Source organism: Gordionus sp. m RMFG-2023, chromosome 1, assembly GCF_954871325.1.
Source record: "Gordionus sp. m RMFG-2023 chromosome 1, tfGorSpeb1-WG-v2, whole genome shotgun sequence".
NCBI lineage: Eukaryota > Metazoa > Nematomorpha > Gordioida > Chordodea > Parachordodidae > Gordionus > Gordionus sp. m RMFG-2023.
In genome coordinates, this window is record NC_088775.1 from 7,956,464 (window position 1) to 8,244,821 (window position 288,358).

Here is a 288,358-nt window from a genome sequence, read left to right on the forward strand (position 1 = left end):
TAAAATTTAATTATTATTAATATTATTATAGGTGAAAATAAATATATTTTTTCTTAAGTTAATTTATTTTCTTTAAATTCATAATACCATGAATGGTTGAGGAAATTGGTAAAATTATGTGCATAATAGTCTGCTTGCATTATTATAGAAATGAAATGGGAGGGAGCGGCGAACCCTCCAACGAATCGACGATAGGCGCGATGTCCTTCCCCGGGCGATTGGCCCCTGAGGAAAACCTGAGACTGTAGAGGGATTGTCTATTCTTCTCTCCTGGATTCCTGAATCTTTGAACATAAGGGATACGATGTCGGATGTTGATTCAGGTTGTTGACTGGCAACGGGACATCCGATGAAAACGAAGGTATTTAGGTGTCGTTGTTGTTGGGAGCATTGGATTCCTGCCCATCTCCAGGAGAAAACAACTGTCGCCTCAGTTCCCTAAGGTATTTGTTTCCCCTATTTAGCCAATCTTGGTACTGAGTTGTTTCTCCTTTTCGTACTGGCGGGCCGTAGTTCTGCACTCGGGCACCTTCTTTCCCGGGTCTTATAGCCCTAAAAAGAGCTGTTTGTTTATTGGCCCTGAACCTTTCGGTATTAGAAAGAGTAGAATATAGTGTGTTAGAAAGAGAATGAAGAGTGGGAGTGGGAGAAGAAGGATTATTATTATTATCACTTACGTAGCACTACTTATTTTCTCTTTTTACTCCTGGAGGGGGCGCCTCCTTATGGGTCTGCGGGCGTCTGAAAGCGAACGTTATCTTAGTAGCTGCCCTTTTTCATTGAAAGGGCCGATCTGGAACGATTTTGGTAGTACGCGCCCATATATTGTTCCTGGTGAGAAAGGTCGTTAGATTTTATAAATAAATTTTTAATTCAATTGTATTCAAAATTATTCGTATATTTTGGAATTTTTCTTATTATTCAAAATTTCTCTTCGACATTATTCGTAAATGTTTAAAATTATTTATAAGTATTTAATTTAATATGTTCGTTATGGAAAAATTTTTTGTTTTAAAATAACTTTATTTCCACATTTATTGATCATTTTCAAATTTTTTTTCAGAAGTTCAAATATTTTGGAAGATTATTTTTTTAAGGGAAAAAAAAATTTTGATCAAATTTTCCTTAAAATTTTAAATATGTTTAGTATATATTCCTAAACAAATAAATTTTTTATAATTTTCATGTATAATAGATCTTTCAAAATGAAATCGTAAACTCTTTTTTAAAAAAAAAATATTCAAAGATTTATTCAAAAAAATATTGAAGATTTCTGAAAATAATTTTAAAGAATAATTTTATTTTTAGAATTGGATCGAATATTCAACGAATCAAATCGAATGATGTTTTGATTATTCCTACGAATATAAATAAGGAATAATTTTATTCGAAAATACCAATCGAATATGAATAATGCAAATATTCGAATCGAGTCCTACTTTCAATATACCCAAGCAGCTGGTAACATACCATTTTGGTTTCCAATATTAACTTGGTGTAAAACCAAAGTTTTTACACCAATTTTTGAGAAAAAATTATATAATTTTATAGACATAAAATTTGATCAAAACTGAGCATTGTCAAAAAAAATTATCTATATAGGGATCAAAACCTTTTGAAAATGATTTATTTTGAGCAAATTTTAAAAATCAAAATTCAGCAAACATATTTTCTAGCTTTAAATGAATTTAGCATTAATGGTAGGCTTCTATTGCAACCTACTTTAAAAATTAAAGATCAAATCTTTCAACAAATATTTAAAATAACTAAAAAATTAAGCTTCATAATTATAACCTATGATTTCAAAGTAAATTACAATTTGCTTTCCTAATCTTATATCTAATTTATTAAGAAAATGAGGACTATTTTACTATATTAATTTTAATCAACCTGCTAGACTCTTTTAATATATTAAAATAATTTCAATTTCCAAATTATTTTTTTAAATAACTTCTTTTATCATTAATCTATAAATATAAATCCCCCAAGATGGGGTTTTTTAATGACATAATTTATTTAATTTTTTAAAATATATTTTAGATGCAAAGATAGGCTTAAATGTTTATAATTATATCGATATAAGAACAAATAAATTATATTTTATTCTTATTATTTAATACAAAAATTATAAAAAATTGATATTTTTCTTCAACATCAACTTTATTATATAATAAAATCTTAATATATAAAGAAAAAAGTTTCATTTAATAATTTTTGGTCATGGGTTACTTTATTTGAATATTTACTTTATCTAAATATATTTTTAAAAACTTCGGCCACCTCCTTATAAGTGCGAGCAAATTGAGCGTTTGTGTTTTGCCTTACTTAATTTAAAAATCAGCTGCCTTTTCATTTTAGAAATATATTCGATATTATCATCTTTTATTTCAATTATTCCGGGTCTGCAGGTCTCTGATAAATACTATCCTGTAACAAATCTGTTGGCCAGCAGCAATAAATTTTAATGAGTAAGGGTTTGGAAGACCCAGAAGCATGAAGGTTGCTAAAATAGTAATAAAAAAAATAGGTTATTCAATTAATATACAAAATGATAAAAATTTGTGAAGAATAAAAATATTAAAAGGAGAATAGAAAATAATATCAAAACTATATATTTAAATTTCAAAAAACCACATATAGAGGAATTAAAGAGATCATTTAGTAAATACTTAAGACTAGAGAAATTATTTTTTACAAAATATAATTTGAAGAAAAATTACTATATCAAGACGCTTTTTAAATTAAAAAACAAAGATGTTAAATTTAAACTTTAAAATAAAGAATATTTTAAACCTCGTGGAAATCATTATTAATATATATCTAAATAAAAATCGATATACATACATAAAAATTATATAAAACGCAAAATATAAAAATAAATTTAAACACCAAACTAAAAACGCGAATCACATATCAATTATTCTATTATTCCAATTTTATGATTCTTATTCAATAATTCCTATTCAATTCAATATTCTACTAATACATTCTATCATCCAATTCCATTATTCTTATTTGACATTCGACAAATTATTCTATTCTAAACGATGAATTAATGATAACGATTTGAAGAGAACGGGATCGAGGATAGAAGAGATAGGAGAACGTACAAAAACAACAAAGATTGGAAGCGAGTTTCACGACGACTGCGAGGAACACAGAAAGTTCGAAGAAAGAACAGAAGGGGCAATGTTGATATGTTTGAATTATATTAACTATTAGATTAATATTATGTTAAGTGAAAGAAATAATATAACAAGTCCGAAAGGTAAAATTTAAGTTAGAGTTGGCAAACTTCAAAAAAATGTAGGATCCTTGTGACTAGATATAGAATTATATTTAAATAATAAAAATATAGTAGATATAGAATTATATTTAAATAATAAAAATATAGTAGATATAGAATTATATTTAAATAATAAAAATATAGTACATCTAATAGTTACATAGATTGTTATTTACTTTTGAAAAGTATATGTAAAGAATTTATTAGATTAATGTTGTAGTTTTGTATTTTTGTTATATATTTATATATATATATAATTATATATATGCAATGTCAATCAAAAGTGATCTTTTGAATTTGAGTTTTGTTTTTTTAGAGGATTAATGCAAAAAAGAAGATCAGATGTTCTTTTGTTGATGTTATTGGATGTTGTTTGTTTGTATATGTATTTTTGTGTAATAAAAATTCTTTAGATTTTAATATTATTCTTTTAGACTTAAATAGTTAATAGTAAGTTAGTTATTGTCGTATTTTTATATATATATTAATATATTAATATTAGGTAAGCCAATCAACCGATGTAAATAAGGTTGATTGGATAATAATAAAATTTGAATAACACGTGATGTTTTTATATATATTTTTTAAAAAGCAAAGTTGTAAAGAACGCCATTAAAAAAAGTTTTGATGTAAAATTATTAAAAAATTTTGGATTATTATAAACTCGAAAAATCAATAAATATCATTTTCTCTTATGAATTGTGAAATCCTATTTTGCAAAATATAAAATAAAAGGTGTTTGTTTAGAAATAAAAGAAAAATCAATACAATACAATTTAGTGTAGATTGCAGATTAAGTATTAAGGGTTGAAAATAAGGGTTGTAAGTAGTGTTGTTAAAAAGTCGAGTTCACCCGACTACGACTCCGAGTTGAAGTCGCAATAACTAGACTCAAAACTCAAGTCGAGTTTTGAGTCGATTAGTCGACTCATTTTTACGACTCGAGTTCCGGACTTGAGTTCTGAACTTGAGTTTTGATCTTGAGTCATGAACTCGAATTATGAACTTGAGTCGTGAACTAGTCATAAACTTGAGTCGTGAACTAGTCATAAACTTGAGTCGTGAACTAGTCATAAACTTGAGTCGTGAACTCAATAGGTTATCTTAAATTTTATGAAACTCGATTACTTATATTAGTATTGTTAATTGGTTGGTTGTGTAATACCCAGACCTGGCGCTTGGTTCTAAAATTAGACTAAATCTGCTATGAGCACGAGGTCCATGTATCTTAAGTTATTTCTTATTGAACTTATTAGTTAAATATATGGTTATTACAGATAAATCGATAGATAATTAAAAGACCTATTGAATATGCAACAATTCAAGCGCCACTTTTCTATGAGTGAAGCTATTTCTACGTAATCGGAAATTTTAATAACATGAATAGAAAAAATAATTCCTAAAATTATATTTTGAAATAAAGAGGTTGCTCATAGCATAAACTCCTTCCTATTCCTATATTTATGAACTATTATTTTCCTGATTTTATTTTATTTAAAATCATAAAAAATATAATTTTATTTTTATAAAAATATTAAATAATAAAATAAATGAAACAATGAATTTGTTGATCCAAAATTTTTATTTATTTATTCGATTTTTTCATTGTAATTATAAAATTTAACTCATACATATGATTTATAAAGATTTAAATAAATAAAATAAAAATATTTCAAAGCGGAGTTGAAAAAATAAAATAAATAAAACAATGAATTAGATGCAAAATAAATTTAAAAATCCCCCACTTCTTAATTAGGTGCCAGATAGGCGATTTGGTTTTTTATTTTATTATAAATTAATTTCTTTTTTTTTATTTAAGATTTTTTGCAATATTAAAAAATTTTTTATAAAAAAATGTATAATATTGCCTACAAATTTTTAAAGGAGATGGAAATGGAAGTTAAATTTAGGGGAAATGTTACTAGAAACCTCTTTATTTCCAAACAGGATTAATTTTAGGAATTGATTTTTTCCATTCATGTTATCAAAATTTCCGTTAAAAGGATTTAAAAATCTTAAAACTTAATTTGGTAATCTAGCAGATATTTTTCTCTTAATATTGTACAAAGTTAAAAATAAAATGTTAAGATATAGACATGCCCATTAAGTGCAATGCTAAAAAAAAATTTTCACGAACAAATATGAGTAACCATATTTATTTTTTATTCCCGGTCAAATTAATATACACCATATAAAGGTAGTTAAAACTATATTTATTTGATACCCATCCATTATCATATCAATATTTGATTTTGATAAAATTATTCCTGACCTACGTAGAAATAACTTCACTCATTGAGAAGTGGCGCTTGACTTTTTGCCTATTCAATAGGTATTTTAATTATCAAGCGATTTATCTCTAATAACCATATATTTATATACTATAATAAGTTCAATAAGAAATAACTTAAATTAAAATATATGGGCCTGAACCACGGATCTGTGATCGGGGTTCCAGCTCATAGCAGATTTTTAGAGTCAACCAACCAATTAACAACACTATATAAGTAATCAAGTTTCATAAAATTTAAGATAACCTGTTGAGTTCACGATTCAAATTCATAACTCGAGTTCACCATAACTCGAGTTCACGACTCAAGTTTATGACTAGTTCACGACTCAAGTTTAGTCTGGATCTTAACATTTTATTTTTAACTTTGTACAATATTAAGAGAAAAATATCTGCTAGATTAAGTTTTAAGATTTTTAAATTTTTTTTAACGGAAATTTTGACAACATGAATGGAAAAAATCAATTCCTAAAATTAATCCTGTTTGGAAATAAAGAGGTTTCTAGTAACATTTTCCAAAACCGTTTGAAAAAAACGTTATATATGGAAACTATCTCATATAATTTTGCCTAAGCTCTTCCTGATTTAAATTGAGGTAATTAAGAGACAAATTCTGAGGATTAAGATGTTTAATTGATATATTTTTTTAAAAAACCAAGAATTTATGAACCCCAACATATTTTTCTTCTCAAAAAATTGTGTCCTGACCTTCGATATATCGCGTATGCCTTATTCACTAAAATTTATATACATTTTAAGAATTTTAGTAATTTATTAATTTCTTCAAAACAGTAACTAGTTCGAACCAGGGACTGTCTATTAAAATAAATTATAACTAATATTTTTATTTTATTTATTTAAATCTTTATAAATCATATGAGTTAAATTTTATAATTACAATAAAAAAATCGAATAAATAAAAATATTTAGATATAAAAAAATATTTTAATATAAAAAAATATCGTCAGTTCAATCTTCATTTGCCAAATCTTTTTCTTCAGGAAAGCTTCAAAATAAATATAAAGATATATAGAAAGAATTAAAAAATCATTAAATTTTACCAATTTTTTAAGAGAGGGCAAGTAAAAGTCTTGTTTAAAATTTACAAAAACATTATTCGGACTAATTATATATGTAATATGGTCTAAACACAATCATAACAAAGTATGTAATAATATTTACATTATTCCAATAGATCTGTCCCAACAACTCAGGCACAGGCATTCTTTGAGAGTTTCTGAAGCCATTCTATTCCTTTTTTTAGTCATACAATCAACAGCTTTACTAAAGGTCCTCTCACTTGCTACACTTGTAGATTGTTGAGCTAAATAGTCCCTAGCCATTAACGCCAAAGTGGGATATATGGTGGCGTTCTTTGCCCACCTATCCAAGATATTTGTCGATGCTGGCGCAACGGGTTCCTTAAGATATTCCACGATCTCATCTCTCATGGGGTCTGGAGTATCGATAGCATCTCTGAAAATAAATATAAAAATACAAGGTTAATTAAATTTCTAAGTATTTATATTTACTTTCGCAGCTTATTATCCATAATATATGAGTAGGGTTGTGAATCAATGTGATCTGTAAATTCATATACCGTTGCTTGATATGCTGGACAGGAATAAGCATTGTGTATTTGTTTAAATTCTTCGTCATATTAATTATTTAATATAGATTTTGGCATATATTTTTGTTTTGGGATCTAGGAAGCTAGATATGTAATTTGTAAGGGTAGCAAATAAGCCTTCGTAGGCTTTACATTTGGTCAGCATTAATTTAGTTGCCTTTTTGATATCATCATTAGCATGTGAATTAAATATTCATCTAAGAAATTCCCTATCGAAGCGACGAATAAAACCGCCGTCCCAATAGTTGTATTTTCCGAAGAAACTTCACAAGTAATCTTGAAAAATGGTTTAAGGAAGGTTTCAATTTCCTTTAAATATCTTTCCTCATTGATATTAAGATAAAATTCATCTTTGGGAAGACATTCTTCCCCTAATTGTTTAATAGCCTCTAAATTCTTTAAAATAAAATATATTATATTATATAAATAACATTTAAGATTATGGTTAAATTACTTTATTTATTGTAGAAATCATGAGATACTTAGAACTCCACCTAGTTACCACGTCGAGTGGTAATCTTGTGCCTCCAGAAATTTCGAGATATTTTTGCATTAGCTTGGGCGAAAGGTGAAGTGATTTCACCAATTTGTGTATTTTTTCTAATTTGGGATCAAAAATACTAAGCCCTTCTTTAACAATTAAATTTTTAACATGCGCCAGGCATCTATTACTATAGAAGGACATATTATATTTTTCCTTATAATGATTACTCATTATAGCAGCTGCATTAATAATATTCCTAGTATTGTCGTGAGTTAATGCTATAACATTTTTTGGAATTTCAAATGTTTCGAGAGATTTTAATAAATAATTCGCTATATCTTGCCCACTATGCGGATGAGGAAGTTTGATTAAATCTAAAAGATAGTTTTTAATTTTTCAATTATTTGTAATGTAGTGTACAGTACTAGAACAGTAAGACATACTATTGATTCCTGTATAAATATAGGTTGAAAGCGAAATTTTACTTTGTACATTTTTTAATTTAGCTATTAGTTTTAATTTGGATGTTTCATACATCGAATGTAAATATACTTTCGCTGTTTGTCGTGTCCAAATTTTTTCATTTTTAAATATAAAAGCAAATATATCCCGGAATTCAATTGAGTCGAATATGTTAAATGCTAAATAATTTTTAATAATACATCTGAGTATTAGTTTATTTAATCTTTTGTTTTCTTCTGGTTGAAGTTTTCTTATGCCCGATAAATGCTTGGGCATTATTTCTTTAGTTTGGATAATGAATTTAGGGTGCGATATTTTTATATGATTTTTAAGGTTGGCTAAAAAATATTAAAAATTTTTAATATAGGATTTATATATTTGGTAATTTATTTTATATTAACCTATTAAACAATGTATATAAACATTTTCAAATTTATTACAGTTAATTATAAGTTTTATGAAATTGAAAATAGAACCTACATATCATCACCTATTGCTTATTTTCCTATTATTTTGCCATATTTTATCAAAAATATATTTTAGAAATATATTATACTTGTAGCCGTATGGAGACTGTAAATTTTATCACAATACAAACATTTGCGCTTAGAATTATTAGTGTCTATAAAGTAATCTTTTATAGAGGTAAAAGAATTGTCTTGCTCTTGTTCCATATCTGCCTCGTCCATAAATTTTTTTTTTATAAAAATAAAATAATTTTATACTAAATATCTGGTTAGTACTTTTGGGAGGCTCATTTCATTATTCTTTTTTCTTATTTTTTGATGTTATTTTTTTTAATGTTATTTATTTTTCGATTTGATGAAATAAAACTACTTTTCATCTAAATATTTAGCCCCCCCCCCCTAAATTTAAGTTCCATTTCCATCCATCTCCTTTAAAAATTTGTAGGCAATATTATAGATTTTTTTATTAAAAATTATTTAATATTTCAAATAATCTTAAATAAAAAAAAAGAAATTAATTTTATAATAATATAAAAAACCAAATCACCTATCTGGCACCTAATTAAGGAGTAGGGGATTTTTTGCATCTTCATTGTTTTATTTATTTTATTTTTCCACCGCTTTGAAATTATTTTTATTTTATTTATTTAAATCTTTATAAATAAAATGAGTTAAATTTTACAATTACATTGAAAAAATCAAATAAATAAAAAAAAATTTTGTAAGGAGTTTATGCTACGAGCAACCTCTTTATTTCAAAATATGATTTTAGGTATTTTAAAATGAAAAACACGTAATCTACAAATGATGATTAAATATTTTATGATAAATATATTTAAAATAAAGTAATTTTGTATCGATATCTTTTTAATTTCTAACCATATTAGCGCGCTTCATCACTGATATTAGGTATTTATTAATTTTTATATTCGTCTTAAATAAATATGATAAATTACTTAATATATTAAAATAATTTGAATTAAAAATAAATACTATTAATATAATTTCTTTTACGTTAATCTATAAATATAAATCCACAAGATGGCGCAATCTTATTTTTTAAAAAAAAATTTGCTAATTTCTTTAATTTTTTTTAAAAATATATTTTAGATGCCAAAAAAATGTTGAAGGTTTATTTTGACAACCAATACTAAAGATTTAGAAAAGTAGAAATCTAAATTATTATGTAATATAATCAAAATGGGAAAAGACTTCATTTAATATTAATTAATTTCTGGCCATATCCTTATTAGTGCGCTCAAAATGAGTATATGCGTTTTACCGTTCTTTTAATTTTTAGAAATGTAAAGCATCCTTTTGTTTAAATTGAGGTGCCTATATATTTTAGAAATATCGACGATTCAAAATTAAATTATAAAAAAAAGTTGGTTTTTTTGTAAATACTATCAGCTCTTTTTATTTCAATAATATCTAAATCTTCCATTTTTTGGTGCTATCATCTAATGTTGTTAATAAAATGAAAGTAAATTAAAATGAAAGTAAATTAAAATGAACGTAAATTAAAATGAAAGTAAATTAAATTGAAAGTAAATTAAATTGAACATAAATTAAAATGAAAGTAAATTAAATTGAAAGTAAATTAAATTGAAAGTATCTTTACCTTTATTAATTATATATTTTCTTTGTTTCTTCACTAATTTATGAATTTTTATTAATTATATATATTCTTTGTTTCTTCACTAATTTATGAATCTTTATTAATTCTATATTTTCTTTGTCTCTTCAATAATTTATAAATCCATAAAATTTTCTTCTTTTTAAACAAAAATAAAATAATGTATCTCCTTTTCTTTTGTTGCCACTGTATTTTTCTTTTTCCACAAAAATAAACAAAATACATGGCTAACAACAGGTTCGTAATATACATATATTATAATCATTTAAAATACAATGAATTTTTTACCATTCTAATACAACAATATATAAATTAATTATAATCATTTAAAATATAATGAATCTTTATCATTCTAATACAACAGTTAAATGTCTCCATTTTGTCAATTTGAAATTACGATTTTATCCAAAATATTATTACGCAAGCCTCGAGATTTCTAGACGCCCAAAACTTTCTATCATATATGAGCAAAATGCCCCATGCTTGCATAATAATTTGGTGAAGGGCTAGTCGTTTTAAAAAATCGAGCCGTTTAACAACACTGCTCTCATCCTTATTATTGTTATATACAAAATATTGTCGGCTTTCCTGCGAAAAAAAAATTGATTTGCCTAACTATGATCGTAAAGTCGTCCACTTTTCTGATTGGGCTATTCAACAGCTGTAAATTAAATATTAAAATATTGTTAAAAAAATACTTGGAATTATCTAATATATTAATAAATACATAAATCGAGTAATTATTTGAATATAAATTCATATGAATAATGTCTAGTTAATCATCGTTGTTTTTAAATATAACTAAATTTTTTATTTTTTAAAAAAAATTTTATGATTTAATTTTTAAGCGCCGGTGATCTATGTTTTCCTTATATTATTTAATTTTATTTTCTTGTTTTTGACTTTGTAGTAATGCACTCTTTAGAATGGGCCACAAGTCTATTTCAAAAAATTTACAAAAAGGTAAGTTTATTTAGATTATGGATTAATACCAGGCACCCGGAGTGAACCGTTAAACCATTATAAATAACTGAACCATAACCGTAAACGAACCGATATAATTATTTTTTGGAGTAAAAAGAACCTTTATAAAAAACGGTTAAACCGGTTCAGTTTTCATATTTTAGAAATGGAAATAATTTGAAAATCCAGATTTTTATAAACCTGCGGTTCCCGAAACTCAAGTTTCTGTAGAAAGGGCTTTTTCGGGGCTAAAATTTGTGTTATCGTCACAACAAACAAAAAGGAATCCATTTATATTAGAAAATAAATTACTTATACGTTCAAATAATATATTTTAAAATGAGTTATTTTGAATCATATATTTTTTTAATGATGTTTATAATAAAAATAATTTAGAAGATGGTGTTGATTCATTAAAATAAATTTCTAACCGTAATGAACCTTTATAAACTTTTATAATTAGCTGAACCGAACCTTTATAAATTTCTTCTTAAGAACCGTAACCAAAACGTAACCATTATAATTTTTTACATACTGAACCGTAACCAAACTGAACCGTTATAAATAACGGTTCGGGTCCCTGATTAAAACCATATTAATTTTAAATTCTGGTTTACTAATATATTATTTAATATAAAAATAATTTGAATTTAAAAAAGATAATTACGTTAATCTATAAATATAAATCCGAAAGATGGCTCAATCTTAATTTTTAAAAGGTTTAATTTTTTATAATTCTTTAAAAATATATTTTAGAAGCAATAGGTTTAATTATTTTGATGCACGAATAAATTATATTTTATTCCTATTATTTAATATAAAAGATTTAGAAAAGTAGAAATCTGAATTATTATGCAATGAAATCTAAGTGGGAAAAAGCCTCATTTAATATTAATTAATTTCTGGCCATTTCCTTAATAGTGGGCTCAAATTGAGCATTTGCGTTTTAACGTACCTTTAATTTTAAAAAATGTAAAGCACCCACCCTTTATTCAAATTGAGGTGCCTTTATATTTTAGAATATCTACGATTCAAATTCGAATTATATAAAAAAAGGAGTTGGTTTTTTGTGTAAATACTATCGTCTCTTATTATTTGAATAATATCTAAATATTCCATTTTTTTGTGGTTACACCCTTATTATTGTTATATACAAAGTTATGATTATTAAGATTAATTAATACATGTAATTAACACGCAACTTAATAAATGTGTGAAACTTATTAATTTTATTAGTATAAACGTTATGTCATATCTCATCATTTTATCGAGAATGTAATAATTGTACTATATGTATATGTATATATAATTGACTAATTTTGAATACAATCATGATAAACGTATTTTAAAAGAATTTCTTATTATAACTATTAAGATCTAATATTGTGCTAGGTAGTAATTGACTGGAAGATAAAGGATATGATTGAATTTCATCACTATCAACTGGTTCACTAATATTTCCATACCTGTTTTCAACATTGCGCCTTATTATCAGAGCTTTGATAAATTTTTTCCAATTATTCAAAGCCGTTTTTTCTTTTTTCTAAAATGATAGATGATTTGAATAAATAAAAATCAAATACTTAAAAGATACATTTTGTCAATATAAATGTTAATGTTTTTTTAAAGGTAATATTTAACAAAGTATAATTTACTTGTATTTGTTCCGATTCTTTTTTCACCTGATATCGATCCCATTCATCCATTAATCTTAAGCATAAAAGGGAAGAAAAATATACAGGTTAAAAATACAATGGATTCGAAGATCTAGGGTGCATAGTAATCGCCTCATTAAACTGACCAAAAACGTTCTCCTCTAATCACCTTAGCAAAATTTTTTAGTATATGATGCATTGAATTATGGAAACAATAATAAAAAAACAAAAATTTACAAATTTAACATAGTATTAAATAATCTGATAATTATTCGAACGAATTTGACATAGTTTGTAATTAATTATCTACTTTAACTAAAAATACCAAAAAAGAATATGGGTATTTAAAATAAAAACCTTTGCTGATCACCGTCTATAAGTACCCATCCATCTATGATGGGAAAGGCGTGACCTCCGCTGAATTCCCAACCCCTCATAGCAGGTACGCATTGCAATTTGAGGGTCTGGGCCACTTTATTCAGACCGGGAAAGCCTGATAGGTATACGCACCCCAGGGGTAACATGGACATTTGAAAGAGCTCCACGTTGCCATAACTATTTTTGGGAATTTGGCCCTTTTTAAAAAAATATATTTTTATATATTTGAATCGGACTGACTAAGTTAGAATAATAAATAAAACTAAGTTAAAAAACAATGGCTCCTATTAGATCATTTTATAAAATTACAAAACAAACAATGGTATTAATTAGCCCTCCTAATTTAGAATAATAAATAAATAAAACTAAATTAAAACAAACAATGGCTCCTATATTAGATCATTTTATAAAATTACAAAACAAACAATGGTATTAATTAGCCCTCCTAATACCACAAATTTTACTACTTAAAGTAATTTATTTCATCATACCAAAAAATCAAACTGACGAAAGAACATGAAATCGAACTAGCGGTATGATTAACGAATATTCAAATTTATAATTTAATTTTAATTGAGATATTTTTATATTTTGTTTTTATTAATAATATTTAATTTAATGGCTTAAAATACCTTTTATTTTTACTACCTTTCCTCTTCCAGCTTATCGTCGGCTTGGTTATTATCCATTTTAAAAAAAAATTGTTTAGGAGAGTAATTTTTTTAAAAAAAAGGATCTCTTGTATTTTTTTAAATTTTGAAATCACGAAAGATTATTTTTATTCTAATATTTTTATTGTGGATATCTAAGACTTCAATTATATTTATTCTGACGTTTTTTTTATCGTGGATATTTAAGAATATATTATAAAATAATTAGAAATTTGCAAAAAAAAGGTTATAAAACAATATAGAATTTCGACGAAAAATGCTTTCCGGTTAGGTTCCTAACATATTGAAAAGTAGACTGGTTTTCTCGGTTCCTAAATTTGATGCGATTTTGAGGGGTTTCAGTTCTAGTTCTAGTATCTAAGATGAATCTACTTAAAAAATCTTTTGAAATTTTCAGAATTCTAGCCATAATGTGTTTACATTTGTTTTAGGTTTTATTTTTTTAAATATCATGCAAAAAAAAATAAGGCATAAATCTAGAATGGTGAGTTATATCAGCTGTTTAACTATAAATATGATAAAAATTTCAAATTATTATGGGGGTAAAACAGAAACAATATATAACTATTTATGCCCGAGGAAAATGAAAATATATAATTTATTAAGCATAACAATGTTTGGGCAAATCTTATTAAATAACCCTCTATTAAAAAAAGTTATAAATATCTTAATTTAATTATATATATATAATAATATAAGGTTAGAATAAAAAAAAATTAGAGAAATTTCTGCTTACATCCACGAGGGGAAGGGGAATGTATTCCTCGGTTTGCCAAATGCCAAACAACTCTTCCTTATTTTTGACTTCTATCAACATTGAATTCGATTTCGAATCACCATCATCTAGAATAAAAAAGGAAATTGATAATTATACAACAATAATATATTATTTCCCATTTCTTAATCTTTATGTTAAGATCTTAATATTGGTTATCTGGTCCCAGTCAGTAAAATATTTGGCACCCCGGCCATAATGATTATTTTTTATCCTGGATTGGTGCTAACGATTGAAAAATGTTAAAAATACATAAACGAAAACTTTCTGCTTCCTTTCTTATCTTTCCCTCATCAATCCTTTAAAGTGTCCGAATAAGCAAAACCGAACCGCTAATCTAAACTAAACAGTTATCATTTGTCAAGCAGTGTTATGTAAAAAATTTTGAAAAAAACCCGTCATAGATACTTTCGAACCGGTTTATTAGGCTTTAAAAAAACATATATTTGTAATAAAAATAGGACTTAGTGTTAAATTATATACGGTTTACGAGAGGATCTAAGGTAAAATATATGGGCCTAAGGATTTATGGTAAAAATATATGCAGCGCCCACTTTAAAGATTCTCTATTTCCTTTGTTAATCCCTCTTGATGCTTCGTAATCAATAAAATTCAAGTTACTAAATTTGAGTCATCAATAATAAATCTCATTCCTGTTTATTAATAAACACAGATTGATAATAATGCGCGAAATAATCGATTTTCTTGAAGGGAAGATCGGGGCTAGTCGGCACAACTATTCAGTTACGCGGATTTTATTTTTAAACCAGAAGTATTTAAATATTCACAAATTTAATTATGTCAGAGCATTCTACAATACTCAGCTATTCATTTTTATAATAAAATGTATATTTTAGGTAATAAAATGTCTTGAAACCACATTAAATAGGTGGAATTAAAATATAAAGAAGTTTAAAAATAATAAAATTGGCATTATATGAAGTTTAAAACCCTCTTTTAGTCAGAAACTTTCATAATCGCTATCATGTTTAAATATATATTTCGAAGGTATTAATCAAATCAGTAATTGGGGTTAGTAGGATCAATTAAATTATGCTTAAAAATATAAAATATTATAATATATTTCAATAATAAATATAAAATAAGTAAAAAATATTCTTATTCTTATAACTTATAATATACTAGTTATATGTATTACAAGCGAGAAATTTATTTATATCCATTAAGCTTAATATAATTCTTATTATTAGGGGTGCAAAGAGCAAAATATAATCCTTATTATTCGTGCAATTTATTTATTTTGATTAAGTAAAAAAAAATAAGTATTCATTGGCTAATATTATAGATTTAAATCAATCCTATATAATAATGCAATAGGAATTATAAAAAAATTAAAAAAATATATAATTAAAATTACACATTTTTTAAAATTTAAATAATGTCATATTTTGTCATTTATCATATGGATTATTTATATGTGAATATTATATTATTTCAATAACTATAAAAATATGGAATAATAATATTAATTATCCTATAGGAGACCCAATAAACCAGTTGAGTCTACAACCACTGTTGGGGCAAAAATTCATTTTTATGCTAGAATAAATCTTGAGAAAAAAATATATATTTATCAATGTAGAACTTTAGGTAAGTATTTAAGATATCTCATGGTATTTTGTAGATAAAAACACAATTATTTTCGGAAGTATGATCATTTTGACAAGAACTCTGCTGAATAGCCCCCGGTCTCCCCTATTATTTCTTTTTAAGCAATAATAAAAAAATTATGATTCTTAATAATTTAATAACACGCAATATCATCGATTTTCTTGCATTATTTCAACTAGTTTATAATAAAAATGATTAACTAATTTAGTAATAATATATTTTTTAAAAAATGAAACTTTTAATAAATATCATTTCAATATTTAAATAATTTAAAATTCAATATTTAAATAATTTAAAATATTTTTAAACAAATATTGTAGAAATTTATATGTGATCATGTTATTCATGGTTACTTTAACTTGTTATTTCTTATGCATGTTTTATAAATAAAATAATGAAATTCAACCTATTTTCATTTTATTAATTTTTTCAAAAATAATTTCTTTAAGATTATAAGGTAATTAAATACAAATGATTAATTTTTAAAATGCAAAACTTTTAAAAACCGAAAAGAAACGATATTGATTTGCTAATAGAACCAAACCGATTTAAAATTTCAAACCAAGAACCGGAATGGAACTGAACCGTCATACCTACCGGTTCGACATCCTGATTTCTAGTCTTCATTTTTCTTAATCATTCCCAATTAATAAACCTTCGTTCTGTTCGGAGCCTTCCTTGATGAGGGCTAACCCTTTTAACCGCAGCCTCCTCTTCATCATGATTTCTTTAAAACTGGGTCTTTTCAGGACCAACTTGTAGCCGACTTCGCCTTTCTTGATAAGTCTTGCGTCATCTTTCAGCCAATTTATGCGAGCTTTCAACGTTTTCAGGTGCAATTCGCGCGAGTACACTGCTTCATCTAAAATGGGTAGGAAATAAAATGGATTATTCATTTTTTCCCCCATTACTTTCATTCTCATTTTCTCTTTAAAATCCATAATCAATTATTATCAAGTAAATGTTTCCAATTATTTAAGTTAAAAACAAAAACTTCTGATAAATGCTATAGGCGGAGCGTCCGGAGGATATATAGCTTGGTGCCTCAGCAAATGCCTCTTTAAAACATAGAGTGGATGATCCTTGAAAGCGTTTATAGATGTGGGCAGTGGTCTATCCTTCGCGATGCCTATTTTTTTGTTTAAAAAAAATATGGATAAAAGAAATATATAAATGGTTTCATCAAAGATTCTATTAATAAATTTCCCATTCATATGCCTTAACGATAATATAGATTTTTAAAGGATGAGAGATCGTAAATTGCCGGAAAGAGAGTAAATTACACTAAAAAATTCACCTAATACCGGGTGAAAGGGAGGGGTGGGAGATAGATTTTCAAAACATTATCATCAGGAGACAAAAATAGATTAAAATCGAAAATTACAACATTTCTGGAACCAGAAATCGAAAACCCAAAATCGGGAAAACATCAGAGAAAGGTCAAACGTCCCCGTCCAGCCATTTAAGTCTAAACTCAATTATAGCGCGCCTTTAAAGCGATATACCTATGACAGGAAGAGACCATTCACCCCCTTTTTAAATTACGAAAATATCTGGTCATTTTTTGTTTGTCGAAAGATTGAACTTATAAAAGTACATCACATTAGAGATCTGCAAAGTTAGGTCCGACCCGAACGGGCTTCGGGCCTAATTTTTTAAAAAAAATTCGGGCCGGGTCGGGCCGGATCTTGGAAATTTAATTAAATATATCTAAATTTATCAATTTTATATTGAATTTTTTATGTAAAATAAAAATTTTTGATATAATTTATTGAAACTAAACGCTATATAACATATGTCTTTTATTTTAAGCAATTGTAAAAATTAATTTCTATATTTAAATAAATTCGGGCTTGGCCGGGCCGGTAAATATTTTTAAAATAAATTTCGGGTTCGTACCGGTCCGGCAAAACTTAAAAAAATTTCGGGTTCGGGCCGGGAAAACTTTTTTAAAAAAATTTCGGGCCGGGCCGGGCTTGAAAAATTAGGTCCGATGCAGATCACTACATCACACCATTTCTTCGTTTATTTGAACTCTCAGAACCGAGCCAAATTTTTAGAAACAATCATAGATTCCATTTTCAAAATTCATATAGAAACCAAAACCATTTAAAAGATATTCAGAACAAAGGGAATAAAAACTCCTTTTAATCCGGATTCATTCTGTCTAATGTCACAATTACATACAGAAGTATTATCAATAGATAAATATTAATATTCTAACAATGTTTACTAAGTTGTCATCATTCGTTTATATGTGTGACTACATAATTCAACTAATACAAATATAATATTATAGTACCCAAACCAACTTGCATCATACTGTTTAAAATGTAATAAGTAATGTTGGACAGCGAAACAGAATAAGTGGCCTCATATTTACCCCTCCCCCCTCCATCAAAAAGGAAAGAAATATATATAAATATTAAAAACTATAGTCGTTAATTGATTAAACGCATAATAATGTTTATTACTCAATATTTCCTGGCCGACTTCCTTGTTAATAACGGCCAAAGATTTCCGTTTCTTTGAGATGACAATCGGCATTTTATCGGACACCGATTGGATATTTTCTTTTCCTCCTTTGCCCTCATTTTTAGCAAATCGTTTACGGGGCTTTTCGCAAACCTTCGCGAGTGAGACTAATTTTTCGGCAAATGTATCCTTATTTTTGGAAAGTGTTAATCTCTGAAAACTGAGGTGATTCAATTTCGACAACGTTTTATCCCACCAATGTTTGTGTGGACTCTTGGAGCTTATCCTGAACTTGCGGCCGTTGAAGTGCCAATCGTGACTGTATTTGAGGGTTAGGTCCAGAATAATGTTTTCCTCGTTTAAACCTAAATGCGAATAAAAATAAAATAGATTTAGAATTCATGGTTTAATTAACAACGCGCCGGCATGATATTAAATATGTATAGTAACACCATAAAAGGTAGGCCGTTATTACTCTATTTCCAAAAAATCAGGTAACGACGCTACTACCATGAAAAAGTAACGGGTTAGAGTACCGCTTTTATTTTTAACGTTATTCGTTACTCTATATATCTATAATGGTTATAATTTATTTAAGTGATTATGAGGATAATATTAATTGTGATCATTACCTTTTAAGAATCAAAGGAAGAAAAAAAAGAAACAACAATAAAATTTTTAAGGGGATTCAGCCCTGCACCATACCGTTTCTCTGCCAATGCGATAGCAGCAATTTTTGCAATCAATCGATTCAAGGCTGCGATAGACGAGTTTATGTTGGGAAATTCATTCAAAGCTCTGTAATGTTTTTCTTGTCTTAAAATTTTAATCAAAAACTTAAATCATCTTTACTGAAATATATTTGTCTTATTAGTGTCTGCTTAAGTAGAAATGTCGTTATTATGACGCCATATTTTTTTTAGTAAATAATGTATGCAGTTTGCAAAATTAGAATTTTGTTTGTGCAATTTAGAAAGTGTATACTTTGGACCCTGTTGATAGAATTAAATTAAATTTGCAGAAAACATTATCTATAAATTTTTATTGAATTTATTTTTAGAATTGACAGATTTATTGCTCAAATAAAAAATTATCATTTCAATTGGGTCGCAGTGTATGTATATATTAGATACTGTAATAATTTTGATTTATCATATTGATCTTTACCTAAAAATTATTTTTGGAATTTCAAAATGGATTTTTCACATTTTCTTTTTACTCTTGTTTGTTTATTGATAAAACAAGCATCAGAAGATTTTATATTCCATCATCAGAGAGGCAAACCATAAAACAGTACGGATCTTAAAAATCAACGCCCTGTTGGGCTTAACTCACAAACCCGACAAGTTCAAAAAGGATTGGCTGATATGGGTAATAACGAAACGGTATAAGTGCTGAGGCTTCATAAGCTCAACATTATTAGGCGCATGCATATTTCGATTTTATTTATTAAACTGATCTCCTTCAGACCATGTTTGTGTGTTTTTATATTTCAAATTTCGATTTTAGCTTTAAGTTTGATAGTGCCTACCCAGGCACGTACGCAAGAATTTGGTCTGGGGGGGGGGGGGGGATAATAAATTTTTTAAGAAATATTATTGTTATTTAAAAATATCAAGCATAAATTTATTAGGACTAATAACTATTTCTAATACACAATTTTAAATTATATGAATTATAAAAAAATTATATATATAAACCAGCACATAAAAACTATAAAATAAATATCAAATTAAAAAAATATAATGTGAATATGACCAGCATAAGAATCACTTAAATGACCCAAAATAGAAATTTGAATTTTTTGAGCCTTTACACAAAATGTTTCTTAGGAATAATTGTATTTTGTATGTTATATATTTACAATGTAAAATCCAATCTTCGTTGGGATTGAACTAATTTTTCAATTACTCATCCTTGCTTGGCGTCAAATGCCTATAAATATTTAAAAGATCCAAACCATTCAATCCATTTTCAGAAGTTGTACTTCTTAGTGTTTTCAGAGAACTGTAGGCCCGGTTCTCGGACAATTTTAATTTTTTAAATACACCTGGGCAGGGTCCGAATTATTTTTTTAAAAAAAATTATCCGGGCCCGGCTATATATTTTAAAACTAAATATTTGAAATTAGCTACAAAAATCAAAAATAAATATAATTTATAAAAATATCCGGGCCGGGCCTGAAAAATTTAATTTAAAAAAAGCCGGGCCAAGCCTGAAAATTTCTTTAAAAAAAACCCGGGCCGGCCGAAAAAATTTTTGAAAAAAATCCAGGCCGTGCCTTGCAAATTGTATATCTGCAGAGCTCTGTTATTCTTAAAAAAGATAATATTCACTCATTAGTTTACTAATGGGAAGAATTGCTAATATATATATATAATCATTTTAATACATTGGGAATAAAATCTAAAATATGTTTGAAATTATACAAAGCATCCATAGCATTTTTTGGGACTATATCTTAGTTAATCTTTTGAACATATTTATTCAGCTAATAAGGCATCAAACAAATATTATTTTTTTTCTATCACCATCTGAAAGGAAGGCTTTTGTGGAAGTAATATCTGCAGATTGGTAAGTGCTGCATGATGAATTAAAAATCATTCATTTATTTGGATTATAGTTTTATAATACTTTTCTACTGATCTTATACTAATGTTTTGACGATGAGCTTGCCTTGCTGCAAATCGAGTGAGACAAATATTAAACAGTATAGCTCTCCTTTTGACTCAACAATAACATATAAAATTAAAATTCTTCATCAACATTAGCCCTAATTTCCTTGAGTTCTAATAAAATGCTCTCCACTATTCTCATCTTCTTAATCAAGTCAATGCCATGTTTTTGAAAAGTATTACATAAAATAGTTGTATAATTAAATAATACATTCTAATGAGAAAAAAAATTGAAATAAGTATTGAATCAAATAATTTTCTTGCTTCTGAGGAAATATTTCTTTCAGGCCATTGTGATATTTGAGTAATAGCATTAATAATCGGTTCTTCTAACTCCATAAAAGCTGTTACTGCTTGATGGCGGAGATTCCATCTCGTTGGACAAGCTTGCACTTTCTTTCTCCCTGTTGGACAAGGAGTTTCAGAAAAATTATTATTTGACTAGAAATATGAAAATGGTAGATAAATATTATGCCACTAGAAATTTGAAAATAATAGGTAAATATTACGCCAATGAAAACCTGAAATCGAAATTAATTGATAGAATAACTTAATAGATGAATGTGATAAATAAATGTAATTAAATATATATTTAATATGAGATAGGAATAAATATTAAAAATATAAATTAATATAAACAATAATATTTTTGAAAATATATCCGGCATCTGCATTTTTTGGCTTTGGGGGGGGGGGGGGGGATTTGTCCCCCTATCCCCTTCCCTCGCTGCGTACGCCAATGTGCCTACCGTCTAAAATTCCTTGAAAAAAATATATATTTGCGAAAAAAAATATAAAAAATAATAGTTTTTTTTCTCGATATAAAGATTGAAAATAATTTGTTTGAAGATTTTTGAGAAAAAAATAAAATTCAAACGGGGAAGATTCTTAATACTTTTTACTTACTTTCTTCAACATGGATATTTTTTTAGTTACATACTATATTTTTTTAAGGTATTGACAATGTGACAACAAATAATGCATAATATATTTTTTTAAAAAACCTATGACGTAGGATATGGGTTTGGGTATGCCCAAGCTGTTGAGTTTTCCTTCTGGTAAATTTTTTGTGTCAAAAACATTTCCGGCTCCTTTAAAACCGGCATCGGTAAAATATTTCGATTGGGTTTCTCGGTAGTGCGGGTCGGAAAGATTTTTCCCCAAAAATGGTGGGGTAGATAACGAAGCGATATTCGCGATTTTCGATCTCCCGCCTCCCATTTTGACATCTTTTTGAGGGGAAGAATTATTGAGGTCCAGAACGCAATTAATGACTTGCCATCTAAAATTATTGGTATCGTCGATGATATCGTCACCTTGAGATTTGTTCAGATTGGCATTGGTCTTAGCAATTTTTTTGGAAGAATTTGCAGATTTTTCTTGTTTTTTGGGGGATTTATTATAAAAAATGGCCGAAATATATAATAAATTTAATAAGTAATTAATACTCGAATATGCTCAAAAAAAATGAGGTATTAAGAAAGACAAATATAAATACAATATTCTGGGTAAGGTCAAACCTTCATCAATTGATTAGTTTGACTTTCAAGCAAAATTTCGAATTTGGTAATGATTTTAATGCTATACTAAAACCTTTTTTTTCATAATAATAAATACGTTTTATATCGAAATCATAACGTTAAAAAGTAAAATCTGTTAAAGACTTAAAAAAATGTCAAATACTATTGAGGATGAACGTGATAACGAATTACATGAGAATAATGTATCTTATAATGGGCACAAATTATGCGTTCGGCAGAAAACTCTGTTACAATTGCAAATAATGCATTTCGAAATGGTGTCATGTAACATCAGTCAATTTACTAATTGGCGTTGGAATTTAATACTTTTTTTCATTCATTTTGCAAGTTAGTTTACGAACAACTCTTAAAGAACTCGAGTTTTTTTGGTTGAAAGCCGATAAAATATTTTTACCCAGATAAGAATAATAAAGGGCAACTAAAAATCTTTCCATAATTGTTTAAAATAATATAAATATGTAAACTATTTAATATTATATACTTATCTTTCAAAATGGAATATTTAGAAATTAACGAAATAAAAAGGCAGACGATAATTATAATCAATAAAAACCAATTGAACCGACGATATTTCTAAATATAAAGGAAACCTAAATTTAAACAAGGGATGAGTTACGGCGAATCGCAAACGCTCAATTTATGTGCACCATTACAAATGAAGAAGTCCAGGACCGTAAAAGATGGAAAAGGGAGACCAGAAGCGGAAACTGGATTAACCAGGTCAAATCTAGAAAACCGCTATTACACGATGAAATAGAAGAAAGTGAATGAATGAGTAAAAATCTTTTTAGAAAAAAAAATTTGCACGCGTGAGAAATAAGATCAAATTTTGTAAAAAATATTCTTTCGAATCAAAAATACTTCGAGATTCCTCTATTTCAACTTCGAGCCAATATTGGATATTGTGATGAGATGATTGTTGTGCGTTTGGCTTATTTTGTGGAGATTTTTTTGATTCCGATTTATCTATAAATATAAAAAAACATATTTTTAATACTATTTTTTTAAAAAAAAACATCTTAAAACACGTTTTTTTAAATATTTTTTTAAAAAAATAGTTTTATCAGTTGTTAATCCGATTATATATATAATTTTTTTAAAATAACAGACCCTTCCATGGTGGAAATAATTTTAAATATAATTTGGAGTTTTAAAGGCGATAAATAAAGATACTACTTATAAAGCATTGAGGCGCAAGTTGATTTATCTTCTTTAACTGTTGATCTGCATTTTCAAGAAGAAAAAAAACAACCAGAGACTGACGTGATAGTTTTGGGGCTAGAAACTAGACTTTAATCGTCTTTTTTTAAAACTCGCTTAAGCAACTTAAAATAGAGAAATCACCTATGGTAGTGAGATAAGCCAAATTTCCCTATGTAAGAATAATTGGTTCGTCAGTCGAGGTAAGGAATATTTTATTATATCAAATTTGCATTCAAAAATAGGTTAAATAATGTAACATAATATAATCCAAATCACACCACCTTTGCTCAGTCAAATCAAATCCCCAATACAAGTCCTTTTAAGAAGGAACGTATCCTCGGATTCCTAGGTTAATGGGGGAAAAAATTGGCAGTAAATCATAATTAAAACCTTAAAATAACGATATTAACACCCTATCCCCCACCAACGTCAGTCTTAGAATAGATATTAAATTAAATCGAATTAATCAAAGAAAATATGCCTGTCAAATATAAACAAAAAACCTCGTGGAAAGACTTAGTGAATGACCACGGATGAATCTAAGGTAGAAAAATGGTGATGATTTATACCTGTATGGGCCTATTTATAAGCCGGATCAGGGTAGATGATTGGGAAGAATAAGGTTTTAAAACTAATATTGCAAGAAAACTCTGAAAAAAATAGATTTTCATAATAGTTCCATTTGAAAATAAATAAAATGAAAGGATTTTATTACTAATAACTAACCCCAATGCATATATGAAAAAAATAACTAAGTACATCCTATTTTGCGAAAAATTTTGTTTTAGGGGAAGGGGGGGGGGGAATTATAAATTTAATAATTTAATGATGGAAATATGATTTGGAGCAAAAGCACCCTAAATACCTCATTTTCTTAAAAAAATTTCTACTAACTACATAACCGAGCTTTAAATAAGTATCAGAGTTAATGTTATCAGATGACTTAAAAAGTAATATTATAAAACGATCTACGCAAACCTTTTTGGGATACATTGGATTGAGGCAGTTTGAGAGAACTGGGCTTGATGTTAATGATCAATCGAGCTGGGATGCCCAACGTCCTCAATAAGATGACCGCTATTATGTTCAGGTAACCGCAGGGATCCGCGGTAAACTCCCGCCTAGAATTGGACGATTCGGTAGAAGATTTACGGAAAATATTTTCGGCGTTTTGGCGATTGAACGATATGAGGAAGTCCGGGTCAATTTTACGATACACGCTTAGCATCATGAGAGATCTGATGTCCTTATAAGGAAACTTTGCGTTCGTATTTTGTAAGATATCGAAGGACGGTCTAGTGAACGTTCTCTTAAATTTTAAATTTCAAATATTTTGAAATGAGGGTTAAATAGAAAATTTAAGCGTAATCACGAATTCCGGATGGGATAAAGAAAAAAAAAGGAAATTGTTTAGCGTTTTCAGCTCTTTTCCGGGTTTACCCTGGTAATCTATCTTCTCCTTTACTATTTGCCGCGGTAGTATGTATCGGCATTTGTCAACCCTATCAATTTCATGTCATCATCTATGAGTTTTATCCAGCTGGTCTTTGGTCGCCCTCTAGATCTTGTTTTGTTCCCTTCACTTCCAACCAACGGCATTCATTCAACCAATCGTCATTTGCCGACCGTTCAACAAAAAACTAACTCAGTTAATGAATGAATCAATTCCGCGATTCTAATGAACATAAACTGTTTTTAATTCCTCTTATTTTTTTTTGTAGCGAAACTGATCATATTTCTTAAACTAATGAAATGTTGATGCTATATGTATAAAGTAACTGTAGCCGTAAAAATTTTGGATAGAATAAAGTCGATTTGAAAAAGTATATTAATAATCTAAAAAAATAAATATTATTTGAATATTTCTTTATGAATATATCGTCGGCCTAGAATTGGAGTACTCCACTTGCGCAAATGTTTAAAATGAGAAAATCAACATTAAAGTTTAAAATCAAATATAGGGAAAGCTTATTGATCAATTTTGACAGAGCTATAACTTTGGCAAAAATTAATATTTTTTAATCTAGTTTTTATTTATATATATATTGGGAATCAATAAGTTACACTTCTAACTCAAAAATTTTGAAAATGTCGATTGGAGCATTCCAATTCTAGACCGATGATATGTTAAGTAAAAATTATGTTTCGTGTTATAATTTTATCTTAACGTTAAATTTTATTAGATGTGAATACGCGTTTCGCCATATTTTATCTTAACGCTAAAATAGATTATAATTGGCTAATGTTTATTATTGTACATATCAGTGACGAAGCGTCAAGTTTACTCCTAGGGAAGCAATAGATATTTTTTTTTAATTTTAATTATAAAATAAATAGATTTCGTCTTTGTTTTTGAGTGAAATGATCAAGCCCTGAATTATAAAAGTTATTGCTAAATTTAAAAAAAAAAATTTTTTCAATCGAAATCAAAAATAGATTTGATAATCGATTCTGACTCATCCGTTTTCTGCTATAAGATTCGAATTTTTTTAAAGATGAAAAACCCCGTTCTGCACTTGCTGTTGTTGGAGCCAAAGTTAGGATAAATTTGCATAATCTATAAAACTCTCTAAAAGCTTTCATTAAATCGATACACATAAAAACTGACATTCTTTTTCTTTCTAAATTCATCGTCCCGAAACACTACCTTTATATCGGTTTCCAGATTGTGTAAGTCGAAAAATTAGGATAAGCGTCATTTAAATTATCTAATAAATTTTTGGGAAATTTTGATCTAATATTTGGAACATAATATTATCTAACAATTTGACGAATTTGATATTTTTTAATGTACCGAAAATCAATTTTCATTGAATATATTATCTGTTATCTTAATTAAATTTTTTTATATTGGGCAATCCGGATCTATTATGATTTTTATCTAAATTGTCTTCAATATTCTCTTTTACATTTAAATTTCTCCAAAAAACATCAAAGTTTTCTTTGTTTGATTTAACTGAATTTCTAAAATCGTTAATACTTTTCGGACAATAATAAGATATATCGTTAATTTAAGTTTGAAGTATATCATATAATAAATCAGATTCTGGGAAAAATTCTTGAAAGAAATATCATAAAATTAGAAATTTAAATCATTAAATATATTTAAATAGCCACGAGGTGTTATTAGAAGATCATTATCTCAAACAGTATCAGATTCTCCATCAATCATAGTTTCAACACAAACGGCTAGATCCTTCAGATTGAAAATTGTTTGAACCAGCTGACCATTGTATTCCCATCTCGTTGGGGCTACTCGTTATAATATTTTTTTGATATATTTATCAAATTCATTTATTCTCCTAGATGATGTAACTGGCTAAATAGATAAAGTTACGGGGAAAAAAACTTACATTCTTTAATTTTGCAGCAGGATTTTGATAATATAAGATTTAACTTATGAGTAATGAATATAAAGCTGAAAGATTAACGTCTCTTATTTTCGCTTGAAGTCCATGTGAATCGCCTGACATAGCTGCTGCGCCATCGTAACTTTGACCTATTCATTTTTTCATAATTTATTTATCATAATTCAATGATAAATTTTGATAAAGAATCAGCATCTCGATGCATAGTAACGTCAAAGAATTCAATACATCTTTCATACAATGTCCCGTCATCTAAAACATATCGAAGAACAACAGCCAAATCCTCAATGATAATCTTAATAAATTTTCAATAATACAATTACAATTATTAAACATTAATTATTTCTATTAAAAATGAAAAAAATTTTTATTTAATAAAATTAAAACACGACACATAATATTTACATAACATATATTTATAAATAAAATTTATTTTTTAGATCATGATTTTACCTTTTCAAATCTACTTTATTCTAATATAACAAGCGATAGTAATTTTTTCGAGATAGCAGTTAGTGGTAGTGAACTATAAAAAAAAGGTTGCGTTAAACAGCAATGATAATAATTAATATTTATATGATTCAATATTGATTTGATAATTGAATAATTAATGTAATAATATATAAAATAAATACCTGAATCCATTTTATTAAGGATGGTACATCTATCTTATCCTTAAATGAGGAGTAAATTGTTGGTTTCGTCTCTTCTTTCTCGATAGCTTTTTTGTGATTGTTTTTAGCCGTTTCAACTTCTTTGGACTTTCGGGTGGTCATCCTTATTTTAGGTTTGGGTTCGAGTTTTATTCCTAATCATTTAGAGTTAAAAATTGTATTGTATATTCTCTTGAAAAAAAAGAAGATATCTCGAAATCGAGATAAAGAAACATGAATTAACATAATCCTTTCTATTTTTCTATCTATATATCAGAGACCTGCAGGCCCGGCCTTGAATAAAAAATAATCTTAAAAAAAATCCGAGCCGGGCAGTGAAAATGGTGCCTCTGCAGGTCTCTACTATATATTATCTATCTATCTTCCTTTTCCTTCAAACAAAGGTAGAGTTTATTCGCGAAAATGTATAAAAATATATTTATTTTTTTTAAATGAATATCAAAAAAAATTTAACAAAATCTTTATATTTTTTTTTACCGGGGATAGGTACGATTTTCTCTTTATAAATGGAATTCTCAGTATTTTTCGTGTCCGCGAGCAAGGCTAACATAGCCCCTCTGAAGGCTGTATCGTTACATATCCTCGTATTAATGTAATGCGCGTGGGCTAACACAGTTAACAAATGTGCCTTTAAGAATTATAATAATAAATAATAATACTAAAAAAAAAAATTTATATATAAGAAAATATATTCATTTGGTTGGGGTGAGCTTTGCCTACCTAGTAGTATTGTTAAACGGCTCGTTTTGAGCCGATTTTTAAAAACGGCTAGCTCACTATTTTAGCCAGAAAAATATTGCCTAAACCTCGATATTTCGCTGATAGATGTCCAAACCTTTGTTCCTTCTACAAACAAAATCTTCAGGCTTGCGTAATATTATTTTAGATGAAATATTGAGTTAGCCATTTTTAAAAATCGGCTCAAAACGAGCCGTTTAACAACACTACTACCTAGAGCCATTTCGCCAATAAAGAGATCGTTTTGTTAGAAGATTTTTCGCCTAAAGCCGTTTTGCCCAAAATTGATAAAAGAGCACATTGAAAAGGAAATACCCAAATTAAAGCAAAAGTACTAGCAATTGTCAAAAAGTCCTTTTGCCTAAAAATACCAAAAAAAGCAAATACCCAAATTATATAATAAATAAACAATTTAGTAAATAAGGCAAAAGTACCAAATGTATAAATTTATTAATTCAAAATAATTATATTTAAAAGTATACAATTATACCAGCGTTAGGAGTATATTTAAAATTATTTATGAGAATTTGTTTATATATATATTTTTTTATATTTTAAGATTTTCTTTAGCAGGATCCATGTTATAAGATAATTGTTTAAATTTGTTTTCATTTTTGTTGGAGAAGTTTTATACCATCAATAAATTTAAACTTGTATAAAACAAGGCTAGATGAGTAAAATAAAAGCTTAAACCCGCTATGGAACCGCTCGTCATCATTATTAGTGTGGGGGGATTTTATGTCACATTCATTCCAAAAGCGTGTATTAGATAGAACAGTGGATTTAATATATGCATTAAACAAGAAAAAGAATGTAAAGGGATATGTTTAACTGTTCCCCACACTTTTTAAGTTGTTGATACACCTCTAATACTTTAGAGGGAGGGCATAATGGAAGGCCAATTATTTTGACTTCAATATTTGTGTTGTATGTAATTGTTAATTGGTTGTTCTGAACAAATCTCAAAAGGCTTTCAGAACGTCGTATATGTCAAAAGTAATAAAAATATTAATTATTAGAATCATTTTGGTAATTTGTTAGAACTTTTGATCAATTTACTATTAAATTTTTTAATTTACTATTAAAATTGCTTATTTATTATATCATTTGGGTATTATTTGATATTATTAGATAAAACTTATTGATTGTAGTGTGTGACCCGATTAAGTTTTAGCCAAAATAAGGCAATATAAGTCCAAACCTTTCTTCCATCTATGAGCAAAATCTCCAGGTTTCATAATATATTTTGACTAAAATCTTAATAGGGCTGTTTAACAATAGTAGTTAGCTCATGTATTTATAATTTCTATTAAAATTGCTTATTTATTATAAAATTTAAGTATTTGCTATTCAAATTTCTCTTTTAGGCGGCAAAATGGGTATAGGCGAAGACCCCATTTATTTTAAGGCTACGTTTTGAAGATGCTATACTTTTAAAAATATATCATGATAGCGATGCAATCGATTAGCGATTAAATATGCACCGCTTGAACGATATCGCCGTATTTGGCGCTTAAAATATGTTGCTGTTTTTTTTTCAAACAAACATAAAATGGGTTAAAAAACAAGCTTAAATTTTCATTTTTACGGTAATCTGCGATACTTGTCATATAGATGACAGATTGGTCCTCCTTTGACCAAACCTTGAAGCTTCATATTTTTTGGTTAAAATCTTTATTTAGCCGTTTTTTTGATAAAAGCGTTTAAATAGATATTTTCTACAACAACCAAAGTTAGTGATAATTTTTTTTAAACAGCGTTTATCGTTTACGTTGCCACTCCCCCCCACCCTTATATCCCGCAAAAGGTTATTTTTTCATCCCTAATCCTTAAGCTGCATTTATGGTAAACGCGTTTCAAGCGATGCGAAATTAATCGCTAGCGAAATAACAGCTTAGATTAATCGCAGCTTGTGATGCAATGCAAAGTCGTTCCATTTGAGCCGATTTTAAAAAACGGCTACTATTTTAGCTAGAAAAATATACGTAAGCCTGAAAATTTTGGTCATATATGGCACAAAGGGGTTTGAATATCTATTAGAGAAATCTCGAGACATGAGCAATATTTTTCTAGTTTAAATATTGAGTTCACCGTTTTTAAAAATCGGCTCAAACGGAGCGATTTTTAATCATTAACCACGGCAATAATATTTTTTCAAAATATAGGTAAGCAATTGACGCGATTTCATCATTTCGTTTGATCAGGTAAATTGCGTAGCGAAATAATTTCGCATCCCTTGAGCGTATCGGGTATACTATAAATGCAGCCTTGGAAACAATTCAAAATATAAATAAATTAAATATTGGTCCTTGTCAGAATCAACTCTTAAAAATCAGAGTTCGGAAAGGACCGGAAACAGAGTCAAGTCTATAAACCCTAAAAAGACCCTCCTTTATAAAATTTATGGGAACAGGAACCCAGCTGATATTTAATTTTTATTTAATAATAATTATGCTGGTGTCCTTTTTTGCGTAAAGAATAACCTGCCTCAATGGAAGTTTAATAAACTCCATAAATATTTAACGAAGTAATAAGACAAAATATCGAGAGATCATTAAAAAAAATATAAATCCTAAGCGCTTTTAGTTCGCCAAAATAAATGACCGCCATTTTTTTAGTGACATTAGCTGGTGTGCTTTTTGCATATATAATCGCTTATCATAATGGCAAATTGCGTCTAATAAACTCCATAACTATTTAACAAGTAATAAAACATAATATCGTTAAAAAAATATAAAACCTCTTCTCTTTAGTTCACCAAAAAAATGATCGCCATTATGTTTTTTTTGCATAAGAACGAATGTAGTTCCAGAACACATACAATACTACCAATAAATGATTAATCCTTCCCTTAAATTTTTTTTGCCTATTTTTCTTTCTTTCTAAAATTTAAAATCAATATTTTCGAAATTTGTTTTCCAAGTGACATTTATATATTTTTTCTCCAGTTCGAAAATAAATATGTTTCCTATAATTTTCAGACAAATATTTTCCCTTTTTATTATTAAATAACATTTTTCAAAAAGTTCTGTAAAAAAATGTATAACTCTTCCTTTAAAAAAAATTGGATCATTGTTTGTAATATAATGTGTAAATTTTGGCATTTCATTATAGTTTTGTAATTAATATAGGATTTCGTCTTTTTTAACAAAAAAATTATTAGGACTTTTAAAGATCAGATTTTCTCATTTCTATAATTTTTTTTTATTGTTGAGATGATGATCTATACTTCTAGTCTGTTCTTAGATTTGACCCAGTCCTAAGATTTCTATTTCAAGGATTCACAATAAATAAACACCTCTTAAATGGAATCCAAAATATCTAATATGTAGCTGTACTTATTTTTATTAGAATTTTAGAAAAAAAGTTCTGGCTTCCATTTTATTTTTTTTATAAGCGGTTTATAATTCCTACAATTTCAAAAAGTAAATTCTGGTTTCTGGGTTTTAGATACATTGTTTTCCAAAATCTGTTAAGACTGTGTCCAAATCAAAAAAAAAATTGATTTGTATACTTTTGAGAAAAAAAAATCTCTTTTTTTAAAATAAAAACATGTCCAAAATATGATTCTAGAAAATTATAAAAATTTAACAAACATAAAAAATTTGGGAATAAACCTAAAAGTAATTTTTAAAAAAACATACAAAAAAAATAATTTTTTTTAAACAATATATACACAAATTGTTTGCACTTTTGTTAGCTTAAAAATTTTAAAATGGGTTATGGTTCCTATATATATTTTTTTTAAAAAAAGTTTTTATTCATAAATTTGTCTCAGTTTTTAGTTCCAATTCTGGTTCTAATCCCATTTCTTAGACACATCAGGATGTATTCTTGTTCAAAGATTTATCCCAAATCATGAGATTCAGTTTCAAACTGATTTAAAAATATCTATATTTGTATATCTATTTCACTATAACAAATCTCTCCTTCTTTAGTGGATAATTTTTTATTTTAAATATAAAGATGGAAAGCAGCAAATAGGTAAAAGTAAAACCTTGTGGATCTTTTCAAGTAAAGCCAACTTTTTTTGAATTCTTAGTTTTTCCTTTATTTTTTGCAAAAGTAATTTTTTCTCTTCCTGAGATTCAGTTTCTTGCCTATTATTTAATTATAAATTATTACTTTGCCTTAAAATTTTTTTAAAATCTTTTAATTTTTTTCCTAACTACACATTTTCCAATCTCCTCTATTCCTACACTTATTAGACCATTTAAACATATTTAATATAAGAAAAATATAAAATGGCATACCAATTTTTATTATGCTTGCCATCCACTATTTTTAAAATGATTTCAATATTTGGGATGTCTTTTATAACATTATCATTTTCAACTTTTGGTATTAAAATATCTTCTTTTGTAATAAAATCCATATAAGACTCAACTTGACCTTTTTCTTGTGACAATTTTTTGATCAAATTTTCATCAAAACTATCTAATTCTATATAATAAAATTTATATTATAATTATAAATAATTTGAGAAAAATAAAGATCTAAATTCAAAATATATAAGTTTAAATTATATCTCATAATATACCATTTGCATATTTTCTGGGTTTAAAACTGGTCATAACCTCTTCCCAATCTTCAATTTCTGTATCAGTGTCTTCAATTTTACTTCACCAAATCAAGAGATATATTAGTATTAGGAATATCTTCTGATTCTGAAGTCTTAACAGCAACTTTATTTAAATTAATAGAATTTATGCCTAATATGGAAATATTTTCGAAGGAAAGTTCATTCTTAATCATGGATATACCATTGTTGGAAACTATACCATCCTCTCTTAAGCGCTTAGCCTTGTTTTTAGCTAATGAAACTGATAGCTCATTGTTTTCTCTAAATCGTTTTTGATCTAAACTTCTTGGCAAATCATTTACGTTCTTAATTATACTTTTTTTTATAACTTTTTTAGTTTTCGAATCCTTAGAATTGACTATATTATTATTAATAGTAAGATCATTCTCTTTATTTCGATTTTTAAAAGATGATCTAGTTTTCATATAATAAATCGAAATTTATAAGAAAAAAGTAAACTGACGGCAGTCTATAATACAATTGATTTCAGATTTGAGGCATCATTAACCTTTGTTTCAACGGGCTCAAATAATGTTTAAAAACTATTATCAAAATTATCTTTTTTTAGTTAACGTTTTCAGAATTACCGTTTTTAAGCTAAAATTTTCAAAATTCCTTTTTTTGTCCAACATTTTAAGTTTAAAAATATTTTATTTTTTTAGGGGCACCTAGTAACACTACTGAAAAATTGGGGTGGCTCTTAAATTAAATTTAAACCCTTGCTAACATTTTGTATTTTGTTATAGGGGAAAATATAAGTGAAACTAGTGTTGTTAACGGGCTGATTCAAGATTTTATCCAGAAAAATATTTCGCAAGCATGATGATTTTGGTTATATATGGCATTAATGCCCATCTATTAGCGATATCACGATATTTAGACAATTTTCTGGCTAAAATAATGTTCAGCGTTTTTAAAAATCTGCTCAAATTTAGTCATTTAACAACACTAATTAAAACCCAATAACAATTACTAATTAAATATAGGCAATCGACATCCTATCCGATTTTTTCTATAAAGCTAAGTCTTAGACGATTTTTTTTGGCTAAGGCCAAAAGTGCGCCGATTAATTCTGATCGGCTAACTTACTTCAGAGTTCTGTAAAATATGCCCAGACTAATTACTAATATTTATTAAAATTATTTAAATATATTTATATTTTTTACTTATTGTTAATAATATTCAGGCGCGTACGCAGGAATTTGGTTTAAAGGGGGAGGGGTGGGGGGGGGGGAATTAAATTTATTGAGGAATATTATTGTTTTTTAAAAATATCAAGCATAAATTTATTAGGACTAATAACTATTTCTAATACAAAATTTTAAATTAATTAGAGTTATAAAAAAAATTATATGTATAAACCGGCATATAAAAAACTATAAAATAATGTGAATTAAATAATATTAAACGGATATAACTGGCGGTATATGTAACTAAAAAATAAATGTGAATTATAAAATACAAAGTGAATATAACCACTATAAAAATCACTTAAATGACACAAAATAGAAATTTGAATTTTTTGATCTTTAAAATTTATATATATATATAAAATTTAAATGTTGGAAATATAAATTAATACACAAAAAGTATCATAGGAATAATTGATTTTGTATAATGTAAAATCAAATCTTCGTTGGGATTGAGCTAATTTTTCAATTATCTCATCCTTGCTTGTCATCAAATGCCTATAAATCCCAACCTTTCAATCTACTTTTAGAAGTTGTACTTCTTGGTATGTTTTTCAGAGACCACCTGGCCCACCCTCTGGGCCGGAACGTATTTTAATTTTTTTTTAAATATACCGGGCCAGCCGGGCCCGATATTTTTTAAAATAACACCCTGGCCGGGTTTGAATTTTAAAAAAAAACATCCAGGCCGGGCCTTAAAATTTTTTTAAAAAAAATATCCAGACCGGCCTGTTTATTTTAAAACAGATATATTTGAAAACGTTATTATTAGCTAAAAAAATCAAAAATAGATATAATTTATTTTTTTTAAATCTGGGCCGGGCCTGAAATTTTATTTTAAAAAAAGCTCGGCCAGGCCTGAAATTTTTTTTAAAAAAAACCTAGCCGGGCCGTAAAAAATTTTAAATAAAATCCGGGCCGTGCCCCGCAAATAGTACCTTAGCAGGGCTCTGTTATTCTTCTTAAAAAAGAAAATGTTCTCTCATTAGTTCACTAATGGGAAGAGTTGCTAATATGTATAAACCCTTTTAATACATTGGGAATTAATCTAAAATGTGTTTGAAATAATGCAGAGCATCCATAACATTTTTTGGGACTATATCAACCATAGTTAATCTTATAAACATAGGTATTCAGCTATAAAGGCATCATAAGATACTTTAACATCTTCATGATAAAAATCTAACAAATATTTTCTTTTCTATCACCATCTGAAAAAGATTTAGAAGGCTTTTGTAGAAGTAATATTTGCAGATTGGTAAGTGCTGCATGATGAATTAAAAACCATTCATTTTTGGGTTATAAATATATCTGTATCTAAGATATATTCTTCCATTGATCCTATATTAATGTGTTAACGAAGAGCCTGCCTTGCTGCAAGTCGAGGGATACAAATATTTAACACGTATAGCTCTACTTTTGACTCAACAATAACATATAAAATATGAAATTCTTCATCAACATTAGCCCTAATTTTCTTGAGTTCTAATAAAATGCTCTCCACTATTCTAATCTTCTTAATCAAGTCAAGTCGTGTTTTTGAAAAGTAATATATAAAATAGTTGTACAATTAAATAATACATTCTAATGAGAAAAAAAATTTGGAATAAGCATTGAAACTGAAGTGTTTTATTAAATAAGTAAAATAGGTAAAGTAAGTAAAAGTATATTTAATACAAAATATCACGTATATATATATCATGAATTCAATCCTTCAGGTTATTAAATTTACAAACGAAAAGTTAATATTATATTCAATTTAAATTCAATTTATATTACAGTTCTCCCCACTATAAATTGAATTCATCGTGATAACGTAATGGGGGTTTCGAAACTCTTTTTTCAAGAGTTGTATTCTCATGTTCTGCCTTTTCCACTTCTTCGGTCAACGTAACGGGTATTTCCTTCTCTTGTGTATGTGCATCCCTCAATTGATCTGCATGCTTGTTTTTAACGATCCCCTCTGATTCCACATCGTACAATATTGCGCTTTTTCGTTGTAACACTTTTCCTTCATGCCACCCTGCTGTCCTTTCGTTTGCTATCCAAACTTTTTGCTGCTCTACAAACTCCCGAGGTTCAACACTTCTATCTTTGTAGTACTTTTGTTTCCATAGAGCGTTTTCCGTCCTTTCTCTCGTTGATAATTTCCACTGATCCAATGTCGTCCTAAGCGACCTTCCAAACATCATCTCGGCAGGAGATTTACCAGTAGTTGCATTGGGAGTATTACGGTGAGTAATTAAAACATTTGCTAAATTTAACTGGTCCGGAGTCCCACATCTCCTTCCAGCATAGAAACGCGTCTTTATCGTCCGTATATATTGTTTAGCCAAACCATTCGATTTGGGGCTATAAGGGGCCGATCTAAAAGGTTTTATATTGTTTTTAAAAAGAAACGTTTTGAATTCAGATCCAGTAAACTGAGTACCGTTATCTGAGACAATGTAGCGAGGTAACCCAAATCTAGCGAAATAATTACGCAGATTATTTATTACACTCGCCGAATTAATATGTGTTAAAATTGCAACTTCAACCCATTTGGTAAAAGCGTCTACGCAAATTAACCAATATTTTCCAGATACGGGGCCTGTCAAATCAATGTGTAATCGTTCCCAAGGTCGGGTAGGAATGTTCCAATTGTATAATGGCACTTCTTTAGCTCCCGGCCTTCCTTCTTGACAACTCTTACAACATTTAACAAAGTCTTCAACATCCGTATCGAGATTTGTCCAAAACACGTAATATCTACACAATGATTTCATCCCCACTATCCCAGGATGTCCTCGATGAATCACATATAAAACCTCCTTTTTTATCTGGAATAATAATTCTATCATTATAAAATAATAATCCTTCTTCGAACGAAATATTATCTTTAATCGAAATATATTTTTTTACAATCTCCGAATAATTATTTATATTATCAATATACCAATGATTTTTTATTAATTTAATAATCTCTTTTAGGTTTATATCATTGCTCGTTTCACTTACGACTTTACTGCGTGTGAAAGATAAATCCTCTATTAAATTAATTTTTAATCCTCTGATTTCTTCTTCGAATTTTTTTGTAACTTCATTGGTTTTTGCTTTCTCTACCCCCAAACGGGACAGAGCATCGGCACATTTATTTTGATTACCTGGTCTATATATTATCTCATAATCATAATTTAATAGTTTCGTCGCCCACCGTATTAAACGGTTATTTGTTATTTTGTTAAGATCTCTTTTATCCTAAAATATATTGTAATGGTTTATGATCAGTAACCAAGATAAAATGTCTTCCAAAAATATATTGATGAAACTTCTCGATAGCGAACATGATCGCCGAAGCCTCCCGATCAATTGTGGCATAATTCTTTTCAGCCGCTGAAAGTGTCCTCGATGCGTAAGCAATCGGTTTCTCCTGGCCAGTAAGAAATCGGTGTGCAATAACAGCTCCTAGACCTTCTTCGGAAGCGTCACAAGAAATCACGACAGGGATATCGGCTGAATAAGGAATTATTGTATCTTCTTTTGACAATATATTTTTAACTTTAGTAAATATTTCATTTTCTTTAGCTGACCAAAACCAACCAACATTTTTACTCGTTAGTCGGTGTAAAGGCGCACAAATAGAATGCAAATTTTTAATAAATGCCTCATGATAATTCACTATTCCAAGAAATGAACGTAGTTCTTTAACATTGGAAGGTGTTTTAAAATTTTTTATAGCGCTAATCTTATCTTCTGTAGGGTGAATTCCGAAACTGTCAATAACATGACCTAAATAAGTGACTGACTTTTCTCCGATTTTAATTTTATCGGTCGTCGTGGTCAGTCCAGCCTTCTCAAATCTTCTTAATACTTCTTCCAAATTAACTATATGATCGGAATTATTCTCACCTGCAATAATTATGTCGTCTAAAAATACACTAACCATAGGAATTCCCTTTAATAGGTTTTTCATAAAGCGTTGGAATATTATCGGAGCGCTAGTCAAACCAAATGGAATTCTTTGGTATCGGTAATAACCGATATGTGTCGAAATTACTAAAAGGTCCCTACATTCTGGACTAACTCCGAATTGTAAAAATGCATCTCTTAAATCTATTGTTGAAAATATTTTACCACCCGCGATTTTATTTGTTAGGTCGACGAAAGTTGGTAGTAAATCGTTATCGATCGCTAGATATTTGTTGATTGTTAAACGAAAATCTCCGCATATCCGTACGGCACCGGATTTCTTTAAGATATTAACCGTTGGCGTAGCCCAAGTGATTGGAGTTATTGTTGGATCCACCTTCTCGATAACGCCTTCGTCTAAAAGTCTGTCCAACTCAGCTTCAATGGTTCGACGCAACGGAAAAGGAACTCTTCTTGCTGGTAATGCAATCGGTAACGTGTTCGGTTCTATTCGGATGACTGCCTTTTGCAGTTTGATTTCACCTAATTTTTTTTAAAAACTTGAGGGAATTTTGAAACAATCGTATTTAAAAAGGGAATATTCATATTCATATTTATTTTATTAATACGAACTTCTTCCGGTAGTTTTATATCAAATTCTCTAATGAAAGGCATCCCAAAAATAAGGTAATTCTCCCCTTTAACTACCCAAATAAGTAAAATTTCGAAATATTTTCTTTGACTTCTACGGTACATTTACCTAGTACTTCGATTTGGATATGATTATATCCCACTAATTTATAAGCCGGTGATAGTTGTGGTCTGCCAATACGATTCCAGGTAACCTCATCAATCACACTACACGCGGCGCCGGTATCAAACTCCATAGCTAGCTGCAACCCATTTATCTTCGCATCGATGGTAGCTTTATTTGAAAATGACAGGCGAGGTGTCCGTGGCAGAATCATTTGTATGGCATGGGTTCTACAATCTTTCGCTATGTGGTTTGCCTTACCGCAACGAAAGCATATCACTTTCTTTTGAATAGAGTTAGGTTTGATACTAGGTCTATAATTATTATTAGGAATATAATTGTTACTAAAGTGTTTATTATTATTGAATCTATTGACGTTAGTATAATTATTATTTCTAAAATAATTATTTTTCGAACCCTGTGTTGGCTTATTTTTAATTATTTTATTAACTTCAGTCTGGGTTTCATTTTCCAACGAAGACAGCGCGATCGCTAAACGCACGGTCTCTTCAAAAGTAATATTGCCTTCGATATACTTTGACCGAAGTTCTTTGTCCAACTCAGGTAAGCCTACTCCTAGGATAAATATATCTCTTAAAAGTTCATCAAAAGGCGGTTTAAAATTACAAAGAGAACAGACAGTTTTAACCCTAATTGAAAAGTCAATAATCGTCTCATTACATCCTTTTAGCGTAAAAAAAATTTTCCTATTTACGAAAATGCTCGAACTATCCTTGAACACCAAATTTAAGCTTTTTATTAAAGTATCATAATTTATCATCTCTAAATTTATTGGAAAGTGAAAGTTCTTAATTTTGATAAGATTGTCTGTTCCGATATAGGCTAAAAGCAGGTCTTTTTTTGTATTTAAATCTATAATATTTCTTACTTTATAAATTAACTATAAGTTGAATAAGTAGTCCTGAATATTTACTTTTTCTTTGACGAATTCTGGAATATGGAATTTAATAGGAACTACTTCCATTGAGTCTTTAACTTTAATAGGGACTACTTCCATTGAATCTACAACTTTAATAGGAGCTACTTCCATTGAGTCTTTTACTTTAAATTTAATAAATCAAATAAATCTTCTTTAAAAATATCGTCGCCAATGAAGTGTTTTATTAAATAAGTAAAATAGGTAAAGTAAGTAAAAGTATATTTAATACAAAATATCACGTATATATATATCATGAATTCAATCCTTCAGGTTATTTAATTTACAAACGAAAAGTTAATATTATATTCAATTTAAATTCAATTTATATTACAGAAACCAATAATTTTCTTGTTGAAATATTTCTTTCAGGTCATTGTGATATTTCAGTAATAGCAAATAATCGACTCTTCTAACTGCATAAAAGCTGTAAATGCTTGATGGCTAGACTTTATCCCTTGGACAAGATTGCAATTTCTTTCTCCCTGTTGGACAAGAAGTTTCAGAAATAATTATTATTTGATTAGAAATTTGAAAATGGTAGATAAATATTATGCCACTAAAAATTTGAAAATAATTAGTAAATATTACGCCGGAAAACTTGAAATCGAAATTAATTGATAAAATAACTTATGAATGTGATAATAAATGTAATTAAATATATATTTAATATGAGATAGGAATAAATATTAACAAATATAAATTAATATAAACAATAATACTTTTGAAAAATATATCCGGCATCTGCATTTTTTTACTTCCCCCCCCCCCCCCCACCCTCCCCCGCTGCGTACGCGCCTGATAATATTATATTATTATCAAATAAATATTAACAAATATAAATTAATATAAACAATAATATTTTTGAAAAAAAAATCCACCATCTGCATTTTTTTACTTCCCCCCCTCCCCCACCCTCCCCCGCTGCGTACGCGCCTGATAATATTATATTATTATCAAAATTAACTTATGATACGATTTAATATTTTTTATTTATAATATTTGTATCATAACCCTCTTTAAAATTTAAAAAAAAAATTATTAACAAATTTTATCACGATCGTATTAAAAATTGGATCATTCGATATCACATATGTTATAATCTAACATTAAGCTATAAGGCACAGCTGTAGATTCATTCATTCATAATATATATGATGTGAATAAATGAAAAATATGAACACAGAGATATTTGAAATAAATGATTTTACTGACTCCTCTGAATTTGAAAAGTAAAGAATTAAATATCATATGATGATTGATTTATATTTTAGGTTTGTTTCTATCATTAACAAATATTTAAAAGATTGGCTTGAAAATATTGATGAAATAATTAATTTTCACCTTTCAGAGGTTTTAACTATTCTTTATTTTGTTTCTTTAATGATTTATTTTATTAGGAGCCAAACAAGGAATGGATTAAACAAGATCAAATAATAAATTATGCAGATGATAAATTTTTATTAACACTTTATATTTTAAATAAAAAAGTATGCAAAAGTAAATAGATCAAACATATTATTGTAATTTTATCTCAATATTTTAGCCGATGTTGAGACAAATATATATTTGTCTAACCCTAACCATATTTTTGCATCAAAAACTCACCATATTTCCAGATGGTAATTTTTTAAAATAAAAAAACACTTAATTTTGGAAGCACGAGACCTACAAAATTTAAACTTGTTGATCCAAGGTCACTTGCTGCCTAGTGGTAAAAAATTTTGGATCTAAGCCTGATACATAGTTTGCTACCCAAATTTTAAAAATAATAGGGAAAAAATCTCACTCAATTTTTCTGATTTAATGTTATATAACTTTATAATTATAATTAAAACAAGGCATGCAATGGCTATTGAAATTTTGATATAATGTGATTTCTACTTAGTGCTCTGAATGTCAAAATTTGAAAATTTATATTTTTTTTAATTGAATTTAATTCTTATGTTCAATTAGGTAAGAAATTAACAGTAGAAATAGGCTGTACCTATATTTTATCGATCATGTTACCATGGGCCAGGTTGTATATTATACAGACATGACTCTAGGCATCTGTTTATATTTATATAATAGGATGAATTTATGGCCTATTTTAAAAATTGGGATATAAAAATACTTTTTAAAATATATTGCTCATATTATACATTTTTAATATTAAGTTTGTATAAGGGCTGATAAGCTAACATGTATACTAGAACACTGAATGTACCAATCAGAGTTTGAACCAACCAACTTTGGTTACATAGATATTTTCTCAAACTTGGTCAGATTTATTCTTGCTTTTAAAATTTACCTAGACATTGACCTCAACAAATTTTGAAATTATTTTGTCTTCTTAGTGTTTTCACAAATATATTTTCAAGGAGATTCATAAAATTTGTTCATTATCCTTCAGTTTTTATAATTTTTCCAATTTCATTAGATATTTTTAGTATTAAGTAAAAAAATCTATTTCTAAAATCAAATTTTGAATCAGATTACGATATTAGATTTTTTTGGATTGTATTGGTCAGGCAGAAATTTTCAAATTTTTATTTTTCAGTTTACACTGGACCCAAAAAAATTTCTAAGATTTTTATTTATAATAAAATATAAATTTAAATTTTTTTTAGCAATATCATTGTATTATTATAATAGGTATATAAAAATATATTATATTAATGTTAATAATTGAAATAATTAGAATACCATATTAATTCAAGATAAAAGAATCATCATTGAAAAATATATAATTAGTATAATTAGTAAACAATTACGAAAAAAATAATCATAATAACAAAATGACAATATTGAGGCATAAGCATAAAGCAGCAGATATTATTCAAAACCTCTTTCATATAATCATCAGGAGAGATCGAATTAATAAAACAAACAGCCTTAAGAATGGCTATTGCGATCCTCTGCCTTAAGTAAAAACCTTCGCGAGGCTCCCCAATATTTTTTCTGATTAGGTGGCCAACGTCTTTAAAATAGTTTTTAGCCAAATCACCATATGTAGTTAAGGTGGAGCAAATGATGGGTATGAATATGTAATTTGAGGAATCAGCGCTGTATTTGCTGATCTTATAATTTTGAGCTCTGTTCAGAGCGTCCTTGTTAAAATTAGAGGGGGAGTTAGTGTCCAGACAAGAGAAATCCCATATTAAAAACTTTCCTTAAGACCATGGGAATACGTGTGACCCCATCAGGACGCCTACTATCGGAAAATAAGCAAGTAGGCTCCATTGAGTTAGGAAAACCAGCTGACCTAAGTGCAAGAGATATTATTTGATTGCATTTCAAATGTCGAGTTTGCCGGCCGGGATTACGATTGCAATGTAAAGGATGAAGGCCATATTGTCATCAACAGTATGACATTTGCTGCATTTATATGGTAATGAAAAGGGAATGTTAAGCCTGGTACATAAAGCATAACTGAGCTCATGGTTGTCCAATTCGAGTTTGTAATTGGTAGATGGAATAACATCTAAAAATTCATATCCCCGATCTTTGATAAGTTCAATAAATGTGGTTCTAGCCAATAGTGAGAGACTCGAAATAAGGTAATCAACGGAGTTTTTCACAAGTGGTAAATCCCAATCCTTCTTTATCACAGAGATCGGAAATAGGGTTGAGGTTGTGACTGATTTTGCCCATTCTATCTTAGCTGTATTCAAAAAAGGATCGTGAACCGACAGATGTTGGTCAATTAGTATACGTGCCTGAAGGTGGCTGGCAATGAAGGCACATATTGAGATCGACAATGGGGATCTTATACCAAGGCCACCATGTTTGGAAGGAAGTGTGGCTCGATGCCAAGCTATGTCTGTAAATTTGATATTTAAGCAGTCGCTAAGGATGACTTTTATTCTGGTTTCGAATCTCACTAAATGCTCCCTCTCTAAAAATAATGGGCTCGATCGTAGGGCATAAAGGATTTTAGGGATGTTGAAGAAATTTCGAATTAAAAAAGGCCTTGTGGGCCAAAAGGCATGTAAGAATGCGTTTTAATTTTCAAAGATATCGTCCATATCGCTAAAAAAAGAATTCACTGACTCCTCACCAATGGTTGAGCCCAAATGTGATAGATTTTTCAAGGGGACATGCTTAAAACCAAAAACGCTTTGCTGAATTGTATTAATATCGCAGTATTCAGTTTTGATTTGATTAATTACGAGTCCGAGGCTGTCAGTAGAAGTCTTAATAATATTGATTGCCTTTATCACTCTGCAGATTCGCCAGAGATGACCCCATCATCAATATACCATAAGTGTAAGGGTAGCGTGCAGTCATTGTTTATTTTAGTAATCAAATCATGGATACTAAGGCAAAATAATATGGAGCCTAGGGGATCACCTTGCTGAATACCTTCGGAAGAGGTTAGGATATGATGGCCAAATACCAAATGTGATGGTTTCTTATAAGATAAGAGGATAAGTTTGTAAAAGTGGGAAATGTTTTATAAATTGTGAGATTATTACTTGTCTATGAATACTATTGTAGGCATTTGTAAAATCGATCTTTACAAGATGTTGGGCAGCTGTGGTATTTTGAGCATAAATGCGCGTTATATGTGCAGCTGCATCACATCCTGAGCTCGTACCAACCCCAAATTGCAACGGAAGAAGTATATTAGATACTTGTGTAGAAATTCTGCTAGCTATTAACTTAGAACAGAATCTCCTATATAAAGCACCAACAGCAATAGTTCTGTTAACATTACACTTATCATTCCACTGTGATGGGTTCACATCTAAATTAAAGACTCTTCTGAAATCAACTTCCTGGATGCGTTAGTTTAGTATTTGTAAATGTAAAGAAGTAAGAGTAAAACTCAAAATATTAGATAATATGGGCTAGAGCTAGATATTGAAAAAAATAGTTAAATAAAGATGGTTTGTATATAATAATAATATGGATATTTGGAACAAGTATATGATAAAGGATAAATTATGGCTGCATATATCATGATATATATTTGTGCCTTGCTGTTCTTGATATTTTTTTAATATGATAATTTTTTGGATTTATGCATATTTTAACCATCGTGTATTATATATTCTATAATTTTATAAACAAACTTGCTTAAATTCTAATATTGCACTACTATGACCCATATCGATGATATATATATATTTATATATATTCAAATTTAAATAATATGTTCTACTTCAAGGTTTGGTTTCAAAAAATTCATAATACTCAAACACATTAACCAATCCATTTTGTCATCTTCCAATTCAAAAAACACTAAATTTCTTCCATCTAACCCTGTATCCACTCAACCCCTCACTCCTAGTCAAACGCTCACCTTGCTAAGTGCTTTGGCCTTAGCCCTTCAACAGTTTCGTCACAAATTATTAGACATATCCTCTTATCACCATAATAATAATCACCCAAAATCGAAATTCCACGATCAAGGGAACCAAAACTTGTTTGACTACCCCGACCCCAATATACCCCTCTTCGTATGCATAAACGAAGAATTTCGACTCTACCAAGGAATGTTATGGGAAGAAAAAACCACAACCACTAATAATGATAATAAAAAATTGGCATGCCGACTGAGCCTCGAAATGCTATATTTCACTCAACCTTTAGGGGGTCTGGCTTACCTAGATTCTTTGACAGAACTTTTGCCAATTGCAAACCCATCTCAAAGAGAACAGACAAGATCCGATAAAGTTTAACATTTATTTTTTATTTATTTATTTATTCAATATTTGGAAAAAGAGGGGGTGGTGGGGGGGGGGCGGGGTTAAATTTGTTTTGGCAAAATATGCAAATATAAATCCATAAAATTTTATTTGCAAGCTAACTGACATCAGCGTGAGTCTGTGTTACTCTTTCGTTTTAATGCCCATTCAGACCATTTTGCATAAACCCAGCTTGTTGATCGTAGAGAGAAATTATGACCTTTTCCCATTAGACCATCGTCAGCTGTCCGAGAATGATCTCGTTCTAGATGGATATAGGAATTTTACTGATGAGTACCGACCAAATCACCTCGCGAATTGCGCTTTACACGATATCCTATGGGCCATGGGTAGCCTGCGAAACCCGGTTAAACGAATAGATCTTGGTCTTCAGTGGCTTGATTTACCTCTAAGTTACAACTCCGAAGATGACTTTCGCTACTCTCACATGTCTATAGGCTTACGGCTGAAGGAAACCGAAACCGACTGTAACCTCGTTGAATATTACGACACCCTAATGACTTTATTTAAGTCAGCTGATAGAGATGAAGAAAAAGGAGGGGAAATAAAAAACGTTGATTCGGTTAAAATACAGTCAACTGCTAAGCTGATTTTTTCTTTGAAAGGTGTACCAATTGATGACGATGTCTTGGGATGTTTATTAGGTATATAAACAAATTCCAAAAAAGAAATTGGTCAATCTCTTTTGATAATATGTAATATATAAACTTTCATCTAACCTAGACCTGTAATTTTTTTTAACCTAATAGCTTTTACATTTTAATTAAGAGAAAGAGAAAAAAATAAAAAAAAGATGGCCTAATTTTACACTTGTCAGTTTGTCTTTCAATTAATTGGCCATCTTAAATTAAGTGAAAACGAATGGAGTGGTAAAAAAAAATAAATTGAAATAATGATTGATAATTTCTGAATTAGAACTGAACACGAGATGATTATGTGATAAACCTTGGTTCAAACATATACTTTATTTATTTAAATCTTACCATTTCCCCTCTCGAATTATGGTTAGGAGTTAATGGATTAACTCATCATGGTATCAAAAGTACACTTAACTAGATATGAACATTGCAAACTACAAAACAAAAACAAGTAAAAAAAAATTGTTGTTAATTAGGCTCCAAATTTAAACGGCTAACCGATCTCATAGACCGACACCATCATTCACAAGGGACAAAATCTCAAGAGCCCTTTTTGCACAGTTTGGATTACATGAGAGGGGATATTTTAAGCCACGAGGAAAGGGGGAAAGAATCAGCTTTCAAGACTACCTTCCGCGAAAACACCGAAAATTACCAAAAAGCCCTCGATAAATTGGTCAGCAGCCATAATGTTAAACTCGGTTCGCTCAACATAGCAATGACCAACATGAGGAACAACATCGCGACACCTACCAATAGTATAACAGATGCTTCGAGTAATATATTATTTTTTTTTAAAAAATGGATTTTCATAACATTTACCTGATAAAAAAACTCTTTAAAAATATTTCAATTTACGGTGTCAGCGTTTTTTTTACCTGTTTGTGAACACCTAAATAAACGATGGAGACTCATCTATTCAAAAAAAACCTTTTTTTCTATGCTAGTAATATAAAATAATAAATCCAAAGCCCATAAGAAACACTACGAGAAGAACAAGGATCATAACGCTAAAAGCCACCACAAAGAAAATCGGAAAATAATATCGGATGCTTTAATGGACGCCATCTTCTGGACATTATTTCCCGATTCAAGGCCCAGTTTGCTCAAGATAAAATCATCCAAAATGGTAAGCTTTTATAATATTTCTCCCGCTCCCCATTACAGTGGAAAATTAAGGTAGAATCCCTTTAGTATTAAGTTCACATCGCGTACATAGTTAAATGCCCGACCTAAAAAGAAACGCCATCACACATAGTATCTTAGACTCAAAAGATCGCTTATTTTTATCAGGCGTTTGTTGCATTTTTTAAAAAAAAATATATAGACGAATAATTATTAGGAAAATGACGGGAAAATTTTCTTAACCTTTATTTGCCGCTAAAAGAAAATTAAGAATTATCCTTTTTTTTTTGTTAACGTTTCTGTTGGATATATATTTATATTGTTTATTTATTTTTTTTTAAAAAAAATGTATAACCACCGATTCACGAGAGTGATTGATTGAGAGATAAACTTTATTTATGAATTTTAGTTTTATTTGATTTATATATATACTATATTAATATTTTAATATTCCAAATTCTATTAATTTTTTTTATTTATTTAAAATAAAATAAATAATTAGAAGCTATACACGCTTTCTCCACTCATCGATCCTGACATTAATGCCGTGGATCTAGGCACCAAATTTAAAGTGTCCCTCTTTTAATATTATATAACAATAGCCATATTATTTAGATTTCAATAGAAAGAGCAGAGAGGGGGGGGGGTGTTAGAAAGTAATAAAATGGAAAGAAGGTAATTAAATCTTGTATTACTTTTTTTAAAATTTTTTGTTGTAGTTAAGTCCTCCACACTCCCTAACCGATTTATTGACCCACACCCTATTCATGTTGGCCAATTTCGACTCCTTGATTAAACGGACAGATTCTTTCTCTCACGATATTAGAAGCGATAAAAGTTTTTTCGATCTCGAATACATGCATCCATCACTTTTGCAACCCTTAGATCCACCAGGTTTAACGAGTGTTTGATAATCTTATGCAACATGATATATTTCTGATCATTTAAAAAAAAAATTTTGTTAGTTTGCGTGTAACATCATTTGTTTATGAGCGTAAAATATTTTATATATTCTTTTAATTTTTCATAATTTTATTTTGTGGGAATTAAATGATTGGTATAGATGGGTAAGTTCGCATGGCTGTGCCGATATTAAATATCGATCGGATCGGCACCGATATTTAGCGTTTTCGACAAATATCGGATTGGGCCGATACATTTATTTATCCCAATCTGATATTTTTATTTTATTTTTGTTTATTTATGATTCTATATTATTATATATTGTTTATTTTACATTATTATAATATTTCAAAAAATTGTTTATTTATTTTTTATAAAAATGGAAAAATTAAAAACTTTTTTTAGGCTATGTCCATAAATTACGATTCGCAAACTTTTTCAAACTTTATAGAATAAAAAAATATAAGCCATTTTAAAAAATCAAAATTACCAAAATTATTTTTTCAATTTTTGAAAAAAAAGTTGAATAATTTTTCTAATGATTATAAATTGTTGAATTGAATTTGACAAGAATAAATGAACTTCTCTGCGAACTCCCCTTACGATTCTAGATAGGATTGATGGGAGAAATCTTTAGTAAGAAATATATGTGACTATCAATGATCTGGGCCACTATAATATTTCACAATAGTCTGAATAATATTTGTGGCTGTAATATTATCAGGCAAAATTGTTACGATTTGAGATATCGTAATATATTTATTGTATTGTTTAATAGAAAATTGATAGAGATTCCCAGAGAATTTACAGAGATTATTAGAAGTGTAACGGTGAAGTATGTTGAATAATTTATATCTAAAAATAAAAATTTAAATAATTTTATATAAATTGTAAAAGTTGTCCACTTATTAATATTTTCAAATACAATTAATTAAATAATTCAACACAAAATTTTACGACTTTATTAAAATGAATTCCAAAAAAATACTACACAAATATTATCAAAAAATGTTAATTATTATTTTATATAAGTTTTTGTTTATATATAATTTCCAAATATTATAAGAATGGGTATTCAAAAATTAAAATAAATCGAAGTTCATAATATAATCATATACATAAATATAATAAAATATAAAACTAAATATTAAATTACCATACAATAATAATCCAAAATTCCAATAACACTACTGTTCAAATAAACAAATTTAAAAATAAATATTTAACTATACAAAACAAGTAAAATCCTATTCAAAATTACAAATTAAAAAAATAACTATTTAAATATACAAATATGATAAAAAAAACAAGTAAATTCAACAAAAATAACAGTCTTACAATTCATGGACCTATTACATCTAGGTATAAATTTTTCGTACATTGGCTCCACCAATACCCATCATCATTACGAATAACATCAGATCTAAACTAATAATTCTATAGGAACCAGTTACCATAATTGGTTAATCCTTTATGACATGGCCATTTGCCACTAGTAGTAATTGCCCTAATTTACCTGATAATGTTAATAACCTACATCCTACAAATATATAATGAAATCTAATTCGAAATATTAGATCCTGATTATTGCTGATTGATTAAATACATATCTTGCGCTAGATTCCATCAACCCTAACTACAATGTTGAGAGCAGCTTGCACAGCTGTTCGTCAGATTTAATTTAAAAAATTCGGTTACGGATATAGTTTTAATCTTCGCTATATTTAATTAAATTTTATGCCCCCTCAGTGTTTAAAGTTATATATAACGAGGTTTTAATTTTACTGCATAGAAGGAAGGAAGGAATAAGGAAAAGAAAGAAAGCATAATATTATTATTCACGCCTTAAAATGGCTTTAAGCGATAAACAAAAAAGTCTTGCTATCGCATTGAAAAAATTATATATATTATATCGTCATCTATACACATTTATACATACGAGCCATATTTATTTTGTGGAAATTGAGCATTTCTTATTATTGCATAGAATGTTAGAAAAAAGGGAGTGAATAAACATTAGGAAAAAATAAAATTAAGTGGTCATAATTATTTTGAAAAAAAATTACAAAATTTTTGAAACGGACATAATATGACCACTCAGGGTTAATTTTATCTTTTTTTAGGAGGGGGCGGGGGAGGGGGTGATATTTTTTTCTCTCCCATATTTCGACAATCATAATTTATGTAATTAATAAAATTTCTTTTTAAATTTAAAATAAAAGATGTACATCAAACTCGCATTTTTTTTTAAAAAATATAAAATAAAAATAGTGTGTCATAAACCTCCATCTTGACATTTATTTTTTTATTCAATTGTATTTAGTGATTTTCTTTTATTTTTTGTCGAATTAATAAAAATTCACTGTATTCATGGCAGACGACCCAATCGTCGAAAATTGTGAAATGGGGCCAAATATAGAAAATGGTAAGCAACATCGAATCGCTGTGAGCAAATTGATTTACGACATTTCACCGAAGGGTGCAGTCGGGGAGGATATTCTCGATTCGATATTAGGGGCTTTGAAGGAATTTTGGAAAGAATTCGTGCTCGAACTTAGATACAGATGGGACAATTGCATACCCATCACTTTGTAATATTTTCGATTTACCTCTATAACGAAAACTATAGAAGCGATTATTTAATATCATTTTTTCGAATAATGATTATAGATATGAATTGTGTTCTAGGAAACTTATTTGACATGAAATTTATAATAAGAATTAAAAATTTTCTTCTAAATATACGCTGTAGAATTATTTTCGCGATTTATTTTACTTAAAAACATTTTTTCTTAAATATTCAATAAAAATAAACGTTGACGAAAGAATAGAAGATGCTAAACCTGATTACAAATACTGTCTACTGCATCAAAAATTGCAAGTTAATTTTTTTCCTTTTTTTAGAAATGAAATCAATTTTTCTCGAGGATTAATTATTTTTCTTGAAATATACTTATTTTACCTCTTTTTTTTATTACATATGAAAAGTTAAGAAATACATCGGATTAAAAAATTGGAATAAATATTATACAGATGCTGAACAGATGCATAAAGATAAAAAAGCAACAACAACAATATTCAAGCCTCAAACTAGACCAGCTGACTAACGAAGATAGCGAGGGGGATACCTTTTTCGAATGCCAGAATGATAATAGCCCTTCCCTCATCAGGAAGAAATCGGAATCAGAAAATGACAGAAAATCGAAATCCCAAAATTCCGAAAATTTGTCAAAATTCGGTGATTTGACCGCGAGGGAGGTACCTGAAGGAAGGTCCCATACGCTAGAAGGGAACGTAAAACTTTTCAACGGAACAGATTACTTGTACGTCCCAATAACTCAGGTTGCTTTTTTCTTCTAATTTTTTTTTATAAAACAATCCGCATCGATAAAATTAACACTTAAGACGTCAGGGATTTTATGAATTCTCTAGCATTGAAATTATTTATAGGGTACATTTTTCTGTGATGCTTTAAAGCAGTGCTGTGAATACTCGTTCTAAAATAAAATGTTTCTGGTTCACAAATCTAACATAATTAAATCAGTATTTTTTTAAAAAATAAAACGCATCTTTAAGCAATTTTATTTCACATTAAACAAACTCTCAACCTGGGATGATAACTTGAACATGTTTCTATCAAAATTCCAATTAATTTAGATTGACAATCTTTGGCTGTATAAAATTCCGCAACAAAAATGTATTTGGTGGTTGATCTGTGAATTAAAAACTCGGCTTAATTTATTTATAAAATTTTTTTTTTAAAAAATGAACAGAATGTACATATAATAAATTATATATTTTTCCCATATTTTTTTAAGGAAAAATTTAAAGTTATGAGTAACGTTTTGCTTTATCGTTACTTTAGAACAAGTAATTGCGTTCCTTTTTCTCAAAAAAAGTAACGCCGTTTGTAACGACCTTTTTTTTACAGCGTCAGTTTTTAATGACCTTTTATGCATTTAATTATATTCAAATAATTTATACTTCACTGATATAGAAGCCCAGAAAAAACGTTTACCGCTGCCACCATAATTTATTATTAAAAAAAATTCAATAAGTCATATAATATAGAAATAAAATAAAAAGTTAATACGAGTTTTAAAACCATTAGCAATATTTTATTTATTATGTGTAAAATAAAATATGTTTAAAAAATGTTAAACCTTTGGGATTAATCACAAAAAATTTGACGCCATGTCCTATAGTATATAATACATAAAAATCAACATTTATAAATATTTAAATATAGTTAGTTTTGATTATAAAAAATTATTTTTTTTTAGCTCTCTTTATAGCAGCATCCTTCTAAACAGAGTAAAGAGAAATTTAGACTATTTATGATGCATACAATTTTAAACAAAACAAAATAGGGGGGTGTCAAAATCTGAATAGACTTGTCTAAACAGAGATTTTCAAAAAATAAGATGAACGGGGACAGGATGAAAAGAATGATTGACTTAGGATGGAAAATCCTATGAGGTTGGGAAATAGGGATTTCAGGTTTTCTATCATATTTGTCGAGAAAGTCTCAGAGTAAAACATGCGTAAATTGTTTGAAAACGGCAAAACAATAAAACAAAAAGGCCAATAAATTGAAAAGAAAATTTTTAAGAATTAAAGGAAAAATTTTTTTTCCAATTTTGCAGGAACCACCTTTCATGACCGAAGATCATTTAATGCAACATCAATCCCTCCTACTCCATCTCACGAGCGCGAGCTCTGACAAAAATGAATCGAAAAATGTCAGCGAGAGGGCACAATTTCAGAGCCGGACCCTGGCCTCCGATATGAGAGCTTTCAAGGCGGCTAATCCCACTTGTGATGACGATATAAGAGACTTCCTCCGCTGGTATTCGCCGGCCGATTTGATTTGGGATGATAAAGGTTTTTTGAAAAAATTTTTTGTCAAATTATTTTCCTTACATTTTATTTTAACCCCTCATTCATAGTTAGCGCGAATTCGAAGCGAATCATGAAAAAAACTGCAATTTTGTTGATTTTCAAAATAAATTTGCTCAAAATTTTGTGCTACAAAAAAAACTTTCAAATGCTCGTAAAATTTTTGTTAAACCTAGCAAAATATATAACATAACAGAAAAGGAAAAAATAGGAAACTGTGAAACCATAATTTAGGGTTCAGGAATTTTGAAACTCTTATTTAGTCGATATTTGGCTAATAGAAACATAATCGAAACCGACCCCGAACATTCTCCTGGTTCATATTACCCCGGATTCTATGAGTTGTTCATAAATGGTTTCTTGTTTGGTCTGAGACAATTGTTAAATGTTTGAAAAACCCTAATTATTTTATATTTTCTAAAATAGGTATAACGTATATTTTTTTAAAAAAATAATATATATATTAGATAAAAGCAAATGTCGTCTAAGTGATCGAATGAATATTGGATACGATAAATATTCCAAAGCAGCTTCCGACCTCAAATCTAAAGATGGTAATCTCATACCCCTTCTCCCCAATCTCAAAATAACCGTTGTTCAATCTCATTTTTTTTCAATTTTTAATTTTGAAACCAGTTTTTATTTACAAAATAGAAAAATAGGTACACAAAATAGACTTTCCTGGGGGAGGGATAGGATATTCTGCACTTTAATTTGTTTTCGAATAAAAAATAAATGCGAACCCAACACCACGTGATCCTGAGTCCCCTTCCGGCCAGATTCTCCTTTTCCATACTATTTAAAATTTATAAAAATATTGGCCATTTAAAAAAAATAAATGTTTTTTTTATTTTCCATTTTGATTAATTTACTAATCAAATAAAAATCATATCGATTTTAATTAATTAGCTATTTTACTAAAATCAGGTGATTCATCTCAATTTAATGGCGCGTTCCAAAAAAAATTTATGGATCAGTGGGGGTGGTGCGCGAGTTAATTTACTTCCGGGTTCTTTTAAAATTGCGTTAAATTTCCAAGAAATTCGAGGTTAAAAGTGAATGACATAGAATTGTTTAAAAGTATAAAAAAAAATAAGCTTTGCCATTTTTTTTAGCCTACTAAAAAAACGGTTTAAATGGCTAAAAATTGGTTTAGTCAGAAGATAGAGGACATTACTAAATTACTAAAAAAACGGACATCATGTGATTAAACAAAGCTATATAAATTATATTATAAATAATTGTATTCTTTTGTATAAAATAAAGAGGATATAAATGAAGACATTAATTCGGAAGAATTAAGTGAGTACGATCAACAGCTGACGGATAATATATGGACCCGATTATGGTTATAAAAATATAAAAATTTATTTGCCATTTTTTTTTATATTTCTGCCTTTTTTTTCTCAATAAATTATTTCCATATAATATCTAGATTTAAATCTATTATCGGTTTCTCTCACACACATTTTTATCAGGTTTACCGAAACCCTACCAATGCCAGCTTGCAAGCAAGCTCGACTCTTTGACCATCTGACCCAAGGCGAATTAGCGTTGCATCATTTGGCCAAATTAGACCTGCCCGCCATTTTGCACGATTCTTCGGGATCCGTGTGGAATCACATGGCGCCTTATGCCGTCAAATGCGTCTCCGTTCTAGCCAACAATTTGTCAAATGACTTCGCCAATATAAATTTGAACGAGCATGTTTCCGGGGACGATTCAATGAATAATTTTAAGTCGGTGACCCCCAATAATTTTTTAGACTCAAAGCAGCTCGCTGGTTTGCTATACATCGTTCGCAAAGCCCTGGAAAAACTATCCGATCCGACTGGTTTCGAAAACATAACTGACTACGACGAAAGATTCACCGCTGCGTTGAACAAATTTGAAGCCGACCGGGCTCGTATCCAATATTACGACCAGTTCGTAAAACTGTATTTTGGGGACGGAGACACTAAAGAAAATCAAGAGCCCGAAAGCGAGAATGGGCATGATAAAGATGGCGCTCCGATTCGTTATCATCACGATTTGAAAAGTTTGAGTCGCTATTTATCCTCGGGAGAAAGTAGAGTGGATATAAAACTACCACCCGGGGCGTCTACCAATCACATCGCCAATATTTTCCCGATTTTTCGCGCCTTAATTTCTGGTAAAAACATACTATAAAAAAATAAAAGGATCATATTTAGGCTCCGCAGCATCTTATCATTCTTTACCTCTTTTTTTTAAAAAAATTAACTTTTAACATTTATCAAGACATGAAATTGACAGACATCCATATGTTTAAATATGCAAAAAATAAATAAATATATTTTTCATACTAAGATGCCTTAAAGTATTTTTTTTGTTTACATTTCTCCTCACTATATTTATTAACTATTTTACCAGGCAGAGTTGTTAATCGTTACTTTTATGAGTAGCGCGCTACCGCTATCGCTATTTGTCAAAAAAAGTAGCTCGCTATTAGCTATTATTTTTCAAAAGTAGCTTTAGCTACTTTTTAAGCTACTTTTTATAAAAAAAATTTTAGAAACAAATTAGTTTTATTTTTTGCTTATAATGTTATTGTATAGTAAATATAAAAAAATCAACATTTATAAATATTAAAATATAGTTAGTTTTGATTATAAAAAAATTTATGTAATAAAAATAAATATTTATGGTAATTTGTTGCATTTTATAAGTTTTTACCTAGTGTTATGTGTCTAACTATCTGCCGTGGTACATATATATGATATCTCTGATAACTCTACTATTAGAGCATCTTTCATCACTTTAAAGTTATCTGCTATTTTATTCATTAGTGTCTGACGTCATAAAATTGTTGTACCAGAAGATAGAGTTTTAATCATCATGGTAATAGATGGATTATCAACCAAGGACATTGGCTGAACTGTATCAATAAAATCAACAATAACTTTATCAGCCAATTTCTGAGAAATATTGCCATTCGGATTATTAATTAATTTGGTTTGATTTAAATTAGTCTTTTTGGATGTAGAATCGCCTATACCAAAATTATTTTAATGTTTGCCCATTTCCTTAAAGCTATATGGTATGAACATCTTATGAAATAAACACTATTAGAATGTAATAATGACAATTTACCTTTTGGTGTTTCTTGAGGTTATAACTGGATTGATTTGAGGAAATATTTTTTTTTACATTTTAAACAAATAAATTTGAAGCCAGTTTTGGTTTTTATATTTATTTTAATCAAATCTAGGGAATGGGAAATTTGTATTACATTTTATTAATTAATTGTCTGAATCACTTTCAACTATTTGGATATTCAAAGGCGATCACATTTTAAATTATTAACCCATGATTTAGGTTTATAATACAAATGAAAATACAAATTGAAAATATATTTCAATTTTAAAATGAAATAATAAATCCTAAAAATTATAATTAATTATGATATTATATTTAAATTTTCATGTTTATACTTACCTTCATTATATTTTTTAAAAGTAGCTAAGTAGCTTCAAAAAATGTTTATCGCGCTAAAAATTTAAATAATTACAAAAAAAGTAGCCGTTATTAGCTATAGCTACAAAAGTTAGCGCGCTACAAGTAGCTCGCTACTTTAACAGCTACCAGGTTTATCAGCATCTTTATGAAAGTAAATATCGGAGGCAACATATTTAGATTTACCTTCCCCTTATATTTTTTCCTTACCTCGTCTAAGATCATACCCTCCTGAAAAATGGATGGAGGCAAATGACTACTACCCCCCCCCCCCCTTCCCGAATTACTTAGCCATATATCGTATGATAATTGGTTTAGTCCTAGCCTTTTTTTATGGGTATACCGTAAATTATTCATAGCTGTTTGTAACATCTCATAAAGTCGGTTAAGAAACTAAGATTTCTCCTCCTTAACAAATATATAAATCAAAAATTTTTAAAGATTAATTTTTAATTACGGTTCATCATTTATGAGCTGTAAATATTACTAATCTATCATTATAAAAACAATATACTATTATACTCAAGTTTTTTATATTTTCGACCGTATAAGTTATCAATATTGTTTCCTGCTTACCATAAAACTTATAATAATTTTTTAAAAAGGGAGTAAAAATTATTTTTACTAAACTTTTTTAAAATCATTTTTCATTTACAGAATAAGTAAAAAATAATATTCCCTCTAGTTTCTTCAATTGAATATAACCCAGTGGTTCCCATTCTAAATCGCTGAAAATTGGGAATTTTGATTATATCCCGGAAATTTTATAAGTAAACTTGAAATTAATATTAATAGGTGCTAGGGAAGTGTATTTAAGCTGAGTTTTTTAAAAAAAATTTACTAAAAAACAGAGGAAATATTATCATCGCTTGGTTTTCAAAATGGTCAATTTGATAACCAAATTTGGGAATATAAATATTTTCCTCCATTTTTAGAGATTTTCAAGTTCCTTAGCATCTTCTTCTCCGTTTAATGGCGATTTCCAGGTTCACCCAGGTTGGCTAGTTTTTCATCTAATTTAATCATCTTTTACAATCGGATGCCCTTCCTGACATCAACTTCTTAAGGTGATTTTTAAACCCCGCTGAGGATACGTGAACCTTCATTAGGCGCCAAAAGACGTTGCCACGATGTGGCTGAAGGTAAGATTTGGAGGGGGGGGCTTACCTAGCATCTATTAATATTAATTTCAAATTTACTTTAAAAATTTTCTAGGAGATATAAGCGTGATCGATTATAAACTTATCCCAATTTATTTATTTTTCCAGATATTTCACATCCATTATAAATATAAATTTATTAAGTTTGAAAGTATTTTAGCGGATAAAGTATTGTATAAATGACAATTCAATATCCTATATTCACTTAAAAAAAAATTAGATGACCCCCGCAAAGTGTCATTTTTTAAAGGTGGCGACATTGAGCTTTTAATCGAACCCAGAACGTTGGATTATAGTTGCTTCGAAAATAAGTCGTATTCCAACATCGATCGAGAAAGGGACCAAAGGTTCGAAAAAATAAATATTCAATATAAGTTTACGAAGGTTTTTTTAAATAAAAATACATTTCACGATCATGGATATCCTCTAGGGTTACTGATTTTACGGGAAATGTTTTCCAGCATCTTTGAAATACATTTCTTAAGAATTGTAGACAATTTTGCCATTAACCTTTGAGTCATTTAGAATTTATATAAAATAAATCGAACATATAAGTTCATAATTTCATGGCAAAATTGCCTGGAATTCATAAGACAAGTATTCCAAACATGATGAAATACATTTCCGGTAAAATCAGATTTTCAAATTTAAAAAAATAACGCTCTCAAAAAATAATTTAAAGTTGAAAAAAAAGTAACACATTACCGCTAGACATATAAAAATAATAAAAAAAAATTAATAACAAGATTCATTACTATTTTTATTAACTATATTTTTTATCGATACAATATATATGAATTTTTACGTATTCAAGATGAATTATTTTTATATTTAAAATCGATAATTTGTTATATGGAAATTTTTTTTGAATAAGGAAAGCTTAATCTATCAATCGTGTATACTAGTGGTTATAAGAATAATCAAAAATATTATTATCAGCGCTGGTTGCAGGAGTAAATTTTTATATGTCCAAAGGACTTTGAGTAATTTAATTTAGGGTGATCGATGATTGTCCTAGAACTTAGTCAAATGGATACACGGATTTTAGACGAATATCATTTTAATAAATAATATGTAGTTAATGGAAATTGTTTTTTTTAAATATAAAATAAGTCCCTGATACACAATCATAAATTGTCTCAAAGTTCTTACGTAAATTCTTTTTTATTTTTATTAGCCCCAGTTCAAATCATTTTTTCAAAGTTTTGTCGATAGAAAATATAGGCCATTCTGGAGGTGATGAAGATCATTTATTTAAATGCGGTCTCACTGGCAAGGAATACTCATTTCAACGGAAACAGTATAAAGGTTTTTTTTTATTTTTTATTCTGTGAGAATTACCTTGGGTCCAAGTTAGCACGAATTCATGACGAAGTATATAAAATGAGTTTTTAGCTATCCCCACGGGTTTACCCCAAACCATCGGTAACAGAAGTCTCACAACTTCCTTAAATAGGCAACGGGGAGGGGTGATCGCCTCGACTAAGTTTTATAAGCTGTTTTTTGTATATTTTGCCACTAATTCGCATTAACTGTGAATGCAAGGTTATACTTCAAAATTTTGAATTGCAAAAAAAAACTGAATATTTTGAACAAGTTTTTTTTTTTAAATATAAAATGTTTTATAAAATACAAAAAAATGATTAAATATTATTATGATTTTTCCGTGTATTGATTTAAATAAAAAATTTTAACTTCGCAACCTCTTAAAGGTTTTTAAAAATATTTACGTTGTAAGATACTGATTATTATTTTATTGCTCGAGCCATTGAGAAATGAGGGAGGTCTAACTAGTGTTGTTAAACTGGTTTATTTTTTGAAAAAAGAGTTTTTAATCATATTTGGCAGAAAGGCTTGAACATCTATTAATAAAAACTAAGACTTGTGTTATATAATTTGGACTAAGTCGAACCTCTTAACAACACTAATCATGGGTTTAAAAAAAATCGAATAATTAATTAGTAAATAGTAAAAAAAAAATCTTATATTTAACAAAAAAAAATCGCTCCATATTTTTCAGATAGGAATGATGACGATATAAATGCTGAAGAAATGAGACGGATTCTGTACGTTTCAGTAGAGAAAAAGGAATTCAGGATAGCCAAGATAGATTAATATATTTTCTTCGCGTTTTTTTTGTAACCATGTCCTAAGAATGGCGCTGCGCGTGATAAAAAAATTTATAAATATGATTGTGTAGTGCAATAATTATTGTAATTAATCTTTAAGGGAGACGTCGTCGTTAATACATTTTTTTTATTTAAAAAAAGTTATTATGTATGATCCGTTTCAGTAACGAACCTGATGAGTTGGTTTAAGCTAGTAATGAATGAATGAATTATAGTAAACTAAACGCCCTATAGCGATTGTAGTAATTTATTTTCTAATAAAAACTAATTATATTGCAATTTGTGCCTTTATTTCGATTCCTTAAATTTTCGGAAAATTAATTATATTAATACAAATAATGGATGGTTAATAGTAAATAGTTACAAGTTACATTCTTAAAAAGGGTAATTGAGTTATTTATATATTTTTTTTAAAAAAAGTGAATAAAATGTAGTCATTCTTATCTCAAATCGATCGAGAAACACATGATTTCCGCTGGACCCCTACCCTTAAGATTTAGATAAAATTTTGTATACAAATGAAGGCACACGCAACTAAAGAAGTGTTTAAATTATTTTAGCATCATAGCACTTATATTTTTTTGGAGAGAATCAAAAATCGTACTATGAAAGGTGACTTATTTTTATACTTACCGATTTTTATTCAATTAAAATATTTATTAAAAAAAATGTATAAGGATTTTTGCATCAAAATATATTTTAATGTGACAGTCCGGTTAGTTCCATTCTGTAATTAATTGTTCTAATATTATCTAAAATGTTTTTATGATATCCTTATAGCAAAGATTCTACACCATACTTTTGCAATATTTTAATTTATATTAAAAAGAAATAATATTGCCCAAAAATATTTTTCAAAACACCCAATCTCAATTTTTTTTGCTTGCATCGACTTCTATCAAATATAAACAAAGATTTATTAGCTACAGAATAATTGTAATGTGACAAATACATAATTATTGCTTCGTTCCGGTCATCACGCCACTCTTACAACTTTTGGTCAAGCCCAAGACCTAATTAAAAAAACTGAGACTAATTTCGTTCAAAACATAGGCACCAAAAGTTTGTTTCCGACTTGCAATCCAAATTTTCATTGTTTTATCAACTCATTTCCATCTTGACTCTTTTATTCTAATTTCTTTCCTCTTTATTTATAATAAATTATATTTATATTTTTTTTCTTTATCATAATTTTACACTTTCTATATCTTGTTTTATAGGTCCATTTACAGTTTTAAATTCTTGTTAATTATACGTATTATAATTAAATTTGTTGATGAATTAATAAATAAAACTAAATAAATTTTAAATCATATTAGAACAATTAATTGCATGTAGAGCCACTTACAGACTGAGTAATTATGAAAAAAAAGTATACCTTATTTATTTTTGATGTTTTTATTCCATGCAACTAAAATTATAAAAATTGGGAAACCAACATTTTTTACAAGTATTATGAACTTTGGACCGAACATTAAAAAATTTTTTTTTTTAATATAATGTATATTTTGATATTTATTATTATAATTCTATAGTTTTTTATAGTGTTGTTAAACGGCTCGTTTTGAGCCGATTTATAAAAACGGCTAACTCAATATTTTAGCCGGAAAAATATTTGCTAAGCCTCATGATTTCGCTAATATATGTCCAAACCTTTGTTCCTTCTACAATCAAAATCTTCAGGCTTGCGTAATATTATTAATATTGAATTAGCCGTTTTTAAAAATCGGCTCAAAACGAGCCGTTTAACAACACTAGTTTTTTATAACGACAATCGGTAAGTGTAAAAATAGGTCATTCTTTATTCTTTGGTCCTTGATATCTCCAAAAATATAAGAGCTAGGATGCTAAAATTTGAAAACTGGTTTAGTTGTGCACCTTAATTTGCATATAAAATTTCACCCAAATCATATGAGACGAGGAGAATTGTGATGGAGCTGACATGGTTTGACCTTATGAATATTTATCACATTTTAAAAAGTAATAATTTTGTGGCTAAATAGCTAGTAATTTCTTTATTAAATTAACTAGTTACACTTATTTTTTGCAAAAATTTAACTAGTCACTATAACAACATTAGATATAAGTTACCATATTTTCTAAATCGGAAAATAAATAAAATAATTTCAATTCTTATCCGAAGCAATTTAAAGGTATATCATCATTTATTAGAATCGTTATTGAGCAAAAATATAAATAATTAAATTGACATTAAAGTGAGGCAGGTGTATAATTTGATTTAATTTTTGCGACGTCTAGAGTAAAATTGAGGCTTGGTATGTCGTAAGAATCTTTTCCTTTTTGTTCTGAACAGGCGAGACAACTCTTTCCTCCTTGATTCCCATACTTGGGGATCCTTGAAAGATTTATCCTTTTGACAAAAATTTGAAACTGCCAGCATTAAGGTGGAATTGGGGTCTTCGAAAATGGAAGGGTCGATGAAGAAGTTTTGGCCAGTCGATGATGATTGGTCACTTTGGATATGTTCTTTAGCTTTTTATACATTGAAAAAAGAGATGAATTTTATGATGATCTGTAATTAAAAGCTCCAACAGCAAATGGTTTATTTTATTTATAATCTGAAATTTAACGAGAAATAGCAAATTATTAAAATTAGTAAATAATGTATATGAAACAAATTTGAGATTTAATCAAAAAACAATGTTAAAAATGAATAGAACTGATAATTTAACTAATTAGATTAACTTAAAAATAAAACTACACAATAAAATGTTTAAGTATTAATTCCAGTATATAATTTTAAAAATACAGAATTAAATTTATCAGACTCAAGGCTGAGGTGATAAACTTTGGCTAAAATTTAGGGTTAACTGTCATTAAGAATTTCCCACTTGCTTTAAAAATAGTATTGAAAGTGGGGGGTTGCAAATTCAAGTTATTTAGCCTGTCTGGACAAAATTTTTTATGAAGTCAAGAGATAAAAATCACTAATTACTTTGTGCTTATTGCAGTTTATATAATTTTATTTTGATATCTATTTCTATGCTATTTATTTAAAAAATATTTATAATGCCTAAATGAGCCCTGCCCAAAATATATTGAAATTTAGCCCAGGCCCTTAGTGTCAACTTGAATAAGCCTGTGCAACAAATGGAATGGTATTGATAATTGTAACTAGAAAAATAGTATACCTATAGTAGATAGTTCAGGTTCTGCACTAAAATTTTGATTGCCTCTGCTATAATCAAAAGACAAAAATTGGGTAAGGAATGTAGGGTCATTCTTTCCTTCCTCTTTGAGTATCTCTCTAAATTCATTGTCTACAATATCTTCTAAATAATCTAAATTAAATCTTCCACATTCAGTATCAATATCTGAAATCTTTTCTGTACTTATAGATTCAAAATTAATTTTTTTATTATTGATAAGTAATTTGTCTAAATTATCATTTTCATCTTGGAAAAATTTAAAAACCATAGCCTTTACATCCTTGCCTTTCAAACTTTTGCTATGATCTTCATTATCTTGAGTAAAGGCAGTTTTAAAATCTTTGAGTACTTCAAAACTACATTTTGCATCTTTTTCTACTTTAGTAACATTGTTGTCAAGGATATGTTTTGATTTGTTTTTTAGTTTACTATCTTCAATAGCATTACCTTTATTATTAGAAATAGGATTTATTTTTATATCATATTTTGTGCAATGATCAGGATTATTAGGGTCATACCTCTGAATTAATTGAAATCCTGATCTACTAATAGAACTATTTGAAAATTTATTTATTTTTGTCTTTACATTATTGGTGTGATGACTGGATGGCTCTTCCGATAACAAAGAATTTAAGGTTTTATTATAAGTTTCTAACTCTGATTTAAGATCATCCTGAGTGATATTTTTATTATTGTTTAATGTTTTGTGAAAAGAAATCTTAGAAACATTTACTTTATCATCATGAGAAGTATCACCTAATTCTTCTTCTTCACTATCACTAGAAGCAAATTTTTCACCCAATACAAATCTTTTATCATTCCCTATACTATTAATATCTATTAAAATGAATGATTTTTAATGAGTTACCTAAGGCTCAGTTTTAATAATTTTTCACCTTTCTTACCTTCAAATTGAGGCTTGATATTAAACCCATTATATATATTAGATTTATTGTTGGTGTCAGTTTCATCATTTTGAAATAATTGTAAATTTTTATTTTTAATGTCTAATTTTTTGTATTCATAGTTAAAATCAGGTTCTTCAGGATCACTAAATACTATATGACCTGCTGGCTTATTATTTGTATTAACATTGGCATAATCTTTAATTTGAATATCAAGTGAACTTTTAATTAATGCCCTTTTTTTCTGTGTTTGTAAATGCTTAATGTTAATAGATTCTAAGCGTCTTTTATTAATAAAATTTTTTTTAAGTTCTTTAATTTGTTTCATGTTCCGACTAGTAATATGTATACACTTAGGCTAAACTTATAGTTTTTTGAATAAATCTATTGTTTTTTCCAAGTCATCATTTGAAAAACCTGCTTTAATTATCTAAAAAAAATAAAATTTAAAGTAGAAGAATATACTTTTTTGGACTGCGATGTTTGTGGCAATTTAGTATCGTTGATACCTATAACAATATTTCGCACAAGTAACTGAAATTTATTATCATCAAAAATTTCATCTATTATAGATTTTTTTTTATTCAATGAATGAGACAACTTTTTCAAATTAGTTGTTACTGGTTTTGGTTTTTGAATAGTATTATATTGAATAGATTGTTTAATAGAATTTTTAATATCTTTATGTTCCTTCTTTTTCGATTTTCCCATTATAATGTATGAATGAAATTAATATTATGTACTAAACATTAATTCGCATGGCAACATCTAATAAACGAAATGTTTAAAATCAACCCAAATGTATCAATCATTTTATCAAAATAACTTAAAAATATAAAAGCTAATTTTAATAAGTTTAAGATGGCTCTCGAAAATATCAGATGGTACCAAGTTCTAGCATCAAATCAAAAAAGAATTGACCTCAGTAAATGGTTTAAATTTGAGAGGATTCGATTTCCTTCAAAAAAGGACGGACTGATTATGAGCATATGTGCCTTGAAAAATAAATATTACAATGTAAAATAATTCATAGTAAATTAGTAAATCTAAGAGTCGCAAGATGAAGAATGAAATCATCGAATAAAAAAATTCAATTCTAAAAAATAAAATATACCCTAAGGGTAATTTTATTTTTCTTCTAACATATAAATTGAAAAAATATAAAATATATTTTTACACTATATTGAAATTAAAAGCTGGTTAGGGACCTAAACTTTTTAAGAAAAAAAATACCCGGGCCGGTATAAAAATATAAAATCCGGGGCGGAAAAAAATTTTGAAAAAAAAATCAGAGCCAGGCCGTGCAAATGGTACCCCTGCAGGTCTCTGATTTACCTATATGCAAAATATTTTCAAATGGTCGGATTGTAAAGTGATGGATATGGAATGGCCCTTATCTAAGTTTCTAATTTTAATATAATATAATTTTTAATGAATATAATAAAAACGAATGAAATAGTATTTATTTAAGCTTAATATATCAATGGCCAAAACAAATAAAAAAAACAGTTACACTGATGACCAGGTGGGATCTTTAAAAAACCCTTATAACTCACGAACAAAATAAATTAATTTTGAACACATTTAATTAACCTAAAAATGTTAATCTACCATAAGATTCATGCAAAAATATTTAAGAATTGTAATTATAACTTTTTTTAAATGCAGGGGCTTCAATAAACTTATCTCAGAGGGCTCAATGAATTTTTTTTAAATAACCTTTTTTTAGCCAAATTTACATTGTCTAAAATTATCTTTTTTTAAACATTATCCTAAATTTTTTTTTTAGATAATAAATATAAAATTACCTTATATACATTTCAAAATTTTGATGTGGCTCTTCAAATTTTTTATGAGGCTCGAGACCTTCCGCCCTTCCCCTCTAGTGATGCTACAGTTAAAATGACTTAGGTCTGCATAGTCCCACTTATGCAACGAAGGATTAAAGTATTTTGAAAAATAAATTTGGGGAAATAATAACGAATTTTATTTGGCCAGGCATAAAATTTTTTAAAATGTCGGCCGAGCCTGATTAAAAATATAATACCCGGTGTTAGGCCAAATCTCTGATAAATATAGCATAAGGTAAGATTTAAAATTGTTGCTTACTTGATGCAGTGTGTATACCAAAAATTTAAGAACACCTTGTACATTTTCTTTTTTTTTCGGTGTTAAAAAATGGTTTTTATATTAATGAAACCATTTTCTTTAAGGTATTCAATATTTCTGGTATTTAACTTGTAAAAAACTCATTAAACTCTTCCTCGGCCATAAAATCATGGCTCTGTGCCAAGTGCGTCTACATATATTTTAAATATACAAATGAGTACGGGAAAAATATATAATTTTAATTCCGAATCACGGTGTATATCATCAGGCATAAGGTAAATGTAGTCCAAGTCCTCGCTCTTGTTGCAATTACTCATATTTAATATATATTTTGCAATATATTTCAATTATTATATAATTCATTTCATATTTTTATATAATTTAATGTAATTTATATGAAATGGTATTATTTCAAACAGCTTTTACAGAACTAATATTACATTTCGTATATCAGGTAGCTGTTGTATTGTATGTGATGAATTGTTAAAAATTGTAGTGTCACAAGACAATGGAGTTTCGAAGATAGCATGGAAAATAGGCGAGATGAGAATATGAATTTTTACGTGTATTGATGGAATATGATTTATTGTATTATGATTTAAATTGCTTATTTTTAAAATTATTTAATAAAATATACCCGATAAATTCTGGGTATATGTGTTTAACAAATTAATCCTTCAATATTCTTACTTACAAGTGCCTTTCTAATCTTTCGTAATTGAATGACCAATTCAGATGTAATTTCATCCAAAGCCTTTTGATTTTTGTTAGGTCGGCTATAAAACTACATAGCATTTCAATAAAGGCTTTAAAGTGATTAACGACAGTAACACCAATTATAGCATCCGACACTGCTAGTTCTAAACCATGCTTTATACAATGTCAGGGTATAATAATTGGATAGAGTGCGCAAAAGCACGTTCACACCATATTTCTTCCTAATCATGACATTGGCGCCATCGTTAACGAAAAAAAGTTTCAGAAAACTTGGCGGATATAGAAGATTTTTTTTTATATCAATTAAAATATGGTTAATCAAAACGAATATAAATGCCATTTTTCCATTTGTATCGTCTGCTTTTAAGAATTGATTAAAATAGAGTAGGGTTAGTTTTTTGAATTAAAAATGTATATTTGAATTAATATATTACACATTTTATTTATAAAATATACTAGAATGTTTATTTCATAATGTGCTAGATAAGCTAAGATTAATAATATGCTAAAATACCTTTAAAAAAAATGTCAAATTTTTTTAAGGAATCTAAATAAATTTATTTATGATGTTTTAAAAATAATCTAATTATTTTAAAAGATGGGATATGTAAAAATATGATATTATTTTTATTTTACAACAAAAAAAAGACTTTTTAAAAAAATAAAAGTATAACGAGTCAGCTGTATACATTTTACCTAGTGTTGTTAAATGGCTTTATTGGAGCCCTATTTTTAAAAACGGTTAACTCAATATTTTATCCAGAAAAATCTCACGCTATCTGAAAATTTGAAATCTCGGCTTAGACAATATTTTTCTGGCTAAAATATTGAATTAGCTATTTCAAAAAATCAGCTCAAATCGAGTCGTTTAACAATACTAATTAATCATATATTAGATGAGATGTTAACACTTATCATTAGTGATGTACCGGATATCATCTTAAACACCCTAAAGTTTTTTTTTTAAGTTTGCTCATAGTTGCTTATTTTTCTGTCTATAAATTATTGATCTTATTAATGACTTTGGTACAAAGATAGATGATATATAAAAAATCTATCTAAATATGGGATAGGGTTTATATGAATATCCTTATATTACCTAGAAAAAATTATGGATTGGCAGTGAAATATTTAAATAGAATCCTCTATTATATATTATTACCATGATGTATTTAGACAGAATTCTCTTATATATTATTGTTCGAATAAATCACAATTTTATTTTATTTTTTTATAAATTACATTTTATTATCACTGTTTTAACCAAAAACAATTTTCCTTTTTATATCTTTTTTTTTAACAATAAATAAATAACCAATTATCTGAAATACAAATTGATATTAAAAAAAATGTAACGTTAAAATGATATAAATAAAAATGTTAATATAAAATTTTCACCGAAAGGTTTAATCTCTATTATTTAACAGACAGCACAACAGCCCTAATTATAAATAAATTTACATAGATTTTCTTAAATAATATTTATACGAGTGCGACTAATGACCAAAGTCAATTTCATATAGTTCTGGCTAATATATATTTTTTATAAATTAGTGAGTTAGCTGGTGTTGTTAAATGTTTTAATTTTTTTCAAAGAATTGTCCAATATTTTAGAGCCAAAAAATATTATTCAAACCTGAAGATTTTGCTTATAGATGTGAGAAAGTATGGACATCTATGAAAGAAATATCGAGGCTTACGTAATATTATTTTGGCTAATTTTAATTTAAAATTGGCTAAACCGAGCCGTTTAACAACACTGAAGCTAGCGATATTCATTAATGAATATAAAAAAAAATACAGCTAAATTCCCTAAAGAATATAAAAAAAATACAATCAAACCTGTCTAATTTGGGAACCGTTGGGACTAAGATATTAGTCAAATTTAAACAATTTATAAAGACCTTTTTCTTAAACATTTTGCCTTCTGTTATATTTTTAGTTTGGCAAAAAAAGTGAGACTATGTTCAACCATTTTCAAATAATTTTTTATTAAGCACCAAATTCAGAAGTGAAATTATGTATGATACATACTTAAAAAAAAATACTAATTTATATTCGTGGTATTGGGATCGATGATGTATTCTACTAAATTAAGGATTGATTTATTAAATGCATTTTAAAATGTCGATACATAGGAGTCAGCTGCAACGCCATTTTGTGGCTTGGTAATTAATTTATGAAATAAAGTAAGATGTTATTTTTGTTAGCTTATTTGGTAGTACAATATGTTCGTTGATGGCGTTTGATAATTTTTTAATTGGATTCAAGAATATTGCGAACAGTTAGCTTAAAAATATCAAATATTTTAGAGCTTTGAGTATGATAATTTAAATTTAATAACCTCATTTTTTTTAATTTACAATAACTTGTTATGTTTATTTACTTTATAAATTTTGTTATTTGAAATGAATAGTTTTTAGTAAGATGATAAAATTTATATATTATAAATGAATGAATGCAACAAAAAACAAATGCCAAATTTATAAAGGTCTTACGCAAACGGATAAAAAATTAAAAATTTGCCCACTTTTTAAAGTAGAAAGTTGCCAAATTTATCATTTTCTAATAGTAGTTATTAGGAATTTGATTGGTACTCATCAAAATTTTGGTCAAATTAGGGAGTTACCTGAATTATTAAGAGCCCAAATTAAATAGGATATGATAATTAAATAAAAAGATCTAAGAAAAATATTCATATTTACATCTTCGGACAAAAATTGACTTCTATATAAAAAAAAATTATTTCTAAAAAAACGATAACTAAAAATATATTTCTTAATAAGTGCCTAAAAAGGATAAGAAATTAATAAATATTTTTTAAAAATGGTTTGAGATCATTCAAGGGAGGAGTGAATGCTTAGGAGGTTAGATCGAAAGATTTATGAGGAGAGCGTCTGTATCCCTCGTTGGGATCTCCAGTGTCTAGTTTTTCTCATAGGTTCTTGATTGATTGCAAAGCTATGCATAGATTCTTAGTGTATTAAATAAAGAAGTTTCCTATTTTTTTTTAAAGAATAAAAAACTATGAAAGATTAAAATAAGCAACAGTTTAGTTGGGAACATAAGCAATTTCATAGTCCCTACGCCATGATATTAGCCCAATATTCTTGTCTTAATCTCAATTATTGTTAACTAAAGTTATATACAGCTAACTCAAAACGGCTGTCACACGATGATTGATTCATCTTAGTTAGATATATTGGCTAATAAGTTGACTAAAGGGCACTTAAATTGGCTAGGCGTAGCCTTGTATATTATTGATAGGCAAATAAAATTAACATAGATGTAGGAAGAATTTTCCTAAAGGGGAAAACTTTCCCTACCCCATTAATTTTATTAGAAGGCTTTAAGACCACCTTTTGTAGAACTTTCCCGTTAATATTATTTAATCTTTAAATATGCTTTTCCCGAGAATCGCAACTAGCAACCATTTAAAAATAATAATTATGTATTCATTTTTTCAGCTCTGGTATGGAGCATAACCTCTCATTCACTGTCAGCGCGGATTTGAGGAGATATATACAAATTATGCTCTATTTTTGTATTCTTCGCCGCGAATTCTCGCTAACTAATGTGGGGTAAGGATAATTTTTTTTCTAAAAATTATATCTAACAAATCCGCCAGTGCAGCAAGATTCCCAACCCTACCAATATATAATAACTATTAACTATTAAGTAAATAAGGATTTGTGAAATAAAATATCAAAACTTTGAAAATAAATTTCATAAGTACAGAGTTCTATAAAAAAAATATTTTCTATAGCCCAACTTTAGTGTTATATTATCAGATTCAGATCCAGAAATATTCACTTATTATGGGAGGGGGTATTTTTTATAAGCTATTAGAAACAAATTTGTTTTTTGGGGGTAGGGGAAGGTCTAAGGCTATGGTGCTTGATATCTTCCTGGGTGTCTAACCAAATTGAATTACAAATCAAAATAATCCATTATAAATTTCTAAACAATAACCAAAGTGATAAGAAATATTTAGAGGGAGATAACTTAAACATTCTAGGCAACTGTTATCCAGTTTATAATGGTTTTCCATATTATATTTTTAAAATAATTGACATAATTTTAAAATAAATTATGTGATTATATTTTAGATGACTTGTTTTTGTTTCTATTCATATTTCATAATAAAATAAAATAAATTAAATCAACTTATTTTCTATAAATTTTTTAAGATTTAAAATTTTTTTATTTGATTTATGTTTCCTTAAGTTTTTTAAATATTTTTTAATAAATTATTATAAGCCAATTAATAAAATATGTTATAATTTAATTTAAAAAATATGAACAAATAATTTATTAAACCAGGAAGATTTTCTAATTCTAAACTAAAACCTAAATGGAAATTGAACCATTTAACTAACAGTTTGGCACCCTGCTCCCTGGAGGTCAATATAAAATGTGATTGACATATTTTTTATTAATATAATATAAATAAAAAATAATTACATATTTAAATATATAACACATACAGAGGATAAAAATATTTAATCAACAAACAATCTTTTGGCTGGCCTTTTACCAATAAGCTCTTCATTTTTACGTTTAGTTCCTGCTCCTACAATTTTATTAAATCCATTAGTATTATCTGAAGGCTGTAAAATATGTTTAGGTATAGGTAATTTGGAGCTGGGAGTTGGTATAGGTGGCATATAAAAATAGTTACATTTTAGGCATTGAGTGCAATCCCATCTTGTTAATGGATCATAGGCAAACATAAATTTTAGTAATTCAAGTAAATTACTGTCTGCTGCTGTGAATATATCCCTAAGGGCTGTTCCAGGAAAATTTTTAAAGCTAATATAATCTGGCAAATTTTCCACTCCTGACCATGAATTTTCTCTATCCAATGAATATTGACTATTAATAGAATCTTTGGAGGTAATTAAAGTGTTTGGAGTGCCTAAAGCCTCAAATATTTTGGACAATTGATCTAGGTCTGATTCACCAGGGAATATAGGAATTCTCAATAAGAGTTCAGCTAAGACACACCCCATTGCCCATATATCAATGCAGGTACCATAATTTTTTGCTCCAAATAATAATTCAGGAGAACGATACCACCTTGTGACAACTTGATTTGTGTAAATTCTGTTAGGAGAACCAAAATATTTAGCAAGGCCTAAATCTGCCAACTTTAATATTCCTTTTCTATCAACCAACAAATTGTTAGGTTTAATATCCCTGTGAAGTATCCAGTTTTTATGCAAATATTCTAATCCTCGTAAAGCCATGATAATATAGGCCTTTATGTCAGCTTGTGATAAAACAAGTGTATTATCTTTGATAATTACTTCAAGGTCAGTATCCATAAAATCAAAAACTAGGGATATAACTGTATTTTCAGATAATACATCTAATAATGTAATGAGATTTGGATGATTAAGTTCTTGTAAGTATTTAATTTCTTTTAAGGCAGTTCTGTTTATGCCATCTACTGTATCAGATCTAAGGCCCATTTTAAGTTTTTTGATAGCAACAATTTTTTGTGATATTAAATCTTTTGCTTGGTATACTGTGGCAAACTGCCCTTCACCAAGAAATTTAATTTTTTCAAAATTATTATTTTTATTAGTTTGCATTATTGAGTGAATTCCCAAGTTTGTCTACACATAGGGCAATGTGGATTTGTTTGTTGAGAATTGAGCCATTTCATTATACAGTGCATATGAAAACAATGATTACATTTTCCCCATATTAAAGGGCAATTATCTCCAGGAATTTTACAATTGGGGCAGGTATTTTCAAAAGGCATACGACAGATTCCACAATTATCATCATTTGCAACCCATTTCCATGAAGCAACAGTGTTCCATGAATTTATTTTTATTTTCATTAATTATTGATAAATAATTCAAAACCATACCATTGTATAAAATGAAAAATCATGTAAACAATTATTAAAAGGGGTAAAAGTATTAAATAATAATAATAGATACTTATTTCTTCAATATTTATGATAATTATATAAAGGTATCGCCTCGTAAATTTAAAATTTTCCCAAAGTAATGAATGAATGATATAATAATATTAAATGTGTAGGATAATGTTAAATATCGCATAAGGCGATATTGAACTAATCAAAATGTGAAGTGATCGAGCAAAGCTTGTTTCAAGAGTTTGAAAACTTTAAAGTCTTAAATTAAAGTTTTAAAAAATTTTCACAATTCAAAATTTAGTCATATTTTCAGTATCCATTAAACAACATACCTTAGTAGGTTCTTGAACCAAATCTAAACCTTTATACTTTTTTTATGGAACCTGAACCAAACCTATATATTGAAAGATTCGAGACTCTGATTTAAAGTCACGATTTACATCTTAACTATAGATTTGATTTGTGAATAACAAGTCATATATTCCACTATTATTGCTTTTAAAAATTTGCCATTTAAGCTTTTAATTATATATGTTTGCTTCAATATGATTTTACCGATGATATACTTTTTCCCACCATTAAACACATTTCATAAGCTATAGCCGAAGCCTTTTTTAAAAAAATTTTTTTTTAAAGATGCGTCAACGGCTGTGTCATAACCAATGACATTAATACTATAGACTGCCGATCGTAATGCTAAAACCAAATTTGAAGTGGCAAAAATTGAATTGAGTAGCAGCCATTTTATGTGTGGAACTTATACGTAAGAAACATATGATAGTTTCATAAATTTCAGGTTTATTTTTAATATATATTATATAGAAAAATCGAAGTATTAGGGCATATTCTCAGACAAGCACCAAACAACCTAGTTTAATAAGATCTTTTTATTACCCCTCTGGATAAGTCATCTCTCAAACCTTTCCTATCCTATAAAAATAGTTGGTTTGGGAGATTAAATTCATTATCGGAAATAGGTTTATCTTGGGAATTAATACAACGTGCTTCTTCTGATAGGAAAACTTACAAAATTGTACTAAGACTTATCTATGAACACTTGACGAATAACTGCTGAGAATATACCTGAAAGGCTATTGTGTGGAAAGGAAGTGTAAAGGAAGTCATTTATTCTAAATAAACAAGTCAAGAAGAATAAGTTAAATTTATTATATTATTTAAAATACAATTTCATATATTGTTTTGATCTATGTCTAAGAGTAGAACTTAAATTTGATTAGGATTATAGTAAATGAAGGCGGATTAAAGTATTTAAAGTTGTAAGAAAATTATAAATTGGTTAACCATTACACTATGAGAATCAAGGTATAAATAGGTTAAATAGGTATATTTAACTAAATAATTATAAAAACCAAAATATAATTTTTATATCTTCTAACTAATTAATTGGTAACAAATCATAAATTAACTAAATGAAATAAAATATTCCTATTAAATAAGATCCTTGCTCAAGGATCAACAATAAAAAATAATTTTTATAATAAAATAACTAATAATTTGTATTGGATACAGTACCTCTTTTTTTCAGTTCTCGCTTTCTCAAAAATACTCATAACTATTCCTTATGCTAATATTATTATTGGATTGGGTGAGTTCTACACCTTTAATAATTATATCTGGGTTATAAAGTTTGTTGGTATCCTGAGGAAAAAAATCGGCATAATTATTATGGAGGATAGGGCCTCTATAGTAATACACGTTCGCTCATTTTGGGCAGGCCCATATTACAAAAAAATTAAATTTAGGATACCTAACAAACATATTATCTATCGTTCGTAAAACAGGTGATTTTAAAATTAAAAGAGCTTAATAATTTATATTTTATCGTATGCTCTGCTGAAACGCTTGAGACATAGCCGATTTTAATAATTGAAGACTCAATCGCTAAAACGCCACAAAAAAATAAAAGCTATCAAGATGTGTGAGTAAAATACTACTTTGGTCTACATCCTGTCTGATTCAATATTACTTATCCATATTATAATTTTCCGATTCTTCCTCACAACGTCACACCTTCTAGTGACGACATTTTTAATATTAAAAAATAATAATAAAGAAATTTTAATAAAAAATAAATAAAAATATTATAACCACATGGCTCTTAGAAACTCAATAGAAAATACGGGAATAAAAAAAATATTTCTAATCAGTAATTTAATTTATAATTATCAATGTTTTGACTTGTAATAAATATAGATATTATACATGATCAGAAGCATCATCAAGTTTTCCTAACAATCCTAAAAAAGTATTTTAAGAATTCCATATAAAAGAGCAATTATCTCATCATAGATGAGTTATATCACATTTTATATATACTATTTAGTAAAAATTTTAATGATATGGCTAATTTAGAAATATTTTAATGATATGGCTTATAAAAACCCAATAGAAAATGGGAACAGGAAATATTTTAAATCAGTAATATAATTTGTTATTTATGACCTATTTCCTGATTAATAAAATTAGCTACTGAAAATGCACTTAATTTTATTATGGCGGTCCATATATTAATAATATTTTTTTAAATTTACTCAGCCGCACACCTATATTATATTTTTCTTTTTTTTTAAAACTCTGATGTCTCGTGATATGTAATCCATCGATATTTCCTGTTCACTGTGATTCCTGCCAATTTCTTATTCCGTACCATGTGTAATTTCCAGGCTACACTCCTCCCGAGCTAGGCAGCTTTAGGTCGATGCCCTAGTATATTATAATTTTCCCTTAATGACAAAATGGTTGTCAAGGTATATTTTCCATAACATAGTTAGGTAAAGGCCATATCAGAGTTTTGTTTATTATAAAAGATTAAAATGGTGTAAAATAGTTGTGCCATTGGGTTTAATAAGATTAATAATTGAAATAAAAATAATTATATGTAAAACTAAATACTTTAGTAATAAATCACATATGACCACCTATTTCGTAATACAACAAATTCAAACATAAAATCATAAATTAAAATAATAAGAAGTAAAAGTACAAAAAAAGATCAAAGTTAAAAATAATCTAACAAATTAAAAGTTAAAAAAAATTAATGTTATAATATAAATCATCCTGCGCATAAAATTCATTTCCAATTTATAAAATCTAATATAAAATAAATACCTTCTGATTGTCTATAAAATAATAAATCTACAAATTTTTTATAATAACATATCCTAATTATAATTTCTGCAAAATCTAAATTATACAACTCACATTAAATATGTAAATTCTTTACAAAATCTTATTTAAGTATCACAACAAAGACTAATTTAAATTCATAAATAAAATATTTTCTTGTCAAACCAACTCTATTTGTTTAGCTTGATATTATTTTAATAAGTTTATAATCGAACTAATCGTCTTTACGCATATTTGAATAGCAAGGTATAATTATTTTTCATACAAAGTACCATATAAATCTCTAATAAATTAAATTTATATTGAGAAGAATAAGAAGAAAAAAACACGATTTAAAGCTACTAAAAATTTTATTTTCAATGTTTATTTATATATATAAAATGATTGCAATGTATAATTAAAATATGTTCTTCTCCCTTGATTTTATAAAAGAAATTAATAAATTTCCAAATGTTGTAATGTTTCTTTATTCCAGATCTATATTTTAAGAGAGATGAATAGAAATCACTTAATTGTTCTGATTGTAGATATATACCGGGTATAAAGCGATTAATATATTTTTTTATTGTATCCCAGTCCATCTCATTTCATTTAAATAAATATCAGGAGATGAATAAATATTACTTTCTTAAAAAATCGCAAACGCCAATAGATTTTTATTATATATTTTGAATTTATTATCTTTATATATATATAAATAAATATGACATAACATATCACATGAGTGTTAAAAAAACAATTACATAATAAATACTATAAAAATTTTAAAAAACAAACTATATAGACCTGTATTTCGAACCTCAATCATGCCAATTTTTCATTAACATATATATTTTTTTTGCTGATAAATATTCCACCTTAATAGCTGAGTTCACTCATTTCCACTTCAGAAAAATCAAACCCATTAGGCATTTGAAATTATTTAGTTTACCCCATTCCAAACAAATTTCTTTCTATTAATTAAAGCTATTTATTTAAATATTCATATTTATAACATTAAAATTTTATATCTCGCTTATTTAATGGTGTAATAAAAAAATAACTTAATATTTATATTAACACAATAATAGCAACTTTATTTTAAAATTATAGTAATTCTATGTTCATATTCTGAAAACAAATGAGTCATTGTGTCTCAAGATACAAAATATTAAATACAAACATTAATAATGTATCGAATATGAATTTATAATGTATTTTCTAAATTGAACGTTTGGAGATACTTTTTTTGACAGTCGATTCACGGGCACAAGTGTTATCATTTATAGGTCCTCGTTCTTGGCTGACATTGGTTTTCGTTCTTCTGTTCTCGAAGATTCCGATTTTCATTGGAAGGGGTGCATGCTTACTATTAAAAAAAAATCTTTTTAATAAATTTGCATTTATAAAAAGGCAATAAAATTGTTATTATTAAGACTTTTGACTATGAAAGGGGGAAGGCGGTTTTAATGCAAGATCATCATTAAAATGAAATGGGGATGGGAGGTGAGTAGGGGAAAGGAGGTCTAGGATTAAAAAAATCAAATTTTTTACCCATGCTGCCAACTTAGCTCATAGAAAAAGAATTGAAGCCCAAATTTTTTTCTTGTTACAAGGCAAACCTTCACAGATTATAACTTAGTTTAATTTCAACATGTTAACATATTGATAAATTTTTTAAATAATTTTACTTAATGCAGATTAAGTATGTGTATAGATTGTAATCAAAATAAGTATTGAAGAAATATGATTTGCACTTTCAGTGATATTGATTGAGTATATAACAAATTTGTATAATATTTTTTGAAATAATTTATTGTTCAAGTTAAATGTTTCAAAACATCATATGCTGAAGGACGCTTAGAATAATCGATGTTCAATAATTCGCTCATAATATTATAAATTGCTGAATCATCCACAAATATATTATCATGAAGTGTTTTTATAGAGTTTGCACTATGCCTCAAAATTTTACATAAATCTTTTAGATTTTGTTTTGCATATTTATCAGGTTCATCAATATTGATTGTAAAGCCAATCTTTTTAGCAAGATTGCTGATATCCTCAATCCCAAATAAAACAATCATTTGTATCAATGAATCCCCTATCATGTTTGTACATCTTTTGTTGCTTGATAACTTTTGATATTTTAAAAAGTTAATATTGAAAAATGGATAGCATCCTGATAAAATAGACAATAAAATAATCCCTGCACTCCACATATCTCTATAGACAGTGTTACAAGAGGGCAAAATCAATACTTCAGGGGCTATATATCCATAAGTGCCTATTATATGACTAATTTATGTTATAATAAAAACAAATTAAAATACTTTTCCATAGAGCTATTGGGTAATTCTGCAGAATTTTCAAAATCTATCAATTTGTAACTTTAAAATAGATAATATTAAAATTATAATATAATATAAATACCTTTTTTCTCTAATATTGCATATAAAATTTTCAGGCTTTATATCACAATGTATAATTCCTTTCCAATGAATAAAATCTAAGGCAGAAAATAAGTTTCTAAAATAGGTGATTATTTTGTCCAGGTCTAAATCTAAATAAAAATCCTATGAGATAATAATCAAGCATTGCTTCAAATAATTTAACAACTTTAAACTTTTGGTTAGGCATATAATTATAAAATAATATTATTCTATCTCTGTAAATATTTGATCCAATATAATTTATAATATTCTCATGCCTTTTTAAAAATATGCTATAATAATGTATTAAAAATATCACTTTAATTGTAATAATATTTTGATTTCCTTTAATATAAATTCAGGGCTAACATATGTATTATATTCCTTTGCAACAACAAACTGATTCTTTTCAAATTTTTTTAACTTGGCTAAATATATCACCTTTCTATCATCTATCATTGATATAAATTGTAATCAAGAAAAAATAAAATACTTTCGAATAATTTCAAATAATATTTCATATGATATTTTATGCAAGCTGCGATAAATAGAAAAATGTCAATATTAAAATGTTTTTTTTTGAATAAGTAATACTTTATTAAAAAAACAAATTTCACAAATTTTGCATTTACTAATTAAAGATATATATTAAAAAACAAATATTATATTTTCGTTTAAAGCAGGTGTTTATATATAGACCTTTTTATTTTTCGTAGAAAAACGGTGATGTAAATATTTTACAATTCCTTAAAAAAGATATTTAATACATATTTTAAGATTAATTCATAAATATTAGTACTATTCGAGTAACTTATGAGATAAAATAATGATTACAGTAAGTAATGTTGTTAAACGGCCCGATTTAAGCCGATTTTTAAAAACGGCTAACTCAATATTTAGCCAGCAAAATATTGCCTAAGCCTCGAGATTTCGCTAATAGATGTCCAAAAATCTTCAGGGCTTTCATAATATTTTTCTGGATAAAATAATGATTTAGCCGTTTTTAAAAATCGTCTCAAATCGAGCCATTAACAACACTAACAGTAAAACTTTTTTTAAAAAAGAAAATGTTATATTATTTTTGAAAAGAATCTACAATTATTAACTTGTTACATGTTATTTAGCTAACGTCATTTATAGTTTAATTTTATTTGTATCTAACATTTAATTATATAATGAAGAATAATAATTAATTTCATTATTATTAAATACTTTAGAAATTCGTCACCCAGGATAAAGCTTATTAAGATTTAACTAATAAAAGAAAAAAATAATACGTTCATAGCACAATGATCCTATGCAAGATTAAGAAAACTGTTATTTCACTCAATTAGCTCTTTATATAAAAAAAATTAAAATTATGATGTTAGGCTTTAAGCCAAAGCCAAATCAGCATGTAGTGAAGAGATTTTTTTAAATCATAAAATATATAAAAAAATTGACATTGGGCCAGTACTGTGAGATTACAAGTTTAAATATTTGATTTTCTTCAGTGCCTCATATTAATCCTTCAGTTAATTTAGCCAAACATAAAAAACTATCTTAATAATAAGCCAAATAAAAATGATGGTAATTAGCCTTTAGCGTTAAGTCAATTAAATTTCAGGAGGTATTAATGCTTTAAAGTATTAATGCGTATTGATAAAATTTTAGTGCTTTAACACGTATGGTAGATAGAAAAAAATGAATTGTTGACAAAGGAAAAAAAATCCCGAAATTAGCATCATAATCAGGGTTGCCAGGTCAAAATTTTCAAATTGCGGGAGAAATTTGGTATTATGCGGGAGAAATTTGGTATTATGCGGGAGAAATACGAAAATTGCGGTAGAAATATAAAAATTGCTAAAAAATATTTTTTGCGGGTCACTTAATTATCCGCCTATTATTTTTATAATAAGTTTATATAAATACAAAGCAGGTAACTATTTTAAAAAATAAAATACGTCTTGATTTATTAGAATATATTAATTTATAAAAAAAACCAACGATCTTTTTTAAATATAAAAGAATGTAAACAAGATAAAATTTTATTTAAAAAAATCATTTTAATTTTACAATTAAAAATATATTTTATGTGAATGTCCCGCAAAACCGCAATTGGAAATCTACCGTGTGTTTGTATGTATAACATTATAGGGATAGGCGCTAAATTATCACGTATCACGTTTAAATACATAATAAGATACTCCAAAAATAAGAAATAATACAGATGAAACTACAGTTGCGGCAATTTTAATAGTTTTTTTGTAGTGCAACATTCACAGAGATACATATTATCACAATGTTGGTAGAATCTTTTCCCCATAATATTTAACGACTCTAATATAAATAATAACTTTACTTGTAGAACAAAAATGAGCAAGGCTATCATCAATGTTTTAGGACCTAAATCCAGCAAGTCAATTCTTGACGATTTGAAAGATGGCCATACACATGCAATTCTAAGATGCATCGCTATTTCAACAAAATTACGGTAGTTTCATAAAACTATTAAATATTTTCCCCTCAAATAGTGAAAAATCTAATGACATAGCTAACCATATAATGGTAAATATAGCAGATTCGAGATTATCAATAAATTGCATGTCAGCTTTCTGATCTGATAATGCCTCAGTGAATTTGGTAAAAACAAAGTGTATTTACAGAATTGAGTCAGCACAATGTTGGTTGCGATATGTTCCTAATACCCGCTATCGATAGAATTTTGAAATTTAATACTTTAAAAATATATTTCTTAAATAAAGATTATAAAAGCTGTCCTAACATTATGAAATTTTTTTCAATAATGAATGGCAGAGGTATATTTAGGAATGATTTTACATGTAGGAAATCTACTACATGCTGTTAATGTGGTTGCAATCAGAAGAATCTTAACAAAGATTCACAAAATTATGCTGCAGATGTGTTCATCTTTACAGTTATAAATTGACAATAAATTTTATGGCGCCATTGCTAAAACTTAATTATATTTTATTTGAGATTGAAATAATAGAACTATGTTTACCGTCGTTATTGAGATATTTATTAGATTCCTGGCATGACATATTATATATTTGTTTAACCATTAGCTCTGCCTCTAATGTTGTTAAAGCAATCCGATATCTCTCCTTTTTCCAGGTAGTCCTCATCAGGCTAAAATGCGCTCGTATGAGGCATTATAATAAGGTAAGGAGAAGACATACTCGCGTATATATTCTAAGCATGGGATTTATCGTTATTACGAAAAAATTCTACCCATTTCTCCGCTGCTTTTAGACCATCTAACTTTAAGTATTTTGGCGAATCATAAAAAATAGAGAGAATTGCAATCTCCTCAAACAAGACATCAATGTCTTTCGGTATTTTTAATATATTTATTAAATTATAAAAATCATCAATTGATGGTTTCTGTTCCAAGGTCATAATATTTAAACATTTATAAATAGAGTTATTAAAATCAAATTTTGATTGTAAATATTCTAAAATTGTCGTGATAAAAATATCTGCTTCATTTAAAAATGTATTAATTTGAGTATTATTTGAACATTTTAATATAATATTTTAGCAATAGCGCCATAAAATTTATTATCAATTTTTAACTGTAGAGATGAACAGAGCTATAGCATGATTTTGTGCTTTTTTAATAAAGAATATTCTAATTGCAACTGAATATTAACTGCATGAAATAGATTTCCTACATGTGAAATGAATCCCAAATATGCTTATGCTATTTCATACTCGAAAAATTTTTTCAAAATTTTAAGACAGCTTTTAAAATCTTTATTTAGTATTTTTTTAAGGGTTTGTAAAATTTAAATTCTATCGATGACAGGTATTAATGACAACCACCTGATAGGTATATATCGCAACAACTCATACCATTCCAAGTCAGACCACTTTACTAACTCTTTTAATCCATTAACTCTTTTAGTTGATGAACTAAATTCGATAAAACATTTCATCACAATTATTTCGACATCCACTGATAGTACATTCATTGCCTTCTTGCAAAAATTATGTAGTATATGGCATATACAGCCAATTAGTATTAATTCCTTATTGTGCTGCCTCAATTCAGTAATTTTGGTTTTTGCCAAATTATACAGAAGCATTATCAGAGCAGAAAGCTGACATGCAAATCATTGAAAACTCTGAATCAGCTATATTTACCATTATGTGGCTAGCTACATCGTTGGATTTTTCACTATCCGAGGAAAAAATTTTGACAGTTTTTTTGAATATTCTTATTCATGTTGAAATAGCGAAGGATCGAGGGAAATGTTTTAATATTTTCCTTATTAGATGCATCTGTTAGAATTGCATATGGATGCCCATCTATCAAATTTTCTAGAATTGACCTCTAGTATTCAGGTACTAAAACACTTGTGATAGCCTTGCTCATTTTTGCTCTGCCACAAGTAAGGTTTGCACTTATGGAGTCGTTAAATATCATGAGAAAAAGATTTGACCCACATTGTGATGATATAGCTCTGTGAATGTTAAACTACATGATAGATGTTTACGATTTCCGCAAATGTAGTTGCATCTGTATTATTTATTATTTTTGAGAATATTTTTGTATTGCAATCGATGTTGATATACTCTCCTGTACTGACTTATATGAATGAAATGATTTTGATTTATTATTGGATAAAAATAAAACAGGATAGAAAGAAATTTACAAACTAGACATTTTTTAAATATTTAAAATTTATTTTAAATATATAAAAATAATCAATTAATGTCTCTCAAAATCATTATTTATATATTAAAAACGTTAAAATACTTTTTAAAAAAATTGCGTGAGAAATTAAAAAATTGCGGTAGATTTTTGTAGGAGATTTCCAATTGCGGTAGTTTTGCGGGAGAGTTAAAAAATTGCGGGAGTTTTCCGCTGATGGGGGGAGACATGGCAACCCTGATCATGATAAAACACAAATTATAGAAGTACTGATTATATGGTAGCACCATGTAATGCCTGACTAGTATAATAATTCATCGATCGGGTTTTCTAACCATAAACAGAAATCAGTTATTTAAAGAAATAAAAACTTTAACGGCACGTCATAGGCGAAGTCTTGAATGTTGAATTTTAACTCGAGATCCAAAACTCTCTTATGTATAAATATATTAAGGTTTCTTTTTCGTCAATTTAAAAATATTCATGAATTTTACGATATTATTTTAATACATAAAATAATTAAAATCATAATATTTTGAATCGAGTTACACTTTCAAAATTTTGACATGAATCTTAATTTCAAATTAAGACGTAGGTCTAAATATAAGGTTTGCCAAATTTTAGAAAGCACTAATTCGAAAGCTAAAGCCAGTATGTATAATTCAAGACTAGTATACAATTTAGTTTCTTTAATGATTCAATCCATTTTGTATATATAAATGAAATATATAAAAAAATATATTATTATCATTATAAAAAATCAAATTTTTATCGTATTTTAAAACTCGTAAAAATTTATTTCTTATAAGCTAGCAAAATCTAGATAGTTTACAAAAAAATTAGTCAAATAATGAATTAGAGCATTGTTTGGCTCTGAAGTTATAATAGATTATAAAATAAGTTTAAATATATTAATGTAATTTATTGGATGGAGTAGAAAGACTCAAATACTGGGAAAAAAGAAAACCTTTTAAATCGGATTCAATAAATAATCTATACATAATAAACCTTATTTAAATTGGCTATAAAACTACTAAATTATATATGGCCTATCCCGCCTCCCCCTCCCATACATGCCTCCTACCCTTTTTAAGACTTATAATTCATCCTACAATCTCTACCTGTAGGTAGATACTTAAATTAGAAAATATAATAGGGTACATAATTTAATTTTAATTGAGTAAATCCCCTTTGTAATTTTATTTTCTCATTTCCATAAAATGATCTAGGAAATTCTTTCTTTCATCTAAAAGTGCTTGGAAGGAAAAATCTAAAAAATTGAACAATATTAATTTTTAATAAATTTAAAATTAATGTTATAAATTATTTAAAAAACCAAACGTTTCCAAAAGTCGCTATAATATGAGCGTAGTATGTCACAAGGAACTTCTACCCTGTAAATAAGCCCCCGTATGTAGTTTGTCCTTTTCTATTTCCAAGTTCAGAAGTGTATTTTAATCGCTTAACCCTAGTCCCTAACTGAGCTAAAAAAAATTTTTATATTATAATCGTTTCCATTTTCACTAGCCTATTATTTTGATTCTAATTTCGAAAGATGCTATAGGTCTATTTAACTATTTATTAAGGCTACCAATACAAAATTATAAAATATCAGAGCCACAAACAAAAATATAGAGTCTCATATTTTAATATAATAAAAAATCATTTAAATATAAATTACGGAATTTAATTTAATGATTCAGAAAAGCAAAAAATAATAAATTTTTTACTATAATTTTTACTTCTATTATTCTCATTTGAAAGTATCCTGATGCCTTTCAAAAAAAATTTCTTTTGCTAATAGCAATTTTATTCAAACTGTCTATCAAAAGGTTTTGAACATTAAGCTAAAATATTTTAAAACTTCAACATCAGTGCATTAAAATGTTTGGAACTTCACACTTAAGCCTACATGAGATTCAGATTCATATAAAAAACTCCATTCAAAATTTTAACTTAATTTTTTTTTTGTCTAATAAACAGAAAGAAAAGAACATATCTACAAGGAATGTAAAATCATAAGATACGAAGAATATTGTAAATCGGAGAAAAAAACACCTCAACGATTTTTGAATCAGATCCAATATTTACTAGCAACATAAGGCGTAATGTTATATATTTCATGTGAATCGCAAAATTTACTGATGAATTATTCAGCAATAATCAGAAATGTTGATGCATTCCAAATATTCAGTTCTTCTAAAAGTTATGTTTTGGCATGATGCCAATTGTGGAAATTTTATCATATTGTATCAAAAATGCTTCTTTTTAAAAACAATCTACCAAATGGATTAAGTTAAAATTCATCAATATGCACTTTATTGATATAAGTTTTCCATATTTTTTTGGTTATTTTTTTCTTAAAGTTGGCGAAACTGAAAAATTTATGACACCCTGCATTCACAATTAGCATGAATTCGCTGTGAAGTTTTCAAAAATAAATGTAAAATTATTATATTTTTTTACATATTTTGTATATTTAAGCCGCGAATTATTCGCGAAAACTGTGAACGCAGGATAAGCAAAAGTCACAAACTAGATATTTAAAACTTCTTTATTTTTCGTTCAGACGAAATTTTTGTGACTAGTGTTGATAAACGGCTCATTTTGAGCCCGATAACGGTTAACTCAATATATTATTAGGAAAAATATTATGCAAGCCTTAAGATTTTTCTCTTAGGTGGCTTAAAGGTTTGAACATCTGTTAACGAAATATCGAGGCTTAAACATTATTTTTGGCTAAAATATTGAGTTAGCCATAAATCGAGCAGTTTAACAATACTACATGTGACAATTTTTTTTATTTCGCTTATTTTTTTCAATCACTTATTCCGTATTTTTTTACAAATTCATCATATTCAATTATGTAAAATAATTGCCAAAATTATTTACAAAAAAAAACTAATTGCCTGAAATTATCCAAAATCGAGTCTATTCTTGTAATATTATTTAACATTTATTGTTGGAGAGAAAGAATGAAATACTTGAAAAAATTGTAGAAATTGGGAAAGAAATATTTCGAAAACGATCATCTTTTCTTGCAATAATAATCTTGTATAAATTATTTTGTTGTTGACTATTTTATAAATTAGTAAATTTAAAAATTTTTTTTGAAATTCTATATTCTGGGATTAATTTTTTAAAATCGAATCAAAAAAATATTAATAATTTTTATTTGTCTGTAATATTATATTATAATATATTCAAGATATTTGATTTTTTTCTTCTTTGCGATAATACTATACACATCATGCACCATATTTTATAAGATAGAATTATTCCAGTTCCAGTAGGGAGAAAGGGTTAGATTTTAATCAGCGTGATTGTGATAAAGTGGGTGTAGCTTTATACTTAGGGACTTCTATTGGGGGGCGGGTGGTTATAACGCAAGATCGTCATCGGAATTGAAGGGGGATAGAGTTTTCTTCGGGGTAGAAGGGCACTTGGGGGGGGGGTATAATAGTATTGTTATTGGCTTAAGGATGGAGTCGGTGTAGAAGTTTCTGATTATACTAATGTTTCAAACAAGAAACTTATTCTTTAACGAGTTTTTAATCAATGATTAAAATAATTAAATAGTATTGAGTATAGAATTTAATTTTTTTTAACATTAGCCAAGGCAAAATTACTTTTATACAAACTTTCAAGACTAATAATACAGTTTGCTATCATATCAATTTTTTGAATAAGAATTAAAAAAAATGTAAATTTTTTTTATATCATTAACTTTTGGAACATTAGCTCATTTTTATAAACCTGCAAAAATTCCTTTATTGTCTTGGCATCAATTCCGGGAGGTTTAGTTCCCAAAGTTTCACTTGTATTTATGGCTCTAATTGTAAAGAAGACTGTTAAAAAAGAATATCAGATATAAAATATTTAGTTTTCGAACATGCAACTTATACACACAAAGATGAGAAAATAATAATTAAATTATTCTTTAAATCTTTAATATTATTTTAGAAAATCAAAATGAAATTTAAAATACTTAATTTTTTATATTATTATTATATTTTCATTATTGATTAAAATATTTCTAAAAAAAAGATAAAATCATTCACATCATTAAAGAAATGAATCAATATTCAATATTCAATAACCAATAAATTACTTTTTTGTTTTTACCGAAGATGAAAAAAAAAAATACATAATAATATTACATAAGCCATATGTTTTTGGTTGATGAATTTTAAAAATAAATAATAAATTAACATTGGAAAAAATATAAATTTATAAATAATTTTTTTTTTTTTAAAAAAAAATTAAAATTTGGATTCTTTCAAATTATAAACATTAGAAAAAATAAAATAAAAAATATCATTAAATCTCGGGAGAAGCTGTTAATAATCCTTCGCGTTTCCTATTTTTTATAGCGCTCTCAAAAAAAAAGACAAAAAATAATTTTACAAATGGAGAATATCAGTGAAAACCTGGGGTCGGAAACGGAAGATGTCTCATTCTTAAGAACGGTAATTTAAATATTTTTTAAAAAAAAATCATGGAAAAATAAATTAAAATTGTTTGAATAATTTAAAAAACTTATAAAAAGTTTATTTTAAAAAACTTATGAAAAGTTTATTTTTTTTTGGTTATAGGTAGACCATAGCCATTTAAAACGGTTTGATTCTAAATAAGAGTTGTGGCATGGGTACCCTTTTTCCTAAGGTGAGGGGTGGGGGTGGAGGGGGATAAGGGAATCAAAATATTTAATTATTACTAGAAAATAATGATTGGCGCTGTTTAGCAGTAGCCCTCAGTTTGTGATATTTTGGCATTAAATCAAACTAAATATTTTGATTCTATAAAAATTATTTAATTTGATATAGTTTTTCTAAATATTTTCTCACCATATAAACTGAACGGAGTTTGAATAACTGGAGCGGGGAATTTGATCTGACAGCATCTGAAACGTTTTAAGCTATAAATTTGGAGAGTAATAATTTAGACTTTTTTTTCAGAGGAGCAGGAATTATACCCTTTTGTTGGTAACTATAGTCGTTTTTGGGATGATATCTGACGTGGAGGTTTAGCTTATAATGATATAGCTGGTTAGTTAATATATTAAAATGTTTATAACATGTACATCTAAATCTATCCAATTGCATTTTTTTTTGCGTACTCTGTATGTTTTCAAATTCATTTGTGATGTGTATGACTGCTCCATTCGATCATCCCCAAAATGATTAAAATTTTATTATTTTTAATACAATAACCATCGCTACTCTTTAGGCGTCATAAAAGAGCTAACCATTCTTATCTCCTCAAGTGACTTCAATGCAATGATGTATTATACTACTTGATTAACGATTCATTAATTAAAAGTGTCAATACATAGGAGTCAGCTGTAGCGCCATTTTGTGGTTTGTACGTCGACTAATTTTTCTTTATTATTATGATGTGAATGCACATTAATGCATTTAATCGATCTCAAAATGGCGGTACAGCGGATTCCTATGCATGGACACTTAAAAGCATTTAATGAATGAGTCGCCAATCTAGTAGTATATAAATATGTACCTATTTGCTTCAATGACACTAATGATAAATCATTTCTAACTTTTTAAAAAATTTTTTTTAATATTTTAAAAAACCATAAAAATTGTTGCTTTTTGTTATTAATTACGGAGACAATGGAGTTAAGATATATCTAAAACGAATTATTTGTTATTCGATATTCGATTTGATTCGTATTTAATGAATACGAACAAAATTATTTGATTATGAATAAGGGAAGATATTATCTGGCGAATTTTTTTAATTATACAAAATTTATTCTTTATTATTCGAAATAATTTGTACATATTCATATTCAAATATTCGAAATTATTTAAAAAATATTCAAAATTATTTATAATTATTCATAAATATTCAAAATTATTGATGATTATTTTAGATTATTCTTAATTATTTAACATGTTCCTTGCGGAACTTATAATTTTTTTTAAACGTTTTTTCAATATCCATAAATCACTTCTTTAAATTTTAATAATACATTTTTTCATTTTTGAAAATATTTTTAAATAATTTAATTTTTGAACCGAATCGAATATTTGGCGAAGCAAATTGAATAATGTTTTTTATCGAATACGAATATCGAATATGCATATTTTTATTATTACAATTCACTAATCGAATTTTAAGGTATATTGGATGTGAGTTTATTAAATGTGTTAGCTATGTTGAAAAAAAAAATTTATTTAAAAAATAAGTATCAAATTTAAATTAATATCTGAATATAAAAACAATATGCATATTAAATGTTAACCTCGTTCCATTGATTAATTTAATTTCGAAGAATTTAAAGTGCATATTGTCAATTTTTATTTCAATGTAGACCAATAACGTAAAAAGCACCATCTCGGGACCCCGTGTAAGATAGTTTTTTAGGGGGCCTCCATTAATTGTTAGACCGGGGCTAGATGGGTAACTTGTAATTTATTTCCAAGATTCTAACGTTAGTTGAAACTTATTTTTTATTTAGTTTGTGAAGGATTCAGGGCATGTTTGTCAGATCGTTCACTATCCCTTGTTAAATATAAACATACTAGCCCGCTACTAAGGCCACGGGCCATAGAGGAAGAGATATTAACCTATTTTTAACATATCTTCTTCTTTTTTTTAAAGTGAGAATACACAAGTTCTTGTTAGATGTTGAATATTTTTTTTAGTGTATACAAAAAAAACGCGTCTCCTTGTGCTTGAAATATTAGCTTTTATCTTTGAATATCATAATTTAATTTTTTTAAAAAAAATGATAATAATATGATTTCAGTGATATTAGAAATTAGAGTGGGGCGCAATTTTTTTTTATAGGAATTTAATAAGAATAAATCATTACATACATATAAAAATATTTTATTTATTTATCATTTTTATTAACTAGAATGATATGGTTACGCTATGCTGTATTCAAGTTTCAAACACTGGACAAAACGAGAGGCTATGTCTAGCGGCCGAGGGTTTTGGGAATAGAAATTGTTACCTAGAAAATTTAGGAGACAAAGTATGCACAATTTTCTGAATAAATAAAAAAATTTTAATGAAAATTAAATGCCTTGTTTAGTAAAGTTTTTTAAATTTAATATTTTAAAAAGTAAGAAGGCTTCATCTTACAGGCTTCATCTTACAGGCTTCATCTTGCGGTGCACACCATATCTTAAATTATTATAGTTATTTTACGTAGTGTTTACAAGTTTATGGGGTTTGACTTAAACTGCCAAATGTTTAAACATAAGTATTCGCGATAAGCCCCAGTCTATCTAAGGATCAGTTTAAATTTAAAACTATATTTATATGTGTATACATCAATGTGTCGTTTCCGTCAATGTGTTTTTTTTCATTTCAGCTTTAAATCATTTTTGAGCCCGCTTTTAAAAATTAAAAATATGATTTTATCGGAAACGTATTCTATCTCAGGCAATTTTGCCGTTAACGTTTGAGTTAGTTATAATTTATATAAAAAAGTCTATGAAAAAACGAATATAATTATATTAAGTTCAAAAGATCATAACAAAATTTTCTGATAATTACAGAGTTAGTTTTATAAACATGCTGGCCGGTAAAATCATATTTTTATATTTTAAATAGTACGTTAAAAAAAATGATTTAAAGTAAAAAAAAACTAACACATTACCTGAAAAAAACAGATTGACGGGAATAAATATAATAATAACTGATTATGCTCCTGTTATATATTTGTATATGTTAATTTAAATTTGGATTTTAATAGCTTGCAAAAAATGATTTGAAAAAAAAAACACATTGATAGAAAAAACCGCATTGACGCTAACATATATATTAAATTTTATTTAAAAAAAATTTTTCTCCATAGACAGGAATGGGCCGCATTGCGAAAGCATGAATCTTGGAATTTCTAGTTTAACCTCCCCCCCCCCTTTATTCATAGTTAGCGCGAATTCGCTGCTAAGAATACGAAAATACGACATATTTTGTTAGTTCACCGTAAATCAAATCCATACCACGTGTTAACATTCCAAAATATATATACCGAATTTTTATAATTTAATCAGGATCAAACCAAAAGCCTAGAAAAAAAATTTTTTAATAAAATAATATAATGTTTGCGTACTACAATAATAATACGAATCAAATATTTGCATTATTCGTATTTGATTTGTATTTTTTTATTCTTACGAATCATGATTTGATTCGCCGAACATTTGATTCCCAATCGAAAATTATATTTAAAATTTTAAAAAAAAGAAAAAAGTGATTTATTTATCGATACGAAATGAAAAGTTTAGCAAGAAACTTTTTTAAATACTTAAAAATAATTTTGAATAATTTCGAATAGAAATTTTTAATAATATGAATATTTGCAAATAATACGAATAATAGATAAAAAATTATTCGGCAGATAATAAATTTTTCCTATATGTATTCATATTCATGAAATATCGAATCGAATATCAAATAACGAATAATTCGTTTCATGTATATTGTTTAACACTGTAGATAAAGACTTCACTGAAGGCGCACTAATTCTTTAATATATAATTAGAAGTAATTTATTTGAAATAGATGGCGCTAGTAAATTATATATATTTTAAAGATTTTATGGTATTATAAAAAAAATTTAATATAATCTTATTAATCATTTTTTGATTTCTTATCTTATAATACAAACAAATTATTAAAATTATATTATTGGATGTATTTAATAGGTAAAATAGTATAAATTAATAGTTATATTACGTTTAATTTTAGATAAACTTAAGTCATCGTTACTAAAAACCATTCTTTTTTAAATTATAGTCCTCGTAAATGTAAAGTTTTTTTGTTTATAAAAAGATGAATTTTTGGATGTTGGAAAGTTCGAGTTTTTATTTGTCCAACTTTGAATATGCATAACTTTGGGCCCTATTGATAGAATTTAATTAAATTTGCAGAATCCCTTGATAATTTATCCCTCTTTCAAAAAGTTAAATTTTATTTTATCATATTTAAAATTGAGAGAAATATTGCTTATTTTTTTTATAATTATTTAAATTAAATGTGAACTTGGACATTATATAAAGAATATAATATTTAACACATCTGTTATTTATAATATCTTAAAGCACATTTCACCAGATACACACGTATTTTCCTAGAGTAGCAAGAACGCTGTTGCTTTTACATAACGTAGTTCCTGAACCTCAACCTTAAATTATCAATATGATCAGAATTATAGACATCTGATAATTTATTTAGCATTTTTATTAAACCTACATTTTATTTTTCATTCATGACTCTCTAACCCCTCATTCACTGTTAACGCGAGTTTGCGGCTAAGAATACAAAAATACAGCATATTATGTCGATATCGCCGCGAATTCGCACTATCTATGAATGAGGGCTAAAGCTCACTTAGAAGCGTCGACTTCAGAATCCATATTTATTAACGGGATCCCTATTAAAATTAGAATTATTCGGTTATCTCATTTCATTACGTAGTCTGAGAAGATGCTACCCAATTTTATTCCTTTACAAATTTATTCTAGCAATCCCATTTCATTTATTATGATATCCAAACCAAATCTCGACCAAATTCCTGCCTTTGCCTATCTTTATTTTTTTTAATAGGCACTTCATATTTATTACCTAACTATCTCAGCATTCTCATCTAGCTCCGTCGATTCGAGGTTTTTCCTATATTCCTTAGATCCTAGTTTTAGGAACATATATATGTATTGTCTTAATTATAATAAAGTATATATGTTAGCGGCAATTTGTTTTTCCGGCAATGTGTTATTTTTTCTACTTTAAACCATTTACATTTTTTAAAATTTAAAAGTTGATTTTACCAGAAATGTATTCCACCATGTTTGGAATACCTACTCTATGAATTTTATACAATTTTGCTATGAACTTTTGAATTTAATTTATATTAGTTTTCCATAGATTTTTTTATATAAATTATAATTGACTCGAAGATTAACAGCAAAATTATCTAAAGATAGATATTCTAAACATACTGGAATACATTTCCAATAAAATCCAAAAAAACGGTCTCAAAAAATTATTTAAATTTGAAAAAATAACACATTGCCGATACATTGACGCTAACATACATATTTTTTTTTAAGGTGTAAGAGTGTTTAAAAAGGCTGAATATTTGCTATTTTCGAAAACCATTATAAAAAAATGATTATAGTAAATGGTTATCTTATTTTCTTGATATGATAGGAAAATGACCTAACAGCTGTCTTGCAAAATATTATGGAAAAGATATATAAAAATTATAAAAAATTTATCAATATCGTATCATCGTAATTGAGAGTTTTAATTAAATTTTAGTTAAATTGGAATAATTATTATTATGGATTAATAAATAATCAATTATATAAATTCTAAAATTTTTTGAAACTCGTTTTTATTAAAACCCTTAATTACAGATTTTTAGAGATTTTAATATATTATTATTTTTTTTTATCTATAGTATAATTAATTATATAGCTAAACTCAATCTTCATAAGGTAATTACTCAAATTTTGGGGAATATACGATGGTAATTAAAATGATAGAATATATGGCTTAGGGCCAACCTAACGGTGTTAAGTCAAGATAAGAATGTAATGACCCTCATAAAGAGTTGATCACCTTATACATATAATTAATCTGCTATACAAACTAGCTAGATAGTTATAAAATAGTAAGAAGTTGTACCCAGTATTAAAATAACGAATATCGGAAAAGTAAGAAAGTAATCAAAAACGAAAAAATAATTATACGCTAAAATATTTATAAAATACTCCAATGCAAGAAAAAAAAAACGAAAAAGGAGATCATTAAGTTTCTAATTTAAAATAAATGGTCATAAAATATTCAAAAAATTAATTAACTAGTTAGTTCGTACTAAATTTTTATATCCCGCGTATATATATATACGGCGATCGGGAATATAAATTTTTCTTTCTTTCTTTCTTTCTTTCTTTCTTTCTTTCTTTCTTTCTTTCTTTCTTTCTTTCTTTCTTTCTTTCTTTCTTTCTTTCTTTCTTTCTTTCTTTCTTTCTTTCTTTCTTTCTTTCTTTCTTTCTTTCTTTCTTCTTTCTTTCTTTCTTTCTTTCTTTCTTTCTTTCTTTCTTTCTTTCTTTCTTTCTTTCTTTCTTTCTTTCTTTCTTTCTTTCTTTCTTTCTTTCTTTCTTTCTTTCTTTCTTTCTTTCTTTCTTTCTTTCTTTCTTTCTTTCTTTCTTTCTTTCTTTCTTTCTTTCTTTCTTTCTTTCTTTCTTTCTTTCTTTCTTTCTTTCTTTCTTTCTTTCTTTCTTTCTTTCTTTCTTTCTATCAGAAGCCAAAAAATATAAATTTAATTTAGGAATTTTAGGATTCGGTGCGGGTTCGGTTTAAGGTTAAAAATATAGGTGGGTTAGGTTCAGGGAAATATTTTTGAACCCGGGTTTGGTTCCGGGTTCAGTTCGGGTTTAAGAATTTTTGAATTGATAAAAAAAATTTTTTTATATTTAAATCATAATTGAAAAACTAGACATAGAATAGGTATAAAAGATAAATATTTCATTTTATTTATAGGTAAAAAAAAATAGTTAAATACAAAACATAGTCATGTATCAATTTAAAAAAAATATTATTTAGACGTATTTCTTTAAATTAACAATATCCAAAATGATAATTTTTACTTTGACTTGTTCACTTTCATTTTCCTCTAATTAATATAATCTTGGTTTTCTTTTCCGGGTTCGGTTTGAATCCCTGGTTATAACTATAATTAATAAAATAGGAGTATATTCAGTTTTTGAAACCCTTTAATAATTTGTATATTTTTCGATAAATTCTAATTTGTAGAATATTTTGCCCCTCTGAAAAAATTTAATAGACCATACATCAGCCAAATAAGTTATGAATATTAATAACATTATAAATTTAATGTTAATTTTTTTTATTTTTATTATAAATATCAATTACTCCGAAATTTATATAGCAGGTTTGTAAGAAATGTTTATTTGAAATTGATTGATCCTTTTTTTAATAAAAAAACTATATTGAATAGTATTGTTAAACGGCTCGATTTGAGAGCCAATTTATAAAAAACGGCTATCTTAATATTTTTGTTAGAAAAATATTGCCTAAAACTGATTTTCCCTAATAGATGTCTAAACCTTTGTGCCATCTCTGTGAAAAATCTTCAGGATTGCGTAATATTTTAACTGGATAAAATATTGAGTTAGCCGTTTTTAAAAATAGGATTAAAACGAGCCGTTTAGCAACACTATTCGTTAGATGCACTTATATATATATTTGGCAATCCTATTAAAAAATTATTTATATTAATTATTTCATTTATTTTGCCGCCTCAAATGATATAGAGCCTTAAATAAAAAATATAAATAAAAATTATTTTTTTAAAAAAAATATTAAAGTCAAAGCCTGTGGATATGTCGGTATGCGCTTTCACCATTGAACAGGCCTTGTCCGTCAGGGCCTTACAAGAGCTTCTGTCTTCTAAGGAAGAAATAGATAAAACGGTTTTATAATTGTAGATATTTTAAAGATAGAATTTCATAAAAATCAACGAATAGTTTTTAGCGAATTCAATTTTCTCGATCAAATTTGGTTTATAAATATTTGATTCCAATTTCGAATTTCGATTATTGAATAGACTAATTCGATTTTCGAATTATTAGTCTATTCGTAATATTTGAAACTCGCAACTTCAATCAGGGTTGAAGGTCAAAAAAAAAGACCTACCTAAGATATAAATAAAAGGCAACATAAAGTTTTCAACTTTCTATTACATATTTTTTTTTTTTAAATTGATCCATGTTTAAAATTTAGATTAGAAAAATATTGCAATTTTTTTGAAGGAAGGAAGGAAGGAAAAGGAAGGAAGGAAGGAAGGAAGGAAGGAAGGAAGGAAGGAGAGGAAGGAAGGAAGGAAGGAAGGAAGGAAGGAAGGAAGGAAGGAAGGAAGGAAGGAAGGAAGGAAGGAAGGAAGGAAGGAAGGAAGGAAGGAAGGAAGGAAGGAAGGAAGGAAGGAAGGAAGGAAGGAAGGAAGGAAGGAAGGAAGGAAGGAAGGAAGGAAGGAAGGAAGGAAGGAAGGAAGGAAGGAAGGAAGGAAGGAAGGAAGGAAGGAAGGAAGGAAGGAAGAAAGAAAGAAAGAAAGAAGAAGAAAGAATCTTTATAAAACTTTACTATTTTGAACTTCTTATTTTCGATATATGCTATATATAAGGGATCTCAAGCCCACCGGACCCTGTTATACGGTCACGCCGTTTTGTTAAAGCATTCCCACAGCAAAATGGTAAAACAAAAATGAGTTTCTTTAAATTTTTTTTTAAATATTTGACATATATATATATTTTTGGAAAGAAATTTTATTTTTTTACTAGAATTTTTTTAAATATTTTTACAAATACAATTTTGAGTATTTATCATGCCTCTCCTCAACATCTTCAATGGATAAGTTAGCCTTTGACGTCGGTCTTAAAGACAAATCCAGATGTACAGGTTATAATTTTTTTTAAGACATTCATTAATTGAATTAAAATCAATTTCCTGCAACGTATTAGGATCAATGATGTTTATATACTACTAGATTGGCGATTCATTTCCTAAGTGTCCATACATAGGAGTCAGCTGTAGCATCATTTTGTGGTTTGTATGTTTATTAAATGACATAAATGTGTATTCAAACAATTAGTCGAAGCGCAAAACGTAAAATGGCGCTACAACTGAATTCTATGTATGGATATTTTTAATTAATGAATCGTCAATCTAGTAGGATATATATACATCGTTGATTGAGATCGTATCACGTCAATACCGCAAAACTTTTACCGCGAAATGTATTATCGCGAATGCATTATCGCGAATGTCGATTACCGCGAAAAGATATTATAGCGAATGCATTACCGTGAATGCATTACCGTGAATGCATTATAGCGAATGTATCATAGCGAATATATTAGCGCGAATGCATTACCGCGAAAATATTATAGCGAATGCATTACAGCGAATGTAATACCGCGAATGCATTATTGCGAATGCATCATAGCGAATGTATTATAGCAAATATATTAGCGCGAATGCATTATAGCGAATGCATTACCGCGAAAACATTATAGCGAATGCATTACAGCGAATGTAATACCGCGAATTATCGCGAATGCATCATGTATTATAGCGAATATATTAGCGCGAATGCATTATTACCGCGAAAACATTATAGCGAATGCATTACAGCGAATGTATTATCGCGAATGTATCATAGCGAATGTATTAGAGTGAATACATTACAGCGAATGCATTATCGCGAATGCATCATAGCGAATGCAATATCGCGAATGCAATATCGCGAATGCATTACAACTAACATTATCACAATGCAATAGTGATTTATATTTGACAAAATTATATTTAACCCATTTATTAAGTTCCAAAAAACCAGAGAACCAGCTTAATTGTCTATATTTTTTTAAAGTAGCGTTTGAAAATTATTTACCTCTAAAACACGTCACTTGTTATTTATGAAATTCGTATTTTATTAAAAAATATGTGGAATTTGGTATACTCAATTTTTTTAACGATTAGATTAAGTCGTTTTTTACAAAAGACCCTATTAATAAATATTTTAATATTTTATATTTTAAGATTGATTCTAGTAAAAGTGAATTTTTGCCCCAACAAGCCCCATGAATTTTTAATTTTTTTTCTAATTCTTTTGATTATCAATTACCAGAAAAGGTGAAAGTTAAAGGGAAAAAAATAGAATTTAAAGCTATAATAGCCAATGAATACTTATTATATCATATTTTTAAGCATAATATAATTAATTCGACCTAATTCTACTAGCCCCTAGTTACTGATATGATTAACCCTTTCCAGCGCTAAAAAAATATGTTGATAATTTTTTAAATTTTTTAAATAAGATTAGATGAAGGGGAACATTGGATTGAGACCTCTATCTTATTAAATCTTTTGTAATCGTCAAAATTATTAATTTTATAGCTTTAAAACATAAAATCTTATCTTTTTTAAATTTAAACATTGTTAAATTTAAAAATAATAAATGCCAACTCCTGTTTAATCTTTTCACAATTTTCACACCCTTTCGACGATTCGTGGCTTAAAATTCCACAAGCCAGACCCGCATTTTTCGCTTACATTTCTCAGCCATGTCGTTTATTCTTTATAAAAAGTTTTCCGTTCGATCCCACCAAATTTATTTCACATGACATTTCTCGCGAATACCATTCCTTCATTTTTATGGGTGCCATCGATTTCTGCATAGACGAAATCTGTCGAAGGTTCCCACAGTACAAACCCCTGTTACCCTATTTACCGGAATTCAAAGATATATGCAAACCAGATTTTACTCACACCTCGGTGTTGACCAGTTTTTCCGAGGTAGCCCTGTATAACGAGATTGATAAAGTTGGAAAGATTTATGATCTTGATAGTATACATCCTATCATTACCGAAGCATTTAATTTCATTAATAATACGTTAGTTGGGTCGTCGATCATGGAACCTGGCTGGCAACAATCACTACGGCGAAATTTGTCTTTCTATGGCGTCACTTCTTTTATTTGTCATTCCATCGATTAACTTATATGGATTGTTAAATTGTAATGACCTTCTACAAGTTACGGAACGCATTGTTTTAATTATGAGCGAAACGCGCCTCAATAATTTTCTCTCAAGACCCACTATTTCTCTCTATATGTTTTGTTTGGCCTGTAAGTTATACGACCATCTATTCCTGAATATGCACGCTATTATTAGTGGATTGAATGAAAAAAGCAATATACACGACGATTACTTCGAATTAATTAACAGTATTTCATCAGAAAACAACTCGAATGCCGAAATGTTAACCTTGCTGAGCTATGTTTTCCTTAGCTCCCATGGGTTATTTAGTCTCAATCCTGAAAATTTAATACCTTGGAGATTACATTTTAACTATTGGAAAATTTTGATTGGCCGCCTATTGGCTAACGAAGACAGTCATATAAGACACGTGAGCTTATTGACAATCACTAAGATTTGTGCACGGGTTTATCGGTCCGAAGCTTTACCCACTATTTGTAAAGAAAAGGCTTATTTTTTCGATATAGGATATAATCCAGGATCTACCATATACCTCGCATTTCTCTTATTAAAGAAAGAATTAGGCATACAAAATCCAACAGCTTTTTTTACAGAAATCAAGAAATGGTATATGGATCTCAACTATAATTTAGAATTTCAAGAAATAAAAGACGGGACGCGATGCGAAAATAATATGATCATTTCAAACCTGTTTATAATTGTAAAAGAGCTTCCAACATATGTACATAATATCAAAGATAATACTATAATTAACGACGCTGATAAGACATGTCATATGTGTATAGATATTATTAAATTAAGAAGATTTATAGAAAAGCGTCATACTTATATAAATTTATACATCGATTTATTTAGTTTAATATAATTTATACCTTTCCGTTACAACTCCTAATACTCAAATGATGATTTTTTTCAAATAAAATATAAAAAATGACGGAAGTTTGACTTAAACTTCCTAAAAAACAAGCATATTTATGTTTCAAAATAATAAATTTGTATTTTATCTTTTGGGGGAAAAAAAAAAATATAAATCTTAAAATGATAAAAAATATATTTAATTATATATTTTGTTGGTATCAATAGATGATATGTGAATTTAGTTCATATTTAATATTTTGTAAGTTATTTTCAAATCATATTATTCTGCCTGAAAGGGAATGCCTACAATAAATATTTTTAAACGATTATGAGACTTTCTGAAATAGGAAAAGAAGATTTTTTAATTTCATATTCTGTCTATTTAATTATTTCTAAATCTCACTGTGCAAATTGGTTTATTATTCATGATACGGTTTAAAACAATTTCAACTTTAAGAGAGACAGAAGGCCACAAATCCATATTTTTATGCCGTTTAATATTATAGTGAAAAACATATTAATTATGCTTTAATATTATTTACTTATCTTTAATTCCGTATAAAACAATTTATAAAATACAGAGAAATATTCAAAATAACGAAATTTGAAAATTTAGGGCAGGGCTTTAAATAATCAGAGCTAAAAAATGCAGACCGAAGTACACAGGTATATTAATTTACGACATTTATATTATTTATTTTATTACTAATTATGACATTGAAATATGTTAAATTCAATTTTGTCAGTACTGTAAAAAATAGCTATAAAAGTATAATTTTTTTGGCGTTGATAAAGGGGTAACTACCTGAATCACGGGAAGATTTTTGATCTTTTTTTTATTTATTTATTTTTTAAAATATTTTTTATGTGGTCACGTGAATATTTATTTTTTTTATATATTTTTATGTGGTCATTTGAATAATTATTATTTAACTTATATATTTTTATGTGCTCATTTTAATAATTATTATATGGTCATTTTATTATTAAGAAAACCTCTCATTTGTATATATGTGAATATAGTTATTTTAGTAATTTGTTTTTCCTTAAAAATATATATATATCTATATTATCATTAATCATAATTAAAATTAGACATAAATTTGATATAAAAAATAAATTTTTTATTTTTATAGGCAAAATATATTTAAAAATAATTTTAAAATGGCGTAAAATTATTTATGACCCAGACAAAATGTTTTTAAGATTATTTTATCCCTTTTTTTTATTCAAGGGTGTTCTGAGAATTTATATTACAGCAACTGGCTTGTTTTTTACGTGATATGTGATATTAAGCGCACTAGCCCTAAACGTCATACATATAGCAAAAGTTATATATACAACAGAGCAACGCTTGGTTCTCTTATGAAAAAACCCATCAAACTGGGATAAAAAATGGGAAAATAATTAAGAGGACCATCCACGATTTTTGGGCAGGCCGCAGTTACCTGTACGCGTAAGTGGCAAAGCCAATCACTTAAACGCCCATGGGAAGTAAAAGGGACAGATAAAAGCCCATGCCCGATTAAGTAAGTTATGATTATGGAGGGTCATATTGGCAATGTCACAATTTACAATTTAAGTCTTAGGAGTAACTGGGAAATAGAAATATACATAGATTAAGTATTTGATATTATACAGTATCCTGAACTAAAATTAAACTGGAAAATAAAACTGAAAAAAGAAAAGAATAAAGCTATAAAATTACTTTTAAATTATTTGTAAAATACTTTTAATTAATAATACTTTACAAATATCTAGAAAATAAATTAGCAGTGCGTCACTATTAAATTTACTACATTTTATCTTTAATTTAGTATTAAATTATATTGTATCTTGTATTAAAAATAAAATAGAACAAGACTAAAACCAAAAGTAAAATAGAAAATGTACACATTTAATACTTAACATATTTTAAATATTACCTTATACAGTATCCTGAACTAAAATTAAAAAAGAAAAAATAAAACTGAAAAGAAAATAGAACTGTAAAACTATTGTAAAAAATACTTTTAATTAATAATATTTTACAAGGATCTTGAAGATCAATTGGCAGTGTGTCACTATTTAAATTTACTACTTATCTTTAATTTTGTATTGAAAATTAAATTGTATCTTGTAATAAAAACAAAATAGGAAAAGGACTAAAACCAAAAAGTGATTAAAAATGTACATATTTATATTAGACATTATAGAGAGGGAGTATGGACTAGCTATAGAGTAAAAAGGTTTGGTCAAAAAGAATAAAATAAATTATGTCAATTAACAAAAAGATAAAATTAAGACTTACATAAAAAGTATAGAATTAAAGCCATCTGAACGTAATGTAATAAATAAGCTAAGAATAGTAAAGATTCGAAAATTTTTGTCATTTTATTTTACATATTATTAAAATATTTTTATTTTTTATAGAAACAAATTACTCAATATATCATTTAAATAATTATGATTAAAAGTTATAAAGGTTTAGATCTAGAGATATATAATAACTTTGTTTACAGGCTTGATAAAAAGGTGCCTCCTACCTACTACTATAGGTGCGTAGAGAGAGATACTCACAAGTGTATGGCCAGGCTCACATGCCGAAATAATGAAAAAATTCCAAATAAATTCGAGCACAATCATATTCTGGATATTGCTCAAACTGAGTCACGAAAAATTGTTAACGAAATTAAGCATAAAGCGAAAACAACTATCGATACTCCCAGTATGATTATCTCGGAGATATCGTCAAATCTAGATGAATCCATCGCAATGAAGATTCCTAACTCCAGCCTTATTAAAAGGATAATACACCGTACAAGAAGCTCTCACAATCATCCACCACCGTGCACAACTTCTTTGGCCGAATGAGCAATATCCGGAATATGATTGTGCTCGAATTTATTTGGAATTTTTTCATTATTTCGGCATGTGAGCCTGGCCATACACTTGTGAGTATCTCTCTCTACGCACCTATAGTAGTAGGTAGGAGGCACCTTTTTATCAAGCCTGTAAACAAAGTTATTATATATCTCTAGATCTAAACCTTTATAACTTTTAATCATAATTATTTAAATGATATATTGAGTAATTTGTTTCTATAAAAAATAAAAATATTTTAATAATATGTAAAATAAAATGACAAAAATTTTCGAATCTTTACTATTCTTAAAAAACAAGCCAGTTGCTGTAATATAAATTCTCAGAACACCCTTGAATAAAAAAAAGGGATAAAATAATCTTAAAAACATTTTGTCTGGGTCACAAATAATTTTACGCCATTTTAAAATTATTTTTAAATATATTTTGCCTATAAAAATAAAAAATTTATTTTTTATATCAAATTTATGTCTAATTTTAATTATGATTAATGATAATATAGATATATATATATTTTTAAGGAAAAACAAATTACTAAAATAACTATATTCACATATATACAAATGAGAGGTTTTTTTAATAATAAAATGACCATATAATAATTATTAAAATGACTATAAAATTGTAACTTTCATGAAACTCCATTCGCGATATGATAATGCATTCGCTATAATGCATTCGCTATAATGCATTCGCTATAATGCATTCGCTATAATGCATTCGCTATAATGCATTCGCTATAATGCATTCGCGATAATTCATTCGCTATAATGCATTCGCTATAATGGATTCGCGATAATCATTCGCTATAATACATTCGCTATAATACATTCGCTATAATACATTCGCTATAATGCATTTGCGGTAATATATTCGCGATAATACATTCGCGATAATTCATTCGCTGTAATGTATTCGCTATAATACATTCGCGATAACATTTTCGCGGTATTACATTCGCGCTAATACATTAGCTATAATATTTTCGGTGTATTATATTCGCTATAATGCATTCGCGGTAATGCATTCGCTCTATTATATTCGCGATAATGCATTCGCTATAATATCTTTTCGCGGTAATCGACATTCGCGATAATACATTTCGCGCTAAAATTTTCGCAGTATTGACATGTAACCGATTGAGATATGAAATTCATGGTGATTCGGTAACAATAAATCATTTACATGAATGACAATTTTTGTAATTTACAAATCTGGTTTGACCGGAAATGTATTCCGGCAGGTTTTAGAGTGCCTACACTGTAAATTTCAAAACAATTTTGCTATAGACTTTACAACAACAATACTCTTAATTTAGGTCTGGTTATACACTTCCGGTTTAAATTGGATTTAATTAATTAAATTTATTTAAATCGCTATCGGAAAATGATTTAAAATTGAGAGTTTTCGCATCTACATGGGTTCCATATCTCAATATGACATAATGCATTATTAAAACTTTATATTCTTGCTTCCACCCATTACGCAAGCTGCTGAAACTAAATTAGAAAAAATAATCTTATTTATATTATATAGGAGAATCTAGTTGGTGGACTGTTCACCCAGCTTCCAAGCAAAGATCTGAAGGCGAAAAGGTCAGAATTGGAGACGATCTCATTTTAATAAGTGTTTCGTCCGAACGTTATCTGGTAAGCATGCTTCTAATGTCTGCTCTATATATTTACTTCTAGACTTCTAAAAGTTTCTTATTTTAATCAACCGGAACTAAACTACCTTAGTTTCTTGAGTTCGACTTACATACAAAAAAAAGGTTTTTTTAATTGACATTTTTAAAATTAAATTTTTTTTTAAACTTTATTATTTTAGATATTTTTAGAGCAATCAAAATAATCTTTAAAATATTATTTCACTTTTTTTTTGTTGAAAAAGCATACCGTTAAAAATAAAAGAGAGGACTCTCAAGTTATCGCATCGTTCTCCCAAACGATATGGAGCATTGGGCCCTACTCGAGCGGCAATATACGCAACAAATACGTGGGTTAGAAATTCAGAGAACTAAAATATTTTTTTTGATATACTATACTCACTATATAATGGTTATTATAATGTTTTAAACTTAAGATTTATGAAGGAAATCTTTAAGAAATTTATTTATAGGGTAGGTATATTTATATCGCATAATTAAGATTGAAAAATGGATATGTATGATAATGTATACTAACTATATATGGATAAATTACTCTAATAAAAGTTATTTCATTACACCTCTAAAATACTATATTTTTTTTTATACTTATAATTTAACCCCCTCCAACCTCCCCGTTATTAGGTTATGTATTCGGTGGACAGGTTTTGCGTGTGTTCCATGGCCAAGATGAATGCCTAACGGTATCTAATTCAAATGACTCCCAATTGGATAATGGCATTCGCCGAAATTCTCGGCTTTCCAAAAATCTGGATTCTAATTCTGACTCCGCCAGAAATTCATCATCTTATGCGTACTCTCCCTCCTCTCAAGCCAATTCTACGTTTGCCGCCTTTCATAATACCAGCAGTCTTGGTAATTTTAGCAATTTTGGCAACTCGCTCAAGGTCAACCCTATTAGCTCTATTAATAAAGCATCCGCCCCGATTGAACAAGTTAAATGCGTTATGTACGAGTCCGGCGAAGCTTGCCATCAAGCTCGTTCTCTCTGGCAATTGGAATATCTCAAGACGAAATATAACGGGGGTCTAATGGGTTGGGCATCACCACTTAGACTAAAACACTTGACCTCTGGCGATTATTTAGCTTTATTACCAGCGAATATGAATAGGGGTGACGCTATATTGATTGGTGGAGAATTTGAAAAAGATTTTAAAGGTGAAATATATTATTTTACTATTTCAATAATCTATTTGTTTGGATAATCTTAGGTATATTTGTTTAAAGAAATAGTAATTTTAAAATGTTCGCCTCATGTTATTTACTATATTCCTACACATATTAAAACGAATAAACAATGATGATTCACATTTTTTTTTTCCTTCTTATAACCTTATAATCACTATTCACATATAATTGTATTATTATGTAAGGTTTTTTTTTAAAAAATATGTGACTTTAGATCATTCTTCATAAATAAACCATAAAAAACGATAGGTAGTAAGACTGAACCTCCCAAAGAATGGAATCTTAGTCTAGTGCCAAAAGTATCTGCTAGCCACAAATACACCCTGTTTTGCTTGAGACCAGCCAAGGATGACAAAAAGGTCACCAATTTGGACGAGGACAAAGAGGAAGAGTCAATGGGAACACCTGTTATCAAATATGGTGATGTTATGGTTTTCATTCAACACGTGCACACCGGTCTCTGGTTATCTTATGAAGTTTTTAAATTCTACTTTTTGTAATTATCAATAATATATCTTTCTATTTTTTTTAATGTTAAACATATAAAACAGCGACATATCGGCTATTATTATATACCTTTTCTTCACCGAGAAATTATTATATTATATCCATGATAAACAATCTTAAAAATTTTATAATTAAACAAATATTAAAAATAAATTGAGGATCATTTAACCACATAACCTGGAAATTTTTATAAGGAGAGGGGAAACGACGCTGATATTTACTGTAGAAACACACTTAAATATCAAAGGTATTTATAAATTACTAAAGATGGTTGGTATAATTGTACCATAATGTATGATAATAAAAATAAAATATCTTCTATACTATATTGAAACTTATTATATTTCACAAATGATAAGATTTACGAAACCAAGAAAAAGGGTATCGGAAGAGTGGAAGAGAAAAAGGCCGTGATGCTGGAGGAAGGCCATATGGATGATGGATTCACTTTCACGATGGCACTGGAAGAAGAAGCCAGATCGGCACGCGTTATAAGGAAAAGCACTTCTATATTCGAAAAATTTCTAAAGTTTAAAACAAAACCCCATCTTATTTTATCTTTATTTTATAATTATTATTTTATAAATTATACATATTATTCTATTACTTTTCTAAATTTTTAAACAAATCTAATATATATATAAAAATATGATTTTAGTGATATTTACCTATTGGTCTTCAGCCAAAAATCGATAAATTTAAATTTGAACGAAATGCAAAAATTTTGGGACGATTTAATTGATTATTTTGCTACCCCTTCCGATGATTTAGGTAAAATTTTATTTCCTAATTACAAAATTTTTGAATTTCTACTCCGGAATCTATTTCAAATAATATCTTCTTTTTTTTTAACTTTAAAGATAACGAAAAACGACAAATTAGGTTAAAAGCTCTCAAAAATAGGCAAGATCTTTTTCAAGAGGAAGGTATAATTTCGGTGGTGCTCGAGGCTATAGACAGATTTAGTTCTCACGATGTTAAAAACAGGATAATAAGCTTAATGGACGAAAGGGAGGCGGAAAGAATCGATTATATATCAAACCAGCTGTACACACTTTTAGCGGCGATAATAAGAGGTAACAGAGCCAACTGCGCCCAATTCGCTCAGGGCAATAGGTTGAATTGGCTGTTCGATCAACTAGAAAATCAACAGGCGTCTAAAGGTATTCAAATTAAAGTCTTGTATCTAAATCACAAAAAAGAAAGAAATATTTTTTATCGGGAATAGAGTTTGCAAAACGATACTTTTAAAATGTATCTACATACCGATAATTTAAGAAGTATAGCTAGCTAGATAATTAAATTAGAGTGATCAATTTAAAAATAAAATTAAATATATATTTTTAATTGGTAAAAGAGGTAAAACGATACTTTTAGATATACCTATATACCAGCAATTTAAGAAGTAAATCTAGGTAACGATACTTTTAGATATATCTATATACCAGCAATTTAAGAAGTATATCTAGATAACGATATTTTTAAAATCTAGCTAGATATCGATACTTTTAGATATATCTATATACCAGCAATTTAAGAAGTATATCTAGATAACGATATTTTTAAAATCTAGCTAGATATCGATACTTTTAAAATAGATAATTCCATTTTATAGCTTACCCAGAACCCACTAAATTACAAATGATTGAATTTTTGAACAAATAGTGCATTATTTTATTATCTAAAAAAAAATTGAAATGAATTAAGGGGCTTTGGATGTTCTCCAATACATATTGGTGGATAGCCCAGAAGTTTTGAATATGATAACGGTGGATCATATCAAAGTAATCATATCGATGCTCTACAAACAAGGCAGGGATCCTAAAATATTGAATGTCCTGTGCTCTCTATGCGTAGGTAACGGCATAGCAGTCAGAAATAATCAGCGCTTGATATATGATCATTTGATTCCTCCAAAAAACATATTGCTGCAAACTAAATTGATTCATTACGTTGTAAGGTACAGGGTTAAAATTTTTATTGTTGAATGATATACACTATTCATATTAATTATTATTTTTTATACAGTATGTTATTAAGTATAATTGAAATTTAACTTTGTATATAACTATTTATTTTTTTTGTAATTTAAAAATATTAACCATTGTCATGAATTAACACTGGGTAATAAGAGTTAGTAAAATGGAAATATTATTATTAAACACACATGAAACTTTGTATCTTACACTTTTTATAAATTTTGAACGTTCTATAATTACAATGATTACTTAACCTTGTGGAGTATAATTGCATCCTAATTATACTTTGTTAATAGTAATGCCAAAAAAAGGAGAAACTTGTAGAAATTTTGAAATGTTCTTTTGTTCAGTAGCTGCCTATTCTATGCTAAACTACATTACTAGAAAGTTTCATGAATTTTTATTGAATAGTTTTTAAAATACGAATTTTTAAATGTAGAATCGCATATTTAACTTTTATAATTAAAATAACTAGAAATCAAGCTATATACTATAATATTTATATATAAATGTTAGTTGGATGTTTTGCATGTTTTAAACATATTTTTATAATAAAAATAGGAAATAAAATATTTAAGTTAATTTTGCCCTATTTTGGACACTCAAAATTTGAATGAGACATATAATAATTTTTAAAAGAGGGGGTTAATTATGCCCAACATTACCATCGATTTATTTCCATTTCACCTCTCGAGGGTGAATTTAGATTTCTATTATATAGTAGGGGTCAGTTTATATAATATTATAAGCATATTGCTTACGCCCATTTTTTCTTCATATTTCTTTTTACAAGCATGAGAGCTAATATAGAAGTAGGAGTGATTCCAAATTGTTCTATGTACACCAGATGGTATTACGAAGTATTGATAGATCATGTTCCATCTGAATTCGATACTCTAAGCCCAGATTCAGCTTACGAAGAAGATGAAGGAGATGAAGAAATTTTGGACGGTAACCATTTGAGAATAGGCTGGGGTAACAATTCATTCCCATCGTTATTCCCTGGTTCTGGACCCAATTGGGGCTCACCAGGGGTAGGTGGAGATTATTTTTCTTACGGATTTGATGGAAATCATCTATGGACCGGTAAAAAAATATAATAAGTATCATATGCTATAAACATCTAAGCTTCATTTATGTAAATTTAAAGATATTTAAATAAAATAATTAATATTATTAAAAGTTGAATCAGTGAACATGAACATATCTAAAAAAAACATCTTTGGCATCAATTAATAAGCTGGGAAATTGACATACATCAAGAGATTTTTTTTCTTCTCTACATTAAATGAAATGAATACTTTGATTTTAAGAAGTGAGAAATACTTTTATTTAGGAGGTCAAAAATACAATCTCAATAAATCCCAAACGGTTGATCCTGGATTCAAAGCTGGATCCTTAAAGAAAGGAGATATTGTTGGTTGCTTGCTAGATTTAACGGTTCCGCACATAAAATTCACTGTAAATGGGCAAAAGGTGATGGGAGAATTTAGAAACTTCGCATTCTCTCAAGGCATGTTTTTCCCTATGGTTAGTCTCACATCCAAGATTAGGTTTGATATATATATATAAAGACAGAATTTTATTTTCTAACTTCTTTCTCCTATTTGCTCCATGCATGCGTATTATATGTTAACTGCAGTGTGTTATTATTTGAACTATAAATCAATTTTTGAGCTCGTTTTTTTTTAAAAAATTTGCAGATCTGATTTTGCTGTAAATGTATTCCGTCATGTTTGGGAATACCTACCCTATTAATTTCAAACAGTTTTGCCACGAAATTTTGAACTTAATACAATTTTATATAAATTATAAATGATTCAAAGGTTAGCGGCAACATTGTATGTATGTAATTCATAAGATAGGTATCCTAAACACGATGGAATATATCTCCGATAAAATCAGATTTTTAAATTAAAAAAAAGGAGCGCGCTCATAATATAAATTAAAATTGAAAAAAAAAATAACACATTGCCGCTTAATATTGTTATCATTTTTTTTCCCAACTAATTGACTCTTTTCATAAACTTTGAACGATTCAGCGCGAGATTCATGTTTGGGGACGATCAAGGGAAACTAAAGCATGGACCACCTCCCCTGTATGCCTCACTCTCCGAATGCAGATCCTGGGGTGATAAGATAAAAATTGTTCCAATCCATGACTTTGGAAACATTAAAAAGGGATTATTTAACGGACCTTACCCTAGGAACATGTGCGATAAACCATTTGTGCCCAACATAATTCCTATAGCTAAAGTATTTTTAATATTTTTAATTTAATGAATATTTTATTTTTTAAGAGTTGTGATGATAGCAAGGCTGGTACAACTTTTATTTTGTTTACTATCTATCTTTCCCATATTCAAATTGTTTATGATGTCATTCTTCCTCTATTGAAACAATCGATAAACTATTATGCCTTTCCTGTGTGATAATCGGCTATAAATATATATTTAAAATAGTTATTAATTTATAAATCCAAAAACCTTATTTCGGTCGAAAAAATGTATTTTTTAAAAAAAAAAAGTTTCCCTCTAATTATGGCATCCTTAAAGTAGCAAATTTCCTTGACTCTCTGGGAAAATGGCTACAGCACCCATGCCTTTGACCAGCGCTGGATACTGAATATTAGACTGTGTCCTGATTCTACTTTTTTTTCTTTTAAAATTATTAGTAACTGCTCTAAATAGTGAATTTTAAAGATAAAAAAATAGGAATAATTAAGTATACACATTTAAGCGTATTTTACAGATAATAATCACGAAAAAAAATTCATAATTAAGAAAAATAGTCCCTAATAGAATTTAAGAAATAAGAACAAAAATTAAGGTATAAACATAAAATTTTTATATAATACTTAAATTAATAATATTTATTACCAATATACGATAAAAAACGTTTAAGAGGAGTGATGTAATATACTCTTCCAATTACTACAGTGAGGAGTGATACACTCCCATAAGTTATACCCCTATATCATTTTGATGCACTATCCTCCTTGCTTGGTTATTGGGCTTGGAGAAAAATAAATGTTAAAAAAAATTTTTTCTCTATATAATGAAAGATAATATTTCCAGTACAATTAGAGGATATCAAGAAAAAACTAGCCGAAAATCTTCACGAATTATGGGCAAAAAGTAAGATAGAACAGGCGTGGATATACGGGACCGAAAGGAGTGACTCGCAGAAAACGCATCCTTATTTGATATCTTATGAAAATTTACCTGCCATCGAAAAAACTTACGATTTACAACAAGCGCTTGATACTTTCAAGTAATGTTAATTTTTTTTTTTTTAAATATATTCTGTATTATGCATTATAAATTTTTCAATTTATCTTAAAATGGGTTTAATTTAAAAATAAGTTTAATTAATATAATAATGGAGCGAAGGAGAGTTCAATTTTTATGATGAATTAAATACGTTTTTTTTGTATATGAACTATTTAGTCTACAAAATTAAAAACCTCCCAGCCTATTTAATATATTAAAATCTATATTGTTTAAGTAACATATGTGTATGTGAACCAGAGACCTTCATTGAGCCGGGTATGGGCCTAGTACAATATTTTTTAGCGGGCCTTAAAAATTTCTTTATATTTAAAACATTTTCTAAATTAAAAAAATATCGCAATATTTTTCCTATAATAATAAAAAATTTCAGTATTGCAAACAAAAAGATTGCCTAAATAAATACACTTAAATATTGTTTTTTTTATTTAATACAATTTAAATTATTGGATATAGGCTTGGGGAAATTTTTTGAAACTTAATATGGGTTTGAGGATTTTTTTAATATTGAATTAAGGCCGGGCCTGGTCTGGCCTAAAAAAATTTTCTCAGTAGGGCTTGATCAAAAAATTTAGGCCCATGGTAAGTCTCTGTTGATAATGATATTTCATAAATCTAATTAATATAATATAAGGTACATAATGGCTCTTGGATACAACATAATATTGAAGAATCCCAACACCAAAATTAAAATACAAAGACTACCTATCAAGTAATCAATTGAAAATTTCCTTTATCATTATAAAAATTTAAATAATAATAAATAAATTTCTTTTTAAAAGTTAACAATATATATTTTTGTTATAAAATATTGATAAAAGGTGCAACAAAATATAATTATAAGTTAACCCAAATATATAATTATACGGTTGTTTAATCACTTAACTTTGGCCATCAATATTAGCCAAGTTTTTAACCTAAAAATTTATTAAACCTCTAAGTTGATCATCAAATTATTTATTGAGACCAATTTTTTTTAAAAAACTTGGTCGTTTAGAAAGCTGTATAAAAACAGGTGAAAAGAAATAATCTTTAACAAAAATATCATCAAAAAAAATACGTATTTGGTGTTCATTTTTTATAAATAAAATTGGAAAAATTCATGGTGCTATTTGTTTTCAATTTAAATAAACAGGATAAAAGACACTCTATTTTTTTTTGATAAGGTTCTGGGGAAAAGCAAGACTATGTAATAAAATTAATTTTTTATATAATATAAATAAGTTATCAGATGTCAAATTCTTTCAAGCCAGCACCGCTAGATTTGACTGGGATTCCAGATAACCCCATAATAGATAATTTAACTCTGGCCCTAGCCGAAAACTTGCATAATATATGGGCCCAAGACAGAATATCAAATGGTTGGAGTTACGGACCTTACATAGTAAAAGATAGTGTTGTTAAACTGTGTCGATTTTTATAAACAGGCTAAGATTAAGATTTTAGCCATTATAATATTATGTAAGCCTGATGATTTTGCACTTAGATGGCAGAACATTCATAATAACGCATAAGCGTCTTGAACGCAAATCAGCTGGACCCGTCATTTTGGTAACCCATATAGTAATTATTCTCATGATAAAAACTACTATTAAATTGATAACTTGCTTCCATATTATCTCGATTCAGGCAATGCTTTAATAAAGTTTGCGTCAGACATAGGAATAAATTGGCCTCTCGTTTAAAATTTTTAATAATGATATGGGTAATCAAAATGGCGTCCCCAGCTGTTTTCATTGATGTGCACTTTTAATGAATGCATCGTCAGTCTAGGTATTATTATATGAATCTCGAATCTTACATAATATTATTTTTGCTAAAATCTTCGGGCCTTTGTTAAAAATCGGCCCGGGCCGTTTAACAGTGAAACAAACACTTGTTAAAAATTTTGCTTCTCCTTACAAAATCAAAAATAACAGTTGGGTTTCGGTTACCTATAATTATATATATATTTTCTTAATAATTTTTTTTTTAAAATAGATTGGAAAGTTATAAATTTTAAATATTTATTTTTTTTTGGGCTTAGGATGACAAATTGAAGAGGACCCCATTTTTACTGGCATATAAACACATCCCAAAATTTATCAAACAAGCAAACGAGTATTAGTATTTATAATTTAATATTAATTATGTTTTCTTTTTTTGTATATATATAATTTATAATAATCTTATAACACAGATATGTAAGACAGAAAAAAAATAATAATTGAATTTAAATAAATTTATAATGGAAAAATTATATATTTTTTTATACATCAAGGAAATTAGAGGAGTTCACTAAGCTGGGATATGGTGGTTATTAATTAAAACAGAGTTTGAAATGCTTTTTAAAATAATAACTCTTCAAAGATCTTGATCTCTGAAGATTTTTTTGAGAATTTTTAAATAAGTTTTTTTGCTCAAATTTTACCTATAATATCAAATCTTTTATTAGTAAACTTTTCCTAAATTTATTCATAGAAAATCTAATTACGACATCACAATTTTTTTAAAAAAATGATTTTGATCTTCTTAAAAAATCTACAATTTTATGAACTTTAATGATTTTTTGCTCACAAATTTGGGCATAAAAAAAATCTTGAAATATTTGAAATTTTTTTTCTCCTTCTAACTCTGATCTAAAGTCTCTTTAAAGGTATGTTGGGAGATCAATTTTAGAAACTACTTTTAAATAATTTTTTTTTTATTATAATGTGTATAAGCTTTAAAAAAATGATTTATTGTCCAATAGAGAAATCGCTCAAGAATCGATTAAAACCATAATTGCTTATGGCGGTAGCATAGAAATTCCTCCAGAGGGCAAGGAAAAAAGTTAAAAACTAATTATTTTATAAAATATAAATCTATAGTTTTCTTTAAACTTCTAAATATATATTTTTTTATATAAAAGATATATTCATGAACACCAATTCCACCAAAAACTTTGAATACCGTACCTTTAGAGCCGAAAAAACCTATGCGGTCGCTCATGGCAAATGGTAAAATTATACTCTTTTAATTATTTTAGAAATACATTTATTCACTTTTGAAATGAATCACCGGGTCCTTCTCCTATCCCCTCAAGTATTATTTTAACTATTTAAACCAAAGCCTGCCCCATACTAGTCTGTAAGATATACGGAAGCAAATTGCCTTAAAGCTATTCATGTAGACATTGCTCATACCAAAAATAAAGATTATTTAAGAAAACATTTTACATAAAAATTATAGATACTTTTCTAAAAATGACCATTTGCCTCACCACTTTTAATAGTCACCCAAGTTTTAGTAAAATGTAGTTCTTCTATTTTAGGATCTTAGGCCATGCCTCGGTTCGTATTATTTCTAAACATAAATCTGTTTAACCATCTATATAGCTTAAGTTTTCACCTTGTTTCTTTTTTTATTATATTTTAACTTATATTTTTCTTTCTTTTAAAACAATATTTTTAATTTTCCTTTAATTTATATTTTATTTCTTTTAAAACAATATCAAATGCAAATAATAATTTTTATTTCTATCTTTTTTCTTAAAAAATATAAAATCGTAATAATGAATTTATTTCTTTTTTTTTTCTATATATAAATATATCTTTTCTACAACTAAAACATAATCATCAAAAAATAATAATAATAATAATAAAACAACATAATTCTACGCGTTAAGGAAAAAAAAAACCAATTAATATTTAATTATCTAATAATAATTAAAAAAACAATAATAACCCTATGCTTTCTAATAAAATCGATATTTAGCACACTTTAAATAAACAGAATGAAAAGAAAAGAGCTATTTAGATTTGTACACACTTATAGCCAAACAGAATAGGGTGTCCAATCTAAATAGACTGATCTAAACAGAATTGTTTTAATAATAATATGAACGAGAATATGGTTTTAGAGTTTGTAGGATGATTATGTAAAAATCTTTAATTCTCAAAAAATATCATCCACCAATGAAAAAGGTATTACGAGATTGAGGTTCTCAGTAAAAACACTACCAATCCTGATGCGGGACCTTACGTTAAATGCGGATGGGCCTCCCCGAATTGCTCTCATTTGAAACCTCTGGGCATGGATGAACTTTCTTACATCCTAGATTGTCACACAGGTCATAAATGGCACGACGGATCGGGGGAATCTTTTAATAGCGGGAAGGTGTGGAGGGCAGACGATGTGATCGGGTGTTTAGTTGATTTACACGATCTGAATGTAGTTTTTACGGTCAACGGTGAACCGATATCTGATCTAGCTACCAACGGCAATGAACTGGCATTCGAATCCATCAATCCTACCATGGAAGGTTATCTATATATATTTTTTAAGGATTCAATTATAAATTAAAATATAAAATTAATTAATTTAAAAAAATGAATAATGGTTTATAGATAAAGGAAGGGTGGTTGGTCATGGACAGATGGATGATTGTCATATTTCATTTAAAGGTTTCCATTTCCTTCCGAATTTTTTGGATGAGATGAATTCCTTCATAATTTAACAAAAATCTAAAAGTCTTTATGAAGAATAATTCATTACACCCCCCTCCCCCCCAACGATATGTATGTTAAAAAAATATTTCGATTTGCAAAATTTAGATTCGTAAATGTTTAGATTCGTTACATTTTTTTTAAAAAACCTTATCACTAAGAGCAAAATTTTATCCATTTTTCTTTTCTTTAGACACAATTCTCCTATATAAAGTATTTAACCCTGATTTGTTAAATTATCACATTTTTTATTTTAATCTTGAAATACCTCATTTCAAATTGTGTATTCGCAAATTTGAAGTTATACTTTAGAATATAAACTTACTCTGTAATTTAAAAATAATATAATCTTCAGATTAAAATTTTTAATTTCTAAGGCGGTTATATCCCGGTCTTCAGCCTAGGAGTTGATCAACGAGTCAAGCTCAATTTCGGAAACGATGTTAGAACCTTAAAATATTTTACCAATTACGGGCTCAAAGAAGGCTACGAACCATTTGGAGTGTTAGTTAAAATTTTTTTTATCCTTTTCAATTATATACTACAACTTTTGTATTAATATGCATCAACACCATTTTATGTCATTTTAAGACTGAAAAGAACTTCAATATCTTTGCTATTGTGTTAGGTTTATTTTTGATCATAATATAATGATATATAGAGAATATAGAGCGGCCTATTTATTGACCCCTCCCCCTCCCAAAACAAAATCTAAGATACGTCACTAACTTTTGCCTAACGGATATTGTATTATATTTCTACTTTATAAATTTTGTTAAACATTTTTATAATCATAACAATATTTCAAAACTCAACTCAAAAGTGTATATTATTGCTCATAATTTTATATAAATTTAATTATTTTTGTCCAAAAGTAACATGAGTCGAAACATACCTTATTGGGTTGAAAGACCGATTGGCGTTTTTGAAAATGTGCGTAACGCTAAAGAAGAAAATATCGTGATCACAAAAATACCCTCGAGGTATGCGTAATAATATTTACAACAACCCTTGCTAAATGACATTTATGCCATATTCCCTAACTAATTTTTTAAAATATATATATTTATATATACATATATATTTTTAAAAATTGCCTTTTATAAATCGAACATTTTCTTTAATTTAACAAATTATTTAGACATACTAATTATGAAATTTCTACATTTTACAAAAATATTTTACCTTAATTGAATTATTAGCACCAATTAAATTAATTTAATTTTTAAATATAATTTATTTAACCTTTTATTTTAGCGGCGATGTACCACCTTCATTTAAAATTACGGCTAAACCGCAAAGCAAGGTTTGCATGAATTATATCCGTTTAAATCTGCCCATTGTTATAGGACAACCTCACCCTATTAAGCGGAGGTATACGATTTATTCGAAAGAAAGAAAGAAAGAAAGAATGAAACAAAGAAAAAAGAAAGAAAGAAAGAAAGAAAGAAAGAAAGAAAGAAAGAAAGAAAGAAAGAAAGAAAGAAAGAAAGAAAGAAAGAAAGAAAGAAAGAAAGAAAGATTAATTATTACAATATATGATATAATTTTAGTCAATTTAAATATATATGTAAACCGGTAATGTTCGGAATCACTAAATATATCATATAGAAATGTTTGAAATACATAAGTAGGTATTTAAATGTGGGAATACAATTTCCTAGATTTTATATTTAGTACACACCTTGCCTTTATAAGCAAATTATCGTTAAACATATAATACATATTTCTTAATTTTAATTGTAATCCTTATTTTTAAAACATCTTAATCACGTTTATTTTTTTTTTTAGATTTTCGAGTAGAAACTCTCATAAACCTTCTTTCCAGTTCGAGAGTGAAGGCGATGATTCCAAATCTAGCCCTTCAAAAGAAACTAATTCCAGAAATTCTACAGGTAACTTGAATGAAACATATGTAGAGCCCGATACAATTAGAAGTAAATATATATAACATTATACAAAATTTAATGATTAATCTAAAGGTATGAGAAAATATAAATGAATTATAGAAGGGAGAGACTTGTTTCTTTTAACTTGTTATTTACATTAAGGTCTTGGATATATCGATTGCTCTAGTGTAACATGTAGTGAATAACTTTTATAATATGAATTAAAGATGCCGTTCTTAAAATATTTGGGCTATTATGGGCCACGTAAACAGTTGCTGATACATAGGCGTAGCCAGAATTTTCCTAAGAAAGGGGGGGGGGAATTAAAAATTTGTTGGGGGCTTCGCCCCCAGACCTCAATTTGGGCGGGCCTTTGGCTCACTTTTGCCTGGCCTTTGGCCGTGTTTTCTTAGTTTATATATAGTTGTACAATATTTTTGCAAGATATAATGTTAATTTTAATAAAAAAAATATTATCTTTATTTAAAATATAAGAAATTGGTTAATAGATTATATCAAAATATAAGCCTGGAACATGGAACATATAGGGAATATTTTTTTTTTATTAGTTTATATAAAATATAATAAATTACATATATATATATATACATTAATACAAAATCTTGGTAAAAATTTTCCAACAAGTATAAGAAATTTCTTTATAAAATTTCTCTATTATATAGAATTGGTTACAAAATATTAGGTAAAATGCCACTTCTACAGACATATTTGAAAGTTATAGAATATATTACATTTAATATTTTAATAAAATTTACTAATATTTGCATTTAAATCTTTAACGCCATCTATTTATTTAAAATATTACTGAAAATTAAACATATTATTATTCATCCCACAATGGATATACCTTATTATATATTAACTCTACTGAAATATAGAATTATTATTTTTCATTTACATTCTTTAAAATATATTTTCTGATGTCCTTATCAATATTCTTTAGTTTCTGTAAAATATATAATTCTCTATTGGTAAAGGTTATTTGATTGTCATACGATATTAGATAAAATTAGATATACTGTAAATCTACGACACATAATATTACATGTATTTTGAGTTAATTTTTACTTAATTTATAATTTAATTTATAATTTTATAATTATTTTTTATTTTATTAAGAAAAATAAGTTAAAGTTACTCACTTTATAAAAAATTATATTTGAGATATTATATTATTTAGTAATTTTAGGAATCTATTAATAGTATAATTATATCACATTCCACTTTTGTCTTAAGACTTATCTTTGGCTTATATTTTATTTCCTAATAAACATTTTTGGATTCACTTTTTTTATATATAAGCTTTTTTCCCAAAAGTATGAATTATAATCAATAGTTTAAGGTATATGCATATATTTTGGGGGAACAGGGGGTGGGGAGAGGACTAAGGAGGATATTTTTATTAGCTTAAAATGATATTCACAAAAAGTGATAAATTTCTAAGGTAGTGGGGAATTTCCCCTTGCCCCCCCCCCCCCCGGCTACCCCTATGTGCTGATATTAACGGGTCTTATTTTTTAAATTATTTTTTTGCGATTCCAATTATTTTTTAAATTATTTAATTTTTTTTTGGATTTGACAACTTTCGATGATTTCCGATTTGTTTAATAATTATTTTATTTTAAAATGATGAAATTAATAATAATCTTAATTCTATGAAAAGAATATAAAAATATACAAAAAGTATTTTTTTAAGGATAGGTCATAAAATTTTAAACGATTGCATGGCATCATTTATAAATTTATAAAGAGACGTGTTCTATAAATACTAGCGTTGCCTTCCGTAACCATGTCATTAACAAAATAAAAAAAAATGCAGATAAAATTTAATTGGATTATAAAATTACTTGTCCGGCTGGCGATTAATACTTATATTTGCTCTCCTAGTTTAAAATAAAAAAAATTAGCAACTCAACTCGAGAACTTGATCTCTTCTTATAAGGAATGATTTATTTGTATATAACTATAGCAGGGTCGGAAGATTTTATCACTCTCTACCTTCTCTAGCCTTTACACACAGTTAATTTGTAAAGTTAATGGAATTTCTAAGTATAGTGTTATGATTAGATAGGGTGCAATGGGAATTATACTAATTATACGATTAGATAGAGCGTATTAATAGTTTTTAAGGAAGTTGTAAGATTAGATAGGGCGCAATGGGGCGTGATTTAAATATAAGAATTTTCGAATGGGCGGGATCCTGTACGAAAAAATAAATACTAAAAAGCAAAATCTTTAAATTTGAATATGCAAAGTTATAAAACTTCAATATTTAAATAAGGAGAACATACTATACTCCAAACAGGGCCTATGCTCCATTTTTTTAAAATATATAATATTTTAGTTTTATAAGACAATCATGACAATTATTACTGAGCTTTAACTCCTTTTTATGAGCAAAAATATGATTTAATTTTACTTTAAAAAATATTTTGGTATGGAATCCTCTAAGAAATTTATTTGGTTATATATATATATAGTCGCATTAGCCTTAGGGATTCGGAATCGATTAATTATTTAATGGGGACGATTTAAATTTTAAGCATTTGATTTTGCTGGAAATGTATTCCTGCTTTTATAGATTACCCACAGTAAATTTTAAACAAATTTTGCAATGAACTTTATAAACTACTCATATTTTATATTGATTTTTATATAGATTTTTAATATAAATTCAAAAAAAAGACCAAAATTAATGGCGAAAATTGTCTAATTTATAGGGTTAGTAGAAGAGACCAGGGCTCTAAATTTTTTTCAAAATTATTATAGATCCGAAAATAATTGATGTATTTGAATTTACGAAATACTATGAAATAACTCAAACACTTACCTAACATTACACATCTATAAATATTTTAAACGTTTTATATAATTTTATTTTAAGATTGATTCTAATATAAGTGAATTTTTGCGCCAACAAGCTCCAAACCCACTAGTTTATTAATTCTTATATAGGATACTTAATATTATTATTTGATTATTTCATGGACAATGTTTTATTTATATACATGTTAGCGTCGATGTGTTATTTTCGGCAATGTACACATTGCCTGACTATTTTAGGCAATGTGTTACGGTGGTAGGCAGGGTGAATACATTGCCTAAATAACCAGGCAAAGTGTACATTGCCTGGTTTTTTAGGCAATATATTTTATTTTACAAATTAATAAATTTATTATTTATTTTAAAGATCAATTTATTATTTATTTGATATTAATTTAATATTTATTTGAGAGGAATTTATTATTTATAAATTTATTATTTATATAATTTATAGATTTTATTAGATATATTTTTTAAATAATGTTTTTAAGAAGATTGTCAATGTTTTTATTGTTTTAAACATAAATTTTTTAAATGATTTTTTATATGTTAATTTCTTAGGTACCTTTTTTCTGATACATCTTTTGATCGTAAATATTTTTATATATTTATTTTTTACGTATTTTTTTCTGGTACATCTTTTGATAGTAAATATTTATGAATATATTTTTTTAAAAATTTTTTAATATATTTATCTAAAATAATTTATTTTAATTTGTTATATTATTATTTTTAATAAATTTTTTGATTGATAATTGTTTTATACATAAATTTTTTAAATAATTTTTTATATCCCTCGACAAATATTGCAGATAGAAATCCTGAAATCCCTATTTTCCAACCTCATAGGATTTTCCATCCTATGTTTATCATTCAATTTTTTAGGTACTTTAAATCTGATACATCTTTGATCGTAAATATTTTTATATATTAATTTTTACGTACTTTTTTTCTGGTCATCTTTTGATCGTAAATAATTTTGAATATATATTATTTTTATAGGATTTTTAATATATTAATTTTATATGTACTTTTTTTCTGATATATCTTTTGATCGCTATTTTTAGGTAAAAATATGTTTTGTAAACATGTTATATTAAAATTTGAGTGAAGTTATACTATAAAAAGTGACAATTGTCATATTCGTTATTTTTGAACTTTTTTAAAGCAAATGGGTAAAAATATATATTGTAAACATGTTAAATTAAAATTGCAGTAAAGATGTACCATAAGTGACAATTGTCATAATCTAAAAAATATATATTGTATTGTAAACAAGTTAAATTAAAATTTCAGTGAAGATGTACCATAGAAAAGTGACAATTGTCATAATCGTTATTGTTGAACTTTTTTGAATTTTTTTAAAGCAAATGTAAAAAAATACATTGAAAACAAGTTGAATTAAAATTTCAATGAAGATGTACCATAGAAAAGTGACAATTGTTATAATCTCTATTTTTGTACTTTTTTGAATTTTTTTAAAGTAAATAGGTAAAAATATATATTGTAAACAAGTTAAATTAAAATTTCAGTGAAGATGTACCATAGAAAAGTGACAATTGTCATAATCTATATTATTAAACTTTTTTGAGTTTTTTAAAAGTAAATAGGTAAAAATATATTGTAAACATGTTAAATTTAAACAAAATTCCTAAATTCCCTTTTAATTATCATAATCAAAATTAATGATGAGTTATTTTTGTGCAAATCGTTAATTGATTTTATAAAAACGAGAGATATAAAAATTTCGGTGAGATTTATTATGATTGTAATAATGATTTAAAATAATAAAAAATTCCACTATTATAATTAAACTTTACTCTTCACAGCAGTCGGAGATGTTTTTTAACATAATGTATAATAGCTCGCAGATGTATAATTAAAGCATTTTTTAAATTAATTTACTTTTTCTAAAATGTTTACTGCTAAATATATTGAAATAAATAATCCTGCATCGATTATTTTATATATCAACTAACTATAATATCTGACATTATATTTCAAATCTAAAAGTAAATATATTTTAGATATTTATTCACTTCATGAAGGATCTAAAATTACAAGTTTTTTGGAATATTCTAAACAATAACTAAGATTATATGCAAAACACTATCAGTATATCTAAGATTTTTGCGAGAGGTGAAAACCTTTGGGTAATTTTTTTACATATTTAATTGAATAATGTTAGACTCCCTCTTTGAAGGCCTTTGGCCAGTTTATATTTTAAATTTTATTTGGGTTTACTTTTTTTTAAAATTTCTCACAAATTTTATGAGGTCGGTATTTTTAATATTTTCTTATTATTTTTATGACATTTTTACACATTTTTAGTTTTTTGATATGGGTAAATACTTTATAATTTTTAAATAATATTTACCAAATTAGATTTGGTAAAAGGAGTAGGGATTTTTACCCCCCCCCCCCCCCCCCCCGTTTAGTTACTTTTCTATGGTACATTTTCATTGATATTTTAATTTAACTTGTTTACAATATATATTTTTACCTATTTATTTTAAAAAAATTCAAAAAGGTTCAAAAATAACGATTATGACAATTGTCACTTTTCTATGGTACATCTTCACTGAAATTTTAATTTAAAAAGTTTGAAATATATATTTTTACCTATTTATTTAAAAAAAACTCAATAAAGTTTAAAAATATAGATTATGACAATTGTCACTTTTCTATGGTACATCTTTACTAAAATTTTAATTTAATATCTTTATAATATATATTTTTACCTATTTAATTTTAAAAAATTCAAAAAAGTTCAAAAATAACGATTATGGCAATTGTAACTTTTCTATGGTACATCTTCACTGAAATTTTAATATATCATGTTTATATTTTTAAAAAATTAACGATCATAAGATATATCTGGAAAATATACGTAAAAAATAATCTTAGAAAATATTTAAAAATATCTTAAAAATTATTTTAAAATAATATTTAGCGATCAAAATAATATATCAGGAAAAAATATGTAAAAAATAATATTAAAAAATAATATTAAAAATTAGCGATTAAAAGATATATCAGTAAAAAATACATAAAAAATAATATTAAAAAATATTAAAAATATTAAAAATTAGCGATCAAAAATCATTTTATAAAAATATTATATTTAAAACAAATTATATAAAAAAATTACAAATTAAGTAAAATAATAATCTTAGAAAATTATTAATAATAAATAAAATAATTTTAATAATATAATATTACAAAAATAATACATTGCTTAAAAAACCAGGCAATGTGTACATTGCCTAAATAACTAATTCACCCTGCCTACCACCGTAACACATTGCCTAAAATAATCAGGTAATGTGTACATTACCGAAAATAACACATTGACCCTAACATATATAATATACCATTTGCAGCGTAATTTTAAAAAAGTAATTAAAAATTAACAAGCTAAAAATATCTTCTTTTAAAATTACAAACCCGCATCATAATTATAATTAAAAATTTATACTAAAAATTGTAAAATACAATGACTTAACTAAAAATGATTTTACAAAATCTAAAAACAACTAGTTAACACTATTATCTCAAAATAATGATGACTCAACTATGACATCTCCTCCTTTTTCCCCACCTTTGGAGACTCCAATAGTTGTTTATACTCCTCCTCTCCTACCCGTAACTCGGGCATTTCATCAGACATTTCCTTGCGACGGCTTTGCGACTCCCTTTTTTCCTCCTCCACAAGCGCCGTTCCTTGAGGTTCATAACGCTCCCTCGGACATCATCTTCTGATATGTCCAGCCTTCACATCCATAGCACCGATTCACATCCTAGGCTTTCCTCCACTCTTCCATTGTTCGACTCACGGACCTCTTGCGCGTTGGGACTTTTATTGCCTCGGGTTTTCCTTCTTTGGCCAAGGCCCTCCATTCGCTGGCTAGGGGCTCAATGTCTTTGCTAATTATCGTAGTTCGAACGAGTGGGTTCCTAAATCTACATCACTATACATAGATTTGAAAATACCTGTGGGGGAGGAAAAAAGGGAGTCGCGAAGCCGTCGCTAATAAGTGTCAGATGATGTGCCCGAGTTACGGGTAGGAGAGGAGGAGTATAAACAACTATTGGAGTCTCCAAAGGTGGAGAAAAGGGGGCAGATGTCATAGTTGAGTCATAATTATATTGAGATAATCGCGTTAACTGGATATTTTTAGATTTTGTAAAATTATTTTTAGTTAAGTCATGGTATTTTACAATTTTTAGTATAAATTTTTAATTATAATAATGATTCGATAATTTATAATTTGTAAAAATGTATTTTTAGCTTCGTTAAAATTTTTTTTGGGTTTCTGAGTAGTTGAAGGTTATTTAGATCCACCAGAGACCTGCAGGCCCGGTCCTAAACCAGGCCCGGCCTTAAAACTGGCGGGCCAAGCCGGGCCTAAAAATTTATTTTTAAATATATCCGGGCCAGGCCGTGCCTAAAAATTTTTTTTTAAAATATATCCGGGCCGGGCTTTATATTTTTTATAAAAATTTTTACATTATGAGTTAATGGTTATAAGATTATAAGATTATATTATATTATAGTTATGATTAATATAATATTGGGTGATGGTTAACACTACCTAACACCCAGAGATCGATCTAATTATTAATTTCCTGCAAATTTATTCAAAGTATTAATATATTTTTTTATAATTCATATCTAATTTTTTACAAAATATTTTACCAAAATAATCAAATAAAGGAATATCTTAAATAAGCCCCAATGTTCAAGTATTATTAATATATTTTTTTATAATTCATATCTAAATTTTTATATATTTTACCAAAACAATCAGATAAAGGAATATCACTTCTTGAAGTTTGTAATACCTTTCAAAGCGAAAAAGGAGAAATAAAATTGATTTTACTTAATATAAAGCATTTTTTAATTGAAAAATTTGTTTTACACAAGTATCATTTTATTTCTCTTTTTCTCTGTCCCAAATTCAAGCAATTACGTATGTAGTAAGGGACATAATCGCAAGATGACGGAAAACTATATAAAAGATTATATTAAATTACAAGAGGCTCAGGAAGTAAATGAGATACCATCGACCAGTCAAATTACGACTGTTGTTAAACAAACTGAATCGTTTTATGACAAATGGGGCGATGGTAATTCTGGTAATATGTCAATATCCGATGATGAATATTGTAATTACATAAATAAAAAAATAGATGAAACATTTAAGGTGGATAATTTGTTAGAGTGGTGGGCGGCTCATCAAAGCGAATTTTCAATTTTAGCAAAATTGGCAATTCCTGCTTCAAGTGCAAGTTGTGAGCGAGCGGAATTTTTCCACTACTGGGAGAATTCTTGAAGAAAGAAGAAGTAATCTTCAACCTGAAAAGGTAGATATGCTTCTCTTTCTTCATGATAATTTGTGAATTTTTAATATCTTTCTTGAGTATAGGGTTTCGACAATCATGCTGGTTTTTTACTTTGCAAACTGTCAAATATTTATTGCATTTATTATATTTACCTTGAGTCATGAAAGTTTTTAATCCAACATTTTTCATTATTTTTTTTTACAATATTATATAATACAGTTATCTTCTTTTGTTAAAAATTTATATTATAAAATAAATTATATTAATATTGTGCAATTAGATTATATTTTCAAAATACTATTTATTATACATGCATTTTTTTAAATAGCGATTTATTTTTATTTTATAAATTAAATAGTAAATTAAATACAATATATTATATTCTCAAAATATTTTCCATTTTTATAAATTAAATATTAGTTTTATTTTTTTAAATGCAATATAAAATATAGTATATGCTCAAAATATTATTACCATTTTTATGAATATTAGTTTTATTTTTATAAATGCAATATAAAATATAGTATATGCTCAAAATATCCATTTTTATAAATAACAGTTTTATAATTTTTATAAATTCAATATAATATTCTCAAAATATTAGCTTTTTACATGTATTTTTTAAATAATAAGCGATAATACTCGCTGAATAATATGGTAAAATACCTCATAGGTGAATTTTTGTATATACCAGGTCGAATATAATTTTAAAAAATTCCGAGCCGGGCCTGAAATTTTTAAATCCGGGCCGGGCCGTAAAATTTTTTTTTAAAAATATCCGAGCCGGGCCGCGCCTTAAATTTTTAAATCCGGGCCGGGCCGGGCCGTAAAAAATTTTTTTAAAAAATATCCGAGCCGGGCCGGGCCGTGCAAATGGTACCTCTGCAGGTCTCTGAGATCCACAAACAAAGTTTTTCAAATACACACTGAAGCATGGGAACTAGAAAGCTCTTTAAATGGCTTGACACAATCAAAACTATGCAATTGAATTAGAATTAATTTATTAAAATTTAATTGACAACGATACAAATATCTCCTAGGTTTATATCTATAATTTTTTACTATTAAAATTATAACATTCAATTATATACAAAGCATATTGATATTTTATATTATTAAAATTTTTTTATTACAATGCTATTATATAATTAATTCGTTATTTTTTAGCTTGTCCTTTTAAATAAAATCCGTTAAACTGACAAGCCCCTTGTGTCGACTAGTCCTGGTCTCCCTTATTCTAAACATGCTGGAATACATTGCCGTTTAAATCGGATTTTAAAAGTTTTAAAAATCGTCCTCGGATTATATAAATGAATTAAACAAACGTGGTTTTTTAGAAAATAATATTTTAATTTTTGAAAAAATAATTTCGTAATTATCTTATTTTTCTTAGAAAATAAATTTGACTCAAAAAGGGATGAATTGATATCTACCGAGGATGATACTCAATCTCAAGATACTGTCGAAAAAGGGTTTACAGGTATTTAAAAAAATAAAATATATTTTGTTTATAGTAAGCGCGTATCGCTCACCCGCATCTATGGGTAATTTCCAAAAACAAGCAATGGGTCACTTGCTTTTGAAAATACCCAGCGAGGCATGTCGCGTCACTCTAGCAATGGACACATATTTTAAACGAGGCCTAACCCTGCATTCATAGTTAGCGCGAATTCGTGGCGAAGTTATGGAAAAATACACAAAAATAGAGCATATATTGTATATTTTGCCTCGAATACATGCTAACTTTGAATAAAAGTTACCCTGAATTCCCAGTTAGTCTAAAATCGCGGCGGAGAATACAAAATACAGTATATTTTGTATAATTTCCCACGAATTTAAGTTAACTGTGAATGAGAGGTAAGGCTTCACCCTAAATAGAGTGTTCTAGTGATTAGGCATTCAATGTTAAATGCCAAAATTGTTCAATTTTTTAAGCATCACATTTGAACGCATGATAAGATATAAATTATTGAGTGATGAGCATTGCAAAACCTGCGATTTAAAATTATTTAATATTGCTCTGTTCATTGCTCAATAAAAGAAATTTAATTACCAAACAAAATGGTCTCACTTTGAAAATATCAAAATATTTTGATCGCTATATTGTCATTCATAAAACGAGTGATTTTTAAAATTTAACAAAAAAGGAAATGGCAAAAATGGGGAAAGAAGGGGATTGGAAAAAGAAAATTTTACTAATATATGCGATAAATATTTCATCCTAAATTTATTAAAATTATTATACAGAAGATGACTCCAGATCAGATTTACCGACGATAAGTAAAAATTCTTAGATGCATTATTACTATTTATATTATAAAAATAATGAAACGAAATTTGATTTAATAATGATGTCTTACTAGGTAATGTTGTTAAACGGCCCTATTTGAGTCGATTTGTAAGGCTCGATTAAGATTTTAGCCAATATAATATTATATAAGCCTGGAGTTTTTTCCCATAGATGGTAGATAGGTTTGAACCCCTATTTTCCAAATCTCGCTGTATAATTCACCTGCGCTTGATATGGACAGGTCCTAGACCAACTTGTTAGATAAGAGAGGATAAGATTTACTATGATATTTGCACATTCTAATAGTTGATATAATAAAAATATATAAAATGATATATCTTTTTCATATATTTGAGGTGAATATCTAAAAACTAACATTATATGTTGCAAAGAAAGCAAAAATGGCATAATGCTATTAACTTTCCAACATAATAAAAATGTTGATACAAATTACCCAGGCTAGCCTGAAATTATAACATATTAAGAAAGAAAGAAAGAAAGAAAGAAAGAAAGAAAGAAAGAAAGAAAGAAAGAAAGAAAGAAAGAAAGAAATGAGTTATTCAATTTAGAAAGTCAAATCGATGGCCCCCAACATCAATTAAGAAGGTCAAAACGATGGCCCCCAACAATTTTTTGCACACTTCTAAACTAACAATTAATTCGAATAATATAGCCACCTAAAAATATTCATTACAAGAAGTAATTTCATAAAAAAATTTGTCAATGGAACTAATTAGGTCATATTTGGAAGTGTAAAAAATTGAAGTATCAGAATGCCATGACATTCTAAGGAACCTATTTGCAATATATTAGGTAAAGAGAAAAATGGGAATGTTATCCACTCAAGTGAAAGGTGTGGTACTTGTCATAGAAATAAGAATAAGGAAACTAAATATTTTTCACAAATATGGAATTTTTTTTTATGTTTCTTTGGAGCATATTAATGCTTTATGCTATAAATATTTTGCGTATCAAAATTAACATATTTCAATATCCTTTATTTTTTTAATGTTTGAATTTATTAGTATAAATCTTGTTTTTGAAGAATAAAGATTAAAATTTAAAATTATAATATTTTTTTAAATTTAATATTTGAAGTTTAATAAAAGTAAGCTTTCTTAATTCTACAACTTATAATTATCCTCATCATATTTCATCTAAGCAATATAACTTAAAATAAATTAGTATTTTATAAAGTGTAAGGTTGGTTCCATCTTATAGCCAAAAATTAAATGGAGATATATATTTAAAATTGCAATCTATTAGACCCCACCAGAACCTACATCATTTCTATTATCGAAGCATTGAAGGGTTAAAGAGGTATTTTATTTTTTTAAATTTTCTTTAGATATCAATGATTATATTTTTAAATTGAAGATATCGAAGATATGGGAGATATTAGCAATAGTCCTGATCAAACTATTCTTTCTCAAATATCAAGTATTAATGCCGATATAGAAGATTCACATATTCATTCTAATACGGATCCTCAGGAGGGTGCTTCTAGTGAAACTGCAGATTTTACTTCCGATTCTTTACCCTCATCTAGCGCAACAGAACAACAATCTCATTATTACGACTTTAATAAGAATTCTAACAATAGCAACGAAACTGTTGCTCAGAAAGGAACTAACAACAAAAAAAACAGGGATAAAAGTGAATCAGCCCCACCTGACAAAAAGAAGGATAAAGATAAGAAGAAAGATGGCGGTAAGACAAGAAGTAAAAGCAAAGAGAGCAAAGCGAGCAAAGATAGTAAAGACGATTTACGAGCAATCAAAATAAGTAAACTCAATAAAGATGCTAAAGTTAGTGATGTTAAGGGTGGCGAAATTACCACAAGTAAGCCGAAAAGTTCGCGGTTTGTGGCAGCGGATAGTATCGACGTGGCAGAACTCGATTCGTCTACCGAGCCTAGACTCGATACGAATGCAAAAGAAAGTAAATTTTCTTATATTTATATGTAAGAACCTCTTAAAAAAGGAAAGGAGTAGCTTGGGAAATATATATTAATTGGAGTGGGCGGGCTGCTGAACTATCATTTTCAGCGGAGTATAATAATAACACAAAAAGTTGAGAATTTATCATTTATAGAATACTATCTTATAAAAAAATTAGAAATTTTCTAGAGTTAGAATTAATTTAAAGAAAACAGTTGCTGAAAAATATATTTAATTGATTTTTAAAGAGGAGATGGTTCCAATCATATTTATGAAGTTTTATTTTGATATAATATAAATATTTTTAAAATTATAAACATATTTTGACAATCATAGTTCATTAAATTTTAAACCAGCGAGTTAACAATATATGGCTCTGCCAAGAAGAGGTGAGGGTAGTCCTCTTAAATCTAATTTAAGCGCACCTAAAGTATTATTTGAGCTCTTTACAGATGCTTTTCAATATATTTTCGATACAATTCAATATTGTTATTAAGGATGCTCATCGTGGCTGAATCATTAAAAATGTTAAATGAGGAAAAGTCATGAATACGAAACGTGAATCAAGAATACTAAAAAAAATTTACATCGCGTAATGTTAAAATTTGAGTCAACATTTTAACTACTAAAATTTTTTTAATCGTGTAATTTAAAATTTTAGTCAACATTCTAACGGCCACTCACGACCCAATTAAATTATCCCTAAAATTTTACCACCATTTTTTATATATATATATATACCTGTTTAAGCTTCGTCTAAAAGAAGTCAATCTACATCACCCGGCTCAAGAACAAAAAGTTTTACCGATGCTATGGATCATAAAATAATAGTTCAAAATGAAAAAGCTAGTAGTCCAAATCCAAAGTTAATATTAATACATAATTTTTTTTCTTTAACCATTATTCTATAGACTTACCACAAAAGAGATCATTTTAGCACTATCCTTAACACTATCTTCCCTGAAAATTATTACCTCGTATTTCTTTAAATAATTTACCCCTTATTCTTCTAAGAAAAACTTTCCCCTAATTCTTTTTACTCCCTATTTCTCTAACATCATTAATACTAGCTAAAAAATTATTGTACAACACATACATTACATCACGTCATAACAGGCGTTTACTAATTAGGTCTTAGTTTCAAAAATGTATCAATTAATTATCTAAAAACGAAACTTTAAAAAAATATAGAAAGAGTGTTGTGAATTACCCCGTGAAAAAATCTTTGGAAATCTTAAATACTAACACAGTACCCGAAGGCCATGATGGATTTTTGATGAAGACATTTAGAAAAAGTTTCAGAGGTATTTATCTACAAAATTAAAACTAAATTAATTATATTATATTCAACGTGGTATATTTTATCATTTTATAATATTAGCTATTGAAATTATATATGGGCGGGTTAGGGAATTATTTTTTCTCGAAAATTGAGGCATATAAGAAACTTCTTTGAAATATATCTAAGTGATTTAACCCAAGAAATACTGATCCATTCTTTCTATGTCAGATATATAAACTCTTAAAATACACAAGGTATGATGAAGAGAGTATTAATAGAACTGAACCAAATAAATATCGTTAATATATGCAAAGATCGTAATATTTATTTTTATATTTTAAAAAAATAATATTGCATTTATTTTTTAAGGAGCTAAGAAGCGGGTCGGAGAAATGGCTGAAAAAATATCTGCAGTCGTTCCGGATGTCAGCGATTCTGGTATATTTTTTTTTAGTAATAAATTTAATATCCTATTTTTCAGAACTTTTATCTTTTAAAAAAAATAGATTTTATTATGACTATTAGACTGTCTCGTTAAACTCTGCAAACAAAAAACTAAATTCACAAACTTTCGAAACCTTAATGAAAATTAATAAATGAGCTATTTTAAATATAAAAATAAAATAAAAACGTGTCCAAAATATAATTCTAGAAAATTTATAAAATTTCAAAAATTGAATAACATGTGATTTAATTAAAATTTTGAAATTGGGCGAAAGTTTTGGAACTTTTCTATTTTTTTTAAAAAATAGTTTTGGATACAGTCTTATTTTGAATTTTTATATATATGTTAAATTTTTATATAAAGTGTCCCATAGATATTTTAACAAAAATATGAAATGTTTATACAACTTCTACTATGTTGGAATTTTAAAAATATACGATCAGGGATGGGCATGGCTTATTCTAATTGATTTAAAAAATATATAATCCAATATTTTAGTATTACATTTTAATGATTGTGTTACCTCTATCACATGTAATTATTTTAATGACTCTAGATTACTCTCAAAATTTTGATTCGAATTACAAGCTTTATATTAATCAACATAATATAAAGTTTTTTTAATTATAAAAAGGAGTTACCGCCCATTCTTATATATGATGTGTAGTAAGTCCAGTGGGGATTACTTTAATAATAATAAAGGATTATAACGAAATTTTTAAACAAAATTCAAAATATTATCAGGTTATGCCAAAGGCTACAGGAAGAAAATCAGCTTAAAGATCGATATTCCCAATACTGCGAATGCTGAAGAAGGTTTTAATAAAATAATTGAAAATTATCAATATATTATTAGATATTTTTTTTCAATTTTGTTCAATGTATCTTTTGAGTGAAAGTTTCGCATTATTATTAAACTTTGTAATGTCCGTATTCCTCTAAATTATGCTTGAATTAGAAAAGTGTATATTGTTAATATCATTTTTTGACCAAATATAATCATAAAAGGCAAAAATAAATGATAAAATAATTGACAAATTTGTATGACCAATAAAACCTAATTTTTATGAACACATTATATCAGACAACCAGCAAAGGTCGAAATTTTTTTTTATTTGAAATTCCGAATCGGATTTTTTTTGAATTTTTTTTTAATATCATTTTATGGCCCAGCCCGGAATTTTTAAAATTTCGTTTATTTCGAATAATTTTGACGGTATTTTGCAAATTGATTCGAGGGGAGCGGGGGAAAATTTAAGTAGTAAATGAATATTAAACTATTAAACACTGCTTTATATCATTTTCCAACTGGTTAATTAGTAAGATTTTCTTAAGAAAAAAATCAAACTGACCCAATCCGACCCAAGTTTATTTATTTTTAATTTTACGGTCCGGACCATATAATCGGGCTCGATTTTAGTTTTGGGCGTATGTTATAACTAAATTTATACTATATTTAGAGGATCAAAATGGCGGAGACGAAGAAGGTTCAAAAATGAATGGTCAACAAATCGTTAAAAATACAGTCGAACCTGATATTTCTTCCAATTATCAATTTTCAAATTCAATCGGCCCAAGAAATGAGGGTAAAATTATAATCCTTGGATAGATTTTTTTTGAAATGTGTTTATAAAATAAATAAGATCATTCAGCTATAGTATTATATTATTTAATCATATATACAAAAAAATTTTTTTTGAATATTGTTAGGATTGATATTATTAATCTTAGTGTTGTTAAAGGCTATAAAACAGCGAAATCAAGATTTTAACCAAAATATGATTTTACCTAAAGCCTCAAAATTTAGCCAATGGATGTTCAGAACTTTCTACCATCTGTGGGCAAAATATCCAAGCTTGGGTAACTGTACTTGGCTAAAATCTTGAGACAGCTGTTTTTTAAAAAATCTGAAAAATCCAGCCCGTTCAATTTTATAAATTATTTTTTTTTTCTTCCTTTGGAAAAAGTTATCAAATGGAAAGAGCTCGAGGATTTTTACTTCGGTGTCAGAATATATTCCGGTCAAAACTTTAAAAGCATATACGTCGGCTGGATCACGCCACTGTTCAATCATTATTACGAAAATTTCAATTTCGATAAAATACGTTACACCGAGATAAGGATTTCAGGGACCGGTCCCAGATCCATTAATGAAACGTATTACAATTCCAAAATTAGCAATTTTTTTTTAAAAAAAGAAAGAAAGATAGAAACATGAACCCGAATAATATCATTACTCTTATTATAAGTTTTCTTTACTTGGTATATATATGTCGTATAGGGATTCGGAATCTCTCAAGTTTAAATTATTTACCGAGGGCGATTTAAAAAAAATTTAAAATCCGATTACACCGAAAATGTATTCTAGCATGTGTAGAGTATTTACCCTATAAATTTCAGCCAATTTAAGCCATAGACATTTTGGTATTTTTTTAGATTTATATGAAAAATCCATATAAAAATTAATATAAATTAGGATTCTTTCTAAAGTTTATTGAAAAAATTGTTTGAAATTTACGGTTTGGGCACGCTACACATGCTAGAATATATTTAGGGTTAAATCGGATTGTAAATTTTTTTAAATCGCCTTCGGTAAATAATTTTAAATTGAGAGATTCCAAATCCCCATGGATTCCGAATCCCCATAGGACATATATATCTTTGTCCCCTTTTTATGTGGGATTAGGGTAATTTCTTAGATAAAGAGACGTTTTTACTTGTTGAAAGTTATTTAGCTGCAATGATATTTCTGCCAGGATTAGGGGCTTTAATTAATAGATTTAAAATTATTGGCTTATTTTTTTTCGCTTTAATTCGAATTGGCCAGACAATAAGTCTTAAATCTAGGTATCATTTTTTTAAAAAAAAACTAATTTAAAGTTAAAATAATTCTTCGAACGATTTATAAAAAGATATTACAATCGTGACTGCGTCCTAATAAACGTAGCCAATTTGCAGAAACATATCGAGCAGGAGGTCAAAATATCAACGAGTGTTTTGGTGGGGTGTTATATAAATCCTACAAAAGGGAAGCTGAGATTTACTTTGAATGGCAAAGATTCCGATCATACATCTTTTAAAGTTTTTTTTTCCTTCTTCTTCTTCTTCTTCTTCTTCTTCTTCTTCTTCTTCTTCTTCTTCTAATTTTTAAAAATAATTTTTGAAATATATTTTTACATAAAAAAAGAAAGGAAACTAGGTATAGGATATCAGAGCTATTAAAGTATCTAGATACAAATACAAGAATGTTGTAGCTGTATCTTATTTAGATTTATTTTTATAAAAGTATACACGTTTTCAGATGCATTTTTACTGTATCTTACAGATACATTTTTTAGCCACGCTGTAACTATTTACATATAAATTTAATTTGCTCCAATTTTATATTTACTTTGTTTATTATTTTGATACCTCAGAGTTTATTACTTTCCAATTCAAGGTAGGTCTTATTTTATACAATGGATGACAAAAATATTGTAAATTATGGTATTAATATAATAATAATTTTTTTATAAATATTATATTTAAATTTAGATGTAATTAATTAAATATTAATAATACTGGCAAAGAAGAAACAATCAATACAACATAAGGAACTTTTTTTTAAATGGATGGGAGTGGCTTTAAATGCCAAAAAATTTCAAGAAAAAGAAAGAATTGACGCAGCTATTAGTATTAACTTTTAAAGTTTCCGAATAATATCAATCTCAAAATAAAATCAAAAAGATAAAATAGGCTATTTTTTTACAACACCCACAAGAGGATATTGTTGAGGACATAAATTTTAACACCTATCTTAATTTGACTGATTATTCTAAAGATGGGCACTATCCTACCTTCCATCGCATCAGTTGAAAGACCTTTTAATGTGGCGAAGATGTGTTTAAACAGGAATTCCTCAGTGAAACTATGAGAATTATAATAATTATTTTAAAATATAAATAAATAATCAAACTGTAGGAAAAGAAAATATTTGGTTCAATTTGCACCTTGAGTTTTAACAATAGATGTTTAACTATGGGGAATTCTGCACACTTTAAATATCTGAATTGAGTCTTAAATGTATCTTGGGAATTTTTTAATGTATCTAGATACTTTTGTAGATATGCATCTGAAGAGAGATACATTTTTAACCATGTATCTATATCTAGATATTAAAAACAACTCTGCAGGATATAATAGTTATCTGAAAAAAGCTAAAAAATTTGAATTATTTTCTAATAGAAAAAAGTGACAAAGAACTTTTATTTTATGTATAATAGCAACTTTATATTTTATTAACTTTATTAGTTTTTTTTTCTGAAAATCAAACCCTTAAACGCGAACTTTTACCTTTAAAAAAAGCTTTTGAAATTTTCAAAACCATATTTTAAAGTTGAAATAACATATTTATGTCTCCTTATAACTTATTAGACTAGTTAATTATTATAGATTCGGTTAATTCCACTATATACTACTGACTATTTTATTTGTATAATCTATATTTCATAACAAAAATCTTTTTATTTTTATTAACAATTTTCGAAGCGTAAAAAAACATTATTATTATTTTTTTTTTAAATAAAAATACAAATATAACCTTGACAACGTTCAAAAATAATAAAACACGACATATATATTTCTTAATATGACACGTCCACCCACAAAAAACATTGTCTATTTATATTATTCTGAATGCATATCCTTTATTCCTGCCGCAATAACAATTCCTCTAAGTCATCCACCGTAAATTCTTCTCATTGTTGCTCATTCATTATCTCTCTATCATTCATATCACCCGTCATACTTTTCCCCACACAAACATTTCCACAAACATCGTCAGCAGTCGCTAATACCGATTGCACCGGCCGTGGCTTTATAACTACTTCCTTTCGTTGGGTCATATTCATATTGTCTTGAACATCTTCCTCAGCCGACACGCCTCTCCTCATTTCCTTTCTGCCAATCGTATGCGAACTTGTCCATAAAGGGAACGGAATGTGATCACGCCTGGCTAATCGAGATCGAGCTTCCCCCCGTTCTCTATAGCTGAAAGTTGTTAGGGTGGGACAATGCCTTGAAATGTGGCCCACACCCCCACATCCAAAGCACTCAATTGGCCCCGGTTTTCTCCTGCTGACAATTCTTTTAGAGCCCTGAATTATATCTCTCCGTTCGTTTTCTTTCATTATATTTACCATTGCTGCACTTTGTTGCAATTTCCATTTATCATTATATATCATTCCCATGTCACTATTAGTCTTAACTAAGTTCATCTCTATTATCATATCATTCTTTGTTTTAATATACCAAGTTTCCATTGCAGGTTTCAATTTAAAAAAAAATTTTATATCGGGAAAATATTGTAAGCAAGAACAGAAAAAAAATTGTTTCTTTATTCAGGTTAACTACAATAAAAATTTTTTTGGAAATTGCAACAAAGTGCAGCAATGGTAAATATAATGGGAGAAAACGAACGGAGGGATATAATTCAGGACTCTAAAAGAATTGTCAGCAGGAGAAGACCGGGGCCAATTGAGTGCTATGGATGTGGGGGTGTGGGCCACATTTCAAGGCATTGTCCCACCCTAACAACTTTCAGCTATAGAGAACAGGGGGGAAGCTCGATCTCGATTGGCCAGGCGTGATCACATTCCGTTCCCTTTATGGACAAGTTCGCATACGATTGGCAGAAAGGAAATGAGGAGAGGCGTGTCGGCTGAGGAAGATGTTCAAGACAATACGAATATGACCCAACGAAAGGAAGTAGTTATAAAGCCACGGCCGGTGCAATCGGTATTAGCGACTGCTGACGATGTTTGTGGAAATGTCTGTGTAGAGCAAAGTACGACGGGTGATATGAATGATAGAGAGATAATGAGTGAGCAACAAGAAGAAGAATTTACGGTGGATGACTTAGAGGAATTGTTATTACGGCAGGAATAAAGGGTATGCATTCAGAATAATATAAATAGACAATGTTTTTTGTGGGTGGACGTGTCATATTAAGAAATATATATGTTGTGTTTTATTATTTTTTGAACGTTGTCAAGGTTATATTTGTATTTTATTTAAAAAATAAAAAATAATGTTTTTTACGCTTCGAAGATTGTAATTTATTTTTATTTTAAAAAAGAATGAAATGTTTTTTTAGTTAATTTTTTTTCGCGTAAAAAAGAGGATTTTTTCTATAAGAGGAATTTTTTTATATAAAATAATTTTTGTTATGAAACATAGATTATATAAATAAAATTGTCAGTAGTATATAGTATAATTAACCGAATCTATAATAATTAACTAGTCTAATAAGTTATAAGGATCCTCCAAGAAGTAACTAGTTGCACTTACATTTTCTCCTAAAAATAACTAAAATTTGTTAAAATTTCCTCATATAAGTAAATAGTGACATTTATTTATAACTAGTATTTACGGTAAATTTCTGCAAAAAAAAACAAAATAATCCACTAGGTCGACTTGGGTCTCAAACTCTACCCCGCAGTTTTTTTCGAAACTTCTTCCACGAGTAACAAAGAAATCCTAAAAATTGAGCTAGGAGGCACGAATGATGGCTTACCCTTGTCTTCTTTCTACTTTAACAAGATTCTTAATGTAACGAAGGAAAATAATAATGATAATAACACTATATATTCTGCCCAATGTCCACCTAGGCTAAACTGTCAAATCTTGAACCCAAAATCCCTAACTAGGGTTAGCGAAAATTTTACTAAGGTTCACTGTTTAAAGCTTTCCAATAGTAAAGGTTGGAGCATGCTAGCTGATGACAGCGATAAAAATTGGATGGCCATAAAAATTCCTGAGGAAAACAGATGTTTAGATATATTGGAACTCAATGAATACCCTGAACTGTTGGATTTTCATTATAACACCATGAAATTATTTTGCGCGCTTTGCTCCCATGGTAATACTATAGTATCGCATATGCTTTGTCAAGAGCTCATAGATCAACGCCAATTCATATTTTGCCTACAATCTATGTGTAAATCTTTCCAAAATATTAGTTCTTTATATATATATATAATAATAATATAACTTTTTAATTAAGTGCCTTTCTTCTTAATTTAAATCGTAATTATTAATTTTTTTTTTGCTGATCGCATAATTATTTTCTCCAAGTATAAATATTAAGAATAAAATTATCAAACATCATATATAGCAAATAGCACCTTCCCCATCTAATTTTAAAGGCTAATGAGAATGCACAATCTTTTTCTTCCTTAAAAACCAATAATTTATTCGAGCAGTTATAGAAGGGTTAGATTAGAGATATAGTAAAAGGTAAGATAGATATTGGATAATGTTTAATAAATTTCTATCCCTACCAAATATATATATATATATATAGTTTTGACTATAATACCTCCAAGCTTTATGTACGATAAACTTATAGAGCTAATTAATTTATACCATTTTTTTAATTGCAGTCATGCCGGGTTCTTTAAGAAATATGTTCACCGACTTGATGATAGCCATGTTCATAGAACCTATATCGAAAAGTTTCGAATTAACCAAAGATGAATATATTATTCCTTTGACCAAAAATATTCTATCTTTTAAAATGTTCAAGTCGCCTGACGAACAAGATTGGTTTGAATATTTTTTGAAATCCAAGATATCCATCTCATTCAAGCCTAAATACCCTTCCACCACAAATATTCAGAATAACAAGTTATTTAATCCGATTCATAATATTTATATTTAAAAAAAACGAATTAGCTATAAAGTCAAAAAATAATATTATATGATATACATAAAAATCATTAAATAAAGTCTTTAAAAATATAATATGCCAATTCAATTCTAAGGGCGGGACAATAATTATTAATTTTTTTTACGCGAATATTATATAGTAATTTTAAATAACTCAAGAATATTTTTATTTATACTTAACCATAAGTTATCGCATAGAACTTTAAGATGGTCATAAATAAGATGAAAAGTCAAATTGTTTTAACTTTATTTTCATTGAAATAATTATTATAATTGTTTGTAGAGTGAAAGATTTATCTGCTGTCAATGAGATGGATCCTCCGCCGTTTCCGCTTTTAGACTTAAAGAAATACGCATTATCATTTTTAAAAGATTCTCTTTTGAAAGGTTTAAGTCTCTGTAGAGATCCTATCGGAGGAAATTATACTACTTTATATGGGTTAGTAGTTTGATGCATATATAAAGTTTTTAAAATTAATTTTTTTTTCTCCTTAACTTATGTCAATCTGTGGAATAATTTTAATTTTTAAAGAAGTCAAGATGAGAAGGAGATAAATTGTATATATGTCGGTTATTGATGGTGTTATATTATTATTTATACTAATAATAATTAATTTTAAAATAAAAGCCCTTTGTTAAAGGTTTGTAACAAACTGATATTGATGGGTTATATCAGTACGGAGGATATGTTGATGTTACTTACTATATTGGATCCCAAGGAAATAGAAGGAGCACCACTAGAATATAAAACTGGAGGATTAATTGATCTGAATTTAGACGAGAGTGTTAAGTTAGAGGTAGGAATAAACTTATATGTGTGAGTGCTTGTATAATGTTTTGATTATTTAACCTAGATCAATTTTATTATTCCATATCAGTAATTAATAATATTAATCTATAAAAAACCCGATCTTATTGATAAGCAAGACATTCCTACATAATGAAAATCGTAAAACAAAAACATAATATCCAAATCATTAGATATGCCTCCTGTTGAAAAATATTTGCGACCTAAGGCTTCGCTTTAAGATAGAATCGATAATTGGATTTTCTGAGGAATTCTGCCGTAACCTGCAGAGAGATCAAATGTACCGTTACCATGAAATCAAAAATTCCGATCTGCCAGCTCCTCTGGCAGCTAAGATGACTAAAGAATTTAGATGTCCACCCATAACTCAGATGCAATCTCTGTTGTCTTTCAAAAAGGATAAGGGTAATATATCTAGTGACATTCTTGACGAAGCGGCAAATGATGATAATTGTCACCTGAGACAGGAGCAAAGACTGGAGCTCATAACTTTCTACGAGTCTTTGCTAAGTAAATTTAATTTATTTCTATTTTTATCAACAGTTTATTTATTTTTAAAAAAACCTAGCTATTTTAAGTTTTTTACTGTAAAGGTTTACTTTTAATGAATAACTTGTACAACTTAATCAAAGTGTATTCTCAAACCATTCAGCTCAGTTAGATATATCATGTTATAAAACATACTTTACAAACGTCGCGAATATTTTAATAACTAGGTTTCTAAACCATTAATAAGTGTTTAATTAACGTTTTACTTTTCACCTCAGAATCATTCAATATGACAGAGGGACTAAATCTCGATGGTATTAAAGATCAAGAGTCCGTGCCTTTAGTTGAGAGGATAGTCACATATTGCGTCGAAAAATTGAGCCACCAGAATACGGAAGATAAAAATGCTCAATCATTAACGGGCGAATTAACTTACGACACTCTTTGCGACCTGATAATCAAAATTATGATTAAATGGGCTAAGGAGAGCCATATCAGCGACCCGAACTTGGTCCGAGAAATATTCGCTTTACTATACCGACAATATAACCAACACCAAGAAGTAAAATATAAATAACCATAGTTTCAAAAAAAATCTTCGCAAATATATTCTTTGAAAATTTTAAGATTTTTTATGCATGAAAATTACAAAAGGCTTACTTATAAAAGGAAACATTTTGGCATTAGGTAAAAAATCTCATTTCTTCAAAAAAAAATGTTCAAAGATTTTTTGTTCAAAAATTTGAAATTTTTTTTTTCAAACTCTTTAAAATAACTATAACTCTATGATTCACTTTAATTTAAACTTGAAATTAAACCTTTTATTTATTAAATTTTAATGACAGATTTAAAAGACAGACCGACAGACGGACAGATTAAATAGAATATTAATATAATACATATATTATATAAAGTAGATAAATAGATTTTTCATAATCTATTAAAATGTATAAATAAGTAGATTAAATTGTTAATAAGCATGTGGATATAATTGAGAGGAGTACGATATTCCAAAACGAGTGCTAAAGAAGAAATGAGTTAAACCCCAAAATTATTATCTTGTATAGTTTTTAAAACATCGTTATCCCAATCTTACCTTCAAAAATAATATCTTACAATTAGGTGTACAAAGCTTTGCAAAAAACATACACAATCAAGGGTACCAGTAGTTCTGATTTCAAGAGTTTTCTTAACATGCTTGTTAAAATACGATCTCTGCTAAATGTTCAAATGGATATTTCGGAAGAGAAAATTATGTTTAAAGGGCTCTGGTATATTATAAAAAAAATAACCTCTTTTTTTTAAATAAGAAAATATCAGAATTTAAGATAAGTCATTATATTGGCTTTGTTGAACAAGGAAACTGATTTATAGACTACTGACTACGGTTGTTATAAACGATAAAGAATATTTCTAATAAAGTTCATTTTAAACTTACTTTAAGATAATATATTATATGCTATAGTCAGTTCGGATAGTCAAGCAATATGCCTATTACCTTACTCAATAGGTATAATATCTTAACAAATTGTCTGAAATTTATAGGATAGGTATTCTATACATGTTAGAATACATTTCCAACAAAATCAGATTATTCAAATTTCAAAAAAACGTAGAAAATATATAATTTTGGAAGTTGGTAATCATTTGTTGAGGGTGTTTTATTTTAAAAAAAATTTAAAATATAATTTGTGGAAAAATGTTTCAGTATGCATAGTAGAATGCCTTTACTATAAACTTAAAACATTCTTATGTCATTTTAAATTTATTTATTGGCACTGCCCAATTTGATTTAAGTTATTAATCATACATCTAAAGTGACTATGACATATAATACAGTTGATTTTATACCAATATCGTTTTAATAATATAATAACTTTTATTAAATATAGGGAATTAGCTAATAACAAAATTTTCTTTCAACATCCAAATTTGATTCGTCTTCTGGGAGTCCACGAAAATGTGATAGAAGTCATGATAAATACCCTTAGCAAAATGTCAGGAATCGTTAATTTAGCCGACGATAACATAAGAGTTTTATTTTTAATAATAATAATAAAAATTATTATATGAACGAAGTTATATGCATGCATGCAAGGAGAATTAAAGTGTTATATTTAAAAAATTAGAAAATTGACTCTGAAGTTTGAATGATATAGAAATAAGATGAAGCCCAAAGATATTGTTATAATTCTAGATTCACAATGATAACATTTTTTTAAAAATAAAACTATTGTATTAATATCAGGATTCGAATTGCCAAATTATAACGGCCTGCTGTAGATTTTTGTGCTTCTTTTGCAGAACGGGTGCTAAAAACCAACAAGCTATGTTCGAACATTTAAGCTATATGTTGGACCATGCCACTATGCTTCTAGGTTATTATATTTAATATTCCATCGTCATTAAATGATTAAATGTTGAATCTGTGATAATTGATATAAAAGTTATATTTATAAGACATCTTTCGATGCCGAAAAAACAGGATATTTTTTTAATCTATGATCTATTTTAAATAGTTGTTTAAACTGTATTGTTAATCTAAGACAAGCCATCTCTCCGAGGATCGACCCCTTTGGACGTAGCGTATTCATCTTTTTTGGAGAACACGGAACTATGTTTAGCTTTAAATGAAAGTCATTTGGAAAAAGTTATTCTTTATTTAGCCAGATGTGGAGTCCAAAGCAACTCAAAATTGGCCGGGAGAGGTTACCCAGATATAGGCTGGGATCCTGTCGAGGGAGAAAGATTTTTAGATTTTCTGAAATACAGTGTGTGGGTTAACGGTAATATAAACACAATATGAATATACATTACCCGCGTTCACATATACTGGCATAGCAGCATCTTTTTTTTCATGAATTCTAATTTGAGATTTAAAAATAAATTTTCTAACTTAAACCATAAATTTTTTATAGCCAACAAAATTATAGAAATTTAGGAGAAAATACCTCTTACAACTAGTATTTGATCGATGCAAGTATGAATAAAAGGTTATTGGGTTGGAAATGATTATATTGTTAGATATTGTAAATGTAATTGGGTGATAAATCGAGTGGTTGAAAATCAATATAATCTTATATGTACTCATCAACCTTTCTTTTTAAATTAAATTGATATCTTTTGGAATATTATATTACTATAATATTAAATTTATAAGGGAATTTAAATATAAAGTTTAAATTTAATCAATAAATTATTAAAATCCATATTATAGGTTATGTAATTTTATTAATTTATATATATATAATTATAACGATGCTAATTGCTGGCTGCTAATGTGAATTTAACTCTTTAGCTTTATATTATTAAAAGCAAATATATATTATTTTTTTAAATTTATTCGATTCTTAAAATATAAATTTTCAGGCGAAAGTTTGGAGGAAAATGCTAATTTAATCATTAGATTGTTGATAAGAAAGCCGGAAAGCTTGGGACCTGCCCTAAGAGGACAAAGCGGGGGCTTGCTGAAGGCCATGAAATCAGCAATTAAATTTTCATACGAAACTTCTCCCATCTACTATGACCCGTTTGAATCATATTTACTAAATTATATGCTTAAATTTAACATTCATTTGATAAATTATTTATAAATAAAGATTTAAAGGGACGAAATTTTTGAACATAAATGAGAAATATAATAAATTTAATTAGATATTTAACACTTTTCCTATAACATCTACAAAAGTCAGACAAGGAATTAATATATCATTTAGTATTTTGTTATAAGAATGTTCAAAAAAAACAATCCAATTTAATACTTTTAGTTAGTTTCTTAAATTTATAATAAAATCAATAAATATAATTGTAAAACATAATATGCATCTAACCAAAAGTTAAATATCATATTTTAATATTAATACTATGATCCACATTAATATATGATAGGAACGATGAAGATTCCATAGATTTGGGAAAATCGATCTTAACATTTTATTCCGTTTTGATAGAATTATTGGGAAAATGTGCCATAGGGGACTCTGGCAACATAGATACCACCACCTCCGAAAAGATAACTAATAGTAACTTAAAGGCAGAATCCCTAAGAGCTAGAGCTATACTCAGAAGCCTGGTTGCACTCAACGATTTGAAGGGCATATTGAGCCTGAGATTTAGGCTACCTAGTTTTTATTCTAATCTCACCTTCGATTCAGATAACGTTGGAGGTCATATTATATTTATCTAATTTTTAACATTTATAATCATATAATTTAAAAACATCAAAAAAAGGTGAAAAAGCAAATGAGCATCCCATGCCACCTGGTCTAACTCCCGACCACAAGGCTTCTATAGTTTTGTTCCTGGAACGAGTCTATGGAGTCCCCGATCAAGAGACACTATTCCATATCATGGAAAACGGATTTTTATTGGATATGCGACAAGCAATCATTTTGGATTCAGTAATTTAACTTTAAATTGTTCATACATTTTTTTTTAATTTACAAATTTATGTATATTCATCTTTGCCTTACCTAGATAATCAATAAAATTAAGAATAAGTGATGATATAAACGTGGTTAGAATTGATTTTTTTTGCTTAAAAATTTAAATTATTATTTCCAGAAACATTAAAAAAATTTAAAACTTTATCTTAGTCATTTGTTAATCATAAAATTATTAAATGTTTGAGAAATAGATCTGGCTCAATTTATTCTTTACATATCTTAATCAACGGCATAAAGATGTTGATTTATAGCAACAATTTTTTTTACGAATTTATTAAAGGAAAACGCATCCGAATGCGATTTAGCATTAGCTCTTAACCGATACCTATGCAACGTTGTTTTTACTTTTTTGGTCAGAAACAGTGAACATTTATACAATGCAGAACCTCATTCAGCTCTTATGAATACCATTCTTTTGACGACCTACAGATATTCACTTTGTCATTCTCTCACCAAGAATCAAAGGAATTCTATATCCGAATTTTTGCTTTGTTTTGTCAAGTATAAAACATGATTTTTTAAAAAAATCTCCTTTTTTATCTTAAATTTTTGTTAGACGAAAGAAAGAAAGAAAGAAAGAAAGAAAGAAAGAAAGAGAAGAAAGTGTCAAAAATAGCTGACAGTATCGCACGGGTAATACTAAATATATTACACTGGGCTTATATTCCTTTTTATTTTTCTTTACGATAAGTTTTATTATTTTTCTTTACGATAAGCTCTTTTTATTTTTCTTTACGATAAGCTCTTTTTATTTTATTTTTCTTTTAAACAAACCTTTTTTTACTAAAAAAAAATCAATCAAAAACAAAAATTTAAAACCCACAATTAATAATTTATTATTTTTTTCTACGCTATTTATATCAGAGACCTGCAGAGGCACCATTTGCACGGCCCGGCCCGGCCCGGTTTTAAATTTTTTAGGCCCGGCCCGGATAAATTTAAAAAAAAGTTTTTTACGGCCCGGCCCGGCCCGGATTTAAAGATTTAAGGCCCGGCCCGGATAAATTTAAAAAAAATTTTTACGGCCCGGCCCGGATTTAAAAATTTAAGGCCCGCTCGGAATTTTTTAAAATTATATTCGACCTGGTATATACAAAAATTCACCTATGAGGTATTTTACCATATTTTTCAGCGAGTATTATCGCTTATTATTTAAAAAATACATGAAAAAAGATAATATTTTGAGAATATTATATTGAATTTATAAAAATTATAAAACTGTTATTTATAAAAATGGATATTTTGAGCATATACTATATTTTTTGCATTTATAAAAATAAAACTAATATTCATAAAAATGGTAATAATATTTTGAGCATATACTATATTTTATATTGCATTTAAAAAAAATAAAACTAATATTTAATTTATAAAAATGGAAAATATTTTGAGAATATATTGTATTTAATTTACTATTTAATTTATAAAATAAAAATAAATCGCTATTTAAAAAATTGCATGTATAATAAATAGTATTTTGAAAATATAATCTAATTGCACAATATTAATATAATTTATTTTATAATTTTTAAATATTTTATATTTCATTTATAGGTTGGTTTTTCAGGTGTTAAAAAAAATTATTAATTTTCATGGATTTACCATCACTATTTATGTCTTTTTAGATGTGATGTACCATGTTTTTAATTATAAGATAATATACTTGAACAATTCTTACATTGTACGTAGCCAATGTTTTTTTTATTTTCATCTATGATGATGTTAAATTTAGCCCATATCTCAGATTTTAAATTATTATTTGTATTTCTAAAAGAATAAATATTATTTTTAATTTTATTAATTATATCATTAGTATTTTGTGCCATGATATTCCTTTATTTGATTGTTTTGGTAAATATTCTAAAAATTTAGATATGAATTATAAAAAATATATTATTAATACTTGAATATTGGGGCTTATTTAAGATATTCCTTTATTTGATTGTTTTGGTAAAATATGTTGTAAAAATTTAGATATGAATTATAAAAAATTATATTAATACTTTGAATAAATTTGCAGGAAATTAATAATTAGATCGATCTGTGGGTGTTAGGTGTGTTAACCATTACCCAATATTATATTAATCACAACTATAATATAATATAATCTTATAACCATTAACTCATTATGTAAAAATTTTTATAAAAAATATTAAGGGGATATATTTTAAAAAATTTTTTTTAGGCCCGGCCCGGCCTGGGTATATTTAAAAAATTTAAACGGGTATAGGGCCGAGCTTAGGGCCGGGCCTGCATGTCTCTGATTTATATACATATTAATAAATAAATATTATCTTTTTCTAAAAAAAATAATATTTTAAAATAATATTTAAAAAAAAAATAACTATTACTATTTTACTAAATGACGGTAAAACGATACATGTTAAAATAGAAATTACTAATACTACATATAGATAATATAAACGTAATCCTATTTAAAAAAAATAATAACTATTACTATTTAACTAAAATGACGGTAAAACGATACATGTTAAAATAGAAATAACTAATACTACATATAGATAATATAAACGAAATTAGCTACGACAGCTACCCCCTTCAAGAACCTTATGCATTCCCCAGAACCCAGTCGAATTCGGAGTCCGAAACTGAGTATTCCAACCAGTCAATAAATTCTGGGGTCAAATACGTGGCCCTCAGTTCTTCTATTGCACCTTCCAATTCCGGCGTTTGTTCCACATCCTCCGCACTGCCATTCCAGCGGCTTCCATTGTTCCCTGGTTCCTCTCGCGGCCACGGGGCCATCCCAACCTTCGTCAATTCTACCTCTTTGGACAACACTCCACCCTTCTGGCTGTCAATCCAGCGGCTTCCATTGTTCCCTGGTTCCTCTCGCGGCCACGGGGCCATCCCAACCTTACGCTGCGGAATCATCGATGACGGAGTCCCTCTCCTGCTTTCTCTCCGCATCCCTCTTTGTGGACACCGACTGCGAAGGTGCCCAACCTGGTTACATCTGAAACAGCGTCTCCACTCCCCAAAAATTGGCCTCATTGCTAGATTCGGACTCCTCAACTGTCCCCACCAACCCGGGGCCTGTCGTTGTCTCATTATCCAATACATTTCAAAATCTTCAAATATCCAGCATCTACTAACACTGTACTCAAAATATATATACTCAATATATATTTTATACGTTGGGCACCTTCGCAGTCGGTGTCCACAAAGAGGGGTGCGGAGAGAAAGCAGGAGAGGGACTCCGTCATCGATGATTCTGCGGCGTAAGGTTGGGATGGCCCCGTGGCCGCGAGAGAAACCAGGGAACAATGGAAGCCGCTGGATTGACAGCCAGAAGGGTGGAGTGTTGTCCAAAGAGGTAGAATTGACGAAGTTTGGGATGGCCCCGTGGCCGCGAGAGGAACCAGAGAACAATGGAAACCGCTGGAATGGCAGTGCGGAGGATGTGGAGCAAGCGCCGGAATTGGAAGGTGCAATAGAAAAACTGAGGGCCACGTATTTGACCCCAGAATTTATTGACTGGTTGAAATACTCAGTTTCGGACTCCGAACTCGACTGGGTTCTGGGGGATGCGTAAGGTTCTTTAAGGGGGTAGCTGTCGTAGCTAGGGATTTCGTTTATATTATCTATATGTAGTATTAGTTATTTCTATTTTAACATGTATCGTTTTACCGTCATTTAGTTAAATAGTAATAGTTATTATTATTTTTAAATATTATTTTAAAATATTATTTTTTTTAGATATTTATTTATTAATATGTATATAAATAGCGTAGAAAAAAATAATAAATTATTAATTGTGGGTTTTAAATTTTTGTTTTTGATTGATTTTTTTTTAGTAAAAAAAGGTTTGTTTAAAAGAAAAATAAAATAAAAAGAGCTTATCGTAAAGAAAAATAAAAAGAGCTTAGAAAGAAAGAAAGAAAGGGGGGGGAGAAGAAAGAAAGAAAGGAGAGAAAGGAATATTATATAGTATATAGTTAATAGATGTTTAGATTAGCTATGTGGCAAATTCTGCCAAAAAATATTCTCATTTTTCTAATAATAAATAAATAATAACAAGAGCCTTGCCACCCAAAATGTTATATCCATTACTCAAGAAATGTTCGATCGATATGCAAATTTTGAACGAATTTTCATTCGTTCCTTTGAGAGTCCTAACCTGGTTTTACCGGAATAACAGGGCATATTATTTCGCCGCATCTGATTCAGCATCCAGTTATTCCACTTCTTTTAACACTGAAACCACAGCTCAATACGCCAGCGGTAGCGAGACTAAAATTGCCACCATTTTATTTTACGTGTTATTTGATGCCCTGGCCCAACAAGTATATACACACTGATTTCGATAATAAAAATATATAATAAATATGTCTTTTTTATTTGATATTTTTACACCATTTATTAAAATCTCTTATATATTATAATTCATATTGTTTTTTTTTTGAAAAAAAATTGAGTATGAATATTTTTATTAGTTACTATGATTTTATACTATATTATATTATAAACCTATTCATGAAAACAACAGGAATACAACCACGACCTATTCAAGATAGCTTTACCATGTCTAATAGCTATAGCTTCGGCTCTGCCCCCCGATTACTCCGTTGGAACATATTTCAATAAAGAATTGGAAAAGATACATAGAGAGCTACCTCAAAATACTCATTATTCTTCTAATCCGGTTGACGTTTCTGAGTTATAACGATAATTTTTATGATAAAATAAGAAAAATGACCTTTTCTCTCATATTTTTAAGTGTCATATTCTTTTTATCATGATCATTCTATGAATTTTATAATACTTGTTACATTTGATTAACATAATAATTGACTAATTTAATGAATAATATATCCTTTTAGAAATCTTATTTAAAAAGCTTAAAATCATTTATAACACATGTTTATTAAAAATAATTAATTTAGGTCACAGGACCTGAGTGATTACGAGTTTGTGATACAAAAATTTGCCGAACATTATCACAACTCATGGGCTAGTAGAAAGGTTTGATTAGAAAAAATAATCATAGTAATTTAATCAATTAATATGTTTTTTTGGAATTTGTTAATAAGTAAATGATCCATTTTAAATTTTGGGATAACATGTTGAATTTTGAACAAATAAATAAGATCCTTAAGATGTTTATTAGAAACGAAACAAATAGAGCTTCCTAATAATAAAAAATAAGAACAATGATTTGGTTTATAATTGTCTATGTTACAAAGATAAGATTAAAATAATACTTCCATTCCAATGGCCCCGTAATAATTTTACAATATGAATTGACGTTTTATTTATTCTTAGGTAGAAATCATGCGAATTATTGAAAATTCTCAGAATTTCAATTTGTTAGATAAAAGAAAAGTCATGCCATTTTAATTTAGCTATAATTAACATTATTTTATATATGATATATATATGAAAAGTTTGAAAAGGGATGGTCATATAATCACAACAAAAATGACGAGGAAAAAGGTCACCCAAGGCTAAAATCGTTTGAAAAATTATCGGATTACGTAAATAAATATGAATTATTATAAAATAATTTATTTCAATTTTTAGAAACAAATCTACTAATTGTTTCGGGTATTTTTTTTAAACCAGTTTTTGTTTATATACTAAGATTATTTCGTTTGCCCTCTTATAGACTCAATGTACCTCAAATGAAAGAATTTTTTTTTTCTATAGTTAAATATTCGTTAGAACATGACATACCATGCAAACAATAGTTAACATTAGAGAATTAATATGTGCAGCATATTTAATAAAATGCATTATGTATATATAGTTTTAATTTAAGAACAAAATATAATTATTTCTTTATTGATATAAATTAGGAAAGAAAGATGTATACCGAGCCCATCAGGAACTATATCAAAACTTTGATAGCTCAGGGATGGAAGTTGGATAAGATTCAAAATCCTGATAACGCTATAACCACATTTAATCTTCTGAGCAGGAGGAGATCATCTAAAGCTCAGGTGCGTTCTTTATTTTTTAGGAAAGAAATAAAGACATTGCCCATTGGCATACATTTAGTAATTAATTATACTCATTGTCAGGCGTCAATTGATGAATATAATAACTAGTATATATATATATAATATATTATATTTAATCTTAAAGAAGATTTGATTTTAATGTTTTCTTAAAAAATGGACTAAAAATATATTGTCTCTTATACATTCCTAATAATTATTTTAATATATATTCTTAAAAACTTTAGGAATCAGACCCTTATTACTTTAATCCTAAGATGGTGGATATGTCTAACATGACTCTTTCCAGCGATATAGAGGATGGCGCCAATAATTTGGCCGAAAATGCTCATGAAGCCTGGGCTTATTCCTTCGAAAATGACATGCAGAATAAACGTATAATACGTTTCTATTTCTAAGCTAACATTTCGAATACCTTTGTTTAAAATTGAAAAAAAAGAATATTAGTCATCAGTTTATAATTTCTTATTTTTAAATATGCGGAATATAAATAAAATCAACATAAATCATTTATAGTATAAAAATCGAATTATTATTACCTATCGAAAAAAAAGAATATCAGGATTTAAGAGATGGCTGTGCTAAAATAATATAGATGAACACAAAATTATCATTTTTTTTAAAAATATTTAAACAAAAATGTTTTTTTGCGACTAAATTTTGATTAAGGCGTTCATTGTTCGGTGTCTTATGTTCCATACGATTTACTCACTGAAAAAGAAAAAAGGAAAGAATATTATAGAGTAACAGAATTCCTGAAATACTTGCAACTATCGGGATATAAGATAAGCAAGTAACAAATTCGCCGATTTGATTCTTTGATTTTATTATATTATTATACTTTATTTCCTTATCCTTTTTGGGACATGACAGTGTTAATATTAAATTAAATAATAGTTATAATACAAAATGACAATGGCCCATTTATTTACAAAATATAGGCGCAAGGCATTTAAAAACTTTGGTTTCTTGTTTTAAAGTACTATGTTATAAACTTTCTTAATTAGGATTGGGCTTGCGTAGTAATTCCTGAGATGACGAATTTTAAATCATGTGTAAATAAATTTTTTCACTCTCTCTCTCAAATTGGTTGTCACAATCAATGACATATAATAATACCTAGAGTGACGATGCATTTATTTAAAATGTACACTAATGAAAAACAGCTGAGGTCGCCATTGTGGTGTCATTTTGGTTATGCATAGCATTATATAAAAATTGTAAAAATTTTAATGTTAGCTAAGTAAAATAATATCCTGTCACAATTATTCCAAGGCTATTATCACAAGAAGATATGTATCTAGCAGATCAAATTTTAATAATTTTAAAGTATTATGGATCCTATATAGATTGACAAAATGGCGTGTCACGTGGTCTCCAGCTGACCTGCATTTAACGACGCTTTAAAATGCATTATTATGAATGAATTCTCAGCTTAAGTATTAATATATGTCATTGGTCGTGATCCCTAATTTTTTTCCCTTCCCAACATGAATAACTTGTTGTCCAAGACAGTTTCAATCAGAAATTGATGATTATAAGATTATTCATTTATTTGAAAATAAATATATATAAATAAAGTTTTAATCAAGAGAAAGAACAAAATAAAATTTACATGGGAAGCTCGGGCATACAAAACCTATTTTCTTGGAACCTTTTAGACAAATGTTTAACCTACATGGACAACGCTATTAAGACTATAGTTCCTATAAACGCTTCCCAAAGATTCTCGAGGAATCGGGCTTACCGCACTACAACTAAGGATGTTAAATTCTTTTTTGAAGTATAAAATTAAAAATTTTAGTTCTACAAAATTATACAAATATTTATTTTTTTTAAAATGGAATATATATAGATCATAGTTTGGGACCGGCCGGAAGTGGAATAAATCTAGAAACCGGAATAAAACCCCAATTTTTTTAAATATTTGAGAAACCTGAACTAGAGAATTGTTTTTTTAAAATGATAGAAACCAGAAGAGGAAACTAGAACTCTCCTTTTATAATCTTCAGGCATTTACTGGAACCCTCGTAACCGGGTCAAATCTATAAACCATAGAAACCCGTGACGTAACCCCTTAAAATTTTTTTTAGGAACTAGAATCAAAATCACCCTTTTAAAAAAAATAATGCATTTTTTAATATATAAATTTTTTAAAAATAATTACGTTAATTAATTATCTTATAATATCAGGTCGTTTTGCCTTTAGCTAAAGCATATTTTCAAGCCCATCAAGCCTATTTTATCTCAAAATTGGATAGTAGCAATTACCTGTCTTCTAATAACGACAAAGAAATACTTTGCAAGTAATAATATAAGTTGGTGTATATTCTTTTTTTTTTGTTTAAAGTTCAACAAAGTTTAATATTAATGTAAAGTATTTCTAAGATAAACCAGAACAAGTTCTCTCTTTGTGAAAATTATAACTCTTCTTATAGTTTCAGCCAAATTTAAGCTATTTTCTCTTCTTCAAACAATGTCTTTTAAATAATAGGATCGTGAAAATCAGTAAATTTTTTTATTTCAGTGTTTTATTAAAATATTTTTATATCGCTTCATTTCGATTTAGAAAACGCAAAGCTCTATTTTTAAGCACTTTTAGGACTATCTCTAATATTAATATTTATTTCTTGAAACTTAAACACGAAACATTAAGATTCATGTGTAAATTAGCAGCCTTTGTCAGGGATAAATATTTTGCATTCGGACCGCACATTCCATTAGCCGTTACCTGCTTGCAAGCTATAATAAACGCGATTGATTTTGGGTATATTATACACAATAAATCTGTGTTTTCAATATATTAAATGTATTCAAAAATTTATTTAGATTTAATAAATATAAATTCCACAATTTATTTTAATATATTTTTTACAATACTTTGCTCCACTGAAATAAATAAATTTTTGCCTTAACCATAATAAGTACTATCGTTATAAAGAAATATCATTTGATTGATTTATCATATAAATATTTGCTCATTTTAGGTCAATATGCAAACTATTCCCCGACCTTTTGAGGACATCTTTGACCCCCTTTTTCCAAAATAGTGCTAGCGATCTAGGGGAATTGGTCAATAATTTAACTATCCCTCAGTTTTCGGATCTCAAAATAAATTTCGGAAAAGGCAACAGTACCTTATATTACGTTCAAGGAGTCTTATATCCTATACTCACAACCTTATTCAATCATTTCTACCTTAAAGACTATGGCAAAGATATTCTAAGTTTAAAAAAAAATATTCTTTGAAATATTTTGAACCTGTAGTTTGAAAATTACTTAAATTGAATATAATGATGGGTTGGTTTTATCAAGTAATTGGATTAATTGTGTTTTTTAAATAAAATAATTTGATTGGTTGATATTATATATATATTTTTTTTATAATTTTATTTAGATCTATTAAATTATTTTGAATGAAAAATATCATAGCACCAAATTACCAGTTTGATTTTTTCCGGTCGCCTATTCCAATATAAAAATTCATTTCGAAAAATAATAAATATTAAATTTTACAAGCGAAAAATTGTTTATATTGATAATATACTTGTATATGTAATAAAATAAAAATAGGAAAAAAGGGGGGGGGGGGGAGGGGAGTAGCCAGTCTTATTTATAGATTGATTCCCTTTACTAGTCAAGATTTGTACATTTTCAAAATCCATTGTTTATTTTTTTTCTAAAGAACGTGCAGTCATACCCGAGATCCTGAGTTTGTGGTTCTGTTTTCTTCGTTACCTTACATACCCCTCCCCTGTAGAACACAACATTATAGGTCAGCAACGGGCAGATTTTTAGCCCGGGGCGAGCAGATTGGCTAAAATTTTTAAAGAACGGGTGGGCGGGTTAATGAAATATTTAAACTATGGACTGGCGGGTTACAAATTTCCACTTTTATTTGTTATTTAAAATTATTTAAGTAAACATTAAAATAAAAATATGCTCCACAAAATTTCCGACAACTGAGGACGAAAACATGTTGAATTTGATTTGCATGCAAGAATATAACATCCACGTGGATGAGAATCTAATTTTACGCGTTTCACCAAAAAACAAAGAGAATTTAATTAAAGGTTATTAAATTATTGCAATGTTTGAAAAAGATCGCATTCACGTCAAAATTAAATCACTAGAGATGGGAGGATAAGGATGTTGCAGAGGAGAGCACCATACCCAATGACATAATAAAATATTTAAATCTTAAAATAACGAGTTTGATTTGTATAATTTAGCAAGATTTTAGGCTACTTAGTTTGGTATACAATTTATAAACAATTAATTTATACTTTAAAAAAAATAAATTATTAATGTTTCACTTTTTATTTAAATATTATTAATTGAGGAAGAGGATATACTTCAAACGAATATTCTACTTTGGTGGAAACGACAAGAAAAGGATTTATCACAACTTTTCAAGATTGAAAAATATTGGCAGTTTCAGCAACTAGTGCTTTTTCTGAACAAGGAATTAGCATTGCTGGAAGGTTTTTAGAACAAAGAAAAAGAAAATATGGATTAATTATTATAATTACATATAATAACAATAAATATTAATTTTATATTTTTATTTTTTTGATAAATAATTTTTTAAATATGTAACATTTTGAGGTTTTTCTAAGGATTGGATGATTAGAACCGTTGTCAAATAAAGAAAGGTTAGAACTGAAATGATACTAAATCAGACTAATATCCTCGATTATATATACTTTTCTATAATATTCGTCAAATAAGAAAAGTTAGAACTAAAATGATACTAAATCTTTATTAAATAATAAGATAAAAACATAATCAAAATAAATTAATATAAATTAAAATTAAAAATTAATTAAAGATTAAAAAAATTAAGTTCGTAAAATCATAATTTAATCCTCCTTTTTTCGCATCATAATTTCTCCTTATATATCCTTTTTCTTTAATCAACATTTGCATAGTCTCAATTTGTACCGCGATAATTCTTGTAGATTTGAATATCTTTGGGCTTCGTAATTTTGTTTACACGTAATTTGCCTGTCTGGCGTTTTTCTTACTCTAGTAAATTTGCATATTACCACAATTACAACAAAATAAATTCCTTATCCGTAATTTAAATTGAATATTTTATGCGTAATATAGTAAAATTTTTTAAAAATGAAGTTGGAATACATTCCCGCTAAAATGAGATCTTTAATGTTAAATAAAGCGCTTCAAAATACGATTCAAGAAAAAATAACACATTGCTTCTAACATATATATATTAGTCTGCATAGGGCCAAATTTTTTAAGCCTGGCCCGATTTTCTTTTTAAAAAATTTTTCCGACCCGTTCCGATCGCCATTTTTTTAAAATTTGTCCCGAAAAGCCCGACCCGACCCGAATTTATTTAGATATAGAAAAATTATATACTTTTTGAAAAATATTGGCGCCTTGCTTCTTTCAAGAATTTTTAAATATATCAATTTATTTTACAAAATTGAATTATATCATATTTAAATATTTAAACCCGACCCGGCCCAGATTTTTTAAAAAAAATATTAGACCCCACGCAGTCAAAACCCGCCATCATTATTTTTTTAAATAGGACCTCCCGAGCGGCTTGGGCCGGATACAACATTTATAGAAAACACTAAAAATTAAAAATTTCTTTTGTTGTAATTACAGTCGATGATATTCAAATCCTCGCTTATAAAATACTGGTTGCGTTCTATACCCTAAGCAAAATTTCGGTCGACTTTCACGATTATCCTAGTTTGAATTTGGAAATGAACAAGTTTAACCTTTTATTTCGATTTTTTATTTGAATAAATAATATTATATAAATGATTTAATTGTAATAATTTTAATTTATCATATTCTACTCGTATGAAACTACTCATTAGCCATAGACCCAATATCGGTATATGCCTGGCCACGTTCTCCAATTGTTTTCCTGTAGCATTCTTGGAACCGACGCTTAATAAAAATAATAGGTATTCTGTCGTTGGAAGGTTACAAGAACATTCATATGAAGAGCAAGGTTAGCTTACTACAGATTAAAAAAAAAATTGCTTTTGCGTGTTTTAAATGTGAAACCGATTTTAAACAAATATAATATTGTTTCTCTATCACCTCTTTGCGCCTAAATGATTAATTAGTATATGATCATATTATCTAGGCCTCTATGTTCTATACAATATAATACAATATAATACAATATAATATAATATCTAAATTTGCGAAATCGTTTTGACTTACACATTCTAAAAGAGATAATATTTCTTGGTCATTCTAGGGCTTTATTTATATTTTAAGATTAGTTATCATTACAAAACATTACGAATGAATCCTCAAAGATATACTCAAGTTCTTAAATTATATATATATATATAGATATTTTAAACAAACTTTCAACTCACGTTCCGACGTTGGAAAACTTATTTCAAGAATTGGCAGATTTTATGGAAAAGGGAGCCAATTACGAAGATTCGCCTGATATGGTAGATGTCTTAATACCCATGCTTTGCAGCTACATGTCTACCTGGTGGAATTATAAGAAAAATCATAGAAATCAACACGAAAAGTATTAAATATATTTCAAGTATATATTTTAAATATTTTTTCTTCAAAAATCTATACAAAATTTTAAAATATTAAGCCTACTAATTCGAGATTCGGTTTCAATAAAAAAAAATATTTAAAAGAAAAAACCATTTTTATTTTGTTCAAACTTATTAACTCTAAGCACGACAATGTTAAACATAGATGACATCAATAATTTGACGCTAACAATATTCGGCATAATTGACAAAAATATAGGCAGAGACACATCTTCGTGGATGCCCAAGATATCGGGTAGGTCCCACATCTAATAAAATATATCATACAATAAGAATATTTACGTATTAATAGAGAAATTATGACATTATTATCATCAAACCGGATTCAATATCATTTAAATAAAATAATATTTTTTTTAATCAGAAAAATAATATAATGTCTCCCGGATTATGTCTTCATATATCTATATTAAGTATATCTTTTGTGCCACAAACTAAATTTAATAAATGGAATATCGCATCTTGTTCTTTTGTTATTTTTAGTTTTTATGACAATTTATATTGGCAAGATTTTACTATAGATATTTTGCCTTGGCTATTACTGTTTTAAAAAAAATATTGTTGGTGATTGAAATTTTGAATTTAACTTCAGCTTACACTCCACAGGCCGGGAGAAGCGCTGATAGATATTAAATGCATTTTGGTAATGGGACTCGGACAAATAAAGAGAAATCACTGAGAACTGAAAATCACATGATCATGCTTAAGAGATCCAAGTCCATTAAAATAAGTTTCAAAAATCCAGGCCCGCTAGAAAATATAATATTAGGTATGAGCCGCGGGCCGTCCCGACCCTCCAAGGTCTCTGATATTATGCGGATTACTTAATTAGTATCTCATCTGGAGTACAATGGATATATGCCTTAAAACTGGATAATGTTATAATAAATATAGACTAACTGTCTATCATTTTTATAATTATTTTTTAAAAATGATAATCTTAAAATTTAAAAAAAAGGTTACGCAAATCTAATAGTGAGTTATACAACCAAAAATCTTTCCAGAACCTATTTAATCAACATTATGACGAAACTTAGGGATCACGCTGAATTGTTGGGCGGAATAGAGGGGAGACTTAAATACGAATCAGCTGATCAAGAAGAAATGACCGAATACGAAATGTCTATTCAGGAGGTTTCTAATAGTTTTAATTATTCATAAAAGAAAATTAAATTGAGAGAAACTAGTGAAATTAAGTGATTTTTCAAAAATCAATAATAATTCTTTAAACATTTTGATTGTATAAAGGACTACATGTTACTGATTCGGGATATATACACTGTCTACGTCTTGTTGATCACCTATATAGATATGTATAGAACTAAGTGGTTGAGGGAAGATGATACGGATGCTGGTAAACTTTTTGTTTTGATAGCCCAAATCTTCAAATTGTGGATCGTTTCTCAAGTATTATAATAGTTTTGCCAAAAATACAAACAAACCAAAACCTTAAAATTTTTATATATCACAACCATCTATAAATTTCAAAATTTCAATAAATTTTCTCTCATGGTTTTGATATTAATAATTAGTCCAGCATAATATGTTAAATTAGCTTTCTTTTCTACGGAATTATTAAATTAAATCAGTCCTTAGCCTTCATATATGTTTCTAATGGCTCCTAAAAATACCCCCCCCCCCCTTCAACTTAAACTTCATGGTCATGGGCCTGAATTAGGTGGAACAACTTACCCTGCACCTTATATTCATATTCGCATACACTTCTTATAATAAACCTAGTTTTAATTTCTATCTAGAATTTTAGACGGTACGAACAAAACTTTTTGATGAAAATCAACGCTAATAAGGCAATTAAGCTCTCTAAGACGAGCGGAAATGCTCTACCCGATACCACGACAAACAAATCGCGGAACGTAATTCCTTTCAATTCCTAATAACTTGAGCTCTTTATTATAAAAAATGCTCAAAAATATTTCCTATTTATTTGAGACTTTTCTTATTGTGGATAGTGTATAACTTGATCTCAATGGTTGCTTACCTATTTAATTATACTCACATTAACAATATAGAAATATATAAATCTATTCATTATAATATTTGAAATAAAAATAAAGATTAAAAAATATGAAATCCACCATTCGGATAGCCTAGTTATAACGTCGTTGAAAAGAATTATACCCGTCGGTTTAAACGCTTTCGATGGAAAGGAACAAGAATTGATTCAAAATTCGAAAGAAAAGCTACTTCAAGTAATAATCGCACTCAATTCTATCTTTCTTTTCATAAATAAAAGTATTATATATATGTATATATATATAAAAAAAGGGAAATTCAGAAGAAAATGTCATGGAATGGATTAAACAACAGATCGAAAATAACCAAAAAACGATTATGAATGTGAATATATTTTTAATAAATTATAATAGACACTTTTATAAGAGTTATAATGTTAAAATCCCTATTAAACAAAACTTAATATATGTAAATATAGTTAGAAAAAAAAGTTATAGATAAAGCTAGGGGTTAAAAGAACTTACAATATAATTTTTTTATTACATATATTTTTACTTTTCTTCAAGCCTCATGCTTACAATATTTTGAAAAAAAAACAGTGGGTGAAGTATCAGATTATAATTAAAATTTTTCAAAAATTAATAAATAGTCTAATAGTCACAAAGTGAACATGGGCCTTAATTGGCAAACCGTTTTGTACAATGAGATAGGTAAAGCTAGTCGAGTAGACGAAGACGATAGTGATTTGTCCAGCATTGAGAAGGCGACTAAAATTTACGAGATTGCGTACGTTATTTACCAACTTCACAAGGTGTCAATTTCTTATCAATAATTAGGTGTAAGATTAAAATGGGTCGATCATATAAGAAATCACTTTAATAAATAAATTTTATTAAATTAGTCTTTTCACATATATAACTCATCAAGACTGGGATTCATTCATCAAAATACGTTTGAAAACTTCGTTGAATACATATCAGCTGGTCACACTCCATTTTGATTTGCCCGTATTTTTTTACATATAAATGAAGTTTTCATAAAATTTTTATAACATTACTATTAACCACGGGGAAACCAAAATATCGTGCCACCAGCTGAATTGTATTGATATAAATTATAATAAATGAATCGTCAGGCTTAAGTAGCATTATATGTCATTGTTTTTTCTTCTTCTTCATATAATGAAAGGATTCGATCATAAAAAATTGGCTTAAGAGTGGGATGGTGGAGGGGGTGGAGGTTGTGTGTTTTATTTAATTAAATAATTGCTTAAACAAATAATTATAAATATTAATGTAAGGTTGAACATCCACCTCCTACAATAAAGCATTCTTGGCAGAGTTTATTATCTTCCCCAAGGAAAAAAGCGGTGGTAGCTTGTTTCAGAATGATAGCACTGCATTCATTGCCTCGGTTACTTTTAATAAAATGTGTTTTTTAATTTGTAATACACAAAGAAGTGTATTTATGCCTTTTAAATTGAGGGAAGGAAAATATTTTTATCATAGGCGAAGTTTATCATTTTTTTTATATCGATGAACTTGTTAAGATGAGTACCAAGAAATATTACAATTTTGCAACCATTAATTTATGGATGAATCATGTGGAGTAAAATTGCAGGTTATAACATAATATCAATAATAGGTCATTGTTCATGTTGAAAAGAGTTTGAATTATTAAGACAAGTTTAATTTATAATTTAATTTGTAATAGATTATGATCGGGGAAAAATTATTTGTTTTTTTTAAATAAAAATATATTTATAAAGACATAAAGTAATCAATATATTCTTGCTCGTATTTAACAAAATATGGTTGTCCAATGTGGATCCACACGAAGAAAAGTTGATTCAAGATTTACAAGTTTTGATTTTATAAATTAGTATATTATCTATTTTTATAATGAATCTAAATTTAAATCTAATTATGGTATAATCACCTTCTTAGTGCATTAGATTCGTGAAAAAGCAAGATACCATGAGTTCCGATAATGCCACATCTAACGCTTCCACATCTACCAGTGTCAATAGAATCGAGGAAGAGCACATGATTAATTTTTTCCGTACGGAGCCACTCTTATTATTACCCAAGGGTAATGTGCCAACTCCTGATCAATCATCTCACATGAGACCAGCAAGTAGTGAATCTCTAGTAGTAGCAACTATCCCAGCATCTGGGGGAACGACTCTTAATCAAATAGATGAAACAGTGCTACAATTGCTAGCTACCCACTGTGATAAAGTTGAATTCAACGCGTTGACTCATCTTGTGAGATACTTTTACGAGAGCGCAACTTCCAGGTAAATGAATGAAATATAATTGTAATTTTGCTCCACCCCCTTCTACCTCAGGTTATATTTAAATAATCTCAAATTTTTTTGATGCTCTAATAGCTTAGGTCCGTAATTATACCAGGCGTTTGGTGCCTCGTCTCTTTTTAAAGTTTCTTCCTGGCCCCAATTGTTTATTGTTGTGTTTTATGCACAGCCCTTATATAAAATCAAAGTAAATTTTAATTTAAAAAAGAATTATTTATATTTTTTTCTATAATTATTTACTATATTCATAAATCAAACCTAATTCATAATCTCAATTGCTCATTCACGAGTCCCTTATTAAAAATGGTGAACCTAGTAAAATAAGCTTATGAGAAAAACGATAACTAAATGATGAATATAAAGCGAAACATGCATTTTGTTAAAAAAATTTTCCTCCTCTAGTATACCTTCTCCCCCACCCCCTTTCCCAACATAAAGTTCTAGTTATAATGCCCCCTGAAACTGTTTATAATATATTATATTAAATATGATAAATGATGAATGACATGAAATTATTAGAAACTCAACTGATTTTGCCTCCGCATCTACTACCACAGTTGGAGCAGAGCAGGGTCTTAATAAAAATGTTCAAACCAGTTTAGGTGGTCACGACTTATACCTGTCTTACTGCGTACTAATGTCTAAGAGTTGCGGAGGACCTTCAGATGATCAAGAAGAGGATAGCGACAAAGAGGCTAAGAAAGAGAATATTCTCAAACCTCCAAATTCAGGACTTCTGGATAACGAAGGTTTATTATAATAAAAATCATATTAATCTCAGGCAGTTTTTAATATTCGATTCAAGAAATCTTTGATAATTTAAAATCAAAAAAATTTATGTTGTGGTTTTTAATTTAAAAGTACTGAAATTAGTTAAATATCAATTTTTGTTTATTATTAGATATTAATTGTAGAAAAATATTGTTTTTTTTGTTGATTATTATGTTTTAATTGTAGAAAATATATTAGAAAAAAAAAGAAATAAAAAATTATTATTGCGTTTTATATTTTTTTAAAGAAAAAAGAAATGGCGTTGTTTTAAAAGAAAATAAAATATAAGTTAAAGGAGAATTAAAAATTAAAAGATAAGTGGAAACTTGTTAATTTATATAATAATAATGTCTATATTTTAAATAATTAAATTTTTTAGCAATGAGGACTAATTATATAATAGGAAAGGAATTTAATTTTATAGATTTTTGGCAATGCATTTTCCATTATCGAATAAAATAAAAAATTATAGTGATTACTGAGCAGTTTTAAATTTTATAAAATAAATTAAAAAGAACGCGAATTTATTAATAATATTTTTTAAAAAATCATATAACATGTTAAAATTTATTGTCGATTATGAATAAATATGCATTATAAGAAATTATTATTATAAGTACAAATATAGGAAATAGTTATTCTATAAAAAAAATTTTCTTTGATGTATAAATTCCCTTTTTATCATATATAATATATAGAGTTAATTCAAATCATATTAAATTAAGATGAAGATAAAGATGATCAAGAAATCAGTGTGACTGCAAAAGAGCCTAATGGAAACACTGTTGTCGATGAAGTTGAAGAGGAAACAACAACCAGTTATCAAGTTCATTCAATTCTCTCTTAAATTTTTCATAATATTTTATATTTTTTAAAATGTAAACTTGTTGAAATAATTTTTTTATTATTTTAACTAAATAACAATTTTTGTTAAATTCCTTCTTTCAATAGGATCAAGAGGCGGAAAGATTGAGACTTTTGTCCGAACAACTTTTGTTAGCTAAATGTGGTCTATCCGAGATGATACTTTTATACATAGGAGCCTCCAAATGTAGTTCGGAGTAACTCATCATACTATATTATTTAAATGAGCCTGAAAAATTGAGAATATTTCTTTTAACAACGAAAAACTATATATACCAAATGAGCGTAACCAAAATAAATTACTTAACGTGCCCTTTTTAAAAATAGATAAGAATTAATGGAATACCATTTTATTTAAATAAATAGCAGTAGAACTGATGCTTTAATTGTTAAAAGTAGCTTTTAACAATTCCGAATGGTATCTTAAAATATTTAACAAATACATTATAAAATTATATATAATTATAAGAAATGTGTTTACGCTACATATAGGATTATTATGAAGAGGACTCTAGAGTTAGGTATTTCTATATTGAAGGGTGGAAATACAGATATTCAAAGGCGGATGCTTAAGTATCTTCAAGAAAAGAAGGACGTTGATTTTTTTACTTCAAGTAAGTGAATAATTAGTATTTGATCAAAGTTTTATTTAATTTTTTTTTTTAATTTCCTAAACCCACTACACTTATTTACTAATTCTATGTATATACATATAATTATATTGAATCGTTTTTTAAAAAAATGAATCCTTAAGCATCAAGCTTGATATCGCGTTCTACAGTATTGGATCTGGAAGGATTTGAAAGGAATATCAAGGCGGAGTCATTGGGAGTCGACCTATCAGACTCTATAGCGGGCAAAAATATGGAAGATTATGAATTAACCAGAGCGCTCTTTAGATTTTTGCAGTTGTTATGTGAAGGCCATAATTTAAACTTTCAAAACTATCTGAGAACTCAGATCGGAAACACAACCACAGTTAAAACGCAATTTTTTATCTAGAATATTGTAGATTTGTGGGGTTTTTATTTTAATTATGTTAAATAATTATTGTATTACATTTCTACATCTAATCAAAAGTTATATAATAATCGATTAATATCTATAATTCCAATTAATTTTTTTATTGAATAGTTTCGATTTTTGAAAAGATTACGATTTTCAAAATTTATTAATGACTATCAATCTCTAATTCTAGCCACCGTGACGATCTAAGGAAGCAGTTTTAAAGATAAGACGGGTCCCAAAATAAAAAAAAATGTTGCATATTTCTGTTTTAATGATTAGTGAAACTGTTTAAACATGTGTCTATTTTTTAATAATCAAGAAAGTTTTTCAAAAGATTAATATAGACAAAAAAATGAGATATAAAAATACATCTTCACGCCAATTTTAAGGTCTTTATGCTCAAAGGTTAAAAGGTTATTCGCGCTAACTTTGTCACCCCGCTAATCGCCTTACCCCTGTCACACCTAACTATTAAAATTTTATTTAAGTCCAGTCAGTTAAATAAAGAGTCAAAAGCACGATATCTATCCCCTTAAAAATATCAGCCAACAAAATGCGAGTCCCTACTAAGGTATATCTTAGAGAGCGCAGTTCTCCACCATTTTACTATCTGAAATGAAATTCTGGACATGCCACTGCCTAACCATCTCTCTCACATAAAATAATTCTATCCAGACCTTAAACTCATAAATAGTTTAAACTAATTCTAGCAGCTCTATGGCTAAAAAAAACTTAAAAATTTATTTTTGATAAGTGAAATATAACAAAATATATTTTTTGTCATCATTTCTTTCAGTTTTATTTTTGGAATATTCTTCACAAGCAATCATCATAATATATATAGGAATTATCTTTTATTATTTAAAATTTTCTAATGATATTCCTAATATCTATATAAATCTAAAATTTTTTCGATATTAAAGGTGAATATAGTTGTGTGCACGGTAGATTATTTACTGAGGCTTCAGGAATCTATAATGGACTTTTATTGGCACTACTCCGGAAAATCTTCCATCGACAAACTCGGTGTAATGCTATTTACTAGGGGCATCGAGGTATCCAAACAAGTAAACCTTATTGTCTATTATTTAAAACTGTGTAGTTAGTGCATGAATACTCAAATAACATTGTAAGCAACATATTTTGGTAAACGAAAGTTTCCTTATTTGCAAATTTAGACCCAGAACTTTATAAAAAAAACCCCGTTAATACATAAAGTGTTATTATTTTTATTTTAATTTTTAAACCAGAGATAGAAGATAGAACTATTATTAAATAATTATGTTGATTGAATTATACTCTTTTAAATGTAATATATATTATTTACATAAATTGTTTAAATGTGATCGTTAAACTTAAGGTATTTAACACGTTGACAGAAATGATACAGGGGCCCTGTCTGTATAACCAATTGGCTTTAGCTCATAGCAGGTTGTGGGATGCTATATCTGGCTATTTTTTCCTATTCACGAATATGCAAAACAAACTTTCCAAAGTATTTTAAATTTTTTTTAAAGAAAAATCATAAACTATGGAAATTAAAAATCTGGAAATTTTATTGTTACAATGTATGAAACATTATAGAAAATATGCTTTGTATTATCTTTAATACTTCCATTAATTCTTTAAAAAAAATTAATGTTAGAAAAATATGTAGCTTATTTATAATATAAATAATAATATAGAAATACATATCAATAATAAAGAGATACTAGATTAAAAAATTATATAAATAAATTATTCAATAGGATGTGGACCAAATGGAATTGCTGACTGAATTTTTGGAGCTTCAAAAAGATATGATAATCATGATGTTATCCATATTAGAAGGTTCAAAATTTAAAATATAATTAATAATCACTATTTCATTTTCCTCTAATATTTCTGAATAATATCAATGATTCCATTTTGTATAAATTAGAACCTAATTAAGTAGCTATGTATCAAGTTTGATTGGAAATATTCAAAAATTTTTTTTTCACCATTTATTTATTATAAACATCAACATTACCAGCTTCTCAATATTAATAAAATGATGGCTGAAAAAGGATCATTCTATGAAACGTTAATTTATATTAGGCAACATTATGAATGGAACCATAGGCAAACAAATGGTAGATACGTTGATGGAATCGTCTTCTAACATCGAGATGATACTAAAATATTTCGATATGTTTTTAAAATTGTCAAACACAATTCAAAGCCCTTTGTTCTTAGTAAGGACTTATCAAGTTTATATAGATATATATTTTATTTTTCCCATATTAGGACTATGACCCACATAAAACTGGCACAATATTTCCCAAGGATTTCAAAAGAATATTAGATGTTCAAAAAACCTATTCTCAGTATATGATTAAAAACATAATTATCATAATTTTCCGCTTTTAAAAATTCCAATTATTTTGTCGCAAATAAATTATTTTTGTTTTTTATTAGAGAGGAAATAGATTTCTTAATAAAATCCTGCGGAACAAATAAAGATGGGAAAATGTGCTATTCCGCTTTCAACGCGAGGTTCGAGGACCCATCAAAGGATATAGGCTTTAATTTGGCCGTCTTACTGACCAATTTACAAGAGCACGTTATAAATGAACCCAGGTAAACTCTCAAAACTTTGAACGTTAAAATTTTTTTCAAAGAATAATATTTGTAACTTTTAAATATTGCCTTTTATTTTAAATGGATATTTAATTGTCTCATTAGGTTTCAAAGTCTTTTTACAAGAGATCGCAGTTAAATATTTTATTTTAATTTAATTAACTCTAAATATTTAGCAGCATCTTTACAACCGTATAAAATAATAATTTATACCTTGTAAAAATATCATTTCAAAAAAAAAAATATCATTTCAATTGTAAATAAAAATTTTTCTTTGAAAAATAAAAACAAACAAGATTCACCAAATTTCTAGTTAACGCTGAAAGTTTTCTGAAACATTTCGAACCCTTCTTGGGACGCATAGAGATAATGGGTTTTTTTTAAAAAAATTAATAAAATCATTATACCTTAATATTAGGCTTAGAAAGAAAGAAAGAAAGAAAGAAAGAAAGAAAGAAAGAAAGAAAGAAAGAAAGAAAGAAAGAAAGAAAGAAAGAAAGAAAGAAAGAAAGAAAGAAAGAAAGAAAGAAAGAAAGAAAGAAAGAAAGAAAGAAAGAAAGAAAGAAAGAAAGAAGGAAAGAAGGAAAGAAAGAAGGAAAGAAAGAAAGAAAGAAAGAAAGAAAGAAAGAAAGAAAGAAAGAAAGAAAGAAAGAAAGAAAGAAAGAAAGAAAGAAAGAAAGAAAGAAAGAAAGAAAGAAAGAAAGAAAGAAAGAAAGAAAGAAAGAAAGAAAGAAAGAAAGAAAGAAAGAAAGAAAGAAAGAAAGAAAGAAGGAAAGAAAGAAAGGAAAGGAAGGAGATAGAAAGACTTAGTCGAATAGTATAATTACGAAAAGTAAATAAATCGATTCGTTTAAAATAGAATTCGAATAATTCGTTATTCGTTTTTGAATAGGCTTACTTTAATATTATGCAAGCCTTTTTTAGAAAATTATATAGTCGCCTTTTTTAAAAAAAAAATATAAATTGCGTCTACTATACCTATATTATATATTAATGTATCTAATAAATTACTTTAGGTAGCAGCAATAGAATCGAAAGGGTCTACTTTGAAATAAAACAATGTCACATCGATCAATGGGAGAAACCCCAGATTAAGGTTTTAAGCAAATATTTTTCTCAATTTTTGTTTGTTGAAACTATTCTAAGAATTAGTAGTTGCATATCGTCGCTATGACTATTGATTTTTGATCTTAACATTTTTAAATTTTTGAGATATTTATATATAAAAAAATTATTTATTATGTTTATAATATTCTATATATATATAATGTCGAATTGGGATATGGAATCCGCGGGGTATTCGGAATCTCTCTATTTTAAATAAGGGCAATTTTTTTTAAAAATCGGAATTGACAGGAATTGAATTTCAGCATGTATAGGGTACCTGTTAATTTCAAACACCATGAACTTTATACTTTTAATTTATATTAAATTTTATACGGATTTTTCATATAAATTAAAAAAATACTAATATGTATATGGCGGAAATTGGCTATAATTTATAGGGTAATTACTCTATACGTGTTAGAATACATTACCCGTTAAATCGGTTTTTAAATTTTAATTGAGAGGTTCCGAATTCCAACGGATTGCATATCCCACAGCGACATATAGAAACAGAATATATATAAATAAATATAAATTGCGTAAAAATTTTAAAATATTTTATCTCTATAAAACAAATCTTTTAATTATTTATCATTCAATTTATTTTTATAATATATAAATATATTTAAAAAGAAGAATTTAATAGACTATAGATGGCCCTAATAATTTATGATCTAATATTCACTTAATTTAAGATTTTATTTACAATTATTAAATATTATGAAAGAATTTATAAATAGTGAAGTAAATCACAAACATTAAATATAAAAATATAGATATATTAAAATCCATCTAATTTATTAAACAAAAATATTCGTAAGGCATTTTATTTATATAATAATTTTATTAATTATTATATATATAAATTAACAATATAATTAAATTTTAAATAGACCGAACCTGATAATTACATAGAAGGCAGGAAGAGGCAAGACTGTTATTATTTAAAATTTAAAAACTTTTATTTAATTTTTCTTTATCTAAAATCTCTATCCCTTTTCACAAAATTTCATTCAATAATATATTATTATTTTTTAGAATATTTACATATATACAATTTGATATTTGTTTTAAGGTTACTTTAAGAAAAGTTATTTTAACGTTTTACATATACAAATACGATAACTTTTTAAAGGTCGTACAAAATATATTTCACAAAAAGAAAAAGTACAAAAAGGTAGTACGAATATTTTTAAAATTCGAAATATCTTTAACAGAACCTTTTTTCAAAGCTTTTTGGGATATGTTAGAAGGAATCATTTTGTCAATAATTTTTATATAATATGATATTTCAAAATAAACAATCTAGATCCCCATTTTTTTAATCGTATGGTAACATTGCCCAAACAGCTTTGAAAAAACGTTCGTGGAAACGGCCTAATATGTTGTAATTGACATTATAATTTTAAACACCATATAATTATAAAAAATAATATACGTATAATTCAGAGATGTAAACCCTTCAACAACAAAAGGGTCCGGGGGGGGGGGGTTACAGGAATAAAATTTAAAAAAGGGTCCAGATCCAGGGACGGGGTTCAAGGAACATAAAAGAAATTCAAAATATAAGACTTTTTTTAAAATTTATTTATTATTATACTTCAATATATACATATACATAATTTACAAATAGAAAATTTTAAAATGAAATAATTTATATTTTAAATGTTTTTTTCAATCGCACAATCATAATATCTTCTAAAATATCATCCTTGAGATTTCCACGTAAATTAGACAATATATATTTCAAAAATTAAAATCCACGTTCTACATATGAGGTTAGTTAATTTCTAATATATGTATAGGTATGTCGATTTGGGAACGCATCTGGTGAGGGCGACGATCATTAGCAAGGATATGGTGCTATTAGCTAGTGAGTGGAGAGCACTGGCCAACGAAGCGAAGTCTGGGGGAAGTCGAATGAGGGAGGGCTGGAGAAAGGCTGAAGATTTGAATCTATGTTATGGCTGTGGACAAGCGGGCACATTCGAAGATGTGGCCCAAGGGAGAGGTATGCCCGCAGGAGCGGGGAATGAAAAGGAGAAAAGAAGAGGAAAGCCATGTTCAAGAGATGTCGGAGGAGGTGCCGGAGCTGCGAGTGGGAAAAGAAGAATACCGGCAATTATTGGGGTCGCCAAGGACTGGTAAAGGGGGGAAATGTTCTAAGTGAGTCAGTCTTTGGGGAGATGACGACGTCGATCTATATTTTAAGTTATTTTAGAAACTAATGATGAATAGTTTATATTTTAATTTTATTTAGAAAAATTAAATGTGGCTGAATCATTATGATCGCGTATTTAATTATATTTTTTAATCGAGTTAATACGTTATTTTTAGATGTATAAAAATTAGTCATGATAGACTCATTGTGATATGAGAAATTATAATTTTAAAAGAGTTATTTTTAGTTTAATATTTTATCTTTGATGATTATTGCTTCCCTATAAAAGGGAAGCGAAATTGTAATTTTTTTCAGTTAATTTTTTCACCCTTTATAAAATTTTAATATTTTTAAATAATATTTTGATTCGTGGAAATATTAATAAAGTTGTTGTTATAGAAGTCGTGGAAATATTATTAATAAAGTAGTTGAATATATATCCTTTGTAGTATCTAAATTCTGTCTGAATAAGCGGATAACGTAATAGTTAATGTTGTCTTTCCAAGGGAGTATGAGATTGATAGTTTAACATAAGAGAATATTGGAAATAAATGATTAAAAATTTAATTAAAAGTAAAATTAAAATATAAATAAATATTATTTATCATTAGTTTCTAAAATAATTGAAAATATATATCGACGTCGTCATCTCCCCAAAGACTGACTTACTTAGAACATTTCCCCCCTTTACCAGTCATTGGCGACCCCAATAATTGCCGGTATTCTTCTTTTCCCACTCGCAGCTCCGGCACCTACTCCGACATCTCTTGAACATGGCTTTCATCTTCTTTTCTTCTTTTCATTCCCCGCTCCGTGCTCTGCGTTTGGTCACTCCCTTGGGCACCATCTTCGAATATGCCCAGCTTGTCCACAGCCATAACATAGATTCGGATCTTCAATCTTTCTCCGCCATCCCTCGTTCGACTTCCCCCAGACTTCGCTTCGTTGGCCAGTGCTCTCCACTCACTAGCTAATGGCTCCATATCCTTGCTAATGATCGTTGTCCCCACCAGTTGCGTTCCCAAATCGACATACCTATACATATATTCTAAATTAACTACCCTCATATCTTCCCGTTTTTTTTTACAAAAATTCCTTTCGCCCTCTTGCCCCTACTCTACCTATATACAGCTAATAATACACTTACGTCGTTACAATGGTCATAATGTAGAATTCTGCCTGCAAGAAAAACTGCTTCTTTATTCAAAATATAAAATCCATTTAAACGAGAATGCTTTTCTACACCAATATAATTTGTTCTGCTGTTTTTCCTCTTTTTTTTAAAATTTATTAAATTTGAAACCATTTATTTCCAATATTCTCTTATGTTAAACTATCAATCCCATACTCCCTTGGAAAGACAACATTTCTCTTCCCAAATCCCACTTTTCTTTGATTTTCTTTCTTAATTTACTCCAATTTAACTAAGTTGTCTTCTCATTAATCATCCCGCTTCTTATCGCTTCCAATTCCTTCAAGAAAATTTTTTCTTCGCATATTCCTTTTTTTTATATAATCATAGAATAATTTCCTTTAACCTTATTTATTCAATTTTATTTATCTCTTTTGAACAAAAAAAACTTCTTTTTTTTTTAAATTTCTTTACCCCATTATTATTTTTTTTTTCTTATACAAACATAATTTCAATTAACCATGTTTATTCACAATGAGTCTATCATAACTAATTTTTTATACATCTAAAAATAACATATTAACTCGATTAAAAAATATAATTAAATACGCGATCATAATAATTCAGCCACATTTAATTTTTATAATCTAAATATAAAATTAAAATATAAATAAATACTAGTTTCTAAAATAACTGAAAATATATATCGACGTCGTCATCTCCTCAAAGACTGACTCACTTAGAACCGCTGACTTAAAATAGATAGTTATCTTTATAATACATAAATTATTGTACTTGTGTCGCCCGTACAGCCATGAGGATTCTAGACAAGATATATAATTCTGGATAAATTGAAAAATTTTCTTCCCAGAATTTTAAAATATTTGTATCTTTATTTATTTTCTTAAATTTTGAGAAATTTTTTATTAAGGATGTAATAGGTATTTTTGGATTCTCCTTTCTATCTGATGTTTATTTGATTTTTATCTATCTAAATGTAACATTTCAAGATCATCAATGTTGCTATCATTATCATTATTATCACTACAACCAATAGATATTGTCAGTCAAAGCCTCCAATATGTTGTAAATAATGGAGTTTTGCGTATGCCATAAATCCTTAAAATGGTCTTTAGCCATCTGTTTTTGCTAAATACTCAATAAAACTTGATATCAAGAGTCTAAATATTATAGAAGCGAAGCCGTATACAACACTCTAATATTGTTTATCTCGAATTTTCATGTTCTCTAATATTTCATATGAAAAAAGACTAGTAAATCTTTCTAAATCTAATCGGCATCTAATCCATATGCCATAAAAATTAGGTATAATTGTTCTGATTGTAATCGTAATGTTTTTATTTTTAAAGGAACTAATATGCTAGTAAGATCCTTTATTTGGCACCAATCATCTTAAATCAAAACATTATTACTTGCATTACAAAATAATTCACTTTGAAAATAATCAACGTATATAGCATTTTAATAAATTTACATAATAAAATATTATTACCTACACTGGAAAATAATTTAGTATATCAATATCTCTAAATAAAATGGAAGTTCAGGAAGAAAATTGAAAGAAAAAAGCAAAGATAAAAAAAAAATGATTCCACAAAAAAAAGTTAATAAAATAAAATAAAAATTTATATTATTTTTATAAAAAATATTTTAACTTTAAAATTTTTTTATGACACCTAAGAACCCTTGGACCCTTTACTTTTAAAAGGGGTCCGGGTTCGGGTACAGCCAAAATACGAGGGTTCTGGATAGTCCAGGGTCTTGGTCCGGGTCCTGGTTTACATCCTTGGTATAATTTACATATTAAATGTATATACACAGACACACCTAATCTATGAATTGTAATATATACCAAAAAATTTATGATGAATACTTAAATATAATTGGTTGGGTTTGTTATTAAGTCTTTGTATGACTTATTGCATCATAATTATCCTGATAGGTACATATTGTTTAGAATTAAGAATTTTCAACCGTTGTTTCTTTCATTCATTCATTAAAAAAGGAATCCAAAAGGGCATTTTTACATAGTATGGTCAACGAAGCCGGTGACAAAGGCAAATTGGAGTCATTCGTAAATTTCTGTGAAGATACCATTTTTGAAGTATTTTTTTTTTCAATATAAAAAACAAACTAATATTGAAGAATAGGTATACAATGATTTGATGATTTTAGTGTTCCAATTCCTAATTTTTTTCCATTTAAAAAAAAAACATATATTTAAAATTAATCTTTATAGATAATCCAAAGGGGGCTGAAGGTACCATAAGGATTGACTCAATTTAAATCAAGAATGGATTTTTAATCCTTATAATAATCAAGGACTATTATTCGAAAATTAAGGAGAACCTATAATAAATAATAATAATAATGAATATTTATTGCAAATTATTATCGTTATTATCTAAGAGGGCAAAAAGGATTCGTTAACATATTTTTTTTTATCTATCATCATTTAATATTACCCCCTATATACACAAGTGTTGTTAAACGGCTCGTTTTGAGCCGATTTTTTAAAACGGATAGCTCAATATTGTAGCCAGAATAATATTGCCTAAGCCTCGAGATTCGATAATATATATCTTGATCTTTGCTCCTTCTATGAGCAAAATCTTCAGGCTTGTAATATTTTTCTGGGTGAAATATTGAGTTAGCCGTTTTTAAAAATCAGGAGCCGTTTAACAACACTAGTACACAACTAAACAAAGAACTTTTCTAAAAAGGGCATTAATGATAATTACTTGGAATTGTTTTAAAAAGAAAGAAGGAAGAGGTTTAATTAATAATAAATCGAAATCTATAAATTTTCTAAACTTTGTAAACAACATTAAGATGAAACACGCCACGAACATTAGCACTGAAGAAGAATTGCCACCCGAAAAGCGGAAAGAGACTATAGAATCCACGGAATCTATCAAGAAATATAACTTATCTACAATGTAAAAAAAATAAATAAATATTATTTAATTTCCATAGATATAATTGAAAGTAAAATTACGGGAGCTAATTTTTTTTTTAAGCCATGATTATTTTAGTTGGTTATCACTAGTGCTGTAAACATTTTTTTTTTAAAATGGAACGCGTTTAACGTTCATTGACAAAAAATCGAACTTGTTCACGTTCAAAGTTCACATTCAAAAAACGGAACGCGTTTACGTTCGTTCAAAAACTTTATGAATAATTTTTTTTTTTAAATATTTAATTTTATTTAATATAAATAAATACCATATATTTTACAATAATTAGCCATGTTTAAAATTAATAGTTTTGGTGAGTGAATAAAAAAATATTTTATTAATTTTTAATATATAAAAACATTTATATATTATCTCATATAAAATATAATTATTTATAAGATATATAAATTTATAATACTTGAAATTTTGTTCAACTATTAAAATATAAAATCCTTGATAAAAACTTAAATAATAGCGAAATTTCAAATAATAGCACACTAAAATAAATAAATTTAAAGACATTAATTATTTTATATTTATGCATCAAATATATAATATTTAATTATCTTAACTTTATGTCTATTATAATAATCATAATAATTTAATTAATCTCTAAAATACAACAATCTAAAAGAAATTATTAATTTGATACTTAGAGTTATAGTTGTATTATATATAAAATAATATATATTATAATCAAGTATCTCTTTAAATTAGAACTTGAAGATTTTAAAACTGGTATCATTCTATTTAGAACACATTTTAAATTTGAAAAGGGTGGTTTTAGTTTATAGAATATATGTTACTGTAAAGTATTTATTTTATTTGGGTCATGGTAATTAATTTAGATTCAGATGATGAAATAACAACACCCATGCTTACGCTAATCTATAAAATACAAATTTAAATAAATAAACTATGTTATAAGAAATAGGACAGAAATAGTGGCTGGTAAGAAAATTCAAATGTAATAAAGGAAACAGCTGATTAAAAAATTTCTTAAAAAATTATGATTAATATTAAACTAATATTTTATTTTCAAATGAATAGAAATAAGAAGATTTTCTAAAATTGAACGAACGTAAAAAACGAACGCGTTCGTCAAAAAAAAACGGAACGCGTCCAATATTCAAAGTTCGTTTAAAATAAAAGAAACGTCGTTCATCATTTTTTTCATAAAAAACTAGCTAGGTTCACGTAAACACGTTTACAACATTAGTTATAGCCAAAAATATTTCGCAAAGTTAATATACCCATGATAATTATTTAATGTTATTACTACAGATATACTCTATACTTATTTTATTTTCTCAATTATAAATTTCTTCTTTCATTTTTCTTTTTTTTTAAAAAAAAAGACATCCAAAAACTCTCATTAAACATAGTTTTTACTTTATCAAAAACGCGTGCGATTTTTCTAATTTCCGCTCGAAATTCTCGAGTTTCAAGAAAAGGTTTGGTAAAATGCAAGAGCTGAGCGCCTACCAAAAGTGTCTCATAATACTTTCGTTCATATGGAATTGTTTTAAAACCACAGTTGGATTCATTTATTTAATCGGAAAGTATAATATTTAAATTTCCATAATATGTTCTTTTCTTAAATTTTTTTTTGGCGGGGACGAGTGGGGGAGGGGAGGGGGGAAGAGTATAGTGGTGATCAGGAAAAATAAGAAGCGACGATCAATTATTTCAATGACTCATTTAAAATTCAGGAAGTAAAGTTTTTAAACAGGTCGCTAAAATTTTATAAAATATTTTATTTTAAGTATCTCGGCTCTCATATTTATCGCACATCATAATAATAAGTGTAAATATTGGTTCTCGGTTCAGTTCAAAAAAAAGGGGAAAACTTTCCTCAAACTTTTAGAGGAATTGATTGAGTCCATATTTTAAAGAATTGATATGGGTTCCCATTATGTCAAACTATGGCTGATCACCTCTCCCGTTTTTTTCCTAATCATAAATTATAATGTTATTTCCTTTTCTGATCGAACGCAAACGTTATCTTTTCTTGTGAAATGATGAGCCCATCATATCACAAAAATTTTCTTTCACGTTTGCATAAAGTTACAAAAGGTTGTATACCTAATTTTAATAAACCAAAGTCTCTAACACTTAATAATATGCATGGATTTAAATTAAAGGACTTGTTTTCGGAATAAAATTTCCTTATTTCGAAGTCACTTCAAAGCTCGTTCACAAGAGTATAACTATAGTTATACAAACCGCACGAAAGAATTCCACATTTTCTAGTGAATTCAGGAATCAAACTTGGCGCATTCCAATTTTCTCCCCATATATCTTATTTTTCAGTATAAGATCTTCTAATCTTCTTTTTGATAAAATTTTTAATTTAATAAAAATTAACGCCTTAATTTGAATTTTATTGCCTGAATTTTAAAAAATGGCGAGCGTCCAAAAAAAAATAGACTCGATCGAATTCTAAAGATTTTTGTGGATATTGAGTTTTTAATAAAATACGAAATTTTATTTAAAAAAAAACAATGAATGACGCGTTTCCTGTATATAATTATTAACCCTAAACAATTTTCTTAACTTTTTATAAAATTTAAAAAAAAAATTAATTAAAGGGTCTTCTTTACCTGGGTGAGTATAATGATGAAAGGTTACGATTACATAGTCGAAGACAAAAACAAGGAAGATACCAATACCTTAAAATTTCTCATGTCAAACGCCCTGAAAAAACCTATGAAAATAGCCAAACATAAGGCTAAATGGGATTTCATCGAAGATATGGAAACCCCTATCCCTTCGTCCGTATTTGGAATTGAACTGACAAATAGGATGCAAGAAAGGTATATATGTTTAATAAATTATTTATTACATTTGCTGTATCTTTATATTATGTATATCGGGCTAAAAGAGAATTTTATTAAACGAAAATTTTGAAGAGTCAACTGTAACATAATGTTTAAAATTCGGAATCTCTTGATTATAAATCCTAACGAGGGCGATTTAAATAATTTTTAAATCTGATTTAACCGGAAGTGTATTCTAGTATGTGCAGAGTATCTACCCTATAAATTTCAGCCCAGCCATAGACATTTTGGTATTTTTTAATTTATATGAAAAATCGATATAAAAATTAATATAAATTAGGAGTAGTTCTAAAGTTCATTGCAAAATTGTTTGAAATTTATAGTTTGGGTACTCTACACATGCCAAAATACAATTGTAAAATCATATTTTTAAAATCTAAAAATTGCCCTTAGCAAAGGATTTAAAACCAAGAGATTCCTAATCCCTGCGGATTCCGTATTTCCATAAGACATATACATTATAACGAGGTTTTAGTGTAAATAGATTTTGTAATCTCGATAACATTGAAGTGAAGCCCAAATAATGGATGTCATTATATTTAATAAAAAAAAAATTGTTAAAGATATGCAAAACCTTTATAAGGTAACTCTTAGGTTGTTATGCTTTGTTAACGCAGATAGTTTATCAATTTATAGAACATTTTGATGGACATTTTTTTTTGTAGAATTTTGACGGGAATAGATGGAGATAAGTAGGTAATAACCGTGTTAAGGTGGTTATCTGAAGCGATGCGCTATAATTTTAATATTATGTTATCAAATTTAAGAAAGAAAAAAATTTTTTTATAAGGATTCAAAATCAATAAAATATAACTATTAATTACATTTGGAATTTTTATAAAAGAGTTTCTTTGCCCTCAATAGACGAGATAGATGAATTAGATCAATTATATCTATCCGAACATTTGCCCAAATCGTTTTCTTTCGTCAAAAAAATTAGCACTGTGGTACATAAATATTATAATTATTATGTAAAATTTATAATAAACATTTTTTTTTTTAAATAAAAAAATAGAATACCTTGGAAGAAGACACTCAGGCAAGAAAGTCCATGAATTCCCAAAGAAAATCTAAGTTGTTATCGTTTTTATATTAATTTATTAGAATTCATGAGAAATGTAAAAGCTAGCCGAAATTTTGGGCCCAGATCTATACAAAAAAATCTCATTTTATAGCTCAGCTAGATTATAAATGTGTGTTTTTCCGACAATATATTATTATTTAAATCCATTTTTAAGCGCGTTTTTTTTAAATTAAAGAATTCTGATTTTACCGGAAATGTATTCCACGATGTTTGCCTACCCTATGAATTTCAGATAATTTGGCCATGAACCTAACTTATTATAATTTTATATCAGTTTTTACTAAGATTTTACATATAAATTAAAAATGACTCAAATGTTAACGATAAAATTATAACTTGATGGCATCTTTGAATGGCTGCACCAGTCCTATCACTAGGACTTTACGTCTATTGCGGCAGATTTTATGCTCAAAAGTTAAAATTTGGGAAACCATTTTGTTAAACCATTTTGGTCTTTAAATTTGGTCCTTTTCGAATTTGTGCTGACAGTTGAAAAAAATAACACATTGCCGGAAAAAACACATTGACGTTAACATATATATAAACTTTTTGAATAAAACACTTTTAAATAACTTTTTTTTCCCTTCTTATTTTGATCATATTCACACTTGTAAGCTATGGTCGCTGGAATTTCTTCTTTTTAATAATTGAAAAAATATTAGCAATCTTCTGGCTATCCTAAAGAATTTATTTTTCAATCTCAAACAAAATATAGGGTTAAAAATAATTCGTAGATCTAACTCCTCACTTTCTATCCATGGCTTCGTGTAGTATAATTCTTAATTGTTTTAGTGCTCCAAATAAGAATTTAAATTGTCGGTGTTTAAAAATGAAATAATTCCCAACTTTTAAATTTTTTTCGTATAATTTAGAGAGATGATAATTGCCAAAAATTTGCGACAGGCCAAAAAGGTATTGACAAAACCCTCAGGACCCAAACGGGCTCCCATGATAGATAACAAGAAATTATTCGGGTTTGTGGCTAGGAATTATTACAATATCAAATATATTGCTCTAGCCCTAGCTTTCGCTATCAATTTTCTCCTACTTTTTTTCAAAGTAAATAATTCTATCCTTATAATTAATATCAATTTTCGCAAGAGAGAGACGCCATGGGAAGGGAAAAGGAAGGAAGGTAAGAGAAAAGCGAAAAAAAAGAATGAAATAAAATAATAATATAATGTTTACATGAAGGTTGACCAAGTACCTTTAGAAGAAAAATCATCCAAAATTGACGCATCAAATTTAAATCTATCTGAGGCGAATTCCAGCGATTCTAATGTCAAAGAATATATAAGGTTGGACGAGAACGCCATATTTTTGAGTCCACTCATTCAAATTCTTTGCGTCACTCATATATTTGTATCCTTAGCTATGTTGATAGGTTACTATTATCTCAAAGTAAGATATGATTGATTTTATATTATAAGAGTTTAAAAACTTGCACTAATCTTCTGTAAATTGATTATGTTAGATTTTTTTTTGAAACTATTCATCTGAATAATTTCTGGTGACCTAAATTTGGAATGATTTAGAGTAAGATTAACGTAAAGTTTTTATATGGCATTCAAATCATATTCTGGGGCATTGTTCTTTAAGGTACCCCTTTCGATATTCAAGAGGGAGAAAGAAATTTGCAGACAATTAGAATTCGAAGCTATGTGGATCGATAAGCAGCCGGGTGACGAGGATTTTAAAGATCACTGGGACAAATTGGTTATCAACACTAACACCTTCCCAAGATACTATTGGGATAAATTAGTGAAGAAAAAGGTTTATCACCCCAAAAAACAAGACATATTAATTGTATGTAATTTACAATTTTATATTATTCTTAATTTGAGAATATTTTGGATCTGAAATATCTGTTCAGAAAGGATACAATTCTATACCTTTCCAAATATATTTATTGCTTGTTGCGCAATCAAAAATATTATAAACATTTATAAGAGCCTTTTAAAAAAAAGGGATATTATATAATTATTTTTTTCACTTTCCTAGAAGTAATTCGCTCATCTTCTATAAAATTTATAAATAATATATAACCCTTATAAAGGAGCATGGACAAAATAAAGATTTTCGGTTTTTAGAATTGTTGGAGCTTCAATGGGTTCTAAGGTTCTACTTCCAACTAGTGTTGTTAAACCGCTCAATTCGAGCCGATTTTTAAAAACGACTAACTCATTGTTTTATTCAAAAAAAATATTATGCAATCCTAAAGATTTTTCTTATAGGTGACACAAAGTTTTGGACACCTATTAACTAAATCTCGAGGCTTAGGCAATATTTTTCTGGCTAAAATATTTATTAAGTCGTTTTAAAAATCGGCTCAAATCGAGCCTTTAAACAACACTACTTCCAACCATATTTTGCTTATTTAGATTCGTTTTGCGATATTAACCAATCAAAACTTTTCCTTTTTTAAATAAATTCAAATTCTAGTTCCTTAAAAAAAATATTAAAATGGTTTCCGATTCCTAATTTCTAGAATATTTTTTTTTAAAAAAGATGGCGTTTCCAGTTTCTAGTTTAGATTACAAATTTTTTTTATTTTCGGCTACCAGGTTTCTACTTCCGGTTCCCAAACTCTGGGTTGAAGTTAATAGATTAGATTTTAATAAAATTATTGGTTCGAAGATTATTAATTAGTCACCGTTATTTGTTCTATAAAGTCAAAAATAAATAAATAAAATTTTATAAACCTCATCATTTAAAATATACTCAACAATAAAAAAAATCAATAGGTCTTAGTTAAATATTCCGAGACCCATGATGTCAACGAGTTAAGGGAATTACTCGGTCTTCAACAAGAATCTCAGTTTTTCGACACCAATGAAGTTCAGAAGATTAAAACACCCAAAAATGTGGATTGGAAATACGAAATATGGCACCTGGGGATCACTCTGACTGACAATGTATACTCTCATTTTTATTTTCCTACTTCGATAAAAAATATTAAAAATATAAATTTTTTAGTATAAAAAATGAAACATATTATTAAATTATATGTGTATTTAGTAAATATATTATTATCTATGTTTTAAAAAAAATTTTTTTTAGTCTTTCCTCTACATCATGATTTACTTCATATTTTCCGTCATGGGGAATTTCAATCATTTCTTCTTCGCTGCCCATTTACTTGACATAGCCATAGGCTTCAAGACTCTCAGGACAATTTTGCAATCTGTTACGCATAATGGAAAACAGGTTTTGAAATAATTTTTTTTCATATATAGTTATGTATGCAATAACATAAAGTGTATAATACGAAAATGGAGCAGCAATAAAATTCTTTTTTGCAAATCCACAAACTTATTGAACTAAGCTATTAATTTGACATCGCTTATTTTGAAGATGATATTTATGAAATGTAACTTTAATAAGAGCTACTATTTAAAAAAAATAATATTTTATAACTCTAAATAAAATATATTTTACAGAGTATTCACTCAATCTTCTCAGATTATATGTTCACTTAATTTACTTTTGCGCAACGAAGGTTAAAATTTTTAATCTTTCTAATCCTATGTGTAATTTTTTTTTCCTTTCAAAGTCCTATCTATAATTAATCAAAAAAAATTATATCTAGTTATTGTTGACAGTTATGATGACATCAATCGTAGTTTACATTTATACCGTGATCGCGTTCAATTTTTTCCGGAAATTTTACATTCAGGAGGAAGACGGAATTCAAGATTCCAAATGCCATAATATGCTATCGGTATATAATATTATAAATATTAAAGTTTTTTTTTATTTTCCCATAAATCAAAAAAAAAAAAGCATATTTTGTGGGTTTTTCTTAACGTGAACCTTAATATCAGTATCATCATTAGGGTGGGGCAAAATATATTTTCAGTTTAAATGATAAAACTTAATTGAAACGAAGCTTAAATAAAAATAATCTACATTATTGAGAAAATTATTGGTGTTTATTTTAGCCAGTTTTATCTCTATTACTTCCTCCAAATAAAGGCAATCATCTAATCTTTTGCCCCCCTCTGTCCTTTTATTATCACTATTTCGTTTTTCCTCGTGGTATTTATCAATCGTCTATGGCAGTTCTTACAAATATTAGTTTTTAATTTTAATCATAAAGGTTTATAATTATATTTTTTATCAAGTGTTTCGTATTCCATCTATATAAAGGGGTTCGATCCGGTGGTGGAATAGGTAATAAAAATAATTAATTTTTTTCTTTTTTTTTTGACAATAAACCGTCAAATTTATGGTAAGAATGATACCTTTAAAATTATGTGTAGTTCTAAAATAAGGTAAGTTGATCTAATTTTTGTAGAGGAGGGCTAGGGGGGGGGGTGGAATGGAAGGATTACACTCATTAACTGAAACCTAATTCTTTATAGATTTATTTTCTCATAAATAGTGTTGTTAAACCTCTTATTTTGAGCCGATTTTTCAACACGGTTAACTCGATATTTCATTAGGAAAAATATTATGCAAGAATAACAAAATCTCGAGGCTTAGGCAATATTTCTGGCTAAAATACTGAGTTACCCGTTTTTTAAAAATCGGCTTAAATCGAACTGTTTAACAACACTACTCATAAATAAATATATGAAATGTCTTTTTATTGTATAATAAATTTATATGATTAAAGGCGATGAAATTTCTGCACCCGATGGAGACCCATACGAAGCCTACCGGATAATCTTCGATATCACGTTCTTTTTCTTCGTTATTATTATTCTCCTTGCCATTATGCAAGGTTGAATAATTTTTTTTTATTTCCTTCCACATTTTTAGGTGAAGATTCAACTTTGGAATACTATTTTTTTTTAAATTTAATTTTTAGGTAGATTCCATTGTTAGTATTAACTTATACTTACCCCCACCCCACCCCCTAAAAAAATACCATTTCCTATTTCTATTGGATCACATGCTTAGTAAGTTTTTCTAATTGTTTTATTAATTTTTTTTAAATACAATGACATCTAATTTGGGTTCTCGGTTCTTCAATGTAACAGTCCTTAACTTAATTTGAACTCAAGACAATAAATTAAGAATGCTATCCATTTTAATAAAATATAAGGGGCTCATGTTTAATTTATTCACATTATATTGGTCCATATGGGTCTTTAAATTAGGAAAGGTTTACTTCTATAATGGGATAGGAGGTAAGAACAAAATTAATATGATTGGAATCTTATTGCTCCACTACACAAAACCACACATAACTCTTTAAAAATTATGGTAAATTAATTTAATAAATATCTTTATAGACGCCCCAATATTGATGCTTAATTCTCATGTGATGCTTAGTTAGGAATTAATTATATTAGTGTATCTTTAAACTATTTTATCTATTAATTAATTTTATATTCAATTATTAACATTACAATATTTTTCTTTCTATTAGTATTATTAATATTATAATAATATATATTTTCGAATATTATTGTTATATTTTTTTTTGGTTTATTGTTTTATCGATTATTGTATATTAAAGAGAAGAAACCAAAATCAAAGTTTATAGATATAAGTAAGCGGACTGGTGGGTAAATTTTTTAAAAAATTATAAGTGAGCAGGCGGAAGGATTAAAAATTTCCAAACAACGAATGGGTGGGCTTTTTGGCTAATAACCCGCCCATAGCAGATCTCTACCTCCGATATCCCTTCAAATAAAATAAAAACCATTAATCATATAATGAATTATTATTTGTCATATAATTATATATCATTTTTAAAGGTCTAATCATCGACGCGTTCGGCGAATTGAGAGACCAACTGGAACAAGTCAAAGATGACATGGAATCCAATTGCTTCATATGCGGAATCGGGAAAGATTATTTCGAAAAAATTCCTCACGGCTTCGAGATTCACACTAAAAAAGAACACGATCTAGCCAATTACATGTAATAATTGTTAATAGAAAAAATTATGATCATCATCTTAATTCAATTGATTCTTCGATTTGTTATAATTTCCTTTATTTAAAGGGTTTCCCATTCAAATATGAAAAAATTCAAATCAAAAAAGGAAAAGTGTCAATCATAAAATGAAAAGGTTCTTTCAAAAAAAAAGGAAAAGTGTCGATCAAAAAAAGAAAATTAAGAAAAGTGTCAATCAAAAAACGAAAATCCCTAGTTGAATAGATCTTTAAATTAGCTAACGATTGATATCTTTTAAAAAATTGAGTTCTTTAAGGGATTCTTTTAAATCTTATGATGATCCCGGATAGTTCTGATCCCTTCAAAAATGATGACATATATATATCGTAATTGTAATAAAATAATTTGATATGCAAAAATATTAATTAAAAAAAAATTGATTGTAGAAGAGAAATAAAAATTAAAATTTACAAGATATAAGGAGAAAAAATAATAAAAAAGTTATAAAATTGTTATGTAGGATGAAAAAAAGAGGAAAAAATTGTTAAAAGAATAACATGATTAGAGAAGTGAAGAAAAATAACAGGGATTAATAAATTATTTTTAAAAAGACCAATTATCATAAATGAGGAGAAAAAATAAATTGGGAAAAGATAAGAAAAATAAAAATTAAAGATTTAACGAAATTTCAAAAAGTTAGAAATAAAATAAGATGAAACATAAAAAATAAAAAAAAATTTAAGAAAAATCGACATGAAATATAATATTTAAAAAAGATTTTCCTTTTTGATTTTTTCCTTTTTTGTTTGACACCTTTTCTATATAATTAAAACTTTTCCTTTTTTGTTTGACACTGTTACTTTTTTTGATCGGACTATTTCCTAAGTCTTTGGGACTTTTCCTTTTTTGATTGAACCTTATCCTTTTACGATTGACACTTTTCCTTTTTTGATCGGACTTTTCCTTTTATGATTGACACTTTTTCTTTTTTGAAAGTGATATCCTGTATAATCAAAAGTAGGATAAGAAAATTTCATAAACGGGGGAAGGGATGTGGATCTTGGGAATAGAAATATTTTATATGTTCAAATTTTAAAATTCAGTAGCATAATATAATGCCAATAATATTTCATCCTTAAGCTTCATTCTTAATTATGGGAGGAAGGGAATGGAAAGAAAGGAGAAAGAAAAGAAAGGAAAAGAAAGAAAGAAAGAAGAAAGAATATATCCTGCCTCCACCCCTAACTTTATTATACTCTTTTTATTTTAAAGGTTCTTCTTCATGCATTTGATTAACAAACCAGAAACGGAATTCACTGGACAAGTAACTATTTTTTATTTCACCATAAAAAATATATATGATTTAGTTGCTTCTCGCTTTTAATCTCTATATTTTTAATCATTCAGGAAACTTATGTATGGAGATTGTATCAACAAAGATGCTGGGATTTTTTCCCAGTCGGTGATTGTTTCCGAAAACAATACGAAGAACATATTGACGCAAACTAATATTGTATTATTAGGGCATAGAATTACAATTTATATGTTCCATTCAATACATCTTCCAGATACTAATGTTAAAGATCAATTCTATTCTAGCAAAAAAAACATCTCTTATTTATTTTATAAGTGTATTACGTTTATTTGATTTTTTTTTCCTTGGGGATGTTATAAATTACAATTTATATAATCTAATATATTACAATGCCTTATTTTTTTTTAAATAAAAATAATATTTTATTTATAAAACGATAAAAATGGTTTGCGGTGTTGCCCTTTTTTTAAAAAAGGAACCAAAAATTTTAGCTTGTTAAGAAAAAAATAATAGATGGGCTATAATTAGTATATTTGTTTCTAGAATTTGGATAATCTACTGAAAAAGGTTCTTGTTCCGAGGTACAAATTAGAGGGTCTATTTCCCGTTTTTGTTTTCATTGTTCCAGGGTTCATTTTCCTGTTTCAAAATTCTATTAGTAAGTAATGAAATATAATAAATCTAAAAATAATAAAATAAATATCCCTTATAACCATTAAAATAAATCGTACATGTTGAACAATATATATATATATATATGTTGCCCTTTTGTGTTTTAGTTTTTTTTCCCTACGTTTATTTCCTTATACTCTCTAGTAAAGTTGTCATTTTTCTTAATCATAAATGAAAAAAAAAACACATTTCTCAAACTGAAACAAAAAAAAAAGGATTTAAAAAATAGAAAGATCTTAGCAATTTTAAATTTAGTAGTGATCTTCACAAACGGCCACTTCTTTCCTAAAACTTTTGAATTTTTAAAACCCTAGTCCTTAAAATCTGACATTCATCTAGGCTATGGAATTCCTTTATGTTCGACAAAAAATTTAAAATCTACAAAATGTCTTTTCGCACAAATCTTATCATCATCACTAAGTAATATCTGTAATATTTAAGGATTTATATTTTAAATAAATTGGAAAAATAAAATCATTTAAATTATTAATATTTGTATTTACAAATATACAAATATCTCAATATATGATTTTAAGTATAAGATTCGCTGAACCCGATTTTAACCTGGTTTAGCGAATTTCCGGGTATGTCTCTGGTTTTTAGAAATTTAACATAAAGATTTTAAGTTCTGTTCGGGTTCAGTCTGCTCTGGATCGGGTTGGGTTCGAAACTCTGGTTAAGTGGGATATTTTTATTAGCTTAAAATTATATCTACGCAAACCTGCTAGAAGTAAAATAGCTCTGCCCTTGACGCATGCGTAATACTTTTATAATAATTACAAATTGAATGTCATGTCACGAATCTAGTTTTCACCCATTTCATATCAAAAACAGGAAACGAAAGCATTTTATCTTTGTTTCGTTTCTTTAAAATTAAAGTATGACTCTTTTCCTTTCATTAACTCCGTTTAAATTAAAGATGTTATAATTATGATTATCATAATTTTTGTGAACATTCCGTGAACCCTGGTTCTATAACCTCCAAAACATTTAAATCTTGTTCCCATTCCGTTTCACTAAAATCTCGTATCATCTGGTTCTGGAATATTCCTGGTCAATACTCTTTTCTAGATATTAAAAAAAAAATTATCACGAAGATTAGGGTATAATATTAGCGCTAAAAGTGAAAATAAAGGAACTTATCTTTTAAAACCCTTAGTTTTACCCATTTTTTAATTTTAGCCAAACAAATATTACCTTTTCTCTTTAGCTTTAACCTTTTCTGGTGGTAAGCTCCTTCAACATCTCTCTCCACTTTATGTTATTCATACAATCTCTTTTATCTAATTTATACTTATTTATATTGACTCTAACTTTATGGCCCCATTGAAGTTTTGGCCTTCCTCTTTTACGTTTGCCCATTCCAAACTCTCAACCTTATTTCCTATGTAGATAGGCCTTCTCATTGTGTGTTCATACCACCTATGTCTGTTTACAATTAACTTAGTCTTAATGGGCACTACCTTTAAACTACTTAGTATTCTTGTACTGCTCACTTTATCCTTTCTTGTTACCCCAGCAATCATCCTCAGCATTCTCATCTCCATAGTTTGTAGACTTCTCTCGTCTGATTCTTTGGTTGGTCATGTTTCCGAACTATATAGATTAGTTGGTTGTACTATGGAACTGTAAATTTTTCCCTTTAATTTGTGTGGGATTCTTTTGTCAAATAGCACTCCAGATAAAGATCTCCACTTTTCTTTATCTCTTTTTCTATTGTGCCGTTTGTTTGTAGTATAGTGGAGCCAAAATATTTGCAACTTTCAATTGCCGATATCTGCCATTCATTTATATTAATACTCTCTGTTTCTTCTCCTCCTATCACCATATATTCCGTCTTTTCTCTATTTACTTTTAGTCCGTGCTTTTCTAGGATATTTATCCAACTCACTAATTTTTCTTTCATTTCATGCTTGGATTCGACAAGTATCACTATCATTTGCAAATATCATATTCCACGGAACTGTCTGAGATATAGACTATGCTAATACATCTATTACTGCAATGAAGAGAAGTGGGCTGAGAGCCGACCCTTGATGAACTCCTTCGGCTATTGTGAAGCCTGCTGAAGTACCTGTTGTGCTACGGACCATTGTTGTATGGCCCATATACATATCCTGTATTATTCTTATATATTTTCGGGAACCTTTTTGTGGCGTAGCGCCCACCAGATAGGTTTTCTTGGGATTCTATCAAAGGCCTTTTCTAGATCGAGAAAGTCAATATGTCTTTTTGTTCTTTTCCCTGTATTTTTCACTCATTTGCCTAATTGCGTGGATACCATCGGTTGTTGATCTACCAGGCATAAAGCCAAACTGAGTCTCTCCTATTTTGATTATATCTCTTAATCTTTTTTCTATTATTTTTTCGTATAGTTTTAGACAGTGTGACATTAGTTTTATGCCCCTGTAATTTTGACAATTATGTGGATCCACTTTATTTTTGAAGATAGGAACTAGATAGCTCTGCCTCCATTTTTGGGGAACCTCTTCATTTCCAAGTATCTTATTGTATAGATTTGTGAGGAGATGTATTCCATCATCTCCTAGTGCTTTAAAGCTTTCTATTGGAATATCGTCTGGACCCCTAGCTTTGTTGTTTTTCATATGCTTGAGGCATGTGATTATTTCTTGTTGTGTTATAGGTTGTACAAGGTTTTGACAAGGGGAGTGTTCGTCTAGATGCAGTATGTGCGGATTAAAGTTGAGAAGCTCCTGAAAATATTCTTTCCATCTATTCATTATTTCTTTTTCCTTTATTATCAATTTTCCATCTTTATTCTTGATTACTTTCGGAGCTCGGTTTATATCTCTAGAATTTTTTTCTCGCTGTTCGGCTAATCTGTATATTTTATTTTGCCCTTCTTTGGCATGTAGTTCTTCAAACATGTCATTGTATGCCATAGATTTGGCCCTAGCCACCGCCTTTGTAGCTAATCTCTTGGATTTTTTGTATCTTGTCTTGTCATCTGGGTTTTTAGATTTGTACCATATTTTATAAAGGGTTTTTTTCTGCTGTATAGTGGTTTGTAATTCCACCACCATAGTTCTTTGTATGATTTGTTACCTCCCCTTGTCAAGCCTAGTGTCAATTTGGCAGTGTCTATTAATCTGGAAAAGGTTTGTCCACATTTTTTCACTGACTTGTGAGGAATCTATTGTTTCAATGTTTGCATTGATTGCAAGGGCATCTGTCATTGTTTTTAATTTGTCCCATTTGATGCATGGTTCCAGTTTTATCTTGTTTTGAGTGGATTTATTTGAGATGTGTGACTCCATGACTAGTAGCTTGTGTTGTGCTGCGATATCTTCTCCTGGAATGACTTTGCAGTCTATTACATCTTTTAATCTTCTGCGAGAGATTAGCATGTAATCTATCTGTGTTTTCCTTGTACCACTTTCATATGTTATTAGATGACTGTCTTTTTTCTTATAGTAGGTGTTGGTTAAGGCAAGGTCGAAAGCTTGCGCAAATTTCAGTACATGCTCTCCTTCATCATTTCTTTCTCCATATTCAAAACCACCATGTTGCCTTTGGTAGCTATCTCTTGCTGCGCATTTAAGTCACCACCAATTATGACTAGGTCATCCTTGGGGATTTCCATTACAGCTTCATCAAGGATACATCTTTCTCTTCTTCCTTGCAACCCGTTTGAGGGGCATATGAAAGTATGTGTAGTATTGATTGACCAATGCAGAATTTTGTCTTCATTAGTCTATCAGAGATCCTGTTGACTTCTACTACTGAGGTGGTTAGATCTTGACTGAGGATGATTCCAACACAGTTCATATTGCTAACAAGTCCATTATAGTACAATTTATACCCATCTCCAATCATCAAAGTCTTCTGTCCCTTCCATTTCGTCTCTTGTATGCACGCTATATCAACTTTTCTCTTGTTCAACATTGATGCCAATTCTCTCGCCTTACCTTTAAGCGTCCAAATTTTCAAACTTGCTAATCTTGTCTTCTTTGCTTTGACCTATATTTTACTTTTCACAGTATGGAGGTCTGCACCCTGCGCGTCGCTTGGAGGGAACGCCCCAGCTTTCATATTCATATTTCCATTTGTTTCCTTCATTTTGTTTATTGGACAGGTATCCTTGTCATCCGGCTGTCCAGGCCTGTCGGTGACCTGGGTGTCATCTCTTAGTTCCGAAATTTATCTTACCATATGTCTTTACACATCAGTCATCGAAGAAAAACTTTAAAGTTTTTATTCTCTTTACCAGGATTGAACCTGAGTCCTTCTTCGTCCTTCTGTTTCTAAGCATAATCTAACCCATTAGGCCACCCCGGCGATAGCCAAACAAATATTACCTAAACTTCGAAATTTCACCTGAAGAGGGCAAAACCTTTCCGCCAAGTTTTGGTGAAATCTCTAAGGCCAGGAAATATTTGTTTAGCTAAAATTCTGATTTTACCTGCTTTTAAATAATTAGCCTAAATTAATGTCTAACAACATTTAAATTTGATCACGAATATTAAGAAGTTTCCCGTACATCCAAACATGATACAGAAATTTGAGAACTGTGTATTTCGACATGAACAAAAAAAACCTACCTTTTAATAATTCTTAGCCGATAAATAATAAATTATTTTTTTATATAATCACTACAGTGACCTCCAATATTAAAATACTACCCATTGGGCGAAGCTTTTAGTGTATATATCTGCATCTTGCGAAAAGTAAAAATAGAGTAGAAGGTAAGGTTATATATACTTAGATTTATCAAGCTTCAGCTACATTAAATAAACGCTCGACATTTTCTTATATGCGAAAAACCAAAATGGAAGGAAGGAAAGGCAAACATGGGAAAATCATTTAAATGTTAAATATAATAGGATGAAGATTCGTCTTATATTTGTCATAAACCTTAATAAGATAGATGGCAAATTATGAACTCTAGATCCTCACCCCCACCCCTACTCTTTTGGTTGTGAGAATAGTGAAATAAGAAAATTTTAAACACGATAAGAAGAAAATGGTGATTCTAAAATAAATTATACCAGGAAGTTATATGAATAGACATGTTGGAAGGAAAGATATGTGAAAATTAATATGCAGGAGGAAAGTGGAATCGATAAAATTGGGAGGGCCTCCTTTGATCGTAAGATTTATATCGTATTTTCGTCTTTTATAGTCCATTTCGGTCAAAATGGAGGACATCATTATTAATACAAATATTTATGCAGGTAATTATTCTATTTATGCGTTTATTTAATATGTCGGATTTATGCAAGTAATATTTTAACAATTTTACGATATAATCTTATAATTTGAAACTAATAAACCGACCAATCAGAAAAGGGATCATAGTTAAGCAAATCATAAAATTGAAGGTACATATGATAAAATTTGATTCGAATCAAATTCTATTAATTAATTCACCCCACAAATATTTTTTAAGTTCGGTCAAAATTCTGAATCTGAAACATCGCCAATTATAGGAAAGTAGAGGAATTTCAATAATCATAATACTATTTTAAGTAGGTATGATTACATGCGAAATCTAATATTTTCTATATATTAGCAAGTCTAAATATAAGGCCTATTAAACAAAGTATAAAACGTCTCTTAACTTGGCCACATATTGACAAGACTACAGGGAACATGGTTTGAGAACTAGATATCAGAGCAAAAGATAGAACTGTGGGCCTTAAATAAATGTTGAGCATGTATAAAACGAAATAACAATATGTAAGATTGATAATAAATGACGCGCCAAAAACAATCATAATTACCAATCAAAATTTTAAAGAATTGTTGATATTAAAATTCAAAATATCAAATTGCTGACATCACTGGATTAGAAAAAACATTCCTCATAGAATATTACCACGTTTTAGTTTGACATTAATTTTTGATTTTTTTTTACATCTTTCTCATAATTTTATATATAAAAAAGAAGAAATTAAATGTTTTGAAATGATGATTTATTAAATTTTAACAAATTTTATTTTTTTTATTTTTAGAAAATATTCTTGAAATCCTTTGATTTGTGATAATGGGATGATATTTCGAATTCCCTTTAAAATATTGGAATGGTAAAACTTTTAATATTATATTATCTCAATCTTTTTCAAATAATGACCAAATAAAATAAGTTTTGAATCATTTTAAATCACTTTGTTGAAAATAACCGATATGAGGTAAGGGATCCAAATTTTTAAAAGTGTTTTTTTTACAATAAATAGGAAATCAGATATCCAAATTTTTTTAAATTTTATTATTTACCAAGAAACTTGAACCCTATTCTAAATACCGTAGGAAGTATCAATACCATCTCAACGAATATTACCACTATGTCATCTTAATCGGGGTACTAAACTTATTCATCTATAATGTAAACGCCCAAGCTTTCAAAGACCAGTTCGACATTTCTAACGGGCTAAAATCCTGTCCTGTATCGGATAACTGCATTTGCGTCTCATGGCAACCGCTAGTTATAGAATGCAAAAATCTTAAATTCTCGGATTTAATTGTTGCACTAAATCCGGTGAGAGAAATCCCAATAAAATCCTTGAAAATTGAAAAATGTTTTGGAGATCTCTCTAACGCTTCCTTCGCGCGGATGATAGTTAGGAAATTTATCATTTTTGATTGTACGATCCCCCACATGGTTATAGATCCGTTTCATCAATTGAGAGATGTTGAGATATTCGAAATCGAAAAGACTCTTATACCAATTTGGGAGTCAGATGGAGATTTATTGCAAAGCATAGCTCCCACTGTGTTGGAATTAACGATCAGTTATTCTAAAATAGAAATTTTTTACCCAACAACATTTGCAAACATGGTACAACTTGAGAAGCTTAGCCTGGAGGGAAATCAAATCGGGAGTATGGATGCCAGATTAACATATGATTTGTTAAATCTTAAGAGTTTAAACCTTGCTCATAATAAATTATTACATCTAACATACAGAACTTTTGCCTTCAACGATAAGTTAGATTCTTTGGATCTGAGTTTTAACTATCTCACCACATTAGTACCCGAAGTGTTCAAGGCTGCTAGGTTTAAGAGGATCAAATTGGAAAATAACAATTGGGAGTGCACATGTCAAATGAAGGGCATAATATCGCTTCTAAGTGATATGTCAAAAGATGGGGCACTTATTACTGGTAGTTGCATGTCACCTAAAGAATTAAATGGCAAGGAATTAACATCTGTCCAACAATTAATAGAGGGAAGTTGCAAAGATTTCAAAATGCCTCCCCCCGAGGCCTATCCTACAAAAGAAATTAGAACTATATATCCTTACACTTTTACTAGATGGTCAAAGAAGGTTACTTCGCTATCGCCAACTTCAAAGGAAACCACTGTTAAGGAAACATTGCCCTCAGATGTTGCTAAAAAGAAAATCATGGGAAGAAATGGGCTTAGGGAAAACTTTTTCACATATACTACTGAACTGAAAGGCAGCGAAGTAACCAATGTAACGAGCAGGTCCACCACAATCTCAACAAAGGTTACAAAAAAATCCTCCATAATTATAATTGATGTAACAACCAGGGTCTCTACATCCATGGTAAACAAAACTGACTCCTTACCTCATGAAACAGATACTCCACTCCAAGTTACACAGAGCTCAAGTATTTTATCTAAGGAATCTACGTCTTTGAAGATCCACCCAACTGAGTCTATGAATTTTAACCAATCACAAGGAATCGTTTCAAAATTAAGTTTTAACACCATATCAAATAGTGGCAACATTTCTAAAACTCCAACTCGTTCTAATATTCATTTGACAACAAAACTTAACTACGCCGTTGATATAGTACAAATTACTAGTGTAGGTAGTAAAAACACTTCTATGAACTTTAATAAGATAAAAATTTTGGTGGAAAACGCCACAGTTACTCCCAGATTGGTTTCATTTGAAACAACGATTTTGGATATACCCATTACACCTTTGAATTACTCTGAGGCCAGTGAAAAGTCTCATGTTATTGGTTCCGAAAAACGCAAAGATAATTCTTTAACGTGGGGTAAAGCGGCAGTTGGATTTATCTATTTCCTAGATGCAATAGTAGTATGTGCTATACTTATCACCATAGTTTTTATATGTTATTACAAGTTTTCTTAAAATTAACTCATGTCATAAAAATGTATCCTAGTCTCTATAATACTACATCGATATCATGTATAAACTGTATGTATATAAAGAATCATTTAGAAAATTAATTTCAGTAAAATAGAATTTATATTTATTATAAAATAGTATTCATAATTCATTTACATATAAAATTATAGAATTAATGATTTTTTTAAAATATAAAATCGTCTTTTATTTCTTTTTTGTATTAATATAATTTATTTTTATCTTTGATTTACTTGTTATATATAACATATTACTACTATAAATAAAGCTTAAGTTAAATATTTTCAACTCATGCCATTAAAATTTACATTCACCCTCTAGTGTCACCCCTCTCCAGATGTTGCCATTCTTCTCCTCAAGGCAAATAAGTCAATTATTTAAGCATATTTAAGTCAAATGAGATATAAATTTATCTCTGCACTAAAAACAAAATTAATAACAATATTTTAAATAAGAAATGTTTAAGTTAAAAAGTAAAAGTTAATTTTAATATTAATAAAAATAAATCTTTATCAAATATATATATATTTTTTATATTTTACAAATAATATCTTTAGGGATATAAAAAGAATCAATGAACAATAAATCGATCACTATACCAATTAATAAAAATGATTAAATTTTATTTTAAAAACCATTTTTAATATATCTTACATATCTCTCAAACCTTTAATTAACCCTATCACATATATCTTCTTACCTTTAATCCTACATATACTTGTTTAACTTTAAATATATTACATCCAATGAAAAAGTTCCTTGAGATGGGTCATTATTCATTTCGAATTGTGAATAGATGCAAACTAATAGTTAGAATAAAATACATTATTTTCTTTAGGATCTGAATATATTTTTTTAAATTTTAATATTTAGATTTGTAATCATTTTATTGGATAAGGTAGTTTTATATGTATATGTTGTCAATGTTTCAAATTTTAATCATTTTTTAAGGGCTTTTTTTTTTAAAATTTAAAAATCGCATATTACTGGAAATGTATTGCATGTTTAGAATACCTATCTTATGAATTGTAAATAATTTTTCCGTTAACCTTTCTGTCATTTAATATAAAATATGTATGGGAAAAAGAAAAAATTTATAGCCAAGTTGTCTGAAATTTATAGGGGTAGATATTCCAAACATGATAGAATACATGGTAAAATCAAATTGTTAAATTTAAAAGAACACATCCAAAAAATGACCTAACGTTTAAAAAATAACACATTGCCGAAAAAAGCATTGCTGCTAACATATATATTTTTTTTAAATGAATTTTTTGTACCTTTATAAAAACTATTATAACTTTTAATATTTGTTCTTTAAACACATTTTTAAAATAATTATCATGTTTTGGAAAAAAGTAATTAATATTATTAAATTGAAAATAAAAGATTTTTTTTTTTTTAAATGGATGAGATACTTTATCTTCTCTAGGGTGATTTGTACCCTTTTTTTAAAAAAATTTTATTATTATTTTTTTATCTCATTTCTCTTTTATACATACATATTTTTAAATTCATTTAATATATTATTAGTTTTTTTATATATTTTTTTAAAATTATAATTCGTAAATAAAAGTTAATTTAATTTTGAGATATCTTAATTATGGTTAGGTTGTGCTATCAAAACTCAAATAGATACAAAATTTTCTTTTCAACTGGCTAGTAAGAAAACCCTTTAAAATGGAAATTAAATTAAAATAAAAAACTTATAATAAAAGGAGGAAAATAAAGAGACGAATGAAATAAGAGTTTGTGATATTGGCCTTCGGTTCATTATAACAAATAGCCATAAAATTCTTTTTTTGAAGAATTTAATGTTCATATTCATTTTATTTACGATTTTACAAATTATTTCGTAATTATATATATTTTTTTAATTGTTCACTACTTTTGGAAACTTTGTTCCTATAGATGCGGTGCAATTGCCAATTATATTATCTTTTAATTAAATTTTTTAAAATTAATTTCCCAAATATTTAACGTAACATTTCATAGTTAAAATGATTTTAGAAAATAATTTTTTTTTTAATCCTATTTAAAATATCGGTATTTTATCGTCATAAAGTTAGCTTACTTTTACTATTGGATAATGAATAATCTGTATATATTGTATATATATTGGAATTACGCAATTATCCAATTTTGATTGAAAATCTTTATTAATTAATCATTATTATATAGTATACCTATTTTACTAATAGTAAATATATGGTAAATTAAGAAATCTTACCATTTTAGAGAGAGTTCGATCAAAAACTTTTGAGATATTCCTAATTTATCTATTGGAAATTGGCGAAATGACAAAGATATTAATCAATTCATTGCATGTATTGTCTGATTATGCAAAATAACACATATAGCAGGGTAATTATTATCATTTACAATCTCAGTGAGGCTCAAAAAATATTTTCTTAATAAATTTTTTTCCTTAGAACTTCAAAATGACCCTTTTTTTAAAGTTAACATTTTCAAATTTTCAAGTGGGGGATTCTTCAAATATTTTAGGGGGCTCGACCCCTGATCCCCCTCAGTGACGTTACGCTACTGCTGATTAGGTTCTAAATGTAAAACTAATTTTGCTCTAATTGGCAAGGCTGATTTAGTTCGAAATGACAAAACTCACTTTTCTCTAAATGACATTTTGGCTCTAAATCATAACACTGATTTGTCTCTAAATGACAAAGGCTGATTGAACCTCTTTTTTTTGCTAACATTTCAAAATGAACTTTTTTTAGCTAACATTTTCAAAATTGTTAGACCCCCATCCCCTCCTCTAGTGATTTTAATGACAAGTAGGCATTTTAAAAAATTGTAAAACATAATCTTGAATTATTTTTTAGCTTAACCGTAATTATTTTTTTAGTCGTAAGATAGATAAATATCCTACACGATACAATTCGATACCTTATATTGTATCATTATCATATTTTTTTTGTTACAAACACACCTAATACCTAATTAATTGTAACCGCAATATTTTCTAAAATTTATAATTATTCACTTTTGATTTTCAGCTGGTATATAAAACAGTTGTTTATTTAATTTATTCGCGTTCAAACTATTATAATATTGGGCTCCACTCATTGATAAATAATTTAACTTGACATAAAAAAAAGAGTAATAATGTTGTGAGACTCAAAAAAAACATGGCGTTTTAATTACTCTGAAAAGTGTCACCACTCAGTTTTTTATATAAAAAAATTATTTAATATTAATTTTATTAAAGGATATTAAGATCCTAGCATACTCATAATTTTTAAAAATTTTAATTTCGTCATTTTTTTTATAGAAAATTAAGATCAAATATGCCCAAATTTGACAATAAATAACTCAGTATTCTCAAATTATTTTAGAAACAGGTAACCCGGGCATCACTACTATGTAGTCTGGCCCGTTAATTTTTTGCCTGGCCGGTCCAAATTTTTTTTTAGAACCGGGCCGGATAACGGGACGGGTATTGCAGACCCCCAATTCTGAGATCTTTTGACATATTAAGGTTTAATTTTAAAAATTCCAATCGCGATTGCATTAAGAATAAATATATATTGCGAACATTTATTAAAAGAAAAAAAAAGCATGCTCAATAATAAAGTTACCATTACCAACATAAGTTCCTAAATCAAAATATAAGCCCTAAATGTTTTTAAAGAATATTTTTATTATATTTTTAAGTGAGAGAGAGTTGGCTTAAAATAGGGGAAGGGTAGGGGCAATTTACCTTCAATTTTTTAAAGGGAGATAGGCAATGTAAAGTAAAAATAAGATACAAAAATAAGTGGTAAAAATGATTATAATTTATTAAATAGATATTTATTTCGATTTTAACAGGTAATTATATTTTAAATAATTTATTCACAGATAACAATTTTAGTTTAATTTATACACGTTCGTGGTTGATTTTCGAATTATTGTTAGTATAATAGCTAGTTGATTACCACAAACTAGTGTTTATTCTGATTATGATGCCTGAAAGAGTTTTAATAAGGATTTTGCTAGGAGGTTATAAATATTGGTTAATTATTATACAATTTATTATTAATATTTTGGAAGAAAACTTCGATTATAGGAGGTTGGGGTGGTCAGTGACCCCTACACTTTTTGAGGGATAGAAGCAGAATACCCCCTTAAAGTACCCCCCCCCCCATTGTAAATTATTTTTTGACACCAATAAATTTCAAATAATTTTTATTGCATCAATATTTATTATAATATAAATATAATGTAAAAAATATATGCTTTAAAAATATTATTTTTAAATTAATAATTTAGATAAATTAGGGGAAGAGAAAGCAAAAGAATTTATAATTTCATCAATATTTAATTGTTTAAATAAATTATTTTCCATTGATAAAATGGTTAAATTATTAAGAAATGGATCTTTCATGACACTACGAAGTCTTGTTTTAATTAGTTTAATTTTACTCATGACCCTTTCGGCAGTACATGATGTAGTAGGAATAGTTAATAAATATTTATATAAAATTGTTAAATTTGGGAAAGCAGAAAAATTTATAAGCAGACGATAAGGTAAAATAAATGAATAGTTTCTCCAGTCTGAATCATTCATCTCAGAATTATTATCATCATCAGAAGAAGCTAAATAATGTATTAGTAAAAATATTTTAATTAAATAAATTTACAATTATCAGAATCTGACAAATCTTCTTTAACCTCTAGGTCACGAGTAATAATTACGGCCCCCGTTTTAGCCATTTTATAAATATTTCTAAACATCAACATTTCCTCAAAAACTTTACTTATATTTAATTGATAAATTCACAGATATCCTTGATATCATCTTTAACAATTGCCTTTTCCACCATTCCCTTTGGGGTAAAAAATGATGTTTGACTCAAAAATCTTATCGATTCATCGTTAAATCTTTCACTAAACTGCATAATAATTAAATCAAGTGCAGCATAAAACATACTGATTTTAAAGCTAAAATAAAATATTATATTTAATGATGAAAGTATATATATACCTCTCCTTTTTGGATTGTAATGTATGAAGTCTTGAACTTTCAAAATCAAAAGGTAAATTTCTCTTCTTCATAAAATCTTGGGCCTTTGAAAAGACATCCAAAAATTCAGTATTATTATCTATTTTAGGATTATAAAATAATAAAAGATAATAATTTAAATTACACTTCTCATATTAATCAGGCAATCTTTTGCCAATTGAATTTGATTTATTGCAAACCCTATATCCTTCGAAATGGTTTGCAATTTTGTACAAGCCAAGCTTGTTATCAACAATATTTTATCCAAAACACATAGTGGTAAAATAAAATAAAATTTTTCTATTCTATAGACTATAGCACTAGCCATAGTGGAAGTGGCAGGATCTTCAGAATCCTTTAAATTTGCCAAAGCTGCCCTCAAAGCATCATAAAGTAGGAAAAAATTTACAATCGCCTTATATGATGTTAGCCAGCTTCTATAAATATAAAATAAACATTATATATTGAAACAATTAAGATAATATTACCGAGTGGTATTCTTGATGCGTAAAAATCTATGTGATTTTGTCAGTAAATCACTCTGACATGTTTTGAGCACTTCATATCTTTTAACACCATTAAAATATACGTAAATATCGTCTAATATTCCCAAGACATTTCGCAGCTCTTTTACTGATTGGCATAATTGAACAACTATTAAATTTAATCGATGACAATAGCACCAAATAAAAGCTACCTTTGGCGCCTCCGCTCTAATCAAAGCCTGCACTCCATTAATTCTTCCACTCATGTTTGAGGCGCCATCATAGCTTTGCCCCACTAGGAATTCGAGGGGTAGATTCATGGAGCCAAGCTTGGATATTATATTCTTTTTAATATCGAGGTCCGTTGTATCCCGTACAATAAATGTCTATCAGCCTTTCAACGGGCTTAGGTGTCTCGCTATTTTCAACATATCTCACTATCAAAGCTATTGCTTCTGATTTCGATACATCATATGGGCCATCAACTATAATTGAATAGCACTTGAATTCAATCTCCTTTTTTTTTATAACCATATTTTTCATGGTTTCAATAAGAATATTTATGTTATTATATGATAACAGATTTGAATATAATTTAGATTTTAATCCCTTAATTTTTTTCTCACTTCTTCTTTCTTCATTATCTTGTATATACATTTTAAGAACAGGCTCAGAATCTGCAATAAGTTTAATAAGGCTCATCATATTGCCATCTTGTTGCCTGTTCCCCCAGAAGGCTTGATTGCAAATTAAATATCCTAGGCATCTTATTATTATTCTAACGATATAACGGTTATTATCGACACATTCCTTTTGGGGTATTATAAATTGTAATATGGAATTTTTATTGTGAGAAAGCCTTCCATAATCGGCCATCATATGTGCCTCTGAAGATTCATGCACAATAAACGATTAATATTTTGCCATATATTAAGACCTTCACATGTCTATTTTGAATTTGAGTGTGGACCTCCAAATAATAGACATGTTAAGCAAAAAACTTTATTCATTTTAATACTATATGTAATCCAATTTCTAGTAACTTTGCTCTTGTCAATATTAGTTTTCTCATAAAAACTTTCATTAAAGGATCTGTTTCTATTTATAATATCTTTGGGGAATAAATAATGTTTAGGTTGGAGAGCTCCAATTCTAGATATTTATCAATTATAAATTTGTCAATTCTTTTTCCAACAATATTGATGGGATCATTTGATTCCTAAGAAAAGGGAGGGGGAGGGAAGATAAAATAAACATAACATATTTCACATTAAATCGGGGTTTAACTTCTTTTGCTGATCTTGATAACTCATTATTCTCCATTATTATCAATCCCACAACACCAGATCCAGATGGCATCTCTTCTTGATGTTGATCCTTTTCTGTAACTGTAGTAGTGTCCATAATATTTATCTTTGACATGATAATAATTATAAATTTAAATTTATTTAAATTATCAGAGTCAGATATAATATTTTCTTCTAACATATTTTCATTATTAGTACACTTTTAAAAAAATAATCATATTAATAAAAATATTTATTATACCAACAGCATTGATTTGCCAATTTTTACTTCTTTTTCCTTAAATTGTGTTTTAATACCCTTTATAAATAAGTATAAACAATTAAATATTTAATAAAAAAAATTACTTTGCTATTTGTCCAATTTTGAGAAATATTCTTAAATGCCACTATTTCAAAGCTTTTCTTTATATCGTGAAAATTAAGCCCACCATGTCTTTTTCTAATATGATCTGTCCATTTATCATCTCTTATATTATGATATGTACAATTTTTAATCAAGCATTTATATTTTTTTTGGTTAATATTTTTGGGCATATTTTGACAATGATCTAAAAATTATAAATGATTATATATAAGATTTAATATTTAAATTTTTACTATTCCCTTTGATAAAATTTTAATTTTGCGTCAAATCTTGAAAGTGGAAAAATAATTTTATGATAAGAAATCGGATAACAAACTAATTTGCTAAACATCGACCATTAAAATTTTTTTTTAAAATAAAAAATTAAAAAATTTTTTTAAAAAAAGTACCCCCATAGAAATTTATAGAAGCAGTTGCTTCGGACCCCCCCCCCGTTGTAGGGGTCACTGGGGGTGGTATCCAACAAATTTTCTGTCAAGTAGACGCTGATAGTCTCTTTCATGCATGGTCATAAGTTTGGAGGAAAAATATTGGGTTTGGTCTTTTTTACCCCATTAAATTTACTTCTCCCCTATCTTCTACATAAATTTTGAAAATATTTTGAAAAATAAATTTTAGCAAAAATATTCAAATATCCTTTTAAAAATATGGATTAAAAATATAGAATAAGAATTTTTGCTAATTTTCTTGAATTTTAAAAAAAAAATCTTTTGTTTGCTAAGGTAAAAATTTAACATAATTTCTTTTTGAATTTTCCGATTTATTATTATTTTTTTGGATTTTTTTCAAAAAAAATCATTTATGTAAATAATTTAAGTATATTTCATCTTTCTAAATCTAATATTTCTCTAGAAAATTGTTGTTTCTTAATAAGAACTTTGATAACTACGTGTTACAAAGGGTTTTTTATTCTAATTTATAAATTTTAGTTATTCGAAAAATATAAACGAGATACATCTAATATTATATATTTTTTAAAACAAGTTTCATGGAGATTCATATACATTTTTTTTGCATGCCTTCCAAGTATAATTTTTTTTGTACACATAGATTTAATTTTCTGATATAGTAAGGGCAGGGATAGTGTTATCTCGAGGCAAGCAATTTCTTCTCAAATAATTTTAAAACTATAAAAAACTTTGATTCCGTAAATGTATTTTAATACGATGCTTCAATGGTTTTAAAGATGTTATATAGAAATTAACGAAGTTTTAAAACATCAAAAGTAACTTTATAATTTTTTACATTTTTACTAATAATTTTTTTTTAAGGTTTCACAAATCTATGATAAAATAATCTCAATTTTATCATATTGACAATTATTATGGACATTTAATATCTTGCAATTAAATTTTAATCAAATGTGAAAATCTGAAGTAGGTTTTGGCTAGGTGCGAATTAGCCAAGCAGGGAAGGAAATATTATGAACAAAAGTTTTGAAATTCGTAGTATGAAATTGAGAAACTAATTAAATTTAGAAATTAATTAAGTTAAGGTCTGATTTCTTTACAAAAATTATAATTTTCTCATTGCAGTATATATAATTAAACATAATTTATTATATGATCGTTTTAAGTACGATTTCTTTCGGGTGATATCTGTAATATAGACGAACCTGGTAAATTTAACGTATTTAGCAATTTATTTTCATTTATTTATTTAGCATTAACATTTTATATAAAAATATTTTATTTAAAAATAAAGAAGTTCTATGACATGCAACGCCAAAGGGTAATAAGAACCTCGGGTAATTTTCATAATTCTTACATTTTCATTTTTTACATTTTACATTAACAAAAAACGAAAAGATTTTTTTTTCTTATACATTAATTTCTACCGTAGATATATATAAAAGAATAAAATTTCATTTAAACATTTTGAAAAATGCTCTTCATCTATTTTTTATAGTATCTCAAATTTTATGGACAATATAACCGGTTTATCCTACTCTAATTCATTTGAAGATTTTGGTCACCCCTCTTTTGGCTTTTTTCCTTAAAATTTAACTGCAGGTATCGTTTAAAAAATTTTAAAATATTCTGTGACAAAATACGGATAAAAACAATAGTGGCTAAATAAATGTGTTGTAATAAATAATAAGATTCATACTTAATAAATAAATAGACAATATTGTAAGAGATTATAAAATATTATATGATTTTATCTTTGTTTATATATTTTAACACGAATAAATACGAAACCCAAAAATGCTTTTACAATTAAATTAATTTTAAATAATATTAAAAACAAGGAGATAAAATGTCAGAAAATGTGACAAGCCTTTTATTATATAATAAAAGATGTATTTTTCATCATAACAAATAATCAAGAATTATATTTATAAGTTTCAAAATTATACTTATATTATGATTTTTTTTAAATTTCAACATAGGTTAGTGTTAATCTCTTTTTATATATTGTACAGTGCCGCTATTATAGAAATAGTATTAAATATTGTTGAAAATATAATTATTATTTTTATCTCCAATTTTTCAATCATTTTATTTTATCTTTCACATTGTTGGCTAAGTTCAGCCTCCCACCTCTTACCCTACATTACACGGATATAAATGTCAAATTATGAACGAAAGAAAGTCTAAGTTTATTAATATAGAATTACTTATACCTTTTTTTAAATGATATAATATAATACCAAATCATTCCTCAATTATCACATAATGGATAAATAAGTTTTAATCAACTCAACAAAAAAAATATATTTAATATAATAATTGTTTTTGTCTCAGTTATTTTAATTAATTTTGTTTATCTATAAAGCATAAAAATCATTGATCAAATTCAATTAAAATCTGAGACTTTTTCTTCATAATATCATATAATTATTACGTATTTTTATTTTATTTATCCGAAAAACGTCCCCAAATATAAAAAAATATATTATATTACTTTTATCTAATTATAATTATAATTATCATTTTATTATTTTCCAGTTAATTATTTTTATAGTTTATTATAAATGTTTTTAATTTTAAGCATAGACACCTTTTGTTTGCCATAAAAAATAAATTTTATTTTTTAAAAAAAAATTCAAACATTTTAATTTCAAAAAATTTTCATTTCCTACTAAAGAAAATATTTTTGTAACAAGGTAAAAATTTTTAATTTATTATTATTCTAGTATATCATATTAATGTAATAATTCTATTTTCATTTTTATTCTACTTAAACTCTCAAATAAACAAAATTCCTAAGATTCCAATCAAAATGCAGTGACTATATTAATCATTTTTGATATTTTGTTTAAAAAAAGAAGGAAGTATGATTATTTGCTTGAATTCTTGAACTTTTTTAAAAAAAATTATGTTCCTCAAGATTGAGCCATTTTCTTCTAAAAACATAGCAAATCAAAAGAATGTTTAATTCATACTTTTGATTCTTTCCAAAGCATAGTTAGGCAATTGTTACTGCTTTAGCTCCTATAATGAACGTATTTATTTTTATTTTATAATTTTAAAAAGTTTGATCATACCGCATTTTTATCATTATGACATATAAAGAAAAATTTTAAATTTAAATTTCCCAAGTGCTGCTAACGCCTAACTTTAGCCAACTCCAAAACCAGTTCCAAATTGTTATAACGCTAACTTACGGAATTGATATTTATGAAATTAAGTTTGTAATAATTGGGTTTTAAGTTTTTTTTTACATTTTAACACAGATTAGTCTTTTGATACATACAAATCTATTTCAACATCGTCTTAATCTTCAAATTAAAGGGCTCAATCTAAATGTTTAAGTCCATCTTTTATGCTAAAAAGCTTTACTCTATAGGAGTTGGGAAAATTTAGGGTTATTTAACAAAGAACACTATTTCCTTATTTAAACTATATACATGTTATTATATCAAACAAAATAAATATCAAAAAAAATTTATATCAGATGGAATCATTTAAAAATATGTTCGTAAATTTTGGCTACGCTTTCAAGCTAACCCAGACAACTCTATTATTACTATTCTTGATTCAATATTCATTTTGTCGGAACTGGGTCCACCCAGACCTCTCTATTGAGGACAAAAAATTGTAAGTTTTCAAATAATATTATACTTTCATTACATTTTATATATGTCTCATCTAACTAAGTAGATCCCCTCCAATAAATAATCGAATATAATAAGATATTCATATAAAATTATGATATTAAATATTCATCTTAAATTTTAAAATGAAAACCTACATAATTTATATTGAAAGCCTAATAAATAATTCTATTTGAACAATGATTTCCATTAAGATATATTATTAGTATTAACGGAATATTTCCATATATTAATAAATTTTTTAAACATCTCATATTTTGTACATTTGTGACTTCTTTTCACCTCTTTATCGAATATTTTTGGATATACCACAAATAGTTTCATCACAAATCCAATATTTCAGAAAATTTTGCATTGGAATCTTATCTTTTTGAGATTTGATTTTTTTAATCCAAGGAGTTGGATAGCCTGCATTATTTAATCAAAATTTAACTTTAAAATTTTAAGCATAAAACAATCGAAGGCGACAGTATTAAACATGAAAAATAATATAAACCTTAAACTTATCTAAAGATATCTTTACGATCAATTTGATTTATATTTTGATTTGTAAAAATATTGTATATCCATAATAATATAATATATTGATTATACCCTTAATATATTAGGGCATGTGAGCTTTTATAAAATTTATAAATAATGTCATTACAACATTATTCGCACTATTAGAAATTTTTTGAAAATTACTAATGAAAACAAGATTAATGGTTATCTTAATCTAATATGATGGGTAGCGTGATATATTCATGGTTTTCAAATATAATAAAAATTTGTTGGGCTTGATATGATTTAAATTTAATTTATTAACTGATCAATATTCTCATAATATAAAATTTAATGAGGAAAAAATGATAGTTATGAATGGTGATCTAATTTGATTGGTAACATAATATATATTAATGGTTTTCAAATATAATAAAAATGTAGGACTTGATATGAATTAAATTAAATTAATAACTGATACTACTCATGTATTAAATAAAGGTAGATTTGTCTTGAGAGGAAAGATTTCCTATATTATTTGAAAAAAACTTATAGTATATATTAAATATAATAGAGTAAAAAGAAAGATTTATATATTTTCCTTCTTTACTATTTTTCAGGGATGTGAACCCTTCGACAAAAAAAAAGGGTCCGGGTTCGGGTCCGGTAATAAATTTAAAAAGGACCCGGGTCCAGGTTTCGGGTCCGGGTTCAGAGGAAACATAAAAATAATGACTCAAAATAAGACTTTTTTTCATTCATTTTTTATTATACTTCAATATATACACATTTATAATTCGAAATGAGATAATTTATATTTTAAATATTTTATTCAATCGCACAATCATGATATCTTCTAAAATATCATCCCTCAGATTTCCACGTAAATTAGTCAACGATGAAAATCCACGTTCTACGCTTACCTAAAATAGATAGTCATTTTTATAATACATAAATTATTGTACTTGTGTCGCCGGTACAGCCATGACGATTCTATAAAAGGTATATAATTCTGGATATATTGAAGAATTTTCCTCCCAGAATTTTAAAATGTTTGCATCTCTATTTATTTTATTCTTATAACTTCCGAGAACTTTTCTATTAAAGATACAATAGATATTTTTTGTTCCTTTCTATCAGATGATAATTTAATTTTTTTTCTCTATCTAATAGTAAAATTTCCAGATCATCAATATCGTTATCATTATCATTGTTATCGCTACAACCATTAGATATTGTTGTAACCACCAATGTATTGTAAATAATAGAGTTTTGAGTATGCCATAAATCTTCAAGATGGTCTATAGGCATTTGTTTTTGCTCACTACTTAATAAAACCTGATATCGCGGGTCTAAATATATCGAATCATATACAACACTATTTTGTAAATATTGTTGCTCTCTTATTTTCGTATTTTCTAATACTTCATTTGAAAAAGAACTTGTTAATCTCCCTAACTCTAATCGACATCTTAACCATATGCCATAAAAATTCGATAAACATAATTGTTCAGCTTGCACTCTTAATGTTGTTATTTTTAAAGGAACCAGCACACTAGTAAGCTCTTTTACTTGATTCCAATCATCTTCTGAAAAAATGATTTCACATGCTCCTATGATAAAATCATTACAGAAATCTTTCAAACTTAATAATCGCTCTAGCATCATACACATAGAGGACCAACGTGTGCAATCTAAAATTGCCATTTACCTTTTCATGGATTTTAATATTCTAACAATTGTGGGAGTTCTTAAATATTTTACAACATCCCTTGCTTTATCAATTATAGTTTTAAAGTGACTATTTTTTAGGGAGATTCCACGAAAAAAATTAATAAAATTATAAAAATTTTACATTATTAATTTTATTAATTTTTAAAAAATATATTTTTACATTAATTAAAAAAAAAGAAATTTTAAGTTAAAAATTTTTAACACCCTGAACCCTTGGACCCTCCATTTTTTAAAAGGGTCCGGGTCCAGGTTCAGCCAAAATACGAGGGCCCAGGAGGGTTCAGTGTCCGGGTCCGGGTTCACATCCCTGCTATTTTTGTATTATATATGATTTATTCAATTTTAAAAACTCTACTTTATATCATTTTTTTTGGAATATCCTATGTGACTCGAAAAATTAAATATAAGTTTGGACTTAGATATCAGGTAAAAGGTAGGTACTTACTATTAGAATTTAGAACCGGAAAAGGAAATATTCTAACAGGGATAAATATATGAAACAGAACCTGGAACCCCTTAAAATATTAGGAAATGGAATCCATTTTTTAAATTTTCAGGAAACGATTCTGAAACTGGTTCTGACAAGAGTTCAAGCAATTTATATATATAGTATATATTATTCAAAATGCTGTTAATTCAATTTAGCTAGATAAATCCTTATTTTTTGGTTTAAGTGACTATGAGTATCTCCCAAGGACATAACACCTATAAGTTTTTCTAATACATGAGGAGCGAGATGGATAATAATAGCAAATCTTATGAAAAGGGAATGGGGGAGGGGAGACCCGATTAAGATTTTAGCCAATAGAATATTATGTAAGCCTCGAGAACAAATAGAGGTCCAAACCTTTCTGCCACTACATAACTTTACCTTTATAGTTTAATAAAGATTTTGGTGGATAATCATTATTTGGCTTTACATTATACTATAAAATAAATGCATTAATTAGACATAGTCTGCACTGGAATATTTTTTTTTTAATTAAAATAAAATTAAAAAAATAGGAATATATAATTAATTATGGTAGTTTAGTTAAGTTATTTTAAAAAAAAAAATTGAATTTTTAAATATAATGTATAAATGTTACTAATATTTATATGTAACAATATTGATTTATTCTGGATATATTTGCGATAAATTTTAAATTAGTCTCAAAGTTTTTACGCGTCTAAGTGTCTAATTAAAAATAAATTAAACTTATATATCATATAAATAATAAAGGAACGTATATTGTCATGATAAAATATAGTAGGTGAGTTAACTACATAAACGGGAATGAGTGGGTGAATTGACAGTAGAGATACGCAAAACAGAAAAAATTTAGTCTAGGTCAACCATCACCCAAATGGATTTTTTTTTGAATCTCCGTTGTAGCCCGTTGAAACTCCCAGCCCGAATTTTAAAATATTAGTTTTTAAGGAGGAAATCTCAAATTATTTATTTTTTTCTCTACTTTAATTTGCATTAAATTTAAGCATTCGAGCAATAGCTTTGATAAAATTTAATGTCTTATTTAAAATCTATTTATTCTATTAATAAGAAAATATGACATGAATAAATAAGTATTTTCTACCTCCTGTATTTTTTTTAAAATTCATTTTATAATTGTCATCTGCAATTTAATCAGGCAATAAAAAAAAGGAAGAATAGGAAGAAAATATTGTTATTTTTTTTAATACTGCCCAGAACGATATTTATTGATCATGTTTGCATTGGCTAGGCCTTACAGAACTTTAATTGTTTGGGCGTTAAAAAAAAATCCAAAAAATGAAGATAAAACACCCCAAAATCATAATTTTGAAAAAAAAACTATATTCCAAATTTTATCTCTATTTAAACGGCTCGATTGAGCGGATAATTAAAAATGGGTTAACTCAATAGTTTACCCAAAAAATTATTAAGCCTAAAGATTTTGTTCATAGATAGCACAATGGTTTGGATATCGGTTATTAAAATCTCGAGGCTTAAAATATTGAGTTAGACGTTTTCAAATTGAGCCGATTAAGCAATACCATCTTTATTCCTATGTTTTACTATCTTGTGATTTTTATTTTTATTAACTACGAACAGATGCTTATAATCGAGTTAGGCTTGAAAAGTTTCCATAAGAAAATATGAGGCAATTTAATTTATAAAATTTAAACCGGAAATAAATGTTTAAAAAGAAAATAAAAACTAAAAAAACGATTTTAATTTATAAGATTCCATATAAATAAAAAATAAATTTGTAAAAAAAAATCGTGAGAGGTTGGCTAGGTTAATGGCATCGTGGATTTTATATACTCTGAGATCTACATATTGGTTCTTTTGGGACATTGAATTCATGATGATTAGGAATCACTCAATTTTTAAAATTCGATTTAACCGGAAATGTATACCAGCATGTGTAGGACACATAGCAAAATAGTGTTTGAAATTCATAATGTGGGTTTACTCATATTAATGCTTGAATACATTTTCCTACCAAATCCGATTTTGTTAAATATAAAAATGGCCCTTAGTAAAATGATTTTAAATTGAGAGATTTTCCGAATCCATAAGGATTCCATATTCCAATATGAAATACCCTGCAATCAAAGTTAGCACAGAATCGCGGCGGACGAAGTATACAATATAATAATTTTACATTAACATTTTGTATACTTAGCCTCGAATTCGAGGGTAACTGTGAATACAGTGATACACATCATTTCCATATTCCATTACAACATATACATAAGCATATAAAATAATTCTTATTATAACTAAGAAGTGGCAATATACCGGGTCGAATTCGAATCCAACTTTTCCTTATTCGTTTACGTGTATACCATAAATAAGATATGTAGGTTCAACAAGCTCAAAGCTTAATTAAGGCATCTAAATATAATTTTGTTTCCCATTTTTTTTATATAATCTTCCTATTTGTAATAAAATAATCGAAACCACACTTTTTTCCTAAGTAAAAGTTAAATAAACTCCAATAAATATTTTACAATTTATGTTAAAAAAAATTTTTTTTTTGTACATTTAACACATGGTTTTGGTAGCGACAATTCTATAATATTTTTTTGCTTTTTTTTTGATCAAATTATACGGAATAAAAGATTCATTTCTGCGTTCGATAAATTTTTTTTTTTTGAAATATAATATTATCTCAATTTACCCACACTTGGGTGTCTATTTTTTAAAAATAAGGTTAATATAATTTTATAATTACACTATCCCCATAATATATATCCATTATCATCTTATTTAATAAATTTATATTTTACTAAATACTTGTGACACATTGTGTACCAAATTTTTTCTTTAAGGTAGAAAATAACATATTAATTAATAAAATGAAAGAAAGGGGGGAAAAATAAAAGATATATTAATTAATTGAGACATAGATGTTTTTTTATTTCAGGATTTCATGTTATGAATTAGATTAAATAATAGTGCCATTACAGAAATTATTTATAAAACTTCTAAAAAAAATTTTTTTTTTTTAAAAGGAACTAATTAAGAACCGGATAAAATTACTATAACCAATTATAGTTTAGGGTAGACTAATTGAAAAAAAATAAATAAGAATGAAATAATTTACTATTCTACATTATATAACCGATCGAATAAAAATAAAATTATATTATTGGTATTCAAATACAAATAGTAAATTAATCGATTTGTTTAAACCAATCAAATACGAATAGTATATTATCCTATTTGTTTAAACCAATCATGTACAAATAGTAAATTATTTGATTGATTTTTTTAAACCAATCAAATATTAATAATAAATTATTCGATTGGTTTAAACGAAGCAAATACTAATAGTTTATAATTTGATTTCTATATTATTCTGGGTAAGCCTGTAGTTGATGCAAAATCACTCCATTTGGTTTAACTTAATGCTTTAGTCGGAAAAATATAGCTTATGCTTAGAGATTTCGCTAATAGATGTCCATAAGCTTCTCCCATCTATTAGCAAAATCTTCAGGCTTGCGTAATATTTTGTCAGGCTAAAATATTGAGTTAGCCGTTTTTAAATATCGGCTCAAATGGAGCGATTTTGCTACACTATAGGCCTGTAATAGCGTAGTAAAAATTATAGCTTTTTATATCTAATCTATCCCTTATTCCTAGTAAAATTTTAAAACATAAACCAAAAATCAATTGCATAAGTATATTTAAGGAAAGGATAAAAAAGATTGCTTTCATAGGACATGAATCATTGGGCTCTGAATATTTCTGGCAATTCTCTAATTTGACCAAAATTTAGTGCTAGAAAGTAGAAAGTCTTGCTAAATTGTACAATTATCTAAGTTCTGCAGGAATCTTAGTATCAATGGTGGCTAAATTAGACAGGTTGTGCTGTATTTACATATATAAAACTAAAAAAAGATGTACATTTCAATTTAAATATTCTAAAAAAAAATAATGGCCGCCATCTGAAAAATAAATGTAATTATCTCCGACCTTCACATATTTGTTGACTGGCCAAAATTTTACTTTATAACTTTATTTTTTTATACAAAAAAAACTCTTTATGTATGTGCCAAATACCACGACAAATGATCAAGAATTTTGGCCTGCCACAAATTTTTTTGTTTTTTAAAAACTATATTAAGCCTTGCTGAATGAGAAGCCCACCTATGATAATTAAGAAAAATATAAAATTTTAAATTTCAATCTCCTCCTGTCTGAGGTCGAGACATAGGCATTCAGAATGCATAAATTTTTTGAATTTTAAAATTCCGAAAAATAGATTTTATTAAGCTAGAATATTCCAAATATATTCATGTAACTATTATATAAAAATTTAAATGATGGGAAAAATATAGAGGACAAATACCAGAATATAAAAACCGGAAGTAGAAGAAAATCAGTAATTTTTTCTTCTCTCGTTTTTTTTAAATTCAAGTAGATCCTTTGATGAAGGCATTTATATAAAAATTGGGATGAAGATTCTACATGTTTTTAACCTATGATTATGTAATGGGAAACAATGGCCTAATTTCAACTTTTGCCACAGAATTTTCTCCTAAATAACATGTAAATAAAGTCAAGGCCATCAAATTAGACATGATTATATCTGTCACTCAGTTGCCCTGTTTATAAATTTTTTTTTCATACATGCTCTCGAATAATGACTAAAATTTAAGTGCACACATTAGAATCCCCCCTGCATAATTGACAGCCATATCCCAACCGGCCATAACATCATAAACCAGATCGCTAATCTTTAAAAAAATAATTTTATTTCCGAATGTTCTTATTTCCCTGATTATAAAAATTAAAAATACAAGAAAAGTTTCTAAAAATTTTTAGGGAGTCTAGTCAAAATGTACGTATTTTAAATGAGAGAAAACGCGTGGAAATTTTTACAATCTCAGGGAGTTCAGCTAAAAAAAAATTATGGAGGGCTTCGCCCCCCATACTCCCAATTAGAGGGTCTTTGGCCCGCTTTTGCCCGGCCTTCGGCCGGGTTTTATATTAATATATTATACATTTTTAAAATATGCTAATTCTAGACAATTATTCTGAATTATTTTGTCATTTATAATATTTTGCATACAAAATAACCTAGCATATAAATAATTAAAACAATACAATAAATTTCTAAAAATAATATTTTTTAATACAAAATCTATTCATTACAGTATAAAATATTTTCGATTGCTGATATAAAAAAATTTTGCGTAAAAAAAGGTTAATTAATTCATACATATGCCTCAATTGATAATGGTTTTAAAAAACCACATAAGGCTATATAATTCTATCAAGTTACATTGACAAAAGGTCATGACACTCACGATGGTAATAAATTGATAAAACAAAAACAGTAAAATTCTTTAGAAGAAATTATGCAAATATATTGAAGTTTTGAGTTATTTATATGGCAAGGATGCCATATTAGAAATGAAACATTTTTTAACTATAAAATAAGAATCAGAGTTATATGATGAAAGTAATTAAGATTCATATATTATTGTCGCACCATCTCTAGTTGGTTTATTATATCTTAAAATAATAATAGATTGTAATAATATCAAAAATATATCCTTATTAAAAATTTAACTCAAAACTGTTTTTCAAAGAAGAAAAAAAATAGATTTCCTAAAAACATGTAAAAAAAGAGAAGAAAAGATATCTAATTTATTACATCCATTGTGGGATGAATAATAAGAAGTTTAATTTTAATAATATATTTAATAAATAGATGGCGTTAAATAATTGAAATTTACTTATATTTATTATCAAAAGCATTATTATCAAGATTTTAAAACTATTAACTGTAATATATTATATAACTCTCAAATATGTCTGTAAAGGTGGCATTTTTTTTATAAATAATTATATATTATAAAGGATTATAAACTATTTATCTACTTACTTTTTATAAATAAATATCTTATACTCATTTGGATTTGGACCTTGAAAATAATTTTAGGAAGAGACATGATAATTAAAATTATAAGTCAAAATGTAGTTGATTAGTGATTTTGAACTCGGCTAATTACAATATTAAATTTGTTAATTTTCAATTAAAAAATGATTATATTTATTTAATTAAGGTTATATAATAATTTAAATAATAAAAGTCAATTAAGCTTTAACTGTTAATTCTAAATTAATATTTAGTGAGTGATATTGATATATTCTTAACACAGAATTTGATTGCAAGCTGACAGGTGAACATATAATTTATATGTATAATCTAATCTAATAATTAAAATAGTATTCATTTTATAAAAATTTAGATAGTTTTATTAATTTTTAAATAAAAAAATTAAATCTATATATTACTCAATAGAATTATAAAAGAAATCGTTCAGGGGGCAATTTAAAAAATTTATTTTTAGTTCAAGGGGATATTAAGGAGCAATTAAAAAAAAAATTTTTTTTGCTTCAGGGGGCTATTCAATTCAGGGGGTTTGAGCCCCTGCGCGCCCCCTCCTAGGGACGCCACTGTTATATGATATGTACATTTTATTTTCTTTGTTGAATATATTTATTTTTTGTTAAACTTTCCTCGTTATTTGTTATCTTTGGTCCAATTCTCTTACTCAGCCTATAGACGTTTATATAATAGTCTTATGACGATTATGAAAACAGATTCTATAAAAGAATATATTTATATTTAAATTTTTAAAAAATCCGATTGTATTATTTTTTTATGTATGATTCCCCTTAGAATAAATTTAATTTTTTTCTGTTCTGTAAAAATCTTAATCAATTATGTGATGATTAATGATTTTTTAAAATCTAGAATTTATTTCATTTTATAATTTTTGTAATTATATCCTTTAAAAAAATTAGCTATTAAATTATTCACTTGCGTGTAAAATCACCTTGTTTATATGTAGAATATTACATCATTCTAAAATAATTGATGAGGTTCTTTCCATCTTTCTTCCGTGCTATAATTAGGACGACATCCAAAATTATTATCTAACAGATAATTTTCCCGCTTCTTAATAATAAATGCCTAAATTTACTAAAAATAACATTTGCAAAAATAGACTAAATTCATAAATCCCTTGATCCTTTCACGGAAATAGAAATATCAGACAGGTTTGTTACTATCACGAATACTTGTATTTAAAATAATAAATACAAATTAATTTTTAAATACATTATAACTGGGAATTAAATTTTCATGTTATTTCCTTAGTATGTGAGAGCTAAAACATAGTTTTATCGTACTTCTTTCTTAAATTAGTATTTTTTTTCAATATGGCAATTGTTTTCGATTTAGCAAAAATCTTTGCATGAATTGCATATTTTTTTTTGAAAGATGGGAATGGGTTATAATCCCCTCATAAGCTACAATCCTTATAATTTTTAAATCACTCTTTGGCTCATTTTGGAGTGAGAGAACAATATTAAATTTTGGGCTATCTCATAAAAAAAATTAATTAAAGAAAAAATTTCAAACATTGCCATTCTTTTCCTAATAACAAATAAATGTTGCCATTATTTTAGTAAATATTCATATATATAATTTATTTTAAGAATGGATAATGTTATTTTAAAGCGATAATTATCATTTATTGAAGGACCAAGGCCTTTTTACCTTTTTGCCATTCTTCCACGCTTCCTTTTTTTGTCCTATTGGAATTCCGTCTCATTAGGTAATGTATAAATATTACATCTAAAAGTTATTACTCTTAGGAGTTCAAAATTATATATTTAAAAAAATAAAAAAAATTATATATACGGACAAATGAGCTCGTCATCCAGTCTTCGTGATTGAAACAAATCTTATTCATTTTGTGGATGTATCATTTTGAAATGATCAAAATTAATCCACGTTTTTGAAGTTTTGGTGTAAATATAATCTGGATAAAATTTTTAATTAAAAATGATGTTTTAAATACCTCATTTTTAAATTCATTGTCGAAAACACGTTTTTTTTAACTTATAAATATATATTATTTTTCATAAAAAAAACCTCAAACTTTAAACTTTAAAAAAAATATTTATCATATTTGATGGACAAATAAAAAAAAATTGTTAATAAGTTAACATTTTTAATATAAAAACCATGTTTTTATTAGTATTTATCTCAAAAAAAGTAACCCAAAATTATTTTTATAAAAATCTAATATAGCCAAAGGCCTACTAAATGAATATATATCATTAATAAAATTTATGGAAAATAAACCAACCTAATAGCATAGCAAGCCTATGTTTTGTAGCAATGGTAATAATATTTTATTATGAATGATATTAAGGCCATGGCGATTAAATAAAACATTTAAAATAGAAATTACAAAAAAATTTTTTTTAACGATGTCAAAATGAAGTATGTATATAAATTTTTATATTTAAAAACATTTAAAAAGAACTTAAAAAAAGAGGTTTATATCTAGAGAGGAGTATATGCCTAGAAAATGAGACCGGCAGATTTCGTGAGAAATCTTCTGACGAAGGTAATCCTTCTTTGGGATTAATCTATCTCTTTTTTTTTCCTATGATTTTAATAAAATTAAAAAGTCTCATTTCCGAACATGGCTAAGGTGCTGTCTGTAAAGGCAGAATATTTGTTTTTAAAGGACTTCTGCCATTTAGATGATAGAAAATGGGATGTTAGACTGTTGCCAAAATCAACACAAGGGTATTTCCGGTTCAGCTGGAGACCGTTCGCCCAAGGAATAAAATTATTTTTTAATTTTTTTACTCGTAAATTACTAAATAACAAATATAGGAGAAAAAATGGTGTTATTTTGAATTAATATTTCTATATGTTCTCCAAACCCGAAATCCTAAAATTTTTAAAAAAATTTCCTGAACCCGGACCCTTTTATTGTCGAAGGGTTCACATCCCTATTTTTTTATTCTCAAAATATCTGATTATTTTGGAAATCATTGGAGTTTACAAAGGAAGGTGGGTTCGTAAATCCCACTCTCTTTTGACTCTTAAAAAACGATGTCAACAAATCTTAGAAAAAGTCGCTAAAATCTAATGACATCATTCAGGATTACTATCAAAAGCATTTTTTTTCTCTAAATATATTTATAACCCTTTATAAAATGTATATACAAGGTTTAAATCGAATATCTCTCGTTCATTATTTTTTATACCAGTATGAGCATCAGGGACGTTGAGCATAACATACTATAAAAAGATGGTATATAATTAAAGTAATTAGTCATTACTAATAATTGTCCATCAATTACCTATAATATTGTATAGATTGTGATTTTTCAAATTAATAGAATTATTATTATAATTTGTTTTGGATAAGTTTGTTAACTAGTTTTATAATTATAAAACATAGGTACAATATACATATATGGGCTTATTAAGCAATTAAAAAATAAAATAATTCTTAATCTAGTTATATTTTAATTGAGTTAGTGTTCGTTGGACCATAGTATATTTAAACTATATTCCTACTAATTCTAACAAAGATTTGTAATTTTTTTAAAAAAAATGACTTTTAAATACAAAAATGCACTAATAGGCACCCCTCGAAATCAAATCCTATATCAATGAATGCTCATTTCTTATCACAAAAGGGGGAAGAACAAACGAATCAGGTAGATTACCCTCAAAATTTATCGAAAATAGACGGCACTTCTCAACATTCCCAATTAACGCTGAAAAATTCGAAAGAAGGTGCAAGGATTCCAAACAATAATGAAGTTAAAAAACTAAGAACTAGACGTGAAGTGGGGTTGAATAAGCGAGCGACTGATCTTGTGTGCATTATAAACGCAGGTGCGGCTCACAGCTGTGATCATAGGGAGTTTGCTGAAGCCATGAGGAGATACAAATATATAACTGCCGTACAAGGGCCAGGTAAAAGGGCTTTCCAAATAAGCGATAATAACGAAGATAATAATGTAGATTTATTTGGCAGAGGAAGACTAAAATTGGTAGCCATCAGACCTTTTGGATACGAGACGGATTCTCTAGGTTCTAACAGTGGTCTTGTTTTGGAATTCGTTACCAGCTAAAAACTAAAAATAACCAAAAAATATTTTATGTTACGTCAATTTTCATAATCAGTCGATAGGCATACTGACTGATTAATATTTTAACTCATTTTTGTATTGTTAATATATAGATTAAGATAGGTATATTCTACACATACTAGAAAAAATAGTTTGCAAATTTACATTTTCAAATTTAAGAAAAAACGCCCTTAATAAAATTTTTCTGCTATTTACCAACTTTAATTAATTTATTTTAGGGTGTTTATATAAGTTTAATTTTAAACCAGCGCCATTCTTAAAACGTTTATAGATAGAGACGCCGAAAGGTGGTACACATGACACAATTTCAGCAAATCTTAATTTGTGCCTTATGGCTTTAGCATAGTATAGAATATCTACCTTACACATATACAACCGACAATGTTTTAATAATATTAAAGCAACATGCATATCGACTCATTACGGGAATGGAATGTAACATAAAATATATTTTGATTTAATTTAATATTTATAAATTTGTAAAATTTTTCGTTTATATTTTTGTAATGATTTTATTTTTACATTTCTTTCGCTATTTACATTTAGGGCACCCTATAACTAAATCTATGAAATATGTTTGTAACGTCATGTACATATTTTATAATAATAAAATAGTCCTAAATTTATTAATTATTATATATCTATTTTTATTAGTGATATATATTTTTTTTTCCTCGCGCAACTATAATTATTTCTTTTTTCTTGAAAAAAAACATATCAATTGAATATTATTAGAACTGTGCCGATAAATATCGGTTCGGGACCGATATTTAGAGTTTTTTTGAAAATATCCGATCGTACCCATATTTTTTAAAAACTTTATCTGATATTTCATTGTTTTTGGCCATCAATGTGTTATTTTTTCAACTTTAAATCAATTTTGAGTCCGGTTTTATGTTTGGAATACCTATCTTATGAATTGTAAACAATTTTGATGTTAACCTTTGTCATTTATTATTTATACATAAAAATATTTAGAAAATCTAATATAAATTATATTAAATTTAAAGGTTCATGACAAAATAGTCTTGAAATTCATAAGGTATGTATTCCAAACATGAATGGAAATATATAAAAAAAATTAACACCTTTGCTGGGGGGAATAACACATTGACTTGAACATATATAATTAGATATTATTTTTCATTTTAGATATAATTTTAAATATTAATAAAGCAACCAAGATTTAATTTATTGTAAATGTTTTTAAAAATAAAATGAATTATTTTAAAAGATAAAGTTAGCTAAATTTGTATTATATTTTTTTGTTATATTATCTGCAACACGAAAAGGATTTTTTTAAAAAATATGAGTCACATTCGGTTTTCAGTGTCGCCCAATATAAGTCGATTTTTTAAAAACAGCTAACTCAATATTTTAGCCAGAAAATATTCTAAGCCTTGAGATTCAGCTAGTAGATGTCAAAACCTATCTGCTAACTCTTGCATAATATTTTTTGAATAAAATATTGAATTAGTCATTTTTTAAAATAGGCTCTAAGCGAGCCATTTAACAACACTAGTTGAATAGGCCCAGTCCTAATTATTATAATGAATTAAATATAAAAAAAGAATAAGTTGTTTTTGTTTTGATTTATGAAATTGGGAATCTTCATTGAAACTTAAGATTAGTTTTAGGATTGACTGAGATGAAAACCGCATTAATTTGTCCAATTATCAGCTTTAAAAACATTTTTAAAAACTTCGGTCAGAACCGATTTGGCACAATTTGTCATAACCTGTCTGAACTTTCCCGTCTCGTGCAAGAATTTGCCGCCCTCTAATCTAAATCAGTAACAGAAAAGGTGCTTCTCATAATCAAAACCAGCATTTCGTCGCGTACCTGGTTGTAGAACTATCTGATATATTTTTAAGGGGGAAAAATGTGACTAGAAGACCAAGAATTCGATATTAGTTTGCTATATTCATATAACTTTACGTCGATAAATCTAAATTAGAGAGCATGCATAAAAATAATATGTGTTCTCTTAACCCCAGTTCATTTTTTTGTATTCTCTTCTTCTCTATTATATTAGCGCATATATTTATAATTTTTGAAATTCAATTCTTTCATTTTAAAGAATGGTGAAACCTTCCTTCCTTTTTCGGAAAAATAAGATATTTTTTTTTAAATAAAAAAAACGTAACGCCCTCGATAAATAGATACAAAGTTGAGAAATAACAAATTATCGGTGAAAACGCTTTAAGCTGATCAAGGCCATACATAAACTTTTTGTTTAAAAGTTTTTTTTTAAAAAAAAATTACACATTTCGATGAGATTCATTCTCTAATTTTTTCTTCTCTAGTAGGCCTTATAATATTAGGTGTTCGTCCTTTTTGAAATGAGATATGACAATAAGCAAATTTTAGTAGAATATAAAATAATTTATAACAGACCTGCAGGCCCGGCCCGGGTACACATGGACAGGGTCGTATTTTTTTTTTTTTAAATATACCCGGGCCGGGCCTGAAATTTTTTTTAAAAAAATCTAGGGCCGGACTGTGAAAATGGTATATCTGCAGGTCTCTAATTCATAATAAATAATCGAAATAAAAATACAAATCAACAGAACTCAGTAAAAAACGAAATTTAAATGAAGATGTGTCTTCGAGCTTTGCCTATTGTTTGTTGTCTATGGCCAATTTAAGTCTTAGGATACTAGATGTGAAAAATAGTAAATATAATTCAATTTTTTTTGTGTGTAATGGCCGTGGAATCCTATTCTTCCGCCAAATTTTTCATAATTTCGAAGAGACTTAGAACTCATTGGGGCAATACATCCATGGATTTGAGGTATCCCGCTTATATATTTTAAATATCTGATTCTCTTGATAAAGATTAGTCGAATTGTCGCACCGATAAGATTACAAATTTAATTCCATCTACTTCTAACTAAGGGTTGTTAAAAAGCCCGATTCGGGTCGATTTTAAAAAAAATCCGATTTAAAAATTTTTAGCCAAAATAATATTATGTAGGCCTCGAGATTTTGCAAATAGATGTTCGAATTCGAACCTTACCGAATTCGAACCTTACTGCCAATTATGAACAAAATCTCTAAGCTTACATAATATAGTTTTGGCAAAAATCTTAAATAGTGTCTTTTTGATAACCCTGTTCTTAGTTTGGAATTCTAAAACGGTTTATCTTCCTTTCGATATCGGTTTAGAAATTCATAATGGTCCTTTTCGGTTTGGTAGTTGCATTTATAAGTTTTGGGAAATTTTTTTAAATTAATCATAATCGACCGATTATAATATGACTAAATATTTTTAAGAACTTAAATAAAATAAATAAACTCATTAATAATGTATACATATATTACTAAATTGGCAATTCATCAATTCAAAATAGCACATATATTTGAGTGTGACCCTATTTTGTGGTTCGCACATCGACAAATTGTCGCATTTGTCACTATATGAACGCATATTAATATCATTTAATCTACGGGAATACTTTAAAAGGGGTCTCAAGCTGACTCCTATGTGTATGGACACTTATAAATGCATTTATTAAATGAAATTTAATAGTAATAATACATCATTGAAAAAATCGAATAAAAATTAGAGGAAAATAAGTTGAATTTTGTTAGGTTTTTTATAAAATATACATGATAAACTAGAGCAATGAGGGAAAAAAAATCTAAGGGGAAGCCCCTCCCCTCCCAACAATAATTTATAAATTTTACTAATATAGGTCGTTTAATAAATTTATTCTCTATAATTTAGGGGGTATCAAAAGTAAGGAGTAGGAGAACGGAAAATCTTCCCAAAATTGTCAATTTTATTTTACATATCATTTTAAGCTAATAAAAAGATTTTCCTTTACATTCCTTCCTTCCCTTAAAAAATATAATCAAAATTAAAATAACTTAAAAAGTTAATAAATTTTTTTTAAATAATAACCTAGGCTTTCAAAAAGGGGACCTAATAAATATCCAATAAAATTTATGATGTACTTTGATAAATACATTTTTGATAATAGATTAAGTTCGTAACTAATTTATTCGAGCTAGAACGAGGCAATATAAATATAAATTTACAAATCTACAATTAACTTTTGTTTGTTTGAAATTTTCTCATATAAATGCTTAGGTAAACCCTAATATAATCTCAACCCACACCATCAAAGTATTCAGCTAAGTACTTAAGTCCATTTTGGAGGATGGGAGGTATTTCTAATTACGGCTGTTAGCCTAACTCGTAATTTTACTTAACCATATCTTTATTATTAACTTTTCCCATTATTTCTTGTAATGAAATCAGTTCATAACATGTAATTAGAGATTAGAACCTTGCAGGAAAATTATATATCTTTTTGGCTCGAACCCGTCCCGATTAAAAAAAAAATTAACCTAGGTTCGGCTAGATTAAAAGTCTACCCCCCCCCCCGCCCCCAAGAGCCAATTTTAAAAAAAAAATTTCACAAAGTTGTCTGGCCCTAATTTTTTTTTAGCGACTATGATTTTGTTCGAGCAGAGCGATTAGAGATCTACAAAAGGCTGGGTCAGGCCTAATATTTTATAAAAAACTTTGGGCCGGGTCAGGTCTCGGAGATTTTTTTAAATATATCTAAATTTACTAATTTTAGTTGAATTTTTAATGTAAAATAAAAATACTTGATTTTATTTATAGAAACTAGACGCCATATAACATATATCTTTTATTTTGAGTAATTATAAAAATTATTTTTTATATTTAAATAAATTAGGGCCGGGCTTGAAAAATTAGGCCCGATGCAGATAACTAATGCAAATCTTGTTTTGTTAATTATTACCAAAGGCAGTGTGGCCCTGTTGCCAAGTGTTGGGTCACTAATCCGATGCATTTAGATACGAATCCAGCAAGGATCTAGTTTATTTCTGAAGATAACTAGGTGGTTCCGTGCTAAGGGGCATGATATATTGTAGATAGGAAGCGACTGCTTGATTCCATCTCTAAAATGGATCTTATTGCATTTTAAAAATTGGTCATTTTTATAGAATTATTGTTATAAGTTTGACCTGCGTAATTTAAATTTTTTTCTTCATTTAAAAAAAAATGATTAATTCAACTTCTAAGTTTAATATAATATAATGTTTATAAATATCTTTTCTAATAAATATTTAGTCAAATTTTAAAACAGGATTCTCTTTTGTACTAATATTTTTTTCATTTTAAATAATTCAAATAGAAAATCCCGAATTTATTTTTATAGAAAAAAAAAATTAAATTCACTTGTGAAAAGTTGTTTTAAAATATAAATAATAAATACAAATATATAATTTACTCAAATAAATGAAAATAATTGCAGTTAAAAAAAAGATACAAAAGATTACATTAAGAACGTATCTGGCTGGGTATTACCTCTTTTTTTAAAGGTAAATTTTTGAATTTAATTTTTTTTAAAGTATTTTATTATATGGATCGCCTTACGTTCTAAAAAAATTATCTTAAAGGATCCTGGTGAACATGATTTTTTATGTGTAAGAATAGTGCAAGAGGAACGAACCAACTAGAATGAATGAGATGATCATAATTTCGCGAATAAATATATGGAAATTAAATGTTTATAGCAAAATTGTAAAAAAGGAGCAAACCAAATTTGTTATAAACAATCGATTTAAAACAGTTTTGTCAAAACAATTTAATCATTATTTTTTTTTGTGGAACTTATATTGAAAAGGCGATTTTCTTTAGCCAAATCAAATTATAAATTAATCATGTTATCAATCAATATTTATTTATTTTAAGAGTATTAGGGCTGTCAATGTTTTTTAAAAAAAATAACGCAACATTAAACAGTAAAATAAATATAAAAGGTAACGCGTTACTTTAAGTTGATGCTTTTGAAAAAACGATGTATATAGACAACTAGTATTTATGATTTTCTTAACACCTTTTTTTCCGTTTCGATTTATCTTATTAATTTAAATTTGGAAATTGTCGTAATTTTTGGTTAGAACAAATTAAGATTTTGATAATTTTTTTAAAATATATATTTTCAAGTTTTATTAGATTCTTTCATATATATTCCTAAATATTTAAATATTAATAGATAAAACTGGCCGAAATTTAATAGCCATAAAATGCTAGATTACATTTGCTACCTCAAAATTCCACAACTTGGGTAAATTTATATCTGCGACGAAAATAAGGAATTGGCAAAATTATGGCGAATTGAAACAAAAAATATTTGATTTTGACTCCGTGTAGCATCATTAACTTGATAATTCTGTTTTCTAGAATTTCAATTAATATAAATTTTTTTTCGCCTCGAGTTTGTTAGTGGCCTAAGATTAAAATGGTAAAAGAAAGATAATTCCCCGAAGGTTATTTTTGATTTTTTAAAAAAAAAAAATTAATAGGGGAATTTTCGATTTAGATTAAAATAATCACCCATACAAAAAAAAATTAATTATTTTTTTGCCTAATTCCTAAACTATAATTGGTTAGGGGACATAAAAATTGAGAACATATTTTTTTATAACCTCCATTTTTGAGATTTTAAAAAAATGAAAAGCCCAATATATAATTCAGCTAATTTTAAAATTTATTCAATTTAAAAAAAAAAATCTAAAAGACCATGTTTGATTAAACCTAATTGCTGTTTAACCTAGACTAAACAACTTTTGAACTAGGATATCCTATTTTGCTTTGTTTTGTATTTGGTTGGTATCATTATTTTTCGTATTTATTTTTTTCGTATTTATTTTCTCGTTTTGTTTTATTTTTATATTCCTCTGCTTTCTAGTCTGTTTAGTCGACTCTCTCGACACATATTGGAGATAAAAATCCTGAAATCCCTATTTCCAACCCAACCTCATAGACTTTTCCATCCTAAGATTATCATTCTTTTCAAATATCCAGCTAAACAGCTGCGTGTAACTCCAAAATCGACAAAGGCGTATAAAAAAAGATGTCATAAATAGAAAACGGCGGGTTTACACGGTAAATTAAAATAACTATTTATATTGTAGTAGTAGTAATATAATAACTAATCTTCTGAAAAAAAAGATAATTAACAGAATAAGGGGGGATTTTTAATTTATATATTTTTTTGAAAAAAAAATAATATCTAATAATCACTGATATCTCTAAATTATAAAAACTTAATTTATGGATTTCATTTCATTTATTTATTTTTTTTTAATTTAAAAGAGAATCCCAGAAGATTTGTGTAAAACTTAAAAAATGTTTAATAATTAATTTTAAGATGAAAAAAAAATTAATACATAAAAATTAATTTAATTTTCTTTTCTCCTTATTTCTTTATATTAAATTAATATTAAATAAAATTAAGTTTTATTTTTTTTTGGGAATAATTTTCATCAATTAATAATTAAAAAAAATATATATAATAAAAAAGAGATCTTTAAACTACAGAAAATGATTAAAAAAAATAATTTTATAATTAGTTATTTAGGAAGGAAAGACAAAACAAAGTAAAAAAAATTTTTTCTCTTTTAGCATTGGGAAAGATATAAAAAAAGAGGTGGTGAATTTGACCGGTAAAATATATCGTATAGTAACTTAATATAAATATATTAATTAATTTTGATAATGTTGATATATAATTGTCTATATACGTATTGAGTATTTTATAGTCAAGTAATTGCTATAAATCGGCTAAATTAAAAACGGCCTACCAAAATTAATCCGTAAATTAGTGAGGTGCACAGAAATCGAGCTATATTTGCAACAAAAAAGGCTAATAATAGGCTAAAACGGCTAAAAATAAAGCTTAATTATCCAACTATAGAATTTAGTTAATAAAATTGTCTACATATTTAAAATTATTCATAATTAAAAGAAAAACATATCTTGTTATCCCCCCCCCCCCGGTTGTATGCTAAACTACATTGCCAAATGAGACAGTTTATAAGAAATATACATTTTTTTGAAGGAGGAAAGACACATCTGAACTTTATTAATATCGTCGATTAAAAATTTTAAATAAGCTCTAAAAAAAGAATTTGTATTTGAAAATTATATTATCGTTTGCGTCCTTCCTTATTTCTTTAATTTCTAAATATTACTTTTTAGGATATTAAGTAAGTTATATATTATATTACAAAGCGAAGAATAAAAAAAGTAACGAAAAAGCAACCCTATTTGCGTTTTTTAAAATGATTGCTAACGCCAAACGGTAATTAAAAGCATTATTGGCGGTTGCAACGCATCGTTTGGAAGGCTCAATTTGTGCGCAGTATTAGGCTAGCATATTTTATTGCGAAAATGAAGAATTAGATAAAACAAGACGTTAACCGCCGGGTAATTTTTAAAATTTAAATACTTGCGGGAAAGATTTTTTTTAAAAAAAAACAAACAGAATTCGTTAACAATATCATCGATTTATTTTCATTAACAAAAAAACAAGGTATATAAAACCATTCACTTTTGTTTAAAATATATTATCGTATGAAAATCGTGATAGGGTGATATCATCTAAAAAACGATTCATCGAATGTCTTCTTGTATCTCTAAAAGAAGTAGAGGGGAGGGGGGGGGGTAGTGATAAAGGTTGGTTTTTTTCTTCTTTGTTACAATCAATTAATTGGATTAGTCGTTACGTTTTCTTTTTCCTGAAAATATAAATAAATATATAAAGAAAAAGAAAATTTTATTTTAGTGATGTAAAATTTATTGACTGAACTTCTAAGTCCCATAACTTTAGTTTAAGGCCTTGGGAGGCCGTGTCAACGTTCGGATTATTCGTGTAACTTATTTGTTTGCCTAAGCTATTCGGTCTTTGGGCTATGACAACCAATGTAAAATTCCTGCCATATCCGGAATTTTGCAAAAAATGTTCCCAAATTAGCTAAAAAATCAAAAAAAAAATTTGTTTTAACAATGAGTCATGGTTCAGCGAATTAGAAACCAAAGAAAAAGAAATCAAACAGCAGTATATTAGTCTATTTGATTCATAAACTTTTATTTGATACTTGAATTTATAATCATAAATATATGAAATAAATTAATCTGTAGAAATGAGAAGTTCAACACACGCTCTTCTACTCGATGAATATTTTCATTTTCTAATAATTTTAGGAGTTGAAATAACTGGATGATTTTATTATATGTAGTATCAATAATTATTTTTTTTATAAATATAAATTGCATTTTATGGGAATTATCTTTTCCGCATTTATTGTAAGAATGGGTTCTTCCAAAATAGAACCTGGGTCGGAGGAATCGATAAAGGTTTTATAGCAATTATACTTATAGGTTCGTGCAGGCAAAGGCCTTTTCACCATATCAAAGGTTGAACATGGTTTGCACTTTCCCATAAATTTATATGTTTCCCTAAATCCTCAATTAAAATTCTGCGAGATTGGCTAAAACATCTCCGAAATCAAGATTAAATTCTGCAATTAGGACATTGACGGCAGCCATGCCAGATGATATCTCATCGTGTTTCATGACGAGGATCAATTTGTTTGCCGTGAAATGAATATTCTGACAACAAAACTATTTTATTTCACGAGAACAAATTATTCAGGCAGTTTTTATTAAGAAATGGGAAGTAAAATAAAACAAAATGGAGAGTGTTTAAAATAAATGGATAGAATTTGGCAGGTATCTTAAATTTTGGTCAGTTAATAAATAATTTTCCAGTTTTTTTATTTAATTCTTGGCGAGTTTTAAAATTTCCTTAAGTATCAAAATTACATAAGACTGAGATCATAGATGCTATCTATAATTTATTTTTTAAAATGGGAATCAGCGGTTCCTGACTTTGTTAAATATTTTGAAATGAAATGGCTAAATTCAAACAACTCTTTTATGAAACACTACCTAGCACCAACAATGCACTCGAAGCAAGCAATCGAGTAATTAAAGATGAAAATACTCCTAGAGAAGGCTTACCTTTATATCGTTTTAAAATTGTTGCTATGGAGATGGTTGAAAAATGTTCTTTAGCCTATACCACTTCTCAAAAAGAATTTATGACATATCCAGTTATAACTAAGCAAAATTTAAAAAAAATATTCTATCAATTGAAAGGGATGATTATTATATTGAGTACTCTATCTTTGCTGATAAATTACAGGTAATTAATCAGGCTGAAATAAATTTTGTGAAAAATTTAGAATGGAGTTTATAATCAATATAAGCATCGTGCATTTGGTTTGTAAGACTACCTTTAAACAAAAATGATTGGAACAAAGGAATTTGTAATTGCCCCATCTTTTTTAAATTATATATGTGTAAGCAAGTTGTTGGTTTGGCTATAAGGTTAAACTATTGCAAACTCCTTCCAGCCAAGGACACTTCAATAGGGCAAAAACGACTCAGAGGTCGACCTTCAAAGGCTAAAAGAGCTCTTGTTGTACGATTACATATAAGTTTTAATTATTATTTAGATATGAATATTTATAAATTATTTTCTATTTTTTAGATTTGCTCAAATGACGCAACGTACAATAATATACTGCAATTCCATATTGGATCTAATTTTTGATACATTTATTAATATATCAATTTTTATATATCAGATATTTTAATTTTCATAAAAATATTCTTGATAACTTATAATAAAAGAGATATTTGTATATAAAAATGCTCTTTGTTTCACATATAAGTTTTAATTAAATATTTAATATTTAGATATAAAAATTATTTTCAATAAAAACTGTAATTCCAAAACATTTTTGATATATTAATTTTCATATTATATACTTGATAGCTAATAATAAAAAGATATCTAAATAAATACTGTACAATACAATTTTAATTACAATCCAACTTAAATCTCTATTGAACCGTGTAAACCTGAGGCAACGTCTTAAATATTTTGCTATAAATATTGTTATAATTGATTTTACGATCTAACGCGCATTGTATATTCTAAATAATATATATATTTTATAATAAAGACGTCAATCATGAACACAACATTATTTTTTCTATCAAATATTATACATTTAATTTTCGATTTTTATAAAATGGTTACCTTAGAAATTTAAATTTATTTTTCGTATTTTGATTCGTTATAAATCATTCAAATTCTAGTGAAATTCTATAAATATTTTGAAATCTAGTAAAAATAATATCATTTTATATAATTATTACATTAATTTTAACATAACAATACATTTTTTATTTCCAATAATATGGTATGTTAACTGAGGTTAACATTGCGCATTTAGATGATTTTTGTTATAATAAAATATTTATTGAAAATTTTATCAAATAAATTTATAGCTCAATGACTAGTGATATAAATTTTAGAATACCGATAGATAGTGAGGATTCTCAATTGAGTGATTCGTCTGATGAATATTTACCATGTGATACGTATTTCTTATGCTATAATAAATATTTATAGGGGGTAATGGAATCAGATGATTCGAATATTTAAGCAATGACTCTGACTCAAGCCATCCAGATGATGGATTGTCAGGACGACGAAATATATGGAAATCCTCTTTAACTAATGTCCCACGAGTAGCCCCAGATTGGAAAAGCAGTTTACCCTTCTTCAATAAAGTTAAAAATCCGATATACTACTTCAAATTTTTACTGGGAAATATAATTCCTATACACTAGTACAAAAATCAAATCTATATGCAATTCAAAAAGATATAAGCAGACCCCTTAATTTACGTTAGATGAATTAGAACAATTCATAGGAATTTTGTTTTATATGAGCATTATAAATCTCCCAAGAGCTCGTTTATATTGGACGGCTAATACTAGAATTGCAAATGTGGCTAATATTATGTCAGTAAAAAGGTGGGAGTTCTTAATACGACCTATGCTGACGATCACAATATTTTAAAAGAAATTACACTAGGAGAAAATTTATGCGTCGATGAGCAAGTTGTTCCTTTCAAGGGACAAAGTTAGATAAAACAATACAACCCTCAAAAGCCTAAAAAGTGGGGTTTTAAATTTTTTTTATTATGTGGAAATGATCCTATTATTTATAACTATGAAATGTATATGGGGAAGATTCTCCAAGCCGAAGGTATGCCAGCTATAGGAGCTTGTGGGAATTTAGTTCTGCGCATGGTTGTCGCAGTCCTATTGCATCAAAATTATAAGTTATTCTTTGACAATTGGTTCTCTAGCATAAACTTACTGGTTATGTTAGCGCAAAGGGGAATATAATGTGTATCAACCGTTAAAGCAAATCGCCATAAAAATTGTGTTTCGCCGACAGACCAAGAGATTAAAAAAGAGGAAGTTTTGTTGAAAAAAAACGGTGATCTATGGAGTCAAATTATCTGTTATCAGGTTTGTCAATCGTGCAGTTTATCTAATGAGCAGCTTTATAGGGGCCCACCCAATATCTGACGTGAAACGATTCGATGGAAAAAAAAGGAAAGCATTAACGTGAAATGTCCAGCCATTCTTAAAAATTACAATAAAAACATGGGTGGAGTGGATCTTATTCCTACTAGCATTATATAGAATTCATATCAGGTCCCAAAAATGGTATCACCAAGTAGCTTTTCATATATTTGAATGATACTTGTTAATGCATGACTATTATACCGGAGGGATTGTAACCTGTTACAAATTCCCAGGAAGAAGCAGGAGTCCCTCCTAACTTTTATAATATCAGTTGCAGAAGTATTGTGTAAAGGAAACAAAAGTATTAATTCAATAAAGAATAAACGAATATCGGTGCAATCTGAATATATAAAAAAGTGTTATATATCTAAAGAAGGAAACAATATATTTTCCCGAATTTTTGAATATTTTTAAGTTTTTTGGAATATGTTAACTAGAATACACAACGCACATATAAGGGTAAAATATTATTTGCTGGGGTAAAACATAATGTTACCCCGCATTTGTCGCACCCTACTTTTGTAATGCCCTTACATCCTGGTAGATATGAATTCTATATAATGCTAGTAGGGAATCTATAAGGTCCACTCCACCCATGTTTTTATTGTAATTTTTAAGAATGGCTGGACATTACACGTTAATGCTTTCCTTTTTTTTCCATCGAATCGTTTCACGTCAGATATTGTGTGGGCCCCTATAAAGTTGCTCATTAGATAAATTGAACGATTGACAAACCATTTGATAACAGATAATTCGACTCCATAGATCACCGTTTTTTTTAAACAAAACTTCCTCTTTTTTAATCTCTTGGTCTGTCGGCAAAACACAAATTTTAAGGCGATTTGCCCTAACCGTTGATACACATTATATTCCTCTTTGCGCTAATATAACCAGTAAGTATGCTAGAGAACCAATTGTCAAAGCATAACTCATCATTTTGATGCAATGGGACTGCGATATACATGCGCAGAATGAATTCCCACAAGCTCCTATATCTGACATACCTTCAGCTTGGAGAATCTTTCCCATATACATTTCATAGTTATAAATACTACCATCATTTCCACATAATAAAAAAATTTAAAACCCCACTTTTTAGGCTTTTGGGGGTTGTACTGTTTCATCTTACTTTGCCCCTTGAAAGGAACAACTTGCTCATCGACGCGTAGATTTTCTCCTAGTGTAATTTCTTTTAAATATCTGTTGTGATAGCATAGGTCGTATTTTGTGAACTCCCACCTTTTTACTGACATAATATTAGCCACATTCGCGATTCTAGTATTAGCCGTCCAGTATAAACAGCTCTTGGCAGATTTATAATGCTCATATAGAACAAAATTCCTATGAATTGTTCTTTTTCATCTAACGATAAATTAAGGGGTCTGCTTATATCTTTTTGAGTTGCATATAGATTTGATTTTAGTACTATTGTATAGGAATTATATTTCCCAGTAAAAATTTGAAGTAGTATATCGGATTTTTAACTTTATTGAAGAAGGGTAAACTGCTTTTCCAATTTGGGGCTACTCGTGGGACATTAGTTAAAGACGATTTCCATATATTTCGTCGTCCTGACAATCCATCATCTGGATGGCTTGAGTCAGAGTCATTGCTTTCAATATCCGAATCATCTGATTCCATTACCCCCTATAAATATTTATTATAGCATAAGAAATACGTATCACATGGTAAATATTCATCAGACGAATCACTCAATTGAGAATCCTCACTATCTATCGGTATTCTAAAATTTATATCACTAGTCATTGAGCTATAAATTTATTTGATAAAATTTTCAATAAATATTTTATTATAACAAAAATCATCTAAATGCGCAATGTTAACCTAAGTTAACATACCATATTATTGGAAATAAAAAATGTATTGTTATGTTAAAATATAAAAATGTAATAATTATATAAAAATGATTTTATTTTTACTAGATTTCAAAATATTTATAGAACCACTAGAATTTGAATAATTTATAAATAATCAAAATACGAAAAATAAATTTAAATTTTCTAGGTAACCATTTTATAAAAAACGAAAATTAAATGTATAATATTTGATAGAAAAAATAATGTTATGTTCATGATTGACGTCTTTATTATAAAATATATTTATTATTTAGAATATACAATGCGCGTTAGATCGTAAAATAATTATAAAAATATTTATAGCAAAATATTTAAAACGTTGCCTCACTTTAAAAGGTTCAATAGAAGTTTGAATATTCCCCGAAGTTTAATTGGAAATTTTTAATTTCGTCTCAGGGAATATGCCGGAAATTCCCGGCTTTTAAATTACTAGTCATGACACCCTATTCTGGGCTGTTTTAAGTTTACACCTTAATATTATATTGTTATTAATTAAAAAAAAATTCGTACAAATAAAACCAATACATTGGTAAATCATGATAGTCTCTTTCTTTTTACGCTGTTTAGAGGAAGTTATAGCGATGGCTGTCTAATAATCCGAGCGGTGATACGGCCTTAAATCTGGATTGGCTTAATTATAAACGAAATTTCGAAAACCTATTTTTCAAACTCAAAAAATATAAATTTTACTGACTCATCTTATAATGTGTTTTATTATTACGTATTAAATTTAAAATATGTAGCAATATTATCTAATCTATTTTTAAATTATCCCGAAATAATGATACAAAAATGAATATTTCCCTTATATCCTGATTTTTATAAATTGTGATTGATATACGATCAGATTTAAAAGAAAAGACAGCTGGCCAGCACTGTAGGACTCTATCCTGATTTTTATAAATTGTGATTGATATACGATCAGATTTAAAAGAAAAGACAGTTGGCCAGCACTGTAGGACTCTATGAGGTAATTTATCTAATCTATTTTTATTTATCAAGTAAATATTTCCCTTGTAACCTAATTTTAAAAAAATTGTGATATACAATCAGGTGAAAAAGGGAAGGCCGCTGGTCAACCATGTAGGACTCTATGGGACATACCCTTAACGCAATCATTTTTTAAAACATAAGTAAAATATTTGAAAGAGGTAACTTCTTTAGATATCGGATAAGAAAGTAGGCTGTCGAGTATTAGGAAAGTGGCCTTAAAATTTTGGTATTCCGAATGTCCCTTGGGTATGATCGAGCAAAATTCGAGATAGTGCTTAAGTTTGTCACTTTTCTGATGCGCAACGAAATATATGATAATATAATTTTAAACAAATTTAGGTCCAAAAAATAACTTCCCCTCCCTCTAACGTATGTCGGAAATAATTTTGAAATTCAAATATACTTGAAAATAAACTGTACTTTTTATTTTTAGAAGTAAAGGCAAAGAATTTTGAAAAAAAATGAAAAAATAAATCATAGCAACAAAATATATAGGAAATTTCCATGTCAGAATTTGACCGAAAATAAAATTCACCTATGATTAAAAAAAATTTCCCACATTTTATTACTATCAAAACTATCTCAATTTATAACATCTCCAAAACTTCGAAAAAGAAACAATTTTGGAATTTAAATTTTTTAAAAAAATGTACAAAATATATATATATTTTTTAAATTATAATTGAAAGTGTCTGGTTAAAGATCGCATTGAATTACTTATACAATCAACAGAGACCTGCAAAGGTACCATTTGCAAGGCCCGGCCCGAAAAAATTTCGACCCGTCTCGGTTTTATTATATTTTCAGGCCCGGCCGCAGGTCTCTGACAATAATTTTTAAAATAACTATAACCGGTTTAATTTTGGTCAAATTTTCACGGAAAGATTTTAGGTTGGCTATGGCACTTTTTAAACTAATGTTAACGGCGTGTGCTTCCAATTGATCGGATAACAATTGGGAGGTTGTGTTTTCTAATTTTTCGGTCAGGATCTGTAACCTTATAAAATATAATAATATTATTTAAAAGTTTTTTTTTTCCTTTTAAATAAATGCAATTTTAAAAATTTATAAGTTAATTATAATACTTAAATGCTTTAGATATAGGATATCGTTTTAAAAAATATCATTATATTTATTTTCTTTATCATCAACTATAAATAAAATATTATTAATATAATAAATTTAATTTATGAGTAAATTTGCATTTTAGAGAGAGCGAGATATTGAATTAAATATTTTATAACGTATTCAATGAAATTTTTCATATTTATTAGATAAAAATACAGTGTTGACTTTTTTTTTATATTTTATGTAATTTCTTTAAACAATTAATATTAATGACATGTAAGATATAAATTTTGTCTGGCTATAATAAACTTTATACCATCAACTTTTTAAATTATTAATCCTGGTTACACAAGTGTCCATAAGCATTTTTAAATATTGTTAATTAAAAAAGATGACTCAGTGGTCCTATAATTGTGCCCTTTTTTCCTGATTAAAGGTATTCTGAATTTATAACATCAGACTTAGCACTAGATAAATTTTCAAGAACTGATAACTGCGGCTTCAATAAAATGGCTAAAAATGTGAAAGCATATTCTATACGGTGATAAAACAATGGATATAGAATCTTCGTTCCATCGAACTAAAAACAAGGTTGTAAACTCAAATTAGAGTTCAGGAATTTTAAATTTCATTTATAACGGAAATTTTTATAAGAGAAAATTCAGAAACCTGCAAGCCCGGCTCTGAACCCGGCCGTATTTTAAATTTTTTTAATATACCCAGGCCGGGCCTAAAAATTTTTTTTAAAATATATCCGGGCCGGGCCTAAGATTATTAAACCGGGCCGGGCCTTAATATTTTTTATAAAAATTTTTAAATTATGAGTTAGAGTTAATGGTTATAAGATTATATTATATTATAGTTATGATTAATATAATATTGGGTGATGGTTAACACTACCTAACACCCACTAATTGATCTAATTATTAATTTCCTGCAAATTTATTCAAAGTATTAATTTATTTTTTTATAATTCATATCTAAATTTTTACAACATATTTTACCAAAACATCAAATAAAGGAATATCTTAAATAAGCCCCAATATTCAAATATTATTAATATATTTTTTTATAATTCATATCTAAATTTTTAGAATATATTTTACCAAAACAATCAAATAAAGAAATATCACTTCTTGAAGTTTGTAATACCTTTCAAAGCTAAAAAGGAGAAATAAAATTGATTTTACTTAATATAAAGCATTTTTTAATTGAAAAATTTGTTTTACACAAGTATCATTTTATTTCTCTTTTTCTCTGTCCCAAATTCAAGCAATTACGTATGTTGTCAGGGACAGATCGCAAGGACGGAAAACTATATAAAAGATTATATTAAATTACAAGAGGCTCAGGAAGTAAATGAAATACCATTGACCAGTTAAATTACGACTGTTGTTAAACAAACTGAATCGTTTTATGACAAATGGGGCGATGGTAATTCTGGTAATATGTCAATACCCGATGATGAATATTATAATTACATAAATTAAAAAATAGATGAAACATTTAAGGTGGATAATTTGTTAGAGTGGTGGGCGGCTCATCAAAGCGAATTTCCAATTTTAGCAAAATTGGCAAAACGGGTATTGGCAATTCCTGCTTCAAGCTGTGAGTGGAATTTTTCCACTACTAGGAGAATTCTTGAAGAAAGAAGAAGTAATCTTCAACCTGAAAAGGTAGATATGCTTCTCTATCTTCATGATAATTTGTGAATTTTTAATATCTTTCTTGAGTATAGGGTTTCGTCAATCATGCTGGTTTTTTACTTTGCAAACTGTCAAATATTTATTGCATTTATTATATTTTACCTTGAGTCATGAAAGTTTTTAATCCAACATTTTTCATTATTTTTTTTTACAATATTATAGTTAAAAATATATTTTATAAAATAAATTATATTAATATTGTGCAATTAGATTATATTTTCAAAATACTATTTATTATACATGCATTTTTTTAAATAGCGACTTATTATTATTTTATAAATTAAATAGTAAATTAAATACAATATATTATATTCTCATAATATTTTCCATTTTTATAAATTAAATATTAGTTTTATTTTTTTTAAATGCAATATAAAATATAGTATATGCTCAAAATATTATTACCATTTTTATGAATATTAGTTTTATTTTTATAAATGCAATATAAAATATAGTATATGCTCAAAATATCCATTTTTTAACAGTTTTATAATTTTTATAAATTCAATATAATATTCTCAAAATATTAGCTTTTTACATGTATTTTTTAAATAATAAGCGATAATAATCGCTGAAAAATATGGTAAAATACCTCATAGGTGAATTTTTGTATATACCAGGTCGAATATAATTTTAAAAAATTCCGAGCCGGCCTGAAATTTTTTTTAAAAATATCCGGGCCGGGCCTTAAATTTTTAAATCCGGGCCGGGCCGTAAAAAATTTAAAACCGGGCCGGGTCGTACAAATGGTACCTCTGCAGGTCTCTGAGAAAAATCAAAACATAATTTTCTGAAAAAGAACCGAACCTGCCCTATATTACCCGGGGCTCAATGGGTTGCCCATAAATCGGCCTTCAATTGGTCTGTGGTCTCAAAATGTCCAACCAAACAATTTTAAATTTGTGAACCCTAATTTGGGTTCACAACCCTGAACTAAAAATATTTCCCTGGCTTTTTCACAACTATAATCATATTAACCCCTCTTTTCGTCATAATTTCAAATAGCTACTATGGAATTCAAAATTTTACTCTTAAAGTTCTAGTGATATTTACAAATCAAATATTTGCATTGTTTGTATTTTTAAATCGAATAATTGTTCAAAATTCGTTTTTGTAAGAATAATAAAATATTCGATTAAATTTTCTAAATATATATTCATAATGTTAAAAAAAAATTTATATAGTTATTTGGTCAACGTTGCATTATTGGTAAACTAAAAATTTTTTGACTATAAATCCGAGATTGTATAAAATGATGGGCCATCAAATAGAATAGTTTATGACATCCATAAGGAATAAATAAATGTATGGAAGAATCTAGAACATTCAACATTTTTAAACGTCCAAAAATGACGAAATTATGCACTGAAAAAATAAATATTATTTTGTTACGTTGCATATTTTATGTTATTTCAACTCAAAAATATAATATTTTAAAAATCAATAAATAACAAAATGTTGACCATTAATATACAAAAGTAGGAGGACGAGGGGGTGCAGATAAAAAATATTAAAATTTTTTAAAGAAGTGGGTATATGTCGTTGCCCGATATACGTCATATTTTTTCTACCCCTTTTCTCATTCTTTACTTAATTTTGTTAACATTGCATATAAATATAAATTATATAAAATAAATACGTTTTAATTATATGTTTCTTTTACAAAAAAATACTATAATAAAATATTACTTGTCTTTTAGTCTAGAATTTTCGGCGGCAGTCAGTCTTTCCTTGTTTAGCAAGGCGCTCATAGAAAAGGAAAAATCTGGCGGAGTTACAATTTTTTCCTCCTTTTTACATTTTTCTCCTTCCCTCTTGTCTTTCAAATTCGAATGCTTGAATAATGAATCCTCTTCCATTTGCTCATTATCATCGCACTTTTTCCCATATCCGGTCTCGCAAACCTCGAGCTGGAATTCGCTAGCTAATTTTCTCCATTCCCGGACCTCTTTTTGAGAATTTTCGAGGGAATTTTGAAGAGCGGGGTATTTTGATAGGCACATGTCCTGATAGGATATCATTTGATGCCTCAGGTTTTCGTTTTCGTTCACTATTAGGTAGTTTTTGTCGCTGAGCTCGCTTTTTTAAAAAAAAAATAAAATAATATTGGGTTTTAATAACCATCATGATTTTTTTTGGTTTTTACTTCTAGGATGTCCTAAACTTGATTGACGTTTTTCAAATTTTTTACCTAAAATTTATGCCTAAAAAATAGTCATCGAAACTTTTACACAAAATAACATCATATTCTATTTAATCTATAATTTGAATGATTTAACCAGTGGCTGTTATTTCTTCATTTTTTTAAAAAAAATATTTTTATCAGTGTAAAAATAAAATCTTAAATTCCTTTTGAAAGATTTTGTTATGCATGAAAATTTCAAAAGATTTACTTTTTTTTACCGTTTATTAACAAATTTTATTTTCAATTTCAAATAATATATAGTTTAAAAAAATATAAATATTAAAGCTTATATGATAAGGAAATATAACTAAAATATTTTTTAAAAAAGGAAGGGGGGAGTGTGAGGGGGGTGGGGTTTAGAAAATATATTGTAAGTCTGGCAAGTAGAGGATTAATTGGATTTGCATATCTAGAGACATTTTTGTTTAAGATATATCTGTGGGATCTCCAGTGATTGATGCTAACTTTTTACCTAAAGTTTTACCGAAGTTCCCTAAAGTGATGGTAACCGAATGGTAAAAAAAATGAAGACGTTCTTTAATTGGGATTATTTGTTGCGCTTGAAATTTATTTTGAATTTTTAGGTAAAATTTAATTAAAATCAACTGTTCATCATAAAATACATCTTTAGATTTTTGGTCAAACATTTTTGATGATTTTTTCAACTGCCAGTATATTCCCTCCCCCCCCCCCTATTTTAGGCAATCTGTTAGTATTCATATTCCTTATCCATTATTTTAATTATATTACCAATTAAATAAGGACATTATATATTAAAAATAATTTTTTAACTTTGATTTACAAATTTAACCCTACCTAGATGTGCGCTAACAACCCAGAGATTGTGCCCCCTAAATGCACCATTGAATTTCAATGTCTACACAATTTAGCAAGTCGATAGCATCTTTTAGTGAAAGTATAACCAAGAGAATGAGAAAAATATCTCTATTGTGAAAATTTATTGAAGCAGATAAGACCTAGATGATTCGAATCTAGAATAACACAATTATTCGAATCGAATGATTACTTGAATGTAAGGCGATTTTGATTATTAGATTCAAATCATAAATGAATAATGTAAAAAAAATTATTCGCCAAATAATATATAGCCTTTTCATTATATGACATTATTTGAAATTATTCAAAAACATTTGCAAATATTTGACATATTCCTGATAAATTTTTAAAGAATTAGGAAATACGTTATCTTAAACTCAAAAAATTAAGTGTTGCAGCTGATGGAGGAGCTATTAATATATCTTTTTGAATAAGGAAACAATTGAATTTCTTTCGAATCATGAATGGCCTATTATATTTAGCATTACTTTTCAGAAGTAGGATAGATATAAATTTATTAGTAAAATGATAATGATAGTTTGGAGGTTATTTGAGTTTAGGAAAGTTAGCCATTTTTTAAAAAAAATAAGCTCAAATTGAGCTGTTTAACGACTTTAAATTATTAATTTAGAATTGATAATAAGATTTAATTTAAGATTAGTAAATGTAATTTATTTTTTCTTACTTTTCATTTATCTGACTCGGGTCTAAACCACGGGTCTGGACCCTGGGTTTGTGCTCAGAGCAGGCATGAGCACATAATTGGGTCGTAAATTTTACGACCAAGCAAATTAACAACACTAAAGGACACTATCTTAAATATGATGAGCATTTAGTAAAAATAGTGCAGAGTTTTAATTATTTACTAATTCTTTTAATAAATAGTCAAGTTTTGACAAATCCTAAAGGAAATATGCCACTAGTGAATATAAATATTTGTTATTCTTTATTTATTTAATTCTTTGTTCGTTCTTCTATACAAACTTAGCAAATATTTCAATTTTTTTCGTTTTTTTTCGATGTAGAGGAGGGGGGGGGGGCATGGTATACTTTAAAATCTTGTTAGTTCGTTTCAGTTCATCGTTTTCATTTTGGAGCGATTTCAAGGTTTGGTAAAAATGCCCGACCTTTTCTTGTGGATCGTTATTTAAGGAGCCCAATGTGTTTTTATCCGAAATTATCTTCTTAGCATCAATGAGGGAAGATAAATTTTCTTTTAAAAGCTATAATATAAAAGATAAAATGTCTATTTTAAAATAAGATATAATCCAATGATTTAAAATTTTAACCAAGTTGCTATTAACCATCTCCTTGATATTTAATGACATTTTTTTAAAAAAGAAAGAAAAATCGTGAAAATTTAAAAAATAATTAACTTCGTAATTATTTAAAAGTTCTGAATAATCGCGACACTTTTTGCAGGGTTGTTTATTTTTTTCTTCAAGTGATTTGATGAGATGTCGATCATTATCAATTTCTTTTTTCTTAATTTCGAGTTCGCTGTTTAATCTTTTTATTTTTTAAAAAAATATATATCATTTTAAAGAATAAATTTTTCATTTTTTTTCCTTCTAATATCTTATTAAAAATGGTCAGTTAAACACTTTATCATTAAATTAATTTAGAAATTATAAATCGGGATTATTTGATTGGACAAGTTGTGTGTGCCCATTGAACTCATTTGACACTTCATAATTACCGGGTTATTTAAAAAACAACAATATTATATAATCCGATACTAATTTTGGCTTTATTAATGAATGATCCTTCAACACTTTCAAGATTGATTTTAAACTTTTTATCAAAGATAAACTAAATTTTCAAAACCAAATTGAATATACCATATTTTAATTTTATTTTTTGCATCAGGAGATTTAAAAAAATCAGGATTTTAACAAATAAGCACTATCCAAAAAAATACCTGAAAGTATGTTATTCAAAAAAATTATTGGAATCCATTTAAAAAATGATTGATACTGGATCATGACCTAAGCCTGTTAAAACCATAGTTTATTTTGGTAGTATTTGGTTCTTAAAATATGAGCCTCATCATTGAATGAAATGTGCTATTATTTCATACAATGACTCGATAATTGTAGGGAAAATAAAAAATTTCTAAAGCAAATTTAAAAAAAAAATTAATTAAAGCATATCTTTTATTAATCAAATGAAACAAAAAGTTAGGCTAAATATATTCAGGCATAGTTATTCTATTAAATCCATAGGTGTAACCAGAAAGGACAAGGGGAAATCCCCCTAAGAAAATTTGCCTGTTCTCATGAATATTTTAAGCTAATAACCCCCTCCCCATCTTAGCCAAAGACCTATAAAGATTTACAATAACTTATGGGGAAAACTGACCTAATGGTGCTTCTACAACTGCTTGCCAAAATGTCATGTCTATGACTAAATCATATATGTATATGAGCATGTAAAAAAATAATTTTGTTTTTTTACATTGTGATCATATAAAATCCTGCCTTTTTTTCAAAAAAAAATCAAATTAAATATTAAAAAAAGTCAGACTTTCACATCATATTCAAGTATGCATTCCCTGAAGTACTATATAAAAAGTTTATTACAAACCTTTTTAAAGTTTTTTCAGAGCTATCATTTTTGTTTTGCAATAGATTCTTTTCCTTTAATTTATTTATGTATGAAATATATATTAAATTACTTTAAATGAATAACAAATTAGATGGCATTTATTTAAAAAAATTCTTTATTAAAAGTTAAAACATTTATAGGCTAAATATCAAAAATATTAAGTAGGTGTAATGGAATTACAGATGAAAGCCCCCTTGCAAATTTCAATTTGAAACTTTTCAAGGAGATTTCATGTAAAAGGCTTAATTTTTATTATAAAAAGAAAAATGTAAGACCCTTTGAACCAAGTTGCCTACTAGGATAAAGTTTATTATTAAGGAGATCAGATTTTTTTTAATTTAAATCTATTATCAACTAGAATATCATAAATTTTTTATAATTATATATATCAATTTAATTATTATATTTACCTCACTAACTCTCGTTTTAAAATTTTTATCTATCAACTGAAATGCCTTCAACTTTTCATCCTTGGCCTTCGAATTGTAACTGTAATCTCTTTTTATTTTTTTGTAGTCTTCTTTAATTTTAGCTAGTTCATGTTTGAGAGTTGTAGCCTCACTAGTCTTTTGATATTCCAAGGCAGATTTTTCCTAAAATTTATATATATCAAATTATACACTTAAAGTCATGGGTATTTAAAAAACTAATGAATATTTTTACCACATAATAAAATTCTTGTTAAATGTTAAGGTTTAACTAAGCCAAACAACAGCCTTTATAATAGTAATAAACTGTGAAATCATATTCAAACATAAGGTTATTTAGCAAAATATAATGATCAATAAACAAATTATATATCATTCACCTTCAATTTATTATTCAAGTGCATAATTGTGTCTTCATATTCAGCTGTTTCAAGTGAATGTTGTGATTTAAGCACATTAAAATCTATTTCTAAGCCAACTATTTTTACTGAATTGTGGATTAAATTAGTGAGTTTTGTAGTTTGATCTATTTTATTAATAATAAATAAATGAATTCTTAAAATAAATAAAAGAATTTAAAAATAAATTTCAAATAGATTTTATGCAAATTTTAATTAAATTGTAAGATTAAGATCTACTTAACATATTTTTTGTATAAAATATTTAATTTTATATTACGGATATAAGATTAACAAACCTTGAAATATGCTGTTTAATTCCTTCAAGGTATCATTACTATGAACTCCATGAGTTTCTATAGAATGCACTATTAATTCAGGAGTTTCAACTAAGGGAATTAGACTATCAAGATTGTCATCGTCATTTTTCGATTGCAAAGACATTTGAAACTTTTTTTAAAAAAATGGACCGAGTCTTACAAAAGCTTCATATTATAATATATTTGAATATGAACCTTTATATAGATCTGAGTTCAGTTTTTCCTGTGCAAGCTGATGCTACAAATGCAAATAATAGAATACCAGGAATAAAAACCATATTAATAATACTATAATATTAAAATTGAACATATTAATTTTTTGTTCTTTTAGATAAATCGAAATTCAATTGACATGAATATTAAATCTCAATATCGATAGTGATCATTTCAAGATTACACTAAAGACTTTAAACTTAAAATTAGGCACCTCCCACTCTTAAAATAATTAAATTCTATTCTCGGGTATTTGTTTTTTTTGCAAACTCTTCTTTTATTAGCTGGATATTTAAATAACAGTTCTCAGATTGTTGTTACAGGTACGTGCACTATGCTCAATAAACGTGTAGAGGGCTCCTCATTTTTTTTTTTCACCCATATTAATTTAGTTCCAGTTAGATGGAAATGAGGAATAACTGAGATAGCTGTCCTGTATCTTCAACGTTGGGTATAAGCGCTATAAATCATGTATCACGTATATTTGAATAGAGTAGTTTTTTATAATGGGACGATTGACATTTTGACAACTCTGTATTTCTGACATGCCAGATATCTAGTTATATTTATTATAATTTTTAAAATTTCAAATTATCCTTATTAATTATCGTTTGATAAAATTATGAATGGTATAATACAGAGTTGTACAAAAGATCTTCTTTGAAGATTTTTAAGCGAGATCTAGCTCAAAAATTTGAGCAAGATCTTTGAAGATCGTAAAATTTGAAGATCTTTTATTTTTTAAAAATTTTGTGTAACGATCTTCAAAGATCTCGCTGCGATCAACGATCTTCATGATATTTATTTTTTTACCCCTTTATTAAAAGCCCAGATATTTTTCAATTTTCATCAAGGCAGGAGGAGAGGTATAAAACATATAAGAAATATTATATTAATAAAATTGGAAAACATCTGGGCTTTTAATAAAGGGGTAAAAAAATAAATATCATGAAGATCTTTGAAGATCGTTACACAAAATTTTTAAAAAATAAAAGATCTTCAAATTTTACGATCTTCAAAAATCTAGATCTTTGAAGATCTTTTTATTTTGAGCAAATGTACAACTCTGGTATAATATATTATTTTAGTACATTATTTTAAATATAATTACATTACTTATACTATAGATTTGCAAAATTGTTTTTATATACGAATATAATTTAGATGAATATAAGCAAAATATTCATAAAATAATAAAAGACATAAGTAATATTATTTTTATAATTATTTTAATATAACGATAATATAATAGAGAACAATATATTTGATGGAACTCATCTCAACTCAACAATGTAGTAGTTTTAAGTAGTACATATTAATTTTATACATAAATTTTTTTAGACGAAAGTATTTTAGTTATTTAGAATCAATGAAAACAAAATAATTTATTATATAAATTTTGTATTTTATGAAAGGAAATTTTCTTAATAATATTGCTGAAATAATTTCAAAAAAAAAAATTAAATCGATTCACTCGATTCCAATAATTATTCGAATAATTGGAATGAATTTTCGTCATAAAATAAAAAGTACTCTAATACCTTGACAAATTTTTTTATTTCAAATTTAATTTTCAAAATAAAAAATTATTATAATAATCTGATGATAAAAATTATGTAATCAAGTTATAAACAAAATTAAAAAGTATAATTTGACTTTTATTTTTGGATATTATTTTCTTTAAAAACTGTTCTTTTTCTGCAAATGTATTATCATATGCAATTAAGAGTATTGGAGGATATTGATTTTACAGAACAATCATAATCACTTATATTATTATTATTTATAAATAACTTCTACAAGTTATTTTTAAAATTAATTGTTACAGCGCGAGGTAGTCAATAAGTTCCTTTTACCAAACGACGCTCTTGGTTAAAGTGATATTGAGGGAAGAGATTTTGAATGTAATATCAGCTAGTCATTCAAGGAAATACATGTATGAGGCAAAGAGATTTGGTTGGTGCCATGAAAAAAAAGGAAGAAATTCCTGAGTGTTTTTTTTTTGAAAATTTAATATTGGAAGAGGATATAAAGAAGGAGAATATAAATAATTTTTAAGTTTAAATGAAACCAACAATTTTATTTGCTGATTGACCACACGTTTAGTCATCAAAGATGCTGTTATAATGAGTTATATTATATTTATTATTAATGTTATAAATGTCATATACAAATCAATCATACATATATATACCAATTGTCATGTGGTAGAATACTTGATTTACATATACATATTAAATAAAGAAACTGTATATTGGCGACGTTCTTATTATCACTATAGAAGATAAACCAATTACTAGTGGTGAATTGAATATATCAAATGAAACGAATAATATTAATCAAGTAAATAATATTATACAAATGAAATTTGAAAATTATGATTAACAAAAACTTTCAAGATTATATTGAATGTATAGATGATGTGTTGGAGGCAGGGTTGCCAGGTCAAAATTTTCAAATTGTGGGAGAAATTAGGTATTTTGTGGGAGAAATATAAAAATTGTGGGAGAAATTGCTAAAAAAATATAATAGTATATAAGTAATTTATATTGAAAATAATTTTTCTTTTTATATATTTAATTATAACATTTTATTGTCCAAAAAACAACATCAGTATTGGAAACTGATTTAACCTCTAAACAATCTAAATCTCAAGAAGATGACTATCATGGTATATATAAATAAAAATATAAAATATGTATAATATTTAGGAAATTTATTTTTATTTTCTTAGATAAGTTCCACTTGCATTCAAATATTAATAATTTATTTAGTAAGGAAATAATTTTTATAATTATGCGCATTCTATATTTTTAACTATCGTATTAAAATTAATGACAAATATTCTTAATTTACATTTGAAAATAATTATATAGGAATAAAAGCTTTAAAACGTATGTCTCCAAAATATTCGCCGTCTATATCCGATTCGGATGAAACTGGAGATCTTTCTGAAAATAGTATTTATTTCTTATAATTTTTGAAAATAAGCATATAAAATTAGGATATGTTTTTAGTTCATATAAATCATTTTTTTTAATAAAATAGCACTTTGATAATTAATTTTGCTTTAAATATCCTAACAAAATTGATTATCTTTTTATATTTTATATACTATAGAATCCGAGAAAGTCAATAAAAGAAGAAAATATATATGTAAATATAACAAGATATGGGAGCAAAAATATGTTTGGTTGATGAGGCTTACAGGTAGCCATGCTAAATGTAGAATATGTTTTACAGTATTTAGTTACTACAATGGGGGGGGGGGAATATGATATTTTGCGATATTTCCCTTATTTGATGCATCTGTTAAAATAGCATATGGATGCCCTTCTTTCAAATCGTCTAGAATTGACCTCTTGGATTCAGGTCCTAACACATTTGTGATAGCCTTGCTCATTTTTGTCCTACCACAAGTAAAGTTGGCACTTATTTTGGAGTCGTTAAATATTATGGGGAAGAGATTCGACCCACATTGTGATGACAGATAGCTCTGTGAATGTTGAACTACATGATATGAATATACAGTTTCCGCAATTGTAGTTGCATCTGTATTATTTATTATTTTTGGAGAATATTTTTGTATTGCAATAGACGTTGATAGACTCCCCTGTACTGACTTATGCTTTGACGATTTTTGGTGTCGCAAAATATCATATTCCCCCCCATTGTAGTAACTAAATACTGTAAGACATATTCTACATTTAGCATGGCTACCTGTAAGCCTAATCAACCAAACATATTTTTTCTCCCATATCTTGTTATATTTACATATATATTTTCTTCTTTTATTGACTTTCTCGGATTCTATAGTATATAAAATATAAAAAGATAATCAATTTTGTTAGGATATTTAAAGCAAAATTAATTATCAAAGTGCTATTTTATTAAAAAAATGATTTATATGAACTAAAAACATATCCTAATTTTATATGCTTATTTTCAAAAATTATAAGAAATAAATACTATTTTCAGAAAGATCTCCAGTTTCATCCGAATCGGATATAGACGGCGAATATTTTGGAGACATACGTTTTAAAGCTTTTATTCCTATATAATTATTTTCAAATGTAAATTAAGAATATTTGTCATTAATTTTAATACGATAGTTAAAAATATAGAATGCGCATAATTATAAAAATTATTTCCTTACTAAATAAATTATTAATACTTGAATGCAAGTGGAACTTATCTAAGAAAATAAAAATAAATTTCCCAAATATTATATATATTTTTATTTATATATACCATGATAGTCATCTTCTTGAGATTTAGATTGTTTAGAGGTTAAAGCAGTTTCCAATACTGATGTTGTTTTTTGGACAATAAAATGTTATAATTAAATATATAAAAAGAAAAATTATTTTCAATATAAATTACTTATATACTATTATATTTTAAAAAATATATTATTAATATTAGAAGTAATATTTTTAAAAATTAGCAATGAAAGTGGAACTTAGAAAATATTATTATCCTAATCATCTTTAATCTAAGCTTAAGAAATCCTAAATATTATACATATTTTATATTTTTATTTATATATACCATGATAGTCATCTTCTTGAGATTTAGATTGTTTAGAGGTTAAAGCAGTTTCCAATAATGATGTTGTTTTTTGGACAATAAAATGTTATAATTAAATATATAAAAAGAAAAATTATTTTCAATATAAATTACTTATATACTATTATATTTTAAAAAATATATTATTAATATTAGAAATAATATTTTTAAAAATTAGCAATGAAAGTGGAACTTAGAAAATATTATTATCCTAATCATCTTTAATCTAAGCTTAAGAAATCCTAAATATTATACATATTTTATATTTTTATTTATATATACCATGATAGTCATCTTCTTGAGATTTAGATTGTTTAGAGGTTAAAGCAGTTTCCAATACTGATGTTGTTTTTTGGACAATAAAATGTTATAATTAAATATATAAAAAGAAAAATTATTTTCAATATAAATTACTTATATACTATTATATTTTAAAAAAGATATTATTAATATTAGAAGTAATATTTTTAAAAATTTGCAATGAAAGTGGAACTTAGAAAATATTATTATCCTAATCATCTTTAATCTAAGCTTAAGAAATCCTAAATATTATACATATTTTATATTTTTATTTATATATACCATGATAGTCATCTTCTTGAGATTTAGATTGTTTAGAGGTTAAAGCAGTTTCCAATACTGATGTTGTTTTTTGGACAATAAAATGTTATAATTAAATATATAAAAAGAAAAATTATTTTCAATATAAATTACTTATATACTATTATATTTTAAAAAATATATTATTAATATTAGAAGTAATATTTTTAAAAATTAGCAATGAAAGTGGAACTTAGAAAATATTATTATCCTAATCATCTTTAATCTAAGCTTAAGAAATCCTAAATATTATACATATTTTATATTTTTATTTATATATACCATGATAGTCATCTTCTTGAGATTTAGATTGCTTTGAGGTTAAAGCACTAGTTTCCAATACTGATGTTGTTTTTTGGACAATAAAATGTTATAATTAAATATATAAAAAGAAAAATTATTTTCAATATAAACTGTTTATGTACTATTATATATTTATAATTATACATACTATATACATTAATTATACATACCACGAACACGATCACAAAGATGCTTAAGTTCCACCACCTCAGGAATCACTGGCACTGATTTCTTGAAGAAATTCTTAATTGATTTTTGTTTCATACCAGTTGAGGTTGTTGAGGTGCCAATACCAAATATGATGTTGCTTTTTGGACAATAAAACATATATATTTTAATTAAATATATAAAAATAAAAATTATTTTCAAAAAAAACTGCTTTTGTACTATTATTTATACACAGCTTATCGTCGATCTAGAATTGGAGTGATCCACTTGTGCCAACTGCCAATGTTTAAAATGAGAAAATCAACATTAAAGTTTAAAATCAAATACGCAAAGGATGGTGCAACCTTCTTTTTTTTCTTGCCAAAAAAATGTCCTATTTTTGTTGTCCATTCCATAAGCATAACTATTTTGGTCTCCTTATTAAACCTCAAGATTATAAATTAAACTGAATCAGGTATATAATATTTAAAAACACAAATTTTACATAACTATTTTGGTCTCCTCTCCTTATTAAACTTAAAGATTATAAATTAAACTGATTGAGGTTAATATGCTATGTTTATTAATTGAGAGAAAAATTAAAAGTGAGAAATATAGGTTTAGCATAAATCTTGATTTAAAAAAATGATTTTTTTGATTTATATCAAAATGATAATAATTATTTAAATAAATGTAAAAATCATATTAAAAAATTTGCCTAGGACTGGGGCATATTATAGAGAAAAAGTAATTTTTTAACATACATTCATTTAATTATATTACTATACATTAATATCCAGTTTATTGATTAACAAAACAAGTACTTTCTAAGCTTATGCTTGTTATATTTTCAATATTATATATATTTGCCTATTTATAATAAATATTAATTATTTATATATAAAAATATTTATATCTTACATTGATTTTAATAAATTTAAACAATGAATATTATAGTTATAAGAAAAAGTATGTTATTTATTATTTACAAAAAGATTCAATCTAATTTGAAATAGATTTTATAAACTAATGAAGCTAAAAAATATCAATGTACATTTTTATTTGTAAGAGAATAATTCAAATTGTAGCATGTTATAAAAAGTAAGATTTTATTTGGTTTTATTATAAAATGATGAGAAATGTGTGATAAAAAAAGGATGTTTGTATAAAAGATGACATGATAATCATAAAAACCATATGTGTTGTTAACAGCCATTTAAAATCATTTATTATGAAAATTTTATGAATGTTTAGTGCTTAATATAATATTTTAATTTTACAGTAAGATAAAATTATTAGCAAAATAGAACATTTTATTACTTAAATCTGTTTGGTATTATTGTTCACTTCTAAAAGTTCTATTCTTCTATGAAAATGTCGAGTGGAGCACTGCAATTATAGAATCTAGATAACGATATAAAATATATTAAGTAATTTAAAATATATTTATAATAATTATACATACTTTTCTAACTTCAAATTTTGAAAATGTCGAATGGATTGGATTGGTTGGATGGAGATTAGCGGAAAAATAAAATAAAAGAACTAGACATATTTTTCGAATAAATATTTAAAATTTATTTTAAAAATAATCAAATACTGTCTCTCAAAATTATTATTTATATATTAAAAACATTAAAATGCTAAAAAAAAATTGTGGGAGAAATTAAAAAATTGTGGGAGTTTTGTGGGAGTGAGATGTATGTGGGTAAACTAAAAAATTGTGGGAGACTCCCACTGATGGGGGGAGGCATGGCAACCCTGGTTGGAGGTAAGAGGTATATTAATAAATAATGAAACCAAGAAAAAAATATTATTTGCTTATATGGGAATTAGTCATTTGGCGAGATGATGTCTTTTGTATGTCCAAAAATTTTGAAAGAACTTAATTATGAGGAGATAATTGAAGTGGATAAAATTTAAGCCTATTTCAACGTTATTCAGCTCGAGAATTAAGCTTATTCGGATAGAAAGAGGGGATGGTGAAGCAGTTGTGGAGTTTGCAGACCTATTTAAAAAATTGGCAGAAGAGTGTAAATTTGAATCTGACCTGGATGGGAGATTGAGATCAGATGGTGGCTGGAATCAAAATGGGTGCATTTGAGAAAGATATTTGCACCAGATTTTCAGATGGAATATATGACATGGGAGAAAGGGTGAGTTTTCAACAGGTTTTAAATATGGCTTTGGCAATAAAAAGGGCTGAGGATGAAGTAAATATGATGTAAATAAAGTCAATAAACCTAAGGAGCAGTTAGAGAGTAATCAAGGAAAATTTTCTAATCAAAAGTACCCATATAATAATAATAAAGATAAAGGAAATTTTAGTAATTACAATAATAATATTAATAATTTTAAGTTCAGAGATAACAGTAAATTTAACAATAATGATATGTGTAAGTACAATGAATGCTCAAAATGTGGAAGCTATGCATCAAGATGACAATGACTCATCGGATTCAATTAATAATATTTCTCAAATTGGTAGAAATAGAGCGAAGATATCTGTTAGGATGAATGGAGTACCTATAGAATTTGACTATGATACGGGGGCACAGGTATCGGTGATTGGGAAACAATATTGGGATGAAATTGGCCGACCCAAACTTGGACCAACCAAACCTTTGTCAGTATATGGTAACCAACCGCTGGATGTACTTGGTGAGACTGTGGTAAGGGTTCGTCTTGAAAAAATAAGCAGATCACTACCGATTGTGGTGACCCGATCAAATGACATACCATTATTTGGACTACCATGGATACTGGCATTTAATATGTTTATCCCACGACAAGTTACTATATGTAGTATAACAAGTAAAGAGGTTATGACAACCGACAAACAAATTGCTGGCATGACGAAAGAATTTTTCAGTGTTTTTGATGACAAGCCAGGACGGGTGAAAGATATGGAAGTTAGCATACATCTGAGTAAGGCCAAAATCATGGCCAGCTCGTAGAGTAACTTTTCCATTACGAAAACCAATTGAAATGGAACTCGATAGAGTGGTTAAATCGGGAATATTGAAGAGATTGACCCAACAAAAAAACGTTTGTCATGGGCTACTCCAACAGTAAACGTATGCAAAACAAATGGAGAAATCAGGAATTGTGCGGATTTCAAGGTGACATTAAACCCATATATTTTATACGATTATCATATTATACCAACGGTAGATGATCTTTTAACCAAATTAAAAGATGGGTTGAAATTTACGGTAATAGATTTGAAAAATGCATATTTACAATTACCAATAAAAGAGAGTTCAAATACTTAACCATATCAACCCATATTGGATATTTCCAATATCATTGTATGCCTTTCGGTCTTTCTAGTGCGCCGACCATATTATCATAACGGGGAAAAATGATGTAGAACATTTGAATAACGTAAAAAAAGTATTAATGAAATTAAAACAGGTGGGTATGAAAGCAAAATGGGCCAAAATACGCTTTTTAAATGAATCAGTTTCTTTTCTAGGTTTTGTAATAAACAAAAATGGAATACACCCAGCGAAAGAAAAAATAGATGCTATTCGAAGGATACCAACTTTCATGCTCGTTGAGTGGGAAAGAAATGTTTTGAAATTCTGCCTTCATTTTTAATGTTAACATATGATATTTCACCCTTAGGGTATTTTTCTCTTGATAAATTGTTAACCTTATAAAATTATATATTTTTTATAATTCTTTCATAAAGATTAGACATTAAAATTACAAGGTAAAAATCTATATTAAAAGAAATCTAAAATGTTAAAAACGATTTAAATGCAAAAATTTTACATTAAAATAATTAACTAATAAGGGCAATAAAGAACCTAAAGTTATTTAGGAAAAAGGATGCTTCATTGACAAAGTTACCCTTAGTGGTGACGTAAGGTTGTATTAGAACTTTGTGACCGCTTAGATAAATTTCAAAATTTTATTCAAATCTTCCAAAATAAAATAAATAACTCTAATAAACTTGAAAATTATGAATGAATATAATGATATTTAACTCCACTTTTATAGGAAACTCTTAAATTTTAAAAATAACAATTTATAAATACATTTTTTAAAAATTAAAAAATCAAATTTATCAAAATACATGATGAACGTGTGAAAAAATTAATTTATAATTTACAAATATATACATTTTTTGAAGGGTGGTAGGCTAAATATATAAGGGGTTATCAATTAATATTTTAGATGAAATAGGGCAAAATATATTACTGTAAAAACTTATTTAATACTTTTATTATATAGTGCGTACAAATTGAACGTTTCCACGCAACTCTACAAAACGCAAATAATACATTTTAAATGCATTCATTTAAATTGAACAAAATTTTTTTTGGTTTTAAATTTAAACGTTTCAACATTAAAAAAAAATAAAAATTAACGCTTCAATTTAGTTGCGTTTACGTTTTTTTATTTACGTTTTGAAACGCTACGTTGAAACGTTCAATTCATGCGCACTATAAACCTATCTATTTATTTCATACAATCAATAGTCATTAGTTTTTATGTAAAACTATCTGGATAATTTTTTGCTATATTTTTAATTATAATTTAAAAGAGTTAGACATTCTATCAGTAAACTAATAATCAGATAAAACAATGTACTATAATAATGCATTCATTGTAAATGAGGGGAAGGTTTTTGATTCACATTCATAAAAATAACTCTTTTACATTACCAATATTTTGGTAGTTTGTAATAGAGCATAAGCTAAAATATATGAAGGGATTACAATTATAATTAAGCCCTTATAATTAATAACATGGGAATAGAGCTGTCGAAAGTGGCGAAAATTTAGTTTAGGGATGGAGGTGGACATAGGATTTTGAGGTGGATTTGCTTTCAATGAACATTCTATCATTTATCCCGAATATTATAAATAATTTATTATGAAGTTTAAAATAAAGATTCAAATAAACAAAATATCACAGTTGTATATTGGCAGTGATAGAATTGTCTTTGTATTTTGCTTGTATGTCGGTAGCTAATTATCGTACTAGTCATGCTAATCTAAACTATTGCTTCTGTTCCCCTGCTAAAAATCCTATACCACCAGGAATAGGCGGAAACAAGATGTGCTCTTTCGTTTTTTCCAATAAATGCTTCATATTTGGCATCAAAGGTATCATGATATCCGATACGAGTGGATTGCTGTAGTAGATGAAATTTTTATAATTGAGTATATATGCATCTTGCTCTCTCTTCTGGTTTAGTGGATAACAATGTGTTGGCAAGCTGAAAGCCATGGAAGTAAATCTGATGTCCCCTACTTTGTGTTCGCACAATGAAATTGTTTGTAAGTCTTCGTACCATAGTTTTAAAGTCTCAAACTTACCAGATTTTCTGGATGACCAAACTGTTGGGCAATATGAAAAGATGTCTGGCGTAGAAGGTGCGCAACACCTCTGTAATGGGGATAGGCTTGACATTTGGATTGCTCCCTCGTTTGTAGATGCACATTTATATGGCAGATTACATGGGTAAATAGTTAACCTATCTGGCCATATCACATTCCCCAGTTTCCTCCACCACTGTGCCAGATATGGGAAAGGTATTGGCAAGCAAGTTTCAAAGTCGTCATCATCGTATGATACCCCATAGTAATCGATTATGGCTGACCAATCCCAGTGAGCTTCTGTATTCACCATGTGTTTTAATTGATTTAAGTTGCTGTAATATAGTGTGGCCTGTTCTTTAAGGTTTTTCATTTCTTCAATTTGATTAAAATTTAGGTGGGTTTCAACCCCTGTATAGCTATTTAATGGTATATTTCCACTTAATATAGTATGACATGATGATAACATTAAAGCATTTGAAACTGCGTTGATGTAGTTTTGTAATCTGTTTGATCCTCGAGATTCTTGATTTCCATGAGTGGTGTCAATTAAATTTAATGCTATACCCATCCTGTATATTGATGTACAAGTACGCACACTGTATTGGGTATTGTGAACCTCGGGAAAAATAGAAGTCCATGCAACATCAATGGCATCTACGTAACTGTAATCATTGACGGTAATGTTCTTTGGTGTCGACTGTATTCTGGCGCTACTATTGGCGTAGTTGAGCAAGGGTGATCGGTTAGAAAAATTGAATCCGATTAATCGTTTCCTGGCTGGGGCATTAGAAGGGCCCGCACATCCTTTAAATATGTCTGATGAACCTAAACCCTTAGCAGTGAGTCCACCCCCTCCTATGGTCCACGAACCACCGGGATTTATATCATTTGGTCCCGATGCTAATATGCCTGGAGTGTTAGCAGCGAATAATTCGCTTGCCATCGATAATGCTTTTGTGCAGGAGTCGGATGTAGACAGGTACTCGCATATATATTCGTAGCAATATTCCATGTGGAGGGATATTTCTGAGAAACGTTCTGTCTTAAAGTACGATTTCCAAATGTCGATGAAATCGTATATAATGGGATCACGCTTAATGTCTACCCATACGTCCAGTATCCGGTCACCAAAGTTTATTGAAAAAATTTCATCAGTTGAGTTAAGGGCTAACATAAAGTTGGTTGGACCAGGTATAATGACATTATTAGACATGGGCATCCCTGCAATAATGATTTTATTCATTGTACCTTTTTCATCTGTTGATACATCATATTTGCCATTCCAATAAATTTTCCCATGCCAAAGGGATGAATCTAAAAATGCAGCGCAGTAAGCAGGGAAGAAAATTCCTTACATGCTTTCAGACATTATTGGTATCACTGTCCAGGTCAAGTCAAGCTCTGATGGTTTAAATATTTCTTGCAAAACATATGGGAACATTTTGTGCCTTAGGCAAGACCCAGCCATATCTATAGTTGTTACGATGAATTTAGAATTGTTTGGAAATTTTGCGTAAGATGATAGAGTAGGGTGTATCTCATCATGAACACCAGTGTTTTTTACACGCCGAACAAATTTGTAACTAACTGGGTCAATTTGATAAGCGTCACTGGAGTTCGAATTAATCATACAAATGAGCCTAACTAAAGCGGCCTCTTCGTGAAAGCTATCTGTTTTGATCAAAGATATCATTGAGGCTATGTTTCCAAAGTACCATCTATTGATAAAGTCCCAATTTAAATTGATCTCTGAGGGGTCCTTCAAACGTTTTTCAATTGACTTATAATATGGCGTGAAGGAAGGCTGGCTGGAGTATTCATAATTTACCACCTTGACACTAACTGATCTTACTGGTATTAAGTCAGAATAGATTGGATATTCTAATTTGCCAATGGTGAACTCCTGTTTTTCGATTTTCCCAGCTATTGTGGCTTTTTTTTATTTACAGATAGTGATAGTAATTCGAAACTGTCATAAAATCTGTCGAAATCTGTGTTTTTATCATGTTGCTTACTTGTGTCAGAAGAATTTTCATCTGTAGTATTTTTGTTATCTAATGCTGTTTTAATCTTGATTGATTCACTTATTAATTTCTTCATCTGGTAAGTTGATATTATTTTAATGTTTGGACATTTGCTGGGTATTTGATTCTTAGATATAATTTTTCCTTTGGTCGTCAGTACTGTGTTAGATGATGATAAGTATGCGTATACATCTGAGTCAGGTATTCCTAATTCTGTAGGTACAGATTCTATGCCAGTTACCAATGATGGTATCATTTCCTCATTCAACATGGAAGTGAACCGTAAATCATTGTCCTTTAGTGATATTCCTGTATCATATTTTAGGTTATTACTGGGTTCATGTATGCACATCGCTCCTATATATGATCTGTTTATAAGATTGTGTCCTAGAAATTTTATTGGTGCAGTATAAGGACATGCTTGTGTTGCGAAAGTGCTTAGATACGCGTTGTCGATAGGTATTGAATTCCCCCTACCTGCCCCTAGAAGTAATGTGTAGGACATCCAAGCTTGACCCACCTTGACAATATCATTATCCAATTCCATGTGTGCACTAAAAGCAGTTAAAGTAATATAGTATGTAGTGGTAGTAAAATAATTTTAAAACAATGTTAAATGCAGTTAGTTAATTTATATCAGAGACCTGCAGAAGTTCCAATTGCAAGGCCCGGGTTTGTTAAAAAAACGGCTAGGTCCCGGCTTCGTCTGGGTTTTATATTTTCAGGTCTGGCTCGTATTTTCTTTAAAAACAAACTATTTACGCCAATATATAATTACCTAAGCCTTGAAATTTGGCCAATAGAAGTCCAAACCTTTCTGCCACCTGTGGGTAAAATCAATAATGAGTATTTGCCAAAAATTTGAGCCAAACGTTTTTAAAAACGGACTAAATTGAGCCGCTTAATAACACTAGCTCAATGTGACTCGTTAGATATTTTAAAATCCTTTTATTATTGCAGATACTTTAAAAAAATAGTATAAATTCTTAATATTCTTTTAAACATTACGACAAATTTTAATATTATGAAATTATTTATATGATTATGTATACAATCATAAAATAACTAATTTAGAAATATCGGCCCGAACATATATTTTTTGAAAACGCTAAATATCAATGCCGATCCGATATTTAATATCGGCACAGACCATATTTAATACAAATGAAAAAAAGAGCATGTATTTATTTTTGGCAAAATGTATTTTATATTTTAATATATGTTCAATTGACTAAAAATTATAATAGGGTAATTCCATACCAAATCGATAACTTTTCAGCGACCATTATAATTTTGATAAAATTGTGTTCACTGAGTGAGCATTATTAAAAGGCATAGAATCCTAAATTCTTAGAACTAATAGTTCTTGAGATATCAATGGTGGAATAGGCCAAAAATAGGCTTTTTTGAAAAAATAATGTTTCAAAATTAAAATAATTAAAAAATAATAATGATAAAAATTAAAATAATATGTCATTTTGTAACTCTATTAAAGGCGTTTTGTTAATATATATTTTTTTAAATAACATTACGGTTTTTATTTATATTAAAATTTTGAACCTGAGAGCTCCAGGTATTTCGCTTTCCAAATTTCTTTGTATTTATATTTTATTATTCTCTTATATTATATTTACTTGTAAAATGTCGAGACATCCATAGTTATTGCGATTCAAAAAAATATAAATGAATATTTTTTTCAAAATGGCACTCCTGTATAAATAGTTACAATTATTCTTTAATTTTTCCATTTAAGAACAAGATTTCCCACCATAATATTATGAAGAGTCGCCGTTGATAGGCTGATTAATTGTTTTTACTATTGATGACTTGTAAAAATAAAGAGTTTTTATAACAAATGATTAAATTTCTCACGATTCGATATTTAAATTTAAAAGGCGAAAATCTAATATAATCTCCATAATCATAACACGATCGTTTTCGTATCTCCCTAATGTATTTTAAATTTAAGGAGACTATATAGTGTAATGTTAATTTAATCTCCATAATCAAAACACGATCATTTTCGTATCTCCCTAATGTATTTTAAATTTAAGGAGACTATAGTGTAATGTTAATTTTTTGCTCTCTACGAGAATCGAACACAAGCCTCCCATTTCAAAGGCATATGCTTTACCGCTGCACCAACTTGAATATAAATAAATTTAAAATATTAATTATATTTATATATTAAAGTTTCAAAGGCGTATGCTTTACGCATGCACCAACCTGAATATAATTAAATTTAAAATATTAATTAATATCTGTTATTTTTTAAATTTTACCGTTTATTATTATTACCCTACTAGCTGATGGGGTTGAAGGGTAATTATTTAATTTGTGTGTATGGTATTAAATATACTTTATTAATAAATTTTATATAAATATTAAAATTTAAGAGAAAAAGAGGTAAAATTGTTGCAAAGTATACCGTGAGCATGTATTAGAAATATATAAATTTAAAAATGTGATGGAAATCATATTGGATAAAATTTAAAATAGAGGTGCTTTAAGATTTTTGAATTTTAAATATAAGTTATAGATTTGTGTGAAATTTTTTTTGCAGATATAGCCAGGCCTAATCAAAAAACCATTTCCTATGCAACTTTCATAAATTAATTAATAGTTGACATTTTTAAAATTTTGCCTGTGCATTGAATGCACTGAATACACACCTAATATTATACATATTCCTGAATATTTAGGGATAAATAGAACTTTAAATGTATCAAGTACCAATTCAATAGGAATAAGGTAGAACTTTAAATGAAGTACTTATTCAATCTTAAATTTATGTATAATTTAGAATTTTATACCATTATATTGGGGTTTCAGAAAAGATAAGAGATATGGAAGGGACAAAGCACATTTTGATAACACAAAACTCTTATATAGTAAGAATAAATTTTTAGATTATAAATTACAAATACAAATAAAATTAATATTATATATCATTAATATATTTTATAAAAATAATGGAAAATTTTAGAATAACCCCAAAATAAATATAAAATTTTAAATAAAACCTCATAAGATAGAAAAATTTTGTATATTTACTCATCTCACCAGTAGAATCATAGGTAAATCAGATATTTACCCTTCATTTGATGATAATTTTGAAATTAGACAAATTTAATTCTTATAAACCTCATACATCAGACCTATTTTTCTGGATCAAAATAAATTATTTGGGTTTTCCTGGGCTTGGGAAATATTTTTCACCATTAATATGGACTTGGACATAGCTTGAGAAACATTTTGCATAATTATTATAGTCTAAGATTCCTGTAAATTTTTTAATTTTAATTATGGGCTAGAAATTGGTCTGAAAATTTCTTTTGTATACATGGCAAGGCCTGATCAAAAACCAAGGCTAATGCAACTTTCATATTATGATTGTATTTTTAAATGCATAGTGACTTTTTATATGTTTTATTTCAGTCCTCAACTATCAAAATTATTATGGTCTTTTGCGGGTTTGAGAAAACTAATTGAGAGAACCCAGCTTGGGAATTTTTTTAATATTAGGCATAGGGGTAATATTTAACCCAGAATATTTATATGGCCCTCAAATAAAATCTAATTTAAATATATTTTTATTCAAAAAAATAGTATTCACTCTTAGTCTTAATGGGTTGGCCTTGATTAGGGTGAGCTGGGTTAAAATAGACTAAAAAATAGATATGGTTTTTAGAAATTTACCAATCTCCAGGCTTGGAAAAAAATTTTGAAAATTACTATCGGTTGGCCAGGTTTGATAAAATTTTTTTATAAAATTATTATGGGTTGAGCTGGGTTTGGAAATTTTTTTTATACGTTATATTGGGCAGGGCTTAGGGAAAATTTTTCAAAATTATTATGAGCCTGGACACTAAGTCAAACATTGGTCCAAAACAAATTTTTTTGCAGGCCTGGGCTTGACCTGATCAAAAAACCAAGGCCCATGAAAATCTTAATTTTGATTGTATTTTTAAATTCATTATGATTATTTAAATATTTTATTTCAGTTCTCAATTACCAAAATTATTAGGATCTTTCATTGGACTTGGAAGAATTTTTCATAATTAATATGGCTTTGGACTTTGCCTGGGAATTTTTTTTAATATTAAATATTAGGTATAAGTAATCAGTAATATTTAACAAATAATATTGGTATTATCAAGTAAATGCTTTAAATTTATTTTTACTCAAACCATAGCACTTAGTTTTAATGGATTGAACCTGGCCTGAAGGGGGGATGGGCAGTATTTTCCCCTTTATTTTTTTTGGAGTGGATTAAACTTGAACTTATTTATGTAATAATAATTTGGTTCACTGAAATTTATGAAAAAAATTCTTGGATTAAGCAAGACCTGAAAAAAGAGATCCGCTGCAGATGCTCTTATAGTTTTTGCGATCTTATAAATCAAATATATATGCTTAGTAAAAATGTTTGGATATTTTTTAAAAAATTTCCAACCAATTCTATTTCTTGAAAATAGTGCTTTGGTCCTGGAATGTTTTAGATTCCTGTTTTATAAATTTAGCCCTTCAATTCTGGAGTGGGGGGAGGTAAATAACAAGTTGAAGTGTGACAAACCCATATTTCAAACTGATATCATTTCTATTCATCATTATGTCTTTAAATTATTTTAAAATAAGATTGAACAAACTTTTTATGGTATTTTGTTTATTTAATTAATTATTTAATGAAAGAAAAAAGAGGAGTTTTTTTATGGAATAATTTTATATTGAAAATTGTATTCATTATTATTTATTTGCGACTTGAAATAAAAAAAGAGATCAAAATAATTTAGATTTCAAATTAAGATTAAAACACCTTTATGAAAATGTTACATACAATTTTAAAAAACGGCTGATTAAGATTATACCCAAGATATCATTATGTTGAAATATCCTGATTAATTTTTTTTTAAATATTTCTTTTTCGCTATCTATTAACTCAATGTTAACCTTACGGATTGATTTTTTTTAGTCTTTATATAAATTTAATATTAACCTTACGGTATCGGTCCGATCCGTTTGTCTGTCTTTTGTCATTATACCATTTAGCTTCAAAATTTCGAAATATTTCCTAGAAAAAGTCTTTACTTCAATATTGAATTTGTGTTTATCTCCTTAAAGAAAAAGGTAATGGTTTTATATTAATATTTTAAAGTATTTACTTCAATACTGTAATTTTGGTTATCTCATTAATTTACATCAATATTGTATATTTGTTTATCTCCTTAAAGGAAAAGGTAATTGTTTTAATTAAAATTTTTACATATTAATATTTTAAAGTATTTACTTCAATACTGTAATTTTGGTTATCTCATTAATTTACATCAATATTGTATATTTGTTTATCTCCTTAAAGGAAAAGGTAATTGTTTTAATTTTTACATATTAATATTTTAAAGTATTTACTTCAATACTGTATTTTTGGTTATCTCATTAATTTACATCAATATTGTATATTTGTTTACCTCCTTAAAGGAATTGGTAATTGTTTTAATTAAAATTTTTACATATTAATATTTTAAAGTATTTACTTCAATACTTTAATTTTGGTTATCTCATTAATTTACATCAATATTGTATATTTGTTTATCTCCTTAAAGGAAAAGGTAATTGTTTTAATTAAAATTATTACATATTAATATTTTAAAGTATTTACTTCAATACTGTATTTTTGGTTATCTCATTAATTTACATCAATATTGCATATTTGTTTATCTCCTTAAAGGAAAAGGTAATTGTTTTAATTAAAATTTTTACATATTAATATTTTAAAGTATTTACTTCAATACTGTAATTTTGGTTATCTCATTAATTTACATCAATATTGTATATTTGTTTATCTCCTTAAAGGAAAAGGTAATTGTTTTAATTAAAATTTTTACATATTAATATTTTAAAGTATTTACTTCAATACTGTAATTTTGGTTATCTCATTAATTTACATCAATATTGTATATTTGTTTATCTCCTTAAAGGAAAAGGTAATTGTTTTAATTAAAATTTTTACATATATTTTAAAGTATTTACTTCAATACTGTAATTTTGGTTATCTCATTCATTTACATCAATATTGTATATTTGTTTATCTCCTTAAAGGAAAAGGTAATTGTTTTAATTAAAATTTTTACATATTAATATTTTAAAGTATTTACTTCAATACTGTAATTTTGGTTATCTCATTAATTTACATCAATATTGTATATTTGCCTATCTCCTTAAAGGAAAAGGTAATTGTTTTAATTAAAATTTTTACATATTAATATTTTAAAGTATTTACTTCAATACTGTTATTGTGGCAATCTTAAATAATGATAACACATTCATACCGAAAGTCCAAATATTATAAATGTAAAATTTATTATATTTGTACTTCTCCAACCTGCCATGGTAGATTATTTACTTTAAATAATGTATTTACTCTGACAGCATAATGCAATGGTAAATTATTTAATATGCAAGATTTTAATATACAAGATGTAATTTATTATTTTCTAGATATTTGCAAGTACTTGACTGCAAGAAGAGGAAGTATTTTACAATATAATATGAAAATCAAATTAATATATTTTTCCTTAAGTATCATTGGGAAGAAATGAAGATTATGTGACTTCTGTGAATATTCATGAACAAGAAGATGGAAGTGCTGTGGGGATTTCTGGGATCCCTGAAGAAGGTCCGGAGTCGATATCCTCGATGATCAATCCTATTCGAGAAGATGCTGATTTTGGTTAATCAAAATTTTGTTAATATATTTTCTTTTTAATTTTATCATAGTTAATCAAAATTTTGTTAGTATATTTTCTTTTTAATTTTATCATAATTAATCAAAAATATTTTTTTCCTTAAGAATCGATGGGTAGAAATGAAGATATTGTGACTTCTGTGATTAATCATAAACAAGAAGATGGAGAGGATGATCTCCATGTTTTACCATTTTTGGACGAAAGTTTTATAGATGAAGAAGTTGTAATCGATATCTCCATTGCAGCTGATAGCTCTGTAACTTTACCAATATCAGTTAATAACATTCAATTCTCATATTTAAACGTAGAACAGCCATATAATTTTATTCTTTCCCAAAAAAACGTAATTTATTATATTCAAATAAATTTTTATATGTTCATCATAAATTCGGAATTTTATTTAAATGTAGACTAAGTCATTGTACGGCAAGAGGTACATTATTACATTGACACATACAACCATCCTTCTGAATCTGAGGAAGAGCATTATGCAATTTTAGTAACTATGAATAAACTTAAAGAACAAATTCGAGCGTACCCCTATCAAAGCAAACGTAAAACATATAATCAAGTTATGCGTATTAGAAAAATGGATCCTCTCGTTCAACTCTATTCTAATGCTCTACCAACATTTCTATGTCAAAACTATTATGAATCGTGCTATTAAATCATTGAGACCACCTTTGCCTCTTATAAATTCTGATATCCGATTATACGGGGATTATAAATTAACACTTGATAATAAGACTTTTTTAATTTGTAATGAAAATAATGAATTATGAATATTTTCTACACATGAACAACTTGAAAGTCTCTGTAATGCCGACCAAATTTTGATGGACGGCACATTTTTTTCGTGTCCTATATTATTTAAGCAATTATAATTCATATAATGATTAATCATACAATAATTCCTGGCATATATATTATTGACAAATAAAAATAAAGAAACGTATCTAAAAATGTTGAATCTTTTAAAAAACTATTGCCGATAATTAGGATGAGAATATGTTATATACTCTTTTAAAGAACGATGAAATCCCTCAACATTGTTATTTGTTTTTACACATTGAACATCATACATGTTCCACATCTTATATTTAAATTTAAATATAATAAATTTTACATTTATAATATTTGGACTTTCGGTATGAAGTTGGTATCATTATTTAAGATTGCCACAATAACAGTATTGAAGTAAATATTTAATAATATTAATATGTAAAAATTTTAATTAAAACAATTACCTTTGCCTTTAAGGAGATAAACAGATATACAATATTGAAGTAAATTAATGAGATAACCAAAAATACAGTATTTAAGTAAATACTTTAAAATATTAATATGTAAAAATTTTAATTAAAACAATTACCTTTTCCTTTAAGGAGATAAACAAATAATACAATATTGATGTAAATTAATGAGATAATCAAAATTACAGTATTGAAGTAAATACTTTAAAATATTAATATGTAAAAATTTTAATTAAAACAATTACCTTTTCCTTTAAGGAGATAAACAAATATACAATATTGATGTAATAATGAGATAACCAAAATTACAGTATTGAAGTAAATACTTTATATTAATATGTAAAAATTTTAATTAAAACAATTACCTTTTCCTTTAAGGAGATAAACACAAATTCAATATTGAAATAAAGACTTTTTCTAGGAAATATTTCGAAATTTTGAAGCGAAATGGTATAATGACAAAAGACAGACAAACGGACAGTGTGGGTTAAAATAGCGCGCTACTTTTTTCAGTAGCGGTAGCTATAGCGATCTACTTTTTTTTAAAAAATAGCGATAGCGGTAGCTCGCTACTTTCAATTTTACATAATAAATACATCTAAAAATTATTAAAATATATTTTTTATAAAATCTAAAATTATAATCCTTTTATTTAATTTAATTTTGAAATTTATATTTAAAAATATACATTATTGTTATATATTAGATATAAACAGTTGTTAAATAGCAATCTGTATTTGATTTATATTTCGCGCATTCATTATATTATATATTTTTGAAATTCCTTTATTGGTATGTCCTTGCTTTTATCTTATTTTATATTTCATTTTACATTTTATATTAAGCTTTATAAATTTTGTTATGTGTGAGATTGTTGAAGATATTGAAATTTCTTTGGAAAATGAGCAAAATATAGATGATCCTTTCCCAAAATTCAAGAAATACTTTAACCTTGAAGAAAAAATTAATACTGGATATCGGTTTCGGTGCAAGATGTGCCGCAAAATTATCTCTTCAAATCATACGAGCAGCTTTAATTTGAAAAAACATTTAAAGGTAATATATTAAACAAATTTAATATCAATGTGTAGGCTAATCTTTAATTTTTAAAATAAATTAAAATCAAAAACCAATTATTTTTTTTATATATTCATAAATTTTATCTAAATTATTTAAAACATTTTAAAATAGTTATTTCAATCATTTTTATGTAGGGGAGAAGTGCCATGAATGGCCATGTTTTTGCTTTTTTGAAAAAAAAAATATTAAGAATAGGGTTTAACCAAACAAATTTGATATCAATGTGTAGCCAAATTATTAATCTTTAAAATAAAATTTGAATTAAAGCTCTATCTATAATTGTTTATGAGCTAGATGAGGTTATGTGAAAGTTATTTTTCTGGCCAGTCAATACATTATGTGTTAACTGGCCATAATATATTAATTAAGAATTTTATTATAAATATGAAATATTACAATATGAAATACTTGCAAAAGACCTATCTTAAATATTTTTTCATTTTAGGTATATAAAAATTTAATTATACACTATTTTAATAAGTATAAGAATCTAAATTTTTCATCATCCATTTAATGATACTTTATAAATTAATAACTTAATTATCTTTTTGTTAAACAGTTTAATTTCAATATAAAATTAACCACTCTCTATTTAATGACTTTATAAATTATTATATTAATTATCTACATGTAATAGACTATTTTAATAATTTAATCATTCATCAATTTATAAATTTATGTTTAATAAACTTAGTTAGACAATATTTTATTTAGAATTTTATTATAAATATGAAATATTACAATTAGAAATACTACATGTTAATATTTCTTAATTTTTAGGCAATAAAAATTTAATTATAAGTATTAACATCTAAATTTATCATCATCTATTTAATGATAATATTTTATAAATTAATATCTTAATTATCTTTTTGTTAAACATTCTTATTTCAATATAAAATTAATCACTATCTATTTAATAATTATATAAATTATTATCTTAACTATTTACATGTTATAGTGATTTTTAATAATTTAATCATTCATGATGTTTAATAAACTTAATTAGGCAATTATTAATACACAACAATAATGAAAGCCATTTTATTAATTTATAAATGAAACAATTATAGTATCTTTATTTACATACATAATAAACAAATAAATCATTGTTATTAGTACATTGAGTATGGGCCCATTCTTCACATTGCAGGCATTTAATCCACTCTTCACCTTTCTTGCTCTTTGAATATGCCTTCTTGCATATTATGCAAAGCCACTCATCATTAGTTTTCTTTAGATTTTTTTTTATTGTTTTTTTTAATATTTGTTAATTTATGTTTTTAATAAGGTGATGAGGTTAAAATTTCTGATTTCTTTCTCCTCTTGTCTTTTTTGATATTATTGCTATATAAAATTGGATGAGGTAGAATAGATTGTGAATTCAAATTATTATTGGGCTGATGACATGATGTTAAGCATAACTCATTATCAGAAGTGGTAGGCATAGGGCTAAGAGTGGAATTTATATTGTATCATTTTCAGGATCACAATAAGCTAATTTTCCCACTGCCAGAGGAATATTGGATAATTCTGACATATCATCATCATTAGATATTAAATAACTATCTTCAGAGAATATATCAGGGTTGAAGGGATATATTCCACAGGCTAAAAATCCATTCTGAATATTTTGGGGGGTTGTAGCTTTAAGAAGCTCCATTTTAATAATTGATGGTATTTCATATATGGTAAATGATTTGCCTACATGGTTTCTCATCCAATTGTCAATGCTGTTATTATAAAAATTTTTAAATAGTCCAAAGACTGATTTATCTAGTGGTTGTAACTTGTGGGAGCAGTGTGGTGGTAGGGTGAGTAGGATTATTCCATTGTTTCTGCAAAAATCTATTGATCTTAGTGAGCAATGTGAACAATGATTTTCTAATATTAATAAATTTTTATTTGTTTTGGGTGCTTTTGTTAGTTTGCAAAAATGAGTTAAAAATTTTCAATATGAATGTATGATTTTGGCCAGTCAATGCCTGGCCAGACAATACTCACCTGTCTATTATTAATAAGCGCCTCTATATGTCTATTAAATAAAACTTTTAAAGTCTTATTTTTTGTGTGAATAATGCTAAATGCCTAAGGATAATATTTATATAAAATATTAGTAATCTAAATTAGTAATTTTTTCACCAAACAAAAAAATGTGTAACGTGATTTTTCCAGAAAGAGGTACCAAAAACAGTTTTTATAAAATATTTTTATATTGGATTGCTCTATTCAATAAATGAACTTAGGTAAGGTAAATATCATAAATATAGACATTTTGACTAATTTTGAGAGAAATCGGTCCAATAGAAAAAAAGTTAAAGGGAGGTGGCCAGTCTTCAAACATGGCCATTTATGGCACTTCTCCCCTACTTATCTCCTACATAATTTTTATTCTAAGTATTTTATAATTTTAGACTGTGCACACTTCAAATTATAAAGAGATTGAAAAATATCTCAAAAGTTTTGGGGTAATGGAAGAAGATAAACCCACTTCCAAATCAAATTTAATACAAACAAAATTAACCAATATGGATTCATCAACACCTGGTGTATCCCAAAAATTGGCTGATAAAGTCATTATTAACTTTATAATTGATACAGTTCAACCATTATCCTTGGTGGATAATAATTCTTTTATAAAGATGATAAACACTTTTTCTCCACGGACCAAGATATTTTGTAGGCAGACACTGATGGCAAGAATTTTGGAGAGCTTTAAGGAAATGAAAGAATCTTTGATATTAAATCTATCAGATGTCTCCTACGTCTGTACAACGGCAGATTGCTGGACTCACAATAGAAGGTGAAAATGTTTATTTTCTGATTTAAAATATGTCATATTTTTAGAGCTTATTTAGGAGTAACTGCACATTGGATTGATCCTAAAAATCTTAAACGAAAATCTGTAGCTTTAGTTCTAAAGAGAATAATTGGCTGTCAGACTTATGACATTCTAGCCAATATTATTGCAGAAATCCATAGGTCTTACAAAATTCAAAACAAGGTTTGTAAGATGATTACGGATAATGGGTCTAATTTCCTGAAGGCCTTCAGGTTTTGAATTTATTATAATTTTTTTATAATATGATATAAATAATATAGAATATTTGGGGAAGATAATAATAATAACAATACTAGTAATATTCCTGACAAAAATATTGAAGATGGAGAAGAAGAAGATGATGAAATGGAGTTTGAGATAATTGATGTTCATGACATCCTTGGTTTTAAATTATTTTATATTTAATTTTTCACAAATATAAAATAAAATTTATAATATTAGGATCTTCAATAAGGTCTTCTATGTTACCTAGCCATCATCGTTGTTCCTGCCACAACCTAAATTTAATTGCGACAGTGGATGCTGAAGAAGCATTATTAAATGAGGATTTTAAAAGAGTATCAAGATCTACATTTTCTAAATGCCAAGCTCTTTGGAATAAACAAAATAAGTCATCAAAGACGTCTGATATTTTCAAAAAAAAATTAGGACGTTATTTATTGACACCAAACACTACAAGATGGAATAGTGTTTACAATGCTATGAAACTTTTAGCATTGTTTCTAGATGAGAAAAAAATGAAAATGAATTATATATTGGATCAAATGGGAATACAGTATTTTAATGTGGAGGAGCATACTTTTATTAAAGAATATACTGAAGTATTTTTAATTAATAAATAATATTATATAATATTTAACCATTTAAATTTTTTAAGTTATGCAATATGTTGCTGCCTCACTTAAAATCTTAGAAGGGCAAGATAATATGAGCATGGGATATTATGTGCCCACACTGAGTATATTAATTACCAAGCTCAAAAGAATCAATAATCTAAAATTTTGCCAACCACTGGTAGAGTCTATGCTAAAAGGCATTGAGAAAAGGTCAAAACTTTATTTTTATTTACTATTATACAATTATATAAAATGAATGATTTATTGTTTGATTAGCCATAATTTAAATTGGCTTAATTTACAACACAATCTATAATATTAATATATAGTAATTATTAATTAATATAAAATTCAAAATTAATATATTATTAATTACCTTGTGTATAATAATTATATTTTTAAAATTTTTATTTACCATAATTTATTGCTATTTTAATATTTTTTTTATAAATGAATCTAAATCTCAGATAAATTTAAATTTTAAAAATTAAAATGGTATTCTTCTTTTTTTTATAATAAATACAATCGCTTTATATAAATTAGATTTCCAGATCTGTATGATGATGATAATGTAATAGCTGCTATCGTTCATCCTAGTTTCAAGTTAAATTGGCCATACATTAATTTGACTGAATCTAAAGGGCAACTTGATAGGCTGATGGTAACGTTAAAAAATGGCATGCCTAACCACGATAACGATACTATAGCAAGATCGAAACCGCAGCCTTCCATAGACGATTTTTTTGAAATAAATAATAATAATAATATTGAACCTCTATATGCTTTTTTTAAATCTAAAAATTCTAATTTAAATATTTTTGATGATTTTTTTCATATAAAAAGTTTGTTTATTAAATTTAATACTGCGTTGCCCTCAAGTGCTAGTGCTGAACGATTATTTAGTATGGCAAAGCTTATACTTTCTGATCGTCGCTCTAGACTTGGGGATGACAGTACTGAAATGTTATTATTATTAAAGTGCAATAATAAATAAATTATATATATATGTAACAAATTATAGTCATGTTTTTATATCAATATTTTATTTGTGGAAATAAAGTTACGTAAAAAAAAATATTTTAAAAAAAATCAAAGTAGCGTAAAAAGTAGCTTTAGCTAGTTTTTTTTAAAAGTAGAAAGTAGCTAATAGCGCGCTACACATTTGAAAACGATAGCGGTAGCGATAGCGCGCTACTTTTTTTATAAAATAGCAGTAGCGATAGCGCGCTACTTTTTTTATAAAATAGCGGTAGCGATAGCGTGCTACTTTTAAAAGTAGCGTTTAACAACACTGCAAACGGATCGGGCCGATACACATTTTATAATAGTTTGATTATATAAATTATTAAATTGATTTTTTGTAAACTATATAAGCATGAAAATATATTGCATTTTTAGTAAAATAATTTTTTAAATAAATAAAATAAAAGTATTAAAACACTTTCTTAATATTGTCCTTCTCCCTGCTAACCTTAGCACATTATGCAAGCCTAAAAATTTTGCACATAGCTGGCAGAAATGCTTGGACATCTATTTGCCAAATTTTACATAATATTATTTTAGCTAAAATCTTAATAGGACCCTTTTGAAAAATCAACCCAAATCTGGTTTTTAAACAATACTAGATGCCACATTATTCAAAAATATAATTAGGAATAAATTAAAATCTATAGGGAATTATTTGAGTATATAAATTCCTTCTCTGAAATATGCTAAATTGTGTCCATAACTAATTAATTGTATATGCCATTCTTCATTTGTATTGTTTGTAAGAAAATTACCAATTTAACTAAAGATAATATGGAGAAAAAATTAAATTCCTATCAAAATCATTTTTCAGTAACTACGATATAATATATGTTATGCTTTAGTGGTATTCCCTGGAAAAAATTTAAATCCTAATATAAAATTATTCAAGAATATCTAAGTAGTATTTATTGCTGATATTATTTGGTGCAAATTTTATTAGAGGGAATTATTCCAAGATATTTAAATAATTTATAGGAAATCATATTCAAAATTATGTAATCATTATCTTTATAAATTTTTAGAAGTATATAAATTCTAAGATAAATTTAATGAAGCTATTAAATATTTTGGATCATAATAATTAACCATTTTTATAAAATATGAATTTTAGCATAAATAATTATATGAAATATTATTTTAAAAAATCATACCATTTAAAAAAAAATTAGAAATAAGCATCTTTTATATATGAAACCTGCCTAAATTTTTATCTATTATGTGGAATAAAAATTTATCAACTAGTTTATTAATCATATGGTGATCTATTAAACTCATAGGCAAAAGATGCTAAGAGACAAAGGAGGGGGCTACCAGAAATAAATTTTGGTGTAAACATTCATAGTGGCCATAATTTTTATCTAAGAAATGAGAAAATCAATTATTTCCATTGATTTATTCACTAAAGGTAATATGCTGAAATTAAAATAGAATATTAGTTAAAATATAAATTATTAATAAAACATTCTAAATTATATTCACCATATTTTAATTTATTAAATATTAAAATAACTAAATCCTAAATATGAAGATATGAAATTATATCAATAAATTTTACATGTAGAATATCTTAAATCATGAATAAATGCAATGATGATGTAAAGTAAACCTGAATATTTTCGAAAACTTTAAGTGGTTTTGTCAGTCAATAATCGTCAAAAACACATGCAAAGTATTAAAGTTTAAAAGTACATTGATTTTTTCTATAATTTATATAATTAAAAAAATTTATTTAACATTTAATATTTTTGATAAAATTTAATTTATGTTATTTATAATTGTTATATAAAGAGATTTATAGGCTTAAGAATATAATAATTGTCTTAAGAGTTAACTAACGCCGTGCGGAGACTCTTGGCGGCCCAGGGGAAAAAATAATTTTGCTGCCCCTTAAAAAATATAATTTACCTTGGCTTAATTGATAAATTTTCGAAAGGAGAACTAAGGCTGCTTTCATAGTGGAGACGGTTTTGATTTGACGTCAAAACATCTGATTTGACGGCGTCCGACAAGGCTTTCATAGTGAATTTTTTATAACGATTCGACAACATTCCTGGCCTACTTTCAAAAACAACTATACTTAGGAAACTCCTTGATCAATATGATATTAACATTATTTTAACATAAGAATCTCTTATTACCAATTATATATAAAAAAAAAGAGAAAACAAAACAAAAAAGAGAAAACAAAACAAAAAAAAAAAAAATAAATAAATTACAAATTACAAAAACTAATTCTTCTTCCTCTTTACTCCTTAATCACCCCCCCCCCTTCCCTTTTTTCTAATACATATTCCTATCTTATCTTTTATAATAAATAAACATTATTTACAATGTGGATCCTGGCTTATCCACGAGTGGTACCCGTCATCCCACTCAAATTAAACGGGACCCTGACAGTAGGGTAAATTACTGTCAACTTTGTGGATCCTGGCTTATCCACGAGTGGTACCTGTCATCCCACTCAAATTAAACATGGCCCAGACAGTAGGGTAAATTTTCTGCCAAACAGTGAATGCAAATTCACTGCACTGGAGACGCCCTCTATGGGGTGGTGGAGTGCCCACTTAATTGTGGGACTCCCCAGTGTATAATATGATATGATTTTGAAGAAAAGACTTTTTTCGTCTGCGGGAAAATGGCTGATGTTAAATCGCCACCTCCAAGAAATAATGATATCTATCAATTCTACAAATACTTCTATCACTCACAATTTCATTTTCAAGCACACTAAATTCCTTAAATATTTACTTTGCGAATACTTACATTTTTTATGACATGAAAAGCCTGACTTCTACTCTTCTGAATCAAAACTAGTAAATTCTTTCAAATGCATGGAAGATGGGGAGAGTAATGAGACTCTTTTTCAATTGCTGAGGATTATACATAATATATCTGTCAAGTTATTACTTTTATTCATTAATTTTTTTATTTTTTCTAGATTCAAAGTAATAAATTCTCTTCTTTATTTACTAATTTATCTCAATCAATTCATCATAACTTAATTCTTTCTTATCTTCTCCAATTCTTTACCTAAGCTACTATAAAGTTTAGCAAGTACCATTATAAATCATTTATTTATCTTTTATTTCAATTATTTATTTCCTTTAACAATTTATTTTTTCTATATATTAATCTTATTAACTTAATTTAAACAAAATAATATAAATCAACATTTAATATAATTACAACTTCTTTCTTAAACAAAATTTAACTTTAATCCTCTCTTAAAACTCAATTTCATGGATATTTTCTTATTTATCATTTCTCTTGTCTGCTTTTTGCTTTTTCAATTTTCCAAGTATCGTCTGCTTATTTTTTCCCCATTATTTTTTTCTATTTCAAAATTCAAATTTATCTTACAATTTACTTTAAAATTTATATTATGTCAATTTTCAAAAATCTAACAATCTACTCCTACAACATTCCTGGCCTACTTTCAAAAACAACTATACTTAGGAAACTCTTTGATCAATATGATATTAACATTATTTTAACACAAGAATCTCTTATTACCAATAATATTTAAAAAAAAAAAGAGAAAACAAAACAAAAAAAATAAATAAATAAATTACAAATACTAATTCTTCTTCCTCTTTACTCCTTAATCATCCCCCCCCTTTTTTCTAATACATATTCCTATCTTATCTTTTTTAATAAATAAACATTATTTACAATGTGGATCCTGGCTTATCCACGAGTGGTACCCGTCATCCCACTCAAATTAAACGGGACCCTGTCAGTAGGGTAAATTACTGTCAATTTTGTGGATCCTGGCTTATCCACGAGTGGTACCCGTCATCCCACTCAAATTAAATGGGACCCAGACAGTATGGTAAATTTTCTGCCAAACGGTGAATGCAAATTCACTGCACTGGAGACGCCCTCTATGGGGTGGTGGAGTGCCCACTTAATTGTGGGATGTCTCCCCAGTGTATAATATGATATGATATATTTTTTAAAATGAACCAATATTCCTTAGTTAAATTATATAATATTATATTATATATGTACTCTTATTCAATAAAGAAAAAAATATAGTTAATTCGAAAAGAAGGAAGGAGGGAGCATATTTTACTGCCAAAATTACTAAAAGATGACCTCAAGTTTTATAATTACATACGTATGGAAAAAATGAGTATATTTTTATACATAGTATTTTCACTTTAAGAAACGTTTTATTACATACTAGATCTTATTAAAAATAAAATTGCAAAAAAGAAAACTAATTTTATCAAGAATCTTATTACACCTGATGAAAAATTGATGATTACACTGAGGTAAATTTTTTAGTTTTTTTTATTCTTATAAATATATATATAAATTTATTAAAATTAGCTTACCGTATATTAAAATAATTTAATATTGAGATCTAACCCTTATATTTATATTAATATAGGTTGAAAAACTTATTAATTATTATTTTTATCAGGCACATTATATCTTATTACTAATTTTTATAATTTAAAATACATTTTTACAATTTCTTACTGCATATCTAGATATCTTGCAACTGGGGATTCATATGTCTCCATGTCTTATAATTATAAATTAGGAGTATTAACTATTAAGCAAATAATAGGAGATACAATCAAGGCTTTATGGGATATTTTGCAACCTATCCATATGATGGTACCTACATTAGAGATGTTTGAGGAAGTAGCTCAAGGCTTTGAGGAGATGTGGAACTTCCCAAACTGTATAGGTGATAGATATATTTATTTTTACTATATTAAAATTTTAATATTTTACTAGGGCCCATTGATGTGAAGCATTGTAAGACAAATAAGCCTCCGCACACAGGAACACAGTTTTTCAATTACAAGCATGGATTTTCAATAATCCTTCAAGCATTGGTGGATTTTAATGGCAAATTTATGGTTATAGATGTTGGCAGTTATGGAAGCCAAAGTGATGGAGGAGTCTTTGCAAACTCACTTCTATCAAAAAGAATTGAAAATAGTGAGCTCCCAATTCCACGCCCTAAGCTTTTACCTATTTCAAATATAGTGGTGCCTCATGTTTTTTTAGGAGATGGAGCATATCCTCTGAAAAGATATTTGAAGCCATATATTAAAAATAATAATGATGATTCTAAAATATTTAACTACCGCCTATCCTGGGCAAGAAGGATAGTGGAGTGTAGTTTTGGGGTTTTAACCTCAAAGTGGAGAATTTTATTAATTGAAGACATCATTAAAGCAACTTGTATTTTACATAATATAATATTAACTAAAGAAAATTTAAATATAATAAGTTTTGATCCTGTTGGTTCAAATTATTCTTTATGGAACCAACAGAGTATTAAAAATAGTTCTGATCAAAATAAAAATATAAGAAATTTATTTAGCAATTATTTTAATAATATAGACATTTTGCCCTGGCAAACTAATATTTTAAATAAATATTTATTTTATCAATATTTTAAATTTATATGTATTAAATTTCTTTATATTTTTTGGTATATATTTTCTTTTTATAAAAATACGAGAACTTGTTCATAAAATAATTATTTTATACCAATTTCCCATGTTTTTGTTTAATAAATTCTTAAAAAATTTTTTTACATGTAAATAAATATTGTCTGCTATTGTATTAAATTTAAATACTTTGTGAATGGATAATAAGATTTATTAGAAATTGATACTGAGGTCTGTATTACTACTGATTTTTTAATGTGACATTTTTTTAAAGTAGCTTATATAAGAAAAGGATCCTGAGTGTAAATATCTTGCCTACTTGTAAGCCTTGACTAATCAAATTTATTTTTATCAGTCCTTTCCCGATATTGTACTTAAAATGATATAATTATAGGTCAGGCTAAGTTTAAAAAGCACAAAGCAAATATTTATTATTTTGTAATAAAAAATTTATAATATGTTTAACAATTATAATATATTTATTTAAAAATAAAAATATTAAAAAATATATAATTTATTTTTAATTGACTTTTATATAAAAAAAAATCATTTGAATAATGTTCATTTTCACTTTATCTTTGTGATCCTGTGGTAAAGATGACAATTCTTCATCTATAAATTTAGCAAAGGAGGATTTTCCTTTTTTTCAATTTTGAAATATCTTTTTCTATATATATTTTTTCATCTGTGGTGATATTATACAGCGGAGTGGAATTTGATATGGTTATGTTGGATATTTGTGTTCTAGGTGTTAGGGTTATTATAATCATTAATATAAAGTGATATATTTGGTCAAGCCTTTAACCTATAAATGCTCCACCCCTCCTTACACTCTCATTGCTTTTTAGAAAACGGATTTAAGGTTAAATTATTTATATGATACTTTTCATCGATGAGTCTGAACAGAAAAGAGAATATGTATATATTGGACGAGGCTAAAATTTTGCGACTAAGGGTGATCGGCGATGTTACAAAATAGCAGAATTAAGTGCAACCACAAGGCATAAAAAACGCTCCTATTTATTTGTAATATTCAAGTTTAAATCTATTTCTAAGATCCTCAGATTTAATCCATTATCATAACCTTGTCCACGGCAATTTTTATGTTATCCCAATTTTTTATATATTGATAAAGATGCTTCAAGGCTTGACCAGTACTGGAATTAATTTTTGGTAAGCCAACAAATGCCATGTTTATTTTAACTGAGTTGTTAAGTTCTACATATCGTATAACTATAGTTAATTATTCCTGGTGTCATATGTCTAGTTATTTAAAGGTGATAATTAGGAATTTTATATTTAGAAGTTACTGGTAAACTAAAACCATTGGAATTTTGAAACTTATAGAGACTGATATTAATTATTAATTGATCACTAGAAATAACTATGACAAAGAAAAAGAAAAAGAAACATAAATTGCGAAAGTTAATATTAAAATAGTTTGCTAAGATATAATAATTTAAAAATTCGACGAATAAGATTAGAATATAAATTTATTGTTAGAATATAGTTGCTGTAATTAAATTCTTAATGAAGATTTACGTTTAACTTTTATTTTAAGGGCTGCGAGAGATAAAACAGCCTCAAGGATTTGATATGTGAATTTAGTATAATATTAGGTTATAGATTAACCAAAAATCTTCATAAAGAGAAACGGCTTTCGTCATTATAATATTTATGCCGCAATCGAGCTCAATTAGAGATCGGATTTTTATTTTTTGAATCAAATAAGATTTTAAGGCAATTAGGCAACGTTATTCTAATAATAGTAAAAAAATGAGAAATACTAAAGAGAAATGATAAGATTTATTTTAAACTGTTTTAATCGGTTTTAGAAGAAAATATCATACAGAATGAAGAAATAATTTTTTTTTAAATAATGATAAAAAAAAGAGACTTTTTTTTGATAAAAAAAAAGTAGGAATTCAGGATGTTTTTAAAAGAAAAATTTTACTGTATATACTGATATATAATTGTGAAATAAAAAGTACGTTTAAACAAGTTGTGCTAGAATTAGAGAATCATAATTTTGTGTTTTAAAATTGATGAGACATAATTATGAGAATCATATTTTCAAATAGAATGAAATTGATGAGACATAATTATGAGAATCATAATTTCAGATAGAATAAATTGATGATAGACATAATTGATTTGTTTTTAACAAGTATGCGAGAGTTATGAGAATCATAATTTTGGTGTGTTGAGAAACAACGAGACTTGCGAGAAGATATGTCATTTGGTGAAAAAGAACAAAAAAAAAGAAGATATTTATTCCAGTTGTTTTTGAACAATGGACGTGAACATCATAAAGAAGAAAAGAAACAGATATTTTAGTTTTCTTTAAAGAACAGGCGTATACCACAAGATTACAAGATTTCTTATAAAAATTTAGAACTAAGATTTTTTTTAGATTCAAGATATTCAAGAGAATTTTAGATATAGATACAACGGTAGATAGACATGTTTGACAAAGGATGTGGATATAACCTACAAATGGCTCAAGGAAGATATGGATTTGGGCTACATTGAGGGTAGAGGGGTGATAGAATTTGACATAATGGTATAATTAATTAGCGTATTTTGACGATGTATTATAATTTTAAAATTTAATTAGAGAAAAAGTGAGCAAATATTTCGAAGTTAAGAAATATAATAGATTAGGCAATGAAGAATTAGATTAGAGGCGAAACTTAAGAAGGAGTGAACAGATGATATATTCTAGGTAGTTCAAATTTAAGAATTAATGTGTAAGGAAAAGGGATAAATTATTTCAGAAGTTATAAGGGGTTAAATAGATTATTTTAGGTCGAAGTAGATTAGGTGCGATCTGAAACGGTGAGACCAAGATCAAGTGAGAATAAAGACAAAGTCGATATTTAGGGACTGTCGTAAGATCTATACGGTGACAAGAATTAGATGACTAGAACTTCAAAGACAAGCGACTAGATAGAACAAAGGGTCAAGACGTTCGAGCTGCAATCGTTAATCGCTGACCAATATAACCAAGTGTCGACGGAAACTTTAGTCTAAGATACGAAAATTCGTGGAAACAATCGTTACTCGCAGATAAATTATCGTCAGTCGTTTAAAGTCATTAGTTACCAGAAACCGTTAGAAACAAGCAAAGACTAGGATAATTTGGGATTAAAACGAAATATAATTAAAGGAGCTAGAAGAATGTATCGGGAATCATAATAACAGAAGTATCGAGTTCGTCAATGGCCAATAGAGATCAAGAGATAATCGTTTACAAGGGGTTGACAAGAAACAGAAGGAATCAAGAATTTCAGATTGTAATCGGATACAAACAGTCCTTAGAAGTGAAGAATATTAGACCGCCGTCGTTAGAAACTAGAAGACATTAAAGATTAAGACGAATAGATTCGGTGGGGAAACAAGATCAGTAAAGTCAAAATCGGAAGAAAGGAGATCACTCGCAGAATGGTGGGACTAATCTAAGGGGAAGGGTGTTGTAATTGTGGTAATATGCAAATTTACTAGATTAAGAAAAAAATCCAGACAGGCAAATTACTTAACAAAATTACGAAGCCGGAAGATATTCAAATCTACTCAAGAAAAAAGAATTAAATCTCGGTACAAATTGAGACTATGCAAATGTTGATTAAAGAAAAAGGATATATAATGGAGAAATTATGATGCGAAAAAATGATTAAATTATTATTTTTAACTTAAATTTACTTTTTAATTTTATTTTTTTATATTAATTTTAATTTTTCTTTTATCTTGATTATGTTTTTTACTTTGGATTTAATTATATTTATTATTATTTAATAAAGGATTCAACTATAATTTTAGTATATATTTTTATTTTATATTTAGGTTCTTAAGTTCACAACCAAATCTTGCTTTGTGACAATGTCATTTTTGTTATTTAAATAGATAGCATTTTTTTTACTTAACATAAAATATAGACAAATAATTTGGGAAATGCAAGACATACATTAAATTTATCCGAAAAGCTACAATAACCCTATATAATAAACAACAATTTATTTTTTATATATAATTATAATTGATCATATTAATAAAAAGTATAAGAGTCGGTTATTTTTATTTTATTTGTCATGATTCTCTAATAAGTGGTTTGCCCAGGCCTTCCCAGTTTCACTTAATACGGAATTTACATGTTTTTTTATACATCTTAAACTAATTGGTAGATAATTCCCCTCCATGTGATGATAAATCAATTAAAAATTTAACTCTCTCCGAGATGGGAAAAAATTTTCAAAATTATATTGGATACGACTGGGCTTGGAACCTCGAAATTTATATTAGCTTGCACCTGACATGAGAATATCTTTAACAAATTATTAAGGGTTGAGCTGGGCTGGATAAAAATAATTATATGCTTCCTAATATTGTGAGCTCGGATCTGGCATGAGATCTATCGTAAAAAAATGAATAAAAATCTCATTCCCCGTCATTTTTGACGGGCTTTCTACTAGTTATATATTATAATAGCAGTTTTTAATAATATTAAAAGTATACTCGTATTAAAAATTTAACTCAATTTTCAAAGAAGTAAATAATAGCTTTCCTAAAAACACTTAAAACAAGAGAAGAAAAGATATCAAATGTATTACATCTACTGTGGGATGAATAATAAGATGTTTAATTTTTAATGCATTTCTTATATTTATTATCAAAAGCATTTATTAGTAAAATTTATTATTTTTAACTGTAATATATTATATAACTCTTGAATATTTCTGTGAAAGTGATATTTTACTTAATATTTTATGACCAATTTTATGTAATAGAGGATTATAAACTATACGTCTAATTACTTACTTTTTATTATACTTATTTGGTCCTTAAAAATATTTTTAGAAATAGGTATGATTAATAAAATTTAAAAATAAATATATAGTTGATTAGTCATTTTGAACTCTGCTAATTACAATATTAAATTTTTTAGTTTTCAATTAATAAAAGATTATATTTATTTAATTAGGGTTATAAAATAATTGAAATAGTAATAGTCAATTAAGCTTCAACTGTTAATGCTAAATTAATATTTAGTGAGGGACACTGATATTTTTTAAACACAAAATTTGATTGCTAGCTGACATAGTGAAAATAAAATTTATATGTAATAATTTAATCTAATATTTAAAATAGTATTCATTTAATAAATATTTAGATAGTCTTATTAATTTTTAAACAATAAAATAAAAACTATATTTTACTTAATAGAATTATAAAAGAAATCGTTCAGGGGGCAATCAAAAAAATTTATTTTTAGTTCAAGGGTTAAATTTCCATTAAAATTTTTTTTCTGCTTCAGGGGAGTATTCAAATTTTCCAGGGGGCTCGAGCCCCTGCGCCCCCCTCTTGCGACGCCACTGTAATTGCTTTATTATACATAATATAATTTATAATAATTAATATTAATATTATTTACTTTGATTTTCAATTTCGTTTTCTGTATAATAGATAAATTACATAATTATTTCGTTTTATTATAACATAATAATAAATATAAGTTTATATTAAAATTTTAACGGCTAACTTAATATTTTAGCCAAAAAATATCACAAACCTGGAAATTTTGCACATAGCTTATCAGAAAGGTTTGGACATCTATTAACTAAATCTCGAAGCTTGTATAATATATTTTGGCTAAAATATTGGGTTAACCATATTTAGAAAAAATCGAACAGTTTAACCACATCACACTAAGACATTTATTTTCCATCATAATTATAATATTTTAAAAATATTTGATTTGAAATTATTTAATATCGCTAACTTAAATATAATTAAGTATAGCTCTTACAGAGCTACGTTTTTTTAGCATAATATGGTTTTACTTACATCATGGGAATAATATTTATTTATTTGAAACAAAATCTCAGATAAAACAATTTATTTTTATTTCATTGCTTAATTAATATATCTAAGAATTGAAACAACATTAGATCCTTAGAACCAGATGTTTGCCTAAATTTAGTTAGCTCTTTTTACACCTAAATGACTCAATAAATCTTGGATAAGTTTAAAATATTGTTATTTTTGAAGAAGGCAAAGGATTTCAATAATTTGAACACTTTGTATATGTTATTTACATTGAAGGAGTTCCTTATCTCCATAGCTCGTTTCTCAAGATATTTTCTTTTGTCCCTACGTGGTTTATAACTTATATTTTCAAGAATATACTTGTATATTTATTAAATATTTTAAGATAAACCCGGCCGAAGGCTTGTTAAAGGGGGGCCTGGGGGGCTAATATAATAAATTACTTATTTCTTGTAGATTTACTAAATCTGTAAATAATTATTAGTTAAATAATTTGAAAAGTTTTTATTATCTTGATGAACAAAGACAAATCAGAAAATATTTTAAAATTAATTTTAAAAAATCTCTTAAAAATATATGAGAAATCGCTAATATTTTTTGATTTTGGAAAAGAAAAATTTAGAATCCACAAAATTCTATTATTATAACTTATTGAACAAAATGTCAGTTTATCTTCCATAAAAACCCTGACAAGAGTTGAGTTAGTTTAGAAAATAGTAAATTATCTCTACCTGCATAAGCTAAAATACATACAATATGAAATATGCATTTTTAAATTTGAATATATTAGTGTAAAAAACAAAATCTATTTTTGCGAGAAATATGATATTTGTAATCAATTAATCCATTTTATTATAGGCATTTAATACCCATGTTAATATTTTTATTATTCTCACCCATCTGTATAAATAAATTGATGAGTATCAATTGATCTTTATATTAACTTTCATTTTATACCCATGTTGACATATTATATAAATATATAATTAAGCCTAGCCCCCCCCCCTTTCCAACAACTACCCTGGGGATGTTGCATGTCACTGTAATCAATTTATCTTTCTATTAGCTTTGATTTGATTCCAATGACAATAAATTATGTTTAAAAAAATTGACCCCCCACCCCTTCCCACTGAACTACCCTGATGACATATATTGTTGAGTATCAATGTAAAAAAAAAATATTTTTATCAGAGACCTGCAGAGGTACCATTTGCACGGCCTGGCTCAGCTCGGTTTTAAATTTTTTAGGCCCGGCCCGCATATTTTTTAAAAAAATTTTTTACGCCCCGGCCCGGATTTAAAAATTTAAGGCCCGGCTCGGAATTTTTTAAAATTATATTCGACCTGGTATATACAAAAATTCACCTATGAGGTATTTTACCATATTTTTCAGCGAGTATTATCGCTTATTATTTAGAAAATACATGTAAAAAGCTAATATTTTGAGAATATTATATTTGAATTTATAAAAATTATAAAACTGTTATTTATAAAAATGGATATTTTGAGCATATACTATATTTTATACATTTATAAAAATAAAACTAATATTCATAAAAATGGTAATAATATTTTGAGAATATACTATATTTTATATTGCATTAAAAAAAAATAAAACTAATATTTAATTTATAAAAATGGAAAATATTTTGAGAATATAATATATTGTATTTAATTTACTATTTAATTTATAAAATAAAAATAAATCGCTATTTAAAAAAATGCATGTATAATAAATAGTATTTTAAAAATATAATCTAATTGCACAATATTAATATAATTTATTTTATAATATAAATTTTTAACAAAAGAAGATAATTGTATTAGATAATATTGTAAAAAAAAATAATGAAAAATGTTTGATTAAAAACTTTCATGACTCAAGGTAAATATAATAAATGCAATAAATATTTGACAGTTTGCAAAGTAAAAAACCATGATTGACGAAGCCCTATATTCAAGAAAGATATAAAAAATTCACAAATTATCATGAAGAAAGAGAAGCATATCTACCTTTTCAGGTTGAAGATTACTTCTTTTTTCTTCAAGAATTCTTCCAGTAGTGGAAAAATTCCGCTCACAGCTTGCACTTGAAGCAGGAATTGCCAATTTTGCTAAAATTGGTTCGCTTTGATGAGCCGCCCACCACTCTAACAAATTATCCACCTTAAATGTTTCATCTATTTTTTTATTTATGTAATTATAATATTCATCATCGGGTATTGACATATTACCAGAATTACCATCGCCCCATTTGTCATAAAACGATTCAGTTTGTTTAACAACAGTCGTAATTTGACTGGTCTATGGTATTTCATTTACTTCCTGAGCCTCTTGTAATTTAATATAATCTTTTATATAGTTTTCCGTCATTTGCGATTTATCCCTGACAACATACATAATTGCTTGAATTTGGCACAGAGAAAAAGAGAAATAAAATGATATTTGTGTAAAACAAATTTTTCAATTAAAATGCTTTATATTAAGTAAAATCAATTTTATTTCTCCTTTTTTGCTTTGAAAGGTATTACAAACTTCAAGAAATGATAATCCTTTATTTGATTGTTTTGGTAAAATATATTCTAAAAATTTAGATATGAATTATAAAAAAATATACTAATAATACTTGAATATTGGGGCTTATTAAGATATTCCTTTATTTGATTGTTTTGGTAAAATATGTTGTAAAAATTTAGATATGAATTATAAAAAAATATATTAAAACTTTGAATAAATTTGCAGGAAATTAATAATTAGATCGATTAGTGGGTGTTAGGTAGTGTTAACCATCACCCAATATTATATTAATCATAACTATAATATAATATAATCTTATAACCATCAACTCATAATGTAAAAATTTTTTATAAAAAATATTAAGGCCCGGCCCGGCCCGGGTTTAACAATCTTAGGCCCGGCCATGATATTTTTTTTAAAAAAAATTTTAGGCCTGGCCCGGATATGTTTAAAAAAAATTTTTTTAGGCCCGGCCCGGGTATATTTAAAAAATTTAAAATACGGCCGGGCTTAGGGCCGGGCCTGCAGGTCTCTGATTTTTATTATCTTACATTTGATACCCATGTCAAAATATTATATTAAAAAATTATACCCCCCCCCCCCTAACCATACCCAAATTATAAATACAACAATTCATTTGATTAACTTTGATTTGAAAATAAAATATTATGACTAAAATTTCTGAGCTATTTAATATTTCTTCTGTGAAATTTAATTAAAAAAAATCTGTGAAAACCAAAATTTTTGCAAAATTATCTTTGATTTTAAGAAATGTATTTGTTAAATTCAGTATGAATATTTAGCCTTAAGTATTTTTTAAGTCTGAGCAATTAAGTATAAAAAAAAATTCTTAGTCTATCAGTTTTTATTCTGTGCTAAATTATATAAGTCTTTAAAACTTTTGAACAGTTAAATAATCGAATATCATAAAGATAAATACGGCACCAATATTCTATGCTGAACTTTTGTTAAAAAATTATTAAAAGAAGTTATATCAAATTTAACCAACATTTTACATATCATATTTACATTAGGGATTTATAAGTAGAGATGTCCAGTTGGACTAATTATTATCTTAAATTTCACGCCAAATAATAAAGTATACGATAAGTGTTGAAATTATCATTAATATATGCTCTCTAAAAATGTTACTTATCAATAAATTATAGAAATTATGTCTAGAGTAATTTTGACAGACACAAGAACAAAGTTATAAATAAATTTAATAACAAATCATTTTAACCATTTTGATTTTTACCTTATAACACAAATAAATAGTTTTATAATTATTTTATCACTTAGATTGAATGTTCTGGCTAATTGTAAATAAAATTAAATATAATTAAATGAATAAATTATAAATTTTTTTCCCCTAAATTTAATTAAATTTAACAACTACTATCATAATTTCTATTATTTTGGTAAAGAATGAGCTCTTACCTAGCTTAATACATTATTGTCTATTTTTTCTAATACAATACAAAATAATAATTTTTAATTACTCGTAAGAATAAATAATAATTATATTTTTATTCTATCACATGCTCATTATCACTATTGAAATATATTAAAAAAGATATCTTAATAATTTAGCAATGAACATACACCTCTCTAATTGATTAAGTACAAATTTCATAGGTACGAAATTTTTTTTATTAATTCTAACGAGCAAATTAAAAATTATTATTTAGTATTGTATTAAAATAATATATAGAATGTATAGGGTGCTAGAGTGCTTTTAGAGGAGATTATAAAAATAAAATTTGTATATTTGTTTTATTTCCTTAATAATGTTAAAAAGTTTTAAGAAATATTATTATTAATTATCATAACATTTTTTAAAAATTTATAGTAGAATAAGCCTGATGAATGAATAGGTATTTAGAGAAAATATACAAAAACTCATTTGAAAATTTATATGCGTATTGCGAGGATTTTTTAAGCATTTTGTCGAAATCAATTATTCCCGTAAAGCTTATGAAGAAAGATTAAGTCCTAGACAAGATATCTAATTTGATTTAACTGATATTAAAAAAAACTTTATTTTGTTCTAACCCTCGTAATGTCATGATGGCTTTGTTGTATATATTATAATATTAACAATTCATTACTTAGGATGCGTAATGAATTTACTGTCGTAATTATCATTAAAATATAATATAAAATTTAAAATAAACTTATTCCAATAAAATAAAATATATTTATAGCTAAAAAAATAAAATCATAAAAATAATTTTTAAATTTGGTAAAATTTTCAAAAAAATCGCGCATACAGCGAAGCTAAACGGGCATATGCCTCCTCTTCAAAAGATAAAATGCAAATCGCACTTATCCAGTTATTTAAATTTCTTCCAGTTAATATGGTGAAATTATCATTGGAGATAGAAAAGTATTACATCACACATTTTATTTTAAAATAATATCAAATAGCTAATTATATAAAAGTTGGCAATAAAAATAACCAACGCTTTCATCTAAACAGTTTACTATATGACATACAATTACAAGAGAAAACAAATGTTTTCTAAATAATTAAAAATGGATTTATAATGGTCTCATTATAAAATCGAAAAAGTCATTGGTGCCATTTAAAATTAGTATTCGCATGTGGTTTATAAAGATTTATCATAATAAAAGTTTTAGACTCTATATAAATACTCATTCCTTTCGCAAGTATTATGCTTTCTTAATGAATAACTTAATGTAAAAAATATGTAAATATTAGAAGGGTTATATGTAACCCTTACTTGGATTTATATGAAACAAGTTCTCGTTAGATAACCGATATTTAAGAGATTTCAATTTTCCACTCATGAGTCCAGTAGTATATGTATGTGAAAAGATATGAATTTACGTATTTCATTAGCTTTTCTCGCTATTTATATAGATAAAAAAAATATTTAAAATAAAATGAAAGAGTATAAAGCAAATCTTTAATTTAGCAGTGATTAATAAATAATGAGCATAAAAGCCGTTGAAAGCGATTCATATTAATATACATCGTTTCCTACTTTAATTCATTCTAAACGTGAATGGCATTTAGATCTGGGCCATCTTCAATATAACAGAACTGCTTTTGACATCAATTTATGTAAATATTATGTAATATTTAAGAACTAGAATTTATTTATTTTAGGGTGGAAAAATTTTAATTTTTACGTTTACAATAGTAGAAATTAATCTGAATCTTCCTTTATTAAATTTAGTGCAAATTGTGATAAATTTATAAATAGGAAGTTTTTAAAAAAATTATACAACTTGGATGGGGGCGATAGTTCAAATCAAAATTTTTTAAAAAAAGTAAATTATGGTTAAATTACTGATAGTGGCTTTTAACACATTTTTATTTTTAAAGTAGAATAATTAAGGAGTATTACCTTGCTCATGGTTTTTATTTACTTTAAGTTATATTTTTTTTCAAAAAAAAAAATAGAATTATATATGAGCGTAAAAAATAACAGATATAATGGTCGAATTCGCGTTTAGTATACAAAATATGATATAAATTTAATAATTTTTACATTTATTTCTGAATACTTCCTATTTGCGCTGATTTTAATGTAATAATTACAAACAATTGGAAATGAACACGTAGTTCTCTTTCTCTATAATAAACAAACTATTCAAAACAGATTTAATGATTACATAAAAATTGATTGCGTATTTTTGCAAATTAAAATGACCATATATGGATAGGCCGTGACCCTTTATTTTATAAAAAAAAACATGCGCAAAAATATTTTGGTTTTTCTAAAACGCATATAGGTTTAGGGATCACTTTGGATAAGCAAAGAAGTTCATTGCGATAATTTATTAAAATATATTTGTCTAACAAAAAACTTAGGCAGGTCGTTGCTTGTAAAAAATGTTAATCATCCTTGGACATAATATAAAAATTTACATGGGGTTCATTTTAAAACCACTGCCATTATTTTCATGCAGTCATCATTTCTCATTAATTTAAATTGGGGTTGATTATTACCTCCAAAATATTACTATCTAAGCCTGAAAATTTTGCTCATAAATGGTAGAAAGGTTTGAATTTTTTTAAAAAATCTAGAGGCTTACATAATATTAGCTGGACTAAAATCTTAATCTGGCAATTTTTTTAAAAATCAACCCAAATTAGGCCGTTTAACAACTATATTAAAGGTGCATAATAAATAGTATTTTACTCCAATTTTGAAAGCTGAGTACTGGAGAGTTATAATAAAATAAAAAATTACAAAAAAAATAATATTATATCGTTCAAAACTTGAGACAGTATACTACCTCTCTCTATATAATTATTTCATTATAAATGGATAATTTAGCTCATTTTACAAATAAATTCGATTAACTATAGATGAATAGCGCAATGAAATAGCGCAACTACATAGCACTTTTCTAAAATAAAAGAAAGAATCAAAATTTATTGAAATGCGACAAGACATAATCTTTAATATACTAC

The 288,358-nt window shown here is 27.2% G+C and overlaps 12 protein-coding genes and 1 long non-coding RNA gene across 23 annotated transcripts in view; 6 read left to right on the forward strand and 7 right to left on the reverse strand.

Moving 5' to 3' along the window:
- LOC135931344 (uncharacterized) overlaps positions 1-172 on the reverse strand; it is a 2,563-nt gene extending 2,391 nt beyond the window's left edge. Inside the window, exon 1 of the long non-coding RNA XR_010573018.1 lies at positions 88-172. This is a non-coding gene — a long non-coding RNA (uncharacterized LOC135931344). The remainder of the gene's footprint in view (positions 1-87) is intronic.
- Positions 173-12,563: 12,391 nt separating this feature from the next.
- LOC135931149 (uncharacterized) lies at positions 12,564-33,938 on the reverse strand. Its single transcript, XM_065468057.1, has 15 exons — positions 33,544-33,938; positions 33,257-33,446; positions 33,001-33,103; positions 28,743-28,893; positions 28,227-28,399; positions 25,202-25,532; positions 23,882-23,986; positions 22,484-22,858; positions 18,804-19,169; positions 17,324-17,458; positions 16,985-17,191; positions 14,659-14,765; positions 13,231-13,448; positions 12,874-12,928; positions 12,564-12,761 (listed from the first exon to the last, which is right to left on the reverse strand). The coding sequence occupies exons 1-15, from the start codon at positions 33,575-33,577 to the stop codon at positions 12,564-12,566; spliced, it is 2,748 nt and encodes a 915-aa protein (XP_065324129.1). The 5' UTR covers positions 33,578-33,938.
- A 7,554-nt stretch (positions 33,939-41,492) lies between these two features.
- LOC135931684 (uncharacterized) lies at positions 41,493-60,551 on the forward strand. The gene is made up of 20 exons (XM_065468951.1): positions 41,493-41,586; positions 41,629-41,707; positions 41,755-41,854; positions 41,901-41,976; positions 45,510-46,017; positions 46,148-46,694; positions 47,165-47,464; positions 47,660-47,817; positions 48,316-48,384; positions 48,533-48,707; positions 51,094-51,307; positions 51,543-51,597; positions 51,750-52,058; positions 53,363-53,600; positions 54,083-54,169; positions 54,882-54,963; positions 55,094-55,767; positions 58,470-58,596; positions 59,427-59,557; positions 60,270-60,551. The coding sequence occupies exons 1-20, from the start codon at positions 41,522-41,524 to the stop codon at positions 60,362-60,364; spliced, it is 4,089 nt and encodes a 1,362-aa protein (XP_065325023.1). The 5' UTR covers positions 41,493-41,521; the 3' UTR covers positions 60,365-60,551.
- A 1,988-nt stretch (positions 60,552-62,539) lies between these two features.
- Positions 62,540-65,115, reverse strand: LOC135931762 (uncharacterized). Of its 3 annotated transcripts, XM_065469050.1 has the most exons (5): positions 65,075-65,115; positions 64,919-65,016; positions 64,417-64,883; positions 63,531-64,375; positions 62,540-62,871 (listed from the first exon to the last, which is right to left on the reverse strand). In XM_065469050.1, the coding sequence occupies exons 3-5, from the start codon at positions 64,779-64,781 to the stop codon at positions 62,618-62,620; spliced, it is 1,464 nt and encodes a 487-aa protein (XP_065325122.1). In that variant the 5' UTR covers positions 64,782-64,883; positions 64,919-65,016; positions 65,075-65,115; the 3' UTR covers positions 62,540-62,617. The 3 variants fall into 3 exon arrangements, with proteins under 3 accessions (XP_065325122.1, XP_065325123.1, XP_065325121.1); XM_065469051.1 differs by having other exon boundaries at positions 64,417-64,870; positions 64,919-65,103; XM_065469049.1 differs by having other exon boundaries at positions 64,919-65,103.
- A 6,658-nt stretch (positions 65,116-71,773) lies between these two features.
- LOC135922566 (cyclin-dependent kinase 7-like) lies at positions 71,774-73,010 on the reverse strand. The gene has a single exon (XM_065456965.1). It carries the CDS (start codon positions 72,874-72,876, stop codon positions 71,782-71,784), a length of 1,095 nt encoding a protein of 364 aa, XP_065313037.1. The 5' UTR covers positions 72,877-73,010; the 3' UTR covers positions 71,774-71,781.
- Positions 73,011-78,430: 5,420 nt separating this feature from the next.
- LOC135922260 (uncharacterized) lies at positions 78,431-79,243 on the reverse strand. The gene is made up of 6 exons (XM_065456674.1): positions 79,224-79,243; positions 79,050-79,182; positions 78,918-79,008; positions 78,732-78,874; positions 78,632-78,688; positions 78,431-78,585 (listed from the first exon to the last, which is right to left on the reverse strand). Exons 3-6 carry the CDS (start codon positions 78,936-78,938, stop codon positions 78,561-78,563), a joined length of 246 nt encoding a protein of 81 aa, XP_065312746.1. The 5' UTR covers positions 78,939-79,008; positions 79,050-79,182; positions 79,224-79,243; the 3' UTR covers positions 78,431-78,560.
- Positions 79,244-87,680: 8,437 nt separating this feature from the next.
- On the forward strand, positions 87,681-186,182 carry LOC135922234 (ryanodine receptor-like). 6 transcript variants are annotated; one of them, XM_065456645.1, is made up of 105 exons: positions 87,681-87,859; positions 90,274-90,393; positions 95,765-95,869; positions 96,577-96,645; positions 96,770-96,851; positions 104,211-104,323; positions 104,565-104,673; positions 104,965-105,498; positions 105,778-106,004; positions 106,395-106,564; positions 106,694-106,806; positions 106,896-107,198; positions 107,743-107,995; positions 108,808-109,100; positions 109,351-109,567; positions 110,057-110,270; positions 111,079-111,287; positions 111,939-112,016; positions 112,529-112,688; positions 113,331-113,404; positions 114,036-114,115; positions 114,195-114,282; positions 115,249-115,586; positions 116,148-116,274; positions 116,646-116,753; positions 117,028-117,144; positions 117,562-117,707; positions 127,243-127,329; positions 128,097-128,129; positions 129,517-130,080; positions 130,830-130,944; positions 131,271-131,383; positions 131,731-131,799; positions 132,551-132,622; positions 133,267-133,392; positions 133,774-133,963; positions 134,719-134,887; positions 138,254-138,782; positions 139,228-139,471; positions 139,797-139,952; positions 140,142-140,310; positions 140,495-140,831; positions 141,089-141,372; positions 141,933-142,081; positions 142,703-142,844; positions 143,059-143,188; positions 143,357-143,596; positions 144,180-144,339; positions 144,699-144,976; positions 145,041-145,210; positions 145,536-145,756; positions 149,298-149,562; positions 149,766-149,935; positions 150,163-150,241; positions 150,664-150,753; positions 151,075-151,218; positions 151,464-151,611; positions 151,906-152,029; positions 152,818-153,019; positions 153,430-153,542; positions 153,893-154,003; positions 154,224-154,462; positions 156,874-156,982; positions 157,092-157,228; positions 157,582-157,771; positions 157,934-158,043; positions 158,767-158,942; positions 159,057-159,215; positions 159,566-159,682; positions 159,884-160,018; positions 160,095-160,166; positions 160,432-160,593; positions 161,083-161,195; positions 161,551-161,644; positions 161,729-162,081; positions 162,619-162,848; positions 163,596-163,696; positions 163,822-163,931; positions 164,227-164,348; positions 164,489-164,712; positions 165,666-165,809; positions 166,103-166,237; positions 166,491-166,572; positions 166,822-166,958; positions 167,011-167,090; positions 167,182-167,343; positions 167,640-167,716; positions 168,360-168,439; positions 173,770-173,868; positions 174,597-174,703; positions 176,080-176,283; positions 177,313-177,537; positions 178,406-178,508; positions 178,577-178,635; positions 179,518-179,704; positions 179,840-180,046; positions 180,245-180,418; positions 181,390-181,560; positions 181,706-181,852; positions 182,235-182,366; positions 182,770-182,818; positions 183,264-183,371; positions 184,354-184,519; positions 185,768-185,819; positions 185,903-186,181. In XM_065456645.1, the coding sequence occupies exons 1-105, from the start codon at positions 87,800-87,802 to the stop codon at positions 186,002-186,004; spliced, it is 16,842 nt and encodes a 5,613-aa protein (XP_065312717.1). In that variant the 5' UTR covers positions 87,681-87,799; the 3' UTR covers positions 186,005-186,181. The 6 variants fall into 6 exon arrangements, 4 of the variants coding, with proteins under 4 accessions (XP_065312717.1, XP_065312718.1, XP_065312720.1 ...); XM_065456646.1 differs by lacking the exon at positions 173,770-173,868 and having other exon boundaries at positions 185,903-186,182; XR_010570801.1 differs by lacking the exons at positions 182,770-182,818; positions 185,768-185,819; positions 185,903-186,181 and having other exon boundaries at positions 184,354-184,488.
- Positions 186,183-204,716: 18,534 nt separating this feature from the next.
- Positions 204,717-219,055, forward strand: LOC135931375 (uncharacterized). Its single transcript, XM_065468437.1, has 3 exons — positions 204,717-204,853; positions 205,645-205,787; positions 217,961-219,055. Exons 2-3 carry the CDS (start codon positions 205,645-205,647, stop codon positions 218,454-218,456), a joined length of 639 nt encoding a protein of 212 aa, XP_065324509.1. The 5' UTR covers positions 204,717-204,853; the 3' UTR covers positions 218,457-219,055.
- A 7,723-nt stretch (positions 219,056-226,778) lies between these two features.
- Positions 226,779-243,300, reverse strand: LOC135931166 (GRIP and coiled-coil domain-containing protein-like). The gene is made up of 10 exons (XM_065468080.1): positions 243,156-243,300; positions 242,839-242,984; positions 242,441-242,623; positions 242,010-242,062; positions 240,800-240,932; positions 240,474-240,646; positions 238,091-238,480; positions 234,480-234,624; positions 233,791-233,919; positions 226,779-227,039 (listed from the first exon to the last, which is right to left on the reverse strand). The coding sequence occupies exons 1-10, from the start codon at positions 243,298-243,300 to the stop codon at positions 227,004-227,006; spliced, it is 1,533 nt and encodes a 510-aa protein (XP_065324152.1). The 3' UTR covers positions 226,779-227,003.
- Positions 243,301-248,540: 5,240 nt separating this feature from the next.
- On the reverse strand, positions 248,541-271,784 carry LOC135931535 (uncharacterized). Of its 3 annotated transcripts, none has more exons than XR_010573075.1 (7): positions 271,758-271,784; positions 253,936-256,922; positions 250,474-250,553; positions 250,329-250,412; positions 249,032-249,168; positions 248,841-248,900; positions 248,541-248,597 (listed from the first exon to the last, which is right to left on the reverse strand). XR_010573075.1 is itself a non-coding variant. In XM_065468726.1 (2 exons), the coding sequence occupies exon 2, from the start codon at positions 255,585-255,587 to the stop codon at positions 254,022-254,024; it is 1,566 nt and encodes a 521-aa protein (XP_065324798.1). In that variant the 5' UTR covers positions 255,588-256,922; positions 271,707-271,775; the 3' UTR covers positions 253,666-254,021. The 3 variants fall into 3 exon arrangements, 1 of the variants encoding a protein (XP_065324798.1); XR_010573074.1 differs by having other exon boundaries at positions 271,707-271,775; XM_065468726.1 differs by lacking the exons at positions 248,541-248,597; positions 248,841-248,900; positions 249,032-249,168; positions 250,329-250,412; positions 250,474-250,553 and having other exon boundaries at positions 253,666-256,922; positions 271,707-271,775.
- LOC135931174 (uncharacterized) lies at positions 251,414-251,965 on the forward strand. The gene has a single exon (XM_065468093.1). The coding sequence runs from the start codon at positions 251,414-251,416 to the stop codon at positions 251,963-251,965; it is 552 nt and encodes a 183-aa protein (XP_065324165.1).
- LOC135931181 (uncharacterized) lies at positions 263,617-271,471 on the forward strand. Its single transcript, XM_065468106.1, has 8 exons — positions 263,617-263,768; positions 265,210-265,420; positions 267,859-268,247; positions 268,292-268,498; positions 268,547-268,668; positions 268,728-269,061; positions 269,666-269,725; positions 271,429-271,471. Exons 1-8 carry the CDS (start codon positions 263,617-263,619, stop codon positions 271,469-271,471), a joined length of 1,518 nt encoding a protein of 505 aa, XP_065324178.1.
- A 491-nt stretch (positions 271,785-272,275) lies between the features above and the next one.
- On the forward strand, positions 272,276-275,667 carry LOC135931110 (putative nuclease HARBI1). Of its 2 annotated transcripts, none has more exons than XM_065467992.1 (5): positions 272,276-273,205; positions 274,178-274,286; positions 274,341-274,428; positions 274,651-274,853; positions 274,904-275,667. In XM_065467992.1, the coding sequence occupies exons 2-5, from the start codon at positions 274,274-274,276 to the stop codon at positions 275,650-275,652; spliced, it is 1,053 nt and encodes a 350-aa protein (XP_065324064.1). In that variant the 5' UTR covers positions 272,276-273,205; positions 274,178-274,273; the 3' UTR covers positions 275,653-275,667. The 2 variants fall into 2 exon arrangements, with proteins under 2 accessions (XP_065324064.1, XP_065324065.1); XM_065467993.1 differs by having other exon boundaries at positions 272,276-273,196.
- The last annotated feature ends 12,691 nt before the right edge of the window (positions 275,668-288,358 follow it).

Bases quoted from the DNA above. Each gene is read 5' to 3' on its own strand.
- LOC135931149 (XM_065468057.1), bottom strand. From the start codon at position 33,577: ATGACCAGTTTTAAACCCAGAAAATATGCAAATG. The intron at 28,894-33,000 runs GTTTTACTTTTA...TAATTCTTAAAG, and splicing joins TACTTGAAAAGATCCACAAG to GCACATTTGTTAACTGTGTT. The intron at 23,987-25,201 runs GTTTGCGTAGAT...TTATATTTATAG, and splicing joins ATCCAATGTATCCCAAAAAG to ATAAATCGGAATCAAAAAAA.
- LOC135931684 (XM_065468951.1), top strand. From the start codon at position 41,522: ATGAAAAATATGAACACAGAGATATTTGAAATAAATGATTTTACTGAC. The intron at 46,018-46,147 runs GTTTAACATTTA...TTTATTTGCAAG, and splicing joins AACAGACAAGATCCGATAAA to CTAACTGACATCAGCGTGAG. The intron at 47,818-48,315 runs GTAAGCTTTTAT...ATAAATAATTAG, and splicing joins AGATAAAATCATCCAAAATG to AAGCTATACACGCTTTCTCC.
- LOC135931762 (XM_065469050.1), bottom strand. From the start codon at position 64,781: ATGAAACAAATTAAAGAACTTAAAAAAAATTTTATTAATAAAAGACGC. The intron at 64,376-64,416 runs GTAACTCATTAA...AGATATTAATAG, and splicing joins TTATTAAAACTGAGCCTTAG to TATAGGGAATGATAAAAGAT. The intron at 62,872-63,530 runs GTATACTATTTT...ATGTATAAAAAG, and splicing joins ACCTGAACTATCTACTATAG to CTAAAGAACATATCCAAAGT.
- LOC135922566 (XM_065456965.1), bottom strand. From the start codon at position 72,876: ATGCAAACTAATAAAAATAATAATTTTGAAAAAATTAAATTTCTTGGT.
- LOC135922260 (XM_065456674.1), bottom strand. From the start codon at position 78,938: ATGCCTAACCAAAAGTTTAAA. The intron at 78,689-78,731 runs GTATTTATATTA...TCTATTTTAAAG, and splicing joins TGCAATATTAGAGAAAAAAG to TTACAAATTGATAGATTTTG. The intron at 78,586-78,631 runs GTATTTTAATTT...GTCATATAATAG, and splicing joins CCCAATAGCTCTATGGAAAA to GCACTTATGGATATATAGCC.
- LOC135922234 (XM_065456645.1), top strand. From the start codon at position 87,800: ATGGAGAATATCAGTGAAAACCTGGGGTCGGAAACGGAAGATGTCTCA. The intron at 106,807-106,895 runs GTAAAATTTTAT...TTAACTTTAAAG, and splicing joins TACCCCTTCCGATGATTTAG to ATAACGAAAAACGACAAATT. The intron at 139,953-140,141 runs GTTAGTAGTTTG...TTAAAATAAAAG, and splicing joins AATTATACTACTTTATATGG to CCCTTTGTTAAAGGTTTGTA.
- LOC135931375 (XM_065468437.1), top strand. From the start codon at position 205,645: ATGGAATCATTTAAAAATATGTTCGTAAATTTTGGCTACGCTTTCAAG. The intron at 205,788-217,960 runs GTAAGTTTTCAA...ATGCACTAATAG, and splicing joins TCTATTGAGGACAAAAAATT to GCACCCCTCGAAATCAAATC.
- LOC135931166 (XM_065468080.1), bottom strand. From the start codon at position 243,300: ATGTCTTTGCAATCGAAAAATGACGATGACAATCTTGATAGTCTAATT. The intron at 242,624-242,838 runs GTGAATGATATA...TATAAATTTTAG, and splicing joins ACTTGAATAATAAATTGAAG to GAAAAATCTGCCTTGGAATA. The intron at 233,920-234,479 runs GTTATAGTTATT...GTTGCGCATCAG, and splicing joins ATTTGACCAAAATTAAACCG to AAAAGTGACAAACTTAAGCA.
- LOC135931174 (XM_065468093.1), top strand. From the start codon at position 251,414: ATGAATGCTCAAAATGTGGAAGCTATGCATCAAGATGACAATGACTCA.
- LOC135931535 (XM_065468726.1), bottom strand. From the start codon at position 255,587: ATGAATAAAATCATTATTGCAGGGATGCCCATGTCTAATAATGTCATT.
- LOC135931181 (XM_065468106.1), top strand. From the start codon at position 263,617: ATGAATAAACTTAAAGAACAAATTCGAGCGTACCCCTATCAAAGCAAA. The intron at 268,669-268,727 runs GTTTTAAATTAT...TTATAATATTAG, and splicing joins TGATGTTCATGACATCCTTG to GATCTTCAATAAGGTCTTCT. The intron at 269,062-269,665 runs GTATTTTAATGT...TATATAAATTAG, and splicing joins TTGGATCAAATGGGAATACA to ATTTCCAGATCTGTATGATG.
- LOC135931110 (XM_065467992.1), top strand. The intron at 274,429-274,650 runs GTAAATTTTTTA...CTGCATATCTAG, and splicing joins AAATTGATGATTACACTGAG to ATATCTTGCAACTGGGGATT. The intron at 274,854-274,903 runs GTGATAGATATA...ATATTTTACTAG, and splicing joins GAACTTCCCAAACTGTATAG to GGCCCATTGATGTGAAGCAT.